We start from the raw sequence: 262,086 nt of genomic DNA, 5'->3' as shown, positions 1-262,086 counted from the left end.
AACGGGAGATGCAGACAGAAAATGCAATGAGCCAGCCCCCGCAAAACCCCAAACCCCCTTTAAGAAGCAAACGCGCAAATTAGGCGATCTGCTTCAGCTGTTGCCCAGGGGGCGGGGCCAGCCGGTTGCCACGGCGACCATGCTGGACACGACACACAGCATAATTTATGTATTTTTGCTTATTTCTTAATTCAATACATTCTTAATAATTTTCTACTACTATCAGGCTCTTAATAATCCTCAGTTCCTTTAAACTTTCATATCAAAGATGGAGCAAAATATTGTTACCCCGCGGGCCGCAATTGGCTCCTGGCTCGCAAGTCTGAGATTCCCGATGTAAATGTTCTCATACAATCAGGATGGAACTTTTTAATTTTTTGGGGGGTTTCACATGTTGAATTGACAATAAATTATATTTGATTAATCACATATGTTCCGGGCACTCCGGTTTCCTCCCACATTTCAAAAACATGCATGTCAGGTTAATTGGTCGGTCCAAATTGTCCCTAGGTGTGAATGAGCGAGCGAATTGTCTGTCCCTGTGTTCCCTGCGACTGCCTGACAACCGGTTCAGGGTGTCCACTGCCCACTGCCCGAAGATAGTTGGGATGGGCTCCAGCACCCCCGCGACCCTACTGAGGATAAGCGGTGCAGATAATGGATGGATGGATCTAATGATATAAATAAAAAATATGCAGAGAGTATTCAACATGGCCCAAAATATCATCTGCTGCTCTCTGCCTGGTCTAAAAGACATTGCCAGCAGGCGATACTGTAGCAGATCCATTAATATTATAAAAGACAATTCCCACCTCAGCCACCACCTATTTGACCCTCAAAACAAGGACAAACAGACTCAGAGACAGCTTCTTCCTTAAGGCCATCACCACCCTAAACAAAAACACAAAACTGTGAAAACTTGCGTCTTATTTCAAGTTTTTTCACTTTTTTTGTTGTTGCTAAATCAACTGAAAGAATATATATACTTTTACACCGAACAGTGAAAATATACAGTATACCTTGTGAATTATATTGGGTTTTCAAAATCGCTGCTGCTAAATGTCATTGCACTTATTTTCATTGCACTATTGTTAAAATGCACTATTAATTTTCATTACATTGTTATAACTTAAGCCAGATTTCTAAGAACAAGGAAGTAATTTTCTATTGCCTATTTATCCTGATAGTCTTTTTTCTTTTTCAATCTTTTTTACACGTTTTAGCCTGGAGTGTCATCTCTAATCTTGTTGCATACAATGTTGATGTTAATAACAATAAAGACTATACTATTCTATTCTATACTTCACCAATGCGGATAGTCGTGTTCTAATAATGAAACTATTTACTGTGTTTTTGAATAAAACATGAGAACCACAGTGCTGTCTTAGTGTCAGCCCTTTACGAAACAAGAATGTCTCTGTACTAATGTGAGAAGAGCCTCTTGTCCCTTAGTGGGGGTGGACACCAGCCAACAGGTCCACCATTCCTTCACTGGCCAGACTGGTTGAGACATATGCTGGACTTTGGCTGTCTACACCAACAGTAATGAGCTGCATTGTTCCAAAAGTGGGAGAAAAGATGGTTTGGGGTACCCTTTAGAAAAGTGAAAGGACAATGTGGGAATTGACGTCGTAATCTTGACGCTTTTGTTTGTGCTGCTACAAATTAAAAAGACACCCAAAAAAAAATCTTAGTTATGTTCACCTGCCGGAGTCATTACGTCGTAAAGGTCATTTTCAGGATTTTCAACATGCTCTCTGTAATTACTATGTTACGTAACAGCTTTCCACGTTTAATTGTTGAACTGGATGTCAACACAGGGGATTTCCTGAAGATAATATGGTTAATGGGCCCCCACTAGTCTGAACGTGGTTATTAGAAATATATTGTTACCCATTGTCATCTGAAAACATTTTGTTTATCTTCAGGAGGATAAAAAGACACTATTACTCTCCTCAAAAGGAATTTGAGATGTTTTCAACATTGAAACCGTTGTCTTTTATTAAAATTAAAATGATGTCCTTAACTTTTACCATTGTTTAGTAACCAGCAGTGGAACATTGCTAATTCCGTAGAAATACTGGTTTCAAAAACAAACTTCTGAGAAAAACTGATTTTTGTGAAAGTATGCATTTCAAGCAGAACTTTCACTTGGCTGTTTTTTTTTTTTTTTTGCATTTGTGATGCGTCCAATATCTGAACAATGCTTTCCATAAACACAAGTGCACTATTCTTGCAAATTAACATTTTACTGCGAGAACACCAACTTATGCATTAACTTTGCACAACTTTTCAGCGCCCTATGTTTCCGGTGACGTGATCATACCATTTTGGTCACTCCGGAGTCACCCATACACTCTAAATTGCTGGATAAAGGAAGAAAAGCAACACTAAGAATTGGGGACTTCACGATGTGGGGACAGATATCTGATCCACGCGATTCCGGAAATAATTCACACAGGCTTGATACTTCCTGGCTGTTGCCTTTCGAATATTTAAAAAAAAAAAAAAAGATCTAACACATATTTACGTTTTGGCACTCAGGGTCTGAAAACATACTGAGTTAAATAACGTCTTAATAAACCATATTTTAGATAGTGATTAGATAAACACATTTTAAGATAACTGTATATTTTTTCACATGACACAGATGCTATGAGTTAAGGAGCAAAATCCACCTGGTTTTGTCAATCTTGCATAAAAATAAGTGGATCTTGCTTTTTAACTCATATTTTAAAGCACAAAATGTTCATGCAACATAGTACTGTAAGGAAATCTTTTGTTATTGAAAAACTTATAACAGTAGGATTTAAAAAAGACCTGGGCACTCTTGTCCTTGAGGGCCGCATGTCCTGCATGATTTTGGAGGTCCCCTTCTTCAACTCGGATGATTAGGAGGTTTTTAACATGCTGGTTTGAGGTTGGAATCACCTGTATTGGAGCAGAGAAACCGCCAAATACTTGGGCTTGTAGCCCTTGAGGACCGGAGTGCTTTGGTCTCATTTAACCAATACCATTCTTTGATGACTAGGAAGGACTTTTCTTTACCCAATACATTTCTAGCTTTGGTCATGAAAAAAAATACAATTGTAGAGGACAAATTCAAACGTGGGGCAGCACGGCGGTGCAGTGGTTAGCGCTTGTGCGGCACAGTTCATGTCATGGGAACCGCCTGCGTGGGTTCAAATCCAGCTCCAGACTTCCTGTGCGGAGTTTGTATGTTCTCCCCGTGCTTGCGTGGGTTTCCTCCGGGCACTCCGGTTTCCTCCCACGTTCCAAAAACATGCATTTCAGATGAATTGGCCGGTCCAAATTGTCCCTAGGTGTGAATGAGCGAATGAGTTGTCTGTCCCTGTGTGCCCTGCGATTGGCTGGCAACCAGTTCAGGGTGTCCCCTGCCCTCTGCCCGGAAATGGCTGGGATGGGCTCCAGCCCCCCCGTGACCCTAATGAGGATAAGCGGTGCGGCTAATGAGATGAGAGATGAGAAATTCAAACGTAGTTATTATTATGAGTTTTTTCCCCTCAATATGTCAATTTGGACATTTTTAATTACGAAAATAGGCACCTTTTTAATTCTTGTGACTTTGAACTTCACTCATTAGTGTTTAATAATGTTATCGGATTCGGCTTAAGAGAAGGAACATTTTGGTCAACTGCAATTGTAAATTGCATTTACTATCACTAATTAAGTGATTTCCCACTGATAGGCTAAGAAAAGGTGAAAGATTTGCAGGGTCTGAAGAGAAACAAGAGTGACTAAAAGGTTTCCCATACCGGAAATCGAATCTGGGCCGCCTTGATGAAAACCAGGAATCCTAACCACTAGACCATAGGAGACATTGCATACCGAGGTGCCAAACTTGTTTGAATGTTTTGGTGTTTGGGCACCTGGTTTGGCCATGGTCCAAAAATGTTTGTGTGTGTTTTTGCGATTTTTTTTCTCCCTTTTTTATTTTCTTTGTTATTGTATGTGTTTGTCTCTTGAGGAATATGAACAAGGTGGATAGATAGATAGATAGATAGATAGATAGATAGATAGATAGATAGATAGATAGATAGATAGATAGATAGATAGATAGATAGATAGATAGATAGATAGATAGATAGATAGATAGATAGATAGATAGATAGATAGATAGATAGATAGATAGATAGATAGATAGATAGATAGATAGATAGATAGATAGATAGATAGATAGATAGATAGATAGATAGATAGATAGATAGATAGATAGATAGATAGATAGATAGATAGATAGATAGATAGATAGATAGATAGATAGATAGATAGATAGATAGATAGATAGATAGATAGATAGATAGATAGATAGATAGATAGATAGATAGATAGATAGATAGATAGATAGATAGATAGATAGATAGATAGATAGATAGATAGATAGATAGATAGATAGATAGATAGATAGATAGATAGATAGATAGATAGATAGATAGATAGATAGATAGATAGATAGATAGATAGATAGATAGATAGATAGATAGATAGATAGATAGATAGATAGATAGATAGATAGATAGATAGATAGATAGATAGATAGATAGATAGATAGATAGATAGATAGATAGATAGATAGATAGATAGATAGATAGATAGATAGATAGATAGATAGATAGATAGATAGATAGATGGATGGATAGATAGATAGGCTAAGAAAAGCTGTACTGAATTGTGGTTTAACTCAGGACGTCTTTAGGTTCAGAGCTTGGGGGTGCTCAGCACCCAGATTCTCTGGTTGCTTTATTTTATTATTATTTTTAATTGAATTTAAAGTGATTCAGGATCATTCAACACTGTTCAGGAGTGTCACTTCCCAATACACACATACAGAACAAATAGCATGGAACTAAATAAACAATGATGCATTCTTTTCAACACTTTCGTGTTTGGTAGTAAAATAGTTGTTCATCAAAACCACTGTATATCATACTCTAACCGTAATACACATGAGCCTCCACAGACCCTGCCGCTATACTGCAAGTCACACTAGCTGAGCGAAAGGAGTGTGTTTGTAGGGGGGAACTGTGCTAGGAATCAAATAGACTGAACCAATTCATGGTTTTCCAACTCTGGGTTGTTCACTTTTTTGATTTGTTTTACTTTTTTAAAAATTTAGCTAGTGTTTTTCATCATATTTAAACCTATCCTGTCCTTAATTCAGGAAATGAAAATTTTAAAAATGCTATAATTCTTGGGGGTGCTTGTGTTAAATTTGGGGTTGCTTGAGCATCCCCCTTACTGACCCATGGTTTAACTAATTAACTGCTATAGACATCACTGTTCTATTATACTGCTACTGGGCTGCCTCGAATGAGTTAAGTTACCAGCTACGTAAAAACAATGTAGCAGTTTTCTGGTAAGCAACCCATCTGTAATAAGATATATTCGCAGGGGCTACATAGGGTTAATTTGAATTTCTAGAATAACAAAAGCTATGGGAAAATAAAGAAAGCAGAGCTCCCTGTTCGCAAGCAAAGAAACAAGGGGCCCTTCATTATTAAATATTTTTCAAATTGACAAGGGTAACTTATTTTTTGTGTTTGCATGAAACAATTTTCCCTTTTTGGCAGCTTTACACAAAACAGGTATGCGGGAGTTCCGGGGGTAAAGTCGTGAAACCTGTTTTTCTTTACACCTCTTGGCTTCTTGCTCTCCAAGACGAAGTTGCATTCCCTTTAAGGTGTGAATGTGACATGGACGGATAGAAGAACCCTATCAAAGGGAAAGGTAAGCCTTCCACGCTTATGTGGAAATTTACACATTGAAAAATGGATGTTAATGTTTTTTTGAGGTGTATTTTTGGGAGAGGGCGATAGGGGAATGGTACAGAAAACAGGTGTAAAGTTGCCTAAATTCAATCTTTGTAATTTGTACAAATACTAACAAGCACCTTATTTTCAAACTGCTAATGTATACAGCATATGTTGCTGCAAGGCTTACAGAATTCAAACAAGAAGTCAGTATAATTGTGGACTCAAATTATCCCTGTATTTCCCTCCAATTTACAGCAAAAGACAGTAAACAAACCGTAGTGACACCATTTTTGAGCCTTGAATTGTTTGGTGTGGTACTCGAATCGGGTCACATTCTCAGTAGGCGTCATATTAGAGTTCTGTGTCACCTTACTATGTTTTGTTGTTTCTGCTGTCATATGGCATACTGTTACGGGGTCCCAAATTGGATTTAACACTAAATAGGACTGCAAATCAAATTGAGCAGTGTGTGAGAAACATCGATTTCTTCAACCTAGCACCACCTAAAATAAAACAAAGAAAATCACAGTCACTTACAAAGATCTTGGAGCAACATTAAAATACATTGTTGTAAACATACCTTGAATGGATATAAAGGTACAATGCTTACTTAACCTTAAAAAAAAAAGCTAAATGTTAGACACACCTGCATTGTATTTTTTTTACTATTTGTGAACTTTGCACCTTTTGTAGATGATAGATTGGTGAATAAAAGGACAGTAAATACTGTAATTATTTCATTTATTGTTATATGTAGGTGTTGTTGTCTCGTTTTGGTCAGTATGCCAAGTGTGTAGGTTTGGTATTGGCATTGGTGGGGACATAGCGTATTTCTTAGGTGATCACATCATTTTGGTGGGGACAAAACAAGAATTGCTCGATAAAGGTGGGGAAAAAGCACAATTTTAAAGTGATCACATAATAAAGGTGGGGACAAAACAATGATGTCTCAATATTGGTGAGGACACGTCCGAGAGGTAAAATCTTAAACCCAATCCTGAGTTTGACCGGACCAAAATTTCGGCCGGGCTTCACTTTCGCTGATTTTGTTATCTTTTTAATTATTCACACATATTTGTTCTTTGTTGTCGCTCTACCTCTCTCTCTCAAATTGTCACTCAAGGTTCCAAAAAATACTGCTGCAGTGGTTAGAAGGCCAGTTTTAAAAAACCGGACATGCTTAAGATGTTCCCGTTAACTTTAAACTGTCTTGTTCAACCTATAATAATTTTACAAAAGATGTAGATGAATTTGTTATCATAAATCACCTCTCCCCCTCCCGAGCCGTCACAAATAAAATGTGAAATCTCGGGTTTGCTTGGGACTCGGTCCTGCAAATCAAGTTAATTGGTCAGGTGCGGCCTTGATTTTGATACGCGCGATTGATTTTTTTTTAGGTTCATGCTAAAAATATGCCCTTCCAAATACTATTTAAAAAAATCCATTTTTTTCTAATTAGTCACACAACGTGTAGTGTTCCTCCCAACAAATATGGAGATATGTTGCAAAATATTCTACGCACTAGGGGATTGAGATATTTAATTTCAAAGTTGACCAACATGGCTCATATCCTCTAGAGCTGTGACGTCATTGAGAGAGCACAACACTTTCCAAATGTCCAAAACCTTTAACACAACATGAAGGGGCAACTCCGAAACAGACAGAAAATTACGGGAACAGTGATTGCAGACAGGTCACTTCTGCTTGGAGAAATTGGAACTTTACCTGTTGTGGGTCTTGTAAATCTTTCGTGTGATTTCCGTGCTTTGACTTCCAAAAGCTGCGTTACAGCTTCTTTGCCTTCGCCTCACTTTAGGTTGACGAGTGTGTCTTTTTGTTTGTGTTTTTCACCGTGAAACTCGCAGTTGGTATAATATTGTCTGGCGAGCTTCTTGTTAGCGTTGGGGCTGCTGAAGGCTTCCTGTTTTGTTTTTTACCCATTAGCAGCAAAGTGTTGTTTGGCTGGCTAGCCCGCTAGCGTGCCGTGTCCACTATTTTATCCCCAGCCAGTTTCGCATTTGCATTCAAAATAAGGGGAGACCACATCGATAGATTTTTACTTTCAAAGAGGACCGGGGTGGAAGCCCAGATGAGTGGTTCATACCCCCATTCTGAAGCCCCCCTCCCCAGAACACCTTCTTTTTATTACATCTTCAAGGTTACAAAAAGCAGAGCAACCCTCAGGGGAGTAAAAAATTGAAGTATGGCAACATGATTGGTCAACAGTCACAATTATGTGAATAGCGCATAATAATCAAAACTATTACCGATAGTGCGCAGTATTATAGTCAAAACAATGAACAGTGAGCCAAACTAACAAGTAACTGTCCACAATAAAAGTAGACAAAATAATGAACAGCCTTGGCAACCTCATAACTTAGCAGCAGCACAGAATCAGAGAAACATATATTAAATGACTTACTTAACAGTCGGCCAGCCTTACGTCTTTCTGCCAAGGCAGCTGCTGCCTTTCATTGATTGTTCCGGGTAGCCCCCTGTTAGCTCTCTCGGTGTTATTTTTTCCAGTTAGCTTCTCACCATTAATTTACTATTACTGCATCCACCTGCGACAAAAGGCCGAGGTATTCGCCCCAAAAAACACAAAAATTTGGCTTACAACACTTGGAACCTCTTTGACTAATTAACACATAAACAAATCCGATGACACGCTTGCTAGGGTACCAGTGTTCTTCATATGACGTCACAGCTCAGGAAGTAAAACACGACACAGGCTTCCTTCAAAATGCATTATCTCGGACAATAATAGGAATATACAGATGATTATAGATTTATATATTTTATGCAAAGACATGTACTTTTTTCTCACATATCGCATGTTTTAGAATTTGGGAATACCTTTAATGACACGCTAGTGCTGAACAGTATTTCAAAAACTGTTCCTCTCTATGTTCTTAAAGAGCGCTTTCTCACCCCTTTACACTCCTCCTAGGTCTTTTTTATGTAATTATGTTCAAGTAGGGAAAAGGGTAAATAAACGCCAAAGATTAAAAATAAATAAATGAAATGTACACTATGAGGGTTCTGATTAGCTCATGAATAATGCACGAGGGGGAGGAGCCAGATTCCGGGTCTGGAGTTGGCACGAAGCGGTTTGTCTGATTTGGCGTTACTTTGGTGAGCGTGTGCAAAAGAAGAGGAGCGAGTGCATGGCTTCACACTGTCACTGGAGTAAACGGCAGGTAACGCTCCGCGTTGTTTTGTTGATTTGTGTGCTATCGGCTTTCCTTTTTTATGGCAATGTTTCAAAATTTGAAACCAACAATTTCAATTGACAGGGGTGTTAGTTCCAGTTATTCTATTTTGATACATACCTGTAAACCTCAGCCAATTGCTACCCTTATTAATGATTGCAATTCCCCTTATTAAGCGATAATAAACCTTACAAACACAACGCATATTTACGCACAGCAAAACAGACTGTAGATAAAAACAAAGATTATTTATGTAAATAAGTCTTGTTTAACAAGTTAACAATAGAAATACTATAAAATACTTCAGGATGAATAATACAAGAAGCCTACAAAAATACTACTACAGAGTTACTACATAATCCTTCAACATAAACACTGCAAATTACTACAGGAAAACTACAGCAATACTACGAAAATCCTACTTCATACGCACTATAAAAATTAATCCATCCATCCATTATTTGCCCCGCTATCTTCACGAGGGTCGCGGCGGTGCTGGGGCCCATCCCAGCTATGTTCCGGCAGTGGGCAGGGGACACCCTGAACTGGTTGCCAGCCAGTCGCAGGGCACACAGGGACAGACAATTCGCTCGTTCATTCACACCTAGGGACAATTTGGACCAGTCAATTAACCTGACATGCATGTTTTTGGAATGTGGGAGGAAACTGGAGTGCCCGGAGGAAACCCACGCAAGCACGGGGATAACATGCAAACTCCACACAGGAGGTTCGATCTCATGACCTCAGAAATGTGCCGCACACGCTAACCACTGCGCCGTGCTGCCCACCATAAAAAATCAACCACACTTATTCTATAATAATGCTACAGAAATACTACTGAAGTATTTCTAAAAAAAACTACTGAAAAATTACTCTAAAAAAACTACAAGTATACTGCTGCAGAAATACTGAAAGAATCCTACAAAAATATCACGCCGGAAATACTACAAAAATCCGATAACATAAATAATACAAAAATACTACTACAGTAATACTACTGCACAAATATTATAATAATACTACAAAATACTGCAGCAGAAATAATACAAGAATATTACAGAATATTAGAGAAATCATACTATATAAATACTACAACAAATAACTACAGAAATATTATAAACACATAACATGAATACTACAAAAATCCCATTATAAAATATTACTGCAGAAATACTGCTTCGGAAATACGAGAATACTACAAAAATACTACTACAAAAATACTGCAAAAATACTACAATAATTCTGCAGAAATTATACAAAAATCCCACTACAAAAATACTGCAAAAATACTACAACAGTAAGCCGACAAAAATACTACCGAAATACTACAAAAATCCTACCACTAAAATACTACTGCAGCAATACTACAAGAATACTACAAATATACTGCTGCAGAATTACTAGAAGAACACTAGAGAAATACTACAAAAATCCTTCTCTATAAATACTACAACAATAAAACTAAAGAAATACCACAAGAATACTACAAAAATAATTCTGCAGAACTACTACAAGCACATAACAAAATACTTCAAAAATAATACTACGGAAATATTACCAAAAAAACCCCCACAAAAATCCTGCGACAAAAACACTTGATCAAAAATACAACAAGAATACGCAAACGTCTAAATTTTTAATGATTCCAATTCTCCCTATTAAGAGATATCGACACGGCACCTTTTTACTCATATCAAGATGTATGCAGAATATGTAGAACAAAAACAAAGATCATTTTTGTAAACAAGTTGATCGACCAAGTAAATAACACAAACAGGGCAGCACGGCGGAACAGTGGTTAGCGCGTGTGCGGCACAGTTCTGAGGTCATGAGATTGAACCTTCCGGTGTGGAGTTTGCATGTTCTCCCCTTTGCATGTGTGGGTTTCCTCCGGGCACTCCGGTTTCCTCCCACATTCCAAAAACATGCATGTCAAGTTAATTGGCCGGTCCAAATTGTCCCCAGGTGTGAATGAGCGAGTGAGTTGTCTGTCTCTGTGTGCCCTGCGACAGGTTGGCAACCAGTTCAGGGTGTCCCCTGCCCACTGCCCGAAGATAGCTGGGATGGGCTCCAGCATCCCCGCGACCCTACTGAGGATAAGCGGTCCAGATAATGGATGGATGGATGGATAACACAAACAACTCTTCCAGCATATTTTATTATTCATTTATATTTATTTTATTATAAGTAGCAGGATTATTTTTAAAAAACTACAAAATATGGGGGAAATTAATATAAGAAATTAAACCCTTGTTGAAACATTTTTGTTTTCTTTCTCATACATTTCTTTTAATTAATGTGATAATAAACTCAATAAAACTCCTCCATTATACGTTTTGCACTATAGTGAACATGAACATATTTTGCCATTCCCTGTAAAATCTATGCTGTAAACAGTTACTGTGCACAGCTCTGACTTAGGATGTAGGCAAATACACCCATCATATTGCAAACACACAATTTGAATTGATTTAAACCATTTCAAATAATCAAAATTTGCAGAACACTTTCAAGGGAAGGGTAACTCCTAAAATTCTATCCACAATAATTAGTTGCACTACCCTATCCGATGGCATTCTGATTACTGGTAATGTTGTTTCTGGGATACAACCTATTTGTATCCTTCTCTGGGGATGGCCATTTTGTTGCCTGCTGTTACTTGAAATGTCATCACAATTACTCAGGGGTGATGTTCTTTTCAGTTGTGCAGGTGCCAAAACGGCGTCCTCACAGATGAAGAAACACAGGTAAATTACAATGTACAATGTATTAAAAATTGGATTTACCTACACGCAAAACATATTAGATTCTCGTGATACTTATTAATATTTGTCCTTTTCTTCATTGTCAAACCGGTTATTTTATTAAGGGTTTAGTACAATTATTTTGATTATTATGCTAACTACAATTTTAACAGTATTAGTAGTATTTGTTTTAGATGAGCACAAAAAATGAAGCATTTCATATAGACAGACAACACTCCATGTAGTTTTAGTATGTTACTCTGGCATCTCTGTGTTGTAACCTGCCACATGCAAAATTGTAAAAAAGCTTTCAATAATTTGTTAAAATTCTGTGGCACATGTTAACGTTGAATATCTCGGAAACCTTCAAGGTTATAAAAACACATCTGGGAAATTCAGAAAGTTTGTAATCTTAATTTTTCAATAGAATGTTTGAAGATGTTCATTGTGAGCACAACTGGTCACACAACACTCAATCTGATCATGTAATTTTTTCCAAATCCTTTCGAGCATTACAATGTCCATGATTGAAACAGCTTTTCTTATTCGTGCCTTCAGCTTATCCAAGTCTCTTGATATATGGGGCACATGGACCAATCCTTTCACTTAATCCCAGAAATAATAATGGCATGGTGTGAGATTGTGATCGTTTTGCCCAGACCTTCCAATTCATCTGTCTGGTAGCGTTGTGTTCAGAAACTGTCAAACCCTGAGGCTGTAGTGTGATGGACGTTCCTACTGGCTCTTCTGATCGATTTATAGGGGCTCCGTTGGAAAGCAGTTTGAATTTGTTTAATCACATCCTCTGAAGGTGATGGGCGTCCAGTTTTACCTGGGCATAAGCACCCATCCGTTATGAATTTACCAAACCTTCTCACTACGGACTTCCTCTTTTGTGCCTCCTTTTAGAGTTTTCTGCAAAATGCACCTTGTTCAATAGTCCATATATCAGTTTTGCAAATTATGATTGGAGTGAACATAACGGGTCTGGAAAAAAACAAACACAAAAATCAACAGCCTTACAAAAACTCAATGTAACTAGCCTAAAATTGGCACAACTTTTATCTTACTACCTTTAAGGGGACTTCAAATGTGCCCTAAGACTTTTGGAACACCCTGCATCTGTTTATGAAGAGATTTTTGGGGTGGCATTGCAAGTATGCTGGGTTATCTTTTCTTACCTTAGGTCATTTTAGGAATGCCTTCAACATCCATTCCTTATGCGAGGGTTCAAATGAAAGCAGCCCAAAAGAGGCGAGTCTATAGTTGTCCTTGGCATCTTAATCTTACTTGCTCTCGCATGCTAAAGGTATAAAGATTATCTGCACACCGGCTGTTAATGGCCTCATGCCTTGCAATGTGTTCACTGTGCATAATGCTTAAGAACCTACTAGATGGACCAGGAGTCGGGAACCTTTTTGACTCAAAGAGCTATAAAAGCAAACATTTTATTTTTTTTTAAAAAAAAGAGAGAGCCACACCATATTTTAAGACAAAATTGCCAAAACCCACTCCCCAGACAAAAGCTAATACAGCACATTTTATTCTACTGGGTGATGCTTGATGAATTAATAAAATCTATAAAATAATGATAATAATGCCAGAGCATTTGTCACATATCAATATAAATATACCACTTAATATTTGTCTCCCTCTTACTTAAGAGTGTTGAGGCTCATTTTGACTCTCATTTTCGTCCTAAATAATCGTTTCAAAACAAGGTGCAAGCAGAGTTATTTTGTAAAAAAAAAAGTCACAAAATACTGCAAGCGAGGATAACAACCATTTACTCAGTGCAGACGGCGCTGGGTAAATGAGAAAGAATGTGCGAGCCCTGTCTATAGCTCCCCCCATTCCTACTGGTCACCTAATCAAATTGCTCAGGTGCTTTGCTAAAGCTTCTGGGTGAAACGTTTTAGGTTAAAGTTTGTTCTATGGCTTTTAATCATAAAGTGTGTCAACAATGAACATAGATTGTTCAATGAGTTTCCATATCAAATATTATTTTGCGATTTACAGCCAAAACGGGGTCCTTTGTGGTGAGACCTTGACTGTAAACTGTAGTTAAAACTGTGTCCTATATATACTGGACCGAACCCTTGTGTTGCATCAGCAGTAACTCTCCCTGCATAGGGGCAATTTGTTCTGGCAAATAATAAAAGAAAATGTGAAATTTATTTTTTATCTCAGAGCCCTATGTACCCATGAAAAGAGCCATATACGGCCTGCAAGCCATAGGTTCTCGGACCTTGATATAGACTACTTAGTGTGGTCGCAATATTGATGTTGATGACGATAACTGCTGATGCTGCGTTATTCACTAGGGAGGGAAAAGCCTTTCGGGTCGACGCCATTTATCTCCCTCTGCAATTATTTACCTGCTCTGCTGTGTGCAAACAATGCTGCGCCCTCTCTACCTCTATGGGGATAACCCATGCATCTATTGGTTGCATTGTTTTTATTTAATAATTATAGCATTGCAATTCTGCTCGTTTTTTCAGACATTCAGTCAAATTTTTCAGATTTTTAGTCTAAAAAAAGAGATTTTTGGGGGGACCAATTATGAAGGCATTGTTCAAGCTAACATCATAAATGTCGAATCCTGTGATCTGAAACGAGAGGTGACAGAGCATAGTTTGGGCCCCTGGACTCTTTTGACCTCGACACGACCCCCCCCCCCCCCTCCCTCCCCGTTTACCACATCCTACACTCTTTAACATGATTTAATGGAAATTGATCAGATCTGGATTTATGCTGTAGTTCGTAATCCAAAGAGTTTTGTGGATTATCCAGATGGCCCTGATTTCTAAAGGTTTCTAATCTGATTAATGTTGCTACAACATGTTTGATTCTTTCAATAGTCTTTTTTGGATCGGCTTTTCTTCTGCACTGTTGACTGATTTGGTGTGCACTGATTAAGGGATTTTCAAATTATTGTGAATTGACTGATGTGTATAGCACAAAATACAATATGAGAAGTCTTGTAGGACAAATGTGATGATAAAATGCTTTTAAAATTCCAAATCATGTTTTTCCGTCAAACAAAATCAAAATGCCATATGGACTTTTCATCTTTTCAATATCGACTGATTGACTGATCTTTCTGGGGTGCGTGCTTTGAGTACCAGGCAACAATAGACATTGAGTATAGAAAGACCGGAATTGCCTAAATTATATACATACACCATTTAATAATTACATTTTGTTAAAAAAACGTTTTATTTAACGTCATTGATAACAACGTAGTAGATATTGTTTACAATGAGATTCGACATAGCAAGACTTAAAAAAGAAAAAAAGAGAAAAAGAATGCTTGGATAAATAGGAAAAAATTATCCAACTGACAAAGTGAGAAAGATAAGAAAATGGTAAAAAATTAAAAAGAAATAGCTGCGTGCCACCATCTTTTAGATAAATGTATATTTATCATTAAATGTTCCATTTATTGATTACATTGACTAACACAGAGTTTTTAGCTCTCTCAATTCTATATTTGAAAATATATATTATTTATTTAATTAATGAATTCTTAATTGAATTTTAAATACAATATTTAATTAATAAATAAAACATTTCCCTTGCCCTCATTTAGGTTTTAGATCAGGATATGGTTTAATAATAGTCTGTGGTTTTGCAATAATCTGCGGTCTGTGCAGCCCTTTGAGACTCTTTGTGATTAAGGGCTATACAAATAAACATGAGTTGACATTTAGGTCGTGAGATGTTTATTTAAATAGTATTGGTTTTTAATTCTGGCACTTTCTATCCCTCATAGTGTGATGTGAATTTAGTGTCACCAGTTCTCCTATCGCAATTATTTCTTTGCATGTACCGACAAAACGTTTCTATAAAAATGGTGGCAACGACAAATGCCCAGGAGAATGTCGATCGTCGGATGCGTTTGCTTTCGAAGCACCAGGACAAATCCGGATCAATTGTGCTTTCCATAAAACATCCGAAAGAATCAGTGCCTTTTTTCACAAAAACTAGCAATATCATATAGTCAAAAACATAACGCACATTAAGTGTAGCTTTCCTTTCCTTAACTTCGTCAAACCGGCCTTCATGTGCTAGCTCTTCAAACATCTGCTTTCTTGTCGCAGATGGGTCATCATAGCATTTGTCATGTTGTATTGTCGTAAAACAGAGTATGTGGTTAATGTCAGGGACAGTGATTTATAGCCTCGGGTTGCTGACCACCCTCATCCCCTAACATTTGTTCCACTTGCTTAGGAGGCGTCCTGTGGTGACATGAAAGCTAACCAGCGATCTCCTGCTGGGCTGCTCTCTGTTTTTCTTGTGACGACAATACTGCTTTAGACAAATTACTTTAAGCTCAGTCCAATGAGATTTGCATCAAAAAGGTTGTTAGGTGGGGTTTCTTATCATGTATTATTGTATTTTACAGTACAGTATTTTGGTTAACCTACTCTTCTCGTCGGCTGAAAAATAGTCTGTGTAATATAGTGTAATAATCTGTGAAGCCCTTTGAGACTCTTCGTGATTTAGGGCTATTCAAATAAAGATGACTTGACTTGACTTGGTTTTGTGTCCATAGCAGCTTGAAATATAATCACTTGACTATTGATAGGGGAAAATGATTTATGTTTTGTAAAATAGATTGCATAATCGATCACATTAGTAAAACTTTTATTCATCGTATTTATCCTTAGTACCTAGATGCCATCTTAAAATAATATTAAAAAATACAAACATTGTAAAATTTCTATTTCAGCCCTGCCAACCTGGATGCTATGTAAACATCATTTACTAAACTACAGATGTTTGGCCTGGTATCGGCCCAATACGTACAACTGGTAACGGCGCATGCTCATATCTTTCTTAAGTAGTACTTTTCCATTGTTCCACTTCAGCACGTTTCATTTTCAAGTACTGGACATGTGCATCTATAAGCAATTAAGTAATTAAGCACAGCTCAGGCTTAATTCACAATTTCCGATTGATTGTAAGAAATCCCTCAGATCCATTTTGATTTAGATTTTTTATGTAAAAAAAACAGACTGGTACCTGGAAGCGTACTCAATTCTTGAGAAGTCATCAAAAGATAAAACAACAAGTCCCTCCCTAAAAAAGATATAGCAAAGTAAATAAATAAATAATGATGATAATAATAATAATATTATGACAAATACGATGCATTTAAATACAAATAGGTGTTGGCCAGATACAATACCAAATATTTGTACTTAAAATATATGAATGATAATTATAATGTAGGGCTGGGCAATAAATCCATATAATAATCCATATTTTGAAAATGTGCTAAACTGTGAAATTGCAGCAAGTGAGTTGGATCCGCTTGAAGTTAGTTAAGATAATCAAAAGTTTTTGCACAATTGGCATACTGCTTGGTGTTTTTATTTACAAGATGTATGGAAAGCAGATACTAATACTTAATTGTGATTAAGCTATGAGAAATTATCTTTTTAAAAAGCGATAAATATTAAATTTGTGTTAAAAGTTATTCAACATCAATTATTGTTTTCTGAACATTTTGTGCAGTATGCTAGTTGCAATGACACTTTCTTTAAATACATTTTTTGGTTTGAACAATTTTATTGACACTATTAACAGCAAACAAACAATGTGAGGCTTGAACAATTTTTCTCGATAATTTTAGCAGCAATTAAGCATATTCACAATTTCGTTATATCTGACAATATGACATTTTAACAATTTTTTCAACATTTTTAACAGCAATTAATGGTTTGAACAAATTCATTGACACTATTAACAGAAAACAAACTTGTCAATCTCAACAGCAATCAAGCACATTCACAATATTATATTTCAATATGACATTTAACAACAAACACAATGTGAGGTTTGAACAACCCTTCTCTAAAATCTTAATAGCAATCAAGCGTATTCACAATTTCGTTGTATAACATCTTTGTTACAAATCCACCGACACCAACAGCAGCAAAACAAATACGACAATCTCAACAGCCATCAAGCATATTCACAATTTTGTTATATCTGACAATATGACATGTTCGGTTAGTTTATTCTTTCATATCGAGTTAAATCAGTATTGCCTAGGCCTAGAATGACAGCAGCCGCTTATTTTGTGTTTATGACAAATACTTAGAGCCTACGATGACATTTTGTTGACTCACATAGGATTGTTCAAATGACATTTTCCTAATGGATAAAAGTATGATGACGCTACTTGAATCAAAGTGATGATGGCGATCTGAAGGTTGAAGGTGAGTAGCTTGTGACTAGCTATTAGTCAGTTTAGTTTGATCAGGTAGAGATTGTTCCTTCAAGTGCCTCCGTCTTTTTTTCTTATCAATGACAACATTGCCTCGCTGTTGTTTTTTAATATCAGTCATTACAGTGGTATGTAAAGTATTTTTTTGTAGGTTGAATGGCAAATAACGAACTTTTTCTTCCAAAATCGTATTTTTTAAATATTGGCTTACTTGAGGAGAAAGTCACCCAAAAGGGGTTCTTAACATAATGTTAAATTGCCGCTACGTATTATTCCAATCCTAACTTTGCTTTCCGTGTATATGAATATGCTCTTGCTTGATATTAATTGTGCATTTAATATGGTTTTCCCCATAATTCCCCACCTTTTTAGGCATTCAGGTAAAAATACCAGATGAATCTGTACCGTTTTACACTTAAATAAAAGTCTAAACGCGGCAGTTTGTGTTTGAAGAGTATGAGTTTTGAAGAAGGTTGGGCGGATCGATCCATATAACAATATTATCGATACTGATCTGGTACTTGAATCAGATCGATACTATTGTCTTGGGATCAATACTATGTTCCCATAACAACTATCTCCATGATAATGTTGTTAGTGGGTTGTAAGGTTATGCATGAATTAGAGCTTTCATATCCAATCCAATTGCATTTACACTTTATTTGCACTACCGACTTTTCAATGGAAGGTATTTTGATTGTCCTTTTGACATTGTTATACAGTATTTGTAAGTTGTTGTAATAGTAGCATTCTATTTTTATACCGCTAAAGGTTTTTAAAAAGTAACATTATTTGCACTTTGACTTAATTTTCATAAAATTGTGAAATGGAAGGTATTATAGTTGTCATGTGGACTTTGTTATATTCATATTTCCATTACATTATTTATTTTAGATTGACTCTCTTGACTTTTGTTCTGAAACCGTTGAAAATAAATGTTTATGTATTTGTTATATTGTTTTCATTATAGTTATTCAATCGAAAACAAAAACTTTTTGGTACCTAAAATCGTTATGCTGTTTTTAATATCATTAGAGACTAATCTAGGGGAAGTATCAATTTATTTGGTGATCATGACATTTTCAAGCAGAATATATCTGTATTGGATCAGAATTTGTAATACCTGTATTTACTTGGATCAGATCGATTCCAAAAATGCCGGTATCGCCGACTTCTAGTTTCGAAGCAAATCCGCCTCTTTTTATCTAACATTACGGGTGAAGATGACATCACAACTGCTAAGGCTTCAACCTATGACCAAATGTGGCTGCGCTTTACAAAGCATTTGAACTGTGATTGGTCTTTAGCAGAGCCAGATAAGGCTTGTTTCCTTCAACACCAACTTTTAAAATGGCCAACCCCATAAATGAATAATGACTGGTGGATTTTGCTTTATAACCAGTATCAGGTGCGTTGCTGAAAAAAAAGTAATTAGACACCCATAAGTAACACGTCTCTCTGCAAGCAACTATCGTGTTATAAATTACGATCCCCTAAAACTGCTCAATATAGCCACATGATTAAAGAAATATAAAAAGATGTATGTACAAATCAGTGGAAGTGGTGATGCCTTCATTTTTCTTTGCTTCTGCAATCTTGAGAGCTTACAAACTAACACAGCTGAGATAAACCATATCTATGTTGTCTTGTCTTCAAATCACTCAAAGATTTCCTTCTACATTTCTGGATAATGTCATAGGCGTTTTCGTTTTTTCTCCAAGCATGGTGTATAGCAAAATTATTTTTACAAATAAAAAGCCTCCTTTACCATTAATCCTGTACTCACATTTGCCCCCTTGATTTTGTTGTTCCTGTATAAGCCACGTTACCTCCCCATGCACTGCATACCATTCGCTCTTGGTGCGCATGTAAATTGCCCTCCCCCTTATTTCAGTTTTTATTTTATAGAATTAAATACGGCTTAGATGTGACTATATATGGCAGAGAGAATATGAAATAAAACATCCTCGTACTCTTGTGGTTGAAAATGCACCATTGTAATTATATTCACCCATCTCATTAGTTATTTTAAGCATTTTGTTGCTAGCAGTTTATTTTTTTCTTGAGCTCTAGAGGAACCATCAAAGAACCATAGATATTATAAATCATGATCTGCTTTTAAAAAGTTGTAGTAATGCACCATGTGGTAACGACAGTTGAGGTATACTACACAACATTTTGTAGTTAGAAAATACTTTATAGTCGACTTCTGCTTTAAAAAAACAACGAAATATATTCTACGGGTGGTGGATAATATACAAATTTTCCTTAAAAATCTTCTCTGCGTCCTTTAGCGAGAGGCATGGCTGGGAAGCCATTCCGGGCCACCCAAATCTGGAGCAGCATCATCACCGACCTCCAAACGCATGTGGAAGTCAAGCGGCGGCGCCACAATCTTAAATCCTACCAGGACTGCTTCCTGGGCTCCGAAGCAGTGGATGCCGTGTTGGCGCACATCACCTTGAATCGCTTCTTCGGCGACGAAGCGGTACCTCGCCAGAAAGCTGTCCGGCTATGCCAAGCTCTGATGGACTCGAAAGTCTTCGAGCCGGTTGGAGTCAAAGTGTTCGGCAAGGAAAAGAAACGAGATACTTTTGAGGACAGCAGCTGTAGTTTGTACAGATTTCCAAACCCAGAGACGGGGTTGTCACCGCTGAACAACTCAAAATCAAGCTCCACTGTGACAATTGAGAGCGGCTATGATTCTCCGAGCAAAAGCAGGAACAGGAACACCTATAATCCCCTGTGTAATAGGTAGAGACACATTTTATTGATATGCATTATAATTTTGTTGAGCAATGTTGGGCGCGTTGCTGAAAAAATAGTAAGTGGTTACAGTTTTTAGTTACTGCGATTAATTAATCTGTCCTCCACGAATGAACCGGATCTTGGAAGCGAAATGTCCTATTTTAATTGTGAGATCTCTGGTGGAGGAGAGGTTATTTGGGCCGACCCCCGGCCCCCGCCATGGGCCCGGTTCTTTTGGTCATCGCCCAGCATAACATGGACTGAGCGGGAAGGGGGGCCGCGAAGGGCTCCACACAATTGCCTGTCAGCCTGTCTTTTGTAACAAAATGTAAGTTAAACAAACTGTATTAACAAAGACAAAGAAGAACAATGACAGGTGGACGATATTAAAAAAAAATCTGCTCGAAATTTGGATTGGATTGAGCTTGGGCTGGGGCTTAAGATCTTAACTCCAGGATAGAGGTGGTGAAAAAAACCTTTTCCTGCTTGCAAAAGGCTTGCTCACTCCGGACCTTTAGCCATTTTCAAGTTTACCTGTGGTGGATTACCGTCTCTCCAATTAAGAATCTGATTGGCGAAACCAACAGCTTTATGGAACACTGATATGACAGTACATGGCCTTCAGGATTTTTGGGTAAAGTTATCTGTGTAGACTTCTGCGCCTAGCAACAACTAATGGCTGAAATGTGATTAAGCATATATCTGGAAGCAGTGCAACCAGGGAGAAGCGATAAAAGGATGCTGACAGACAATTTGGAATTATTAATGGACAGAATATAAACATCACATGATGCATAATTTGTTTAGGCCAGCAGAGAAGGCCTTGCAGTGCCTGATGGTCCACCAATGACAACATATCCCTTTAGACACTACAAACACTTTTGTAAACTGGTTAAAGCATCAATAATACATAATTCAAAAAAGTCAAACCTTTGCAATCCTCATATTATTTAAAGTAGGTATTGTTTCATTGTATTTAAATAACCACCAAATTCTACAAATATTGTTACTAAATCACACTTGAGCACCAGCATTAGACTCTTAAAATTTGCCGAAATCTGCCTACTTGTTCTGATTGCGCTGATGTAATCCTCCAGAACTGAGATGCCGATCTACTACACACACTCCCCCGTGAGAAGAAGCAAAGCAGTGGAGGACTTGCTGATAAATCTCAACCTAAACTCAACCATCACACCCTCGATGATCAAATTGGGCCTGACACGGCAGCGTGAGCAGCTTTCAAAACCAGAAATGTGCAAAAACACGTGCATGCACCTTCTACGATTGTGAACATATGACTGCTCTTCCCTGCAGAGGTCGCTGAGGTGTGGCACCAGCAGGCCATATGCAGGCTCCTGCAGTTGATTGAGCTCCCGCTGCTTGAGAATTCACTAGAGGGGAAGGACATGTCCCAGAGTTCTTTGGAGGCTGTGGACAAGGACTGTGACCAGATGTTGACAGCTGGGTATTTGGACCGAGAAGTACTCAAAGCTTTCGGTGAAGCACAGTGAGTGGCCATTCATATGTCAACATTTGTGTGCTTTGGCAATCAGTCAAAAGGCAAGAAAAGGATCAGGTTAAAAATGTGTCGCAATACCAAATCTGACCTATGACAGAAGTGTCCTGAAGAGCGGTATTTTTAAACCAGTCTGCTCGGGCACATAAGTGCCGAAGGAAATTGCTCAATTTTATCTTCGCAAAAAAACATGCCATTGTGTAGTGTGCAGTAGTCCCTTGCTGTATCAAGGTTTATATATCCCGGTTTCGCTACTTATTGGATTTTCATCAGGCATTAGTTCTGCATTGTGATTGGCTAAACCCTTGCCCCGCCCCTTTTCTGCTTGTGTGTTTTGAGCGTCAATGACATTGCAATCTGAGTTGTGCACATAAGTAAAACAGCTTGACGGACCTACGTTGTCTACACGCAAATCTTTTCTAACTTCAAGTTTCACTAAAAGCAGTGTTCTCGTTTGCCCAAGTCCCTGCGTCCTGGAAGCATAATTTTTGCTGGGGACGCATAGTGTCAAATCAACGTGCATTCCCGGGACTCAACTTTTTTGACACAAAATTGTCATTATTATCCGATTACTTTTTAAAAAAAAAAGATTTACCGCACTCCAAACTTTTCGTCAGGCAGATCCGCCATTGTTGTTTTGGTTTGGTGGATCGAGTATTGTCTGCACGAAATTACGTCATTATTATGGTGGTTTTCGTCGAGGGAAGGTGAAAATCTCAATCTCAGTGATAAATTGAAACATAATGCAGAAAGTGATAACAACGGCAATAATTCCAGCACAAAAAAACGGCGGAGAATTTCTTGGGAAGATCGCGGAGGCTAGGAAAACACGTATGTTGAAGCGAAAGATTCGACGAGAGAAAATAAACAAAAGAATACTCCTAGCAAGAAAAGGACTTTTCTGCCAAAATTGACTAAATTATATTCCTGGTTACGCTATGAGGAGGATGATAACGGATTGGACCTTGAGAAGGCATTACAACTGTGGCGGGACAGCAAACCACGAAGAATATATGAATTGAAAAATCTGTTGTGATAACTGCTTTGTATTACCAATTAACTGTGATGATTAAAACTGCATGAATATATAGACTAATATTTCAGCAATATTATTTTGTATAATGTACAATATTTTGTGAACTGAAAAATCTGAAGTGATAACTGTTTTGTATTACCAATTAACTGATGACTAAAACTGAATGAAAATATAGATTAATATTTCAGCAATATTATTTTGTATATTGTACAATATTGTTGTGAACTGAAAAATCTTGAAGTGATAACTGATTTGTATTAACAATAAACTGTGATGATTAAAACTGAATGAATATATAGATTTATATTATATATTTGTCGCCGATTTACAATTTCAACCTCGATAACACTAAATTTTGGGGACCCATAGATCTCTGTTGGGACCCATAGATTTTTGAGCATGCGAGTCCCCGGGACCCATTACTTTTCACAGGTAAAATGAACACTGTAAAGGCCATCCATCATGTCAACAAAATGCCTGGGCCTGACAAAAGCACTGGCAGCCAGGGAAAAAAGGAAAATGCTTTTTATCGCAAACAAAATTGGACTTCTTGACCCGATAAACTTGCTCTGGAGTCATATGTGGCTCTTTGGCGCTCCAGTGGCTCTTAAATAAGGCAAAATTAAAGAAGTGTACATTATATGAAGGGTTGTTTTGGTCAAATATATGTCAGCATGATGTATGCTATTTTTATGGGGTTTTGAGCTAATACATTGGGTAATAATCAGTCAAAGAAACTAAAACTCTTTAACTTTTTCTATTCGAACAACCTCTTTTTATTTGTATTTTGATGTCTTTTTGGATTTCCCGAATACCATATCCTTTGTTTTGATTCTTTTAAAGATTTCTTTTTTTATCTAACCATTTTTTGACTTTGTTTTATGGTCAAGAAAGAGGAACATAATCCACAAACAATAGATTGCTTTTCAAATAAGTTTTTGATTAGCATGAGCCCTTTCTAATCTGGGGTATATTGTTTGAGCTGTCCTTAAAAAGTTGAAAGTGAAATACTTTATTAAGTATGTGTTAACAAGGCCAAACTGAGTTCAAAAGGCATTTTTAAAAATTTTCCAATCTGCTCTTATCTTACTTTTAGCAGAGCTGTTAAGGGCAGAACACATTAGGTTCCATAAGTGAGGTTTGGGGGAGTGCTAGAGTTACGTCAAGATCATCACTATGGTTTTTATTTGTTAGTTTAGCATGAAAATGGTCAAAGTAAGAAAAGGCCAGCATCTAGTAGAGTCCAAACGCCAACCCAAACTCAGAGAAATATTCGAAAAGTAGAGTTTATTCGAATATGTCTAAAGGATACATGTACTGGGATGCGCATCATGAATGAGCCGACTGAGGCTACGATTATGGCTGTAAGCAAGGAGATGGTGGCACGGAGTGCAAAGTTCCAAATTGTGTACAGCTCAAGTTGTGAAGCTGCATAATCTGGTCCACATGTCTGTTTGTTTCCTCTCCCCCAGGGCAGATGAATGGATATCTGGTGCCTTGGACTGTCTGGAGTTCCTCCCCGACGATCAAGTGTTGGATGTGAGCAGTGCTCTAGCAAACTGCAGCAATGACCCCGTCGAGTGCAAGAGACTCTTTTATGCAGTTCTCGCAAAGCATTACGCTCGAGCTGAACAGCCGCCGCTTTTTAGCAACTACGTGTTTGACACCCACTCAGGCATCTCAGAACTTCTTGGTGAGAAGATTTATTTTAGATACAGTATGACAGTACAGTGGTACGTCTTTATACGAGCATCTCTGTACACGAGAATTTCCATATACGAGTTTTACAGGGGAAAAAAACTCTTGCCCAGGATACGACTGAAATTCTAGGATACGTGCATTCCCAGAGGCTACCACTAGAAACCGCTCAAGACAGCTCACTGCTCATGACTACTCACTGCCCGCTACCCAGCATCAGCTCGTTCAGGCAAAGATAATGGTCCTGTAAAATTATTTGCCGTGTACATTTTTTGAAAGTTACATTATTCTTTAATTTTAAATATAGCAATAACAGTCCTGGATCTCATAGCTGTCAACCTCCGCCAATTGCTCACCTTATTATTTATTGCAAATCCTCTTTGTTAGAGGCAAGATCCAAAGCCCGACTCGAAATTCGTGTTGGGTCTGACCTAAATTGATAGTTACGTCCGGGTTCGGTACAGGCTTTTCTTTTGCTGACTTTTTGAAAATCATCCACCAGTCATGTTCTTGTTCCTTTTTATTTGTGTTGCGCGGGGAAAGATCCACGCAATGGATTCAGTCTGCCTCTCCTTCAGTCCCCCCTCTCGTGCAACACAGCCTGAGTCGCCGTGCGCTTGCCTTTGCAAGAGTGGGACTGAATCCAAGGCGCGACACAGTAAAACAATAATAAAACAAAAATAAACAAAGGACAATGACAGAAGGATCATTAAATAACCTTCCGTTATTGTTCTTTGTTTCTTTTTCTTTGTGTCTCACGGTGGAGGATCCACGTGATAATCAAAACAAAAAAAGCTGTGAGAGAAGCCTTGCAAATAAAATACAAAAATTTGAGTTCGCCTCGGCCCCGGTCCCTCAAATAGAGTTAGTGAGTCGGGCTGTTTTGGGCTCTAATACCCACAGGGTTGGGTCGGGCTTTAATTTTTATGTCCAAGTTTCCCTCTACTCCTTATTAAGCAATGATAAACATTTCAATTTGGCACCTATTTACTCACAGCAAATCAGACTATCTATTGCAACGATATTAGCCATCTATGATAACGTTGTCTACTGCTACCAGTACACGAGCAAATCCGGGGTATAGCCAAAATGGGTACAATGAGATCAGTCTTATTTTTTTAAATCCTGCAGAAAAAAATGTTATACTTCATTAAGCAATTTGAAATGATAATAAAAAACATGTAAAATACAGAAAAAAACATTTAAGTTGACAGGTATGCGATCTCAGTGACTCCTCCTTTGCAGTTTGATATGTATATGTACGTATTTAGCTTGTATAGTAATTTTTTCTGTTTTTTGCAACGTTATTACGCACGGGCGAAAAAGTGGGGAGACTGTTTAATGTATCAAGAATCCAGAAGAAAATGGACTATGCAAAAAGTGTTTCTGGCACAATGAGTAAAAATAGAGTGACAATGAAATAAGCTATAATGCCTTATTGTATGTCATCTCTACCAGTAGTGGTCTAGTGATTAGGTGTTGGGTTGACTTACTTATTTCCTTGTCCACATTTAATATTTAGGTTATAAACGTGTAGACAGAGATCAATGTGATGAAGATTTGTTTTGTTTTTTAACATTACCCATCAATAAATAAACGCTAATCAATACAAATATAAGTAAAAACATACACACAGGTATAAAATATATAATCTATGCATACATTTAATCATTAATTCAGCAGCAGTGTAAAGAAATATAAAATACATAAATATGATTAACCTCCCCGCGACCCTAATGAGGATAAGCGGTACGGCTGATGAGATGAGATGAGATGATTAACCTTTAACAGTACATTTCCCCAAATGCATCACTCCAAAACAAGGAAGTGGACACGCAAGCCATCAGCACATCGTCCACAAGTAGGCAGCGGAAGACAACCAGAATTGAACCAGTAAACAATACTAAGTTTATCGGACCAAATAACTAATGTAGCAGCATGAATACCCAGAGGAAGCAGCAGAAAATGGACTTAATTGACCCATTCCGCCTTATCCGCTGTTGTGCCTTAGAAACTCACCCGTGGCTTCTGACATCACCCCACCACTAATCTTCAGTGCAAGTGAACGCAAAACAATGTATTGCAATTTGGGCCTGTTACTAATCAGTTATTGCTACTGTAAAACCTCACGTAGTAATGCACATACATAAACACCGTTTGCATTTCCATTTTATAGGTGCACATTAAAATCTCTGGCCAATTTGGAGTTTTTAGTTGCCTTATAGTCTGAAACAAAAATGTTAATTTTTAACTTGAGTTTTGCATTGCAGTGACATTTTCTTAGTGAAAATCTACAAAACACGTGTTTGTATTTCATGTATTTGTGTGCAGTAAATGGCAAACTGGAGCAAGCTCTGGAGGCGCTGCAGCTAAGCCTGAAGCTGCAGGAACCCCGCAGCAGAGAAGAACTACGGCGGCTGCTCAGGTTCATGGCCATCGCCGCTAACACACAGGACATCAAACTCCACAAAGAGGTGTGGTTTTCAAAGGTTCTTTTCTCTTCTTTACGAAATTAGGTCAACCTCTATTGTATCTTAAAACAGTGGTCAACAACCAGGCGGCGTGGATCGTTTAGTTTAGTACCGCACGTTTAGTTTAGTACCGCACAAAAAGATAAAAAGTTGCCATATTTATGTTGTAATATATAAAAAATAATCAATCAAAAATTATCTGCCAGGGAGAAACATTATTCTCTTACTCCGTCAAACTTCTTACGAATGAATAAAACAGTAAAATTATGTTTAAGATTTTTACTTTGATTTGATTAGTTTTACAGTGTAATCTTACATGCTTACAAACTCCGCTTGTATTTCCCTCTATTAGAAAAAAATTAATCAAAATAAATATTAAAAAAAAAAACAATACCTAAAATAAGCAAAAATCTTTTGACAGTGGAAACAACTTGTTTTATTCACTAGGCTCTAACTTTGTTTTTGTTTTTTTAGTAAAAGAAAAAACATTATTGGAAATTGTTTGCTTAGTTTGATTTAATCTTAAATTCTTATAATTGACATTTTATGTCATTTTTCTCCCCAAAATATTTTAAAGCATTTTAAATGAGAAAAATGAACTGCCAGAAGAACTAAAAATTAAAATCAGTAAAATAATGTGCAAAATTTGTAATTAACACAATCTTACATTTTTACAATTAACATGTTTATGTTGTTTTCTAGAACAGTTATTTAAAAAAAAATACCTAAAATCAAAACTAAAATATCTGTCAATAAAAAAATCAAACAAATCACTATATTTTAACTTTGTTTTTTTGTAAAATACAAAAGAAATCAGTAACGTTACAGACGCTGCCCTGCTTGTATAAGTAACCTGTCTTGTACTAAAAAAGAAACATTTAATAAAATAATATGCTCTAAAAAGATAAATAAAGTTGTGTTTAACTCACTTTTGGGAGTTGAGCTTCAAGAGGTTCTCCTTCGTGGTAAAAAAATGGCCGAAAAAAAGCGATCCGACCACTTTCTCAACCGCATCAAGCTTTCTTATTCCACTTTCATTTCAAAAGAAACGGCTCACCTCTTCTTTACACTCTACACCAATAATATTGAATGGATGCACGAGATATTGAACAATAAGAATGTAAAAGTTCTTCGCGCTGGAGATACAGTAGGCGTAGAATGTGAGGTGCGCATCAATGATGTCAGTAGGGCGACGAATGTCGCGAGAGTTGGTGCGAGAGTGTAGGGGAGCGCAAGAGTTTACTTTTGGAGAGAGTAAGGTGTGTTTACAATAAACGGGTGCTGACGGTTTTCGCTCTCCAAAGAGACGTAAGTGTTTCTGAGTATTTTTTCATGAACAAGGAGCAATCCATTACGGTGGTATTATGAGCAGGTGAAGAATAGATGTTTCTACACAAACTGGGAAGAGGAAGCGGATTTCTTCTTTGGGGTGGACGCTAGATGACCTCTCACAGCGCCACCACACGCCTGTAGCGGCAGAAAGAAGCACTACAGTAATAACCTGTACTGTATGTGCAAACTTTTTTTTAATTGTTTTTTCGCAGCACAATTTTAGATTCTTGCAACTGACATTCAGCATGGCGGCGCAGTGATTAGCGTTTGCGCAGCACAGTTCTGTGGTCATGAGATTGAACCTTCCTGTGTGGAGTTTGCATGTTCTCCCCGTGCTTGCGTGGGTTTCCTCCATGGATTCCGGTTTCTTCCCACATTCCCACATGGATGGACAACTGACATTTTTTATCTCATTTGTCTAGAATAATTGTAAAAAGAATACTTTAAATGAGCAAAATGATCCGCAAGCGGAACATTTTTTTTACTTCGCTCTGATTTTGTTTTAGATTTTAAGAAAAATTGTAAATTAAAACAACAAAATCAGTAAAATCATGTGCCAACGTTTTATTTTGATTCCATCCATCCATTATCTGCACTGCTTATCCTCAGTAGGGTCGTGTGGGCTGCTGGAGCCCATCCCAGCCGATCTTGGGCAGTGGGCAGGGGACACCCTGAACTGGTTGCAAGCCAAGTCGCAGGCCACACAGAGACAGACAACCCTTCACTCGCTCAATCGCACCTAGGGACAATTAACCTGACATGCATGTTTTTGGAATGTGGGAGGAAACCAGAGTGCCCCTGAGGAACCCCACGCAAGCATGGGGAGAACATGCAAACTCCACACAGGAGGTTCAATCTCATGACCTCAGAACTGTGCCGCACACCCGCTAACCACTGCGCTGCCGTTCTGCCCTACTTTGATTCTATGTATTTCATTATTTTTTTGCAGATACATTTTAAAAGCTTTATTAAACAAAATAATAATTACTCCATGAGCAGAAAAATAGTATATAAAAAATAGTAATCTGCTGCCTTGTTGGGAACATTGCTTTTAATTACATTTTTTGGTTCAGAATATAATTCGGTGGTTACCGATTAGGCCAGCAGGTGGTGCTCACGATTTCCCATGCAAATAAATTCCCAAAATAGCCTCTTTTTGTCTCTTTGACGATTTATCATGAACGAAGCACTACTCTAAACATTTTGTATTTTAGCTTTAAATTATCGATTTTGCAGTTCATTGGAAATGATTTATCTGTCAGAAAGAAAAAATACAAGGCCACAAATAAATGATGCACGTGGTTTGGTTCTAACAAACATTTTATTTACATGGGAAGTAAAATTGAATCAAAAGAAAAAAAAACTTGTTAAGGTGTTAAGGAGGGGGGTCAAATTCTGCAGCAGGAATGATGAAAGTACTCATCAGTTGACCCGGTTTTAAGATAATCACCTCATTAAAATGATCAGGAATAATTTCATAGCGTGCCAGAATGATAATAATACCCAGCACCGAAAACAGTTTGTTGTGTTATCCTTTCTTGCGTACCCTTGTGTCAGACAAAGCATCACATGATGGGGGGCAGAGAAGAACACATGTTCCATGGAGAAAGCTGGAACCTTTTTCTCTTTTTTGGGAGACTGATCTCGCGGACTTCATGGCGGCTTGGCCAAAAAACGATCCACGGGCCATCCAGGCCTCGCCATTGGTGTGCGGAAGGCTTCTTCGCCGAGGGGCTGCTCTGGATCCCGCCCTTGTTAGTCCCCATGGTCCCAGGAGGACCAAAGACAATTAGGCCATTTGTCTGAGCTCCCTTTTGGGAAATGCATTTGTCGCAGGGTAGCACCCTACAGCCTTGTACTCATATAAATGAATGTTATTCTTATACAATAGCATGCCTTTTTGCACACTGGTTGAAAATATTGGAATACATACTAACCTAACACTCACTAAGAATCAAACTCACATAAAATGAAGTTGAAAAATATTGCTTTGTTCAATATGCCTTTCATTTTCAAATTAGATCGAGAACCGGATGGCGGTGAAGAGGTCGTTCTCCGGCGTCATCGTGCACAGCAAACGACTCTCCAAAGGCAAAGTGGACCTGCTGGTTCTGTTTATGATGGACAACCACTGTGATCTGTTCAAAGTCAGTGTTTTACATTAGCGTGCTTGATAACAATCACGCTCCCAGCAAGAAATAGACCGCTGGGGCCGGCTGCATGAGCTATAACTCGGAAACACATCAGGAACACATTAAAAATAATTGCTTGTCTTTATTGTCCTATCTTAAAAAAAAAAAAAAAAAAAAAGCATGAGCTTCCCTACAGGATGGCTCCAATAAGCGTGAATGTTATGTAATGTAAATACAGCGGAGGGAAAGATAATAATCTTGTTTGTGCTTCCCATTTGTTTTCCCCCTGCACCCGATATTCAGTGAGGTAAAAGTAGCATTGCTTCTTAAACACTAAAATGTTTGCGTTGAATATTACACTATGAAGTAAAAGTTATCGCCAAAAAAAGGAATATTCACTTACAATCTACGTCAAACAAGAAAATGAATTTCATAGAAACTAATGTTTACAAATTCTGAGTGAGTGAGTGAGTGAGGCAGGTGGAGTGAGGTAATGAGGTGAGTGAGTGAGTGGGTGAGAGACTTATAGGCAAAACGGCTGAACTGATTTTCCAGAAAATGTACACTGTTGTACTTCAGGCCTCTGTAAGTGTCTTGAGCTAGGTTCTGTGCAAATAAATATCAACAAAATGGATAAACATCTGTTTTTGTGTACAAGTGACTTTGGAGCTGCATGAAGCTCTTTGGCGCTCCCTAGTGCCTCCGTGGCACTTTTTCAACAAACCACGGCCCCATCTATCTCGTTCTTGTAGAATGCCATGATGCTTGTTTGTTAATAAAAAGATATAGTGTAGTAATTTGCTGGAAACTGTTATCCAAGATATGTATTAGCGTGTTTGGCCCTTTTGTGAAATATTTCGCATAATCCCCGTGCTTCATTCAGACTCGAAAAACAACATTATACATTTTTAATTTCATTCGCCTCAAACATGTACTTTCGTTGATAATTACGTCTCAAAGGATACCAATTGTTTTGAAACACCCTGTATTATGTAAATGTACGTTGATTATATTTCCATGCTGACAGCCACACCTGCCTCTCCTTGACTGCACCTCACTTATCCAAATGTTAATAATCTCAGTTTAAAGTCACTATTTTACCACCATCAGGTTCCTCTTTCACTACACAAGATGGTCAGCGATCGATTAAAGAATATCCTTAAAGGGGAGGATGCAGCCATAACAACAGGTATGCAAGGTTGGCGTTGCCTTACCATGTATTTGACCTCATTCAAACAACAATATTGCCGATCATTTTTTGTATCATTATTGTCATTAATGTGTTCCTTTTCCATTCTGTAAATTCAGGGTTGACATATTGCGCAAAACAGACTGCCAAGGCTCACTCGGAAAATGGAGAAACACACACCAAGGAGGAATTGTGGTCTTTACTGCGGAAGATCCACGAGAATCCCAACCTGCCTGGCAAGGAACGAAGGCGCCTGCTAGCACACTTTTCCAAAGGCCACCCGGACATTTTTGTGCAGTATTTCGGCAATAAGTTATCCAGCATGAACATGTTTCTACAATGACATTTATAATGTCTAGAGTGGTTGTTATTGTGTAAGAGATGTTATTGACTGTGAAAGTGCAATTGTGAGAAATAAGATGTGATTTTATGAGCATACCTTTATTTCTTAACTTGATTATACTGTATGTCGCATTTGTTAATTTTAAAGAAAAATATGTTGTACATGAAATGATCTGCATTTCTATAGCGCTTTTCAAGTCAATGACTTCCCAAAGCGCTTTACATTGTGCTTCACATTTCCCAATAGCGGCCGTGATCTGTGCAGCCATGTAAGGCGCTAACCTGCTTATTGGGGGTTCAGTGTCTTACCCAAGGACACTTCGACATGTAACACGGACAAGCCGGGATTCGAACTGGGAGCCCTTAATCCTAAAACGATCGCTCTACCTCCTGAGCTACTGCCGCCCCCCATAATTTCGGCTGTACCAAAATACGAGACACCGGTGCAAATTTTGTATCACACATTAAGAATAGAATATACCTTTATTATCATTGTTACAAAATGGGTGGAACATATTGTTACACATTCTTGTATTGATGGTGCTAGCTTAGTCCAAACATTTGAATTACCCGGTGGCTGCATCAAAAAGCCAAGTCAGAGGGGAAAAAAAGGGGACATCTCACCTAAAAACTCTTAAGAGTATAATTTGAAGTTCAGCCAAAATGTTTAGGGGACAAATATTTCTCAATAGTCAAACAAGTCACTTAACTCAAGTAAGCAAGTAAGGTTTACTTTTCAACTTTTTTTGTTTGTGAAAAGGAAAATGACTGTGAAATGTGAGTTTGGCTGTTTGATGCAGCAAGAGCAATATAAATGAGTGTAAAATGAGAGTTTACTTTCATTTAACTATGGCACTGGTATTGTTTTTTGAAATAAAGTTTATGGCTTTAATATTTGTGCAACTGTATAAATATTAACCAAAGAGTTTAATATTAAGACGCAGAAAGCTAGTAGTAGGTTATAGTCAATTTTAATGCATTATCAGCAAGGAGGAGTGTTAAAAAGAAAGAAAAAAACTGCAGTGATTGATTGGAGAAATGCCCTGACCAAAATCGCAAACATGCAACAAGATTTAAGCCCAGATTGAAACATTGAGAGCACCAAAACTTTCACTAGACCACCATTGGTACAGATGACATATGAAAAGGCCTTAGCGCTTATCCCATCATCACACTATTTTTATGGTGAAAGACACACTGATTTCCTTGGTGCATTTTGTTCTGTATTCTGACGAGATAAACAGTCTCACCACTTCACTAACAAATGTTATAGAATGGAGAAACAGAATACTACACAAGCTCTTTTACACATACGTATACATATTATTGCAACGGTAAAGGAGTGGAGAGAGTGTTTAACCTATTGGTGCAGGATAAAATGCACTATACGAATCAGTGTTTATGAAACTGAGTAGAAATAGTGTTAAAATGAGATCAAATGTAATGCCTTTTCATGTGTCAACTATAGTGGTTATGTGTTTTCACTTCTGTGACCTAAGTTCAATACCCATTGCATATAATGTTTATTTTTGTGAGCGACACTTATCAACTGATCTGATCAATCATTGTACGTTAAGTGTATAAAGAGCTCAACGTTTATACACAAACACAGTAACCCTTACTGTAGTTTCAATTTTTTGCGCCTTTTAGTTATGTGTGAAAAATCCATGACCATTTTTGAGAGGTGCGCCTTATAATACAGTGCACCGTATAGTGCGGAAAATACAGTAAATTTTAAATACATAACCAATTTATTGTGCAGTTCAACTAAGAAGCTGTCAAAAAACAGGGTATTTCTCTTCACCCAACTGATGAAGCTATTTAAGTCGAATTACAGTACTGAATTGAAGACATAAGACTTTCCGAAGTAAAAGGAAAAAAGAAGTAGGTTGTTCACTTTGCAGCCATTTCAGTCTATTTTATTTTCTAATGAAAAACAGGTGTGTTATTTACTTTTTATTGAGGGCTCTGAGGACCAGATGTCTAAATATGCACTATATCATCAGTATTTGGCCAAATTCAAGCATTTTTTCGGGGAAACTTTCAATGTCAATTTTCAAATTTCTCCTGGGCCATTAAAAGAAATCTGTTGATTTTAAGCCGTAGAGCTCTGGATTGATACATGCTAGACTTTTCCTTGTGTCGGCATCATTCTTGAGAAGACTTGTTTGATTTTTTTTCATTTAATGCATGGTAAATCGAATCTGACAACTGAGTTAAATGGCAACAATTTCAAGCATTTACAAGCACTTGACCCAATATTCAAGCAGATTTCAAACCTTAAAAAGACAAAATTAAAATTCAAGCATTTTCAAGGATTTCAAGCACCCACACGAACCCTGTATATAATAGTGTCAGCTAGGATGCACAGTGAATATTCAAAATTTGACCTCCGAAGCAAACCAAAAGACACAAACGTGATGGACTTGGAAGTACACTTTTATTGAAAGCGATCACCTCGTCCAGTTATCTAAAAATATTTGTCACCACCGGAACAACACAAGGCCAAACGTGGAGCGGTTTGCCACAAGCGATGATGGTTGGATTAAAATCTTTGTACAGGATCAGTCAGTCTTTCAACATAAAAGATCAAAGACACCCGGGCTTAGGATGGGTGTCTGTGGCTGCCTTACACAACTCGGGTTCCGTCAGCCCGGCACTTTGAAAATCAAACGTATTAACTCCTTTGGCCGCTTGTTACATTCAAGTAAGGTTGACAAGCTCTATCGAATCCTCTTCTGTTGGCGAGCACGGTAGATGTCATGGATGGGCGGCGCCACAGCTCCTTTGTCGTCTTCTTCATCAGAGTCCGCGTTGGGCCTCTTGAGTGACTTCACGGCGCTGTGGTTCTCCAATGTGCCGTTGCCTTCCCCTTCTGCGCCTGGCGGTCTGCCCGTGATGAGCTCAACGGCAGCATCCAAAGCTTTGAGGAGTAATGAAAACGATGATTGTGATTAATCAGTCGTGTTGTTTCATCAAATTGTTTTCCTCTGTGTTTGACCTGCACATTGTTGACATACTCAAAGTAAAATTTTGGTTTTGCTCCTTGCCTGGTTAGTTTAACCAACATCGTGGGTTGTTAAAATGTTTGTTTGTAAGGCTTTTCATGGCGAAATTCAAGCACTTTGAGAGGACTTTCTAAACCAAACGTCCCAATTTCTTCTGTACCATTAAAAGATTAAGTACGGTCTGAATGAATCTGAATTGTATTCATTGTCATGGAGAACAACGTAGTGAACATTTTATGCGACGTGATTTGAATATGCGAGTTTTAATCATGCATGTGCATTTATCAAGACATGATTGTTAGATCTTGAGAAATTGGTTAATATATTTGTTTTTGAGACCAATCTCTCCCCATAGAGGTGTTGGGTAAGAATAACAGTAATATGTAGCTCGCGCATGGAGTCATTTAAGTGTAGAACCGCCACTATTTGTGGCCACCCTGTGGTACACATAAGTAATTACAGACCACTTTTGAGATCTGTGAGAAACAGTCAGGTGATAAAGTGTTAGGTTTTTCTGATCATTTGTGGTCATCATGGCTCAGCAGGTTACACAGGCTTATAATTTAGATTTATAACTTTGCTGTACGTCAGGATTTCACTATTAAACCACTTTTTATTATTTAGTTTTTATCATTTTCTTCTGAAAACAAAAAAAAGAATACATCCTAAAATCTGCACAAATTATCTGCCAATGGAACAAAAAACGGTCTATAATGTCCTAACTTCTTTTTCTGTTTGTTTTGAGTGAAAGGAGAAAATAATTATTAAAATCAGCAAAAATAGGTCCACTTTTCCTTAATTTATCATTTTTGTTCAGAGCAATCTTTAAAAGCTTCATCAAACTAAATTATTTTTAAAATATATTTTCCTGTACTACTGTGTGAGCTGATAATTAGTTTTAAAAGAAAACAAATGGTAACATGCTGCCACCTACTTAAATGGATAGATGTTCGGTTCTCATCTGATCACCGGAAAGCATAAATACTGAAAAATGTCATGCTTTTTTTTTCCAAAGAAAAAAAATGGGCGATATCCTGTGGTACACTAGACAAAGTCTAACAGCAAACAGGTTGAAATAACATTGGATTAGATACTTCTGTGTTTTCTGGACTATAAGGCACCTAAAAGCCCAGAAAAAGTGTGCCTTATAAACCAGTGTACCTTATATACCGCAAAATACATGGATAACATTAGGAAATGAATATAGTACTCACGGCATACTACCGTATTTGCGCAATGATGGATCAATCAAAAAATATCACTGACCAAAAAGGCAAAACAATGTATGCAATGGGAATTGGACCTGGGTTTTCACGGTGATAGCGCCGACACTTCACCACTAGACCACTCTTGATACAAATAACATAAGAAAAGGCATTTGATTTTAGAGCATTATCACACTATTTTCCACTCCCGCTGACTGACATGGATATTATAGAATGGAGAAAACAAAGTCATCCTGAAAGTTTAATTAAACTCAAAGCCTGATTCATCATCCGATGAACCAAAGAGTTGTTTCCCTCGTTGTGTGTTTTTGGGTTTCTATCTCTCAGGACGTCTTTGTTTTCTCCATTCTCTAACATTCGTTTATGGCACCATGGGTAAAAATAGTGTGATAATGGGATGAAACCAAATGTCTTCGCGTAACGAAACCATGTTAACCTATGCTAAATCTATTCCACCTTGGTCATCCTGGAAGGGGGATTACCACTTGTGAGGCCCCTTTTTTCCCTCACGCTGAGGTTTTGAGTTTTTCCTTGCCCGCATGTTGGTTTAAGATCAGGCGATGGTGTCATTGTAATCCTGGGCAGTCCTTTGACACATTTTTGGCTATACAAATAAATGTAACTTGACTTTTAAGGCGCCCGATAGTAAAGTGTGCCTTATATATGACAAATATATGGCAAAATATTTTTGTTTTTTTGCTAGGGGGTTTGCGGCTTCTAATCTAGTACATACAGTAAATGAAACTAAAAAAGTGTTTTTTTTTCATGCAGACAGGCAGTCGGGATTACTTACTCTCTGGAAGTGTACATCTGCTGAAAGACTCAAGAAGCTCATCTACTTTGACAAAAGGACCCTGCAAGGCAATTCACATTTTAAACACACACACTAAAAGCAGCATATCGCAATGCGAAGCAGCATATCGCTCGATTTTCAGTGTGACTGACGGTGAAAGACGTGGGAGGCGGCAGAAGCTTCATTAAAAGGACAGCCACCGGGGGTACTGGGAACACTCCGCCGGGTACAGGGTGAAGGCCTGGAGCTGCGGACACAAACAACCGGTTGTTAACAAAAGACTACGGATCGGCCGATTTCAGGGCCAATACCAATTTCTATTATTAGTATTAAGGGGAGGCTGATAATCGATATTTGGAGTCGATTTTCACTTGCAGTAAAAGCCTGAAAATTGGCCAAGAAACAAAGAATATTTGTTATAAATTCAAATAAAACTTAAATAACTCTCTGAAACCTTTTGCAGTAAATACATTAGAAATCCAACACAACTAACACGACTAATCTTTCACCCAAACTAAAAAAAGGGCAGGAAATAAAATTAGGCTGAGCAGCAACTTGTGTAAAGGTACATAAAAACTTGTAAAAAATAGCTCCCTGATTGTTTTTTTTTTTTTTTTACAATAAATAGAAATGTCAATACAACCAACATATAACTTCAAAAGAAGTGCATAAAGCAATGGGAATTTTAATGGCTCTCACGAATTGAAAAGTGTGAGCATTGCTGTTTTAGGGCCAGATTGATAAACTTATGTTATGGTAATAACTAATCACTCAGTCTTCCCTATTAGCATGCTTTTTATTCTCACTTTCAATCTCAAAAGCACACGCTTGATTGGCGAATTATTGTTATGATAAGAGCTAATATATCAGTCTCCACCTGAACGTGCATCCTTTAAACACGTTAACTACACTTTTGACGCTATCATTAATCACACACACACACACACGCTTTTCTACCACGGCATGAACTTTTTTTTAAAACCTCAATATTATCAGCGGCTTGATTTCATCTACAGTGTGTGGAGTCGGGAAAACTTTTGCGGCAGTGTTTCCTCCCCGGTCGCTTATCTAAACGGAAGGCGCGGGGTGTGCAGCTAGGATTAAGGACGGGAGAAGTAGGAGCAAGGAAGAGGGACTAAATAATCGGCCCGTTGAATGAATACAAATGCAGATACTGGTATCCCTCAAATTCCCAAATATTAGTGCCGATAATCGGCTCGCTCAACAATCGGTCAACTTCTACAAAAACATCTCGACTTTCTCATGTCAAGAGTTAAGATGAGGCGGAAGACCTGCTAAGTGACGTGGCTGGAAAGGAATCATTTGACTGGTATCTGGTTTGGGGTACTCTGGTTTTCTGTCGATATCGTCCTTCAGCGTGGGAACAGAGGGCACCGACACAGTCTCGGGAAGCAGAGCTGCGAATTTGGCACGAGACACATCCTACAAACACAATTCATGAAAAGATCAGTTTTAATTTTTTGGTCCCCTTAGGGAAATTCACTTCCACCGACTGTACCGGTGGGAAAACAATGGGTATGTTACGTAAACAGAAATATGAAAACATTTGACGGTGGAAGAAGAAAAATTAAAATCTGCAGGAGGTAGAGCGCTTGTCTTGGGACTAAGAGTTCAAAGGTTCGATCCCAACTACTCCGAGTTAAATATCATGGGGCAGGACACCGAACCCCTAATGCCCCCGATAAGCGGGTAAGCGCCTTTCATGGCTGTCGCCGCTATCAGTTTGTGAGAGTGTGTGTGCTTGTGTGTAAATGTGTAAGTGTGAAGCACATTGCAAAGTGCTTTGTCAAAACGCCATATGAATGCTGACCATTTACTGTTCTTACAGCATTACCATTATTTTTCAAATACCGTAAATTACGGACTATAAGCCGCTACTTTTTCCCCAAACTTTGAAACCTGCGGCTTATCTAGTGATGCGGCCAACTTATGTAATTTTTCTAACGGCCGCCAGCGGCGCTTGAGTATGAAAGGTAAGATTTAGACTGCAACTTCTTAGCTTGTGCACAAATTAAATTAGCGTAGACATATCCTCATCATGCAAATTGCAAAAAGAAAGGCACATGGCGCACCTTTCAAGCTAAACGCAATCGAGCAGTCCAATTTAGAAGGAAACAGAGCTACCGCACGTAAACTTTACTTTGCGAGCGTGATGCTAGTGTGTTTTTGAATAAGGGAGCGTGGGACGACGTCTACATGACAAAGTCTCTCTCCCATACTGAAGGAAGACAACTTTGATGACGTCAGTTATAAGGAGGAAGATGAGGACAGTTTACCGTGCTTACTACAAGTACAGTATGTTTTTTTAACTGAGCTGTTTGCTGTGTTGCGAGCGTGTTGCTAGTAGCGTTTTGCTACCCTTCACAAGCACGGTTTGGGATGAAAGTTATAATATTATTATTAAAGCTTTGAAAACTCTCTCGGTGTACCGTCTTTCTTTGTAAATATGTGTAACCATGTATAATATGTATTTACAACTGTATATTTTTGTAATGTATTTATCAACTAAACTTATTCTGTTATGTTTTGCACGAGCAAATGAGAAAGAAGGGGCGGGGCAAACGCGGGCTGACAGGAAGTGGAGTAAAGGTGAGACGTGTTTGCGGACACGGCCGACATTAGTGGATATATATTTTTTCCCACCCTGCTAAAGGTACCTGCAAAAAACAAATACCTGGGGGAAAGGCTTTTCAATTAATGCATGGTAAAATGAGAAGAAAAAAGGTGCGGTTTGATCACTTTGAGTCTCCTTAGTTTGTAATCTTCTTGTAGCACTTGCTTTCGGTTGCACCATGCAAGATATCTAGTGGTCCAATATATTACAGTGTCCCTTCAAGCCTTTAATTATACTTTGTTTTCCATTTTCAAATCTGACTCTATCCAATGAAAACCAGTTTGCAAACTTGAAAAGACACAGTGTCATTTTTGACCATTAGATGTGGATGCATTGTGTACTGCAACCAAAAACATCTTTATATCATATAATACACCTTTATATGATAGTGGACATATATTTTCTCATTATTATTATTATTATTATTCGATAAATTGAGTTTTTTTAACCACTAAGAGGCTATAAATAATATGCATTGTCCCTTTAAAAAAAGGTAAGAAATAGCTAAGACGTTTCACATTTCCAGAGGCAAATTATTTTCCTTCTTTCTTTTTTACCATTACGATCAAAGCACACACCTTGTATCCAAGAGCTTTGAGTTCACAAGGAGAGCAGGGATAAAGGTCCATGAACTTATATCTATCCACGAGTAAGGCCGTCTCTTTGCCCTCGTACTCGTCCTTGAAGGCGGTGAAACGGCGCCGCTCCACCTTAAGAATACTGGCCAGGTCGCCAATGTTGCTTTCGAAGGCCAGGAAACGGGCCCAGACCTCCCTGAGCGAGATGAAATGAGAGTTGTCAAAGCGAGGCCAGTGACAACGACTGCTCTTAAAGTTGATGAACACTGCATGTACCCTGATCTCTCTGCTGAGAGGTTTCCTGAGGTGAGGACTCGTTCAAAGAGAACCCTGGTGTTATTATCCTCTGTGGGGACAAACGAAGATTAATCATGCGTGCAACCGAATTCCGAAATACAATGCCTTGCAAAAGTATTGCCCCCCATGCCATATTTCAGACTTCAAACTTATAAATCAAAAACTCTGAATATTTTCTAAGAATCAATTGGCCCACTTTGAGTTAATACTTTGTACAACCTCTTTTTGCAGCGATCACAACCACTAAGTCTATTTGTGTATGTCTCCATAGGTTTTGCACATCTTGAAACAAATATTTCCCCATTCTTCCTTCCAAAACAGTTTAAGTTCCTTAAGGTTTGATGGTTATCATTTGTGCACAGCATTTTTAATATCTTTCCACAAATGGCTCTTTTCATGAGTACATATGGCTCAGAGACAGTGTTCCCTCTAAGCTGCACGCGTGCGCAATTGTGCACTGCTCGCATATTCTCAGCACACAAGAAAATTTAGCCAGCGCACAAAAACGAGGGCTCAAAATTACTAATTAAGAAGCGACTTAATTCAAAGTTACAGTGCATGAAGGTAAAAATACACGGGTTCCCCGGACGTTGTGTCCTAAATGCGGTATTTTGAAGTCAGGTCGAAGTACAACGAAGTTGAGTAACTTTAGTAGAGAACCGGCTTATTCGGCTCGACTCACTAAAAGGAACCGGCTCTTTCGGGTCCTAAACGGCTCTTCAGGTTGTTTTTGCTTCTTTAATCCCAACATGACCAAATATTATGTACAATTATGCACAACATGACTTAAAGGAGAGGGGAGTAGAACAAAAAAAGAAAAAAATACCAAAATGAAAAGTAGTGAAAAGCTGAGGAAAAAAAATAAACAAAAGAGAAAAAAAGGAACAATTTAGAAAAAAAAGCCAGAAAAAAAGAAAAGAAAGAAATGTAGGAAAAAAAGGGAATAGAGAAAAAAAAAAAAAAGTAACAAAAACGTAGAAAAAAACACGGAAAAAAGAAGAAAACATTTGTGTTGCATTCAAATAATTTCCAATTATATCAAGTGAATCTTGTTGCCAACATTGTACTTCCACTAAAAATGTGATTAAGTACAGTTCTGTATCTTAAAACCGACTAAATAAGCCCCCAAAAATGTTAATATTATGCAACAAAATATACAAGGAAATAAAAAGAAATGGATATCTTGTGAAAGAATTGTGAGAACAAACGACATTCGTAGGCCGTACAACCTTTGCAATAGTACACGAGTCAATTCATTCAAAAGATAATTTTTTTTTGCATTGCCGGAAACTCTGCAAAATGTAACTTGATGTCAAGTTTTGGACATGTTTGATAATTAATTATCTTGCCACACTTGGGATTATGGTTGCTCACTGTTTCAAGCGTTGCTTACTGACTTTGTGTGAACGCTCAGACCCGTGGAAAATTAGAGGGAACATTGATCAGATGTTCATTATAATGCTTCAAGCGGAGCCTATTGTCACACATGTGAAGTCGAGGCAAGACTGATATACAAAAGGTTTGGTGCTGGATAATGCTGTCTGGGTGAATTTATACTGCGACTTAATGACACACAGGTGGACTCTGTCATTGTTAGTCATCTAGGTTGACATTAGACCATTCAGAAGTCATCAAGGAAATCCTGGAGTAATTTGGCTTAGCTGAGAACAGGGAGCCAACATTTTTTGCAACACCTTTTTTCAGTTTTTACATGCTAAATAAGATATAAAATGTTCAAATAATTTGGTTCCGCTTCACGATTAAATCTCACAAGATTGATTCTTAGAAAATATTTAACGTTCAAAGCCTGAAATGTGGCAATATACCAAAAAGTGCTTAGGGAGACAATACTTTCGATAGGCGCTGTATGAAATTCTAATAAAAAAATTATTTGCTCAAACAAATGCCGCCAATCAAGGCACCAAAATAGAGACAGTGCACCTACCGTTAAGGTGCGAGAGATAATCGATATATGCGAGTATGTACTCTGGAATGTCACCATATTTCTTCAAGCCAAGCTCAAAGATCTTAAAGGCCACCGATTTATCCTGTTGGATGAAAAGACAAAACATGAAGCTGCTTCTTGCATCACCTTCATTGCAGGAGTGCATCACCTTGCTGCAGTAGTATTCCATGAGGGCAGCGGTAACGTATACGTGGTGACGCGTGCGCAAGTCCTCGCGAGCCTTCTTGAAAATGATGCGGCCCGATTTGATTCCTTCCGCCCTCCTGGCGAACTTCATGTACTGTATGTACACCAACGTGGGGTCGATGTCCTCGATTGCCAGCAATTTGTTGTAGATGTTGTGCACCTTCTCGTGCTTCATGCGGCTCTGTAAAGTCAGCACAGCCAAAAATAAAAATGAAGGAGTCTCTCCAGGATGACTCAGGTTGTTTATGAAAAGCCGTAATAGCCCACTTCTTCGTAGTCCGCAAACGAGAAGTATAGTAGCATGTTCTTCTTCAGTAGTGTCCCAATGGCACGCTCATAGATGTTCGCAGCCTCGTCACTGAATAACTTTGAGTTATTCATGTCCTGTGAGGGACAAATAAGGGAGACAATAAAGCTGAAGCTTTCAGTTATTTGTAATGTAAAGTTTTACACCATGTTTGTCTAATTTCTTTTGTTGCAGTCTTCATTTTAGTACACTTTTTATTCATTTGAAAATTACTTTTTCATTTTGTTCAAAAAGATGCTGAGCATTGTTTGACCACCTTATGTCGCTGTATTGTGTAGTGCAACCAAAGACAAGTGCTACAATACAATACAAACTACAGAGACTCAACAGTGACCAAATCGTACAAATGCTTTATTTTTTTGCCTAACCTTGCACAAAGTCTTTGGTATTGGGGGGTACCTGTAGCAGCAAGATGGTGGACCTGCCTCTAGGTTAGCCTCATTTTATGTGAAATACAGGTAGGTTGACTCACAAGTATTTGAAAAAAAAATGCATTTTCATATGACTGCATTTTTACTTATTAATCAAATCAATGTTGTTTGTTTCTTGCTTTTTTTACAACTCGAAGCCGTTAATTAACACAATGTCCCTTTAACAGGACTATGCAGGTAGGAAAAAAAACAGTTTGCAGAAATTGTGGTGCATTTACTTTAGGTATATGAAGAGTTTTCTTTTCTTTACATTTTTAATGAGTGCGAGATGGTGACACCATGTTCATTAATTTTGTTAAATAAAGTGTCATACAAATGAACACCAACATTTTATGCATAATATTTTTGGCGAAAACAAAAATGAAATTTTCACTATATGCATTACAACTCATCCACAAACTAAGATTAGGGATGAGTGAAGAGGCCTAGCTCATCTCCGAAGAACGAGAGGACGCTTTACACTGACTAGAATGGTGACCAGTTGATGCAGGTGCTGAGTTGGATGAGGAGGCTTCTCCTGCTACTGGTTACCATGAAAACCAGTTTCATGTGGAGGAGCTAACACTCACCTAAGAACTGTGAACCGACTGCGCACATACCAACTTATTTAACTGTATTGTATTTGCCATGATGGCCAATACCGGGATCGGCTACCCTTTACAGCCATCTTACAATAAAGAAGTACAGATTTGTGAAGTATCTTTTAATAATGTAATGCAATTTCAGAGAAAACTGTTTTTTCTTAAGAATTTATTTAAAATTACCACGGGTGGGGGAAATTTCCCAGTGGTAAAAAGTATACTCACTTTTTCTAAGTTTCTAAACAAAGGGCATTGGATTAAAGACTTACCATTTTAATTTGTTTTTGATAATGTTACTTTACTGTCATTATTTCAGGATTACAGTTTTAGTCCAAACTATGATTTTACTTTTTCTTCTTCTTTAATGCAGCTCTGTAAAGTCCCCCAAAAAACCTTGTGATATTACATATACTGTACAAAATTTGGATAAACTGCAAATGCTCAAAGATGTCAAATTCCTATCTGGGAAATTCACTGTACACAATTAATGAGATGTTTTTTCTTAAGCAACTTTTTAATTGGCACTGTCACTTTCTTTTTGAACATTAATATAAATACTTTTTCGTAGATCCCATTAGAAAGCACCGAATAGTTTGGCATCACTGTGTATTAGAAACAATGCCTTGTACCCCTTTCTCTGCCAACAACTTGCTGGACTGCTCCAGGTACTGAGCGGACTCGTACCACACGTCAGGATGGTGCCCCAAAACCAGCAGACATTGCTCGTAGGCAAACATCACTGCAACAAGTTAAAAGCGGCATTAGAACAGAGTGGCATCCCTTTCTCGACAGGTGAGGGGCAACCGAATCACCTCTCTTTGTGATGAGTGTCTGATCTTCAGTGCGCAACGGGTTGCCTTTTTCCCATTGAATATACTTCTTCCACAATTCCACCTGCAGGGACTCTTGCGGTGTGTTTTGGGGCGGCACAGAGGGCGCATTCCTGTCCAGTCCTTTCATCACGGTCTCATATTCCTGATTTCAGCAGACAACCGCCGAGTCAGCGAAACATCCAAGGAACCGCGGTTAAGTAGTTTTCTCGCCGGTGGCTCCTTACCTTCGCGACTCTCCTAGCGTTCATGTAATCTCTGCTTCGATCCTCAATCATTCTTTTGGCCAAGTGAATATTAATTCCCTAACGCGTTAAAACAACCAGCAGTCAGCATAAACCGCGATAACTTATGATGCTGGACGAAGATTGATGACCTCACCTCCTCATACTTGCTATAATCTCTCCACAGTTGCTCAATGTTAATCATGGGATTGACACAGCCCCTCTGGTAGACCCTCCTCACTGCTGTGATGCGCTGGTTCTCTGCGTATGAGCCCACCGCCTCACTGGTGGTACACAATACAATCTTGGAATCAGCGCGAGTTAACCAGTGGTGGGCCGTGAGAGGCTGCAGTCTAAAAAATATCTGAATCATGTGATATTATATTTTGCCCATCAATACTTAATAAATATTTCAAAACTGTCCCTGAGCTTCCTTTCATAGCTTCCCCCCTTGTTACGCTGGTTTCAGATGTGTTCTTTCATATTTAATCATTTAAGCAATACATTTCAGCCATTAGTTGTTGCTTGGCTCAGAAATCCACCCGGAAACCTTCACGAAAAATCCTGAACATCAGTCGCTTCTTTAGCCAATCAGATTCTGAGAGCCTTTCATAGGTCCTTGAGAAACGTCACCGGTTTCGCAAAATATGTAATAAACGATGAAATGCACAAAAGTGATAGCGCCAACAGCCGTTTTACATGAAGAGACCTAACTGTACAATGAAATATTACTGTGATGATTTAATAGCAAAAGGTTAGACCACTCTAAAGCATCCAAGCCTTTAGAGAAAAGGTTTTGTCCACAGCTTTCAGACTAAATGTAAGATCCGAGGCAAAAAACAAAATCCGGCCCGAATTTCATTAGGGTCGGTCAAAACTTCTCTCGCTAACTCTTTTTCATCATCCACCCATTATTGTTCTTCTTTGTCTCTGTTTATACAGCCTTGTTAAAACTTAGATTTTGTTATAAGACAGGCTTCAGACATGCGGTCCAGCGCTGTTGGACCCAGAGAACCCAGTGTGGAGCGGGGTCGGCCATAATCTCTCTCTCCACCAGAGTTCTCGTAAATAAAATGGGTAATTTTACTTCGAAGAGACGGCTCATAAATCCACTTCGTTCGCAAACGACACATCACTAATTCAGACTGACGCTGAAGACCTAGGTGTAAAATCTACGACCCGCCAGTAAAATTACATTTAAAAAGAAAAAGTAAAATAAAAAGGGGGAATAGTGTAGCACTTACACTCCTTTCAGGAAGTTTATGTAGTCCACCCAAATCTGCAGAAAAGAACCACATTATATGAGAACAGTAACTCGAGCGCATTTAAATACAAAGTCATTTTTTGTACCTGGTATGACATAATTTCCATTCCGATTTTATCAAGGGCAAAGTCATAAGCTTGGGCCATCTTCTCTCTGAGTGGCGCAAAATGTGCCATGAATTTATGGAATATTCATCAGCAAGATTTACAGGAGCCACGGGAGCTTACTTATAACTGGGCAGTTTTCCTTTGGTTTCTCGCACGTATGCCAGGTAACATTTCCACAGGTCGATGTGCAGCACTTTCATCAGACATCTCTGAAACAACTATTGCAAAAAGGTTGCCCATTAGTAAACCAAACAATTTAAGGTGGCATTAATGCAGTTCAGATTTAAAAAAACACTGGAGAGAAAAAAAAATGGGAATGAATATAAAAATGTAAATAAACCGGGGAAAGTTGAGGTCACTGGTCAAAAAAAGCTCCTTGATGAGATCCACCTGGAGTTCATTAAGGCTTGATGTTGTGGGCGCCTCATAGTTGACACCCTTCCGTAACATAGTGAGGACACAGTGGACAGTACACCCTGGACTTGCAGACTGGGGTGCCGAAAGGGGGACAAAAGAGTGTGTTCCAACTACAGGGAAGATCACACTTCTCAGCCTCCCTAGTAAGGTCTTTTCTGGAGTACTAGAGAGGAGGGTCTGTCAGGAAGTTGAATTTTGGATTTAAGAGGAGCAGTGTGGTTTTCGTCTAGGCCGTGGAACAGTGGCCCAGCTCTCCACACTCTGCAGGGTCCTCGAGGGTACATGGGAGTTTGCCCACCTGGTCTACATGTGTTATGTGGACTTAAAGAAGGCATTCGACTATGTTCCCCGGGGAGCCTTGTGAGGGGTGGGTCCGCCAAAGTTTGGTCCGCATTGCCGGCAGTAAGTCAGACTCATTTCGTGTCCAGTGGGAGTTGGACTCCACCAAGGCTGCCCTTTGTCACAGATTATGTCCACAACTTTTTTTGGACATAATTGTTAGGCACAACCTTGGCAGGAAAGGGGTCAGGTTTGGAAGACTCAGCATTGCATCTCTGCTTTTTGCAGATGATGTGGTGCTGTTGGCTTCCTCAAGCCGTGATCTTCAGGTCACATTGGAATGGTTGTCAGTAGTGTAAAGCGGCCGGGATGACATTAAACACCTCCATGTCTGAGACCATGGTTCTTAGAAGGAAAAGGGTGGCATGCTCTTTCCAGGTCGGGGCTGAAATTCTGCCCCAAGTGGAGTTCAATTATCTCGAGGTCTTGTTAAAGATTGGGGGTAGGTTGAACAGGATATCGATAGACGGATCGGTGCAGCGTCTGTCGTCATGCAGTCTGTCGTAGTGAAGGAGCTGAGCCGAAAGGCAAAGCTTTCGATTTACGGGTTGATCTACGTTCCTACCCTCACCTATAGTCATGAACTGTGGGTTATGACCGAAAAAACTAGATTACAGATACAAGCTGCTGAGCTCTACTTTGGAGATAAGCTGAGAAGCTTGGTCATACAGGAGGTACTAAGTGTACAGCCGCTGCTCCTCTGCATTGAGAGGAGCCAGCTGAGGTGGCTTGGGCATCTCATAAGGATGTCTCATGGACGCGTTCCTCGACAGGTGTTCCGGGCATGGCCCACCGACAGGAAGACCCGGGGAAGACCCAGCACACACCGGAGAGACTACGTCTCTAGGGTGGCCTGGGAAGGCCTTGGGATTCTTACTGATGAGCTGAATGAAGTGGCTGTGGATAGAGAGGTCTGGGATTCCCTAGTAATGCTTCCTGCCGTAACCGAACCCCGGATGAAGCGAAGGTTTTTAAAGTCAATAAAATAAATTTTGAATGTGACTCTGGCCTCAGCAAAACAAGTATAGTACATAGAGAAAATAAAGCTTAAAAGATAGCTTGTTGTTCACTTATTTTATTTCTATGTTGTTTTATATTTTCAGAGTGCACAACAAAAGCATATGAAAGACACCAAGTGTATTTACTCTGAGGGAAAAGAACTAAATTAAATGCTACTGTAGATTTTTGTGAAAGGACACATACTCACTTTTTCTACCTTGTCATAGTTTTTCGCTTTAACCTGCAAATAAGACAAATGAAAATAGATGCATTTATTTCAAGAGCAATTTGGTAAAATTGTGGCTTTCCAAAATCATGCTTTCATGCAAGCAGACACACACACACACAACCAAGATTAACAAAGTGAAATTCACACAAGAATGACAACTACTGTACTCCTTGAGAGATTCATTTATTATTCTTATACGAGATTGATTGCAACAAGTGGACGTGGGACTTTTAAATTCATAGTCAAATCAAGCTATTTTTAGATTGCAGTGATATTAGCATATAAGTTAGAGAAAAAACATTTATGCAACAAAACTTTAAGCATCTGAAAAAAAACACTAACAAAATAAAGGGTAGTTCTTGGTTCTTCTGATGAGTCAATTTATTAATAAATTAATGTTAATTCTGAATAAAAGGCATAAAAAACCCCTTTACTTACAGCTTGTTAAATAGTAAAAAAAATACATAAATAGACAACACTCTTGATCTCTGAAAAATATATATGCCTTATTTTTCTATGCTATTTCTCATTTTGGAAAAACAAATATTTTAAACAATTGTCAAATGGAGCAAAGCCCTTTAAAATCCAGCATGATATTCTTAACTGAATATTTACCTTAAGCACGTTTTATTAAAGATCAGTACATTTCTAATATAATGTAATCATTTTGATCAAAGTAAAATAACAAAACTTGAACTGTGATGTTAGAGGAAAAGTGGAACGTGAATCATCTGTGACCATATAAACTTGTTGTGGGGCATAGCATCTATGTGGGTGTTTTATCAGTTAGTAGCAACATTTCAAATTGTTTTGGACAAATTAATATCCCCACCACCCGTACATAGGCTCCGCGTCAAGCTGAAGCAGAGGAATATTTCCAACCTTCACCATAACTTCGGGGGTGGGTGGTGTGAATTTAGGGGGTTGTTGGTGAAGTTCTAACACCAGCTTTACAGAGGCTCAACGGCAACTACACTTTTGAATTCAATGCTATTAAAAAAATGCTTTCCACCATGTTTCTGAAAAACCAAGATTCCAGCTTCAACAGTTTAGCAATGACAGCAATTTATACACATTCGTGTGAATGTTGGCTCACGACTGTCTTTTTTCCACCAAATGTTTCCTTTTGAACCTTAATAACAAAATAGGGCACATGTTTCTAAACCATGATAGATTTATTTCACAAGAAAAAAATTTTGAGGCGGGAGATCAACAGGAGGTGTATCAACACTTGGTGATTATTAGTGCACAACCACATATTGTGTTTTGTTAAAAGCAGTGGATAACTACTGTGGAAATTTATGTTTTGTTTTTTTTACTGCGATTGGACTTAAAAACCTAACACTGCATGAGATTAGCAAAGGCAGCAAGGTGCCATTCTGAACTTCAATTTTTACCAGTAGTTTGAATTTTCAGTTTTTTAAAAACAACATTTTCCCTTTGTCAAAAGAATGTGGATTTAAAGAGTCTTAAAAATATAAACTAGATATTTTACAAGTCTTTTAACAGGGCAGATGGACAGGAGCTCTATCAACACTTGGTGCTTATTTGTGCACAACCTTTTATAGTGTTCTTTTGTTACAGGCAGTGGATAACAAAACTACTGAGTGAATTTATGATTCTTTTTTTACTACCACAGGATTTAAAAACTTAACATTACAAGAGTTTAGCAAAGGCAGCAAGGTGCCATTTGAACTTCAGTTTTTACGCAATAACGTGAATTTTCAATGTTTTTAAAATAACATTTTCCCTTTGGTGTTGTCAAAAGAATGGATTTAAGGAGCATCTTATTAAAGATATAATAAACTGTAAATATTTTGCAAGTCTTAACAGGGCAGATGGACATGGGCTGTATCACCACCTAGTGTTTATCAGTACACAACCTTTATGGTGTTCTATGACTAGAGGTATTTGCATCAAACACACAGTTCAGGATATTGATCTACAATTTTAATCTTTCAAAGATGACCTACTTCCTGTAAAAAGGTTATGTTGCCATATTTTCCAAAATATGTTTTGAAAACTGCTCACCAAAAGAACTCACACGGACAGAAGTCACTAACCCATTTGGAAGCTGAACGCAATGGGGTTACCATAGTTAAGACTGACAAGCTATTGTGTTATTACTATGCTATTAAAAGATTCTAACAACTAGCAGTAAGGTTAACATACAATCAACAACATCATGCACCTTGAAAATCACAATTCCCTATTACAGGTGAGTTTTTAGAAACAGTCCGCGGGCTACTCAGGCGATTTAGGGGGCTAACCGATACCCTTGGGCACCACATTGGTGACCCCTTCACTGAGGCGTGCTGCATGCTGCTTGTTACATATTGCTCACAAAGTCAGCTGAAATTTGTTAGGACTGGGGTATTTAAATGTTTAAAATGGTAGCCAATGATGTCACACTAATTATAAGCTTCTTTTCCTGAGAAAAGGAGTCAGAAAATGCATACAACGAGCAACTGAAGTTTATTAGGGGATGGGTTCATTGCTTACTGCCATTTAACACTCGTTTTAATGGTATTATTTAAAACATTGCATTTTGACCTGGCTATGAAGATTTAAAAAAAATATGCAAGTAGGGAAAGCACACCCTTTAATGGCCACAGACACAACCCAGTACAAGACCAAGATCTAATTCCAGTCTTAGAGGTACATTAATGCAGTCTGTGGTGCAGCAGTCCAATAGCTCATTCAACTATACTAACAAGCATTGGTATGCAAGTCTAGCCTTTGGCAGTGCACATTGTCTAACACAGCCCACATCAATGTATTGTGCCAGAGGTCAACACTTGTAAGTGTTAAAGAAGCCCTTTTAATTAAATTGAGGAATGTTGTTTATGTGCACAAACTGGCAAAAGGCCTAAATTAATTCCAGACCGGGACACTTAAGTGGAAATTAAGATGATGGGTCTAAAGCACCTCACTTGCATTATTAGGCATGCAACCACAGCAGGGCAAAAGCTTGGCCCACTTTTTATATGCACTTCCGTGTTGTCTACCATATCTTTCCTGACCATGAAACATGGGAGGGTCCTAATAAACATTAATTTCTAAAATGCACCACATTTCACTAAAACTGAGGACAGGAGGTATTCAACCTGCTAGGTTATGGCAATTTACACTGTGTAGGGCCAACTGGCAAGTTGGCCCTATTTGACACATTTACAGCTGTAGTGCAAGTATGACAAAAACAAATTATATTAAGAACTCTGACCAAAACCCTAAAAATAAGAAACTTCTAGACGTTTAACTGAGGGAAACCATTTTAGTGAGAACTGCTATATGGATAAATATGCAAATAGGATGCATTACCAAAATAACAACAAAGTTACTAAAATCTCAGAAACCTTGATTTTCTACATTCATTATAGACTAGAACAACTAACAATTCCAAGGGAGAATCATGGTTTAAAAAAAAAAAAAAAAAAAGATGAAACATTAAATATAAATATGGAATATTAATTTTACGACTATGCAATCCAATCCATATAATTGGGACACTTTTCAAAATGGGTTAGCGTATTGAAGGCACATTGAAAAAGTTTTTTTATTTGACCTACCACATAAGGCAGGAAGGGTAGAGATCTTTTATCACAGTCTATTTGCAATTTTAAAAAAACGTATAAAAATTGCAAGCAAACATTTACTTAACTGTCCATAATTCCATATTTGAGTCAGACTCGAACAATGCACTTACCACTGAGAAAACATGACTACTCACCCATCTAAGAAAGCAACGCCCACTGCCAACGCCAATTAGAATCATTTTACCCCACTTAGTCAAATGGCTATAAATAAGGAATACACTTTCCTTCACATATTTTCGCTACCTGCTTCCTGTGGTCCACTGGATCTTGCTGCAACTGTGGTGAAAATTTTCTTAAGTAGTTCGGTTTTACGGCTTTGAATGTGTTATCTAAAACTCACTGTTCCAGGGCATATAATAGGAGGAGAAAATTAAAAGCAGACATAATGCTTGACAAAAAGAAATAAGCGTTACAAAAGATTTAAAAACTGTGATTAAAAAGTTCTGTGGTTGACTGCATTATTTTAAAAATGTGGCTAAACACAAAAGAGGAGACTGGTCTTTGCTTCATTCATTCCTTGGAAAAGGGGTGGGGAATGTGTCAAAAGCAGAGCATTTGTTCATCACATTCCAAAAGAAATGACACAGGAGGCAATAAATTGACACGACAAGTGAATAAAAGGCTAATGCACTCCAAATACCATTTAAATTGTTTTAATACTGTTGCAAACCAAACATGCAACAAATTCATTTTACCCCATTTTAAAAATATGTCGAGGAACATACTAATTAAATCCCGGGGAAGTAAATTATTGTTTTATTTTTAAATAGTAGTGCAATCATCATTTGCAGGAAGGTTTTTTAACCAACAAGTTTTGGTAAATGACACATCAAGTATCGTGACTTTAAACCCCATCGACAAAGGAGACAATTGAGTGAAAACCACTTTGTTGATCAAAAAAGGAAAATGGCATGCATACGAAAAATAAAATAAAATATTAACCTCAGCTTCGATGAATAGTTTCCAGAATCTGCCAGAACTCGGAAATTGAGCGACAAGTCGCTCATATGTCTTCCTTGCTTTATCAATGGGTTGGTTCTAAAATGGGGAAATGCATTTACATCCACACATTTGTGAGGAACAGACAGTATTTTAGATGTTCAAACACATAAATGGCACGGCACCCACCCTTTAAGCCCGTTATTAATTTTACCCTCTATACAATGATGCAACTCTTGAGTCACTAAACCTGTGCTTCTCGAATCAGAATGCTCCAAGCGTCAAGGTCATATGGGTTTTCTTCCAACTTCTTCTCTGCTTTCTTCACCTTCTCCGGGATGTACTCTGCTGCCTACAGTGGAGGAACCAAATGAATGAAAATTAATTATTGAGCTATAAAATGGAGAGTATACAACATGTATGCAATAATAACAGTGATTGTTGTTCTAATACATATTCTCAATGGGCACGTCTGTGCTTAAGAGACCATTTCTTTTTTTAAAGCCTCAGTGTGTAAGATTTAAACCCAAGACGGCACTGTGTTGTCTGGTGTGAGCGAGGGCCAGTGCCACAGAGCGCAGCCTGGCGGGTAAATGCCGGACAAACATGGCGGCGACCTAAGTGTGGAATTCCCCAGGATAAATACAAATTTCTCGACCTATGATTTCATATAAACACATAACATTGGTATGATAATTTATGTACTTTGCCTTGTATTCCAATGAATTTCTCTTTATTTATACTAAAATAATATTGATGTATCACTAAGAGGCACTCAACATAACACAATGTCACTTAAAGAACCTTTCGAATATTTTGCAAATACACCTTTCTATTAAAAGCTGACCTCTTTCTTATATTGGCGCATTGCAGTGCTCTTAACAGTGCATTTAACAATACGAGTTTCCGTGTAAGCATTTAGAATAAAGAGGGAACAACGCGGCAACGAACGAGACAAAAGGCATATTAAGCGGGCTTGATACAAAAGCATCTATAATAAAACACAAGGTTTGAGGTTTATTGACAAAATGGGGAAAACCAGGACAATGGGAAAAACGTTTTGTCAAAAATAACCCGTCCGATTGGTATTAGCAGTAGCATTTTAGCGCGGGCCTATGCGACACAAGCTAACTTTACCTGGTCTGCTGCTGCATCTGTAGACATGGCTGGAATAATAATAATAAGGGATTAAAGTACCACAAAATGAGTAACAATTAATTGAATTTAAAAGAGTTCTGGAACATGCATTATCTCCGAACTGAGCTATCACTTTAGCCTGATGTATTTTCGGCTCAGCAACAACCCGATTTTATTTTTCAAAATGGCGAAAGAAATTGACTTCCGCCTTGTTTGGCACAAAATAAAACACATCTTCCTGTCCAGTACTTTCAAAAATAAAACGAAGGTTTTCTCGAAATTAAAAAGAACCTAGACAAATATAAAGCATAGATGTCCTTGTTCCACAAAAATTACAGACTCCACAAGTTGCCCGCCGTGTATTTTGCGAGCGTTTCTCAATACTTTTGAACCAAAACACACGTTGTCATTGAAAAGTCTCGTGGTACAGCTTGGGTTAAAAAAAAATGTTTTTTTTTGTAATCCTGGTGTTCTGCCTAAACGCTCTACCCTCTCGAGATGTCCTACCTTTGGTGACTTGACCACAGCATTTTTGTTTTTGTTTTCACGATAATCAAGTAAAACCAGCAACTTTAAAATTCCGAATTATTGATAATATAGCTTTTATTGATAATATTATAGGGAAGACTAAATACAAACAAATATCTTAAAAATACATTGTGTAATATTTGATCACTAAATTACACTGTTGCTGCGGAATGCTCTGCCCCTGAGATTGGATCTCCAATCTCAGTGGAACTGAAAATCTAGGCTTAAAAATTACTTCTATCTTATGAACAGGGTTGGGTAGGGTTACTTTAACTGGATTACTTTCAATTACTTTTGGATTACTCCAATACCAAATATGCTAATAAAAGACAAAATAAACTAAATATGAATAAAATTATGACTCACAACACGTGGTAAGCTTTCTCTCCTGGCTTTGATCTATTTGATCTCCGGCAAAATTAACATAAAATGCGACAGAAACAAAATGAAAATAAATCCAAACAGCTTGCCAACATCATTTTTGCCGTTCCATGTGTTCCGTTACTCCCCAAGCCTGCACAAAATATAGTAATTTTATTCATATTTACTTTCTTTTGTCTTTTATTAGCATATTTGGTATTGGAGTAATCCAAAAGTAATTGAAAGTAATCCAGTTAAAGTAACTTTACCCAACCCTGCTTATGAATCACCAATATTTCCTGTTGACAAACTGGTCACCCTGGAAGGGGGATTATCTCATGTGCAGTCCCTTCTCAATGTATCTTCATTTTCCTCATGTTGAGGTTTTTGAGTTTTTCTTTGCCCTCATGTAGGTTTTAGATCGGGGATGGTGTAATATTAGTCTGCAGTTTGCAATAATCTGGGGTCTGTGCAGCCCTTTGAGACTCCTTGTGATTAAAGGCTATACAAATAAACGTGGTTCGACTTGAATATCATCCAACGCCAACGAAAACCAGTGCCAAATGAACACAGAAGATGCTAGACAAACATGGTAGTGACTACTAGGTATGGATTCCACTATGTAAATTAAATGCAAGTTTCTCGACCAATGAAAATGTTTACACATTGACATGATAGTTAATGCATTGTCGCCTATTATTCAAATCAAGGGCGTAACCAGACCGTTTTTGGGGACGCTCAAGCAACCCCAATTTTAACCCAGCCAACCACAAAATTGTAGCTTTTGTAAAACTCTTTTTTCCATAAAAAGGGACATGATATGACAACAATCACAAGATAAAAAACTTTTTTAAAAAAGGAAAACAAAACAAAAATGTGAACAACGCAGTGTTGAAAATACTCCACTGCCTTGAAATGGTTCGGTCCATGTGGTTTTACATGTAAAAAAGCACCATGTTAAACCTCTCAATTTAATTTAAGGCTAAATATTTTTTTATTCTAACCAGCCAGATAAGCTCCGAACCTAAAATCGCCCCTGATTAAAATGAATGTTATTTGTTTTTGTTTTTACTGAATGAAGCAACAGTTTCTTTCTTTTATCAAGGGCATATTAATCTGGGCTAGTGGTGCAATGTATAATGCATCTGACTACGGATTAGAAGATTCTAGGTTCGACTCCTGACTAGCTCTTGATAAGCTTTGTGTCCTGTGGTGAGGGGCCCTCTACCCCTGCGAGGTGTGAGAATTCTCCCACCGTGGTCCGCTGTGTGTCGTAAGAGACTACTAAAGTGGAGGGAGCAAGAGGACTCTCTATCTCTACTCCCTAGGAAACAGCAAGGCAAAGAAAGGTCTCGCATACTCTAGTTATAGGGTCACTAAATGTGAGAGGATGTGAAAGTAAAGTGACTAAGTGGAAGAAAGAGGAGAGTGGAAGGATGATGACTAAAAGGAAGGTTGATGTGTTAGCCTTGAGTGAAACAAAGATGAAAGGAAAGGGTGAATTACAGCTTGGAGGTATGTATGGTGGAAAGTCTGGAGTTTCGGGTGGACATGATAGAGGAGTGGCTGTCCTTGTGAGTGAGAAAGCAAAGGAAAAACTTGGAGTGGAAAAAGATATCTTCCAGATTTATGTGGGCGAGGTTAAAGTGGGGTGCAGAAGTATGGATGTTTATAAGTGCATATGGTCCTGGTTCACAAAGACGTGCTGAAGAGAGAGAGGAGTTCTGGAAGGATTTGTTCGAATGGGTGGCAAGTGCCAAGGAAGGGTGAAAAGTGGTAATACTAGGTGACCTGGATGCTAGAGTGGGTGATGGAACGTTTGAAAATGTGATTGGTAGATATAGTGTACCAGGAAGAAATGAGAGTGGGAAGAAATTTATTGAGTTATGTGTGGAAAATAAGTTGGTGATTGCAAATACATTGTTTAAAAAGAGGGACGTGAATTAGTATACTGTACCTTTGTCAGAGTGGATGATTGTAAGATGATGGACAGAGCACTGATGGATTATGTAGTGGTTAGGAAAGGGATGTTAAGTAGATTGTTGGATGTGCATGTTTACAGAGGTGAAATGAGTGGTATGTCTGATCATTTCTATGTGGAAGGAAAACTGAGAATAGATGGATCGTGAAGGGCGAGTTATAAGAAGAGTAAGAGGGAATAGGTGAAAATGTCAGAGTTGAATAAGGCAGAAAAGGAGAGAGTTTAAAGAGAGGATAGGGGAAGAGTATGAATGGATTAGTAGGAAAGTAGTGGTGATACACATGAAATGAAATGATCTGCATTGATATGGCGCTTTTCAAGTCAAGACTTCCCAAAGCGCTTTACATTGTGCTTCACATTTCCCAATAGCGGCCGTGCAGCCATGTAAGGCGCTAACCTGCATATTGGGGGTATTAGGGGTTCAGTGTCTTACCCAAGGACACTGCGACATGTAACACGGAGGAGCCGGGATTCGAACTGCGATCTCTTAATCCCAAGACGAGCGCTCTACCTCCTGAACCACTGTATGAAATGTATCAAGTGAAGAAAAGGTTGGTAAAAGCAGTAGTGGAAGCAGCGAAAAGGAAAGCAAATGATGAATGGTGTCGAAAGATAGGAGTGAACTTTGAGGGAAGGAGAAAAGTGTTCTGGAAAAAAGTGAAAAGAGAAAGAAAGAGCGAGCCTGGAAAGGAAAAGAAAGGGAAATTTAAGGATGGTAGATTGCTGGTTACTGGTAGTGCAGTCAGGACGAGATGGGCAGAGTATTTTGAGGAGTTGCTAAATGTGGAGGATGGGAGAGAAGTAAGAGTCGAGGCGATCGGTGGTATGTGGAGAATGCCTGTGTTGGCTGATTTAAATGTGAAGCCTGTGGAAAGATGGGGGGTGCAGGAGGCAGTGAAAGAAATAAAAGGGGGGAAGGCGCCTGGGTTGGATGGTTGTAATGCTGAATGCTTGAAGAAAGGTGGCACAGCTATGATTGACAGGTTAGTACGCTTGTTGAATGTATGCTTTTTAAGTGGTGTGGTTCCTTTGATTGGTGTAGTGCATGTGTGGTAACATTGGTGATAAGTATGAATGTAGCAATTCGAGAGGTATCAGTTTGTTGTTCGTATGGAAGTGTTGATTAAGAGAGTGAGAGGAAGAACGGAAGTGGTGATGGAGGAGCAGTGTGGTTTCAGGAAAGGAAGAGGATGTGTGGATCAGGTTTTTGCAGTATGACAGGTGTGTAAGAAATATTTTGCAAAAGGTAAGGATGTTTATTTGGCTTTCATGGACTTGGAAAAGGCATATGACAGAGTTGATAGAGAGGCGTTGTGGCAGGTTATGGTAATGTATGGAGTGGGTGGAAAGTTGTTAGAAGCATTGAAGAGTATTTGTGTGAACAGCAGAGCATGTGTAAGAGTAGGGAGTGAGACAAGTGAGTGGTTCCCTTTGTTGACTGATGTGAGGCAGGGGTGTGTGATGTAACCACGGCTGTTTAATGTGTACATGGATGGCGTGGTAAGAGAGGTGAATGCAAGAGTATTCGGAAGAGGTGTAGAGATGATCGATAACAGTGGAATGGTGTAGCAGGTAAGTCAGTTGTTGTTTGCAGATTACACAGCGCTTGTGGCTGATTCTGAGGAAACATTGAGAAGGTTGGTAACGGAGTTTGGAAGAGTGTGTGATAGGCGTAAGTTATGTGTAAATGTTGGGAAGAGTAAGGTGATGAAGTGTTCACGTAATGGAGTGGGCATGGCGTTAGAAATAAGGTTGCATGGACTGGAAAAAGTTGAAAGCTTTAGGTACTTGGGTTGTGATGTGGCTGCAGTTGGTGGACTGGAGTGGGAGGTATTGCACAGAGTGAATGAAGGAAGCAAGGTTTTGGGTGATCAGAGGAGAGTGATGAGCAACAAGAGTATGAGTGTGGATGTTAAGAGAGGACTGTATGAGAGTGTGATTGTGCCGACTGTGTTGTATGGTGCAGAGACTTGGAGCCTGAATGCAGATTTGAGAAGGAAATTAAATGTTTTTGAGATCAAGTGTTTGAGGAGTATGTTAGGAGTGACAAAATTGGATAGATTGAGAAATGAAATTGTGAGAGACAGAACTGGAGTAGTAGCAGTAGCTGTACAAGAGGCCCAACTCCAGCTGCAGAAAACATGCCCCAAACCATGATACTTCCCCCTCCTTTACCTTTCGCTGACCTTTTTACACACTTTGGGTTTAGTCTTTCTCCACTGTATCACCAAACAAAATGCCCCCGATCAGACCCAAATTAATAAAAATGTATTTAATCACTGAAGTGAGCTCTGGACCAGTTCAGTAAAGCAAAGCTCAGCAAAGCTCAGTCTAGCCTTTTTATTTTGTATTTTTATTTATTCTATTGCTAGTGAAACGTTTGGTCTCTGACATGTGGGCTGTTAGTCCAAATAAAAAACAAAGTTATTTTGCAAAACAGATCCTTACTATATCCTGCACTTAACTGCGAGCAATTCCAGTTGCAGTCTGGAATAGATTACCCATTGACATTCTCCACAGTGACCTGTCCTGTTTTGCAGTGTCTACCGTGGACGACCATTCTTCTTGGGCGTCTCGAATAACTTTTTAGTTTTGTAATGATTCAATATTCGTTGAAATCACAGATTTGGTATGATTAACTTTTCATGCTTTGGCTGAGAGGGTCATCCCTTTCGTTTTCATCTGGACAACCTACTGCCGGAACCTTTCAGTCACTTTAAAACGGCCCCCCATCTTGCAAAATCAGTGGAACTGCCAGTTAGAATGCCAGTTCAATAAGGGTTGACAGATAATCAAGGATATTAGCACCTGATCCATTTTGTGAAAAAGTGTTTTTGCAGTATATAGACAACAAAAAGTCCTGAAACTGTTGAGCAGAGAAGATTGTTTTTTTTCCAGAATCATTTAATTGTTAGTAAATATTTCTCTATTTTTGACCTCCAGTGTTGCAAAAGAAAGAGAGAAACAAGAAAGAGATGAAATGAAAAAGAGAGAAAGAAGAAACAAAGAGAGAGAGAGAAAGAGAGAAAAAATAAATAGAAAAGGAAAGACAGAGAGAAAAGAAAGAGAGTGAGAATAAGAAAAAAAGACAGAAGAGAGATAGTAAAAGAAAGAAAATAATAAAGACAAAATAGAGGCACAGAGGTAGAGAAAGGGAGACACAGAGAGAGATAGAAAGAGAAAATGAGAAGAGTCAGAAAGAGATAAAGAGAGAGTGAGTGAGACAGTGTGTGTGTGAGTGAGAGAAAGTGAGAAAGACAGAGAGAGAGAGAGAGAGAGAGAGAGAGAGAGAGAGAAAGAGAGAGAAAGTGTGTGTGAGAGAGAGAGAGAGAGAAAGAGCGAGAGAGAGAGAGAAAGAGAGAGCGATAAAAAAAAGCTCTATTTGCTTCGTGCGTATTGCCTGGCTTTGTCAATATCAGGTAAACATATTTCAAACAGCAGCATATTTTTTTCTTGTGGTCGTCTGGTTGATGTCTCCCAGGTCGTATTATAAATCTTGGCGGGCTTCATATGACCCACGAGCCGCAGATTTGATACATGTGCTCCAGACGGACTCAGAGCAAGCTCTCGTGTTTCAACTAAAATCCTCGTTCATTTTATGTGTGTTGGTCAACACAAATTACCGTTTTAATATTGTATCCCTTGCATAGAAACATAACCTATCAGTACAACGACACTCGTGCTGTGCTACGACATACAACACTTCCAAAAACAGGTTCGTATTTGAAAGGAAGTGACAAAGAGTTTTAGAATTGCCACAAAGAGTCCTGGGGTTTTCCACAGCTCAAATTTCATTACCACTGCACTACGCTTTTGGATGTGTTGTTCCCCTCTCTGACCAATAGGGTAGGACATTTGACAACTACGAAAGGCGCGCGTGTGTGTGCCTGGTTAACTAACCAAAAACTAGACATAACGAAAAGATCCCAGGGTATTCGACCATACCATCTATTTGTTTGACCCAAAGCTCCGAAATTGCCTGGTGAACATGATATTCGTACACATTGAACTGAATTTTAATGTACACTCATTTTAAAGTAAGGAGTGCGATGCTTCAGGACGCAATTTTGTATTGTGCGCTCTGTGGTTGATTGCTTGAGCCTGGCCAATACCGTCAGCTCACAAACATCCACTCTGGGTTGAAGACAGAGGAAGAGACATGTTGGACGTTAGCAGGGCTGCGGAGCAGTGCGTCTAGACGGGGGTACTGCCACCCTTTCCTAGATGGGCTACCTCCCCCAAAGTAAAGGGAGACACAGCAGAATAGCGTAGCTCTCATCGGAGTGCGGATTGATATTTCTGGATGTTCTTAAGTAGGACTCGCTTGACGTTTGCAATGTGGGAGATGGTGGCGTTACCGAGGGGTAGCTCTCCCTTCCTGTCGTCTAGGACAAGATGGCAGCAGTGCAGGCGAACTGTGCATGATATGGATTTATAAATCCGTAACATGTCCAGAGAAGCCCTGGATTATATTTTATGTGACTCTACGTGAAGGTAAGCAGACGGTGGTACCCGGTGAGCAATCTAATTGCATTTAAAAACCTGTCTTCTAGCTACGTAACACTGCCATAACTTAACAACAAACTTGGCAACCTCTTCTGGTTAGCTGTAATCACTCGATCTTGCCTTTGCAGGCACAAAACAATCACTGTAGACAATCCAATAGGTATTTCGTCCGTAGCAAACATCCGTTAACGTTTACGTGACAGTGACGTTGGTTGTAATGATTAAGTACGTCCGACTCTTGGTGTTTCATTTCTGTATTGTCATGAAAAGCCTTTAAAGATGTGTATCGTGATGACAATGACGATTTCTAACACGTAGATGAAACGAACCGACTGATCTAGTGATCTGTCAGACAATTTTCTTTAATGGTGTCAATCCAATAGTTGTTAGCATCTTAAGACGTCAACAGGGAACTTGGCACAAACACGGAAGACCTTTGAGCTCAGCGAAACACGTATAGTGCGTTCAAACATTCTTTTTTTCGCACTATATTAGATCTACTCGAATTTGTAATTAACTCACTGTTGACACTACTGTTTTCCAAATTTCCCAACGATTGGTTAGATTTAGATTCTTTCTTGGTCGCCTGTTGTTTTGCCTCACTGGACACATTAGATACGACTAAAATAGGTCTCAGTTCAGGCAACGGTAAGTTGATACATTTTGAATTTAGTTTTTAATAATGTTTTTTTAGCACTAAAAAGCGAACGTTATCTAATATTTTGTCACGTAGAAGCACTAGTCGTGTCCAGATCTGACCCTCTGTATCTGTATGTAGTTCCACACGAGCTTTTTTAAGGGCAGGGGTCGCCAAGGTCGAGGTAGCCCCATAAGGACAGCTGAGTAACCAGCGGACCAGCTCTGAAAAAACCACTAATACTGGGTCATTGTGATTTTCTAGTAAAACAATTTTTTTGACTGAGTCCATGGCTGGGTTCACACCGCAGATAAATCTGATTTTGTTTGTACCGGTGCGACCCGTATCCTATCTAAGTCCATCTAAATGATGCATATCCGCTTTTTCCACACCAGACCCAGGCCACTTTCCTATGTGGTCCTAAATCTGATACATGTCCGATCTTTTGGAATGCGGCTGGTGTTGAATGGTCAGGCACATTAATGCGACCTGCACGTCATCCATGTGCCCCAGACATCCCGATTCCGCCATCAACCAGGGGGGAGGAAGTGGACAAATAAACAACAATGGCCAACGAAAACCCAGACTATCTTTAAATTCCACATTCATGGAAGATGATCAGTTAACTATTTTGTATCTCACATAACAGCCAGTTTGCATCGCGGATTCACAACATGTCACTCAAGTTCATTTTAAAGCTATCAGTATCCTATAGTGGTAGTTAACAATATTTACATTCATATCTCACCACAGTATTCTAAGGGAGGAAAGGCTCCAATGTTCAATGATAATATATTTTTGTCAAATTGCTGGAGCATATTTAGAAAAGATTTGTCTCACAATTATATATACAAATATTTTATTACATGTGACTGGCTGTAAGGTCTTTAGTAACATTTTTTTTGCCTTTGTGTGTTACAGTATATCTTGCAGAAGTGCTGTGCTCATTCTTTTTTGCCCATTGTATTCTACAGTTTCATGCTTTACTCTGATGGCAATTGTTAATGCAACTATAACAAATAACTAAGCTTTTTATTTGGGAACAGTACAGTCTGGTAAGAACATATGGTTGTAAAGTCTATGTACCATTAGCTGTACCGATTCACTCAAGCCGCAGTTCAGTATGCACCTTGTATTTTGATGTCATTTCTAGATAGGTTTGGTGCATTAGTTAAAGAAAATGTGAAAGTTGCCAAAATATATTTTTCTTCTGGTTTGTTTTTATTGATTTTCATCAGACAGTGGGGCAAGTAACTGTTCAACATAGTGTAGTTTGGAACTTTTTGCACCTGAGATAAGGTGGGATCAATTGGAGATCCCTCTAAAGATATACTCGAACAGGGACTTGATGATTCTGGTCAATTCAATAACCTGTGTTGATGCAGAGACACCTCCAAAACATGCAGCACTGGATTTGCCCACCCTTTCATTAGCGTGTCTGACTGCCTTTTGGACATAAAGATCAGTGCTCACACACTATCTAATCTGTTATCCACAGCAAGACTTTCATATGTTGACTGTAGGACATGTATTTAATGACACAACATTTTGCGTCTCCAACATATCCTCGTCTTATGTTTGTGCATATAGAACTGGTTTCCCGGTAACTTCGTCAGCATTAAAGGTGGAAAATATAACAGTGAGCACCATGACAAGCTTGGAATTTTTGTGGAAAGCTGTGCAGATGGGTGGAACATTTCCCCAGAAGTAAACATTCAACATTTTTTATAGCACAGGACAGACGCTGTGCTTATTTGAAGATCAGACGGATGATTTGATGTGGGATATCATGTACAATATTTTTGTGAGGGAATAGGAAAGAATGTTGACCAAGAAATGGCCCTTTTCACTATTCTTTTTGAGGTCAGTCACACATCATGAACTTGTAATATTACTGAGTTATATTGAGTTTTGCCAAATATGCATTTCTACAAGGTTTAATTTTCCACTGCGTGCCAATTTATTTTTGACTTGGTTATCTGAATCTGTTGATGAGAATAAGAGTAGGCTGTAGCAGTCAGCTTGTTTGATTAACAACCCTGAAATTGCGAACTCTGCTTATTCAGGTCAGCACGATGAGAGCATTTAGTATAACTAGTTGAAAAAGGATTGAAATAAAATTGTTGACAAAGCCCAAGCTATATCTTTGAAACTAATGACACATTCACAGTACATAATGAAATATTTACAGTAGTTAATGTAAAATGATGATGAACGTAATTTCCATGCTGTGTTGCATCAAAAGAGCACTGAGTCGAATTTAATGCAGTTTAACAGTTAAACATTCAATCAACTTGTTTTGTGTCATACCCAGTGCATTAAGTTATGTTCTATTCAATTGTTATCAATGAAGAATAATTTGTATTAGGGCAGGAATGCAACACTGATGGAGAGAAATCTATGTCCATGTGCACCGGTTCTGTAAATGTGTGGTATGTTATATAAAAAACAATTGGAAACAATGATTTTAGATACTGAAAGTGCCTCTTAAAAATGCACAGGATCTATTTGTGTCTTGTTATTATCCAACCAAACATCTAGTGCCCACCTAGTGTGGGATTTTTACAAGTTTTTTAACGGCTCATAATTAGAGGCATGACGTGTCACGCAGCACTGCTGATTTAAAGTGTCACACTGCCTCTTAGTTCCAACTGTCCCTTTTACACAGATGTCATTTTATTCTTTACCCCTTAATGGCCTAGTGGCAGAACATTCTGCCTGCCCTGTCTGTTTATGAGACCTAATCCAACTCTAAGGATTTTTAATGTTAGTCATGAGGTCACAATTGAAATTCCATTTGTGCTCACATTTCTTGGAAAATAGTGGGGCTTTTGAGCCAAGATCTTATTCACGAGGCATTGGTAATTTTGTTTGGCCAGCATCCTGCTGATATTGTGAGCATCCACTGTTGGAAGTCAAGGCGAGTATAGATATTATAAGTATTAGAGGTTCAGTTTTAGCTCTGACTTTGGCCTGCACATTGCTCAGCTTTATTTGGTAAATAAACAAGTTTTTTTGCTTCTGGTGATTGCAGGAATAGAGCTCATGCAAGTTTACTAGATATTACGTGTTTACCTCTTAAATTAGATACGATAGCCATCCCACATGACTGGTTAACCCTTTAATGTCCCGACGGACCGCCAGTCGTGTCTTCTCGATGTCAGCAGTCACTGAAATACGTCATGGCACATATCTCTGATGTGATGGGTGGGTGGAGCCCTTAACCACTAGGGTTTTAGGGGCACGATTCCATGTGGTGTGTTTAGGGCAAGTACAGCCTGCTGTTGCCCATTCCTCTCCAATTCAACAAATATTTCCACCCAGTCTCAAACTGAGGACCTCATACTCATTATAGAAACATCATTATCAATCTGAAACACGATACCCGAAAAATATAAAACCGGCATAGCTCACCCATAATTTTCCTGGGAATCAGATCATGATAAGATTCCCGGCAAATATGGTGTGCTTTCATTCAGGAAAGTCCATTGAATCCAATGGTGTAAAATATTTACTCCAAAACACTCAATAATGCAGACGAATTTAAAAAAAAAAAAAAGAATCTGCCTGAAAGCATACCTGCATTGTTTTACGATCATTGTCTTTTTGGCTTCATTACTCGCCTTTAAAAATAAACAGACTTGTCAGATTATTTTCAATACTTCCAGTAACCTCTGACCTATTAAGTGACACCGCTCTTGGCATATTGCAAGCTTTTTTACGGTCCCTAGCCCGTGACAACCTATAAGGGCCTGTTTTGAAAAACAAAAATGTCGCGACCAATTTGGCTTTAAAAATCTTGAGCCAATCGTGACCTATTCAAAGGTGGTATGGCTCATTAGTAAGCCAATTAATTCCCAAGTAGCCTAGATGGTAAGGCGCCCGCTTTGAGACTGGGAGGTTCGGGTTCGCGCCCCGGCCGAGTCATTCCTAAGACTTAAAAAGTGGTCGGCGGCGCCCTCTGTTGGCTGCGGCTGCATCGGCTCGCTACAACGGGTCAGGTGCAATCGACATTTCGTTCTGTGTACATTGTTACACAGAATGACAATACAAGGAAATTATTATTATTATTATTATTATTATGTAAATATGTACAAATTTACAGTGTGTAATCAATTCAGAGCCAAATCTAGACATACGCAAAGCCACTCGTGATTTGTTTTTATGCATCATTATTAAGGGCAAGTGTGCAAAATCATGAATTCACTTCTAGATAGAGAACTCAAACATTTACAATTCTTTGTCTAAAAATTGGCCAAAGTTAAATACACAAATGCAAAGTTTTAAGGGTTGTGAACTGGTTGTCTCCAAATGGCCACTTGGATGTGTAAAATACATGATTAGCTTTTTAGATTGTGATTACATTTGACAAGGTACTAGATATACTGTATCTTCAAGCTATTGTCTCACCTCTTTTCCAGCTAAGATGCCCACGGTACACTCTTTTGCAGGCATTTGATTGCAAAAAAGGTCAGATGAGAATAAAAACCCATTTATCCGTGTTACAACTCAGATTACTCAATGTTAGTTGCTCTTGAAGTTATTATTTCAGTGTGGGACAAAACGTCAGAGTATTACATTTTGAAAGAGACCAAAACCTTCCATTTAACGCAAACGGTTCAAGAACGGCATTCAATTTACTTTGGTTACGACTTGGACCGGGATTTTAGGCGACTTTTGCAGGAACACTAAGGGGTTAAAATATTTAATGAAAAATTATGTTGACTTAACAAGCCATAATTTTGCCTGTTTTTATAATAAAGATTTTCACATTTTGATCTGTGGGTTTGACTGAACTGCTCAAGTGTTATCTGCAGTGATCGCAACAGTGCACACAACAGGTTTTGTCTTGAGTTGAATAGTGACGATAAACCACATGGTTATCATCAGTTTTTGCCTTTTAGCTTACTTGCGGCATGTAGTTTGTGATCCGTAAATATCCTTAATTACATTTAATACGGTTGAAACAAACCTAAAGAAATGGACTAGCCATTTGGGAAACATTAGGATTGCCCATGACCTCGCCACGGTATGGCTCTGATTGATGTTTATGACAATTGTTTTTTGAAAAATATATTCAGCTTAAGTGTTCAAATAGTTAATTTCTACAACTCGGCTCTTTCTGATTATATAAATACAGCATAAGGGTAGTTTTTGACTTAGTATCAGTAGGTTGTCACAGAAAAGTCTGGCTAGTCTTTCTTGAACCCTTGATAGGAATATTAACTGGGCAACAGTCAAAAGGTTGTCAATGAATAATTATCTAGCAGTTCAAGGTTGGTGGCTTGTCCAATTTTGAATGCTGTAATGCAACCCCACAATTGGAGCTTCATGCCTGACCAAGGGCGTATCTGGCAAGTGCTCATAATAATAGAAACAGCTGCTACCCCCCCACCACCACCACTTACCGCCCTATGCTTCACAGTTTGTGTGTTTGACCTCTCATTTTTCAAAGTGTATGTTGTTTTTCCCGGTATGAAGATAAGAGTGTCTGCCCATCTCTTTTTGCGACGTTTTAAATGTCTGCAATTTACAATAGAAGACTTTGGCAGGGTTTAATTGTGCTGGGTGCGTGTATATGGATAAGCACTACGTCTAATGTCCATTTACTGCTACTGTTTGTTTTGTTTTTGAAACTTAAGATGCTAAGTTATCTTATCTTGTTATAGTGTTTGTAGTCATTGGAGTGTCACAAATAGGAAAACAAATTGCAGGCTGTGTGATGGCCTTAATTTTCATTTTACATCGTTTTGCTAATTTCTGAATTCATCGCAAATTAAAAATCCAGTATTTAAACCAAGTTTTAATACAATTTTCCTTTTTTTTCTCCAACCATCCCAAAATTTGCCCCATTTTGACAGTGAAGTATTTTAGATTTTGGAATTTTCCCTCTCTTATAACACAAAATGTGTTTTGTTATTTGCTCAACTTTTTTTATTAGCTTTATTTTCATGGTCACATTACTAAATAGCAACATTAGTGGCAAAATTGCTATTGTTTTCCTTATTCAGTGAATGCAATAATAAATAAGACAACATATGAATTGGAAATGGATTGCAGTTCATCAGATGTACCATATTTTCTGGACCATAAGGCGCAGAAATTTTCTTTTGCAAAATCTTTTTCGGAAACAAGGTGCATCACAAACATCAGACATTCAAAAAAAAGAAGCTACCAGCTTTCTTGTGTGGAGTTTGCATGTTCTCCCCGTGCTTGTGTGGGTTTCCTCCGGGCCCTCGGGTTTCCTCTCACATTGCAAGTACATGCATGGCAGGTTAATTGGCCAATCCAAATTGTCCCTAGGTGTGAATGAGCGAGTGAGTTGTTTGTCTCTGTGTGCCCTGCGACTAGCTGGCAACCAGTTCAGTGTGTCTCCTGCCCTCTGCCCGAAGATAGCTAGGGATGGGCTCCAGCACCCTCGCAATCCTACTGAGAATAAGTGGTGGAGATCATGGATGGATGATTAATTAGAAAAATATTTACCCCACGTAGAAGCATTGATTTGTAATTATGCATTTGCAATTTTATTTAGCATCCTTTTCAGGGGTCACCAGATAATAAGGCGCACTTTTTGAATTTCTGCAAAATTTATATGTAGTCTACAAAATATAATATTATAAATAATATTTTCCCTTTGAGTCAGTAAGTATGCACACAGCCACATGTTGATGGTGTCCAACTCCCTTAATGCTACGTGATTTTATTTTTGTCTGGTTGTGTTCCTTCAATGCTTTCCCTGCCTATTGGTTGCCTGGAGACATGCAGTAGGATGCATTGCAGCCACAAGGAGAGGTCAGGCAAACCTTAGACATGTTAGTCATCCTTGGTGTGGAGGTGTTGGTAGATTTTCACTTCATTGGATGATACGAGTCAAATGCGCCCTAACACAACTTTTCCCCTCCAAAGTGATAAATGTATTTTGACATTTTCATAACAGCTCTATAGAAAGATTTGCCCTTAATTAGTTTGGGCAGCTAAGTGGTTTGCTCTCAGCCCCACAGTGCCGAGGTCAAGGGTTCAATTCCAGCTACGGTGTTTAATTGTCCCTATAGTGTGAATGAGTGAGTGACTTGTCTGTCTCTGTGTACCCTGCAACTGGCTGGCAACCAGTTCAGGGTGTACCCTCCCCATTGCCCGAAGATAGCTGGAAAGGGCTCCAGCACCCCAGCGACCCTAGTGAGGATAAGCAGTGCAGAAAATGGATGGATGGATGGATAATTTGTTGCAAAGCACAAGATTTGTTGTGGTAACACGGCATGAAAAAAAGTCGAATTTTGGCCAAATATATATTTACCAATTATTTTACTCCATCATGGAATTTCTTAAAAAACCTAAAGTAGCTAAATCAATTCATTCATACAATTTAAAGGTGGTGTACAAAGCTTCAAAACATTCTGCTTGCTGACACCATCTTTTGTCTGAAATGATCATTGCAGCCTCTCAAGCTGTTTCTAGATGGTGTGCACATATGCGTCTTTTAGATGTGCTCAAATAAACTTTTCTTCTTCATATTTTTGGGGGTTTGGGTTTGCATTTGGATTGTATGTGAAACAGTCGTTTTCTTATTATCACCATTTTCATCCTAGAATAAAAAAAAAACAAACAAAAAAAAACTATCACGCGCATCAAATCACCCCAACTTCCTTTCCTCCAGCCTAATGCGCTCCATGAACACCAATTTATAAAGTAAGACAAAAGCAGATAGGCACGGCAAAAAAAATATTTATATGTATAACATAAACTTAATAGAGAAATATTCAATTTGAATCTTTTTGAGAACATCCCAAACTACGCGCACAACTTTTAACTGATGTGAACAGACATCTTAATGTAGTTGACTGACTGAAACCCACCAAAAGTTACGTGCAAGTTTTTTAAGCTTCAGTTCAACAGCTGTTATGAGCTGTTTTTCAATTACAATTTAAATCAAATGTTGTCCAATTTCATTGGAAAAAAATCCGACATTTCAAACCCTTCATAATAAATAGTAATGTCTCAATATTACTTAAAACATCTGTTGAGTAAAACATTTTGCACCCTTTTCACATTAGACTGCAAATTAAGGTAAAAAAGTAGTTGTTCATTCAAAGACCACTCAAAGTGCAGTTTTGCTTACTTCCTCTCAGAGTTGAAGGAAGGGAAACAATGATTCCTTAGCCTTTACCTTGATTGTTGACTCAACTCTTTCAATGTCTCAAAGCTAAGCAAAAACAATAAACTCAAGTGTTGTGCTAGATTAAATGAACCTTTTTTATTATTGACCCCCACTATTTTTTTCTATTTCCTTTACAGGTATGGCCTCACAAGTCTTGGTTTACCCACCACACATTTATCAAACCCAGACAAGTGCCTTTAGCAGTGTGAAGAAACTCAAAGTTGAGCCCAACAGCTGTGAGTACCATGAGAGAGCACATCCGCGGACTTATCTGAACAGGCAAAACCTTGGTATCGTGCACCCGACGAAAGCCTGTTCGTTCTTGACAGCTGACGCGAAAGTGTTTGGAGGACAAGTGTACCCTGTAAAGACGGTAATTGTGCGAGGCGTCCAGAGACAACAGCCTGGGAAAAAAGGTGGAGGATTAGGTCCAGTTGCGCTCCAGTGGCAACAGAACACAGGGGGCGTCCACAAGCAGAACCAGGATCATCATCAGCCGACTAAGACAGTCACATCAAGTGGGGGCAGCAGTGGAGCAACCGGGGCAGGAGGAGGGGGAAGTGGAGAAGGCTGCAGCGAAAGAGGTGAGGGTGGTGGAAAGGAGAAGGAGGGGGAGGAGAAGGAGGAGGTCGAGTGCAAATCAGACTGTGGAGGTTTGAACTCTGCTGACAGCTCTCAGCGATATGGACTGAAACGTAAAAGTGAAGATCTGTATAATCGCGGTAGCACCATGCAGATTGTGGAGGAACTGTCAATGTTGCCTGCCATGTTGCAAACAACGAATGTAGGGAACACAGCGGCAGCGGTGACTGCACCTGTCGCCGTGGGGGCAGGTGGGGGAACTTCTAAGCAGGTCCCAGGACCTGTGGGCATTAATGCAACAGGGGGAGCGGGAGGATGTGATGGGGACTACCAGGTTGTACAGCATGAAGTTCTTTGTTCCCTGAAGAATAGTTACGAAGTGTTGGACTTTTTGGGCCGTGGCACATTCGGACAGGTGGTAAAGTGCTGGAAAAGAGGCACGGGCGAGGTAGTTGCTATCAAGATCCTGAAGAACCATCCTTCATATGCCAGACAAGGTCAGATCGAAGTAGGCATCCTTGCTCGCCTGAGCGGGGAGAATGCAGATGAACACAACCTGGTGCGAGCGTTTGAATGCTTCCAACACCGTAGCCACACCTGCCTTGTGTTTGAAATGCTCGAGCAGAACCTGTATGATTTTCTGAAACAAAACAAGTTCAGCCCGCTGCCCCTGAAAGTGATCCGACCTATACTACAGCAGGTGGCCACAGCTCTAAAAAAGTTGATGAGTATGGGCCTGATTCATGCAGATCTCAAACCTGAAAACATAATGCTGGTGGATCCAGTAAGGCAGCCCTACAGGGTGAAAGTGATTGACTTTGGATCAGCCAGTCATGTGTCCAAAGCAGTATGCTCCACTTACCTCCAGTCTCGATATTATAGGTGAGTACAAATCAGTAAATATATTTTCTCGTCATTATGACTTTGTTTGATTGCACTTTACTGCATGTCAGTTTCAGTTCAGGGCATGGTATAATAGTGGCCTGTGCAGTGCGTCGAGGCACTAAGTTATTAAGGGCTATACAAATAAATATGACTGTGTGACTTGAAATATAACTGAGGCACATCTGCAAAATGATTTAGTAGCATTCGGTGGTCAAAATAATGGGTTAAAAATGTCCATCCTCTGGCAAACAAGGAAATGTCTCCCATGCTACACTACATCCTGCCAACTAAGGAGTCACATACCACTAAGGGCTGAAAAAACTGACGCCACAGTGTTTATTATAAAAAGATTCTTCAGGCACCAGAGCCCGGCAAAAACGGTTTTAGGAATAAATATGTTTAATAATTGCCATTTTTATTGTTATACCTTCATTTCAAACAGGATTTTTTTAATCTTATGATGGTGACTGATTTTATCCCAGATTTATGCATCAGTATTCAACTCCAAACCTCATTTTGTTTCAGTAATTTGATTGCACACATCAGGACTTTTCTAAATTACATTTGTCTGAGGTCGTTTTCTAGTTGCATCCGAAAAGCCAAACATTCATAGATCTGTAATTGTGAGCCTATTTAGTTGTGGACATCTTAGGTTTTTATGTTAAAGGTGTTTTTAACATCTTGTTGGCTTGAGCTGAGGCTATAACTGCAGGTAACATCAATTTGGCAAATGTGTCTGTCATTTGTTTTTCTTCCAAAGGCTTTGCAGAACTGTAAATGATCAACACCAATCAAGCAGTCCTCTTAATAAATAACACATGAGAGGTTTAAGTTTCCATTTAATGTTTTTAGTGACAAAACCAAAAGCTTGTATGTAAACAAGTACCAAAAGTGAATAATGAAACAAACTAATTGCTTTTAAAATAGGAATAAGCCCTATAACAGCCCTTTGACAAAATTAAAATAAGTAATTTCACGTTGCCTGCATAGTCATTCCCAAATAAATTTAGGTCATATGCAGTTTTGTCAGTGCTGCGCAATCGTGACAATTTATTTCTGGTGAAAGCTTGCCTCTTTATGCTTTCCACACCTTTTGGGAAAATAGCATGTATCAGAAAATATATTTTCAGGAAGTAATATAAATAATGCTATGTGATAAAACTGTTTGTACTTTTGCAAAGCTGGATGTATGAAGGGCAGCTGGTTGTCATCGATGTTGTTTCATTGCCCCGGTGATCATTTTTGACATTCTGTTAGTCTATTTTCATATGCTGATGTATAGAAACATTCGTTAATGAAAATGATAGGTATTTTAAAGTTTAAATGCAACCTCTACTTAGATTTTAAGACAAAGAAACCCATCTGATAACTTGGAAATTGTAAGTGGGCACAAAATGCTGCTCACAACAAAAAACAAGTATTGGTGAATTTAAACAACTGCATTCATGTAAATAGATGTCAGATTCCATATCAAAAACTGCGACTGTTTTGTGAAAACTATGCAGTGCACGGTCTAGGTGAGCGGCATGTTTAAGCATGAGTCAAGAGAGCTGCTTAAAATAACTCACAGGATGCTCGCTTCTAAAATTATTAAGTGGCTTGAAGGAAATTAAAGATCTTCACAATTCCCGAGGGCCCGGAGGAAACCCACACAAGTCAGTTCACTTAATTCACTGAAGAATCAACGCTGTTGTACCGTAAAATTCGGCCGATAAGGCGCACCTGATTACAAGTATCAACTAGTACATTTTTAAAGGAAAAAACTTTATGTACATAAATAAGCCGCACCTGATTATAAGCCCCATGTACCCACACTAAAACATGAAATATTTACAAAGAAAGACGGTAGAGAAAAAAATATTTTTAATAATATTCGGTACGTTAACCCTTTAACTTTCCAACGGCCTGCCGGTGGGACGCCGGGCTTTTGATAAACAAATACGTGTCCCTACAATGTCACCAGTCACTGAAATATGTCATGTCATATATCATTTTGTCAATTAAATCCCTAACCCCCGAAAAACAGAACTATCTAGGGGTAAAATGCCATTCAAAATTTCATATATCATATGTCATATATCATTGGAAACCTTGAATCTTGCGATTCAATATATGAGGACCCTTTCGAAATACTCAGAGAAACATCACGATTAGTGTGAAACAAGATACACGAAAACTACGCTAGTGTAACTCATTAGTACGTCCCATGGGTCGTCTTCAACTTGTTTGAATGTCTGCAAAAATGGCTTCATAAAATCAAGGACAGTCCATAGAATCCAACCATATATTTTTACTTCAAAACACACGATAATGCCGACAGATAATTAGGATTCCGCCTTTAACATTTCAACAAAAGTCTTGGCTTATAGTCCGAATTTTTCCGTACATTGTTGCTGTCAGTATTCGCTTTACTGTAATACTTATGCCTTGGGCCAGTCGACAATTTCTAAGAAACCCTCCTTTTGCATATTTGTCATACATTTGCATCCACTAGAACTAAAGTCAACTATTAGAATGTACTTAATTTTGTTGTTAATTTTGAAGCTTCAGTTTTAATTATATGTAAACAGGAATTAACATGTTTTTAATATTGACTTTCCGTTACGTTATAGTTTATATTTTTGAGGGTACGCCAAAATACTTTTGGCTGGGCTCCTGTTTTTGGTTCATAGGGAAAAGGTAAACAATAATAATACGAATAAAAAACAAATTAACATACTTTATTTGGGTCCTACTGCCAGAAATAAAAAAAACGTCTCGTACTTCAATGACCCAGTATTAAAACAGTTTCACAAAAAATTTCCTGCCTATATTGCCTAAGGTTTGCACTAACAATCATGAGGGGAAATGGAAACTGGAAGGCTAACTTAACTTTCCACACTGTTATTACTTTTATCTTTTTTAACAAATGAGTGGGGTTAGGACAATGAGCCTAAATAATAGTTGGGATGTTTCACTTTGGAAGTCATGATTTAAGGTCCTGTGTTTTAGTTGGCAACCACAAGACCAAGGATTTGCCAAGGACAGAAAAACATGTCCCTGAACTTGTTTGTACTCTGTACTGTACTGTCCAAGATTGTGCAAAGCTCTTTTGTTACATCTTGGCAATTTAATCCTTAAAGAACATAGTAAACATCGAGCAAGTTCAACTGGGATTTACCTTGCAATCACCCATTTTGATTGAATTTTTAAGACCTGCGCTGTGAAACGACTAAAAATGTGTGGTGGACTGCCTGTACAGAAAGAAACGATTCAGTTACATGACGTTCTGGAGATTCAAATCAATTATTAATTGTTCATTGTTTGTTTTAAAAGTTAAATGCTTTTATTTTTAACACGCGTCTGTGTAAAACCAATCGTGCATCTGGAATTGAAAAAGTAGTGACGAACACGATTGTGGCAGTTATAGAGCAGGTACGGTTCACGGTTCACTCTCAGCTTAATGCAGCTTACTTTTTTCAAATTTTCACCCAGTTTCTTCTTTACAAAAGTCCTGTCTGTTTAACTTTCTTGGACGCGGCGTCTACATGCGTGAACATAAATGCACATCAAACAAGAAGCTCAGGTCTTAGGAGGTTATAGGTGATTTAAAATGGATACTTTTCCACAATTCTATCAGCGGGGGTGAGACATAGCAAGGTATGCATTAAATATGTTGTCATACCATTGATTTTCTATTCACACTGTTATTAATGCTTGCACGTCAGTGTCAAGTGGGACAAAGTCTATATGAACTGGGAAAAAAGTCTTTCTGTAACTTTGGCTACATGTCAACACATTAAGAGGTTTACATTAGTCGCACATTGCCAAAGCCTTGTACCCTTAATCCAAGGCCTGGGTTTATCAAGTGCAACTGCTTCCTGTGTTCTACTTATTCATGCTGAATGATTAAAAACTAATCATTACAGAGTTAGTGAAAAATGTGCAGAAATGAATCCCACTTCATTTAGGACATCACCATTTTACAAGGTTGTTTTTTGAGTTAGCCTCTACTACCCGTGCCTATGTACACCTATGGTTTATGTCAATATACTCCAAGACTTGTGTAAACAGAAAACAACAATACACTTCCCTCATGCGCCGCCGCCCTTATTTGTGGATCAAATTCCGCATTACACTGTTCTTTCCTAAAAGGATCTGGGCGGAAGGATGATGGAGCTATTTCTAGAGTGTGAGATAACAGCCTCACTTCAAGTTCTGTAAAGAGATACTGAAATAGTTGTGCTATATCATGACTGACACTCGACTATGACGACATTTGGCTTGTTGGTCATATAATTTCACAGCAAATCTCCATTACAAGTATAACACACATATAATTAACTGTATTAGACAAACTAAAATTTTGTTTTGAATCATACTAAATAATATTTATTTTTGGGAGAACCTGCTGAGACAAAAAATACTTTGCCTGAACCTTGTGCTCTAAACAAAAGTGTGACATAAGTTTGTTCAAATTAATGACTGGGAAGTAACTTCAGTATGACTCTTGTCCTTATATTATTTTGTACAAACTAAAACAATTATATATCCAAGGAGGGATGTAATAAGTAGAAACAAATTAGCTAGTTTTGACTATACTAATTTAATTTAACTTTATATAGAAACATTTTCCCCAAATCTGTGTTTATGGCACTGTTGGAGGAGCATAAAAAATGCATTTAATTTTGAATGGCATTTTACCCCTAGATAGTTCTGTTTTTTTGGGGGGTAGGGATTTAATTGGCGTAAAAATAAATATTGATTTAATGATTTTTTTTATAGCATACTAAATCTTTTTGGCACATTGCACTAAATATATTCACCTTTCTAATTGTACAGTACTAATGGTGCTCATCAGAATTAAGTAGGTCTTCTGATTTTATGGCGCATTTTCAGAATAGAAAATGCTTCTGGTTTCACCAGAAGTCAATGACCCTTGTGTCTCAGGATGGTATACTTTCCTGGCAACATTCTCTTAGTCATTTTTGACTGTCAGTATTTCTATACAGATCATCCCACCTATTGCAACCCAAACTCTAGCTTTATCCTCCAGTAAATCCTCACTTAATTCTGATGGAATGAGAAATTGTTGGCCTGACTCCCTTTGGTATTTGTTACTATGTTTCTGACTGACCTAGTTTTGAGTTCACCACATGATCGTTTTTTTTTTTACCTAGTTTTGTTTTTCGTTCTTAATTCTGTTACATTGCTGCCGTTGTATTGAGCGTTAAGCAGCCAACAGCCTGTGTAACATATTTTGATTCTTGAGCCTTATTGCCAATTCATTTAATGACTGGCCTCTGTGTAAATGAAAAACACTAATGCTGCTTTTCTGTCGGATGAGATTTACCAATGTCCAAGCTCTCATCCAAGCCTGGCCAACTTCCTAACCTACTGGCTGAGCTTGCTCAGGCATGGCCACTCCGGCTAAATTTAGGAAGTGATCTATTTTCCACTCGGAGCTATTTGACATGATTGTGTAGAGTCAGTTTTTCTTAAGTAGGATCAGATTTGAATACAGTGTTGTGAACGTAATGTTCTTTTTTTCTCCTTCAGGGCTCCAGAAATTATTTTGGGTTTGCCGTTTTGTGAAGCCATAGACATGTGGTCCTTAGGCTGTGTGATAGCTGAGCTTTTCCTGGGATGGCCACTTTATCCCGGGGCATTGGAGTATGATCAGGTAAGCAACCATTTCTGCATGGCTTTCTTATTTTTTGGTACAAGCACTTCTAGTACAGATAAAATCTACTCTTTGTTTTTTTTTTTCTTCTCAATCTGGTCTGCCTGCTCTGTCACACATTTTTCCCAGCTGTGGTCATGCTTCCATACTCTTTGAACTGATGTTTCAGACAATCACCGGTGTTGGAAATGATATGAAATGAAATGAAATGATCTGCATTTATATAGCGCTTTTCAAGTCAAGACTTCCCAAAGCGCTTTATATTGTGCTTCACATTTCCCAATAGCGGCCGTGCAGCCATGTAAGGCGCTAACCTGCTTATTGGGGGTATTAGGGGTTCAGTGCCTTACCCAAGGACACTTAACACGGAGGAGCCGGGATTCGAACTGCGATCTCTTGATCCCAAGACAAGCGCTCTACTTCCTGAGCCACTGGCGTTCGTTATAATACCATTATAAATAACGCCGTTGCGTAACAGCGTCCTTTTTTTCAGTAACAGGGTAATCGGTGTTACGTTACTGACGGTCAAAAGCAGTGCGTTACTTTAGCTGCAGAACGTCAACGGCGGCGTGCCCTCGCAAACCTTACGCCGTTATTAGCGGCGCGTTTCCCGCTCTCCCATTAAATTTTTTACGTCACGTATTTTTGGATCGTGCCACCCTTCTAAATAGCCACATAGTTAGATAGCAATTTTGAGTATAGTATTTACTAATGTTAAGAAAAGTCGAATGACCGCACCCGACTCGTGTCGTTTGCAAACAAAACAGCTCTTAGAAGTGAACGAAAGGAACCACTTCCCAACAATCAGCAGCTGGTTCCTTCTTTTTCTTTTTCTCTTATAACTGGTCAATATGAATTTTTGAGGCATCTGTGTTGTTCACTTTTAATTGGTTGAGCATAAAAAAGTTTAAAATTGTTTTTTATTTTATGTTTAAATAGATTCATAAATGTTTTAATTTTTTTCCCTGTGTTTTGCAGTGTTAATGTAGTTATACAATTTTTTTTTTCAAGTCTACCTTTTTACCTTTTGTTATTGTATTTTTTCTTTGGTTCCTTTTTTCCATTTAATTTATTAAACACACTTTATATTGTCTACTGCTGATTGTAACATTATTATACTGTTTACTGTTTATATCTGTGTTGGATAAATCTGTTGCTGCTGAGATGCAAAAACTATTCCATATATTATAACGCAACTAACTGTCCATCTCTATTCAACTGACTAAACTACTGCTAAAAAAATGCCAAATTCTTTGACAGACATCGTCTTTTTAAAGTTACGGAAATAGTTACATTCCCTGGTAACTAGTTACTTTTACTATAAAGGAATTCCGTTACTAACTCAGTTACTTTTTGTAACTATAAGTAGTGAGTAACTATAATTCATTACTTTTCTAAAGTAACGTGCTCAAAAACATCCAATCATTCAGGCCTGTCATTCTCCTCACCGTCCCTTGAACAATTCAGCCCACTTCTAGTAATGTTTCGTCTCCACACTTCAGTGACCAAAAACTTCACGGTCGACCACTGTTAAGTCCTGGAGAATTGCTTATTTGTTAATCCCCCCTCATACTGTTTTTTTTTATATGCAAAAGAAAAAAAATGTGAAAAATAAATATTAAATTAAAAAATGTAATTTCAGTCTGTGATACGAGTCTTTTTACTACACCTATTCACCTTATTTTTTGAATGAACCATATTCCAGCATCTAATCTATCTTAATTTATGAGTCTTGATTTATATGTGTGTGTGTGTTTGCAAGTAGGTTGGGGGAGGGGGGATTGGAGATGCTTTTGTGTGTGTGATATATATAGGCTCTGAAATGACTGAAACTATTTTCATGAAAATGTACACATTTGTCGTAAGGCCTCAGCACCAAGTGTCTTAACCTAGGTTTTGTGTCTAGGGACCCCCAGCTAATACCAACAAAATCAATCAACATGTGCTTTCATGTGGTCTGCTATTGTGTCTCTACTACCATCTTGGGACCAAATTGTGTACTGCAGCTCCCGCCCACCAACCACTCCAAGCAGCTAAATCCAATCTTCTATTGGCCCAGCAACACCTGGCCATTTTGCTTGCATATATTTTTTCAAAGTTGATAATCTTGCATTTTGTATTTTAGTGTTGTAAGGACTTTCGACCAAATTAAGCAACTTAATAGTTGTGTGACCCAATAAGGTAAAGCTGAAAATAGTTCGAACACTGTCGCCCATTTCAAAACTTCTATATTGGGCAGGATTACTGTTGTCATTTCAAGCTTTCTGTTTTTTTTCTTCTTTCCTTAGTTTTGATTTTGATATTGCAGTTGAGGCTTTTTTGAAAATCTGACACTCGGCAACGTTTCATGTTTTCTTTTTCACGCGTAAGACTTTTTATCTGATTTTTTTTAGGTTATGGAAATATATGTTGGATTATTTTATTATATTCTGTAAAAGTATAGATTTTTTCATTTGGTCGGATAAACATTCTTAGATTTAGCAGTCAGCTTGTGTCTGTGAGACTAAGCAGAAATGAGTTTTCCTCCTCCCAGTAGACCCCTGATGGTGTCTTCCGGGTACTAGACTGATCAAGGCTTACTCTGAGCCGCTTTCCCCCTATCCTCTCAAAGCCATCTTGCAAAGCTTCTTCTGTGTCCCACACTCTATCCCACATGATGCTACCTTCAACACTGCACTAAAGCCCATGAAACATTTTTATGACCATATTAATAAAATAATTCGATCTTGTTCTGTGCAAGGAGAAATCAGTCAATATCTATAAAACCAATTTTACTTTAGTCAATGTCTGAAGTCTCAAAATGAAAATCTCATTTTGTATATTAACATGTAATAAAGCTGTTCTAGTTATACTGAAGGAGAGCATCCTCACGTTCACAAGGAGACGACCCCTTCTTCTCAAGCCTTGTTCTGCAAGTGAACATAAAGTTGCCAAAAATAGATGATTGAATGATTCGGAAGGGTGAGAAGAAACCTGAAATACAGGACAGTTTATGAGCCCCACTGCATCATGGAAATACTCTTCATAATAGTAGACGGAGGTGGAATCTCGATGTAAACATGCTTACCGAATATCACAGCACGTGGGATGTCAGATGTAACACTCTGCTGCCTAACAATATATCATGACTAAAATACCGTACAAGCTTGAAACCTCATAGCTATTTTGAGAAGGATTTAGTTACTTTGTTAAATGCTTTACATACATGTACAGTACTCAACATAAGTCTACCATAACATATTATAAAACGTTGAGTACCCTTTTCAATCATTATCAATAGCATAATACGCTACAAATACCTCACTGTACAAAATAAATACTGCAAAATGAGTATAGATATAGAAATCCAAATTTAATTGGGCGTGTAATCAGTCACAGAAAGAGGAAAGTCCATCCATCTATCCATTTCCTGCGCCTCTTATCCTCACTCGGGTCGCATGGGTGCTGGAGCCCATCCCAGGCATCTCTGGACAGAGGCCAGCGGACACCCTGAACTGGTTTCCAGCCAGTCGCAGAAGTTGTAACTCTTTACTTTTTAAAAGGCATCCATTAGTTTTTTGGTAAGCAAAATCTCTTTTCAGTCCTGTGGTGTGAATCTTATGCTATGTAAGCACACTTAAGCTAATACATCTATGGCTGCGATTACCTTCTTGAAACTAAAACTCTACAAGCCTGCCTTCTTCCATCTGCCAGTTAGGTAGAACAAGTACTTCAATGCGTTCTCATTGGAATTCAAAGATAAAAAACATCACAATTCATACCCAAAGTTAAAAAAATATAAAACAATAACCTATCTGCCTCCTTTGAATCGTGACCACTCTCTAAATGGAGACTTCTTAAATCAGCCTGAAGTATGAGAACAGAACAAATGGAAAGGCTGCTGATTGTTACATTATTATTTACTGTGTACCGTAAATTCCGGACTATAGAGCGCACCTGATTATAAGCCGCACCCACCACATTTTAAGAGGAAAACTGATTCTGTACTTACACAAGCCGCACCTGTATATAAGCCGCATCAAAAAATGTAACACAAACACAAAATTAACCCAAACCCGACTTTATGTCCCGCGATTATAACTGAATGTCCTTCATTAAAGTACACAGTCCAAAAATCGCAGCCGGCATAATGAACGGAAAATTATACCGGTACTTAAGGTTTGATGCAGAGGAAAAAAGTGTACATTTCCAAAGGTAAGGGTGGAAAAAATATATATCCACTATTGTCCGCCGCGTCCACAAACAGGTCTCACCTTTACCCCACTTCCCGTCATCCCGCGTCTGTTCCGCCCTTTCTTTTTCACTCGCCCGTGCAAAACATATCAGAATAAGTGTCCAAAATAAATACAAATAAATACATTACAAAAATATACAGTTGCAAATACATATTATACATGGTTACACATATTTACAAAGAAAGACGGTACACCAAGAGAGTTTTCAAAGCTTTAATAATAATAATATAACTAATCATCCCAAACAGTGTCTGTGACAGGACAGTTAATGGTAGCAACACGCTAGCAACACGCTCGCAACACAGTAATCGGGTCTGTTAAAAAAACATACCGTACTTGTAAAAATCACGGTAAACCGTCCTCATCTTCCTCCTTAGAACTGAAGCCATCAAAGTCGTCTTCCTCAGTGTCGGAAAGAAACTTTGTCATATAGACGTTGTCCCACGCTCCCGCAGCCTCATTCGCGCTGTCACCGTCGCTGGAACTCTCATCCACTCCTGATTCTGTGCCCTCCTCTCCGTCACCCAGCAGACCGGCTTTATGGAACCCGTTGGTGGTGGTGGATTTTTTGATGTGCCTTTCTTTTTGCATTTTGCATGATAAGGGTATGTTTACGCTAATTTAATTTATGCACAAGCCAAGAAGTTGCAGTCTTCCTCGGCGCATATATTCCACCGGTCTAAATCATACCTTTTGTACTCAAGCGCCGCTGGCGGCCGTTAGAAAAATTACATAAATTGCCCGCATCACTGAATAAGCCGCAGGGTTGAAAGTTTAGGAAAAAAGTAGCGGCTTATAGTCCGGAATTTACGGTACATTAGTTTTGGAATTTGGAGCTTTTTGCAAAAATAACAATCAATTGAACCAGTTGTCATTTCTATATTCCCCTGTGCTAATATTCATTGAATGCACAACTTAAAAATAAAAAGGTCAAAGTTCAGGCAGCTGCTTGTTGGTGTTAGATGTCACCAATTTGCCGTAGAGGGGATCTGGCAGGAGCTACCCCTTACGTTTTGTTTTTTACCCGTCGTTCTTCCCGTGGTCTTGTTCCATCTTACACAGCAAAGTGTATTTATAACTACGACTTCTCTGATTACACTCTCCCTGCGTAGCTTCCTCACTTTGTATTCTGTTATGGTTAAGTTTGTTTTTACTTTCTTGAGCGAAGCCTGTGAAATACTTATGTTGTAAATGTAAGGTATTTGTGTCCAATGCTCTCAAATTTAATAATACAAGCTTTCTGCTTAGAATTCAAAACATAATTTTAAGAGTTTTTAAATATTTAAGTTGTTTTCTATGTAATTTAAGAGACAAAGTCCCTTGTTTCATCAGATGTATAATATTCCCTTGCTTTATTGCATTTTACTTATCGCAGTTTTGCCACATTGCGTATTTTCATTGTGCATTTGTTCTGCCGCAGACAACACATGCTATTTGAAAGCTTTTAGGAGGGCTATGAGTTTGTGTTGGGTGGTCTTGACTGTGTGTGAGCACAACTGTGATAGGCTGGTGTATACTGTCGGTCAAACAGCCGGAGTCGCACACAAGTTAATGTGTCCACCCACCCAAAACAAACTGAAAAGCACGGCTACAGATAGTGTTTTAGTGTCTCGTTACATGAAAGATAAATTCATCAATTAAATTGGACTCTGAAGAAAGTCAGAAGAGCGCAAAGAAATGCTGATCACTGGGCGCGTGCTCCGTGGAATTTTCTAGTGTCCGGGAAGAGACCGAAAGTGATGATCAATTACCTATGAATTGAATGACCTGGAGCTAAAACCCATTCGAAACCGCTACATTTGTTATGTTTGTATTTTAAGCATCACAGGGACCTGGCTCAATCTGAAGATCCCTGATGCTTTCTTACACTCAAAGTAAAAGCTCTCAAATTTCCATGTACAATTGTAAAATGACAATAACGACTATTCATTCATTTATCTGCAATTCTGTGTTATTTGTATATTTGTAGATCTATAGTTGTTACTTTGTTACAGTCTTTTATATATATATATATATATATATATATATATATATATATATATATATACACAGACACACACACATATATACACATATACATTTAATTGTATATAATTATATGTTACTAATATCTAATTAGTAAAGAAATGATTGTACTTCTCGGGTTTTGACTATTGCAGGCCTTTTCTGGAACACAACCCCTGCGAAAAACAAGGGATTACTTGAATTGTTTTGAATCTAAATGGTCTCTTATGTGTATGTTTTGATAAAAGGATGGGAAATATAATGATTGCTCTTTTAAATTCTTTAAATTTTGATCTGTACTTCATGGATCTTTTGACGTATAAATCGTGAACACCAATAATTTGATTGAAATAAAAAAAATCTGAAAATGTTGCATAATCACAATGCTGACAAGATATACATTTTGAGAATTTATGACCGAGAGACCAGATAGCTTCACGTATATTGTAAATGAATTAAGACTTCTGTTTTTCCATTGACAACGTTGACTCTTTGCTTGTTAGTTTTCGAGAACTGGCAAACCTTCAAGCTCGGGCTCAAATGCTTTGAGCTAAGATAAACACATAAATTGATGTTAGCACAACGATTCGCAGTCCTTACAGTGAACTTTTAGATCTGAATGTTTTAGCTAAATTTCTACAGCTCACCATCTGTGATGTTGCGAGAGGAAAACCTATGCTTTATATGCACTGTGCACTATATGCACTTTCATTCCTTGCTAAATTTAAAGTCAAGTCATGTTTATTTGTATAGCCCTTAATCACAAAGAGTCTCAAAAGGCTGCTCAGATCCAAGAATATTGCAAACTACAGACTATTATGAGACTATCCCCTCATCTAAAACATACATGAGGGCAAATAATACACATATCAACATAAAATATAGGTTATTCATATGCAATAGAACAGACGTGTTTTAAGCTCTGATGTAAACATTTCCACTGAGGTTGCAGATTGAATCTCAGGGGGAAGAGCATTCCACAGCACCGGGGCCCAATGGAGAACGCTCTTGAGCCTGCTGATCTCTTCTTGGCTCTTGAGATCACTAGTAGACCAGCGTTTTTCGAACGAAGGCTCCGGACCGGAACATAGGGGGAAATTAAATCCGAACGATATGAGGGAGCAAGTCCATGCATGATTTTGTATAATACCAACAGAACCTTAAAATCACATCTTAAGCTAACAGGGAGCCAATGCAGGTTAGCTAAAATCGGGGTAGTGTGATCAAACTTTCTTGTCTTAGTTAAAAGCCTCGCTGCAGCTTTTTAACTTTCCCCACAGAAACCACTCATTTTTTAAACAATTTGCTCCCCGCTGATGTTTTTACACTTCTAAAATATAATCTTTAAGAGCTGATCATTTAGCAATGTTTGATTTACATTTTTGCCGTACGCAAATAGTTTGACATAACAGGATTTTAGCATATTAAGGGTTCTGCCGGCACTACAGTGATTGACATGGTGTGACACGTTTCTCTCACCGTGTGGCTCCATTCGTCTTTGCTGTGCTGAATTTGTAGTGCTTGTTGTCCTTAACACTTCAGTGTGATTGACGTCAGTGAGGCTTCTCACTGGCCTCCTCACATAAACCTGTGTATTTGTGTGTCTGTGTGTTTTGTGTGTCACGCGCCACCAAAGAGCCATCATTACAGAGCAAGGCATCTTGCATTTAGCGCACGAGGGACCTTGTTATCACAGTTAACATGTAAAGACCCGGACACCCGTCAGATTTTGGCACAAGAATATTTGGTTTTAACTATTTCACATGATCTGCAGTCGCCAAGGAGTGAGATGCCATTCCCAGATGGACACAATCCGCACCCACTGACTCTAGTTGCCAGGGATTTAGCCGAATAATGTTGTCGACCTTTTAAATAATCTTAAGCACAGCTTCTTGTGTGTAAATATTAAAATGATATTGTCTGTCTTCATTTTTTAGCACTGTATAACTACTGGTCTACGAACAAAAGCATTGTATATTCATGTCTTGTTTCCTCTCTCCAATCCTCCACATATAGATTCGCTACATTTCTCAAACACAAGGGTTGCCTGGAGAACATCTACTGAATACAGGGACAAAAACAACGCGTTTCTTTTGCAGAGAGTCTGACTCACCTTATGCAGTCTGGAGAATAAAGGTAAACAGTAAAACGGAAAGCTTTTTTCATAGTTTGATCTCCACTGACATCCTCCTACTAAACATTTTTTCATCCACAGTCTACAGATGAGCATGAGGCCGAGACTGGGATGAAATCAAAGGAAGCAAGGAAGTACATCTTCAGCTGTTTGGATGACATAGTGCATGTATGTTTAACTCTTCTGATTTCTGTTCAAAGTTTGACATCAGATAAAGACTAAAATTGTTATTTAAATAAAATTTTAACCTGTTTATTTTCTTGATTAAATAAACGGATAAGGTAAAAACATTTCAATTTCAATCCAGGTGTTTTAAAATGGAGCAGTCAGTCAATATATAATTGTGGAAAACATACAATTTATTAATTGATATGTAAATCTAAAGATTTGGACAGTTTATTATTCAAAAGGTACTGTATATAACCAATTTATCCAAATAGCTGACGATTGATTGTATGATACAATTTGTCGTTTACGCCCCTTCATTAATTATTTTTTGTTTTTTTCTAATCTATGGAAGTGAATACAAAGGCAGAATACAGATTTTAGCCATGAAAGTGGGCACATAATCTAAATTTCTCCAAAATGTAACATAAATAGGAAATAATTTTCCAAGTTTAAAAATAAGTTATATTCGTATTAATTCATATTGTGTTCCTGATTTGTGATAATTTCTCATCTGATCTTATTTTTTTTGTCATTCTTAGAAGACAGGAAACTTTCAAGCAGTTTCTATTTCATGTTTCTTTTAAGTATGGATCGACATTTTCAAACAATTTCACAAAACGATAAAAACTATGTGTACATGTATTCAAAAAAGGCAGAGATGATTTGAATGTCGTGTTCCAGGTGAATCTGGTGATGAATCTGGAAGGCAGCGACCTACTTGCAGAGAAGGCCGACCGCCGGGAGTTTGTGAGTCTGCTGAGGAAAATGTTGCTTATTGATGCAGAGGAGAGGATCAACCCTTCCGAAGCTCTCAGTCACTCCTTTGTGACAATGCAACACATGCTCGACTTCCCTCATAGCAACCAGTCAGTTCAATCAAAATCACTTCTGCAGACACCAGATGAGGTTGAGATTTGATTGGACTTTTTCACTTCTTGAACACAGCGTCAAGTCATGTTTCCACATCATGGATATTTGCTCAACCCGTCCAAATACATATGAGGCAGCCAACAGAAGCAAGGTACCATTCGTCAGACCCGGGGCCCCTTCTGCTGCAGCCACCCATCCCTTAAACAAAATGACTGTTGTCCACCCTCATGTAAGCCAATATATATATATATATATATATAGATTTTTTGATTTTTCACCATCTCCCTAAAAAGATGACATTGTTTAATTTAAAGCATGTGTTGAGTTGCTGAATATATGTTTGAAGTATTACTGTTGATTTCAAAATAGGCAAAACTTCAGTCTGGACAAATAGGATTTTAATTTATATGAAACAATAAAACTCACGCAACAAATTCATGAACGTTTTATCAGTTAAAAAGTGCACTCTGTGTATCTTTAGATACACCCAAAATATTTTCCTGCTGTGTTACTAATTACTAGTAGTTAAGTTAGTTTGTTTTACTTTTAAGAACAGTCCCTTATTTTTTTGACCACTTGCAAAAAATCTTGCAAATTTTTTATTCCAATCTTAGAAGACGTCTCCGTTTTAAAAATGGAGCTAAAAGTAATGGGAGCTCTCATGTTCACTAGTCTTAAAATGCGAAACTCTGATTCAAACAAATAGCTTGTTCTTACAGTAGTCACGTTTACAATTAGTGTTAGGTCAGGGGCCAGCAACCCAAAACGTTGAAAGAGCCTTATTGAACAAAAAGAACATTTTCGGTCTGGAGACGCAAAAACATTGAAGGCCTTATATGACTTATATGACTGTTATATGAATGCAACACATTCTGTATACATCTATCATAGATATATCAGCATATTATTTTTATGACTCAATTGGATGTAGCGCATGCTGTGGAGAATAATACACCATGTCACTTACTAAAAGCAGCTACTTTGTTACCATGAACAGTGCCTATTATTGTATTCTTACCCATTTAATGTGCCGTCTGCTTTGAGATTGGGTTGTAGCGAGAGGTTGTGTTATATTGTGATGCTTTCCCTTTAAAGGAGCAGAGCTTCCGCTACACTTGGTTCTAACACAGGAAACACGCTAGAGAAGAAAACAAGCAGAGGAAAAATGTGGCAAAGTAGTTGAAATGTTAATATTCCACACATTTTACAGCATTATAAAACATTAAAAGTCTTGTGTCATGTTTGTCCTACAGAAACCCTATTAAAAGACAAATATATATCCTCCCCAATTTTTTTCTGTATAGTAACATTTTTGGAAAAGCGCCAGGGAGCCAATCTGCAGCGCTTAAGAGCCAAATGTGGCTTCTGATGCGCAGGTTGACGACCCAGGGGTTAGGTAATAGGTGGTGCTGTGACATAATTGTCCTGGTTTTATAATAATCATGCAACCATCCAAAAATATTTGGCGTTGTTTTACCCCTGCATTGGAAATGAAGGTAATACGTTAAAAATATTCTGCTCTGCATCTTGTTTGAACGTGTTTAACATTTCTTTGGCCTTATTGCCACAAATTGAAGACTTGCCAATCTGACGGTGTTGTATCTCTGCTGTCATGGCAACAAAATCACGTCATGTTGCCGAGGTCATGGCAACGCTAACGTATCTGTTGTTGCTGAGCAGAAATAAAGGGCTGACCCCTATTTTTTGTCAGTGTCCTTTTTCTAATGCAAATGTACAAATCAGGGGTTCTATAAATGCTATCCAGAAAACAATAAAGCATAATATGAAAGGCAACATTATGAATTCCCTTCATAATCATCTTTATTTTTTTCACATTTTAATGTCTCAATTTCATGTCAAATATATGTAAATAACAGTGTGCTACCTGGGGTACTCATATTACTGTTACATGCCCTACTTTATTCATAACAATGCACATTAATTGTTTTGCATATTTTCCTCGACAGAGTTAGGTAGTAACTACTTAGAATCCATACCAAGTGGAGCAGTTTTCAAATTTCCCAACAGTTTAATGCACACATGTGTTTTTGTGCAGTGAAAATCTAATACCTAACACTTTCCTTTCATGAGATGCTAGCAAAACACGTGTCATTTAACTTGGTGAATTAATTTATCATTCGACAGCTCTCCCGAGATGTAACTATTTTTATAAAGCCAAATAAGTAAATTTGTCAAAAGATATCCGATTTAACACAATGCAAGGTTGGCATTTGCATTTTAAATCCAATTTTTTGTTGGCACTTAAATCTTAAAAGACCTATTCAGTGTGATACAAACTGCATGTTTAATGCAAATCGTTAACGTTAAACTCAATTTATCAATACCTAACCGAGTAATAATATATCTTTGTAAGCAGATCATTGGTATATAAAAAGAAGAAAATAAGGTTAATAGATTAGTTGTACCCAAAGACATAAATACATGATTTAATTTGGTTCAATCATCCTTCCACTCCTTTTTAAAATGTGTATATTTATTTTATTTTCAGGCATTGGCACCCTCTGCCCCCTCAGTTTTGCACCCTGGACTACCACTACAAGCAGGAAGTGGACAGTTTGGAGGCAACGATTCATTTCAGCAAGCGCTCATTTTATGCCCACCCACCATTCAAGGTATGACGTATATGCGTGTTCACAGTACATCTGGTACCGGTAATGCAATTTATACCATACTAGGTACATGTAATTTGATTCCTCTCGGTTAAAATGCTTGTACATTCAGTTCCTATCAGAATTAATCTCAAAACCGTTTGCCATTGAAATGGGTCCAAGACTACATTTTCCAAACATAGAAATAACCCGTAAACCAATTATGCATTTTATACAGGAATACCCAACACTGTGAAACCAGCTGGCTACTCTGTTCGAATGGAGGCCTCTGTGCCTCTGGTCACTCAAGCGCCCTCCATCCAAATCAGACCAGGTGTCATTACACAGGTACTCTAGCCACATTTGTATCAATGTGGAGGTTTTATGAAAGAGATAAATTGTGTTTGATGATGATCACTGATGACATTAACGTCTCTGCGTTGTTTGCACTTACATAGGCATGGTCGAATCGAGCCCAGCAGATTTTGGTGCCCACTTGGCAGCAGGTTCCTCCACCATCAACCACTTTGGCATCTGAGACGGTGGCGGGTCCAGCAAGAGTTGGTGACTGGGGGTAAGCTAAATCTGGGTCATGTTTTATAATCATGCACCTAAATGCATATATTTGTAAACAATTTTGTTACCCACTGTCAGATAATTTGTAGCGTAAGGGGTGTTGTTATCTTAAGTCATTTTGCTATTATGTGAGATTTGGTTGCACTGCAACAAAGACACAGAAAGCTTTCTCCCTTGAATATTAATGATTGGTGAGTCATATGCGTGTCCTTTGGGACTGAGACCATTTTGTCAGTAATGGTGCTAAAGGCTTTTGGCTCAATGCGCAATGTTCTGTTTTCTTAACACAGGAAAGTGCGTCCCCATGGTAACCATTACAGCTCAATGATTGCCCACCCTCAGCCGTTCTTAACCAACCAAATGACCATGCCGGCCCACCAACCAATCAACATTGGTGTTGCACATGTGGTGTGGCCGCAGCCCGCTGCCAACAAAAGAGCGAAGCCTTGTACTAACAGGTATGTCGTGTGACTTTCACTATTCCACGAAATTATAACGAGTAGATACAAAGAATCCCAATTGAGGATTTCTGCAAAATATTTATTTAAGGTAACCAGACTTCTGATTCTGTTGATGGAAGGAGTAAATTACACGTGCCATGTAAAAATTTCATAGGGGTGAGCGTTGCTAACTCGGTGTAAAAAATTCTAGTTTGAGGTGTCACAATATAAAAAGTGTTATTTCAATTTCTTTTAAAAAAAAATACCCTTAAAAACAGTTTCTAGTAAAATAAGTAAAATAAATTTGGAATAAGCAACATTGTCTTATACAGCAGCTACTATTCAATGTTGCTTAATATACCTCATTTTAATAAGATCTCATTTTTCTGGTCATGATAAAAAGATATATATATATTCTTGAAATGAGAAAATAATCAATTGTTATATTAGATATTTTTTTAATCATTTTTCAAATATTTTTTGTCATGCTACCAGAAAATTAGATTTAAAAAAATGTTAAAAAAAGAAGGTAAAAAAAAAAACCTAAAACGAGCAATATTTTCTCCCAATGGTACAAGAATTTTGTTGTTGTTGTGTATTGTAAAAAAAATGCGACACACACAAACAATACATTTAGTTATGTATTTATGCCTGTTTCAATTTGTAACAACACTCCAGTAAACATGTCTTGTAAAAGTAGTGTTTGCTCGGAGTACAATCGCGTGCCTCTAAGTGACCAGTTATTCACCCATCATTTTTTTTAGGACCTTTAGTTGTAATGTCATTTGGTTGCCATTATCTGTCCAATCATTTCTAATTATGAAGCGCCTTAAAAATCAGCCAAAATATTCAAAATTGATCTGGTTTGATTTTATTATGAATATTATTTTTATTATGTAATGGCGATATGTATTTCCCACAGGGGCAGCAGCTTCCCCCAAATCACAAATATCCAAAACTTACCATGCCAATCCCCAAAGATGGCTGATACTGCAAAGAATGTGGAAAAGGCAGAAGGGGAAGAAGCGAGATGCCCTGAAAAGGGCCATGCTGTCAGACAGGAGCAGGAAGCGGAGCAAGCGCAAGAGGAAGATGACGACAACTGCTGTAAAGTTGAGCCGGGCTGTGGGGACCTTTCGATTACGCAGGAGCAAAGGCAAGCCATGGTGATCTCTGAACTCACTAGTCCATGTGTCAGTGTCATCAGCATCAGTAGTGATGAAGAGGAGAGCGCACAAAGGCACTCAATGGGCGAGTGAGTAAAGTTACAGTCCAAAGTCCCTTTACCAAAAAAGGGCTATGGCTCAGTTGTGTTCCTTTTTGTGTCTGTGTCAGATGTAAAGGAAGTGCAGATTGCGAGGCATGTCAGAGCACAGTCAGCATGGAGAGAGTGTGTTCCCTCAGCAGCCCTGAAAGCACACTCAGCACCAGCTCTTCGGCCTCTGTGCAGTCCAGTACGTCACCCTGCAAACATCCCAATAGGTAGGCTAAATGCAGTCTATCGATAGGGGTGCAAATCTATGGGGACTTCACAATTTGATTAATGATTCAGGAAGTATTGATAATGAAACAATTATCGATGCATATTTTTCTCCAATATTCTTTATACCTCACTTGAATGAATAATTTATAGTTTTTTTAAGAACTATGTGGTTGTAACAAAGAAATCAAGAATTCATTCCCACTACCAACTCATGAAAACATGCAAAATGGGGAGTCACAAAATACCACCACCTGAAAATTGAAAAGTGTTTTTCTGCTTTATACTTTTCCTGAAACTGTTTCAGAGTTTGGAAATTTCACCATTATTTGTTGTGTGTATCCTAGAATGGAACTCAAGCGTTCAAAAATGTTATTTTTTTTATTTGGAGTGAAAACCTACACTTTCTCATCATCAGTGATAAAAAGTGCAGTGAGAGTAATAATAAATGACGGTGAAGAGGGTCACACCGAGAGCTGGTGGGTGCTATCATATTTTTCTTAAACAAGGTGTCCATGACTTTGGTTTTAAGTAAAAAAAAAAAAGAGTGGTCTCACAATTGGGTTTGCACACTTTCTAATGAAGCTGACAGGTAAGTGGTCAATAAATGTTACTGGCAAGGCTGCCAATGCAATCCGGCCGGCCGTAACTACCAACTCCTCCATGAGGTATCTTATTTTAGCATGAAAGAGCTAGCATATAATGTCACTTTTTTGTAGTTTTCTTCCGCTGGCAAAGTTGTAAAAGCCAAACTGCTTAAAAAATATGCTTTTGAATAAATAGCTGTTCCCCTGCTGTTGCCTGCTTTTGAAGTCCCAGATAGAAATTGGGAATGCACGCCTAAGTTCAGCTTCGCTTAAAAAAGTTCCTTTTACATTATTTGGCATATTTCAATAAACAAATTCTCTATCACCACTCATGTTTTTTTTCTTTCTTACTGCCTGCAGTATGTCGGATGACGAACAAGAGAGTGGGTGTGACACAGTGGACATTTCACCTGCCTCCAACGGCAATAACAGTCCCTTCCCTGAGCGGCGTTACATCACAGACGGCAATCAAAACTGCAAGCCTCGCGCTACATGCATCACCCTGGAAACCGAGTCCAGCAAACCAGCCGTGCGTACTGCCGCGGTGCCTCCAATGAGGGTGCAGAACAACAACACGGGCGTCCGTGAAACTCCTAGTAATGCAGGTAACGCTGACCATATGTAGCTCACTAAAACATGAATCAAGACTGATTTTGATGTTCCTTGTAGAACTGACTCATGCAGATCTTTTTGTTGACGTAGTTTAGTGTGTAATCTACCCAGGATTACTTACTAGTCTGCACTGGAAGGCAGCAAGTGCTAGGTCATGATAGCTCAAAAGTCTAGTCACCGTCACTGTCTGCTCTACAGGTCACATGGCATTGGATTACGCCATCTTAGTCGGCTACAGTGGTTCTCCCAGGTGATTATGGGTGACCTGGATGACTTGTCTGAGTCAATCTCTGGGATGAATTGATATTTTTTTCCTGCAAATAGTCTAATTCCAAACTGACTCTCCTGTTTATCTGCGTGGGTGTGAGCTTCATAAAGCTACACATGGTGCGTGGGGTTTTCTTCAAATGAAATTTTCAAAACATACTGGCACTCATCAATAAAGGAGTTTGATTATGAAATTAATTCATGTGTTATGAAAGTTTTCCACACGCCATGAGTAGGATTTATAACAGCTGTGGCCAGCGGGACTTAATGTGTTTTTTACAGAATGTTTATTTAACTAGCCCCCCCCCAACACACACACACACACACACACACACACTATTTTTATATTCTCTAGATGGGGCTAGGAAAGGTTGCTATGTAAATCCTTCACAGAAATCATTCGGTCATATCCCCTTTCATTCTAAAGTCATGTCTCACTTCCAAGCAGCAACTGTAGCCCCACATAAAAGGACACAGCTTGCTATTCCAGGGCTACCAACTTCATTTATAGCTGATGATCTGCTCTGACTATAAGCTCCATGAAAGAGCTTAGTTACCGGTTCCTCTTTGATCCCTCAACCATGCCTATTTATAATCGGAGAGATCACATTCAGAGGCCTGATGCCTCCCATGTTGAAAATCCTGAGCTGATCAAACTTCTAAAATAGCAGATAAGTGATAAACCTTCCTGGCTCAATTGTTGTTTAATGTCATCTACTTTTAGCATTGCCATTCTTTTGCTTCTCTGTCTTGGCAAAGAATTATACTCTTGCAAGAAATTGATATCCTCTTCCCTTTGTTTCTCTCTCCCTTCTTGCTCAGTTTTGGAATCTTCATACCAGTCCAAAGGGAGAGGCCCTTCTGGGCGACAACATCACCACTCCACCTCTCTCCTCAATCGTTCCCAAAAGATTACCCCTTCATTCCAGCCCCAGCAGCCAGCCTTAGGCTTTGGGCAGGTGAGAACTTGTAGGCATCATGCACTAAGTTACATAGAACTCTGTGCACTCACACCTTCATGATCTTGTGCCAGTAAAGCGTGTTGTTTCACTGCAGTTGAGATTTACCAGATTGAAAACAAGTTAAGTTACATAAGGTTATCTCAAGATCACACAAGTAAGATATTAATCATTGAATTTCATTCAGGTGCGTGTACCTTTAGCTTTGCAAAACAAATACTTGAAAGGTTGCTACTGGATTCCTAAGGCAATATGATGTAATTTTAAATCAATCGGAAGTTTTGTAAAATCGTTTTCTTTGCTGATCCATTCTGCCAATATCTTTGTAAGCAGATCATTGGTATATAAAAAGAAGAAAATAATACTTGAAATAAAAAAGAAATTGGTTGAAATACACTGGTATGACTGACCAATTTATCTTCCACTATTATTGTTCATCAATCAACTAAAAAATGAATGTGAATAACAAGTGGAAAGGCCTGTCGCCATCTATGACTTCAACTTTTTGCCACAAGAATTAACCAGAATCAACCATTCTTCATTAACAATGAACTACAATCAAAAAACAAGTGTTATGGACAGCTACCATCCCATTCATGATATATTGTTGCAGTAATTATCAAAACTTGAAATAAAAACACGGATCTCACTTGTGCGAGGCGCCGCGCAAACACACACTGACTCACGAAGTAGAGGAGGTGCGGCGCTAACGTAAAGCCTCTAAATAACACACCGCGCAACTGAAAATGTCTAAATTTCAGGTAAAAATGCGCATTTTCAAAATATAATCTACTATTTTGCCGTGCGCTCGCATGCCACTGGTTAAACCCTCTGGTGCAACTGCTGGCACGCGTGTCATAGGTTGCCGACCCTATTTCTAAAACATTCCTGGTAATTTGCATAATCCCATAATTCCTGAGCTGTCTTATATTTCATGATATCATATATCATTGCTATCACGTAAAATAACTGATGTCCAAAATATGTACTGGTTTGTTCCCTAAAATTCTCCCTCAATTTAAAAATTAGTAATTCCTAAATTGTGTTATTTTCTTATCCAAATTTATTTATTGATTCTGTGGTTATGTCAGATTGGTCCACTACTTTGGGATCTAGTCATTTTCTACGGGTGTCCATATGTCTCGGGAGCATAAATGTAGTCAGGATTACAATGCTCACTGAAGACCAGGGAACATTGATCTTCACTCACTAGGCAATATACACCACAATTCATTGTGAGTATGAATATAAAGCGCTGAACAATTTGACGTATTACCCTTGATAATTTTTTTATGTTGACTACGCTTTGTGTATTGTTACCCAATGCAACATCTATTACAGCCTGGTTATCCTGCAAAAGGGCTTATCTCTTGTGTGGCCCCGTCTCAAGGTTTCTTACTTTTCTCATGTTCATGGTTTTGAGTTTTTCTCCTGCCTGCATGCAGGTTTCAGCTCAGGGGATGTTGTAATTGTGGCCTGTGCAGTCTTTTGAGACATTTTGTAAGGGCTATACAAATAAATGTGACTTGTCTAGAGACAGCTCAAGTATTTATCTACAGAAACAGTTAATTTATTTTATTTTGAAATTTATAAATGATAGAATTTTTTTTATTTGAAAATCACAACAAATAGTCGGAGATTCTATGTGGAGTTTAGATAATATGCATCAAGCATTCTGTAGTGAGCTAGCTGTCCAAATAGCTATACCTAATGAAGGCCCTACAATTGAGGCATCTTTTTAATGTGAATTATACCCATTATGGTGGTGGTGGTGGTAGGAACACATTTGACTATGACTTGTAAATTAGGTGGACCAGTGTGATTTGGCCATATTCCCTACTGCATTTTAGTATTGTGTATTATTGAATACAGTCCCATCTAGTGGCAAACAAAGGCACAACGTGTTTTATTGAAATCTGATCTTTGTCTTTCACAGGTCCAACATTTCACTTCATGCTGCCAGGAATGGAACAGCAACTTTGCTCATCGCAGGCCGCAGGCTTTCATACCTCCCACCATACACGGGCCGGCGTTCACTCTACCCCATGGCAGTCCCAACCATTCTGCAGGGCATGCCCACCTTGGGGGGCACCCGCACTCCCAGCCCACCTTGTTGTCCTACCCCCCTTCTGGTCCCCTGGTCACGGCGGCACCCGTTGCCCACCTCCTGGCCTCCCCTGGCGGCCCGCGGCCCGTCCTTCAGCCCGCCTACGGCATATCCCACCCGGCGGGCATCGTGCATCAGGTCACAGTCGGCATCAACCCGCGGATTTTGCCCTCGCCCACCTTGCACCCCCAAAGCCAATTCAAGCCCCTCTTCCACCCGCATTCCTACATCGCCTCGCCGGCCTATGCCAGCTTCCCTCTCAGCCCCACCAAAATAAACCAGTATCCTTACATCTGAGCACGGGTGCCCAAGTGCTCTTCTCACTACCCGAGGGCTAAGTGTACGGGGTAAATTCTGTCTTAAACCACAAGCAACATGGTTTTTCATTTCCAAAAACCATGGCACAACCACAAAGAAAGCAGACTATTTTTTGAATCATGTCAACTTGGGTGTAATTGAACTTAGAGCTTTAAAAAAAACAACAACAAAAAAACAACGATGTCGAGATCATTTGGGCAAAAACAAATCTGAAGGATACAATGTATGGATGATGGGATGAATGAGTAATTCAAGTCACACTTAATGTGTTTTGCACATTTGATATACCTTTGCATTGGATCTTCTACGAATACTCCTCAAAACAGGTAAATAATTGGGGTGGTGTCGAATAGTTGGACGTTGCACCCTGACCCCAGCTATTTTTCTATATTGCCTTCTTACGTGAGCAAGTGACGCATCCACATTTGTAAAAGCCATCCCAGTCTCTAGTACCTAGATCGCCAGGTGTCGTCTAAAGATGTGTCGTACCGCGTCGCGAGTATTTGTACTTTTTCAGTGTCCGTCTGTGTTGGCAAATTTTAGATAGGGTCGTCCCTCCACGCTGCATGTGGTCTTGCATGAGCAAAAGTGTAAAGCGAACCAAGTGTAGACGTTGCTCTTAGCGTGTGTGTCTCAAGACTCGCTGCATTGTATAACTGTCCCCAACCATAGTGCCTTACATATTGTTCTCGTTGCTACTTATATATGACTATATACAAGACTATTAATGTACTGGTCTGCAGCACTTGAAATTCCAATCGCTCGATGCATCCTATGTGTGACTATACACATGCACATAGCCTGCACGGATGTGACGCGTCGACGATAGCGGTGTGTTTTTCAGTGTGTCGTCGGTTCCCTTTTTTTCTGATCATGCAAGAAAAAAACGGCATGCTTTGCTGTCGCGAACAGTTTTTGTTTGTCCGAATAAACTAGTGTACAAAGCGCAAGTATTGCTTCATATTTGATAATCACTTTCTATTTAGTGAAATTTATTACTTACAGTATTTGTACTGTTTGCGGAAACTGCAATACAATCCTTTCCCTTGCCCTTCCCTAGCCGTATATGTATTTCCTTTGGACTTGTTTCTCGGATGTTTCGAGGTGCGCAGGCATGGCTTTTATTAAGGTAAGGAAAAGGATGCAAATTAATTCACATAGTATGGATTTTCCCAAGCCTGAACAAACCACGTGATATTCAGTATACACACACATATATGGACATACAGTATATTGTAGAGTTAGATTATTTAGTACCTATGCTTGATGAGGTGTCAGTTAATTGTGTGCAATTCTCTCATTTATGCATGTGTGACAAAGTTAACTTTTCCCTTTACATTTGTTAATGGCTAAAGGCTTCTCAGTGTCGACTGCTTCTTATAAACATTCCGTCAGGGAGGATACACATATAAATATATACGGTGGGAGATGGGGTCACCAGTCTATATGCGTATATCTATATATGTAGGTAATCTGTGTGTGTGTGTGTGTTGTTTTCGTTTTTTAGTTCATTGTGTATCATTTTGTCTTTAATTTTAAATGAAGTTGCTTGGCAGCACCAAAGACTGTAATTCATTTCCTGAGCAAGGTAAACTACTCTGCGTAAAACCTCACTTAGGACCTAGTTTTAGGAATCGGAGATGATTTTAAAACAAAAGAAAAAAAAGAAAAAAAAAACATATTTAAACACGGCCGAGGTTTTGTCTTGCTTATTGGGCAATTAACAAGTCGTATCATTTCTTTCTTGAATGTATCATAGATGAGCTGCTAAGTGATGATTGCCACTTCCATTGCTGTGAAATTAGCTAATTTCTCTGAGTTGTATTACCTAGCGTTGCGACTTTGTGTGCGTGTGTGTGTGTAGGTTCCTAAATATCTAAAATAGAAGTGGTTTTCATTTGTTTTTTGATTTTTACTGGGGGTGTTCTAATTTGGTGTGTCCTAATTTGGATTGACTTTGTAACTACTGTATTGCTGATAATGAACACTAGTTGCATTTGTTGTTTCTCGGGTGTGTGTTTTTGCATCAGTATTTTATCCTCAAACTAGCTCATCGCGGCATATAGATGATGTATTGATGTATATCTTCATTTTTGTATGTTTTCATGTTGTCGTTTCGTACGTGTTTAAAAACCATTGATCAGAATGTCCGTTTAACTTGTGCTCAAAACAATATTCAGCAAGTGAAAGGATGTGTTAAAAGAATATGTTAAAATTATTTACGCCCACCACAAAGGAAGACTGATAACAATATGTGCCCAAAAAGTGAGTTTCAACCTCAAAACGTTTAAAATGATTTGTCTAGTATTTATTGTTAGAATGATTTATCTGTTTAATGTTAAAAGGATATCAGCTTTGCCTTGAGTTCCGATAGCTGCCAACCTTGACCCCACTTGTCTCAACGTTTTTAATTGGAATTCGGCTGTTGTTTAGTCCTTACAAAAACTGAAGCAGTGTGAGCAGCACTGTCTATGTGCCTTGAGTTTCTCAACATTGGAGATGTATATTGGAGGAGGAAGGCTGAGAGTCTGTTAGTACTCTATATGGACAAGTAGTGGGACACTTGAAGGTGAACTTGATGGCGTCAAACAAAACAAATTGTTAGATTCATAGCTCGCATAACTCGATGTTCGTCATGAAGTAAAGATTTTTGTCTTGTGCAGAAGGATAAAAAAATATTTTTAAAATGTACGTCAAAGGGGCTTGTCTAATGTCCATTGTATAGCCAATTTATCATTTGGATCAGTAGCAGAAAAAATGGACATCATAGACCATTGTTTTTCATATTGTTACGACGACAAAAACTAAACCTTGCTTGTTCACTGATGTTAAGCACTGTTGATCCATTGTTTGGCAAGTTAACATTTAACCCAAGAGAAATATTTGGGCTAATTTCAATATAAAATGATGCATCTGGCTAGCACACTTTGTGATGCTAATAATTTAACCTGCTTATAGTTTTTGGTGTCTACTAAAAAGTGGTCTACCTGGGGCCATTGTTTCATATCCCAAAATACAATTTTCCTTTAATGTGCAATAACTAATTTTAAAATTAGTTACTAATTTCTACTCTCAGATCGTAAAATGGCCACAAAGTGAGTCCGTCGTCTGTACCAGTCTCTTGATTTGAAATTATTCCTAAAATCTTTGAAGAATCATTACTTGAGGGACTTATTTCACGATTTAGGACAGGCTGACTTTATAGCATCTGTCCCTCAAGCGCTCCTGTCTCCCCAGCACCATTAAATTAGTCGGTACACCATCTGCTAAGATGCATGATGGGTTCTATCCATGTGCGTATTTTAAATAAAATCATTTACGTTTTAAGTACAGTGGGACCTCTGTTATCGCGGTTAATGGGGACCAATTATTATTATTATTATTTTTTTAATTATTATTTTTTAGACCGGTTAATGGGGAACAAAACCACCCGCAAAAAGTAAAAATCTGCAAAGTAGCGACGCCCCTTCAAAAAAAAAAAAATCTAATCTCATCTCATTATCTGCACCGCTTATCCTTATTAGGGTCGCGGGAGGGGCTGGAGCCCATCCCAGCCATCTCCGGGCAGTGGGCAGGGGGACAGCCTGAACTGGTTGCCAGCCAATCGCAGCTGCAAATCACATTAGTTCTCGCAGCTAGCTGCGTTCTTCATCGACGCACGAGCCGAGTGATCCACCGCTATGAGTCGTACAGCTGGGCGATTTTACGTTCGGAGACAAATTCACGACAGGGTTTTTTACTTGTGCCGCACCGCGGGTGCCGTTCAGTCGCTCCCGCGAGCGAGCCCCTGACCCGCGGCGCGGGTACTTTCGGGCGCGATACGCATGACACCGACACCGACCTTCGCGCGCGGACGGCCGCCAGTTGTCGCGCTGCGCTACTGGGGTCGTCGGACGAGCCCGTGACCGGGGGGGGAGCCCGATCACGCCCGCCGCCTTTTCTCGCGTCCGCCGAACTCGCTCCGTCGCGCGGCCCGGGAGTGACCCCCGCTGCGCCCCCCCATCCCATCCAGCCGGCCGCCTTATCCCGCGTCCGCTGACGTTCCGCCGCAAAAACCCGCAAAAAGTGAAAATCTGCGAAGTAGCAACGCCCCTTCAAAAAAAGAAAAAAAAAGTAACCATTACAGACCGCGAAGCTCTGAAGCCGCGAAAGTTGAACCGCAAAGTAGCGAGGTCCCACTGTATACTCTTTAACAAAATACAGTTTTGTCCTGATTAAAATTCACATTTTTATGACAAATTTTTAAGGAGGAGCTTGATTTCTCTTCTGGTTGGTCGATTGATAGGATAAAATTGTCTTTATTTTCATTGATTACAACGTAGTTTACATTGTTTACGATAAGATTAGACTTCGCAATCATATTTACATGGTAGTGGTGGTAGACCAGCCTTAATTGTACGTATATCAGGAATGAGTGCAGTGACATTAGCGGCAACATTTATTTGTGAACATAACATTTGTTTATTAGATAATAAAATCTGGATTATTTCTACAGAAAAGCAGCATAATTGTTCATAAGTAAAGGAGAAAACCAACCTGACCTGTGAATGTGGTATTTCATCCGAAAAGACTTTTGATTTTAAGCTCCTTCACACAGCATTAATGCAATTTAATTGTTGGCTTTTATAAAATACGTAGTTTGGTGGGGACTAGATTTGCGGTATGTTGAAATTTTCAGACAGTCAAAGAAAATAGCTCTGGCGTCTGTGTTCTCCCTCCCTTTTCCCCCCCAGTATATTCCAAATATTTGACATTTATGTATTTCTGATTACATTTTTCAAATGAACTTGTTAGACGCTAATTGTATCTGTTTCATGAGCATGTCAGGGAAAACAAAATTACCGCTAAAGAGTTGGTATTTTGAAATGGCCAGAGTCTTCAGAATGGGGATTCAGCTGATTGTCTCTTCGTCTCAAAACAAAGTACTCTGTAAAGTGCACCGGCACCTAATAGAGGAAAGGTGGAAATTAAGTTAAAGGAGCACCAAGTTACTCGTTTAAAGTGTTTTGAACCTCTTGGAGAAATTGGAGAGCTCTGGTTGACTCCAAAGTACAGTGCTCTACAGTAATCAGTCCTCCACATCTGATTGACCCATGCCATAATAAATAGGAGTGTCCCAAGACTATTGTCCATATAGACGAGCGTTCATAGTGACTTATTGACAGGGACATAAATTTAAGTTGAGACTGTCCTAAATATCAGTGGACGGTGTATAGTGATAGAGTGTAACAGTATTATAAATAATAATAATCATCATCATGGTAATATCACGTCTTTGGATCGTCACAGGCTTGAAACAGCTGATGCAATACTTAAAAGTTTTTGCCGTCATTGCACCACACAAGTGTTCTTAGATGACATGTACTTTACATGAACCTGCATGTGCGTGGCTTTGTTTTCGTCCAGCACATTTGGCAACACTGGCTTTGAAGATTTAGCGACTTCTCTCCGTGCATGTTGATTAGGCTCCTCTTGACGAATCATGGAGACAATTATTGTGGTGTAGAGGCACGCACGCTTGCAAGTGTGCTACGTTTCCACACTGATATGGTTGTATGGTTTTTTTTCCCCTTCTATTATTAGCGATTATAATAGTGAGTCGTTTTGGATGAGAAAGCTGTTGACAACAGGACATGAACTTGCCAGGGGTTTACTGCTTGGAAATGATGCCAATAATAACGCGCATGTGAATATGTCATCTTGTGTTGTGGTTCCTCCCAAAGTATTCACCAGCAATTCGACGCAAGAGGAGGCGAAACCTTTAGTTTGGATTTTTACCCATCACCTTGCTTTACCGAAATCTTTTGTTTTCCTTCTGAGGATTTGTGTAACATTTAACAGATAAAACAGTTTGTGAATTGTAGTCATGATTTCATGAGAAAAAAGACAAAAAAGTTCCTCTGCAGCAGTTTTTTTTTCATTTAGAGCTGTTAATTCAGGGTCGGTATTAGTCTCAATGTGTTACTGTTTGATTTTTTTCCTTCTCGCTCTATTTGGTTTTTGCTTGTGTTCATATCTGCTGAATTAATTCATGCTGCAAGATATAGAATTTTTCTGTCTAGATGGCTCATCAAATACACTTATTAGGTCTGAGCTATTACTGTTTTAAAACCTATAGATTATTTTGTGGCTTTGGTGTTATTTTTTTTATTTTATTTCCTTGCTTTATTTTATTTGTATGTGCTACACTAGTTTGCCATGTAGCAATTGCACTGTGCAATATTTACGGTATGAGGACTGGGAAACGTAACTATGGATGTGATGTCTCTTTACAGTTTGCGTTAGTGTTTCCTCTAGTTCTCAGTGATTTAGGTGTGACCAAGCCTTCTCTACTTAGTCACATTAAGCGGGTTTTCCAGGTGACTCTTTTGGTGAGTGTCAAAGTAAGACTTATAAATGGTGTACTATTGTTAAGATTCACTTTGAATAAAAAAAGAAAAGAAAAAAAAACAATCGTCTGTTTCATTCATTTAGGTTCAAGTTTAACGTTTGTAACCATATTTGATATACAGAAGTTGTTCTAACACCGAATAATGATTACCACTGAAATGGGTTAGGGAGTTTACTTTAAAAATGTATTCCGATACAGTTACTAGTTTACTGCAGAAAAATGTAATCAGTAACGTTATCCAAATACCATAATATTGTAGTGATGTACCCGAGTTACTTTCGTAGGAGTCGGATTTGGGCACAACACCGGCTCGGGAGCTTTTATACCCGTGGTCCACACAAGAAAATGACGCGGAAATGACGCGACGAGGAAGCGGAACAGTCGCCGGCGTCTGTTTTGCGGGCATACCACCGATGAACAGCGGGTTGGCCAATTTTGAGCATTTTCCATCACGGGCAAAAAAAAACCGCATAATTTTAGCCGTGATTCAGCCGCAAACGGCTGTGTGACTGGCCCCTTAGCGAGACTAGTTGATTGTTCCAAATCTGCTATTTCAAGAATATTCAATCTTTACATAACTAGAGCATCATTCAAGTAGCCCAAGTTGAATGGTCGGCCACGGAAGACACATGTAAGAGGGGACAGGTCACTGTGAAGTAGAGGTAAGATTGAGCCTAAAAGATCTATCCTGACCCCAGTCGCGGGTACATAAATCCAAACCTGCCCAAACCCAACAGATTAACTTGATTTGGTAAACAGGCCCAAAATTAACCCGAAGTATTAATTTGCCGCTTAAGGAAACACAAAGCCGTGCTTACTTCTGCGCCATACTGTGTGTTTCGGCTGAACTACGCAGCCTTTGGTTCACTTGGGGCTGGATCAAGTCTGCACTGCAAGTGCAGAGCCTAAATGAACGGTTTAGCGACGAAGTGCGCATCTCGGCGACATGCATCGAACGAAAGTCAAACTGAACAAAATGGCACTGAAAAGAAAATCAAATTGAAAATCAAATTCTGAGGTTTACAAGCTGCACCTAGTGAAATATTTGGCCCCAAAAAACAAAGTTTGTAAAGCTTGTAAGGTATTGGCAAGAAGCAGAAATGACATCTGACGTATGGGAGGTGGAGGGAGGAAGCCACGCGTCTTTTACCCCAACACTGAGGAGGCAAATTTCTTTGGCTTTGGTGATATTGAATTCAACTGATAGAATTGCGGGCGCCGGCCCAAGATCTTAGCTCTACTGTGGAGGATCTCATCTCGTCCTATTAGCTGCACCGCTTATACTCAGTAGGGTCGCGGGGGTGCTGGCCCATCCCAGCAATCATCGGGCAGTGGGCACGGGACACCCTGAACTGGTTGCCAGCCAATGGCAGGGCACACAGGGACAGACAACTCGCTCGCCCATTCACACCTAGGGAGAATTTGGACCGGCCAATCCACCTGAAATGTCTGTCTTTGGAATGTGGGAGGAAACCCACGCAAGCACGGGGAGAACATACAAACTCCGCACAGGAAGTCCGGTAGCTGGATTTGAACCCACACAGGAGGTTCCCAAGACCTTAGAACTGTGCCGCACACGCGCTAACCACTGCACCGCCATGCTGCCTGTGGAGAATGTCAATCGGTGATCATCTCCACTCTGCTGCTGGAATTGCTTGCCAGTTCAATGCTGAACATGGTAAGGATCTGTCTTGCTGTTTTAAGAGCATTTGTACTAAAGGCCCACACTGCGTTGACCAAACCTTTCATTAGCAGAAAAATAAAAATCAAAAGGCTGGACTAAGTATTGCTGAGGAGAAAGTTGTGTGGACTGAGCAGAACTGGTCCAGAGTTCACTTCAGTGATGAAAGCAGTGATGATTTTTTTTTTGGGTCTGATTGGAAGCATTATGTTCAGCGACACATTGGTGGAAGTGTCATGGTTTGGGGCATGTTTTCTGCAGCAGGAGTTGGGCCTCTTGCAGGGCTACATGGCCAAGTAGATGGAAATGTGTATCAGAACCGTAATCAATAGCACATGGTTCCTTACTTGCGTTGATTGCCCAATCAGCCTGCAGCCTTCATCAGTGTCTGAAACTCATGACAAAAAGTTACTGGACACCAGGGCAGACAACTCTGAAAAGTTGCCTGCCCAGCCATAAAGTTGCCTGCCCCATTTTTCACAACTTGAAACACAAGTAATCGCAAAAAAAAAAAAAAAAAAAGTTCATAATCAGAATATATAACAGAACAACACTTTAAAATTTAGTTTATTATAAATCTATTGATAACATTCATTGCATGTATATGACATCGCTGTTTTCCATATTCCATCAGTATGTACCTGTATTTACTCATCTTCATTCATACAATGTCTGCGTTGCGTCGTCTGCTCCAAGCCATGTGAACTCCTCTTTCCACAATGCTTTTAATGTGTGTTTACATTTTGTAGCGTCATAAATTTTGTTAGCTTCTTTTGAATCTTTCTTCTGGGGCTGAAGTTCTGGCTTGATTCCTAACCACTTATCCATTTTTCTTGTGTTCTCTGTGCTTCTACTTTGGAAAATGATATGCAAATGCAGGACCTTATAACGCTCGGGAAAGTCCGGAAGCACGGAGTTATTCGATGCAGTCTTCTGATTGGCTGCCGAGTATACCAATTGCCTAACGAACCGAAATTCCGTAATATCCGAACCGAACGAAGATTTCGAAATCAGAATAAAGCAAACGTTTAATTTGGAAAAAAAATATTTCGTTTTTGTTTTTGTTTTTTTGTTTTGTCCCTTTTTCTTGAAAAAGTTGTCGGCCACCCGGGAGACATTTTGTAACTTGTACGCCCAACGTAAAAGATGCACGCCCCGGGCGTCCGGGCTGACGTTATTTCAGACACTACTTTCATGCAGGACAATGCTCCATGACGCATAGAAAAACAGGTAAAGAATATCAAAGGTGAAAATATTGAAATAATGGCATGCCCAGAGTCCTGATCTCAACCCAACAGAGAACCTCTGGAAAATCCTTGGTGACAAAGTTATGGTCAAGAAACCCACTTTCGGAGTTGGAGTGGCCCCTTTGAATAGCAGCGAGTCTTTATGATACATTTTTAATGGGAAGAAATTCAGGTATGAGTTGATAAGTTAACAGAGAACAAGATACCATTTTAATTCAAAGTAAAATTATATGAAGATTCTGAAATAGATGAAATCATATTTACCTATACAGCATCAGTGATTTCAAATCAAAATAGCAATCACAGTTCCTGACTGATTGTTAGGCTTTACACGATACTCTTTTAACTCTTATGAAGTAACTTCACCGCACACATTTTAAGTAGGCTACTTAAGACATCTTTCTAAGCAAAGCACTACTCTCTGCAACTTTGTTGATGACAATGTCATTGTCTATAGACATGAGAATTTCCTTTTCAGTGTACATAAACATGAAGACAGTAAGCTTTTTAGCCTACTTTTCACACATTTTAAATCAGACAAGATCCGCTCACATGCAACCTGAGTACAGGAAAGAGTCAACAGGGAACCTGTATGCCAGCCCATCTGTGAAAAAGGACCAGCTTTTTCTTCTTTTATTTCTTTTCTTCCCCAAGTTTTTTTTTCTTTTTTTCCCCTAGCATTTTCCCTCTTTTTATTATTTTCCCTGCTTTTTCTTTACTGTTCTATTTTTTTCTTGTATACTTCTTTAAGCCTTTTACTTCTCTTTTCTTCTTGGATTATTGTATCTTCTTTTCTCCCTTTTTCTTTTATTTTATGTATTCATATAGGGTGTTTCTTTGTTGTCAGGCTCTTTTTAGTGAGCTGGGCCGAAAAAGCAATTTCTGGAAAAAGAGACGGAATTCCCATCACTGTGACCTTATTTGAGTAAGAGGAGCCAGAGTGACTATTCGTGGGGAAGGGGAGATTTCTTAAAGGGTCGGTTCATGTCAAATAAATGAATAAAAATAAACAAAAACCAAGTTAAATGACGAGGAGACACACGATGTTAAAACAGGAATGATCTTAATGATATAACAATTGGTGTGATAAAGTGCTTACAAGTGGAAAACAAATAAAGGAGGCACTAAGAACTGTGAGTGAAGAGAGTTGATTTGATTGATTAGAAATTGATTGACTAATGTTAAACATAATAGACACGAAAGAGCAATAGGTATACCTAAATTAATGTTTGCAAATGAGTTTCAAAAAGATAAAAAAAATGAAATGAAGAAGCAACCAGAGGAGCAAGATTTAAAGGAACACAAATATTTTTAATGCAATGGGCCTAAAAAAAGTGCTTTTAGATGTGCTCCACGCTTACCCATTCACACACACACTCACATACCAATAGCAGCATCAGCCATAGCATTAGCATTCCTGGACTATGAAAAGCTTTTCACACGAATGGTTAAATGTAAGGGTGAATTTGTGACGTTAGCACTGTCACAATAATGTTTTAATAACCAAAAGCTTGCTGGTATTCAACAAATGTCCGACAAATGGAAAAGGTAAAGTAAAGGTTTTCTGCCATTAAAGACTAGCTGCTACTTCCCTAATGGCTTATAAAACCAGGATGGCGGTTGACATGCTTTTGGTCGAAAGGGGAGGGGTTTGTATGATGTTCAGAGATAAATGCTGCACAATAATCCCAAATTCCACTGGCTCAAACGGGTGCCTGACAAGAGCAACTGAGTGTCTTAGAACCCTGAACCGCAAAATGGAGGACCACACTGTGAGGGCTACATCCGCGTGGGACAACCGGTTTTAGTGCAATCTATTTTGATCTTTATTTCTGCTTTTTCAGCAATAACCATCTTGTGTGGATGTGGATGTAGCCCTTGTCTACGTGTTGTTATTGTGAAACTAATACATTCTGCTATCTCTACCACAAAGGAACAGGTGGGGGAAAATGTCAATGATGATGATGATGATGATGTTGGTGATGATGATGATGAGCTTTCATGAAACATGCTTGGCTTTTCCAGTACAGGATAAAATGTTTTTTACTGGTTGTATGTCTATTTGCTTTCATAAAGATCATTGTACAATTGTACAATGAAACATCAAAAGAAGAGTTCACAAAATGGTGTGAAAATTTGTTGAAATACATTACATGTAGGGCAGAAATTGTAGGAATATTTTGAATTTATAATGCATTAACTACAAATATTGAGCATTACACAGACCCTTACAGTTGAGTGGTATTTCACTTGCCTCAGAGAGTTTTATCACCCTTTGGGGATGTGACCTCTTCAGAACTACAGTATCAACCATTTGCCTGTGGAGTAAATTTTCATTCTTCTGTTTTATATTCCCCTGTATACAAATAGGGTCTCCCTTTGTTCTTCCCCTCAACAATTCTGAGAATAAAAAGGGAAGTTGGTGAAATTTTGGGCGGATGACAATCAGGCCTTGGACTGACAGATCATCTCCTCATGAGTTATATTAATGTCTCTTTTCTCTTCTTATATTATTTTATTCAGGGATATAAGGCAATAGACCTAACATACAGTTACATAGAAAAAGACACAATCAAAAAACCTGTATATTTTGGTGAAATATGGATGACTTTGCAGGACTAACATTCTACTTAAAAGCATTTTTATGTTGCACACTTGTGGACAATATTGAAGTCCGGTGTGCGTTAGTTTGAACTCTTCTTTTCCTAGTTCGCAAAGGCTTTGTTTACATTCGCCATGTCCATTCACTTCTCTCTTTCTCTCTGCCTTAATACCACACACACACACACACACGCCTCGGAGCGCCTGTTACATTAATCATTTATCTTAAACAAAATTCTTAGTTCATTTTGTCTTTTATTAGAGTACAGATGCTGCCCTACTTACGAACGAAATACGTTCCGGACGATCGTTCTTAAGTTGAATTTCTTAAGTTGCTTCAGTTCTACAGTATATTTTGTATGGAATGTATGTTTAAGGTTTATATAAGTATGTTTAAGGCTTGTATAAGTCACCTGTGTTGTTTTGTAAAATATATATTTAATTAAATAATATGCTCTATAAAGATAAATAAAGATAAGTTTAACTTACTTTGGGAAAATGAACTTCAACAGTTAGGCAACTTCCTCCTCCGTGGTAGAAATGTGGCTAAAAAAAAGGCGATCCAACAATTTTCTCAACCGCATCAAGCTTTCTTATTCCACTTTTATTCAAAAGGAACCGGCTCTCCTCTTGTTTACACTTCACACCAACCGTATTGAATGGATGTACGAGATATTAAACAATGAAAATGTCAAAGTTCTTAAGGCGCTGGAAATACAGTATGGTATGTTCACACACGAACGAGGAAGAGGAAGCCGTATTCCTTCTTTGGTGTGCATGCTGGGTGACCTCTCACAGCACCACACGCAGGTAGCGGCGGAAAGAAGCACTACAGTACTGCCCTGTACTTGGGAAAAGGTGCACAATACAAAGTCTAAATTAAGCATTGCCTGGATATTTTTCGACAACCCGAAAAAAATGTTCGTATCTACTGTTTTCCTAACTCGAGTGTTCATAAATGCGGGAGCGTATCTAAGTCATCAAAAGTTAGATTACTTTAATATTATAGTATTCGGATTACGTTACTTATCAAGTTTTTCAACAGGAAATTACTAACCGCATCAGAGGACATTTTTAAAGTAATTGAAGGAGAACTAAAATACAGAGAAAAAGAGAAGTGCTTTTACCTGCAACACGGTGCATGAATTGGCTGTCTGTACAATCTGGGCAACATACCTGATCTCTCTCTGTCTCTCTAGTGTCAGTGAATGAAAATTATGATAGACTCAACTAATCTATCCGCGCGCTATCCTCCAAAGTAATCCTTATTTTGACTAAATGTACTAGTAATTTGTTTGCGTCTTTTTTGCTTTAACTGTAACGGAATACAATAACATTTTTTTGTATTATGTAACCCGGTTACATATATTCCGTTACTCCTACACCTTGCTGACGAATGACTGCAACAATATACAAGGAATGGAATGTTTAATCATAGAAAGAAAGTATAGCAATGTTAGTGAACGCATTTCGGTCACTGATAAACTGCTCCAGTCGCACTGATAACATCCCAGCTCCAAAACCAATTATCCCCAACTTCTCAAAGATTCATTTTAATCCATGACATTGCCTGCCGTAAATAGGAGATTTTTTTTATCTAGAGAAAAAACGGCTTTGATGCCATTACAGAGTTTTTTGATCATTCGGACGTGTGTAAAAATGACGGGGAGAATTATACTGACTTTATTACCTGAAACCGGGTGAGGGTGTAGTTATATTTGACCTGTCTACAGCCGTGCCATTCTGAGATTGCCCGATGTCGGGAAACTAAGATGGGTCAGTCTGGTTACTACTCAAATTGAATAGTTATTATTGTTATAGTTAACTAGGTCTGATCTCTTCTGGCAGCACGGCAGCGCAGTAATTAGCGCGTGAGCGGCACAGTTCTGAGGTCATGAGATCGAACCTTCCTGTGTGTAGTTTGCATGTTCTCCCCGTGCTTGTATGTCAGGTTAGTTGGCCGGTCCGAATTGTCCCTTGGTGTGAATGAGCAAGTGAGTTGTCTTTCTCTGTGTGCCCTGGGACTGGCTGGCAAACAGTTCAGGGTGTCCCCTGCCCACTGCCCGAAGATAGCTGGGGATGGGTTTCATATTTTATTTTTATTTTTTTTAATGCAGCATCCATTGCAACCTGGTCATCCTGAAAGGTGGATTACCGTACGTGCCTTCTCAAGATTGCTTTGTTTTGTTCATGCTGAGGTAGTTGAGTTTATCCTTACCCTCATGTATGTTTTAGATCAGGGGATGGCATAATAATATTCGGTAATAGTCTATGATCTGTGCAGCCCTTTGAGACTTCTTGTGATTAAGGGCTATTCACTTAAACTTGACTCCCTTTGGATTTTGTTTTGATTTGTTAGTGTAGCATGGAAATTGTGAAAGTAAAAAAAGGCCTTCTTTAGGTAGGGTCCAAATGCAACCCAAACACAGAGATAGATGAAAAGAGAAGAGTTTATTCGAGCGCTTCTAAGATCACGAATGAGCTGACTGAGGCTGCGATGATGACATCTTCTGTTTTTGCTTGTCCCATTATAAGCGACACTAAATTTACTGCAAGTGGGGAAACAAAATTAAGAACTATGTTTAAAAGATGTTTTGTGTCGTATATTTGGTAATTAAAATAAACTTGTTTACACAATTATCTTAGTTTTTATTCTACATAGTTTGTCTTGCTGTAAGTACATGGTTGCCGCATTGTCTTTTTAAGGTTTATTAACAATCAATGGAGGAAGCTTCAATCATAAATATATATTTTTTTCCAGAACTAAATAAACGTCTTCTTTTTTTACAGAATAAAGCGTTTTTGTACCAATAGAAGGCACTAAATATGACACACTGTCCCTTTAATACCTTGTTAAAATGTACTGCAATCTCAAAACGTGGCCACGCTGAACAGCGCTGTGCTGTCCTCTTGTGGACGAACAAGGTACAACGGCCAATTTCTATAACATGATTTTTCCTCGTGCCGATTTGGATTTTCCGAAGGGATCCAATACAAAAAATATTTATTTGAATTATTTATGAGGTCACAGAAACAACGGATGTGTCGTGCACGATGCTATCCTTTTGGGCGGCGTGCACGCGCCCTGCACCACACACCGAGGACGAGGATGAGGATGAGGATGAAGAGGATGACGATGATGATGGGTGGACCGAGCGGAGGTGGACCGGCGGGGCTCATTTCCTCTTCTGGCTTCATTGCAGCCCCAAGAACCCCCAAGCCCTACTCCCTCCATCTAAGAGACCGGATCGCGAGCTCGCAAAATCCCGATCCAAATGTATGATTTACGCGTCAAACTTCAGCAACTCGTCCGCCGGATATGGCTGCCGGTCTGAGGAAACGTGCGCCGGGGGCAGCCCGGGGAGAGGACCTCGCTCCGGCTGGAGGAGGATGCAGAGGAGGAGGAGGAGAAAGAAGAGAAGGAAGACAAGAGGGGAGGCGCGCAGGAACCAGGAGCAGGTGGCGGAGTGAAGCGCTTGGAATGCCCGCAAAGCGCACACTGTCTGCAGGCATGTTTTTACTCCTGCTCCGGTGTTGTTTAGCCGCAGAGGGTAAGACGCACGCGTATCACACGCACGCACGCACATCCACACGCACACGGCAAAGCATGCAGATCATCAGCGTGCGTCCACTTATTGTGCTTTAGTGATGGGAAATCCGGCTCTTATCAGAGAACAGGCTTTTTCGGCTCTGTTTAGTAAAATGAGTCGACTCTTTCGGCTTTCAAACAGATCTCAGATTGTCTTAGTTGCTTGAATACATGCTGCATTACCAATTGTCTAGTAACATTATTCTATAAATAGCTTAAAAGGGGAAAAGGGGCCTAAAATAAATAAAATAAGAAAATAAAAAAAGAAACAAAAGAGAAAGTGAGAAGAAAACAATAAATAAGAAATCTAAGGCTAGGAAAAAAAGACAAAAAAGAGGAAAAGCCAAGCTAGGATGACAGAAATAAAAGAAGAAAAAATGAAAAGAGAAGTAAAGGAAAGAGGAGGGAAAAATGAATAAAAGGAAAGACAAAACAGGAAAAAAGCTTAATAAAAAATAAATAAATAGAAAAAAAACAGGGAAAAAGCGAGAAAAAAAGAAGAAAAAAAGACAGAGTTGGGTTGTCCCTTTAATTGGTATATTGCAAATAATAATGTAAAATGAACTGGTTAAAAATAGATTTATTCTCTTGAATTATAATATTTTTTTCACCCTACAGTGAATCTTTAACTAATTTCAACTTCGAACATTTCAATGCTAAGCAACTATGAAGTCAAGCAACTCAGAATGCCTGAAAAAACCTACAACAATATATCAATCAGAATCATGTACTTTCAGTGCAACAATACATAAACTATAAAATACAAGAATAAACTTTACATTTTAAAAAAAGCAATGTGATACACATGGACCCTAAAAATCAAAGGAAAGATAAATTAAACTATTGACTGATCCACACTTAAGTTACAACCCAAACAACAACCGTAACATTTTTTATACTCAACAAATTCAAAGTTAACAAAACAGAATCCATGGAAAAATGCAATAGCGAATCACAAATGGGAAAAAAGCATCCTAAAGGAATCAGATGTTTATTGGTGGGGATGCTGCCCCAGTCGTTTACTTCCAAGAGCCGGCTTATATAGCCGTTTTGTTTGCGAACGATACACCACTGTTGTGCTTCACAATCACAGGTTTGCAGCAGGCACCTGAATACAACACGATTCATGCCTATTGCTTCTTCGCCCTGCCCTTTTATTATAGACACAGAGAATCTTGCATGTTTGTTGTTTACTGTAGAGCTGCACATTGTCACCCCGAAAAGCTCAAAGCGGTCACTATTAAGTGTGTCTTTTTCTGAGAAACAATCACTGTGTGATGCAGTGCAGCAGTCAATGGTAGTTTGGGATTGAATTTGTATCGTGCAAAAACAATTATATCGAGAGCTTCGTCCAATGATTTGTAGTCGAATTCATTTGAGGTCTTCACACATTTTGATTACAAAATGTAAGCAACTATGAAGAAATCCAACTATTTTTTTTTTTCAGACAGACTGCTTGTCCTCATTGGGGTCCCGAGTGGGCTGTTGCCAATCTCAGTTGACATGTGAGAGAAGGGGTGCCCTGGATTGTTGTTTAATTTATTTCCCACCCACCCGTATATCTCTAATTAAATCTCAAATCATCGTTTCAGATCGCAGTTTGGACCACAGTTTACTTACACATCAATATAAATCACAATAAATGTATGAAATGAATATGTGTACCCACTTCAAGTCAAGTCAAGTCACATTAATTAGTATAGCCGTTATTCACAAAATGTCTCAAAGGAATGCACAGACCACAATTACACCATCCCCTGATCTGAAACCAACATGAGGGCAATCCTCAACATGAAATAAATAAGAAACCTTGAGAAACCTTAATCTAAAATATCCATCCATCCATCCATTATGTTTACCGCTTATCCTCAGTAGGGTCGCGGGGGTGCTTGAGCCCATCCCAGCTAACTTCAGGCATTGGGCAGGAGACACCCTGAACCGGTTTCCAGCCAGGCTCAGGGCACACAGGGATAAACAATTCTCTCGCTCATTCACACCTACGGGACAATTTGGACCGGCCAATTTACCAGTCATACATGTTTTGGGAGGCACAGGCACAGGGAGAACATGCAAACTCCGCACGAGGAATCTGCGTCAGCTGGACTTGAACCCTGAACCTCTGCACCGTGGGGGTGCGCACTACCCACCCAGCCGTCGTGCCGCCCCAATATCCATCTAACGTCTGATTTTATTTCAAACATCAAGGCTGTCGTGCGAAACTAAGTGACTTTGTTTTGAGTACATTAATAGTTGTGATGTGTGATGAGGTTGGTGTCTGGTGAGGCAGTCAGATCTACAAATAAATTAACCTACATATCACTCATTATTTAAATGACAGGGCAAGAAAGCAATAAATGAACTGTAGCTTAGTATACAACATTTTGTTGCCCTACCAAAACTTAAAAATTAAGTCTATGAGCGGGTCCCTTTGAATAAAATCATCCCTAGATACGTTATCATCCATTATGGAAAAAAGTCCATGCAATGAGAAACAATGCTATGGCAAAAACAAGGTTAGCTTGCCAATATAATCAATAATGTTATTGCTTGGTGCTGAAAAATCAGAATCCTTGGTCTCACTGTCACCCTTTGCCATGTGGCAAGAGAATTGCGCGCCTCACGCTGTATATGATGACCAGAGGTAATATTTTAAGCCACAGCCGAACACGAAATTCGGGTAGGGTCTGGCCTGAAATGTCAATCATTACATTCGGGTTCGGGGTGGGCTTTTTTCTTTTGCTGACCGTTCTTTTTTTATCTACCCATCTGTTTTCTTTATTTCTTTTTCACCGTAGAGGTTCTGCGCAATGGATTCCGTCCACTTCTTGCTCTGTGCAGCCTGCACTGGCTCTGCGGTTGTCCGTCAGACCCACAGAAGCAGGGGCACGGCGGGTGATCTTAGTCGGTCAAAATTAACGCTCCTTCTCACAAAAATATGAAAATTCGGGTTTACTTTGCGTGATCTCCCAATTTAAGGTAATTTTTAGGGTTCGGGCTGGGTTAGGTTTTAATACCCGCAGGCCAGGGTGGAGGCGGGCTGGATTTTTTTTAGGCCTGACCTACCTCAAATGCACAATAATACGTTACATACTAATTTTATCAATAATATTCATAATGTCAATTGAAAATACAGTGGTTTGAAAAAATAAAATAAAAACAATTGTTAAGTTAAACAATAATAGCTTCAACAAAGAATGAATAAAACTGTTTCATATATTTTTAATTGTATATTTTCATGATGACAGATGAGGCACATCCTCCCCTGCCTCCCCTGACTGCATGTCACTGGTTGATGATAAACTGGTAGTTGCCATTTAGTTTCAATTTGCATGTTCGCTTTTTCTGTATGTGGTATCACAGATTCGTATCAGCAAAATATTTAGATTTTTTTGTGTTTTTTCGAGAGAGCTATACTGTATATTTTAAGACAAATTACAACAAAACCGCCAAACCCGCTTTCCAGACAAAACCAAATTTTCAGTGCAATTTATTTCACGGTGTGACTATGAAATAAAAATAATGACAGAGCCTGTGCCCCAGAGCAACACATATACTACTTCAAACTCGTCTCCCTCCAGGGCGCTGTGTGCATAGCTTCGCTCATCAAATTGCTCTGTGTGTTGAGCTGGCGTTTCTGGGTGTTTACTTTTCCATCTGTGGGTTTTCATCATTAACTGTCTCAAAGTGAACCTAAAATATTTACCTAGCTTCCATATAAAGGATCGCTTGGGGCCGGTCACACAGACATTTGCGGCTGAATCACGGCCAGAAATTTCTGCCTGTGAGGCGGACGCTATTGGACGCTTTGAGATCGCCATACAGACGAGATACAGCAGTGCTTAACACGCGGTCGGAAATTCGCGTGCGGGTGGCAGCGCGAAAAAGTTTTGCGCTGCTCAATTCTTCAGAGCGCGGGTACACAGCCTTTCACGAGCGTATCGAGGCAGAAATTTCTGGCCGTGAAGCAGATGCCGTTGGGCGCTGTTGGACGTTTTGAGACCGCCATATAGACGAGATACAGCAGTGCTTTACTCGCGGTCGGAAATTCACACGCGGTTGGCCGCGCGAAAAAGTTTTGAGCTGCTCAAAAGTTTGAGCACGTGTTAAACCGCGTGCCGCACACGTGGTCAACACGAGGTAATGACGCGGAAATGACGCGGAACGACGTGCTCTGGCCATGGCCAGGGCGTGGTTACACATGGGTAGGACGGGAAATTTCAGCGGGTAATCGTGGGTGGAGCATGGTAATAGCATGTTCTGCGCCTGTATCGCGGTGTTATTACGTGAAATTAGCGTGTTACCTTGTGCCTTTCTCCGCGTATATACAGCGCGATTTGCCGAGCACACGTCAGTTGTGCTCGAGACGTCAAGGGGGTGAACATGGATCCCCGTCAGCGTAGTGACCTCGTCTTAATCCATTTTTATTTCTTGACATTTCTTTTCAAGATAATAAAATAAAAATGATGCCATAGCTTGAAATCTTGATCTTCACGGGACTGTGTCTTGAGCGGTTATGATTTCTACAGCCCGGTGTTATGCCGAGAAATGCATCCCTGCCGAGATTTGCATCCCCTCGCTACTACAAACACTTTTACCTCGTTTTATCTCACTTTTAGGGAATGTAATGGCGAACATATAACCAAAACCACTTCGTCTTGCATTTGTTGGGAATGTAATACAACTTAAACCGTCTTTGTTTTTGTTGTGAACGTAATCGAACGGTAAATCCTCCCCCCCTCGCGTGAACGCGCATTCTGCTGCGCTTCCAACAAAAGCGATCGTATTCTATATAAAACGCTTATTAAAACAATAAAGCGAGCTAATTATAACAATTGGGAGATCCTAGTCTATATAACGCGTTTATTTAAACAATAAAGTGCGATCGTATTCTACAAAATGCGTTTGTTAACGCGGATGAAAAAGTCACCAACGTCAATGCACGCTTCCAACAAAAGCGATCGCAGCAGAATGCGCGTTCACGCGAGGGGTGGGGTGTGGGGGGTGTTGCGTAGGAGTCGGATTTGGGCACAACACCGGCTCGGGAGCTTTTATACCCGTGGTCCACACGAGAAAATGACACAGAAATGACGCGATGAGGAAGCGGAACAGTCGCCGGCGTCTGTTTTGCGGGCATACCACCGATGAACAGCGGGTTGGCCAATTTTGCGCATTTTCCATCGCGGGCAACCACGGGCAAAAAAAAAAACGCAAAATTTTAGCCGTGATTCAGCCGCAAACGGCTGTGTGACTGGCCCCTTAGCGACGTACAACCAAAACGGGGTCTGTTAGTGTGACACCTTGACTGTAAACTGAGTTCAAAACTGTGCCCTTTACATACTGGACCTAACCATCTGCTTTATAGTGTTGGCTGTGTGCGCACTGGACTCCATTCTTCGCTAATCAGTATTACAACGCTATGGATGAAAGTAGCGTGATTATGATTTTATTTCCGAGCCATATGTACTTTAGAAAAGAGCCATATCTGGCCTGCGAGCAATAAGTCCCCGACCCCTGAATTAGACAAAAACAAACAATAGTGGTTCATATTTTGCTTAAATTTATGATTCTTATGTGTTTGTTTTTGGTAGTTGGCAAACCAACATAAAGGCACATTAGCGCCACCAACTGACAATGTCAGGACACCGCGAGGAGTGTGAATTGTGAATTGATCTTGTTTTGTGATAAAAAACACATTTCCTTGTTAATTTATTTTTGAGTCATTATAAGGTTCTTAAAATGCTACAAAATCTCCCTTTTATTCTTCTTCTCAGACTTTTATCTCTTACATTTCCCTGAACATTAACTATAATGCTTGTCTGTATAACCTGAATAGAGTGTTTCTGCGAATGCCAAGCAATGCAATCGCATGCATTTTAGAGCATCTGGGTCAGCAACACACATCTTGTTGCCAAGAGTCGGTTTATCTCCGGGGTCAAGGTTGACAGTAAAAAAAACGCAAAACAAGCCAGTGCTCTAAATTACACTGCATTTTATTTTTCATTCGATTATGACTTTGACATGACGCGGCGCGTTTGACCCAAACAAGCAAAGCAAAGCCAGTACTGCAGGGGCACATGTTTTATCACAAAGAGGATGTGCTAACTCTTCAGAAGGAGGCCGAGAGTGGAAGATCGCTGCAAGTAGAAAAACCAAGAAAATGCAATAAATAATAGATAAATCGAATAGTCGCTTAAAAATATGCATTCATTTATTATTAGATTTATGTTTTGAGTTAGACATTCTCCAAATAATCAGAATTTCAGCAACTTAAGCAACACAGCCCAGAAGATCATCGGCTGCTTTCTGCCGAGTCTGAAGGACAACAAAGCCATCAACATCATAAAATACTTTTCTCGACCCCGGCCACCACCTTTTTGACCTGTTGCCCTGTTGTAGGCGCTAAAAGTACCTCAAAATAGGACAAACAAACTTAGAGATGGTTTCTTTCCCAGTGCCATCACCACCCTAAACCCGGAGCTTTGATTTTCAGCCTAAGTAAACACAAAGCTTAACTTCGGCCATGCATACTTTCAGGGCCAAACTGTGCCAAACTGTACGTTTCAGCTGGACTATACAGCTTGAAGCAGAGTCCCTCAAATCAAGTGTGCACTGCAAGTGCAGCGCCAAAATGAACGGTTTGGCGCTAAGGAGCACATTTTTGGTGACGTCCAGGAAACGAAATGAAACTAAACGAAATTGCACTGAAAAGAAAATCATATTCTGCAGATTAAAGCTGCAAATAGAGAAATATTTGGCCCAAAAGCAAAAAGATGGTTTGTAAGGCTTGTGAGCTATTGGCATGAAGCAGGAAGGACGTCTGACGTGATGGAGGTGGAAGGAGGTAGCAGCGCGTCATTTATCCCAACACAGAGAATGACAGTTTCTTTGGATTTAGTGATTTGGAGTTAAACTGATAGTTTGCGAAGCATTTTCTGTATCTAAATAATTAGATAGATAGATAGATAGATAGATAGATAGATAGATAGATAGATAGATAGATAGATAGATAGATAGATAGATAGATAGATAGATAGATACATAGATAGATAGATACTTTATTCATCCCCGTAGGGAAATTCACACTTCCAGCAATCTCCCTTGTTGTTTATTAACAGATTAACATGATGCCCTCAGGGTGCTTGTAGTTTAGCGGAGTGGATGACGTCACACGCTAGTCCAAAAGTTTGACATCCCTGCGGCAGATGGAAATCTTTGTGCCCAGGGATACACCACCTCGTGTTAGCGAGTCCACTTGAGTAAAAGTAAGTGCATGCTGTGCAGATCCTCCACAAATGGGGAAAAAAACAAAAATCAAACAAACAAAAAACACAGCGAGAGATAAGCGCTGCCGGTGTTATGCCGAGAAATGCATCCCTGCCGAGATTTGCATCCCCTAGCTACTATCACCACTTTTACCTCGTTGTATCTCACTTTTATATCACTTTTCAGGAATGTGATAGCAAACATAGAACCAAAACCACTTCGTCTTGCATTTGTTGGGAATGTAATACAATTTAAATCATTCCTTCTTTGTATTTGTTGTGAATGTAATCGAACGGTAATGCACGCCGTCACTTTTGAGCAGGTAACATGTTTATTTTGGCTTTTTCTTCTCAAATCGCTCGTGTTAAAACTGTTATGCATTCTACCATAAAGCTTATTTCAGCATAATAAGCTTTATGGTAGACCATAACAGTTCTCAAAAGTGAGTTCCATGTCCAATCTCGTTGCATACAATGTTTCACAAAGTTAATATCAATGATAATGAAGACAATTCAGTTAAATTCAGTTAGAGAGATATAAAAGAACAGTAATCGCTGCATTAACTTTACAACAGCTTGAATTCAATTTGAATGCAAATTTTCATAGATTTCTATTGCCCTTCACGACACAGGACCCATCCATGTTGAATAGAAATAAAATATTACTTTGATATTTGAACCAAACTTCACCGGTGACAAGTTTGTTAATTCATTTTTTTAGATGAAAAAGAATGTAGAAGATTGATTGACAAACAGCTATTATTACCGTTAAACTAGGTATTTTATCAATTTGTTTATTTGTAAATTGTTTTTAAGGTTTTTGGGAAAGTTGCCATTTGGGTTTTAGTAGTGTTATATCCAGGGATGGGCAGTCAGGAGAGGCAGGTGAGGCAAAGCCTTACCTTTCATCATAGAAATATAGAATTAGAACGGTTAGATCAATTCAGTTTTTATTTCTTTGGTTCTTTCTCACTTCATTTAGATTTTTTAATCTATTTATTTTTTAAATCACATAATATTTACATTATATCAATAATTTTTATAATGCAATTGGTACATATATATTATTTTGCTGAATGTGCAGATGCAGAGTGAGGCACGCAATTATTTTGCTTAACAGCAGAGGGCGATAGACCTATTATTCTGATTTGGCGCACACCTCAGCCCCAAACAAACTAGCATAGAGAAGCGTTTGATCGTTTTACCCTCAAATATAAATGATGTCTATGCGCTGCTCCTTTTGAATAGAATAATCAATAGATGGGCAATGATCCATTTAGAAATCGAGAAAAAAAAATACTGGATGGCTTGACTTGCTTCTAGCTTGCTAATATTATCACTTATCATATTGTTTGGGGTCTAAGTGTCCACCAAATCAGAATTCTTGGTTTCACTCTACCGATAGGCAGGTAGCAAGAGAATTGCGCACCTTACAGTACTATACTTTCACACTTTATACCATTATACTCTCATACACACAATGCTATTCGCTTTTACACATACTACTATACTCTCATTCGACTTGACTATGCTTTTACATACATGCTAGTATTTTCCCACACACATTCTACTATACTACCCCCCCACACACTAATATACCCTCCCACACAGTCTCCTGTTATTTATCACACACCATTATAATTTCTATTACTATAGGGTTTTTACAAGTCTAGTGTAATTATCACTCTCAGAGTTGTTCTACTTCGGGAACTTTTGGTAACCAAGGCGATGCACACCACTCTGTGTGCATTTGTTGTACAGTTTGACTTCAAATTGGAGTTGCTCCCAGTATAGTAGTCAGTGGGAAAGAGTGTAGTAGTGTGTATGAAAGCTTTGCAATACGTGTGTGAAAGTATAGTAGTGTGTGTTTGAGTTCGACATCAAAGTTGAGTTGCTCCTAGTATAGAAGTAAGCGTGAGAGAGTATAGGAGTGTGTGTTTGAGACAATTGTAAAATGAATGGGAGAATATAGTAGAGTGTATGTGAGTATTGAAATATGTGTGAGAGAGTATAGTAGTGTATGTGAGAGTCCGTAGTAGTGTGTATGTGCGGGAATATAGTGTGTGTATGAGAGCATAGAAATATGTGAGAGAAAGTACAGTATTGTGTGTATGAGAGTATAGTCATATGTGTGAGAGCGTATTGTAGTGTGTGAATGAGAGTATAGTGGTATTTGTGGGAGAGTAAAGTAGTGTGTGTATGAGAGTATAGTAGTATGAATGAGAGAGTATAGTAGTATGTATGAGGTAGTATAGTAGTGTGAATGAGAGTGTAGTAGTATGTATGATAGAGTATAGTAGTTTTTGTGCATGGGAATGATTGTGTCTCCACGAGAGTATAGTTGTGCATGTCTGAGTATGATCTTATATGAGAGCAAGTAGGATATATTTCTCAAACAGCCTCTCATAGTTTTTATTTATGTAAAATGTGATTCTTACACATCCAATATTTGAACATTGGTTGCATTGCCTTTCCCAGCATGTCAAGATTTTGACTGACAGGTTATCAATCAGAGTTGAAACCACCTCTCGCCTAAATGGCATGCTCATGGTAGGCTCCTTTTCGCCACAGTTCCATTTTTCCCTTGAGCTTTTCTGACTTTGTCACTAATGAATGTCAATAAAGGTTGATGTTGACTGGATGCTGATGACAACATTGGTAATCTTTAAAGCACGGAGGTAAAATTTTAAAATTAAGTACAGAAGGAAGGAATGTTTTGCATTGATTGACATCAACCCACAGTGGACACGCAAACAACATTAGTCGTTATTTGAAGCCTAAATCAAATAATATTTGCAGTGCAAACCATTGTTTGGTTGGCGACACCTGTCCTATTCTGTACTCACCACAATAGCGAGTTCTGCATCGTGGGAGTTTGCGGTGTTTGCTAATAATCACAAAATCTCTTTGTGCATTGTAGAATAATTACACGCTCCTTCCACACTGAGAGTGCGGGTGGAATCGCTGTTGAAAGTCCCGAACTTCTTTTTTTTCTGTTCTCCTTTCACTGTTTTCCCTTCGCTTAGCAAAATGGTGCAATCCAAAAACGAAGTCAAAGGAAAACCAGTGAAAGTGTCAACTGATTAAATGTAGTACTCTGAACTACAACACTGCTAGTTATTTTTTTTAAGTTGGATCATTATCATTTTTTTTTGTGTGTGTTTTTCGACAGCACTGTGTATACGTGCATTTACTCTCAGTGGTTAAAACTTGAGATTGTAGGAGAAAGAGGAAAAGAACACACTCTGGGTCGGAAACTCAGGTTTTTGATAGCCCCTTCCATCGGAGGTACGTGCTTCCAGAATCGGCTCAAGGAAGAACACGAACCTCGTTTTTCAGGAAGCTCATTTTTTGTAAAACACAAGAAAGAAACTACACATCTGATTGGTGTATATGAAACAGGAAATGAGTCTTGTTGGTTTAGACAGGAATCACATATTTAAATGCAGTGTATAATGTTGGTCTCTAATTGGCGCGTGAGTATGATAAATGAGTACTAAGGATAGTGGAACTTTATAAACACAAAGCGTCTCTGTTAGAAGAATGGAATTTGGAAGGCAAAGCCATCTTGATGGGAGTCAGCTAGCTGGCCTCACAGTGGCTGTCAAGTTGTAGCTTTTTAATAAGAGGCACATCCCTTCTCCTGACCTAGGAGGTGTTTGCGAAATCATAAAACCACACATTTGTTGAGCACTATTGAAATATAAATGTATAAACATATAAGAAGAGTATAAAAGTATATATTGGATTGAATATAGTGTAAAATGCACATTTAGACCATGATTTCCCTTACAATGTAGTACACAGAACTACAACATGTCATGATGACTGATTAATATAACCTGCGCCCGCTCGTTGGCGCCAGCCGCTGCGGGCTACCTGATTGGTTCCCAGTCGTTTTTAAGTCCTTTCACTGGCCTGTTGTCAGTCCGTCAGCGAAACTCTGTTTCTACAAGGCAAGCAATTTGACTCTGACTCCCGTCGGTCCCGCTTTTTTCACCCGTTTTTCCACCCGCCCGTTCCTGATCTCTCCGTTTGTCTATGACCTGTTTTTTGACCCCGAACACGTTTGCTCTCCCGTCCCGGCTTACGACCCGTTTTTGATCCCGACCACGTTTTTGCTCCCCTGTCCCGGTATCGACCTGTTTTGCCTGTCCTCGACACCGCCATCTCTAGTTTTGGAAGATCCACTTCCGTATTCGGAACACGATCCGATTGTGTGAGCGGCTTGCTTCCTGCGTCCAGCAAGCACCAGATCGCGGGCCTAGCCCTTCCTCTTTCCATCAATAAACTTGTAATTAACGTTACGAATTTGGGTTCTGATTCCGTTCTGGTCGTGACACAACACTGCTAGTTATTTTTCAAGTTGGATTATTGTTATTATTATTATTATTATTATTATTATTATTATTATTATTATTATTATTATTATTTGCGTGGGTTTTCTACCGCATTGCGCATAGGCGCATTTACATTACTCTCAGTTCTGTACAAAAGCAGACAGGTAAAGGAAACACATGAATTTCCCCCCAAAAATTAAACAAAAAAAAAAGCATACAGGATGTCCCAAAAGTCTTAGGCACGTTTTGACATTGAATATTTCAGAAACTATTAAGGATACGAAAACACATCTGGTAAATTCAGATAGATGGAATCCAGTTCAAAGATGTTCAATGTAAGCACCATTGGTCGCGCAACACACATCAAGTCAAATTCTTGCCAAATGCATCCCAGGATTGCATTTGCCCCGTTTGTGCTTCAGTCACATCAAGTAGGGTAACATTATTAACTGTCCCTTGAACGATACAATTATCCTTAGAATTGGATTTTATATGCTACTAACCAAGGGTCGCCATTATGCCATTAGCTGTCGTCCCAATTTGCTCATGATATGTTCACAAAGAAGTGGCAAAATGACTGCCTTCAGAAATTTATGAAATAGGTGGATGTTTCTGCTTAACTCATCTTCCAAAAAGTAAGACTACAATTTAATGTTCTTTTTAGACTAAAAGGATCAACTACTACCGTCTCTTCGTAAATAACCTCATGACTTGAGTTCAATTTTAAACACATTTAACTTTACTGTGTCCATATTACTGCCCGTGCTACAAAATGTCCCAAAACAGATGATTGTATAATTTTACATATCTGCCAATCATGGCAGCCCATGTATCCACCTTTTCCACATTCCGGGCTTATAACAGCACTAAAATTTGTTATATTTGTCAGACATTATATCTTGTAGAGACAGGTGTAGCTTGATTGCCTTGCATAAGTAATAAGGACTCGTTGGTATCAAAATGCTTTTTTTCTTAGTGCTACTAATGTAAACATAGTGCAGAGGATATTAGAGGTTTGAATTCATTGATTATCACAATGTTTTAAAACAGTCAAAATTGATGTTATTGAGTTAGATTAATTGGAACTGTTTTTGTCACACTGCACCAATTTACTGGCCGTCGACGTCCGGAGCCCCGAGTGGCAATTGTAGACACAGGCACTGATGTGTCAACCCCTTCATCACAGTTGATACAGAATACATGACTTTGAATATGCAAAACCGTATAGTGCAGTGTTCTAATATAGAAACCTGTCACTGAATATATATATATATATATATATATATATATATATATATATATATATATATATATATATATATATATATATATATATATAAAAACACACAGTCTTGATTTCTTTATTCATAACCTTTTGATCATTTCAGTCATTCCTCCATTTATTTAGTCAAAATTAGTTGACGTCATGATTTATTCATTTGTTTGGTTGAAATTATTCAGTTTATTTCATTTTGTAGCCAGAAAATGGGCTTGTCATATCAATTCCTGGTAAACCAGTTTAAACTAAAACTCTTTGTTTCGGGAAATTTCCACATCAGATCACTCTCTTATCTTGTTTCCTCTAGGTTTGGGTCCGTTAAGCTATTGTCCTATTGTTCGTTATTGCCTGAAATGATAATAAAACATCGAAGAAACTGCTTATCTGAGCTTTAATTTTAGCGTCTTACAACCTGGATATAAAACGAACATGCGGAAGAAAAAAAATGTAATTTGCAAGCGGCTAAGTCTCAGAATAAAATTAATAATCTTTTACTCCTTTTATATTGGTTATTATGCCCTTCGTGGTCTGTCTGCACACAATTTTCTTTATGCTCTTACTTTTTGTTTTGTGTTGCTTTAGTTACGTTATTCCTGTTTTATGAGCTTTATTGTTGCGCGCCTTTACCTTTCATTCCACTGATATCATGATCATGTCCAAGTTTTCCTCACACCCATTTCTTAATCTTGCACCTGTCACTCTAGATGATGTCAGCACTGCTACCAACTCTAAATCAAAACACCCACTTAGAAGAATGAAGACACTGTATAATTACAAGATACTAATTTCAATTTGGCAAAAATAAATAAAAAGGCACGTTCTAATATATGGATAATTTTGAGGTGGATTAATTACCACTACTGGATTAACTTGATCAAAATATGGGTGCTGTGATTTAAAAGAATCGAAATGATATGTAATCCCTTATTTTCCGTGGGGGTTGCATTCCAAAAGTCCTGCCATAGTCAAAACCCGTGACGTAGAAACATTTATTTACGTATTAGATATCAGTTCCATTTAATTTAAACAATTGTAATAAAATAACAATTCTAAAAACACATAGAACAGAATTGCCGTTGAATGAATGGTCTGTATTGTCATCACTAGTACAAAAAATTGAAGGGCTTCTAATTTCAGTGTGGCCATGAAGAGAGCAGCCGACTAGTTTCACGCTAGCATTGTGGATACTTGTACTGGGCTAGTTCCCCGTGATTATAAAAATATAACCATCACGAATATATTGTTTTCCCACAAGTTATATTTCCAGATAATCCGTTTTATGATCAATGGACCTGGCTTTAGTGAGATACAGGCTCGGCAGGGATGGTTTGTGAACGTCTTTATGTACCGCATTGGGCCGGACCTGCGGCACAGCTATTGCTTTCTATTCCAACGCTGCCTCAGTCTCTTCCCAGACCCGAAAACAATCCACGAAGAACCCAGTGGTGGTCAGTATTTCTTTGCGTTCTTTTGACTTTCTTCAGAGTCTGATTTAATAGATTATTTTCCTTTTGAATGTAACGAGCCGGTAAACTAGTAGCTGTCACTGTGCTTCACAAGTTGTTTTGGGTTGACCCATTGGCTATTGCGCCCGCCTAGCTGTTTGACTGACAGCATATACCAGCTTATAACAGTCGTGCAAAAAGTCACGTTCATCCCACACACACACACACACACACACACACACACACACACACACACACACACACACACACACACACACACACACACACACACACACACACACACACACACACACACTCGGTGACATGCCCCTGTGATAGCATCTGCTGTGTGTTTGCTGCAGCAACGAAAAGTATTGAAACTAACTCTCACAATTATGTCTATATGTAGTGACACATTAAAATATTCTAACATTACTCAACATATTACACATTGTTTCAAGAGGTATCTGTTTAATAAATGCATCGAGAAACATTTATACTTGCGGAGTTTTAGATCACCTGTGTCAAATAGCAGTAAACTTCTCAATTCACGACCTTCAACGCCTCGGCTGTATTTGTCTAAAAGAACAAATATGTGATTTCCAAAAAACAGAGGACCAAGGACCAGTTCGTGCCTGCGTGAGCCCTTTTAAAGCCGCCACCTATGCGAAAACATCTTCCTAGAAGTCTCTTTACGGCAACAACAAGCGTGACTCACCCTCGATAGCACTTGGCCGACCCCGCTCCCCTCGTTTCACCTTCTTGGAGGTGATTTAGCGCCGAGCGGTTGATTAACTCGAGACTAAGCGGACAACAAAAGTGTAGGGGCCCGATCGATGGTAACCGCCGAAGATGCCGCTCGCGCCTCGTCACTAGGTCAATATGTAACCGTTTTTTGAACAGACAGACTTTGAAAAAAACATGTTTGGATCCTGTTCTGGCCGAGCAGTGGAACCTCAAATGGAAATAGAAAATCCAATTATATAATTTAACATTTATTGGTGATTTATTCACTAAAGGGGATCTTGTGATATCCTAACTTTGTTTGAAAGGGCCAGCTCATTTACATTGAACCTTTGTATCCTCACATGCATAGAAAATACAAACATAGCTTCTAATTAGTGCACACGACCATCTGTTCGGTATTATCCCCACAATAGTTCAATGCGATCGAGGGAATATTTGTTCTTGTGTGTTATTTTGTCCATGTTTCTCTCCGGCATTGCAACAGCAGGTGAAGATTTTGCCCACTTGTAAAATGATTCTGACATCAAGCTTCACTGAAATTTATAGGGTACAATAAAGATGACGAAAAATTAATTCCATTTTCAATGTTGGCCTATTGGGGTATTTTGGTCACAATTTTATCCCGCCACATAGTGATACCAAACTTTTGACACCAAACTTATCAGTACAGACACCATACATAGCTACTGTTGAATCTTACCCACAACCCATATAATTATATAGTCAAGTTAAGTCAAGTCATGTTTAGTTGTATAGCCTTTAATTACAAGGAGTCTCAAAGGGCTGCACAGACCACAGATTATTGCTCTACGGACTACAGACTATTAATTAAACCATCCCTTGATCTATAACCTACATGAGGGCAAGGAAAAACTCAAAAACCTCAACATGAGGAAAATGAAGAAACCTTGAGAAGGGACCGCACATGAGCCAATCCCCCTTTCACGATGACCAGGCTGCAATGGAAGTTGCAATAACAAATAATACAAGGAAATTGTCAACAGGAAATATAAGTCATTCATAAACTAGAGAATAGAAGTGTGTTTTAAGCCTACATTTAAAAAGTTCCACTGAGGGTCTCAGGGGGCAGAGCATTCCACAACATTGGGGCCCGAATGGAGTACACTCTTGAACCTTTGTGCTTTTGTAGCCCAGATACAAAATGGATATGGAGTGTCTCAGATAAGTGTTTGTTTTGCAAGGTCTCAAGATTGTACATGTCAAGAAACTACTGTAATCTTTTTTTTCCAGTAACTCGCCCAATGCTGCCCATTACTCATATTATAGTGCCACTCTGACTTATTTACATTAAATTTAGCCTTGCCACACCATTTATTTCAGACGTGACAATGAATAGAACTTTGTTGGCATGTTGCCTGACCTGTTTTTGGGATTCTCACGAGTCCCGGCCACAAAGAAACAAAGAATTGTCACGTTGTCATATCAAAATAGAAAATGAAATTCTTTTGTGCGCTTTGGTCATATTGTTTTTCAAACATTCCTGGCTGACGGTACCGCCTGATATCGGGTCACAATGTGGCACAACAACATGGTTTGTCTGGCACTTTGGGAAGAAAAGGGATCTGTTTTCATTTGGGTTCGTGCGGGTGCTTGAAACCTTGAAAATACTTGAATTTGAATGCTGTCAAGGTTTCAAAGGCTAAAAAGTGCTGGAATTTGGGGTGAAGTAGTCATAAATGCTTGAAATGGTTGCCAATGTAACCTACTGAGATAATTAGTTTAAACTATGATTTCTATTGCTAACAATTTGCTGCATGCTACACCTATACAGGGCATTATGCAATGATGAATTGTGTATTAGTGCAAAGATTACGTTTCAATCATGGACATTTCTTATGGGCCATGGAAAAATTAAGGTAGCGTTTCCCAGTGGTAAAGTGTAATGAAAATAACTTCCTGCAACTAAAAATGTGAGTTACATATTTAGTCATTTTTACCCAACAACTATATGAAGAGAGATTTGTTTCAAAAATATCTACCAAGGCATTATTCAGATCTACAAATACATTCGCTATTTTCTATTCATCCATCCATAATCCGCACTGCTTATGCTCAGTAGGGTCGTGGGGGAGTTGGAGCCCATCTCACCTCTCTTCGGGCAGTGGGCAAGGGACATCCTAAACTCGTTGCCAGCCAGTTGCAGGGCACACAGGAAAAGACAACCATTCACTCGCTCATTCACACCTAGGGACAATTTAGACCAGCCAATTAACCTGACACGCATGTTTTTGTAATGTGGGAGGAAACTGGAGTGCCTGGGGGAAACCCACGCAACCACAGGGAAAACATGCAAACCCCGCAAAGGAAGGCTGGTAGCTAGATGACCAGGGAACTGTGCCACGGACGCGCTAAGCACTTAGTCACCGTGCTGGCCGCTATTTTCTAAAGATCTAAAAATAAAATGGCTTGATAATTGCACACACGTGATTAAAAATCGCAAATGTAAATTGCAGATATATTCGTGAAACTAAAAAACAGGTGTAAAGATTGCAGACATATCGGAGGACTTGAAAAACACCTGTTTTTTTTTTTGTGGATACATTTTTGAATATCAAAATGCATGATTAACATTAGATTTCTGGTAGTGGAGAAATTGGAAAATTGTGTTTTAAAGTCCTTAAAAAGTTCTTGAATTTGGTCATGAAAATAGTGTACGAACCCTGCAGATTATATATAAAATGAAATAAATGTATGAAAAATAACCAACGTAAAAAACAAAATAAATAAATAGTATCAATAGTTCAACCTAAGCAACAAAAGAGCAGGGTGCTTTATTTATTGATTGTTGTATATCCATATTTAGGTATTCATCATTTGCACATTTTTTGGATTGATTACCACTTATTTTGATATTTTTCGCTTTTACTTTCATGTCTTTATTTATTACATTACATTATGTTTGTTGTTTTAGTGACATTATGCAGTATTTTTTCAATTTGCGCAATTAAATTCTTACATAATGCGAATAATTTTGATTCATTGCTGATCCTGCATAATTTCAAGTCGATGATTCAAGTCAGCGTTCCTATGAGAGAAATAATCATCCTGAATTGCAGCTAGGCCGTATAATACCCCCTAAAGAAATTAATGCTCTATCTTTGAGTAAAAAGCAAAAAGGAAATATTCATGATCTTGCAAAATTAATTTCCACAAATTTACACAGGCTTGACTCATCCTGCTCTCAAAATTTCATGGGATCTTATGACATGAACCGACACAGGACCCCAAGAAGCTACCGGAAGACCCCCACGGGGTGTCCTCATTCAGTCCTCTCAATAAAAAGTGAAGGGAACTGAAAGTAGTTGTAATAGCAATTTCTTTTCTGTCTTTTTTTTCAAATGTAAAAAATTCCATTATTCTCGCAATCGTGCCCAGGAGATGAGAGGAAGAACCCATTTGCGACATCAGTGGCAGTGAAGCATCACAAACTCCGAGCACATTAAAGAGAGAGTTGGACACTTGTTGAAGTGTTTTTAATGAGTAATCTTGCTTTCGGAAAAGTCCAGCGGCCTGCATCTTTAAACGCTTTTTGGAGCATTTCACATTTGGAGATAACATTAATACATTAAGTGAACTGTATTTTTGCTTAAAGGTTGGAAGTATTGAATGTAGATGTCAAATTTTGCCCCCCATGATGGCACTTTCTTGTAAAATATCTTCATTTATATTTGACTAAATAAGACTGACTAAATAAATTGATGACATGCGGGGACTTAAGTCACCCCCAGTACTCTAGGTGGCAGTTATAGTAAATGCACAAGTTAGAAGTTGTCACAGGTCATTTACAGATATCTCAGTCCTAGACAATAATCTCTTAGGGATCAGTGTTCAACCAACAAATTGTTTAAGAACCAAAACACTTTCCCATATTCAATATTTATTTATATACTTTATATACCTACCCATTCCAAAACACCCCAATTTATTGTTCTCAGAGTTTTTTTCTTTTCCTTTTGTTAAGTTTAAACTTTAGTAGACACTCAAAATCAGGTGAGAAGGATGGATCAATGGATTTTGAACTTGCAAGGAGAACTGGGAGAGGGGCTATCAGATATGAGAATTACATCCCTTGCCTAGGCCCTCCTCTGAGTCCCCTCTTTTTTATTACATTTTCAAGGTTCCAAAATCAGATTAGCCCTAGAGGGTGTAGAAATCAAATACGGTAAGAGCAGCATGATTGGCTGATAGTGGAAATTGCATAATAGTCAACAAACAGCAGTGAGTCAAAATAAGGGACTAGGATGCTATTAAATCTCATTTGCATTGGTCCAATATTAAAAACAAAATACGCTTATCATCATTCCTTTATCAATAACTTCATTGGGACGCGTGTTGTTAGCCTGAAAAGTTGCTCGAATAAGGAGGCATTACTTTATTTATTTAAATGCGTGAAATACATGTCACCCTTAAGTTGCTTTTCTGTTAATCCAAGCAAAATAACTTCATCTTCTGCCCACTAGCAGTCTCTTTTCTATATCAGGTAAACACGTGCATTTAAAAAAATTGGAGTCACATTTGCATTTCAAAATATGTGAGAACTGAACCTCAGTTCTATGTCTGCGTGATGTTATTTTGCGAGTTGCCATTACCAACAGCATAGAGTTAAGAAGTATCTTTATGTAAGGTAAAAAAGAAGAGTACCTTAAGTTAATTCAACCTAAACTCCTTAACTGCACTTACTGTTTGCATTTTTATCATTAACATTGACAACTGGAATCAGGTCCTGTCTCCTTCGTGGCATATAGCCCATACGTAATATGAATTTTCGAAAGCATAATTACTATTTTTCACATTCCTTAAAAAAAACTTATATGAAAAGTATAAAACATTGCATTCTTTATTCTGATTGGCTGAACAATTCCTCCGTTCATTCTCTCCCTGTGTGTCAATATTGTGCTTTAAAATGTGTACATAAGTAAAAAATCTTTTACGTACTACAATTTGAGGTTTTTTGAAAACCTGTATATGGACAAGACATTCCGCAAAGTATTTAATGTTTTATGTGGGTTTTGACTTTCACAGGTTCTTTTCGGAACCTAATCCCATGATGAACAAGGTTCCAATGTATAGTATTTTGTTAAATTTTTTTATTAAATGATAATAATTAAAGAAACCCATGGACGGACAGATGGACGGACGGACAGATGAACAGATGGACGGACGGACAAACGGACAGACAGACAGACGAACGGACGGACGGACACACATATAGACAGCTAGATAGAAATCTGTCTAGCTGTTTACTTAGCAAGCCAGCTAGCTAGCCATTGTTTTAACAGCTCTGACTATAGTGCAGTAGAGCTGTATGCTATTGTGATAGACAGGCAGACAGACCGACAGACCGACAGACCGGCGGATAGACTTTTAGTAACGTACCGAAAACTATAGAAATCAGTATTGATTTTTCTGGATGGTTATAGATTCCGGTTAAATTTGTAGCGCTACTATTTAAATAAGGGCTCATACTGTATGCCAAAGTCGGCCAAACCGTATGAAACACTGGATTCCATCAAACAAATGGCAAGCTACTACAGAGCTCTTTGGCCAGGAAGATCATAGGATTATTGAGTTGTTTGCTCCCCAGGTACAATCGAACTGAAAATACTGCATTTTGACCCGCCCTTAGCTCTCCAGAAGTGCGACTTTGTAGCGTGCTGCATTCTTTTGATTTGTGATTCCTTCCTTTGCTTTGGTGCCCTGTAGTGGCTGCATCTGTGTTCAGATGGCACGGCGGCTCCCAGAGGACCAGTTGGCTTAATCCCAATGTGCTTCTGTGCCTCTTTTTTGCACGTTTACAAACAAATCAATTCCGCACACCGCAGTGTGGCAAACGGCATCGTTTACTTGCCCTCATCCATCAGGGACGCGCGGTTACGTCAGGTTATTGTGTGGGTGTGATGTTTGCCTGACATCCCCACTCCCATGAATTTGTGCAGAGAGGAGACATTATAGTTTCCTCCCTGGGAATGTTGGATTTATAGGTATCCATTTACCACTGGAGTTTTAGTCTGGAATATGTTCTCATTGTGTGTCTGGGTTTTTAAAAATAATATGACCTTGACATAGAAAAAGCTTGTGCCAGTTCTAGTATTGAACTATGTACTTTTTAATAACGCAACACAAATGCAGCTTCACACAGTTCTGCTCTTTCCTACATTTTTATTATAAACATCCCTCATGTAGTGTCAGGTTAGTTAGCAAATCAGCTCACTGATAAAAAAAAGAAGTCTATGAAACATTTTTGTTAGTTTAATGGCATCTTAGATAAACCTCTGACACTTCAGTTTATCAAACCTCCACGACTGAGACTACCTAGTTATCATTCTGGAAACATTTTAGCATATGGGTGGGTTCTTGTGAGGACACCACTTCCTACTGTCTGGCTTTCTTGGGGCACTGAAAAAAACTGCAGCAATTGTGACTCCTACCCTGCTTTGTGACTTTTTTTGTTTGAGCGCTGATATTCAGGGTAATGATTTTTGCAAAATCTAATCACATAATTTAGAAGACATTTTTGCCTGTCTTATCATACATATAGCTAACTTTCTTCTGTTATTTATTTAAGTTCCCATTTTTTTTTCATTTGTAGTTCGTGAAAGCTGTGTTAGGCTTGTGGGGAGATGTTCCACATAATACATGCTAAGAGTTTATATTTAGAATTGCTGAATAATCATATGTAGTATGACGATATTATACAACAGGAAGGCAACTAAATTATTTTGTGTGGCAAGTGCTTACAAAAATGTAACGTGTGTGTACTATTTGACCATTAGATGTTGGTGTTTTGTGTCCTGCTAAAAAGCACAGGGAAGAATACAACTAGAGAAAGTCAAAGTGAGCAAAAATCAAAAATGTTCTTCTTAGTGTATGCCCAGCCTTTTGTGAGGTTTTAGGTGTTTGGGTACCAGTAGCAGCAAGATGGCGGAAAATGATGTCATCTCCCTCTAGATAAGCCTCATGTTATGTAAAATGAATGCAAATTACTTGACCTACAATTATTCAAAATAATGCACGTTCAAATTATCATTCATGTATTTTTGAGAATTTTTTAATCAATATTGTTTTTCTAATGAAGTATTTTCTTTACCACTACGAGGCGCTAACCAATAAAAGCACAAAATTACCTCCTAGCTACACCTTGTTGTTTTTTGCCTTGGAGTTCACAAATACCTCATCACGGACTTTGTTGTAAGATATAATTTTATTATTTTATGATTTAGTTTGACAATCAGAAAAATAATATCAATATTAAGCAAAATGTATCTATTTAAAAGACAAATACTGTTTTTACTAAAAGTTTGATAATAATAAAATTAAAATAGATTATTTTACCTATTTCATGCATCGTTTTCTTCTGGTTCACCCTTTCAAGTCAAGTCATGTTAAGTTGTATAGCCCTAAGTCACAAAGAGTCTCAAAGGGCTGCACAGACCACAGACTAATGCAAAGTACAGACTATTATTACTATTAAGTCAAGTCATGTTTATTCTTACAGCCCTTAATAACAAGGAATATAGTAAATATGTTTTACATTACCAAAAAACAAGTTGAAATGCAGTGAAAAAGGAAAAATTAGTTTTTTTCTTTTTATAGCCTAGCAACAAATAAATATATAACATAATGATATAACCTAATAAGAAACATATACAACTTTTGTAAATAAGAAAAGCAAAATTAAAAAAGGAACAGTATCAGCCATGAAATACATTTATTTAAATTAAAGGCATATTTTACATTTAATACAATATTATCCCAGCATTTGTATGCCATTTTCCGCAGCTAAATATTTGGTGCAGGGAGGTTACTGTCTGGTGAGGCACAGTCAGATTTAAAATTAAATAAACCTATATCTTATTGATCAATTGATTGGCAAAAAAAGTAGCAACATATAAACTGTAGCACAGAAAAACAACTTTTTATTCTCCTATGTTCACTTGTATAGTAAGTCTATGCACTGGTCCTTTTGAATAAAAGCACAAATAGATAGGTAATCCTCCATTATGGAAAAAAAGTCTATGGAACGAGAAACAAATGAAATCCAAAAATTGTTGAGTTAAATGAAAAAAACCTTTAATACTGAATAACTGAATTCATATTCAATATATTTCAATTTTTTTATATCCATAATGACGGGCTCTGACTTACCTTCCTCCCCTGACTTCATATCACTGGGTAAAAGCAGACTGACCTTTATGCTGGTTTATTTAAGTTTTGGAGCAGGTAGTGTAACGTTACTTCTGCAAAAACAACAAAACTTAGTTGAGGCCACATAGTGTAGCGCCTCATAGGTTCAGCAGAATGATAAAACCCAAGGTGTCATCTATTGATTTTGCAATTGATGGCTTTTAAAGTCCTCCTGTGTATAGTAGACAACATTATTGGCGATAATGTGTGAAGTCTCACTTCTGGTTTCTATTCGTTAGTATACAACTGGGTTTTATAAACCAAAAGTAGTTAACCCGAGTAAAATTTAAACAACACTTCACTTTAAACTCACAACCTTTGACTGTGGAGCAGGCTTACAAAGCACATACTCTGCCTTCGAGCTCGCCTCTGGTGCTGATGCGAAACAAAACCTCAGCTTTCTGTTTGAAATTTCCATGTAATTATCATAAATATGCAGACCGCAGGGACTCTTTGTTCTCTAAATGAGTAGCTAGTTTCATAATGATATTGATAATTTGATTGACTAGTGCACAGTAAGCGCAGCAAAAAAAGAAACCATTTTGTAGTCATAATCTCAACGCCTTTTTCAAATATTGGTACAGTGATGCTGTTGAGGATGTGGATACGTGAGGTTAAAGTTGCGAGAAATCTAATGTCTACTTGTCAGTCATAAAACGTTGTTGTGAAATTTGCATGGCGATTGAACCCATTTGGAAACATGACTAGCTGCAGTAACATGCGGACGGTTTACCTTAAACTCGCTGAAGCTTCCCTTGTCGAGCAGATCCATCATTTTGTCAGTGAGAAAATTTAGTTTTGTGCCATCTTGTAATGGTTCTGATGTAAAACACAAGTAGAAATGTTGAGACCAACAAAATCATTTCCTTCCATACATTCATTCTCTTCGTTTTTTTTATGATAAAAATATGAATGCACCTATGTTTATTAATCTGAGGTAGAATTTGAATTGTATTTATTGTCATTGATACATTGTTTACAACGGGATTAGATAGATAGATAGATAGATAGATAGATAGATAGATAGATAGATAGATAGATAGATAGATAGATAGATAGATAGATAGATAGATAGATAGATAGATAGATAAATACTTTACTCATCCCCGTAAGGAAATTCACACTTCCAGCAGTATCCCTTTGTTGAAAATAAAATAATAATAAAGTAAAAGAAATACAATACATAAATACCCAATGTAATGTGTTTATATAGAGTGTTTGAATAGTGCTAGATAAAATGCACACTGTAATAAAAATAGGGTAATATGCAAATGTGGGGGTGGGGTTAAATGTGGGCTTTCACTGCCACGGGTGGAGTTAAAGAGCCTCATGGCATAAGGAAGAAATGATCTCCTCAGTCTGTCCGTGGAACAAGACTGTGACAGCAGTCTGTCGCTGAAGGTGCTTTTACGTTTGGAGAGCTTTTTCAATGCCCGTCTCTCAGCTACAGTGGTCAGGCTGTCCAGCTCTGTGCCCACAACAGAGCCCGCCTTCCTCACCAGTTTATTAAAACGAGAGGCATCCTTCTTCTTAGCGCCGCCTCCCCAACACGCTGCCGCATAGAAGAGGGTGCTTGCCACAACAGTCTCATAGAACATTTGCAGGAGCTTTTTGCAGATGTTGAAGGACGCCAGCCTTCTTGGGAAAGTACAGTCGGCTTTGACCTTTCCTGTGCATAGCGCTTCTGTGTTGGCAGTCCAGTCCAGTTTATTGTCCAGCTGCACACCCAGGTACTTATAGGTCTGGACAAATTCTACACATTCCCCTGTGATAATTACAGGAACCAGGTGAGTTCTAGTTCTCCTGAAGTCCACCACCATCTACCTGGTCTTGGTGGTGTTCAGGTGCAGGTGGTTAGGAATCGCTCCATTGGACAAAGTCCTGAATCAACTTCCTGTGCTCCTCCTCTTGCCCACTTCTGATACATCCTACGATAGCAGTGTCATCAGCAAACTTCTGCACATGGCTGAAAGTCCGACGTATACAGGGTGAATAGGAACGGAGAGAGCACGGTCCCCTGCGGCGATCCCGTGCTGCTGACCACAGTGTCCGATGTAAAACCCCCCTGTTTCACATTCTGGGGTCTGCCTGTCAGGTAGTCCGTAATCCATGCTACAAGGTGTGAGCTTACTCCCATCTCTGTCAGTTTAACACTAAGTAGCAGAGGCTGTATGGTGTTAAAGGCACTGGAGAAATCCAAAAATGTAATCTTCACAGCACCCTTGCCCCTGTCCAGGCGAAAGAGGGATCGGTGTAGCATGTAGACTATAGCATCCTCCACTCCCACCTTCTCCTGGTATGCAAATTGCAGAGGGTCGATGGTGTGGCGGACCTGTGGCCTCAGGTAGTGCAGCAGCAACCGCTTTATGGTTTTCATCACATGTGAATTAGCATTAGGCATGGCGCTCCAGAATAATTGTGGGGCAATTAGGACTTGGAGGTAGGGGTGCTCAAACAGAGAGATGGTATTTCATAACAAAAGGGACGTACAACGTGACAAAAAACAACGGTTCACAAAACAATGAAATGTCCAAACAAAATCAAACCTGGCAAAGTCTCAACCAGAAACAAAGACAAAAACCGAAAATGGTAAATGTAAGAACAAAGTAACAAACTAACACTCGGGCACTAAACCATTAACAAACTGTCCTAACAAGAAACCAGAAACAAAATAAACTGGACCTGGTGTGGCAGTGGAATGACAATAGGGTGAGGAGAATTAGGGACAAGTATGTGGATATTGGACACACACTTGTGCCCCCTGATTGAAGGAAGCGCACCAGACCCTATGCATAAACACATATTAAAAACTTAAAAGAGAAAAATAAGATAAAGAATAGATAAAAACGCAATCACACTCAAGGTAGTGCTTGGAAACTAAGTTGTGAGTGCATCAATACCGACTGGGGTAGTGTGAGGAGGGTAACGAGGACAGCAGAGAAAATAATCGGGACTACACTTCCCTCCATTCAGGACATTGGCCAGAAGCACTGCCTATCCCATGCAAAAAACATTACCGGGGACCCCTCTCACCCCCATCATGGACTGTTCACTCTGCTAGCCTCTGGGAAGAGGTACTGCAGTGTGCGGTGCAGGACCACCAGGCTCCGCAATAGTCTAGTCCCCCTGGCCATTAGACTGTTAAATGGTCAATCTAACATATAGTTAACTTAAATCTAAACGGCTGCTAATCTGACTTTTGCACTACTGGCAGTTTTTTTTATAGCTTGCCACTCCTTGCACATTGCTCTCTGCACTATTGTAATTACAGCGTTATTGTTATAGTGTTAATGTTACTGTGTACCTGACTTGTTAACCTGACTGCCCATTTTGCACATCTGGTTAGCTACTATTCTTGCACTATCGGCACTATGGTAAAATACTACACGTAGCCAAAATACAATACAACATTATTTATATCTGTACATTCAAGGAAACTGTGGGGGTCAGATGCATCAACATTTCGTTCTGTATACACGTGTACTAGAATGACAATAAAGTAGATCTGAATCTGAATCTGAATCTGAATCTGAATACAATGGTGCAATGACATTTAACAAGAACATATTTCCCATAAGATTTGAGAGATAATACGCATGATAATACACATTTTTCTAGACATAGACATGTTCAACATTTTTTCACAGCCCGGTGCACTTGTTTAGGGTGGGAATGGCCCTGAGTAAGTGATAAGTGAGTGATAAGCAAGGAGAACAGGAACTTACCCAATCTTCCTATGAGAAATTCCAACATGTTCAAAAGCCCTTCCCTGAACCTTTTTTTTTTATTAAATCTTCAATGTTACACAAAGCAGGTCCGCTCAAAATGGTGTGGTATCAAAGAACAGCAACATTTTGGCCAATAGTATCAGTAGACGGTGCATAATAGTCAACTAATGCACAACAGTACGTGATAATAGTCAAAATAAAGAACTGCCATCCTATGCAATCTCATTTGCAGGTCTCCAATATTAATTACAGAACAATCTTATGAGGGAGAATCTGTCTTTGAGCCGATTAGTTCTTGTTTTAAAGGACTTGTATCATCTGCCAGAAGACACCAGGTGAAAGAGGTGGTGGCCGGGGAGTCCTTTATAACGCTGTGGCAGTGCTCAGCCTTCTGAAGTCGAGAATTAGACTCCTTAGACTTTTTATGTTGTTCAGTATCAATCGAAATGTTTTTGCTTTGGTTCCGGTTCCGGGTTATCGAGTGGCGGGAGTTTTTGTGTTGCTCACTTCGTCGCGACTACGAGATCGATTCAGATTCCTACTATAGCAGAATTCTGGACTGAGATTTTTTATCTTGAACAGTTGAAAAGTTTCAGGTAAGTATCTCGGACGATTGGCGTAAGGTGAGTGCCGCGCACAATTGTTTTACAGTCGCACTGCTACCGATCGCTGGCGAAGGGCAACCCCTCCCACGGCTGCTAAAACGCTGTTCGGCTTCCGACTGCTCACAAGTGAGTATGGGTTGTTGTAAAGGTTGCTCCCGCTTCCGTAGGCAAGTAGCCCTTCTAGAGGGATGTGTCCGTGAGCTAGAGCAGTTTAAAAGAAAAATGTTAGGTGCCGCGGACACCATTGCTAGCGTGGGTTGTAGCGAACCTGCTAGTCCGGTTAGCACAAGCCCTAAACGGCATGTTAATCGCGGTGAGCCAATTCAGACACATAATAAGTACAGCCCGCTAGCTAGTCCGACTCCACCCCGGTCTACTGGCTCCCGCACCCTAGTTATAGGTGACTCCATCACCCGTAGCATAAAGCTTGGCACCCCAGCCATGTTTATGTGTATTTCTGGGGCCAGAGCACCCGACATTGAGGCTAATTTGAGGGAGCTGACATGCAAATCTAGACACCAGGAGAGGGCTAGCTACACTGATACAGTCATTCACGTTGGCTCTAATTATACTAAAATGAGGCAATCTGAGATTACAAAGAAAAATATTGCTAGGACCTGTAATCTCGCCAGCAAGATGAGTCGGCATCGAGTAATTGTCTCTGGCTCCTTGCTCGGGAACGGGTTCAGCTTAGTCCACAGTGCTGAAGCTTGGCCTTCTGAATATTAGATCACGAGCCTTCAAAGCTTTACCTGTCAATGACCTTATTAATGAACACAATCTTAACCTGATTGGCCTTTGTGAGACCTGGTTAAAACCAAATGAGTTTCTAGTGTTAAATGAGGCTTCTCCCCCTAACTTGGTGAGTCCACACTTGGCATGACCATGCAAAAAAGGTGGAGGTGTTGCTCTTATATCGGAAGGTAAGTTGAAATTTACTCCTGGTACCACTACTGTTTTTAAAACGTTTGAAGCACTTGTCATGAGGTCCTTAATGTCGGCACCAATTTATGTAGTTGTTGTATATCGCCCACCTGGACCATACTCAAATTTTTTGGATGAATTTTCGGAACTGTTAACAGACTTAGTAACTTATGCAGACAATGTTGTAATTATTGGTGATTTTAATGTTCACATAAACTCCCCATCAAATTCACTTGCAAATGCTTTTAAGTCACTTATTGATACATTTGGTTTCAATAAAATAGTTGATGTGCCCACTCATAAAGATGGGAACACTCTAGATCTTGTTCTGACCCGTGGCATAGTAGCCTCAAATTTTACAGTGTTACCGTATCCTAATGCCATCTCTAATCACTATCTTGTTAAGTGTGAGGTGCTGTTTTATGTTTACTGTGATAAGGAAAATTTAGGCTTTAGAAGTCGCAATATCCGCCCTACAACGGCATTAGCTTTAAAAGAACTATTACCTACGGTTGCAGTCTTCCCTTCGTACACCGGGTCTGTTGACTCACTAACAAACAACTTTAATACTGCTTTGGTTAATGTTCTTGATTCTGTGGCGCCCCTAAATGATTAAATTTCGACCTAAGAAGCATACACCTTGGTTTACTGAAGAAACCAGGTCACTCAAGCAAGATCACAGAAAAATTGAAGGAAAATGGCGCACTACAAAGCTGGAGGTCTTCCGACTGGCCTGGTGTGAGAGCTTGCCGAAATATAAAGTAGCTCTTGCCTCAGCTAAAGCATCGTTTTTCTCTAAGATTATTGTTAAACATAAGAATAATCCGAAATTTTTGTTTGACACAATAGCGAAACTTACCAGACAACAACTTAACCCAAATAATTCTACTTATTCTGCTAATGACATTATGGAATTTTTTAATAAAAAGATTCAACTAATCAGGAATGACATTTTAAAAGAACGCTCTGTAACCTTCTCCTATCGCAAAGATGTGGAGGTGTTAGGTAGGGACCGTGTCGGCGGTTGTTCAGAAACATTCTCCAGTTTCAATGATTTGTCCCTTGATAGTCTAACACAGATGGTCAGTCGGGCCAAACAATCTACACGCCTGCTTGATCCGTTTCCAGCTTCACTGGTGAAGAATCTGTTTGGGATCTTAGGACCATCAGTTTTAAATATTATTAATATATCGCTATCCTCGGGTATTGTTCCGGTAGCCTTCAGGTCTGCCGTCATCAAACCCATGCTTGAGCAACCTAACCTTGACCCAGAAAGCCTAGGTAATTATAGGCCAGTGTCAGATCTGCCATTTTTTGCAAAATTACTTGAAAAGGTTGCTGAACAGCAGTTAAATGACTTCATGTCAGAAAATAACCTCTTTGAAACTGTCCAGTCAGCATTTAGGGCAAATCACTCTACTGAGACAGCCCTGGCTAAAGTATCCAATGATCTCCTTTTAGCAATAGATTCCAGTGCCTCATCAATGTTACTGCTGCTGGATCTCAGTGCTGCTTTTGATACTGTCGACCACAACATATTACTGGTTCGTCTGGAATGCATTGGTATCTCAGGAACTGTACTCTCATGGTTTAGGTCCTACCTGTCAGACAGGATGCAATGTGTTAACTATGGCAATCTGACCTCTAAACAATCTAATGTCCCCTGTGGTGTTCCACTGGGCTCTGTACTTGGCCCCCTTCTTTTTAGTATTTATATGATCCCGCTTAGTGACATTATCCGCAATTATAATATTAGTTTCCATTGCTATGCAGATGACACTCAACTGTATGTGCCACTGGAGACAAGTGGACAGTTAAGTTGTAGAAATCTGGAGGCTTGCCTTACTGAGATTCTAAGATGGATGTCACTTAATTTCTTGCGCCTTTACCCAGAAAAAACTGAAATGTTGATTATTGGTCCAGCTCACTGTCGTGAGTTGTTTTCAAACACTACCCTGAACCTAGACAAATGTAATATCACCCATAGTTACTCGGTCAAAAATCTAGGTGTTATATTTGATCCTAATCTGTCGTATCAGTCACACGTGAAAAATATTACTAGAATAGCTTTCTGCCACCTCCGTAATATTGCGAAGATTTGTTCGATGCTGTACCAATCGGATGCAGAGGTTTTAATTAATGCGTTTATTACTTCTCGGCTTGATTACTGTAATGTATTGCTTTCTGGTCTCCCGATGTCTAGCATCAAAGGTTTGCATCTGGTTCAGAATGCAGCAGCTAGACTTTTGACTAAGACCAAAAAGTTTGAGCATATTACTCCTGTATTGGCCAACTTGCACTGGCTCCCAGTCCACTTAAGATGTGACTTTAATGAAATTAAATGAAATGATCTGCTTTTATATAGCGCTTTTCAAGTCAAGACCTCCCAAAGCGCTTTACAGTGTGCTTCACATTACCCAATAGCGGCCCTGCAGCCATGTAAAGCGCTAACCTGCTTATCGGGGGTATTAGGGGTTCAGTGTCTTACCCAAGGACAATTCGACATGTAACACGGAGGAGCCGGGATTCGAACTGCGATCTCTTGATCCCAAGACGAGCGCTCTACCTCCTGAACCACTGCCGCCCCCGAGGCTTTAAGGTTCTCTTATTAACATAAATGTTTGCATGGAATTGCACCCACTTATCTCTCTGATTTGATTTCCCCCTATCTTCCTGCACGGAGTCTGCGCTCGGAAAATGACGGTCTACTTGTGACTCCGAGAGCCAAGAAGTCTGCAGGCTTGAGAGCGCTCTCCATCCAGGCCCCGGTGCTATGGAATGCCCTGCCTCCGGAGATAAGATCTGCAACCTCATTGGAAGTTTTTAAATCAAGGCTTAAGACACACTTATATTCCAAAGCTTATGATTGATGCCCACCTCATATTCTGAATTGTCCTGGCTTTTTCCAACTGCCTGCCTGGTGGTGATACGAAGGAGAAGGACGAATTGAGATGAGTCAGCGGACCAGCGTTTGACCTGAAGCATGTGAACGCCTGCATGGACCAGCTGGCAGAGACGTGAAGCTGCGTCGTAGCCGACATAGACTTTCTGGACTAGTTTACAGGCTGGGGGCGTCGCTGCTGTCATGCATTTTCCTGACAAATTTTCAACATGTTACCTAGTGTTTACTATGTTTGTGTACTGTAGCGCTAAATGTAATTCACCCTGGTCATCCTGAGAGGGGGATACCACTTGTGAGGTCCCCTTCTCAAGGTTTCTCTTTTTCCTCACGCTGAGGTTTTGAGTTGTTCCTTGCCCGCATGTTGGTTTAAGATCAGGTAATTGTGTCATTGTAATCCTGTGCATTCCTTTGAGACATTTTTGTGATTAAGGGCTATATTAATAAATTTGACTTGACTTGACAGTATGACTTTATTTTTCAAACACAACATTGTCATGTCTCAGATAGGAAGAAAGATACAGTGCTGTTCAAAATAAAAGCAGTGCAATGTGACTAACCAGAATATCCCGGTTTTCTGTATATTTTTTATTGTTTCATGCCAGACAAGTTACTAGTAGGTACAGTAGATTCTCAGAAAACAAACAACACCCAGCATTTATAGTAGAAAAACTCTGAAGCTGTACAATTGGGCAAATAGTTCAAAAGGGTGTGTTCAAAATAATAGTAGAGTGGCAACCAATCTCTGAGTTCATCAATTTTAGGGATGAAAAAAATCCCGAAATAGGTGTGAATCAGGTATGAATCGGGTGGCGCCTATTTAAGGATGATGAAGCCAGCACAGGTTGAACATGGATTCGAGAAAAATGGGTCGTGCAAGACACTGCTCCGAAGAATGGTATTCTTTGGATGAAAAGTTGATTGGAGACGGTGGAACCTATGAAAGGGCACAAACAATTGTTGTCTGTTCAGATAGAATGAACTCCAATGCCTTAAAATTGGTAGAAAAACCAGAGACACGTGGAAGAAAACGGAAGACAACTATTTAAATGGACCAGGGAATAAACAGAATGGCGAAGGCTCAGCCAACGATCAGGTTCAGGACGATCAAACACAGTCTGCAGTTACCTGTAAGAGCTGTGACAATTACAAGACATCTATGTAAAGCAAATTTATTTTCAAGAATCCTACGCAAAGTCCTTCTGTTAAAATAGGCATTTGCAAAAGAGTTTATAATCCCAAAAGAACAAAAATGGAGTAAAATTTTGTGGACTGATGAAGTAAAATTGTCCTTTTTGGGTCCAGGGGCCATAGACTGTGTGTGAGATGACCCCCAAACTCAAATTCAAACCTCAGTACACATTGAAGAAAGTGAAGCATGGTGGTGTAAGTATCATGGTTTGGGCTTATTTCTCCTACTCTGGTGTGGCGCCCATTTATCGCATACTAGGGATCATGGATCAGTTTGTGTACGACAAGATACTTGAAGAGGGTATGTTGCCTTATGCTGAAAAGCTGAGCAAAGTCTTGGTTCCAAACCGATAAAATTAATGTTATGGAGTGGCAAGTACAATCCCCAGATCTCAATCCAATCGAAAACTTGTGAGCTGATTTAAAAAATGCTGTTTGTGAAGCAGAACCAAGAAATTCAAATGAATCGAAGAATGTTGTTAAACACATCATCGAGTGAAATAACAACTGAAATTTGCCACAAGTTGTTTGACTCTATGCCACACAGATGTGAAGCAGTTATAAAAAAACTTTTTTTGGGAAAATATAAAATAGTTTTGAGTTTGTACAGTAAACAGCAGACACTGCTATTTCTATTAACGCACCCTTTTGAACTATTTGCCCAATTGCACACGCTACGGAGCGTGCCTATTATGAATGCTGGGTCTTGTTTGTTTTCTGATAATGTACTACACCTACCGTTACTTGTTTGGCCTGCAACAATAAAAATATACTAAAACCTGAGATATTCTGGTTAGTCACAACGCACTGCTATCATTTGGAACAGCACTAAAGGTGAACGGTAGAAAATACAAAAACTGGAGTGCCATTAGATGGTGCTGCGATCTTGTTAAGTATAGCATAAATAAAATACAAGTTTATGACAGCGACTGATGGAATTTGAGATTTTTGGAAACATTATCAGTGAAGATGATTTTTAGGCTATGTATTGTGTTTGTGGATATACAAATGAGAAACATGCCATGATTCCAGCTCGCTAATGGCTTCATATAATTATTAGTAATTTTTTTGTCTCATTCACACCGTTTGACTGTAATCATTTAAAACGCTCATTTCCGGTAACCATACCATTATATATAATATAGCATACTCACTAGTGTTTGCAATGATTTGGCCAGTATTTTACTTTTAGTGTGTCTTTAACTCAAAATTGTTGATTTTAAACCCAAACACATTAAGTCCTCATATCTTAAGGGATTTTTTTTTTAACCTGGAATTTATATACAAGGTGGGAAAGACCTGATTCCAAAGCATAGCCGGCCATAAAATGCACATAATTTGTATTTACATCAATGGCAGTACATATTTTGATTTCACTTGACAAATATACAGTAAATGGTTATAGCAGTGAATAGAACTGCCAAACATTGATAATCATGTTTCAGAATAAAGATAATTTGTGTTTTCCGATTAGCTTTTTTAAAAAATTTGGATGTATCGTTTATTTGTTTATTTTGCAGTTTATTTTGCAGTTTATTTGTTGTTGCACTGAAAAGTAATTATTTTTAAGACATTTTGTTGTGTCATGCAGGCATTCCAGTTTAAAAATGTTCGGCATAAAAATGCTTGAATGAGGCAAAAGTTCAAGGCAGAGTGAAAAAAATCTATGTTATAATAATCTAGTAGAATAATAGATTTAAAAAATTACGTACTAGTTCATTTTGTGCAGAATACTACGTTATTATTAGTTCCATACTGAACTTCTTTTCTTCTTTTTTCAATCTTTCCATTCCTAGCTTTTAACCCTTTTTTTTCTTACTTTTTCATTTTCCATTTTTTCTTGCTTGTATTCTTCTTTTTCTCTCTTTTCCCTTTTTTCTTTCATTCTTTTTTCCCCCTAGCTTTTTACTTCATTCTTTCTTGCTGTATTATTCTTTTGTTTCATTTGTTTCCCAGCTTTTATTTTTTTTCCTGCTTTAATATTTTCTTCTTTTTTTCCTCTCTTTTTTGATTTTTTGATTTTATTTTTTTCTTCTTTTGTTTGTCCGCCTTACCACTACATCTAGGTTTCTTTGGATGGGAGTGGTCAAGCCCATGGAGTAATTGAGTGTAGAACCGCCACTGCTCACATGTAATCTACTAGATGAGACAATTTTACTTATTTTAGGCAAACATTTTCCTATTTAATAGAACATTTAAAATAGTGCATATCAAACAGCCTTCTGCACACTTTTAACACACATTTCTTAGGCTAATACTCCAAGGCTACAATTCAATTTATTGCAATTTACATCACAGTTCCTTTTGAAGTCCTTGTAAATGTCCTGCAGGAAAATAGGGTTTGATTGCGCCTTGCGGCTTGCAAGGACCTCAGACCTCAGAACATTTACCCTTTGGTCGGTGTTCCTATGCTCCAGATTTTGGTCGGATTTACCTGAAAGCCTAGCAGGCTTTTCTCACCTTATTATTCCTCATTGTCTGCCTTCCTTAAGCCATCTCTGGCCTTGGCCAACCTCTCCTGCTCCCCTTAAGGGAACTGCTTCATCTGAATCTTTAGCAGGTCTTAGAAGTGTTTGAACAGTGATTGTTACACAGCAAAAAAAATACTTTCTTTACCCCATTGGCAAAACATTTCGCTCATTTAATTGTTTGAACATTTTCTTGTAAAAAAAAGCACAAAGTACAAAATAAAAGGTTGTGTTTTTTTGAAATGTTGAGAATGATTTCGTATTCTTATAAAAATGCATAAAAGGAACAAAATGACTTATTATATTACACAATTTGCCTATTTTAATTGTGGTATTTCATTTTTTTCACCATACAACAAGTAAAACATAAAACAAAAAATGTTTGCAAACTAAGCATTTTTTGTGTAGTGTTGGAAGTTAACAAAATGTGAACACAAATAATCATGTTCAAGTATAGTCATATATTTCTACTGGCTCTTTATTTTCCTTATTTCACTTGGCTTATGAATGACTTACATTTTATGTGGACAATGTCTGTGTTTCGTTTGTTGATGCCTTTGCCCTAATGTAGGATTTAGATCAGGGGATGGTGTAATAATCGTCTAAAGTCTGTAACAATCTATAGTTTGTACAGCCCTTTGAAAATTAAGGGCCATACAAATGAACATGACTTGACTTCTCTTTGTAAAATGTAAATGTAGATCAGGTAATTGTGTCATTGTCACAGGTGACGACGCTTGCTATCTTGAAATCAGGCGCTAATTCCCAACACATTTTCACGTTTTAAGACGTTGATGGAAAATACAGTGTGAGCACTCACAGCCACCTTTTCAGCACATTTTAATTTTGTATCAATTGGTGAAGTGACATTCCAAAGAATTCGCCGGTTTTAAAAATATTTATCCTACTTGCAAATATCTCATCTCATCTCATTAGCTGCACCGCTTATCCTCAGTAGGGTCGCAGGGGTGCTGGAGCCCATCCCAGCAATCATCGGGCAGTGGGCAAGGGACACCCTGAACTGGTTGCCAGCCATTCGCAGGGCACACAGGGACAGACAACTCGCTCGCTCATTCACACCTAGGGACAATTTGAACCGGCCAATCCACCTGAAATGCATGTCTTTGGAATGTGGGAGAAAACCGGAGTGCCCGGAGGAAACCCACGCAAGCACGGGGAGAACATGCAAACTCCGCACAGGAAATCTGGTAGCTGGATTTGAACCCACACAGGAGGTTTAGAACTGTGTCGCACACGCGCTAACCACTGCGCTGCCGTGCTGCCCAATGTAAAATGTTACATTCCTTATTTTAATAACTAATAAGTATATGTTTAGCCAAATGATATAAATATCCTAAACATCAGCGTTTGTTATTAAAAATATTTTCTTTTGTTCAAAAAAACATTTTGAAAATTTAAAAAAAATAATACTTAAAATGAACAAAATAATCTGCCATTGAAACAGAAGGTTATTTTATACGTTCATTTTGGAGTCAGATTAACACATATTCTTTACTCTCTGCAAAAGCAACAAATCTTGCAATTACATTATATTTCATATGACAACTTCGGATTAGTACATAATTAAATCTGTTTATTTTTAGAAAGTGCAACATTGTATTGGTTGCACTGCAATCAGGTGGCCTTGGTGTTAGCAGCAAAAGGGGGCACCACAATTTCTGTAGAATTAAAGTACTAAATATTCATCAATATTTTCACATAATATTAAATGCTTTGTGTTTCATTTATTTAGGTTCTGTGGGTATAATTTGGGCCAGCATTGCGGCACAATGGTTAGCGAGGCACAGTTCTGAGGTCATGAGATCGAACCTTCCTGTGTGAAGTTTGCATGTCCTCCTCGTGCTTGCGTGGGTTTCCTCCGGGCACTCCTCCCACATTCCAAAAACATGCATGTCAGGTGAATTGGCCGGTCCAAATTGTCCCTAAGTGTGAATGAGCAAGTGAGTTGTCTGTCTCCGTGTGCCCTGCCACTGGCTGGCAACCAGTTCAGGGTGTCCCTTGCCCACTGCTTGAAGATAGGTCGCATGGGCTCCAGCACCCCTGCGACCCTACTGAGAATAAGCGGTGCAGATAATGGATGGATGGGTATAATTTTGCCACATCAGCGCAATTACCTTATGTTACTTATAATTGTAACTGAATCTAATTAATACATAAAATAAATGTAACTCCTCCTTTATGTAAAGTAATTTGGAAAATGGTAATTATTCATTTCACAAATATTACAATTGCATTGAAAAAAGTCTCGTCACAAATCTGTTAAAAAAAATGCCTCCACTCACAAGCCACGATTATAAGAGATCCAAGATGTCATTCGAGCAAAAGTTGTGCCCTATATATAATAGTAAATCCAAGTCCCAGTTGATTATAATTTGAATGTGTTTTTAGTGATCAATCCGTTTTCAGTTTTATCGTATTGGGAAGATTTGCCCGAAACACAAGCAATTATAAATACGGCCACGGCTCGGGAACAAATTCATTTCGTATGTAGAGCTAGAGTAATCCCTTGTTTTTCAAAGGGGTTGTGTTCCAAAAAAAGTACTTTGATAGTCAAAACCCTGCTTTGTAGAAACATTCATTTATTTATTAGATATCAGTAACATATAATATACATGACTGTAACAAAATAACAACTATAAATTTACAAATAAAAACACAAAAAAAACAGAATTGCAGTTGAAGGAGTGGTCTTTATTGTTATCATACAAAAGTACAACGAAATTGGAAGGCTTCTCCTTTCAGTGTTAGAAAGCAATATAAAGAGCAGCCAGCTAGCTGCCCGCTAGCATCTGGGATCATCATGTCTATCGTGATTAAAATACAAACATCATAAACTTCCCACGAGTTGTAGCTCCAGGTCATCCATTTGGTTAATAGGTAATGGATCTGGTGTTGGTAAGATACAGGCTCGGCAAGTGTGGCTTGTTACATATCCGCAGAAGTAGGCCAGACCTGAGGCCAGGATATTGTTTACATAAAAATCCAAGGAGCACCTGGCGGCATTCAGCAATTTTTCATGCTCTTCTGGTGTTCCTTAGAGTTCAGATTTATTTGATGAATTTGTATTCAGCATAATGAGCTGCTAAAATATAAGGTCTCGCTGTGGTCCGCAATTTGTTTTTGGTGGCCCCTTTGACTTTAGCACCCAGCCAGCTGTTTGATTGACAGCCTAAACCAGCCTACGGCAACCTGCTCCGGGATTTGCTGTGTGTTGTCTGCTGCAGAAAACAATGCATGATGAAATTTTTAATCGAAACTGCAATACAGCAAGGGATTATTGTAATACTAATGAACAAAATAGAAAATTTTCAGGATCATTTATTGCTCTATTCTATTCATTGACATCGATATGGAAATACAGGCTTCTTGTTGCAGGTATGTCATCCACAGGCATTGTGGGAAATGTAGTTTTGGGTGTAAGCACCCTTTTAACCCTTTTATTCCTAGATGCTCAGACATCTTAATTTCTTGCGGGCCGCATAAGATGATGTGGTGGGCCACAATTGGCCTGTGGGCAATGAGTTTGACATATGTGTCTTAGACAAAACATGATTGGAGATGCAACAATGGTCACGCACCAAACTAAACTTGTAAGCCCAGGCTTTACTACGCTTGCTAAAGAGGCTTTCAGTTGAAGGTAGAATCTCTGATTCCCGCTGAAGTGTCTCCTTAGACCCAATTAAGAAGTCAGACGAACAGATATGTGACCACTCTCACATTGTCATAGCGGAACATTCTCAATTGGACGGATTGTCTTTGCGCTCATTCTGTCGCAGCCAATGACCAAACCATGAGATCACCTGCACAAATAAGTCCACTCAAGCCTTGCCCTGCTGCACAAATAACACTTGTGACATTGTGAAAGTGTCTGTCGCACATGTTTTGTTTCTGTGAAGACACAGGAGTCTTAAATTAGCAAAGCACTTCATGTACATTATGTATGTTGATTCGGTATTGGACAAATCCATCCATCCATTCTCTGCACCGCTTATCCTCAGTAGGGTTGCAGTGGTGCTAGATCCCATCCCAGCTATCTTCGGGCAGTAGGCAGTGGACTTGCTTGCCAGCCTGTCACAGGGCACACAGAGACGGACAATTCACTCGCTCATCTAGGGACAATTTGGACCATATCATTTACCTGACATTCAATTTTTGGAATATGGGAGAAAGTGCCCAGGGGAAACGCACGCAGGCACGTGGAAAACATGCAAACTCCAAACAAGGAGGTTACGGTAGCTGGAATTGAATTGTGGTCCTCCAAACCGCCGTGCCGCGGAAACCTTGATAAGCTAAATTTATGTGTCAGCCTGACAAAGTATTTCAAGTTACCCAAAATGTCGGACTTCTGAGTGCACCTAAAGATAAGCCACTTGCGTAGATTTAAGAAAGAAACTCACCTTTTGTTTATATATACACTTGGCTTGAACAAAAAACTAATTAATTCAAGTCCCCCACTACCATAAAAAATCAAATGCAGAGAAATGTCTTGTACAGAAATATAACACATTGTGCCGCGATGAAGACACCGATTTCAGCCTGTTTACAGCCGTCAATCTTAATCGATGAACGCAGTAGTCGATATCAATTAAATTGGCATTGACATATACGCAGGAGTACGACAAAAACATTCTGAAAAAGCCCTCTTTGAACTGTACTGACTAAATTTCAGAAGGCCGTACAATCACGACATTCTGTGCACATACTGAGCCATGCGTCAGATCTTAAGCTCTCTTATCCCTTGCACAAATGACAAAGTGAAAGAGGGTAGACCAAAAGGTAATGGCTTGTAGTCCAGAATTTATATGATTGCAATCTAAATTTGATACATTTCAACTAGGGCTGCAACTAACTGTGATTTTACTGAACAATGAAGTGTTCAATTATATTTCTAATTATCGATGAATCAAAAGTTATATAAGTTTTGGAAAGACAGAAAAATAGTGCACAAAAAATAAAATATGATGTAACATAAAACAATAAAAAAAATCCAAGTGTCAAAAAGGTAAACAAAAACCAAAATACATTCAATGTACGTATATACACCTGAAAATGAGTAATATACTTATTTTATAAAGTGTGGAGGATGATGCGAGTACTTTGTCAGTTCAAGAAAACCTCATGCATCAAAATACGGCAGGGATCTGCAACGTGGTGCCCAGGGTACCTGTGATGCCTGCGGACCTGTTCGGAAAATTGCTCACCGGTGCTAGGTCATTGTGATTTTTAGGTAAAAAGATGTATTATTTCAGTGATTGACTAAGTCTATTTAATCCTACTTCCAATACTTCACCTGATAAATACTTAGTAACAACATAGTAATAACATGGTAAATTGTGATTTTAGAAATGCTTATCAAACTGTGTGCCTTTTGTGCTAATGAGTGACAAAAACTAGCTGTCAGCTTGGAAAAGGTTGGAGACCACTGAAATATGGTCCTATGCTGGACAAAAGTACTCCTAGTAGTTTCTTGTTGGATCATAACGATGTCGCACAATATAATGTGGACTCGACTCATTCGCCCTCTGCTGGACTAAAGTGGTACTTCACACATTCTCTCTTAAAATCACAACAAAAATCAATGCACTCTTATTTGCATTGATTTAACATGCTGAGTGGCACCTGTATTGTACAACACAACAAATTGATGATTAATTTTGTTGCCATTGCTTTTGATAATCGGTTTGATACTATTGATTTATTGAAGCAGCCCTAATTTCAACTCTATTCAATTTGTTGTATCATCTTTTGCAATTTATTTCGTACGCTGCGCTGTATCGCCTCTGCTACCTTGGGAGATGTCGTTGTCCCTCTAAAATTGCATTCCCACTTAATGGAAGCGACCCCATCAAAAGTATTAAGTCTGCCAACTTAAGTAGAGCAAATGCATATTTCAGGAGGCGACTGTCGAGCTCACCTTGTACGTAATCTCATTAGCAGGCGACCTGCCTTGACCCCCAGCTGCCATTTCGCATCCCACGTGTCAGCTGCCGGCCGCGATCCCGAGATCCATCAGAGCCGCAGCATGCAGTTATCTTCTCCCGCTGTCTACTTTTGCATCGTGCAGGCGGCAGACGGCCCTGAGTTTTAATGCAGTGGCGTCCTCCTCTCTGCACGCACACGCCAAACACGGAGTGGCACTGTGACAGGATCTTATTTGAAGTGGCACAATGATGTACTTCTGCTTGATTTTTGCTAATACGAGGAATTAGTTTTCTACTCACAGCCCCCAAAACGAGCTAAAATGGACAGTCATGTAAAGCCAGTGCACTTTTGTTTTTAGTACATTCGTAATCGCACATAATCCCTCAGAGTAATTCCATTCACACTCTGCTGTGTTGTACATATTTAGTTTGGAGCAGATTGATCCGGATAACGGAATCATTTATAATATTTCCCTATATGTTGCCTTACAGAATTCAAAGGTGATTAAAGTTTTGAATGTGTTTTTAATCCCAAATATCTACAGAATGAATGTTGAAGTCATTTTAGCTCAGAGGGCCACGTGAAAAAATTCTCACGGGGGCCAGGCTAGTAAGTCAATGGATTGAAAAAGTTGCCTTAGCTGGAGGGCTGAGGGTCTTTTCACAGGTTCAAAATTCAATTCAGGGATGTAAAAATTTTATTATAAAACGACTAATGAGGTTTTTTTCTACCCAATACTCCTTCCCTTAACTAAGATTTAATTTCTTCTAGTGTTTATCAACTGTGCATTTGTAAAAATGTTTTTTGTAAAACAACTTTTGAATTATTCCCCACAACAGTTTATTTAACTCATTTAGATTGGAACGAGACAAATACAGCACACAAACACCAATTTAAATAAGTTGTTTAAATGATTTAAAATTATTTATGCTCTTTATTTCCAAATTTAAGAAAACTCTTTATCTGAATATGGAAACTTTGCTGTTGGATTTGATATCATTATAGAAAAAAGCTAAAGCTTCAAAAAACTTCTCCAAACTACCATGTGCAATTTAAAACGAACTTAATGTATTTTTCGTATTACCCTAAGCAGGGACTCAGTAAAAAAACATCAAGATGGGTTTCTGACATTATTTGTCAACTCCCCTCGCCTGCAATCACCCTTTCATTCCCAGCTGCCACTCGTTCCCTAATTAGTCCTAATCTTATTTAAGCACATCATTCTCATTCGCTCCTTGTCAGTGCCTCAGCAATCATTCGCACCTGCAAGGCAACCATTTTTGACTCTGGCTCCAGTGCTGTTCCTGACCTGTCCTGTATCCTGTCCTATCCTCTGTGCCTGGCTTCCCGATCGTCTCCAATTACCTGACTTGTTCCGATCTCCGATCAACGCTCCGTCTCCTGTCCCGGCTGCCCGACTTGTTCCGATTTACGACCATGCTCCGTTGGGGAGGGCTTCTTTTTCCTTCTGCCCAACGAGCACTGGATTGCTGTTGTTTTTTTCCGCTCGCCCTGATCCCTCAATAAAGGATTATGCGAAACGTTCCGCATTTGGGTCCACTGTTTGTACCGGTCGAGACAGGTTTGGACAATGTTCTCTGGTTGATTTATCATAATCAGCCAATACAGCTAAAGTGGGTGCTTCGGAGACATCCAGTGATCATATTTAAAACTGCAGGTCGTTGTTAGCCCTCTTTCGTGCTTCATTTAGCATTGTCTCGCGTACCACATCAAACGACGGGGTGGGACACATTTGGCCTGTGGGCCATGCTTGACTCTTGTGATCCACACATGGTTATGCGAAGTTTCTAACTGCTCAGCGTCGGCAACATGACTATTTCAAGGGGCGTTCTTACAGCATATAAACTACAAACTAAAATACATTTTTATCATCGTTGACCAATCCTACTCTAACATTCTGAACAATAAAATTTCCAATTTCAATATTTGCCTCTCATGGAAATTCATTTTCTAATTTTATGAATTTGAGCTAACGCCATACAAGACCAAATTCACAGTACTTGCTAATACAAATGTGCGGTGAAATTCGTGTCTGGGGAAAAATAGTCAAATTTACAAATAAATAGACCTACACCTACTTCTCATTTGATCGACAGAAGACAAAGGCAACTGTGTGGCTTATACTAGTGAGATGAATAATAAAATGGGTGGACATGATGACATTTGATAACGCACTGAGAAAAAAACTCATATTTTTGAGCCACTGATTAGTGTGGCTGTTGGGCAGCATTTGATCAAATCCCCAAATATGACTACTTAGCTGACATCGAAAACTTTCCTGGAATGGCTTGCCTTGGACACAATGTGCACCATTTAGAGAAACTGCATCTTCTATAATGTGAGCGTTGGGGCCAAGAAATCAATAGGTTCCGGCATTTATTTATCTTTCCTTCACTTTTTTCGCCTCTCTAACCATTTGAGCCAGCATATATATATATATATATATATATATATATATATATATAATATTTCATTTAAGATTTTAGCAAGAATGTGTCCCCACCTATCCCAGTTTAGGCTTCCTGTTGTCTATATTAACAACCAGTGAAAAATAAAATAAGCAGCAGGTTTGATTACTTATGTCTAAATCATTTTTTTTAATTTCAATGTTTCACAACATTTATGCTGACCTACTTCAGAGCAGTATTTCTCATATAGTGGGTCAGGGCCCAAAAGTGTGCAACAGCCCTTTTTTCAGTGAGTTGTGGGCCTTTGCCTTGGCAAAATATTTCTGAGAAGAAAAAAAAATTACACTCAAATACACTCCCTAATAGTAGATGGCGTAATGCCCTGCTCAAAGTCTTCTTCCTATTGAGTCAATCAGTGCCATCCGAGTGTGATTGTGGAGGTCCGCATCACATTTTATTGGGATTTTGTGCATTTTATCTACTTATATGCCCATAATAATGGTTTCCAAGAAAGTTAGTGATCAGCAAAATTGAACAACAGTGACAACGATTTTTGGGGAAAATCCAATTTTTTTGTGAGATTGTTCACATTTCCAAATAAATGCGATCACCTGTGACTTTTAAGCGTCTACTGGTTGAACGCCATTATATCCCACTTGCGTGGAGGAGGACGTGTGCAGCACACACAATGCATTGTTTGCAGAAGTACTAATGGATGCTAACTCTGTAGCGTATCTAGCAATTTGAAAGTTGATGTTCCACCAGAGTCTGAACAGAGTTGTCCCCCAAAATATTAATTCAATCCAAAACCTCACTTTCCCTCTATTGAATGCTTTTCGTGTTTTATCTGCAATGGTTTGTTGATTTCTACGCTACAAGAAATAGCATAGACACTAAACAGCCGCGAGAGAATTGAAGATTAATAAATCGAAGGTTCGCAAGTGGAGGAAGGTGAAAAACGAACTCTGAGAAGTTTGTGTTCGTGTTTTCTACTTTGTAATCATCCATCCATCCATTATCTCCACCGCTTATCCTCAGTAGGGTCGCTGCGGTGCTGGAGCCCATCCCAGCTGTCTTCAGGCAGTGGGAAGGGGAAATTCCTGAACTGGTTGGCAGCCAATCGCAGGGCACACAGAGACTGACAATTCACACCTAGGGACAATCCTCGACAAGTTTGGAGTTGTAGCCCTGGTAACACCAGTGGAGTCCATCATGGTCACAGGCAGATATTTGCTGAAAAACTCAAGGAGATCAATGAAAAGTGTGACTCAAGAGTCTGTGTGTGATGCTATAAAAGCTGCAGACGAGATAGGATACCCTGTGATGATTCGATTGGCGTATGCCTTGGGAGGTCTGGGTTCCGTCTCTGTGGCAACAAGGACGAACTGGAATTCGCCAACAAGGCTAACACGGTGCACCAAATGGTCGTGTAGATACGGTATCTTTATTTTCGATTTAATTGTATTATTATCTCTGTTTAGGTACACGTTTGAATGATATTTTGGGTACATACTTCTTGGCCATTTTAAAGCAGTTTAGAGGGTTGTTTTATGCATGATGTAGGCTGATATGGGAGTAAATACAGTACTTGAAGTCGTTTTGGTATTGCTGGTCATTTTGTTTGTTGAAAAAAAGGTGACTATATTATTCTGGTTGTGCTTTAAACTGCACAAACTTTTCATTTGATTATTTGAGAAGTGGAAATGTGAGACAGAGCTTGTCATTAGGGTCTGATGGTTGTTTCTAAAGTCAGCCCAGTTGAGAACCAAAGCTTTAGAATACACAAGTTCCTTCAAGGGACAGTGTGTATTATATGACCTCTAAAGTTTGATTTATTGTGTAGTTTTAGCAAAAACAAGTGCTTAAAAAGCACACGGAATATAAACTGCAAATAGACTCAAAGTGACAATTTTTCTTAATTTTTTTTGCCCTATCTTTACCAAGGTCTTTGGTTTTTGGGTGCCCGTGGCAGCATAATGACGGACTATCATTTGAGCTCCCTTGTGATGATGCTAATAATGCGTAAAATAAATGCACCTATGAGTTTTTAAAAAAATGCACATTTATATAATAGTTTGTGCATTTTTCCTTATTATTCAAATCCATAATGTTTTTTTTAATGAATAAAGGCACTACTTCTGTAGTGTGTCCTGGGCAAGTACGGCCTGGCAGTACACATTCCTCTCCAGGCTGTGTTTTGGGGGGTAGGGTTTTGGTCTACAACATAAAACTGACTGGTTTCTGATTTCCATGGTTATGGCCTCCTAATTTGACTCAGATACAGCACCTTCGTCATCGTATCGCCATTGTTTTTCAATGTAAAGTGTCACCATGCTCTTCAGAAATGAGCGGGAAATCGGCAATGACGGGTAGCAGCGTTTGTGTGACAATATTGATACTAGATCCTAAATCACTGGTATTTTGTTCTTGAATTTAGAGTATATTATTGTACAAAACACTTTGCATCATTTGTGGCTTTAATATTTCTGTTGCAAAATAGACCTTGTGGTGATGACATCACGTTATTTGTTTTTGTGACATATTTCAACCACAGGTACATGTATTTCATTCCTGCATTTTATTTAAGGTAATGTATGGTATATACATTTATCATATCCAATCTTTCGTACCATAGCAAAGGAAAATGAATAATGACAACAAGTAAAATTAAACTAAAATGCTCATTAAAACAATAGTGCATAGTGCTTGCCGGTAATATAGGGTACCTTATCATCATGAAGGCAAAATTACTCTCACTGCATGGACCGGGAAGAGCTAAATAATAAACACAGTCTCTTTCTGGCGTGCTTATCTTGAAATGACAGATCCTTGATCTAGACCCCATCAAACATGTATCGGCTGACCTGCAAGAGATATTATAAGGCAGGGATCCGGCTTACCAACTCATCCCAGCGTGAGTGTGGACGACGTAACACGGCCCCGATAACCTTGCAGCCTGGAGCGCCGTGACAGCGTGTCAGGAAAGAACTCCTGACTACAGCAAGGCAGAGCACACAACACATCCACAAGCTCATTTAAGGTGGAAATGTGAGGCCAGTTTAGACAGTCAGTGCTGCTTGTGCCTAGATGGGATGGATTGCTGTCCAAAAGCATTTAGTTTGCAAATACTCCTGATTACTCCCACATCACGGAACATGTTGTGATTGGTTGATTGTTTTTGGCATCCAGTCCAGTCTTCAATTGACTCTTTGAGTCCTTAAACGACAAGATTAAATGGTTGTTTGAAACCCCATGTTAAAAGTTTTCCATTCAGTTCAAAATACTAATCTTAGGGCCCGGTCACACAGCCTTTTGCGTCTGTATTGCGGGTAAAATTTTGCGATTTTTTTTTTGCCCGTGGTTGCCCGCGGTAGAAAATGCGCAAAATTGGCCAACCCGCTGTTCATCCGTGGTATGCCCGCAAAACAGACGCCGGCGACTGTTCCGCTTCCTCATCGCGTCAGTTCCACGTCCTTTCCGCGTGTGGACCACGGGTATAAAAGCTGCCGAGCCGGGCTGTAGAAATCATAACCGCTCAAGACAGTCCCGTGAAGATAAAGATTTCAAGCTATGGCACCGAAGAAGAAGCCAATATGTTATTATTGTAATAGTTTTTCATTTTTATTTTATTATCTCGTTATGAAATGAAAAGAAATGTCGAGAAATAAAAATGGATTAAGACGAGGTCACTACGGTGACGGGGATCCATGTTCACCCCTTGACGTCTCGAGCACAACTGACGTGTGCTCGGCAAATCGCGCTGTATATACGCGGAGAAAGGGGTTTGACCGTCACACGGGTTACACACGCTAATTCACGTGATAACACCGCGATACAGGCGCAGAACAAACGTGCTATGACCGTGCTCCACCCGCTAAAATTTCTCATCCTACCCGCGTGTAACCACGCCCTGTCCGCGGCCGTAGCACGTCGTTCCGCGTCTGTACCGCGTCATTACCCCGTGTGTACCACGTGTGCCGCCTGCGGTTACCCGTGGTCTAAAGTTTTGAGCGGCGCAAAACTTTTTCGCGCGGCCAACCACGTGTGAATTTCTTGCCGCGTGTAAAGCACGGCTGTATCTCGTCTGTATCGCGATCTCAAAGCGTCCAACAGCGTCTGCTTCACGGGCAGAAATTTCTGGCCGTGATTCAGCCTCGATACGCCCGTGAAAGGCTGTGTGACCGGGCCCTTACATTGACACATCTCTTAAAAACCACAATTAAAACACAACTTACAAATCCCAACATTAGTACTTAGAAATGTTTATCTTGTTTAAAACTTTACTTTGCAACCCTCATTCTATTCCACCATTCCATTTCAGAACGCTAACTGTAGTTGAAATCCCGACTTTGAAACACTTACACAAGCTTAAAACCTAACTTTTAAAGTACTATCAAACGTTTACTAATAAAATATGCGAATTTAATAGCATTAAACCAAAAATTGAAACCCAAACTTTAATTCCACAACATTACTTAGAATATAATAAAATAGAATGGACTGTCTTCATTGTAATTTTACAATATAAAACTTAAAATGGAAACACTACTTTGCAACCCCTATTTTTAACATAAGCAGAGCCCTTCATCCATGTACATAAATCTATTGAAACCATATAGTTTAAAACCATTCTTAGAAATCTCAACTCGGTCTTAAAATCATAACTTAAGTGTAAAAATCTTCTTTGAAATACTGTTTTAAAACGAAAAAAAGTACTTTATAACCCCACTTCTCCACTTTCATTTTCATTCACAACCTAACTTAAAACCTCAATACTTTGTGAAAACCCTAATTTGAAACATAGACACCAGTTTAAATACTTATACTTTGAAAACCATTTATTTTCTGCACCGCTTATCCTTACTGGGGTCGTGGGGACTTTGACATCCTAAAACGCTAATTAAATCTATTGTTTAACTTTAAATAGAATACAATCCAGTAGAATGTATTAAAATAGAATGCCTTGTTTTCAAACTTAAACCCTGATTTGAAACGCCAACACTTGTTTAAAGCACGTTTTTTTCAACACAAACACTAGTGCAGTGGCTGGCATGTTCGCCTAACACACAAAAGGTCGCTAGTTTGAGACGGAGTGGAAACATTTCTTGGCCTGGAGAGGGATTGGCACGATCAGGGTGTACTTGCCTGAGACACACTACAGGAAGTGGTGCCCCTAAGACCCTAGTGGTTAAAGGAAGTACAAAACAGAAGCTGTGATGATTTTACACGTGCACTTTCAAAATGGCTGACAATCCTTTACACACCAAAGGGCGACGACAAAAACAAAAGATAAGTCAGTGAAAAATTCCCCAAATCCCTGCTTCACTGCACCCCCTTGTCCAGACACAATCCTGCAAGTGGTCTGATAAGACTCAATACACATTTTAAGGCCTTCTACCCAATAATAAATCAGAACACCACTAAGGATAATGTAGAAATTGTATAGCAACAAGTTGAATGGATACTTTGAGGCCTCACGTGAATAAAACAAGAATAAGTAAATTACCGTAGCTGACTTAACAATTATTGATTGTCTCTGCCACAAACGCTTTTTTTGTCCATGGGCTCTTTTGATTGTCCTTAAAATATTTTATTATATGTACAGGGAAGTAATGCGTGTAAAGACAAAAGTATCATTTTGGGAAAATTAAGTGAGGCGTTTTTACTTCCTTTATAAAACTTATACAGATCACATCACACCTTTTAGCGTGTAATAAAGGAATATGAATCATCTTTGTGGACAAAATAATAATAGTGCCACAATTGTAAATGCTAAACTTCATGTCACCAATTTCAAAGTCACAACTTTAAAAGATTCACTAGCGATGTCAGCTTTCTCGTTTATAAATATGGGTTGCATTTTGAGTTTGAAAATAAGCCATTTTTAATGTGTGGATGTAATTTATCTAAACATTGGGGCATTATAATTCTATGGGGGAATGTCACTGAAAAGTTTATACTTCAAAACCTTTATTTTTGTCACCTCATTGGCCTCACACTTCTGCCTGACCCTGATATCAACAACATTTCCTCAATTCCAAACAAAACTAAAACTTGTCTTGAAACATAAGACAACTCATTTATGCCGCAGTCAAAAAGGTACAGTGTGTATTATTTAGCACTTCCAAGTGGTAAAAAAAGAATCCTAATAGCTTAATTAAAACTGAGCAGAAAAAACATGAACTATCATATAAACGTGCATTTTCAAAAATGTTCTCGTAATTTATAATCATCTCACATAACATAGGCCTCACCCAGAGGGAGCTGACATAATTGTCTTGCTGCTATGGGTATCCCAAAAAACAAAAAAATATTTTTTGCAGGCTGGAATAGTTGGACAAGGCAGGGCAAGTAAATAAGTAGCAACATTGCAGTTTGGTCACTTTGTGGCTCCATAATTTGTATCTTTCTTGATTTCCACTGTGCTACATTATACATGTAATGTCTACATATTACACAGTGTCCCTTTATTTGTTTCCTGGAACGCTCTCCATAGAGCTCATGCGCGTCACTGAGTTAAATAGAAACAGATTGTCTCACCTCAGCACTGACCGTCACTGTGCACACCCATAATGCAGGGCTTTTCAAACATAGGCACGAATAAGACAAAAAGAACAGCTTAGTTGCATTAGCATCCTGTGTTTGTGTATTTGTGCGCCGTCCATGAAAAGAGTCCTAACCTGAGGAAGGCCTGTGGCACCTCATCAGAAACAGACGATCCTAGTTGTGAAATGTGTTTCTTTGCTCCCAGGGTTCTGTGTGCGTCTCTTTGGAAATGCACTCTCTTGTTTACTATTTCCGCACTCAAAAGCACAAAAACAGCTGAGAGCAAAAAGGAAAAGCGGCATATAATGGAGCACACGGCGACATGTTGGAGTGCCGGTTACTCAAACATAGTGCTATCTGCTCTGGGGATGATATAAAGCATTTCTGTCGACTTCTGAGAGAAAAGTTTGGAATCAAGAAAACATTTTTCAAACAAATTGTTTGAATGTTTGTTCTTATGCCGTGTCCTACGAGATCAAGTAAAATATTCATACACGCTCTTGCGATGATGCAATGCACTATTGCTCGCCAGAATAATTGCTGCATTTATTGCTTAAACTTTCTGAGCGTAGTTGTGAGCGTGTCGGTAGTTATTTCACAAAAATGAGGCTGCCCTTCACTTATTTCTACATGAAATAAACAATATAAAGCAGGGGTCGACAACCCAAAATGTTCAAAGAGCAATATAGAACCAAACAAAGAAAAAATAACATAAGTCACAAAAAAGCTTTCAATAAGCCTTATAAGAGCGCAACACACACATGCACAAATATACTGTATATATCTACAAGGATATTCATACAAAAACATTAAGAATGTTTTTGTCATGTTTGTCCACCTACAGAAAGCATATCATTTTCCATTATCTAACATTTTTGAAAATTATTGATTGCTTTTTTTTATGGTGCTACCGAAAGCACAAGAAAGAATACAAACTATGGAGAATCAAACGTGACCAAACTGCACCATTTTTACCTTTATTTTTCCCAGCTTTTCAAAAATGTATGGTTTTAGTGGTACCCGTGGCAGAAATATGGTGGATAATCATTTCAGTTCCCTCTAGGTGAGGCTCATGTGATATAAAATGAATACCAATCTCTTGACCTACAACTATTTTAACAAATGCAGGTTTATACGATAGTTCTAGTATTTTTACTTATTGATCAAGAATATGTAGTTTTTTTAATGATTGAAGTTATTTTGTTTCCTGCCAGGAGGCGCAAAAGAATAAACATATCCCTTTTAAGTTAGAAGGCTTCAAAATAACACAAGCTCATTAGAATCGAGGAGTGGGAATTTCTGGGTACCTTCCGATTCAGTTACAATTAAGATTAAAAGAATTAGAATTATTATCAGAATTATTTCAATATGTTTTCCACTCACTAAGATTCTAACACTTTTAGTTTTTACTGACAGTGCATTTATAACAAAACAAAAAGTGCATTCAATACATTTCCACAACTGCTTTGGCAAACCTCCAAGTAAGAAGGAAGCAACCACTAATTGTAGCTTAAATGGCTGCTATAGTATATGAAGCTTAGAAAGTGTTTTGTTGCATTGTAGTTCTTAATGAAAAGATACCCTGATTTTGAGAATGTCACATTGTAGATTATTGCATGTATCATGAAATAAGGCTGAATCATGTTTAAACTTCTGCAAAGACACTTAGGCACTATTTAATTAATTTTCAAATAAGTAGAAAACCTTCAGCTTTCATTTACCATGACATGGTTAAAAGAGAAGTCCATGCACAACATCCCAGCGAATGCGATAGTCATTGCCCTAAACAGCACGTCCATTACCCTTACTTTAAGTAAAATAAGGTCAGCCAGCATCGCCTACCTGAGCCCACACACTTTGTGACTAAACTGGTATGATTGAAGTTGATTAATGGTAACCGGCAAGGCAGCAAATGCATTCCGTCTGGCGACAAAACTGGGATATGATACGCTTTTGTCTACCTGTGTTCAGTCATCAACAGTGCAGAAAGCAGCTTCAACACAATTGCGTTTGAATTGGAAGCTGTTTTTTTAAATGCTGTATTGAACAGAACCCATATACACTTCCATAGAAATATTCTGTAGTAACATTGCATTAACATTGTAAACAAACTGTACACACAATCAGAATTACAACAAATTTAAATAAACTAGATAAGGGGGCAGATAAGTTACATCTATATATCTAAATGATTAGTTTTAATGGTCTACTGGTTTGGGGAAACCTTCATAGGCAAAACCTAAAGTTTGACTTCACATTTAAAGGCGGAGAAACAAATTACTTTACCTGTGAATTTGTATTTCTGTTATCCTTTTCTTTTCAATTTTGTTGCAACAAACACCATAAAATGAACAAATCACCTGAAAAGAAAAAAAGGGATGACATGTTGAAGCGAAGGGCGTATAACTTCATCATTGTAACAGTCATTTGTCAGTTCATATAGAAATTACAAAATAGTTTGAATCACTATACATATTTTATAGTTTTTCTTCCCCCCGATCCTTCCATTCCTTATAAAAACTTATTACGTTGCTCCTCCAGGTGCTGTTTGTCAGGCCATTTTTTTCACGCGACTAGCATTTTGGGTGATTTCAATGATCATTTTGGTGAGATTTTCATTCACTCTTGAATTTAGGTCCTTGTTTCAAAAATGTCAAGCTTCTCTAATCGGTTAGAAACTGGTAGGAAAACAGATGGTGGTCTCTTACGTCTCAAGTTGATAGCAAAATTCCTACTATGTCTTTATTTACATTTATGTTTAACTTTTTTTTTCGTTGGGAAATCACCCGTTAAACCACTGACTTGATATTTTTGTTTGGTTCTGTATTTCTTGAGTGTGGCTGAATTTGACTCCTATAACACAGAAAAACAACAGCGACCAGATGATGAAAGTGCTGTATCTGAGTCATATCAGTAGGATTCTCTTACTACTAGTAACTGTGGAAATCAATACTATCTGTTTCATGTGAGGGGGATGCAACTATAAAATTACAGATTTCACTCCAGAAACGTTTTATAAGAAGGTTACAGTTTCCTTATGTGTAAAAAAAGATATATAGTTTACATTGACATCTTTATTAAATATGCCCACATTCTGAATTTTGGAGGGGTTAATCCTGTGAATGATATTAAAGGAATTTCTCGCACTTCGTTTGTTAGTAAGTAGCACATGGGTAATGTGAGGTTTTAACATTTATTGTACTGAAATCTGACTCCGAAGACACTTCCCGTGTCTTGTGTAATCCCTTACAGTTGGAGCATGTCCAGAAGCCGGAGAAGTTATTGAGCCGAGTATAGTTCACATGTTAATTTATTTAGCCGAATCAAAGAGTTGAACACATCGGATCTCTCTTCCTTGACAATTACAATCGTGTGTAGGAGACGACGGGGGCTTCCAGGGTTGCCCACTTCTATGACACATGTCGACCAAACGTTCACAGCCCACGACCAAGCCGCTGGCTGATTGGTCCGTGGTCGTCGATGCAAACTTCCCAACCATGATTGAATAATGGGAGGAAGGGTCATAGGACGTGCCAGGCACATACTCCCCCACTCCAGGCGAGGTGATAAGTCATTGTTATCTGCACAGAATGGAAGGAAAGGCACATTCCAAGGCAAAGTGCGGTTCACGACAAACCTTCTCTCATAGCTTGCCCTCAAACACTGAAGTCAGATTTTAGAACAAGACTTTACGTAAGATGAAATAGTGTAAAAAATAGTATATAACTTCTGTAACAACCAAACGTTTTCCAGTCAATACATATGTATTCCAGAAAGACATAACATATGGAAAAATCAAAATTTCCTTCTAACACAATGATCTGATAAGTCCTTTGCAATAATGATTGTTCAATAAGTCGATTTTCCCAACCATAGTGGTATCCACAGATGTTTCACAGTGATATGAAACCTTTCTGAGTGATGAAAAAGCAAAGAATACAGAAATCAGAAAGGGAGCAAATGCTTTTTCACGGCACTGTATGGTACAAAAAAACCCCAATATTAATATGCTAGATTTATAAAAGGATATGTTTTGCATTTTTATAGCAGGTAGATCATTCTGACCTGAACATTTTATAAGTAGCTCACAAGAGTAAAAAGTGTGGGCACCTCTGCTCAACACATTTGTTGGGATCATTCAACATTTGGAAGTTTTAATAAAATTTATATACCAGGAGAGATTTCTCCAATGACCTTGGCATCATCACCAGGGAACACAGAAACATTGTATTTGTCAATGAACTCCATATTGGGGTAAAGAAGTCCATTGTTCTAAAATCCCTTCATACCGCTCAGCGCATGCACACGTACAACACTGATAGCAATTTATGCCTTTCAAAGCAGAGAGTACTTACAATTATAAAATTTTATTTAGTTTTATTTGACTCTTTCACTGCTTCAAAATGTTGTTTCCTGACAAAGGTTTTAAGCCTGGCGTGTTTTGCTGTGGTAGCATTCTTGCATGTTGTTTGTTGACTATGGTAATCACACAGTGAATGTATGCATGCTAACCTTTGTTTATATCATTAGAAAAGTTCTGTTTGCAATAATTCTGAGTTTTAGTGTAACTGTTTTTACTTATTTATAAAGAGTACACAATTGCTGCTGTCAGGTCAGCCTACGGTAGAACGTCTTTTCGGAATGTGGATGGTCCAGGTGCTGAGAGATATGAGGAAGGGAGAAATGGATTGGAGAGTAATTTGTCAATGGAATGAATTGTTCTGTGTTCGTGCTGGGAGATTTCAATGCCAGAGTTAGTGATGTGAGGATGGAATGGGTGATTGGAAGATTTGGTGTTCCAGGAGTGAGTAAGAGTGGCAAGAGACTGATTGAAATTTGTCTGGAGCTGGGGTTAATGGTAGGAAATAGTATGTTTAGGAAAAAGCAAGTCAATAAGTACACATGAATTAGAGTGGCACGAATGGTTAAGAGACTAATAATGAATGGATTTTGATCAGTAGGAGGATGAGTGAGAGATTGTTGGATCAGACCGTACTGAGTGGCAAAGCTCGTGGAATGTCTGACCACTATCTCGTGGAGGCAAAATTGTGTGTGTAAGTGTGATAAGTGGCAGGGTTATGGAAGAAAGTGCATGTGAGAGAAGAAGTGAAGATGATCAAGTTGAAGAAGTGAGAGAAGCAGGATGAGTATGCCGAAAGAGTAAGGGAGTGTTTTAAAATAGTGACGAAGAGATCTATAGAGGGAGTGGAGGAAGAGTTGTAACGTCTGAAGACATGCTTGAAGCGCAGCACAGTTGAGGTATGTGGAATGCACAAGGTTGGTGTAGGTGTATGAAAGGGTAGTGTATGGTGGAATGCGAATGTGAGACCAGCAATTATGGAAAAGAGAAAACCATTTGAGGAATGGTTGCAGACTACTGATCAGGAAGTATATGAGAAGTATTGAATGAAAATGAAAATTGTGTAAATGGAGCAGTAAGAGATGGGAAAAAAAGCACTGAATGACAGATATGTTTAATGCTTGGAGTGGTACCAGAGAACTGGTGTGTGCATGTGTGGTTCACCGAAAGGTGACAGACTGGTGTTTAGTAATTTTAGAGGTACAATATTCACCTGTTGATTGTGGTGGGAAAACTTAATGGCAATATTTTGATTGGAAGAATAAGGGATAAGAGAGCAGAATTATTTAGGGAGGAAAAGGGTCGGTTTAGTAGAGGAAGGGGATTTACAGATCACATTTTTACAGTGGGGTAGTTGTGTGAAACATTTATAGCCAAAAGGGAAAGTTGTCTTGGGCATTTATGGATTTCTAGAATGCATATGACAGGATAGATTGGGAGGCATTGTGGCAAGTATTCAGGATATATGGGGTGGGTGGCATGTTGCTGCATGCTGTGCAAAGCTTGTATGAGGATAGTAGAGCTTGAGTGGGAGTAGGGAGTGAAGTGAGCGAGTGGCTTCTGGTAAGAGTGGGTTTGAGGCAAGGGTGTGGCGGTTCAATTTGTATATGGATGGAGTGATGCATGTGGTGCATGTAAGAGTATCTGTGAGGGTGAGTTGCATGTAAGTCAGCTGTTGTTTGCAGATAACTCTGAAGCAGGACTGAGTGCCTTGGTAATAGAGTTTGATAGAGCTTATACGAGAAAGAAGCTTAATGTGAATGCAGACAAGAGTAAGGTAATGAGGTGTTTGAGAGTTGGTGAGGTTGGTGGGTTTGTTGAATGGTGTAAAGTTGCAGGAGGTAAATGGTTTGAAGAATTTTGGTTTGTATGAGGCAGCATGTGGTGGTTTGGAGGAGGATGTAAAGAAAAGGGTGGGTGAAGAGTGCAAGGCAATGCTAAATTGATTGTTCAAATGTAGAGTACTGCTAAAGGATGCAAAGTAAGGATTGGATGAAGATGTGGTGATTTTATTAGTGATATATGGCTTACAGGCGTGGGGTTTGAGAGTAAATAAGCATAACACCATCCATCCATCCATCCATCCATCTATTATCTGCACCGCTTATCCTCAGTAGGTTCGCCGGGGTGCTGGAGCCCATCGCAGCCATCTTCGGGCAGTGGGTAGGCGACTCCTTGAATTAGTTGCCAGCTGGTTGCAGGGCACATGTGGACATACAACTAACTTACTCATTCACACCTAGGGACAATTTGAACCAACCAATTAATCTGACATGCATGTTTTTGGAATTTTGGAGGAAACCCGAGTGCCCGGAAGACACCCTCGCAAGCACGGGGAGAAAATGCAAACTCCACACAGGGAGGTTTGATCTCATGACCTCGAAACTGTTCAAATGATCACCTTGCCCCTTATCGGCCCATTGGTGAAAAAGCATCCCATATCTTAGGCTCTGTCAGAGCAGGTGGCTAAACGGCAGTATCCAACACCTCAGCGAGAATTGGCTCCCGAACGCGGGTTAGCAGAAGATGAGATCTGCAAGAACGTCAATTTCTGTGGGTTTAAAGACACGCCCATTTTATTAAATATCATATAAAATCCAATAACACGTTTGCAAACTCTTGAAGAGTAATTGACTCAATTGATAATCTCTCACTACCGTTTTAGTCAGAAAAAAAGTACAATGAACCTTATGTGGATTTTCAGTTCAAGAAGGTCAAAGCAACACTGCACCTGACAGCTAAATAGTTGTCCTTTTAAATCATATAATGTGCTGTGACAAAGAGTGAGCTGGATGCACTTTAACGTGCTGAAGGGGTTGGATGATTTTCACAGAGAAGCCACTAATGGATCCGTCAGTGATTGGATGTGAATAAAAATGCAGAATGGGACCAGCACTGGAATAGTTATGACACTGAATTGGCCAATTGTCTCCTGCAGAGTTTGGAGCATTAATGTAATTTAGATGACATTTTTTTCAGAGGCGAAAAGATGATCCACTATGGTCAAGTTTTATTGTGACTGGGCTGGCAATTGTGGCCAAAAATATCTGTCTTTGAGGGATACGCAAGTCTAGAACTGCTAATATGAAGTAAACATTTTTGACTGGTAAACTCGTTTGGTCATATTTATGTATTATTTATTATTTATTTGAACATATCAAATTAACAAAGGATGGACTTTAAAAACGGTATATTTTCCCATAATATATATTACCCTAAAGTAATTTTTTTGCATTTGTCTGAAATGGCTTTCTCACACTGAAAGGAGAAGCCCTCCCATTTTGTTTTACTACTGTAGAATGAGCATTAATGACAATAAATACCATTCATTGAACTGCAATTCTGTGTTCTGTGTTTTAATTGTAGGTCGATAGTTCTTATTTTCTTACAGTAGTACGTATTATATGTTAATTATATAGGGCTGATAAATAAATGTTTTCGCTTCATTGGTTTTGACTCATTAACCCAGTTAACCTTGGTTAACCTTATACCTGTATTGCCTTATATATTCCAGGTGCAGAAAAGAAAACCTACCATGCCTCCGGCTTCGACGCCGCACCCCCTGCCGCTTCCGCTCATCCTTTGGTTGAACGACGGGTGCCTTTGACGGTGCCCCGTTCAGAATCTGAGGGGCAAGGCCCGACCGGTCTTCCTGCCTTTTCGTCTGTCTTAACCGTCATGGCGGAAACTGTCAAACACCCGGACAGCCTTGGTCACAGTCGTACTTACCCGACACTTTCTACTGCTATCAACATCACCCAATGGCCTTCAAGCCGAGATTCAGAGGCGCCGTCTTCATTGTCCCCAGGAAGTTCATGTAAGAGCAACCACACTATCTAGAGTGGTAACCCTTCGGTCAATGTGCTGCCCTTTAACCACAGAATTGTAATTTTCATTGGCATATATTTAGGGCTGCAACTAACAATTATTTCCATGAAGTATGGAATTAGTGGATTGTTTTATTTGATGAATTGATGACTTGTCATTTTTATAGAACACATTTTTAATTTCCTCCCCTCTATTCAACTATTGAAATTTGGTACGCATATAAAAATAATGCACAAAACGACAGAGTATTGTATAATTTAAAACAATAGAAATCCAAGTGTTTGTAAAATAGCTTAACATTAAACAAAAATACATACAAATATATGTTATACATCTGCAAACATGTAAATTACTTTTTTTTATGACGAGCAAAATAAAGAGGGGCAAAATCAGAGGATAATGCAATTAATTAATTAATGAGATCAAGAGGCCCATGGGCATTTTAAACATTTTTATCCTTTTGCACATGTTTTCCTTTTTAATCTGTTGTACTTGCATTGAAAGGAGAAGCCATCCAATTTAATTATACTTTTATAAAGACGATAAAGGCCATTAATTTATTCATGCATCAAAATATGGTTTCAAGGTACCCTCTGCCGGACCAAAAGTCTACTAGACCAAGTGTAAGTCACAAAACATATATTATTACATGAACATGTATCGGTGCTGTGAACCAATGCCAAAAGTCTACTAAATGTCATTTAATGATGACAAGTGGAGAAATTTCGCCCTAAGTGCCCGATATCATATTATCCTGACATAATGGATAAAATATTCGGATGAGTGCACACATTTCTTAACTAATATCTCACGTCCACCAGGACTTGACTTTTGTGTCAGATTAATTCCACAGACACAGTAATGAAGTCATAAATGTGAAGCGAGAGAAAGTCGAATGTCTTTTTCACAAAAAAAGTACACCGAGTAAAGTTGTTTCGAAGGATGATTAAAATGGAAGGCCAATCCTGCCATATGTAGAAATAAATGGCGTAAATATACCTACACTTTTTTGCCATCCCAAAAAAATTCCTGCGGTACTTTTTTCACGACCAGCCCTTTGTGACTCCTTGTTTAAGGCCAATACAAATAAACATGACTTGACTTACTCTCGGAGTAGCCACCCTTCTTAGAGCCCTTGGAGTGTGTGCTTGAGAGCGCTCCCCCTGTGGTTCCCTCCTACTGCTGGGGGACAATGATAGTGAGACATGGAAGGGAGTGATTGGGAAAAACGGCCCCACCCTAACCCATCGTTATTGGACTTCTGTGCCCGCCATGGCTTGTCCATAACGAACACCATGTTCAGACATAAGTGTGTCCTAGTGCCAAGTGCACATAAGGACACAGAAAAGGTGTTCTTATGTGCACTTGGCACTAGTACACCCTGGGAAGCAGTTCGGTGATCGACTTTGTAGTCATTTCATGTGACCTGCGGCCACATGTTCTGGACACTTGGGTGAAGAGAGCGGAGAGGCTGTCAACTGATCACCACCTGCTGTTGAGTTGGCTCCAATGGTGGGGGGAAATCCCGGTCCGACCCGGCAGGCCTGAGCGTGTTGTAAGGGTCTGTTGGAAACGGCTAACAGAATCTCCTCTCAGAAAGAGTTTCAATTCACACTTCCGGTAGAACTTTACCCATATTTCGAAGGATGCAGGGGACATTGCGTCCGAGTGGACCATGTTACGCGCTTCCAACGTCGAGGCGGCCAATTGGAGCTGTGGCCTCAAGGTAGTAGGTGCCTGCCTTGGCGGTAACCCTTAGACCCGTTGGTGGTCACCGGCAGTATGGGATGCTGTCAAGCTAAGGAAGGACTATTATCGGGCCCTCCTGGCCTGTGGGCCTCCGAAAGCAGCTGGCAGGTATTGGCTGGCCAAGCGGAATACGGGTAAGGCCGTGGAAGGGGACTTTTGGACGGCTTCAAGGAAATGATGGTCCATTATCCAGCGTCTTAGAGGGGAAAGTGGTGTGCTATCAACACTGTGTATAGTGGAGATGAGGCGCTGCTGACCTCGACCCGGGATGTTGTGAATCGGTGGGCAGAATACTTCGAGGACCATCTTGATCCCACCGACACGTCTTCCTCTGAGGACTCCTCCCTCGGGAGTTGTTCTGGGCATGTCCCACCGGCAGTAGGACCCGGGTACAACCCAGGACCCGCTGGAGAGACTACGTCTCTAGGGTGAGCTGGATGAAGTGGCTGGGGTTAGGGAGGACTGGGCTTCCGTGCTAAGGCTGCTGCTCCCGACCCTACATAAACTGAAGATAATGGCTGAATGTATTTGTATTGTCTATTTATGTATTACATGATTAATTTCTGTTAATTTATTTATATGGCACATACACTGGAGATCGAAATTAGAGAACAATATACAAACAATTGAATAATTTGAAAAAAAATGCCATCTTCCCTGCTCAATATAAGGACACTTTGTTGAGTTATACCATGCTACTTCAACACTTTTTTACAAAATGGATAAAGCACTACATAAAAAACAGTTTTTTTACCAAAAATGCACTAATCAAAACTAGAGAACACTTTCAGGTGCCTTTCACTAAATGGTGCAAATCTAGCACATATTACTAATTTCCTTGATTATCTGGCAAACCCTGTTTAGCTGGCATTCCTACTGCCAGTTTCAGTTACATTGCAAGATAGTGGGCAGTCTAAAGTGTCTGAAAACCTCTGGCAGAAGGTTGTCCAGATCAGACATAGCAAGAAAAGTTGATCGTCCCCACTTTGGAGAAAGACTGAACCCAAAGTGTGTAAAAAAGTCAGTCTAAGGCAGAGGAGGAAGTGTTATGGTTTGGGGCATGCTTTCTACAGCAGGAGATGGGCCTGTTTTCCAACTACATTGCCAAGTGAATGCAAATGCGTATCAGGATGTTCTTCAACATCACATGGTACCACTGAATCTGTAGTCTTCATGTCCCACAACAAAATGGGTAAAAAATATATTTGAAGGTAAAAACATTGTATAAATCACATGGGCAGCCCAGAGTCCTAATTTCAACCCAATAGAGAACCTCTGGAAAATCCTTGGTGAAAAACTTATGGTCAAGAAACCAACTTCAATCACCAAGGAGGTCTAAAGAGGAATGGACCAAAATCACATGAGAGCAGTGTGAGGGACTACTATCCTGTGGCCGCAGATGTTCTGAAGTCATTCGTAGCAAATGCCTGTACACTTCTTACGAATTGCAGACTGTTGTAACCTTCAGAATTGTTATTCCATGCCAAAGTCATTGTCGTTCTCTATTTTGGATCAGTGCGTTTTATGAAAAATATTTTTTGCGTAAAATGCCTTCAGTCATTTTTTGTTTTGGTACCGATAGCATTTAATTTAACTGTGGAACAGTGAAGATGGTAATATTTGAAAATTATTTATCATTCTTATAAGTCGTTCTTTAACTTTGATCTTGAGTGTATATTTAGGTATTTATTCAATCCTATATGTCAACATATGGCATCGTACCTTCTTATGCAATTGTTTTTCGGGTAAAGAAAAACACACAGGTACAATGTAGTAAAGAAATCAAAAGCTCACTAAAATGAACCTCAACCTAGTGTGCTTGTCTCCCAAATAGCTTGAAAAACATTAATAGCGGTGGCACCACAGATGATGGGCAACATACGGAAGCACTGAGGTATTAAGAGCTATTTTTAGCTTTGGCACAAAAGTAATGGCAGCACATAGAAAGTGGAGCACCACCAAAGATAAACCATTTTTAAAGAAATACCTTTAATCAGAAAATACGTAACCCGGCCTTAAATAGAATTTAGCGGCAGATGGCCCAATTAGGTGAACATTAAAATTGGAATTAGTGTATAATTAGTGTATTTGCTACACAGTGTTTCATTTTCAGAAACGTGTACATGTTTTAATAATTTATTTTTCCTTCATTCTGTTAAAACGTGATACTTAAATTTGAGCAACGTGGCAAATGGCAGACAATTTTACTTGTTTCAAGTATTTTTTCCCATTAATTCAGTGAAAAAAGCAATCAGTTTTCTTCATTTAGTTTGAAAAAAATCATTACATGGGCGATATCAGATAATTCTGCTGATTTATTTCTCGTTTTTTTTTGCTTTTGCTTATTCTGGTTAGCTTACTATATAGCTAACATGAAATCCTTAATTAAAAAAAACCTTAAAGCTAATTTGCTATGTGCTTTTTTATAGATTTTATACTGATTGTTTCTGATGTTTAATGTTTTTCATTATTTTATATTGGGAAATTTCGCTTGTTACGCCAGCAATTCAAGGTTTGAGCACGATCCTGGAACGAATTAAGCTTGTAGGCAGAGGTATAAGTCTATTTGTTAAAATCTCAGTTCTTTTTGCTGTAGTAAGTCTGTAGTTTTCAATATAACAGCCTTTCATACTTTTATCACCAAATTTGACGTCAACCTTATCCCCAACGTTTGTCTTCTCACAGTGTCGGGGAAAGACCCTCTAACTCAAGTGTCTGCTCCCAAAGAAACCCAACTGGCTCCCTCTAAACCCCCTGGAATGACTGAGAAGGCATCTCAGGTATCAACCCCAACGGTCCAACAGGACACCACAACAGCCTCCTTGAAGCTCCACACAACAAGCATGGCTGCTAGTGCCACGACAAGGACACCCCCCTCTTCGACGACTTCGCCAAGACTAACCACCACGCAGTCAAACCCCGTAACCTCGACCACGTCGGCGACTGTAACCTGGAAAACCATCACCACCACAACTGTCAGGACTCCATCTACCAGAAGAATATTCATCCCCCCGATTTTCAGGACGGGCCTTGCGAGGGGAGGCACCACCGTCTTTGTGTCACCGTTCACCACCACCACTGAAGCTCCACCTCCGCTGTGCAATATCACTGAAAGAATGTGGGTGAAAACAGGTAAACATGGCCCTGCTCCATTAGGATGTCAGCGTTCGTGTCTCTGTTTATTGTTTTCATGTGAATATTCCTGTGTTGTAGTTGTGTCCATCTATGTGAGGAGGAACAGGCTGGACAGCATCCAAAGGCAGAATTTACGCCGGGGTCTTAGTCAAGGCCTCCGGAAAGCTCTGAACGATAGCTCAGTACAAGCACAGGTTTGATTGCTTACTATTTGAAATATGCTTTCTTTATGCTATGGATTGAGATTATTTATAATCCATCACGTATACATTTGGGTACACTGTAATCAAATAATAATCAGTAATGCTACTTTCAAATACATCAGAATATTAGCTTTGAGGGTGGTTGCAGAATTTTTTTTTAAAGAAGGTAAACGACTTGTTTTTAACCATTACCTCTTTTTCCTGGCATATTCCCTCTGGGCACGGTCACGACCAGGTCACTCAAGTAGAGCCTTTAACTGAGAAATTAGCTATTTCAATGGCATATTCACTTGACAGCAGGAATTAAAAAGAATTGTGCCACTTAATTCATATTCCATCAACATATTAATATTCAGAAAGCAGTGTTTATTTAGCAAAAAAAAAACAAAACAAAAATATTGCTAATATTAAATTATTTATTTGAATTTTTAGATATTCTAACTTGTGTTTCTAGTCAAATAAAAGCTTTATGCCTACAATAAGCATGTTTCTCTCAGCTAGCAGATAGTAGATTGTTTTGCTCATTTTAAGTATAAAAATATTTCTTTAAAACAATGATTTTAAGTACGATGAGCTGGACAAAAATTTTAAAGGTTTTTTTTGTTCACAAAACAAGAAAAAAATACACTAGATTTAAATACCTAGAAGGAAACAACATTTGTCATGTCTTATCTGTTTTGCTGATTCATCCACTTGGCAGAAAACATTTATTTCGAAAATAATTTTTATTTTAAGATACTCAATCCTGTTTCTCCAATGACTAGCCCCGTGACTTTGGGAAGGGGCGTCCTCCCTAGGACTGGGAGATTGTTAGGTCGAGCCTCGGCTGAGTCATACTCCAGACTCATAACATTGGTTCCCATTGTCTCCATGCTTGGCGCTCGGCATTGAAAAAAGGAGGATTTGGTCACATTCTTACTCCCAACATTAGGTGTTGCGAAACGTTGGTTGGGTATAACTATCATCAAATTATTTACTGTGCAGAGTCGTACAACTGTATGGGAGCTGACTACTGGTGAGATGGGATAAGGCCAGGAGAAAGAATTTAGTTTCCCCAATTAAATAGGTTCACCAATTATCAAAATAAGCTAAATGCTCTTATATTCTTATAGATTCTAAGAATCATTTTCCACCAAAATTAAGAAAGGTACATTCAGATTAATGATAATTAATCCATCTGTTTGATGAGAAAAATGCTAATTTTGAGAAGAAAATTCCTTTTAGGCATCTAAACAACTTCAGCTATTCTTAATTCAGAAGAATTACACATAATTACAGTCCAATCACATTTGTTTGGATAGCCCTTAATCACAGTGCCTTAAAGGGCGGCAAAGGCTAAAATTGTGGTATTTACAACATCCTTTGAACTCAAACCTACAGGGAAAGAGAGAAAAAAAACAGCATGGAGAAAATTGTAAAACATTGACAAGTCAAAAATAACATGAGCACATTTTACACAATCACTGAATTATATTACGGTTTGCAAGGTTTAGAGCAATGTTTCACAAGAAGTCACAACAATGAGCAGGACCAACAATGAAATGAAATGAAATGATCTGCATTTATATAGCGCTTTTCAAGTCAATGACTTCCCAAAGCGCTTTACAATGTGCTCCACATTTCCCAATAGCGGCCTTGCAGCCATGAAAGGCGCTAACCTGCTTATTGGGGGTATTAGGGGTTCAGTGTCTTACCCAAGGACACTTCGACATGTAACACAGACGGGCCGGGATTCGAACTGGGATCCCTTGATCCCAAGACGAGCACTCTACCTCCTGAGCTACTGCCGCCACCAACAATCGACAACTGAGTTTTTTCGGGCTGAAGGTGAAAAAAAAAATGATATTACATCTGTTTTTTCAAATCTCAGCGAGGCAAGCTTCCAATAGCCGATACAGTAAGGTGTCATCTGTACAGCAATAAAAACCGTTATTATGCTTATGGATATCACCAAGAAGAAGCATATAAATACTTAAAAAGAGAGGACCATTTTCTGAGCCCTGTGGAATGCCATATTGCCATAACTAACACAATGTGAGTTGAATTTTAAATTTAAGGTGGATAAGTGCCCAATAACCATTTGTACTTATTACAATGATGTTCTTCTGTAAAGACCCCTCACTATTTCTTAACAATGTTTGATGTTTCCCTTGACACACATTTCGAATTTGACTCACTCAAAATAAAGTGGACACTTTGACAGAGGATCCTCATGTAGGCTATGTGACGACTAATATAGAAATGAGGTTGAGTGATTGCATCCCACAAGGCGGAGGGTGATGAGGTGTGGGGTATAAATGAGGTATGCAGTAATCATCAAGCTGTCATATTTTGACACATAAAATTGTGAAATTAAAAAAAAGGTAGTGTCGTGCCTTGTGTTTGTTAAGCGTGCATTGTGAAAGTGACTGAACTCTTTTTTTCACGTCACTCAATTCAATAATAAAACCAGATGGTATGGCCTCCTCTGCAAGCTAGCATATACATATTATGAATTAAAACCACTGTAATGGTTTTTATCCTACCTGTCCTACCTGAAGGTCAGCCAGTGTGTGCTGAACATCTCCTTGAACGTCGCCTTGCCTCACTTGCACCCACAGCGCAGGATCTTCAGGTTTCTTTTAGAGGCTCTGCTCTCTCACTGGTTGAAATGAGAGCTGCTTGCAATGCCTTGTGGATTTATTTTTAACTTAAAAACAGTCAGAATTTAGGTAAATATTGATGTTACATAATAAAAGTTTTGGTTGGAAAGTGATTGATTTCTATGAATCATTTCAAGTATATTTTAAACATTCCATAAAACGAGCAAAAGTATCTGAAAAAAAGAAGATGATGTATATTTTTCCGATTTTAAGAAATGTCATACCCAAAAATACTGTCAATAAGCATACACTTGATAAGAAAGTTTTTCTTATTATAAAAGCATAGCTTTTCTAATTTTACGAGAAATACGAGTCAAAATGAAACCTAATGTAAGTTACATTTTTTGGCCTTTTTTAGGTTCAACTTATATTTAATTTTTTGTAATATGTATGTAGTAAAATAATTTGAAAGAAAATCTTATTTTCAGTGTTTTCAGTTGTTGTTTTTACAAGAGATTAATGGGTACACTTTTGAACATATAACCATTTATAATTGCAATATTTCTTTTTCAACAAAGTTTACTGACCTCCATAAATGGAGCCCCATTTTTTTATAATGAATCAAAATGACAGCTTTCCGTCAGAACAAAAATCCATAGGTCAAAATTTGATTAAGAATGAAATGTAATAAGGACTAATGAAAACAAATCTGCATTATTGGTCAGAACACACATGTGGGAATTTCTTTTGTTACAAAACCACCAATCTACCATCAAACAAATCAGTACTTTTTGGGAGTCTCAATAAATAATAAAAACATTTTAATGACAGCGATTTACTTGATGATAATACTTGTTTTCTAATATTTTGGACAAATTATAAGTCAATGCTGTACCAAAATTATTAATAAATTGGGTTCGCTACAATGTTAATGCAAGATTTGTTTTCAAATCAAGGAAAAAAAATCTGATTTGTTGATTTACTGACAAAATAGATTAACAAAATAGTAATGCCTACCTTTTTTCTAGCCCTAATCAACTTTTACTATAAGACTTAGCCATAATAAAAAAATGATCAAATTGGTTGGATCCCTTATCCACTAGTTTCGTACCATTTCCTGTGGTTTGTCTCGGGTAGTGCAGCCCAATGGTGCCCGGCACTCTCCACGGCAACATCACTTATAGGATTTCAGAAGAAAGCCATTAGAATTGTAAGGTGCATTAGTTTATATGCCGTTGTCATATGGGAAAATTGTCTTTGAAAGTCCTCAAAAAGTGCCTGAATTTGGCCATGAAAAAGGTGTACTAACCCTAAATGTAAATGAAATGTCATTTCTTTGAAATGCCAGTTTTGTTTTCTTGTTTTGATTCTGAATATATTTACGGAACAGGGGTAGGCACTTAAGAGCTTCGACTTCAACCCACTCCCTTGGGGCACATGTTAAAGTACTGTATTATCGTTATGTATAGCTGTTTGTGCTGTTTAGTTTATTGTTTCCTTCTTTTAATTATTGATTGATGCTGTTTTGTGTGTGCTGTGCCTACATAAAAAGCCACAACAAACAAAAGATACAGATGTTGTAATGTTTTCAGGTGGAGACGGTATTTGGTTCACCAAATATGACGGTGGCATATCACGTAACTGGACGAGAAATGGTGTATGTGCCCTCCATGGTGCTTTCTGGCTTGGACGCGTACGGTCGGGATAAGCTGATTGCGGACCTGCGACAGTACCTCCCCATGGTCACAGCGCTCCCTATGACCGTTGCAACATGGAAAAGCAGCCCGGCTCCTGCCTTCCAGCTCAAAACAGGTTTGGGAGAAATATAGAAAATAAGACCAGCTTAAGAACTTCTGCTTAAGTAGGTACTTATCAAAATAGTGTGGCGCTCGTGCATTGAAATCTAGAGCAGTGTTTTTCAACCACCGTGCTAGGGTACACTTGTGTGTCGTGAGACCTCTTATATTGTGCCACAGAAAATGTCATCTTTGCAAAAAAGCTATCTGTCGGCCATCACTGCTAGCCGGCAAACTCGAGGGCGTTGTGGTTTAGGGTCGAAACTCCCAGTGACAGTTGGATAATATCTCCTCCTCACTATTTGAGCGACTGCAAAGTTAGCACTGATGTTAGTGTATGCAATAGTTTTCTTCAAGTAGTCATGTCATGACCGGAACCAGCAGTGGACCCAAATGCGTTTCACACAATGCTTTATTAAGGGATCTGGGAAGTCAGGGCGAGAGGAAAAAGACAGTGATCTGCCACTCGCTGAGCAGGAGGAGCAGGAAGCCCTTGCGACCGGTGACAGGTGGCAAGTAGGGGTAGCCGGGACAGGAGAACGAAGCATGGTCGTGGATCGGAAGCAGGTCGGGTAGCCGGGAAAGGAGAATGGAGCATGGTCGGGGATCTGAAGCAAGTCGGGTAGCCAGTACAGGAGAACGAAGCGTGGTCGTGGTAGCCGGAGAGGATCAGGAAGCCAGAGACAGGGGATCAATACAGGAAACAGGGGACAGAATCAGGCAAGATACAGGAACAGGTCGGGATCAAAACGGAGGACAGAGTCAAAAATGCTTGCCTAATCAGGGAATGAGTGGCAGCTTGGGCTTAAAGAGTGAGCGCAGGTGAGGGTCATTACCAGGCAAGCGACAGAATCGTGACAGGTCAGCCGAAAAGCTGTAGCATTCCTCGATATCAGTAGGTTGTAGAGATTACTTTTTTTCTTTTTATATACATACCTGCTCATGGATAAAGATTAACGTAAATTACAAGCCACTTTGTTCCCTACATTTTAAATACTGTGGCTTTGAATATCTTTTTTTAAATTTTATTTTATCTATTTATTTTAAAACCTCAATATCTTTGCGTGTAGATAGCTGAGCAATACTTAAGAAAACGGCAAGCACACACATACGCTAACACCTGGTTGATGTCTCGAAACAGAGAGAAATTAGTTCATGTTTTTGCCAACATTATTTATATAATACATAAGAGGAGCAAAACAGAAGGTTTGACATAAGTACTTTGTTCAATATTCACAAGGTACTCACAGTATTTGACTTTGCCCATCACAAATCAAGTCCTCAATTTATACATCTGAATTGAACAGCAGGGGAAGTTACCCATCAAAAAACGCGACGCTTTTTTCTTGGTATCGTCGGTGTCAATGTCAGGTCACTGTAGTTTCCTTTAACCCTCGAGGAATAATGACAAGCTAATGTATTTTGGTCCATTACCGCACTTACCACCAATGACAAGAAAACCCAGAAAGACACGTCTCGTTTTCTTTTTGCGTAGAAATAATTATGTGCTAAATTTTGTAATCACCATCTTCAATGGTCACATGATCTGAAAAGATGTGAGTTGGGCAAATGAGTGAGGGGACCGCACAGCTGAAATCGCCACCAACTTATATAGTCAATTTAGGCAATATGGTAATTTAAGCTCAAGAAACATGAAACTGGTGCCATTAATTAATTTTAAAACATGTTTGACGGTGAAGGTGGCACAGCGGGTGAGTGGTTAGAGCGTCCGCAGCACAGTTCTTAAGTCATTGGATCAAATCCAGCTACTAGCCTTCCTGAGCGGAGTTTGTATGTTCTCCCAATGCTTGCGTGGGTTTCCTCCCACATTCCAAAAACATGCATGTCAGGTTAATTGGCTGATTGAAATTGTCCCTAGGTGTGAATGAGCGAGTGAGTTGTCTGTCAACGTGTGCCCAGCGGCTGTCTGGCAAACAGTTCAGGGTGTCCCCTGCCCACTGCCCGGATTTGGCTGGGATGGGCTCCAGGCGGTGCAGATAATCGATGGATGGATGGGATTGACAGACAGTGTGCACGGAGATATTTTACTAACAATTAAACGTATGCCTTGGCTCAAATAAGGTTCAAAACACTGATCTAGACAGTTATGAGAACTTTTTTTTATTGCTACGGTACAATTAGTAATTTCACCATGGAGTATTTTTCATAATGGCAAAAATGTAATAAAGACTTACCTTAGGATATTAGTTAGTTCCCTTTCTGACCATAATTTTATTCTAAACATCTAATTACAAAAACCAAAACAAATTTAGTTGAATCCAGACAAATTTTTTTTGTTAATAAAATAAAATCCTGATAAAGTACTTTTACTGTGAGAAACCAATTCATACCAAGAGTGGCCAGATCTTACATTAGTTGATTGCCTAAAGGTAAGGTTTTTGCTTGGATATCAAAGACAAATTATCACATTTTTGTAATACATTTTGATATAAAGTACACCTCACCCTGCACGGAGAAATTGATGGAATAGAAACGGACGTAAAGACCACTCCCACCTTTTGTATACATGCTGACAGAAAATTGACAGACTAACAGACCATGCCCCACCAACTTAACCATCATTTTATTTCTTAGGTTATGCAATACTATACAGTTTTTCTCTTTTGTGAATGAGAATCCACCTGAATTCCATTGTTCAACTAGAATTACTGTACATATCCATGAATCCAGAGTCAAGAGTCAAATTGAGACCCAGGTTAAAATCACAAAATTACAAAGTTCACACCTTCTCTTTCCTCTTTAGTTCTGCAATTTGTGGGCTCTGCCGATGATCCACGCTCCTGTCAGTTTTCCCAAATGATGGAAGAGAGGCTGGAGAAGGTCTTTTCTGAAGCACAGGCCAAAGTGTGTAGTGTCAACAGCAAACTGGCTGTGCAGGTGAGGGAACTATAATTAAAAAAAAAAAATTGACGTAAGTTTGAAAAAAAAAAAAAAAAAACATACGCTCACGTGCTTTTGGATAAGTTCCCTTAATGTAATTTTCTGTTTCCCTCCATCTTAATTTGCCTGCGCCCAGATGCTGAGTGTTTCGCAGTCTGCTGGGTCTTCTGCTGTGTCCTTGGTTTATTGTGTGAAAAATGGGACTGTCTTCCTTAACGGCACCACCGCCTCAAACCTCCTTTGTCAGCTGTCCTCTGAGTTGGTGGGCTACTTCCTTTTCTACCCCCCGCTGATTGTCGCGGAACGTAAGTCACAATTTGGCACATGAAGTACATGTAATGCAATTTCATGGCGCTTTTTCATTCCTCAAGATTGATTCCTGTTGTAAACGCTTAACCCATGTGTAACAAAGCATGCCATTGAATCACTTTTGGGAGCCGTCCCTTTATCTCGATGTGCCCACTACTTTAACCTCAATGTGACCTTGCATCTTAAAAGTTGGCTTGCAAAGGTTATGTTTTGCATAGGGAAAGAAAAGCAAAGATGATAGAATCTGCATAAGCCTAAACAGCATTCCAGTCAAGACCCAGTTTGCTTAGAACTGGATGCAAAATTCTGCAGTTTAATAAGAGCACATTTTTTTAAGAGCAAAAGGGTATGTTTTATTTAGTTCTATAATAAAACTGACCTCATCTACAAAATTCATGTATCTGCAGTCAAAGCTAGGACTTGTCTGTGATTCACACACAAATGCCTTTGCCCGGAGGGGGGACATTGAAAGAAGCACACAAACTGTATTGTTTTGCATTTATATATTACAGTAGCTATTGAAATCTACCACAAATGGTTCTGTGTGGCAATGGGAACGCACATATTTCTCACTCCACTGAGCTATTTGGAATAATGTGCCAAATAAGAGGGACATTAGATTCTGTTGTGTGGACAAATTGTTTCCTCATGCAAAATAATTGCAAGCTTATCGACAACCTCAGCAATGTTTTGAATGGGAGGCTTTAATCTCTGTACTTTGTGGTGGTCTCAAATGCATTCTGAATCAGGACCTTTATTGCAAGGAATGATGGTTATGTAGTATTTTCAATACACTTGGGTTTAAATTAAGTGATTTGTATTAAATGCATTTTTTAATTTCAATTTTCATGATGGCAGATGCCATTGACATATGCCATTTTGTTAACATCAACCGTGACAATATATTTGGAGTGTGTTAATGAGCATTGAATCAACATTAGTGAACAACGTTGCCTACAAACAGTTTTGATGCCAAGAAGACTGCAAAGTCCACAAAAAGAATACAAATGAATCCATCTTTCTATCTATCTATCTATCTATCTATCTATCTATCTATCTATCTATCTATCTATCTATCTATCTATCTATCTATCTATCTATCTATCTATCTATCTATCTATCTATCTATCTATCTATCTATCTATCTATCTATCTATCTATCTATCTATCTATCTATCTATCTATCTATCTATCTATCTATCTATCTATCTATCTATCTATCTATCTATCTATCTATCTATCTATCTATCGAAATGAAATGTTTTTTTATTGAAGGTATTGTTGGATACATTAATCAAAACATGACACACAAAAAAAAAACCTAATGCTGAGAGTGAGCATGGCCAAATATGGTCACCTTACGCCCCCTCCCCTAAGAAAATTTGACAAATCTATTTCTGCCAACCTTTGCTTAAAGGTTTGCACCGTATTTGCACTAATAACCCGGTCAGGCAAAAAATTCCAAATTTTTGGTATCCTGAAAGAAATAAAGTTTCCATGCAAGTTGCTGGTAGGTCTAGGCACCTGTAACTTATATCTGTGACCACGTAAACCATCAACACGACAGAACTCAAAAAATTGATCCAAAGTCACATCGATCATTCCATGCAGTACTTTGAACACAAAAATTAAATCAAATCGAACTCTGCGGAGCTCCAAAAAGTCCAAGTTCAGTCTTTGTAGTCTTTCCGGATATGACAAGTTGTGCATCCCAGGTATCCGCTTCGTATACCGACGTTGAACTCCTTCCAGTAGGTTGATGTCCTTGAGTAAGTAAGGGTTCCACACAACGCTATTATATTCTAACCCGGGTCTAACATAAATGCAAAACATTCGAACTAAGAATGCTGGGTTCTTGTTGTAAAATTGTCTGTAAATGTTTGATGCTTTGTTATTGGCTTTGTTGGTAATTTTGGCGATATGCGTGACAAACTTTAGGTTTGAAGTAAGAGTGACACCCAGATCCTTATGTTCAGTAACAACATGCAAATCATGATCATTAATGTTATACAGCGGAACAGAACCATGAAAAAACGACTGTGCTAAGCATTTATGAGATGACAGTTGCAGTTGCCACTGTTCGGACCAAAGAAAAATTGATTTAATGTCGTTTTGGAGAGAATCAATTGTTCCTGCAACCTGGGTTTTTGGTAAGAAAGCCGACAGTTTAGCATCATCGGCAAAAATTGAGATGTCACTACTTTGAATGGCCTCAGGTAGGTCGTTCACAAAAAAACAGAAATAATAATGGTCCTAGTACTGAGCCCTGCGGTACCCCACTACAAACTTCCGACCACGCTGAAAGAACATCATCAATTTTTACGCATTGTTTACGATTTGACAAATATGCAGTTATCCAGTCAAGCAGTTTTCCACTAATACCATAGCATTTCAGTTTTTGTAAAAGCTTGTCATAAGACACTTTATCAAAAGCCTTGCAAAAGTCTAAGTAAGCAACATGACCAGCCATATTGTGAACAAAAAACATACTGGTAATATTATTCAAATGAGCTAGCAAGTTAGTCATGGTAGAATGTCCGGACCTAAACCCATGTTGCTTAAACGTAAAGATTGTGCTCCTGTATAAATTTCGATATGGCATCTGAGATAATTTTCTCAAACACTTTACAGACACAGCTAGTCAAGCTAACTGGTCTATAGTTGGCTGCACTTGTTGTGCTCCCCCCTTTAAAAATGGGTATGACAATAGCACTGAGCCAGTCCTCAGGCAGCTGTGAATCCTCAAAAGATCTAGAAAACAGGTAAAATAATGGTTCACATAAAAAGTCAGCTGGCTTTTTAAGCAAGAAATTTGGAATTTTGTCAGGGCCGGCTGAAAATTTGCTGGGAAGTTTTATCAAGTATTTATGAATTAACTCCTTTGAAAGTTCCACAGAATTCAGGACAGCTGAAGTTCTGCTGGAAAAGTCGGTTGAAACACCATTGTCACGACCAAAAACACTGATCATTTAATATACGGACATTATCAGCATTATCTGTAGCAACGGTACCGTCAGATGCCTTCAGGTTGGGAATAGATGCCCTAGAAATTAGTTTACGGTTGATGTATGAAAAGAATTTACGAGTATTATTAGCCTCTAAAACTTTATTTTCCTCAGCCACCCTTTCCCGCCTGATGGCCCTCCGCAGTTTCCTTGAAGCAACTTGATAACTTTCCAAGTATGCCAACTGATCACGTTTAAAAGCTTGTGAATAAACTGCTTTCGCCTATGTAATTCAGCTATATCCCGGTTGACGTGAGGTGTAACAGCAACTGAGGGTACGTATACAGATATCAAAGTGTAAACAACAGATTTAAATATTGCCCACATTTCTTCAATATTCCCATAATTATCAAATAAGAGATACCAGTTGACACTGGACAGAAAGTATCTCATGCCATGTAGATCACAGTCTTTAAAATTTATGTAATTCTGAGCAGTGGTGTCTTTTTTAAGAGCCAGGTTAAGTTGGAAAGTAACAGAATCGTGATCACTGGTAGAGAAACTCGACCCAACGTCAATGTTTTTAATCAGATATCTGTCAGTGGAAAACACAAGGTCTAATACGTTGGACCCCATGGTTGGTTTATCGACATGCTGAAAGAAACCTGCATTTGAAACCAAGTTTTTGAACTTTGAAGTTAGATTAGTATCAGAATTTTGAAGAAAAATGTGGTGAAGGTCAGGAAAGTTAAAATCACCCATAAGTAGAATTTGCAATTTAGTATCAAAAATAGAATTCAGATGTTCGAACATAGCGACGTTGGCCTGAAAAGAGCTCAGACCAGAGCGATATACAAGCACTATTCTCAGCTTCACCCCAGAAATAAGAATATCACAACTCAATAACTCAATTCTATCAAATTGATAATTAGAGACAGACAACACAGATATACCATGAGAAATAATGAGCAAAACTCCTCCATGTTGAGCATTTTTTCGGTCAGTTCTAATGGTATGATATTTCGCTATAGTTGGCCCTGTGTCACCAGCGGAGTACCAAGTTTCTGTAATTGCCAAAATACCAGGGGTGTAGAAATTGATGTACGAGACCAAGTCATCTGCCTTAGAAGTAAAACATTGGGCATTAAAGAGATGAATCAAGGGGCTCTTCAATAAAGGCGAAGGCGACCTTAAGCATTTCCCGGCTTGACAATAATTTTCCCGTCCCGTATAATAATGTTTACTTCACCTTCGTCCCGACGGCGCTTAAGTTCGTCCTGTAGTTCCCTGTCGCATTCCCTTTCTTTTGGCGTCATATCTGGACGAACAAATCCAGAAGACAACGTCGGGAAGGTTCTTTTCACCCGATTGAATCCACGGAGAAACGCCAGCCTTGACCTTGTATTCCGGAATCAGATCTTCACAATCCTGGGTTTACCATCATTCCTCGGCCTTCCATCACAAAAAACTTCCAGAATGTCCTGTTTCTCTACTCCCTGAACTGTTTCGGCGACTTCCTGAAAGAGCTGCGTATCTTGAACAGCTTCACTTTCTCGATGTGTCTTTGCTCCAACCACCACGAGATTATGCTTCCTAGCTTCCTTTGCTAGCATTTCCTCTATTAGGCTAGTCGACATTTTGGCAACTTCAGGCATCATCTGCGTCATAATCTCTCGGACCAGAGTTGATACCATGGCCTTCACGGTTTCACGGACAGTGGAGACCAAATCAGCAGAGTTCAGGGCACCGCACGGCCCAGACGACCCGGATAAAGGTACTGGGGTGCTATCCACGTAGGTGAACACCGTTCCAGAGCTACTCAGAGAGGCGTGAGAATCCTTATCATCAGCGGATAAGCCGGGGACGCAGGACTTGCAGATGTAAGTAGCTTGTTTATCTTGAATCGCGAGGCTTAGGTCCTGAACTGACAACCCAGAGCACTCGTAATGAATGTAGTGCTTGCAGTGGCTACATTGAATCATCGCGCCATGGTCCACGGCACCGCAAAAACATGGCTTAGAGACTGCCTTTCGAGGCGCCATATCGAATAAATCAAAAACTCAGTTCAATTATTGAGCAAAACAAAACAAAAACTTCGACTCGATCTGTCTGTCTTTCTGTCTGTCTGTCCATCTATCTATCTATCTATCTATCTATCTATCTATCTATCTATCTATCTATCTATCTATCTATCTATCTATCTATCTATCTATCTATCTATCTATCTATCTATCTATCTATCTATCTATCTATCTATCTATCTATCTATCTATCTATCTATCTATCTATCTATCTATCTATCTATCTATCTATCTATCTATCTATCTATCTATCTAGACATCTATCTAGACATCTATCTAGACATCTATCTAGACATCTATCTAGACATCTATCTATTTAGACATCTATCTATTTAGACATCTATCTATTTAGACATCTATCTGTCTGTCTGTCTGTCTGTCTGTCTGTCTGTCTGTCTGTCTGTCTGTCTGTCTGTCTGTCTGTGTTCGATCGATCTGTCTGTCTCTGTGTTTGATCGGTCTGTCTGTCTCTCTATCTATCCATCTATCTATCCACTCTTTGTCACACATTTCCCATCTGTGCACATGTTTCTGAATTCCCTGAGCAAAACAGATCTTTGGAGTGACGTTTCAATCAAACGCTCTCATCCCTTATAACCCCTCCTTTCTTCTTCAATCAGTTCAGTTTACATTTTTCTGTGGCTGAAACATGTGGTACAGTTGATAGCTAATAACTGTTCAATACTGAAGTATACTTGGTCGGCCATTTTAGAAAATCTCCATAACTCCATGTGAAAATGAATGTTTTATCTGCATAATAAAACCCCATACCAAGAATCAGAAGGCCATGAGCTGTAGCACCACAACATGTTTATTTGTGTACACCACAGATAAAGGGAGAACACTGCAAATCTTTTGTTTTCCCACTGTGTCCTTTGGAGATGTTGCTGCTGTTTGCAGGAGGTTCAACTTCCTCCTCACCTCTAAGTCAATTTGTACTGAAAATAATTATCAGCAGGGGATTCTCACGCCACCTTTATGACTTGGCTCGAACAACTCTGAAACACCGCGCCACCATAACAGCGGCTGTTTGCAACACCGAGGGCACTACTGCTTTTGACGTGCCACTTGCGGGCTAGGCGCTGCTCTCAGCTGCTTCTCTCTTGCCCCGCTTTCTCTCGAGTGGAACACGTTGCAAGCGCAATGTCTATTTTAAGTCAAAACAATGGATTCAGTGCCAAGTAATTTCATCGCCAACACACACAGACATACGCACGCAGACACAGACACACACACCGCCACAAGTATTTGAGTGATTGTTTGCTTAAGCGTCTCCCCTCAAATTTTGATGGTGTTCCTTTTTAGGAACATAGTCAGGGATTTGTTTTTGTATAATGTATTTTGATAAACCTGGAACAATTGTCTATAACAGTAGTCATCAACATTTTTTTTGTGATGTATAGTATGTGATTTTTTCCGGTACAGTACCTGCAATCAGGATTTTTGGAAAGGGGTTGGAAAAGCAATCTAAAACTACAATGTCTGTGTTCCACTAGAGCAGATGCTCCAACGTGGCACAAGGGTGCCCCATAAGGACATCTAAGGTTGTCCGTGGACCTGTTTTGAGAATGACTCACAAGTGCTGAGTCTGTGATTTTCTACTAAAATTATTTTTTAGTAACTGACTGTGTCCATTTGACCTTACTTCCAATAATTAACCTGACCGGGTGGAAACATGTGTTGGCCTTGAGGGAGATGGGCGCCACCAAGTCGTACTTGGAAAAGAGACATGACAGGCATTTACGCCCCTACAACCCTAGTGGTTAAAGGATCCAACAAACCAATAGCTATTGGCTTGAAAAATGGTGTTGATGAAATATAGTGATGATATTCAATGTTGTTCTGGCCTGAGGAAGTGCAATGTCTTTCTGGAAAAAATGCTGAGTAAACAAAACCAAAAGTGCTAAGTCAACTTTTTTGGCATTTTTTTTTTAGACATAGGGTAACCGACCTGCCTTCCTATAAAAGTTGCAGTCATATACATACCCTTTGCTCCTTTTCTTGAGACAAATGTGGCGATGGACTTGAATGTGGCGATTCAACATGGTGGCGCGCATGGATGCTGCGGCTAGTTGCTCTCCAACTAATCTTCTATTTATTGCCGTTCTCTTGTATTTTTTGTTTTTCACTTTTGGACACATGTGTGGCCAAAAATACTTACAGTAGGGACGAACTTATTCGGTTGGGTGGGCGTCTAAATTTCGACTTTTCGGGCACTTTTTATACCGCCTATGATATACCAGGCGAACATCAAAGAGATCCGGCATCCTTGTGGACAGCTATTCCTCCTAATAAACGACGACAACGGCGCCGTAAAGACAGAAAACAGAAGCGTGGTTGCCGTGCAGGTAGATGTGTGAAGCGTGCGAAGTCTAAGGAGCAAGAAGGACGCGAGGATGTAACTAATTCCACCATTCATTCCTCGCCGGACAACCGCCGCTTTACACTCAGCGCTCATGAACGGCCCCAACGGCGGCATCTTTTGACGATCTCTACAAAGACTTCAAAGACTTCAGCTAAGTCAAATGATAGATAGATAGATAGATAGATAGATAGATACTTTATTCATCCCCGAAGGGAAATTCACTTTTCCAGCAGCATCCCTAAGCTGAGAACAATCGAAAATAACTGAGAACAATCGAAAATAACACGGGATTCAGCAAAGCTAAAATTTGGTCTTTTAAATATTAGATCGCTTGCTCCTAAAGCTTTACTTGTTGATAACAATTGCCACATGATTCAAAACGTGGTCCATCCTCTGCAAAATCGGCCTACCTTTCGAAGGTGATTGCGTCTCAAAAGAACAATCCCAAAGCCCTTTTTGACACTGTAGCATCGCTTACAAGGCAACAGACTATCGCAGATAGTTCGACGCACTCTGCACATGACTTAATGGTCTTCTTTACTAAGAAGATTCAATGCATACAGGAAGAAATTGCTAAAGAAATTATTAATACCACACAAATTGTCCGGTTTTAGTGAACTGTCACTTGATGATCTCAAACAGGTGGTGAATGCGGCCAAACCGACAACTTGCCAGTTCGACCCGCTCCCAGGTTCACTTATTAAAAGTCTTTTTGGCGTCCTTGGACCTTCAGTTCTAAATATTATAAACATATCACTCTCCTCAGGTATAGTTCCAGCAGCTTTTAAGTCCGCCGTTATTAAACCCACACTGAAACGACCCAACCTTGATCCAGAAATCTTAAGTAATTATAGACCTGTGTCAAACCTACCTTTCCTCTCTAAAGTACTTGAAAAAGTAGTGGCACAGCAGCTGAATGATTTCATATCCGAGAATAACCTTTTTGAATCCATGCAATCAGGATTCAGGGCTAACCACTCTCCTGAGACAGCTCTGATCAAGGTAACAAATGATCTCCTACTGGCAATGGATTCTGGCGCTTCATCACTTTTGCTGCTGCTGGATCTTCGTGCTGCTTTTGACACAGTGCACCACAATTTCCAAACTAGAACGGTTGGAAAAATGGATTGGTCTCTCAGGAACCGTCCTCTCGTGGTTCAGATCCTACCTCTCAGATAGGACGCACTGTGTTAAATATGGTGAAATGACATCTGAGCCCTTTAATGTTACCTGCGGTGTTCCACAGGGTTCAGTGCTTGGCCCCCTTCTTTTCAGCATTTACATGCTTCCATTAGGTGATATTATTCGCAAGTACAATATCAGCTTCCACTGCTACGCAGACGACACTCAACTATATCTTCCGTTGGAGGAATCTCCCACACTAAACTGTGGAAATTTGGAGGCCTGCCTCATTGAGATAAAAGAGTGGATGTCACTCAATTTCTTGCATCTTAACTCTGAAAAGACCGAAATGTTAGTCATTGGTCCATCTAAATGCCGTGATTTATTCTCAAAAACTGCTGTGAACATTGACAAATGTCACATCACACAGAGTGACTCAGTTAAAAATTTAGGTGTCATATTTGACCCAGATCTATCCTTTGAAATGCATGTAAAGAAAATTACTAGAACCGCTTTCTTCCATCTTCGTAACATTGCTAAAATCCGTTCAATATTGTCTCAGTCGGATGCGGAAATTATAGTTCATGCATTTGTTACCTCCCGTCTCGATTACTGTAATGCACTACTCTCTGGTCTCCCGAAGTCTAGAATCAAGTCTCTTCAGCTGGTACAAAATGCCGCAGCGAGGCTTTTAACTAGGACAAAAAAGTACGATCACATAACACTGATTTTGGCTAACCTGCATTGGCTCCCAGTTAGCCTTAGATGTGATTTCAAGGTTCTCTTAGTATTATACAAAATCATACATGGACTTGCTCCCTCTTATCTTTCAGATCTGATCTGCCCCTATGTCCCGGTCCGAAGCCTACGATCTGAGAGTGCCGGTCTTCTGGTGATCCCAAGAGCAAAGAAGTGTTCTGCTGGTTCGAGAGGGTTCTCCATCCGGGCACCGGTGCTGTGGAATGTTCTTCCCCCTGAGATCAGATCTGCAACCTCAGTGGAAATGTTTAAATCTAAACTTAAAACTCACTTCTACTCCATAGCATATGAATAACCTACTCTTCTCGTCGGCTGAAAAATAGTCTGTGTACTATAGTGTAATAATCTGTGAAGCCCTTTGAGACTCTTCGTGATTTAGGGCTATACAAATAAAAATGACTTGACTTGACTTAACAAACACATTGACACACAAACAAAACACATGTATACATATACATACATGTATCCCCAATAAAAACATTACCACCATCCTTGCTTTGCTCGTGGTTGATAATGATTAAAAAAATAATTGGTCCTTTTTGACTCAAATTTGAAATATTGATTTTAAAACCCGCAATGGTGTGCCTTTTCATATTTCCAAAAATACACATGCCCTCATTTCAAACCCACTGATTTAGAAGAGCTGTACACACAGTTCATGCTGGATATATGAGTAATGTTTTTCGAAAGGAATAATAAAAGGACTGTGAGGGAAATACCTTTCAGTGTAACGTAAATCAGGTTTTAGACCTTGTTATCAGGTTGTGTCTTTGCAAGTCACACGTGTTCCGCCACTGTTAATTACTTGATGCCTTTTCTATTACAAATAACACGATAACATGTTTTCTTATGTGATATAAGGGTGAGCGTTATGGAAACATGTAGTGGAATTAATATCAGCAAGGCTTAGATATAAAGCTCCTTGAAGCCAAATCCCACCAATGGACAGCAATTTCTGCAACACCCCTAAGCTGGTATTTGGAGGCTTACAAGATCAGCCTCCCATTAAAATGAATTGATTCAAAGCCAATTATTAATGGCCAAGGTAAAAACTGCCGACATCGCTTTGGCAATTCTAAAACTAAAACATTTGCTGACTTTGCCTTGACCTCCCAATAACCTTTTACATGTGTTGCCATATTCGATGCTAAGGCAATTGGTGGAATACCCAAGTGTTGGTGTATAGTTAGATGGACATTGGGGTCCATTTCACAAAGCTAATGGGTACCTTAAATGTAATAAACCTGATATGCAGGAGTTGTCGTTTCAGAAAGCAGAGGGAACCTCAGATCTCGGACAATTAAAATGTCTAAAACTAACTTGCTTGGTAGTGATTTACCTCCTTTCACCATCAAACATTGTTTGATTCCCTCATTCGCTGAGTCATCTGATGAGATTTGGCATGGCGTAATATAGTTCTGTTGCGTTCTTTAATCTTTCTTTCTTGTTGTATCTAGGCTCTGTATGAGTTCACTTTTCTTTTTTGGAGGCTCAGGAATAAAAATACAACACTTATCCCTGCTTGCCCTTTGCCTAAGTTACTCTTCAAATCTGGGCTCCAATTTTGAGGCAGAGGAAACTATCCTTAATTTACCTAACTCAAATCTGCATTTCTTAAACCCCACAACTGATTGTTTTCTATCTCAGGCTGACTCTATTTAGACGTTCTTAAAATGGTCCCCTGATTTAATGCTGTTCTCGATCTGTATAATTCTTTGTGCTGTAAAATAGAGAATAAAAGAGAGTTGCAAACCAGTATTTGAAGGCAACTGGGACAAGAAGCCAATATAGACGAAGACCTTAGTTTGTCCCCAAGAATTTCTGTAATCCGGCCATGATGAGCCTGGATGAAGCAGAGCATAGACCGTGAGAATTGGATGAACAGCTTGCATAAAGCTTGATTTATGCACAGATGGTCAAAACATCCTTTTCTCCTTGGTTTGGTGACAGTTTGTTGTTCTGTTTGTAATTTTGGAAACCAATACCGACAGGGCTCAACTAAAACAGCACCAAATTGAATGCACATCACAAGCAAATCACGTTCACCCTCTTGGGTCGTGTTTAAAGGGTATGATTCAGAACACCCCTCTTTTCAATGCACCAAGTCTTTAATCCAGGATATGGTTTGCCTGCTTTGGCGTTATCGTTGCCCCAATTTACTCAATTGATTACATCTCGCTGCTACCCAACGTTTTTAATCCAGAACCTTCACTGTTTTACTCCACAATTCTGTTGTTCTGCTGCTGTCATCCCTAAGAGTAAATCGCTATTTTCTCACAGGCTGGCAATGCAGTGTTTCTGCAAACACTGCACCAGCCCACAGCACAGGATCTTAATCAAGCAGGCAATAGATGTAAAAACAACAAAACAACAACGAAAAAAGAAAACACAGCCTCAGCCAGCGATACGACTGCTCTTGCTGCTCCGTTTGCCTGACTTGCCGCCAACTCAGATTTGTATCACGCTAAATCAGATATTTTACACTTGGTAACCAGATTATTGATTCAATCTCCAACTCTCATAGGAACGAGTGCTTATGTGAGAAGAATGTGATGAGTTTTATACTAAAAGTCACCGTAGTTTCCCCGCGCCCCTCGTGACATGAATTTTTTGGATGACACAATGTATGTCAGTGTAAATCAATTGGATGTGAACTTAAAGTGTGATAACTCAGCCATTTATTAATATTTTTGACTTCCAATCCCTCAAAATGTTCAGTGGAATCAGACATATCCATAAACATATACTGTAGTTTTTCATTCATTTATTCCTCCCCTGGCCCCTTAAAACAGTACATATTCCAAAAGTGACTATAAAGAAAACGAACTGAACTGTATATTCCCATAAATCAAATTTCTTGGTGAATATTTCGTATAGCCTACCTATGTCATGATTACTGATGCGAGGCACCTGTGCCCGCTCCTTTGACGCCAACTGCCTCGGACGCTGATTGGCTCCATGTCACTTTTTAAACCCCCGTCTTTCTGTCACCGGTTGTCAGTCCGTCTGTGAACCTCAGCTTACGCTAGGCAAGCTTTTCGACCCTTACTCTCTCCTGTTGTGATTCCCGTCTGTTTCCCCGCTCCGACCCCTTTTCTGATCTCGACCACGATTTTTGCTTCCCCGTCCCGGCTACTGATCTGTTTTTTCCGCTCGCTACACCGCCATCGCTCGCCACGGAAATACCACTTCCGCGTCTGAGCAACCTGCTCCCCGCGACCGGCGATCGTGTGTACTATCCTTTCCCTTCTTCCCAATAGAACTAAGAGAAACGCACGCAAGTGTGTCCTGTCTCCATTCTGGTCCTGACAAACTAGGGCTTCGCATTGGTCAAAAAGTGCTGACAAATTTGTTTTCAGTACTTTGGCTGTGCCAAGAGGCACACACGTAATCCAAGTTCACGGCACTTGATTTTGCAATAACTAAGTAGAAAACAAATGTTTGCAGAGGTTTCTGCAAAGCAATGCAAAGGAATTGTTGCGTACATGATGCGCAATGGTGTGGAATACCAGCGTCATTGGGGGCTGCAGTCACTGGTTTGCAGGCAAAATTATGATCAATATTGTTACTATATTTGGGCTTTGGCACCACTCAACAAAATGTTTTACTTTGCATACAATTGACTCAATGACATTAAAGAGAAACCAAAATCACAGGAAATGCATTGAAATACACCAGGTTTGTAATAAGTCATGGATTTTGAAATACAATGGATGCCTGTATGTACAAAAAATGTACGTAGCACGCTTTGTGTGTAGTATGTGGTTAACTCCCAAATACAATAACTGTCAAGAACCAGAACCGGATCAGGACCGAACCGCGTGACATTCTCACACAAGCCTTTTATTTTACGGGAAATGGGGAGTCATGCACGTTGGGGAACTGGTCTGGCATGGAAAAACAGGAAGCCAGAGATCGACGAGATAGATTCCAATTGCCCAAGTTGATATCGGACAGATGGGGTCAATACCGGAGAGGACGGGACAGACAGGATAGATAACGAATCAGGATATCGAAAATAAACAGGAGAAACTAGATGGGAACGAAAACTAGAGAAAATTATGAACAAGACAAGAATAGACGGAAACAAAACTGGAAACCGAAATCAAACAGGACAAAATAAACGGGAACAATACCGGGCCGGAAATACCAACAGGAACAGGACCGAGTCAAAACCCACATCTTGCGGGGCAGAAGTTCGTTGATGGGCCGACAAGGGAAGCGTGACAGCACTGAGCTTAAAATAGACCGATAGCCAATCTGTTAACGAGCAGCAGCTGGCGTCACACGGGCGGGGCCAATTGGGCGCCATGGCAACCGTGACAATAACATTGAAATCACAGCGCAATGCAATTTTAAACATCTACATGTTCTCACACTCCATGGAAAATTTGAGCTCCAAGTGTTTACTTTTCAATGCTTTCCCTTTGATTGAAAATATAAAAAGCATGAAAATGTACATAATATGCACTTACATGCCACGAGGGTTAAACGGTCTCCTTCTTTGTTTTCAGCGCTGGAATATCATAACCTGAACACCTCGATTGCCACAAGGGACTTTTGGGTTATCACAGGTAAGAGTGAAAAGTCATTCATAATATCATTAAAGAAATCAGCCTAAAATGTCTCAATTTTGATGGATTTATGTTTTCTTTCTCATGTGATGGCAGGCCATGTTCTTATTATTGTTTTTGGTTCTTAGCCTACACTTTCTGCGATCTGAAGTCTGTTTTAATTGACTAAATTTATTGACTTCCAACATATGAGTTTGAAATGTTTTCTTATGACCCTGAATAAGTTGCAACAACCACAACATGCTCAAGTAAGCAGCACTTTGTGGTTGTGGTTTCTGCAAAATCAAAATCGTGTCAATTATCAATTCTTGCATTGCGTGCACGTGTTTTATTTAACTTCGCTACTTGACAGATTTCTAACGACCCGTTTGGGCACTCTAATGGGTTGTCCTTTCCACAGTAATTCAGGACGTGGATAACGCCAGCCTGGCTGAGCTGTACCAAAGCTTTGCCAGTCTGATGGAGCAGCGGCTTGCTGACTTGTTTGTGTTGGCGAGCCAGCAGGGCACACGCTTCAGACGAGCTACCGCTGTAGGCAGCTACACTGTCCAGGTACGATACACATCACCGTCCACTAGGATTAGCGGCCCTCAGTCGTGCTAGAAGAAAGACTCATATATAATGAATGCTACTGAGTGCCTCACATGAATTTATAGCACGCAGTTAAAATGTCTATCTCACCGCATGAAGGTTAAGATGGGGATGTTTTGGCAAATCTCAGTTTTTCAATCTACTGACTTGAGGGGGAATTGCTACTTTTTCATATAGTCCAAAAAAAACAACAACATTTGGTTCAATGAGACCCAGAAGTTGGTCACTGAGCTGATTCTGAATGGATGTCTTATAACGGTGCTTTGTGTTCATTGGTCCATTGTGCTGTCTTCAAGACCATTTTTTTTTTTTTTGAGCAAAGCAGTACTAAACTTAAAAACAAGATCAGTCTCAAACAAATCAACAATCGTTATTATTTATTGTCCGTTAGGTTTCTCAACTAAAGTGTGAAGACACAGGCAAATTTGATATTTTTCAATATTGATGTGATTGTTTGGTGCTGCCAGATGGTGAGTCTCAGAAGGGTTCCCGGATCGAGAAATCCGGCCGAGATGACCTACTACGTGCAGCACAATGGCATTCCTCTAACCGGCGCATCAGCTGCCAAGGTCCTCAACACGGTGGATTCTCAGACCATGGCGCTCACCCTGGGCTACTTTGTTCAACTGCAAGCAGAACGTGAGCAACGGCATCCTTTAAGCGTTTGACAAGCGGACATCGACAACTTCTAGAGCTTTTTGTTGTATGATCTCTCTGAAAGGCAAAGTCATTGTTTGCTCAAACTGCAAAGGTGCTTAGCGAACAGTACAAAAAGGAGGCAGTCGAGGCAGTTAAGAGGCGTTAGCATTCTCTCGCACTCTAGATTGTGGCCCACAATAGACCCAACATAAGGTCGAGTTGAAGCTAGAGGATTTCAAGCGTGGGTGTTTAGTGTCTGCATGTTTTAGTAGGAGAGACATATTATGCATTCAACAAGTGCATAATGAGTTATGTCCATTTGTGCATTATACTATATTGTGTAGTTTTCACTGTGACAATGAACACTAATTCTGTCTCAATGATGCTAAAGCAGAACAATGACTGTTTTCATATTTTAGCGGGAACTCTGGGCTATATGTGCACAATAGAACTTGACATATATACTCATACCCTTGAAACAAAAAAGGCAGAACTCAAAATTAACCCGCATTTGGTCAAAAATGAAACAATCACCCAGATGGATCAATTTTAAACACAATTTTTGAGAATGTTTTGTACGCAATATTTTGTTGTGTACAGCATGACTGGATTTTTGGCTTTGTTCCCAAAGAAACATCCACCCATCCATTATCTGCACCGCATATCCTCAGTAGGGTAATGGGGGTACTGGAGCCCATCCCAGCTATTTTCGGGCAGTGGGTAGTTGACACCCTGAACTGGTTGCCAGCCAGTCGCAGGGCACACAGGGACAGACAACTCACTCGCTCAGTCACACCTAGTGACAATTTGGATTGGCCAATTAACCTGATATGCATGTTTTGGGAATGTGGGAGGAAACCGGAGTGCTCGGAGGAAACCCACGCAAGCACAGGGAGAACATGCCAACTCCGCACAGGAAGGCTGGTAGCTGAATTTGATCCCATGACCTCATAACTGTGCCGCGGACTCGCTAACCACTCACCCACCGTGCTGCCCAAAAGAAAGAAACATTTACGCAATTTCGGGTTGCTGGTTTTACATAAGCACATGATATTTGAGGAGTTCCATATTCATTGAACAATCATAATTATGGTATTTTAAGCAGGATTGCACTTTTAAACGGGATTAAAAAAAAAAGAAAAAATCAGCCAACCTTATCAGGGTCCTAAATGAACCAATAATTTCTGCTGATTACAGGCAAGTGCCCGGCTACAACTTGGCCGCCAGAATGTTGCTGTGCCCATCTGATATGTAACTGATTAAGTCTTTTTTTTCCAGTTTTCCATTCGTATTCCAAAATAGTTCCAAAGATCACACAAACAAGGTCATTTATTATTTAACAGAAAGACAAGCCAAAAGCTATGGCCACATAATTAAAAACAAACCATGATTGGTGCATTAAAACTAAAATGGCAATGTTAATGTTTTGCATTCCTCAGCTGTGGTAAAGAACCCTCCAAATAACCTTTGGATCATCGCTGCAGTGCTGGCACCCATCGCTGTTGTGACACTCGTCATTCTCGTCATCACAGTTGTTCTCTGCAGAAGAAATAAAAAGGACTACAAAGCGGACGCCATCGGCAACCTAAACCCACGAGCTAAGGTGAATGCACCCACCTGAATGTTGAATAAGATCCATTGTTTCCCATTCCAATTCCAGCCCCCTTCTACCAAACGAAACAGTGAGCTGTGTAGCAATTCACTTGAGCTTTGCTTTTACCTTTATAATGCATTCTTGGTTTCTTTGTATTTATACTACCTTCAAGTCTCATTGGAAGATCATTTTACCCATTAGGATTATTGTTTCATTTTACTAAATATTGAACTTTCTAGTAAATCATACTTTATTTCATACTTTTATGACGTGGAATAAGAAAACTTTCAAATTAAGCAGAATTAACTTGGAACCATATTAGACGGTGTTGCTCTTTTCAACTATTATTTTGCATATTTTATTGGAAAAGCAAGTGTTAACAAATACTAAAATTAGAAACAGTGTCTGTAAAAAACAATGTCATATATGCAAGAAGATCATTTTGCTCATTTTTTTACATGATTTATCTTATTTTACAACAAACCTTTTTAATTTCAAACATAAAGTATGATTTACTAAAAAAATAAGTTAAACATATTCTAAAATAAGACAAAACCCCACAAACTTGTTCATTGTTTTTAACAGAAAACCCCTATACATAAACAGAGTAAAATGAAAAAAATAGCTGATCCTGTTTCAATTTTTTTTTTTTTGTCAAAACATATTATCTTGTAAGACATAAGAACAAAATACCAAAATTTAGCAAAAATATTTGTGTCTGTCATATCAGACAATGTGGCTCATGTTAACTATTATGTTCATAGTCCATTTTTAATACTTAAAGCAATTTAGAAGTAAATTGACATAAAAAGAAAATAGATAGATAGATAGATAGATACTTTGTTCATCCCCGAAGGGAAATTCACATTTCCAGCAGCATCCCTGAGCTGAGAACAATCGAGAACAATCGAAAAATAACACGGGAGCTGCTGGAGTGGCTGCCATTCGTGACGGCGCCGGAAGAAAAGATTCAATTTGAATCATGTACAAACAAACAAACAAACAATTGAATCATGTACAAACAAACAAACAAACAAAATATTCATGTTTCAATAAGTAGAGTGTTAATAAAATGGGGGGAAAATAATTTCTGATACTGATATAACCAGGTAAAACTAATTTCAAGTTACCTGTCCAAATGAATGTTGTGCCATCTCACCTTTCCCACTCTCTCTCCTCTCACCTTTCCCATTCTCTCTGCTGCAGTTGACTTGCTGCTGCTCGCTCCTGAAACTAATACTTACCTCTTTGTGTATTGTGCAGTCCCTTCTACTAGAGAAGACTCTCCTTCAATGGGCGAATTGGTCTTACATGCACATATGCGGTTAGCTGTCCCAAAATATAATCAGTTCATAAATAGATTGAATTACAGTACCACTTCTTTGACCTGTTTTCCTCTGGTAAGAGCTACGGGCCCCTTATACTGTAACTAGGAAAAACAGGCTCAGAGACAACATCTGCCCCAGAGCCATCACCGCCCCAAAGAAACGCAGAAAAATGTAATAACGTATCCTGCGACGATTTTGTTTTACGTTATTGCACTTATTTTCTTTGCACTTTTGTTAAAATGCCCTATTCCTCTATATTACATTATTATTATTTTACCCAAGGCGTTTTTTTAGCACTAAAATCTAATTATTTTTTTGTCTATCTATCCTGGTAGTATTTTCTTTTTTTTTTCTCCAAAGTCTTTAGTCCATGTTTTACCCTGGAGTGCCATGTCTAATCTCGTTGCATTCAATGTTTCACAACGTTGATATCAATGATAATTCTATTCTATTTTATTTTATTTCCATTTGGAATCATCATAAGGGGAGCTATTGCACATTCAAAGGTTTAAGATAGAGAGACTGTTGATGATACATAAGCGCTTACTGTACACCTAAAACTAAAGATTCTTTAAATGAACATAAACAAAAAAAAAAATTACAGCACGGCTTTTTAGTGTTTTACCTGTAGTATATTGTATGCGCAAACTGGATGAGCTTATGCTGGCTGTAACCAGTCACGAGCGATGAGCGATATCGACCTGTCTCTAGTGTTGAGCTATGGGACTATTTGTAAAGTGGATTTTCCTACAGATAGCGGGCAATATTTTTGTTAAAAAACTTGTATACCGTATTTGATGTGTTTAGGAGTATTCGTATACAGGATAATACTGTATTCATTTAAACAGCTCAATGATAACGAGAAAGTGATTGATGTGCTAAGAAGATAGATGGATCGTTCAAAAATATAATTTATCTAAGAATTTACAGTTTATACATTGTTACAATACCTTTAATTCACCATTATTCAGATTAAAAGGAGATATCTTTGACTATCTTCTATGCCCCACTGAAATCCAAATCTCACTTTCAGATGGCGCACCGGAGGGATGTCAACTACTATCATCAGGTACAACAATTTTCATCTTTTAATTTTTTCCGAATAAATCAGAAGGAACTCTACTCTACTGAATATTCTTGCTATCTTAATAAAAAAAAGAAACACAGCAGCCCGCTGACACTCCATAGCTTTTTTACGATGGGATTCTCTTGGATGAAAGACAATTGGCCTCGAGCAGTCTCCAGATGTTACTTGACAGATCCAGCCAGCTTTCAGAGAGAGTGTTTATGAAGCACAAGTGTGTGAACTTACAAGATTGCAAAGAGGCAGCGTGTCAATATATCTCTCTCAAACCCCTTTCAGCACCTCCTGTGCACTGTTTTTTTGTTGCTTTTTTGCTGAGCTTGGGTTCTCTTCACCCGATTGGATCAGTGTACTGTAGATGAATGAAAACAAAAAGTGTCCACCTCAGCATATTTCGTTGCTTTATTGATCCTCATAAAGATCTTACGCTGTCGTGTGTAATCCGTGGTTATTACAGGACGCAATTGATCCTTCTGCGTTATTTGCGTGTAAAAGAAAATAGTCAAGTCAAGTCAAGTCATTTTTATTTGTATAGCCCTAAATCACGAAGAGTCTCAAAGGGCTTCACAGATTGTTACACTATATTACACAAACTATTTTCAACCGACAAGAGGAGTAGGTTATTCGTATGCAATGGAGTAGAAGTGAGTTTTAAAATAGGCGTCAGTATTTTTCCTAGAGTAAAACGGTGATTGGTTTAGTCCAGTCACATACAGTGAGGTTTGTGTCTGGGAAGGCACAGTGAGATTTGCAAATAAACAAACCTAAATCTTATTCAAATGAATTTCAAATAAAGGCATCAATTGAATGCCAAACATGTGCAGAAAAAGTCAATGGAATGCAAAAAGAAAATCCTGGATGGCTGAACATGCTGTTAGCTCGCTAATTACATTGATCGGTGATGAGGTGTGCGCCAAATCAGAATACATGGTCTCATGACTGCCCTCTACCATGAAGCAAGAGATTGCGTGCCTCAATCTGCATCAGCAGACCCTCAGCACATTAATAGGTTACATACTAAATGTAATCATAATGTAATGTAAAAATTTTAAAAATTAAAATACCAAGACGGGAAGTTAAGTCAAGATGCCATGCCTAATCTTGTTGCATACAATGTTTTACAACATTGATATCAATGACAATAAAGACAATTCTTATATAAATAGTAAATCTAATTAAATAAAACAAATCTTGAATACTGAATAAATATGACCATTCAATATATTTTGATTTAATTTTTTTCATGATGACAGGTGAGGCTTGTACCTCTTCTGCCTCGCCTGACTGCACGTCACTGGTGTAATCTGACAGAAGTTGTGTTAAGTAAATGCATTGCTGCACTTCTAACTTATTGCAAGTAAACTGAACATTGGACATGACTAAACAATTCATTCGGTGAGTTCTTATAGATGCAATCTGGGTGCACTAATACAAAGAGAGAGCATGTTCAGTGAAGTGTCACATTGATTTTGCAATGCTGGACGGATGCATTTGAAGCACTATAAATTTCACTTTGAGTTTGTGGGTTTGTGTGTCGGGTTTGTGTGTGTGTGGGATTGATGCCTTTCTCTATACAGTAAATCATAGCTCCTCGTTTCCCTTAGTGTATTTTAAAGTATAAATCCATCATTATGTTTTCATGAAAACTTGCCAATCTTGTTTTATTACCACCCACTGTGAGTGTTTACTGGACACAAAGTTGGAAAAAGATGAAAAGACTTTCAGTTAAATCAATTTATCTTCTCCAGTTGAAGGCACCGCGGAGGGGCAAACACAGTTTTTTTTCCTCCACTCTCATTTTCCCACAAATATAAGTAATTTATTAGCAGATCTGTGGGGATGTCTGAGTTCATAGCATTTAAAAAAATAACATTAGCATATTAGCCACTTTTGGAATATTTTGAATACTTTAAAGTGGCGCTGTGTAATATTCTACCTCTAAATGTTATTTAATGTTATTGTGGAGTACAACACAAAACGAGTGTGCTAAAAAGCACACGGAAGAAAACAAAGAACAGAAACTCAAAGTTACAGTTACTTTACTTGACCAGATTTGGACGATCTCTCCAGCATGCAAGAACCCTTACCCTAACTCTAACCTCTAACCTTTAACCCTAAGAACTAAAGCCTAACCCCGTGCCCTAACTCTAATCCCTAAACCCAACCATTAGCCCTAACACCAACCCTAACCTCTAACCAAAACCCATATCTTACCCTAATCGCCTGACTTAATGCCATACCTTTAGGTACCTGTAGCAGTAAGATGGTGGACAATCACGTCAGCCTCTAAGTGAGGCTCTTTTCATTAAAAACACATTCGCATTTCTCGACCTATGTTAATTTAATACAATTACATGTTCTTATGATAATTAATGCATTTGTTCTTATCTTTAAGTCCTTTGTTTTTATTGAAATATTGTTTTTACTACCAGGAGGCGGTAAACAATACAAAACGTCCCTTTAAATCCTTTTCTTGTTTCACTTGAACATCCTGAACATTACAAACATGATACATGTACATCTATTTGACCAAACAATATGTGTGAAAGTTCACTACTCAAACTTTCTTTGTTGTTATTTTACTAAGATCACTCAAGTTGATCATTTATAGTCCATTTACCGATGGTGGATTTTCAGGCCAACCGAAATATCCCTTAAAAGACTTGTTGGCAGACGAGATTTTCGAAATTTAAAAACAAAATTAAAAACACTTGTTAATAAAATAGAATTAAATTCCAAAAGCATTCACACTGTCATGTTTTAAAAACAAATCTATGTTTTGGTAAATGTGTACTTTATTGACTTTATGGAATATTTATTGCCCAATTTTGGGGCTTATAAATATGAATCACATATTTTTTGACTGTTTCTAAATATAGCTAAACCATTTTTGGGAGTTGTTTTGCACAGCATAACCTATTTTCCATTGTAAAAATGTAAAACATGACAATGGTAAAGCATTTTTATTCACATGACAGCCACGATTTGCCATTTTAAATGATATGGCAAAACATAAGTAAATGACGATGACGATTATTGTGCAGTACATGTGAAATGTTGTAGAAGGAAGTTTCTCAAATTTGAAATTTAAGGTTTGTATCTGGGACAAGTTTGAACAAGCAGTGCAATCAAACCTGAACATAACATTAGCATTTAACACTCAGGCTAAGACTACATGAGAAGATACAATTGATGGTAGTCATCTGGTGAGGCACAGTCAGATTCACAAATGAATTAACCTACATCTTGTTTATCATTTTATTGGCAGAGCAAGAAAGTAACATATAAACTGAGAAGAAAATATGTTTTAGTGTCTTACCTTAACTTAAATGAAGTCAATGCACTGCTCCTTTTGGGAAACAAAAAACAATAAAAACAATAGGCATCAAAAGATAATATCAGAACCTGAACAGACGGTGGATCCAGACGCGTAACATTTTCACACAAGCTTTATTTTACGGTAACGGGGCAGTCATGCCTGGGAACACAAACGCCAGCGATTCGGCGATCGCTGGGCAGAGGAAGTGAGACAGGGGCAGACAAGGTTGAAACTGGACAGGGCAGACAGGATTGATACCAGATACAGGATACAAAAGCAGATACCGATGAGGGCAATGGGCCATCGTGACGGATAGACAATCCTCCATTATGAAAAAAGTCGATGCAATGGAAAAAAAAAAACACCGGATGGTTTGACTTGATGTTAGCTTTCTAATACTATTACTAGTTATCGTTTGGGGCTAAAGTGTGCAGCAAATCAGAGTCCTTGGATTCACTATTGCACTGTGTCATGAGGTAAGACAATTGCGTGCCTCACTATGCATCTGCATACGCTCAACACAGTAATGTGTTATATACTATTAAACTAACATACTAACTAATTGAGGAAGTAACGAGAATAACTGGTGTGGTGAGAGAGCTTGCTGAAAGTGCTGATGAAAATGTTCCGACATGGTTTGGACATACAGGATGGAAATAATTGATGAAGGCTGTTTGACTAAAAACGTATGTAATGCAGAAGTTGTGGGAAATAAAATGAGAGGAAGTCCCAAATATGCTTGGATGGATGGGGTGAAACGTGATTTGGGTGTGAGGTCGGGTAATTTAATGGATGTAAGAGTGTGTACAAGGAATAGATGTGAATGACAAGGGATGGTTAAGAATGACTGATGAACGCATATGATGCAGAGGGGGTAAACCAGTGTAGGCTGTCGGGTCTATCTGCTGATAATAGGTTGCACGACACAGCAACGCACCCTTTGTTGTGCTATAGGATTAATGTTTGGTATCAGGTTAGGTAAAGCGAAGGGGAACAAATGTTTGACAAATGTGAGTGCGTTCTTGAGTACAGCCCCCTCCTACTAGGGGTATATGGCTTCAGTATATAGATATAGAAAGATAGTATTACTGGCATTATTATTCATTATATGACTTGAAAGTTATGCATTTTTGAAAGAAAAAAGTAAGGTTAATATCAGGATCCAGGGTGCCACCTTTCACGTCAAATCACCACACTTGCTGCTGATTACGGAAATCACATAAATTGACAAAGCTGACTATGGTATTTGTTAGATTGTTGCACTTCGAGCTGTCCCTGCCTGCCCAAAGTTTCACTCCTTGCCGTCTGTGCCGTGTCCCCAAAATACTGCCTTTATTTCTCCAGCCGTGAGTTGACGCAGTCTGTGTTTTCTGATTTGAATGTAGTTACCCTTTCTTTCACTTTTAATGCAGCTATAGTGTAAGCGTTTGGGTTCAAACGCCAAGCCTAACAGTTAAATGATGAAGAACTTTAACACGCCCTGGTCATCCTGGAAGGGGGATTATCACTTTTGAGGCCCCTTCTCGAGGTTTGTTTTTCCTCACGTTGAGGTTTTGAGTTTTTCCTTGCCCGCATGTTGGTTTAAGATCAGGCGATGGTGTAATTGTCATCCTGTGCAGTGCTTTGAGACATTTTTGTGGGCAAGTACAAACAAATGTGACTTGACAGGTGAGCCACAGTCTCACCTGCCTCCCCTGACTGTATGTCACTGTGTGAAATGTAGTTATTCTGTCATATATTTTTCTTTATTCCCCAACAGCCAGTTCAAGGTTTTGACTACGCAAAGCAGCATTTGGGGCGGCAGGGAGGAGACGAGGAACCTGTTGGTCAAGACACTTTGATGCTTTCCCTGAAAATCCGAGATGCGCCGCATTCGCTGGAGAAAACCTTGAAACATGACAGCACAGTCAACAGCAACAAACACAAAAGGTATTCTTACCTCCATAAACTTGACCTGTGTCAATATGGAAACCTGCATAGCGCACAGACCATTAAAAAAAAATCAAAGATCGTCGTTTTATACTCGATCGATGTGTGGCCAGGTCAAATTGACCATTTCGCTTATTTAATAATTAGAAGCGCTGATCTGTAAAAGAATTGTCATGTTAAATCAGGGCTGACAGGTTCATGCCACCACAAAAAAGCTGGATCTCTGAGAGCCTGGATTAAATTTCAGAGTGGTATAATAAGATTAAATCGGAATGCACGTCACAGAATCGTCAATTTCAGGGAGAAAATGGTCATGCATTTGACGTCAAGATGACTCACTCTTTTATTCACACGTCAAGACACACTTTAGCTTTGTCTTCATATTTTAATCACAATTATCAATTCATTTTCCATTCTTATCGGAACACAAAAAAGTTAAAACTATTAGAGACATTTTGAACTCTCGATGCCTTATCCTGTACTACATGTTTGCTTTATTGAACATTAAAGTGACTTAAATGTTAAGTTACGTGATCCAAATGCTTGCACTACTTAGTTTAGCCTCTTATCATATACATTTTTATGATATATCATGCAAGAAGACAATAGCAGTGTGGACAACATTAAGCTAGCATTAGCGTTGTCAAAAAAAAATTATGATAGGCAATACCGGTATATATCATCATATACAACAGGGGTCGAGAACCAATGGCTCTTTTCATGAGTACAAATGACTTTCAGATGAATTTACACCCATACAAATCTCATCCGAAGCGTTCCCATTCTGATAAGCACGGAGACGCATCAATTGCGCGCATAGCTGGCGAAGAGCTAATAGGGTAAATGGTTTGGTCCAGTATATAAAGTGCATACTCCACAAGACAGTTTAGAGTCAAGGCGTTACATCAACAGACCCGTTTAAGTTGCAAGTCGCTAAGGAATCCTTTATATTGAAGCTCATTAAATAATTTAGCTTGACTATTGAGACACCTAATGATAAAAACCCACAGAAAAACTGTAAACGGTCAGAAACGCCAGCCAAGCACACAGAAATTTGAATGGGTGAGCTGTAGGCATGGGGAGAGCTATGCACACTGCGCACTTCTGTCTGCTCAGCGCTGTCTGCACCGAGGATAAATACCTCGGTATCCTTGTTTGCAGTATTTTGTGACAATTTTACAAAATAACTACTCACACCTTTTTTTGATTCACAAAAAAAAAACAAAGGTCAAAACTAGCTTCAAAGATCTCAAGTAATTGCGGGAGTAAGACAAGTTCAAAGTGGTATATTTGTTAATATGGGACACAGGCTCTGGGGGTTTTGCTAAAATTTGCCCTAAAATATTTGGTATGGCTCAAAATATTTAGCTACAATGGCTTTTTGGTCAAAAAGGTTCCCAGCCCCTTATATACGGGGCCACTAAGGCCTGTGATAGGCTGGTGTTTGTTGTTAGTAAAAGACCAGGGTGCTGCACCAGTCAATGGCATGACTACAGCTATTATTAATATTTTTAGTGGCTTGTTACATTGAAAAGAAATTCATCAATTAGATTAAAATAGCACAAAGAAATGCTGATCACCAGAGGATGCTCCATAGATTGTTATTGGGTCGGGGAAGAGACAAGGGCGCCGTTGGGAGGGAAAGCAATAGCTACGTAAAAACCCTCTCGAGCCACACCTGTATCGTGCCTGTTTCTCACCAATGCTAGATCCATTCACCATGAAATAAATGAACTGGTGCTACAACTTGTGGGAAGCCGCTACATTCATGACTGTTGTCTTTTTTATCCTCACCGAGAGCTGGCTAAACCTTAGGCTCACTGATACTAGGGTGCAGTAGCCGGACGCTCTCTACATTACTTCTTTACACTGAAAGGAGAAGCCCTCCAATTCTGTTGTACTATTCTTTTATGACAATAAGCATCCTTCGTTCGGATGCAGTGCTCTGTTTGTATTTGTAGATCTATAGTCGCTTTTTTGTTGGAGTCGTATTTAATATATGCTACTGATATCTAAAAAATGAATAAAAGTTTCTATTGTGTGGGTTTTGACTATCGCGGGACATTTTTGGAACAAAAGATAATGGATTACTGTACTCAAACCAATCATTTCAAATACTTGTTTAATGCAGTCACTCCCCTATGCCAAATGGAGTCACTGTTATCTGAAGAAAGCTTCCTCCTCCCTGAAGGAAAGATTTTGGGTCCCGCAATTCTCTTTTATCCCATTGGTTCCGATTCCACGTATCGTTACACCAACCCTCCCACCCCCCACCTCTTTGGCCCCACGAAGCCAAAGTAAATGTACTCTCTACGCCTTTATTAGTTATCACACAATGCACGTCTTTGTTGAGGTCTCATCGGTGCAGGGCGGGCAGCCTCTGTTCCAGCGTCTCTCTCTCTCTCTCTTTTTGCTCTTATCATTCTTACCAGACAAATAAGGGATGGACTGCGGCGCTTTGAAGTCACTGTCGGCAAAGCTCTAATTCCAGCCTCGGTGCAGCGTTTAAAGGCCTTTTAAACACGATGCGGACGGAGCCACGGTTTTTCTAATTACTAGCAAAATGATGTCCTATTCATCGTTTTAATGGTAGTGGACATGCCCATACATGCGCTTTGAAAATCATTCATTGATCAAGTCATTGTTTGATTTAAAGCAAAAGTAAGGAGTCACAAAACCACAGCCCTGCCAACGGATTTAACGGCTCGGGAGACAATGCTGAGAGAAGCATAAGAAAAAAAAGCCGTTTCTTCTCAAACAATAACCTGTAATTTTTAACATGCCCACTGGATGTCGCCAAACCCACGTGCCACTCTATCAACTGTAGCTGTATGTGATAACTAATATTTGTCAAACAGAACATTTGTACAAAGGCCCATCCTGATGTTATTTGATTTCATATACTCGTCTTTATTTAAGGCAATGCGATTGCACATACCTGGTTTTCTTAACTTTTAAGTAGGAGTTTGCTCCCCCACTTGAAACAGTATAGATTTCCATAGTTACCGCAAGCAGGAGAAGCCTCTTGATCTGACTCAGATACAGCACCTTTATCATCTGGTCTATTGAAAAAAAATCAATTTTTCATTGCGCTCATCGCCAACAATCAATTAGCTGGCTAGATTTTTCTCCATACGCTTTTTTAAAAAAAAAATTAATAATGTTATTAATCAATATATTACATGTCATGCAATAAAACACCTTGCATTGAGTTTTCAATGCAACTTGTCAGACGTGGAGTTGTTACATTGATATAACTGTTAAAGTTTTTTTTTTGTAAATTGATATATTTACTTGTGTATTTTGTTGTGATTTTGGTTTCAAAACCAATAGGTTGAAATGGTCCTTTTTTATAATCAAACAAACGCTGAACATTCAGCCAATGACCAATCACGGTTCACCTGCTTTCTGATACGGAGTCCTGAGTGCCTGAGCGTTTGTGGTGTCATCTTCACTCCCCAGAATGATCAAAATTGCCACCACTAGGGATTGTTATAAAAAAAAGGTGTATATTGCTTCTGAAATTCTTATCTAAAGCGTGAAATGGAAAGGGGCCTAATAAGTTTATTCTGCTTTATTCCGTTTTTAATTGGACATCTGCAAAAGAGATTGCAAATTATGCCAGGGTTGTTCATGCACGTTTCATATATGGATGTAATTGTGACCTGTACAGCCCTATTAGACTTGTGATTAAGGGCTATATAAATAAATGTGACTTGTCCGTTATTTTGAATATTATTGCTCACTGTTGTCAATTATTTTGACTATTATGCACTCTTTATATCATTGTCATTGTTGGCCAATAATGTTGGCGTTCTTTGATTTCCTCATCCATGTATCCTGGGCAATTTCATAAAAAGAAAGTGCTCAGGGAAGGACCTTTAAAACATATTGGAATCCTTGTATCTTTTGAGGGTCTGGGTACAGTCCTTCTGTTCTCCTTGGAAGTTCAAAATCCATTGATATTTTCTCTCCTTATTTTTATGGTAAAATAACAATGTTGTTAGGGAAATCATTACGCTTTAATTTGTACTTTTATATTAATTTCACTCCTATACAATTTCACTGTAAAATTGGCTAACTAAATGTTGCACAAGTCTTTTTTTTGTGTGTGGAAAAAATTACCCTCATAATTCAATTTTTATCCAAAGGTGAGACTGTTAAAGAGAAGTGTGACATAACCTGGCGGCGAGCCCGGCTTTTCCTAGAGCTCACTGCCTTTCCTGTTGCTATGGTTACTTGCAGCAAGCTGTTAAGCGAGGATGGTTCCGTCATCGGTGGCGAATCAGAGCGGCAAAATTCCGTCCGGGCCTTGACGGCACCGAAAGTCACAGCGCAGCAGAAAGCCACAAAGGAAGAAGCGCGCAAGCGAGAGGGTGAGCTGCGTACGAGCATAAATACAAAACCATTCATGCTTTTTACGACAAGGTCGTGCGGTCATGTATCTATCGCAACCTCCATAGTCTTCAAATCAGAAGAGTCGGCTCTGACTATTTCTTACAGCGCAGCATTAAGCTGCACAAATAGACGCAGCATTTTTACATAAAATGTCACATTAATAATACATTTTTTACGGCATGTCAATAGGAGATGCTTTGAACCAGCCCATTGACATTCCATAGTATAAACACAAGCACCAATTAGTTCTAAACGGGCCCCTTTCTTCATGTGACATGAGATCTACTAAGCTTTATTTTTGTTTGCTGCTTTACGGTGAGATCTATCCAATGTAAAATAGGTGCCTTGCCAATAAGGATGGGAAATACTGCTTAGGATAGCAGACAGACTGAAAAAACAGTCTGCGTCTGCACCGTTTTGCCTCATTTACTTAAGAGAAGGAGGGTCTGGAATTCAACTTTCAAGCCACGGACTGTTTTGATGTTCCCTGCGATTCACAAAATACAGACTAGTTACCCGTCAATGCTTTGTGAATTAATTTTTTTCTCTTTTCTTTAGATCCATACGACACGTCCTCTGGCTCGCTCCAGCTCATTTCCATAAAGCCCATGACGGCTCAGCTTAACTACTCACAACGTGTTTCTTCCGACCGTGAATCAGCTATCTTAAACGGAGAGGTGAGATTTTTTTTTTTCGCGTCTTTAAATGTGTTGATAGAAAACATATTGCAAACATGCTGTTTTTGTTTGATGTTCTAGTTATTGTTTGTATTCTGCCATCTGTCTCTCATCATGGTATTTAACTCATTCACGGCCAGCACTAAAGAAAGGGAGTTTTCACGTCTATAGCCGCCAATTGTAATAAATGGAAAAAAGGGAATATAAAAATACTTAACATGAACTTATTTTATGTGGGACAAAATCTGCATTTGAAGTGCACGATCAACATTTTTGATGATGCATCTCCAATCTTTGAAAAGTTTGACCTACTGATTAATACTTTTGTCAATCCCTTTTTTTCACTCAACAGCATAAACCTATGACTATAATCGATTCTGACCAACTAGTTGTTAAGCCATTAATTGAAGCCACCTGCCCTTCTAGATTGGTAGATCACTGGCCAAAAAGGTCACACGTGTTTCCGAGCAACTATGTGCTGCAGTGCCAGACATTGAAACAAATGTTCTAGACTTCTGGATGGGCTAGTACTAATACCAGTAATTCTTAAGGGAGCAAGACCGTGGTCAATACTCTGTTGTAGATATTTAAGAAACAGGAACGAGAAATTAGATGAATAAATTCTTGATGATGTTCGATGTTCTACATTTTATATAGCGCTTTTCAAGTCAATTAAAACCTCCCAAAGCGCTTTACAATGTGCTTTACACTTTCCCTTTTACACACACTAACTAACCAATAGCAGTGTCAGCTTTGTAAGGCAACTACGTGCTCATTGGGGGTATTAGGGATTTACATATATATATATATATATATATATCATCTCATCTCATTAGCTGCACCACTTATCCTCAGTAGGGTCGCTGGGGGTGCTGGAGCCCATTCCAGCAATCATCGGGCAGTGGGAAGGGGACACCCTGAACTGGTTGCCAGCCAATCGCAGGGCACACAGGGACAGACAACTCGCTCGCTCATTCACACCAAGGGACAATTTGGACCGGCCGATCCACCTGAAATGCATGTCTTTGGAATGTGGGAGGAAACTGGAGTGCCCAGAGGAAACCCACGCAAGCACGGGGAGAACATACAAACTCCGCACAGTAAGTCCGGTAACTGGATTTAATCCCACACAGGAGGTTCCCAAGACCTTAGAACTGTGCCGCACATGCGCTAACCACTGCGCCGCCGTGCTGCCCATATATATATATATATTTATATATAATAATAATAATTTCCTTGTATTGTCATTCTGTGTAACAATGTACACAGAACGAAATGTCGATTGCACCTGACCCGTTGTAGCGAGCCGATGCAGCCGCAGCCAACAGAGGGCGCCGCCGACCACTTTTTAAGTCTTAGGAATGACTCGGCCGGGGCGCGAACCACCGACCTCCCAGTCTCAAAGCGGGCGCCTTACCATCTAGGCTACTGAGCTGGTATATATATATATATATATATATATATATATATATATATATATATATATATATATATATATATATATATATATATATATATATATATATATATATATATATATATATATATATATATATATATATATATATATATATATATATATATATATATATATATATATATATATATATATATATATATATATATATATATGTGAAACAGTACAAATAAATTGTTTTACTCAGGTAAAAATGAAAAACAAACAAACAACTCATCTAAAAGTGGAAAAAATATGCCAGTCATGAACTTTAACATAATACATGTTTTCTTAAGTTAGAGTTTTCAAGAAATTAAAATGTAAGTTTAAGAAAAAAATAATCGGATTGACTTCCTCCTTAATAACTTCAACGACACTAAACGTTAAGAAACAAATGTTTCATTTTTGCTTCCCTCACCCATTTTCAAAGGTGAATCTAGCCCTCAAACAGCGGTTGGACATGGAACAATACAGAAACAAGTTGAGAATCAAGGCCAAGAAGAAAGGTTATTTCGACATCCCTCCCATGGATGGCGGCAGCTACAGCAGAGAGGCCCCAAAACAGAGGCATGGCCTTGAGCAGGAGGGGTTTGATGACCAGCGAAACTCCACCTATGTCAAGTCTCACGTGAGGTAATGTGTGTGTTTAAAATCTGGAGTGGTTAGCACATTCACCTAGCATGCGAAAGGTCCCCAGTTCGAGACCGGGTGGAAACATATGTTGGCCAGGAGAGGGATGGGCTCCACCAGGCTGTACTTGCTCAAGACAAACCACATGAAATAGCGACCCTGCCTCCAACTAACAATGAACCAATCATTAAGCAGAACCTTATGAAGTGTACTGTACATACCAGTGATGTGTGGTTAGGTTTGTGTCTGCTACGTCCAAGAAATATTTCCAAATAAATAAAGCTACATCTTACTTTTCATACGATAAATACAAACTCTAGTATAGAAAAAAGTTTAATTGTCTTACCTTAACTTATAAATGAACTGTATGTGCTGATCCTTTTGAACGAAAGAATCAATAGATAAGTAGTCCGCCAACAAAAAGAAAACAATTACTAGTACTTAATGGGGGGATTAATTTTATGTTTTCTAGTTATATTGATATAGGACAAAGGCTCTGGCACTATTATTATTTCATAGATTTGATCAATTCATCAAACATCACCCAGTGAAATAAAATGTGCTGAATAATTAGCTTTTGTCGGGAGAGCAGGTTTGGCGACTTTTGCTTAAAATATATGGCTCTCTCTTTAAAAAAAGAAAAATGTTTTCTTTTATGGCTCTTTGGGTCAAAAAGATTACCGACCCCTGCTCGACACACTAATAGCATTAATGGTAATTATAATATATTGTAAAATGTTTGCAATTTTGACAAATAAAATCCAACAATAACAAAGCTAAATGAGAAATACATTTAACACTGAATAAATATAACCATTTAATACATGCTTCTTTTTCAGAGATATTAGGCGAAGCATAACCTCACCTGCCTCCCCTGACTGCACTTTACTATGTAGCATAAACTCCCAAAACCTCCACCAAAAATGTACAATTTATTTAACTTGTGTGTTAAATTTATTTTGGAATCACTTTAATGCAAGCAACTGCGAGATGATGAACTGCTGCGCTAAAATTCTGACGAAGACATGGTTAATCTTATCTATCCCGGCTGACGCTCAAATAAACTGTGCGGGTCAGATGTATCGACATTTCGTTCTGTATACACGTGTACACGAATGACAATAAAGTAAATCTGAATTTGAATCTGAATTGTTATGCAAAATGCATATAACTGCAATTAAATCACACTTTACCCCAACTTGTTTATGTTTTCTGGCATCATAAAGCTCCTGTCACGCTCAAGGGACACTAAAACAAATAAATGTCTCTTAATTGATTTGCTCAATGCAATGTTCCTCCAAATACATGGAAGCTGTCGCTAAATTTTGAACCAAAATCTGTGTCATCTTTTAGCGATCTAATCACAGGAATTTTTTGTTTTTTTTGTTTTGTATTTTTGCAACTATATTTTTCAGGCACAATCAGGTGGGACAGGCGTCATATCGCAGCAGGCAGAGTCTAAACAGTCCGAGTCCTGGAGGAACCGAGATGGATTTGCTTGTGATGAAGGAAAGACCCAGAAAAGGGATCCGGAACAGCGGCTATGATGTAAATTCCGTACACAGCATCATGTCATGCCATTAAATACGCATTAAAACACCAAGTAAGCATAAAATACATATAATAATAATAATAATAATAATTACTTTATATAGAACAGATGTACTGTTGGTGTTTAACAACAAAATATTAAAAAAAAGCTTTGTCGGTAAAATGTTTGTTAGGAAATGGCAGATGAATATCCAGAGACAGTGTTTAAGACAAGCTAAAACTGTATCAATCCTTGAGCTTGAGAACTATGCATTTCTGTTACGAAACAGACCAGGAAGCAGGAAGTCGGAACTCATATGCGTAAACGATCTGTCACTTTAATTAGGAAAGAAAAGTTGTCCAACACACAAACGGACCAAAAACAAAACAAAACAGGTTCAAAGGCATTCAAAATTACAAACTAGGCATTACTCAGATCAAACGGGCATGAACATGGTTTCAACGAGGGTTAAACAATGATCTGGCAGCGGGCAGTTCCAAAAGGAGTGCTTAAGTACTCCAAGAGCAATCAGTCCAATGCGTCTCAGCCGGTGTCAAGGGGCGGGGGTTCAGCTGGGCGCCATGACAACCGTGCAGGACATGACAATTTCTTAGTGATAAATATATTAGGTTGGTCATAAAATCATCCATCCATCCATTATCTGGACCACTTATCCTCAGTAGGGTCGCGAGCGTGCTGTAGCCCACCTGAGCTATTATCAGGCAGTGGACACTCTGAACTGGTTGCACACAGATACAGACAACTCATTCACTCATTCACACCTACAGACAATTTGGACCAGCCAATTAACCTGACATGCATGTTTTTGGGATGTGGGAGGAAACCGGTGTGCCCGTAGAAAACTCACGCAAGAACGGAGAGAACATGCAAACTCTGCACAGGAAGGCTCGTAGCTGGTTTTGAAACCATGACCTCAGAATTGTGCCGTAGATGTGATAACCACTCAGTTGCCGTGCCGCCCCATACCATATATTTTAAGAAAGAAAATCTGAAAAATTGCCAAACCCCTTCTCCAAACAAAAGCTAATTTTTCAGCGCATTTTATTTCTCTGTATTTGTTAGACAATTTGATAACATTTATAAAATAATAATAATGCCAGACAGAGCCTGTATCCCAATCAACATACTCCTTTAAATTTGTCTCCCCTCCCACAGTTACTTAAGATCATTGATGCTCATTTTGACGCTATTTTTTTTCTTTTTGTAAATAATGGTTTCAAAACAAAGTGCAAGCAGAGTTATTGTGTAAATATGTTCCTTCAGTGCAGTGGGCGCGTATGAGAGAGAAAGGGGGGGCGTGCTGTGTTGCATAGCTCCACCCACCCCTACAGCACACACAATGAAATTACAGACGCTGCCCTACTTACGAACGAGATAGGTCCCGGAGTTTAAGTTGCCTCAGTGATATATTATGAATGGAATTTATGTTTAAGGTTTATAAAATTATGTTTAAGGCTTGTATAAGTAACCTGTTTTGTTTTGAAACTGAAAAATAAATGTATAATAAAATAATATGCTCTATAACGTTACAAAGCAGGCTGAATGATAAAGCATAGTCCGGAAGAAAAAAACTACACATTAGACGTTCTGTGGTCTATGAACCCCTTTGGGACCCCTTGTGATTAAGGCCATCACAAATAAACATGACTTGTCTATATAGATAAATAAAGTTGAATTTAACTTACTTTTGGAAGAGTTAGGCGACTTGTTCCCCCACGGTAAAAAGTGAACGAAAAAAAAAACGATACAACCATTTTCTCAAGGTTTCTAATTCCACTTTCATTTAAAAAGAAACAGCTCGCCTCTTCTTTAAGCTTTACACCAACCATAGCGAATGGATGCACGAGATATTAAACAATTAAAAATGTCCAAGTTCTTAGTGAGCTAGAGATACAGTGCAGTGTGTATACACACAAACCAGGAAGTAGAAGCCGTATTTCTTCTTCGGGTGGATGCTGGTTGACCTCTCACAGCGCAATGCGGCGGAAAGAAGCACTACAGCACTGTCCTCTACTCGGATAAAGGTGCACACAATACAAAATCTAACTTACAGTAATGTCCAGATATTTTTCGACACCCCCAAAAAAATGTTCTTATGTGCCGTTGTTTGTAACTCAAATGTTCGTAAGTAGGTAAGAGTCTGTATTCTGTTTTATAGGCTAGCGTTTGTGGGTATCTTGTTCTGTGGGTTTTTCTCATAAAGTGTCTCAACATACATTATTTAATGAGCTTTTATGCATGCACCATACATGATTTGAGTTTACCAGAACTGGAAAACTACGGAGGAATTTGATCAAGTAATATTTTATTACCGAGCCATTTGTACTCATTAAAAGAGCCATATAAGGCTCGCGAGCTATAGGTTCCCGACCCCTAAAATATTCTAAGTTGTTTCTAATACCGTGTCTTATACTACAGAACTCAGGCACGCCGTGCTCAATTGTGTCACTTGTGTGCACCAACACGGTGCTGCTTGGGTCTATTCATTTATTAACCCAAATGAACATTTATAAGGTCGTGATAAATAATGGATATCCGTCTGACTGCTTCATGCTGCCGTCTTTTATTGTTCCATTATGCTTTGCGGCTCCCTGGTGTAATGGAGCAGACTCTCCCCTGTTGTGTTTTCACTATGAGCTGTTCTTTTGTAAATTATAAGAGGTGATATCACTGACTTAAAGGCCATTGCCTGGCTTCGTCCAACCACTCCCTTTTTATTTTGTTCAGCTTTCGTAGGGTTCCTGCAGGTAATAAGTAATGTGCTTTTTAATTCTGTCTCTAATGCATATTAAAACAGATTTACTGCCCATGTCATACAAACAGTAAATCAGGGGTACTCATACGTTTTCAGTATGCAAGCTACTTACAAATTGCCAAGTCAAAATGATCAACCCACCTAAAAAAAAAAAGATATTCAAGAGCAGATTAGCATTAAAAAAAATGTCCCTATTAGCCAAATTGATTTCTCACAATATTTGTCAATCCAAGCCTAAATAAATCAAACATGTTTCATCAAAATAAAAAAGTATGTACTGTAATACAATTGTAATACCGGTTTGTTATAAGTGTTAACCCAATGACTCAATTTAAGTCTTTTTTTGTTGTTGACAATGTTTGTATCCAATGCTATTCTTGCAAGAAATATGTAACACTGTACAACTGTAGTGCAGATCGATTAATCGTAGAAGATTAAATACCCTGTACTTAAACTATTCAAATACAGTGTTTAAATTTGTGGTTTATTATCGAAATTCCAACATATACTTAAAATTTGAATTAATTAACATTATTTTCTTTTTATTTGTGAGGCATCTTTATAAACCCCATTGTCATACATTTTACAATACACAAATATATATATTACATTTAATTTAAACTCTTAATCATTAAATACTTTTTTTCCTTCTGATTTAATACCATTTTAAAAACATTTATAATTGCAATATTACACTTTTCATCAACAAAATTTTAACTACACCAGTTTATTACTGCAGCATAAGCAACATTGACGTTCATGTTCACATGCTGTATTCCATCGGTATATGGCAGCATATCCCAACATATATAATGCATTGATTACACTTTCCTAAGATTTATTAGTACTGCCTCTGCAATCCACCAGGAGATGACAATCTACCTAATGAAAACCCTTGCTGTCAATACATAAATACACATTTATTGTTAATACATTTTGTAAAGTATTTTATGAAATGAAATGAAATGATGATCTGCATTTATATAGCGCTTTTCAAGTCAAGACTTCCCAAAGCGCTTTACATTGTGCTTCACATTTCCCAGTAGTGGCCGTGCAGCCATGCAAGGTGCTAACCTGCATATTGGGAGTTTCAGGGGTTCAGTGTCTTACCCAAGGACACTTCGACATGTAACACGGAGGAGCCGGGATTCATATAGTCGGTAAAGTAATCCCTCGGTTAGCGCGGTTAATGGGGTCCAAAACCACACGCGAAAAGTGAAAATCTGCGAAGTAGCTACGCCCCTTCCAAAATGCTTAGAAAAAAAAAAAAAAAAAATATATATATATATATATATATATATATATATATATATATATATATATATATATATATATATATATATATATATATATATATATATATATTGATATATATCGATATATATTATTTTATTTATTTTATTTTTTTTTTTTAGACCCGCGAACGTAAAACCACGAAGTAGCGAGGTCCCACTGTATACATAAGGCACACCGGACTACTGACTACTGAAGACCAGTGTGCATGAAATTAAGACTACAGTAAGAGCTACCGTGTGTATAATTCTTGAACTCTTGCATATTAATGCAATGATTGGTTAGTCAATAAGTATCGCTGCCCAAAATCCCAAAATACTTGAACCGAAACCTGAATTACCTAGTGCATTTTGTTTTGCATCCTTTATAGGTTAAACAGTCTCTCCACTTCTTAACTTGTGCGTCTATAACGTTGTGGTGTATGCATACAGAAAAAAGGTTGTATAGTATTTTGTTGACTCTTTTTTTCCCCATTCTCTAACATTTGTAGGTAAGGAAGTGGACAGCCTGTTTACCCTATCAGAATGCAATATGCAAATCAGTGTTTCTGGCACTGTGAATAAAAATAGTGTGACAATGGTAATGCTTTTTCAAGTGTCACCTGTACTACAATGGTGTAGTGTTTGGTGTCATTGCACAAATATGGAGGTTTCCTGTAAAAACCTCGTTTGACAACACATAACTGTAATTAATGTTTGCATTTCCAATTGTATTCAACGTAACCTGCAGTATATGGAGCACACTTTCATATTTCTGTCAGAACTTGGGTTTTTAGATGTGCATCATGGTCCGGAAAATATGGTTATTTCATGCTTTTCAGAGTTATTTAGAGAACAAGAAGAATTGTCATTTATAACAGCGTAGTGAACATTTATTGACAAAAAGATTAGACAAGGCACTCCAGAATAAACATGTAATAAAATAAGATGAAAAAGCATGTTAGGTTGAATAGCCTAATAGTTACAAGGGACTGGCCTTAATTGTAAGTACATCAGAACAATAATGCAAAGAAAAATAGTGCAACGGTCTAAAGTGAGGGTCAGAAAGTAAATTATGCATATTCATTTTTCTATACATTTGCATTAACAATTAATCACAAGTTATTAATTTCTTTGACGTATTCATTGTCCAACCGGTCATCCACGTTACATTAAGAAATAAGAAGTTTTTAATGTTTGTTAATCGACATGAAAATGTAATCCTATGGTTACCAACTGCGAAAAATCATAATCCATTAAAAAAACAATATTGATCTAAAAATATTGCAAACATATGCAAAGTATCACATAAAAGTGCATTTTTAAAAATAACTTGTAGATTGAGAAATGTGTTAATTTTACATTGCATGAGCCTTTCCTTGCCTTCTTGCTGCTACATGTACCAGAAAACCAAAATACCAAAAGAAAAGCTGTTCAATAAAATGAGTAGATAATCTCTGTTTTGGGGTCACTTAATCTTCATATTCTGTAGTCTTCCTTGTGCTTTTTAGCACTAGTTTTTGGTTGCACTACATAATGCAGCGACATCTAGTGGGCAAGTTTTACACACTATCGCTTCAATTCTATCTTTACTGCAAATTAAAACCAATTTACTGCCAATGTCATGCACACGATACAATGATAATAACATGTGTATTGGGTATGCATTCGATTTAGTATATTATGGCTATGAGTGACAATTTTAATTATATGATTGTTAATATACAATTCATCACACACTAGTTATGTTACTAACTTCATTATATAATGCAACACATTTTTAATTTTCTTTAGGGTAAAACACACATTTTATAATGCTCAATTCATAAAAGTAAAACCATACAATAACTAAAATGGCTGTGTGCCATTAGACCAGGGGTGTCAAACTCATTTCACATCGCAGGCCACATATGGCCTCGGTAGATGTCAAGTGGGCCGGATCATTGAAATTATACCACACATGCCAGCACGGCAGCGCAGTGGTTAGCGCGTGTGCGACACAGTTCTGAGGTCATGAGATTGAACCTTCCTGTGTGGAGTTTGCATGTCCTCCCCGCGCTTGTGTGGGTTTCCTCCGGGCACCTCCCACATTCCAAAAACATGCATGTTAAGTTAATTGGCCGGTCCAAATTGTTCCTAGGTGTGAATGAACGAGTGAGTTGTCTGTCTGTGTGCCCTACGACTGCCTGGCAATCACTTCAGGGAATCCCCTGCCGACTGCCCGAAGTTAGCTGGGATGGGCTCTAGCCCCCCCGCGAACCTATTGAGGATAAGCGGTGCAGATAATGGATGGATGGATAGATACCATACATGCTGTAAATAACGAAAATATCATGTCTTTCATTTGTTTTGGTGTGAAGTAGCACAAAACAGGAGGAAAATGATGAAATTTAATGAACATTCGTTTTACAAAACATTTCATTTGATTTCATGGACAAATGTGCAATTTGCTTTTATCATTCTAATATACAGTATGTATCGCAACTGATCTTAATGATTCAACAAAGAAACAAAACTTTGAAAAATATGCACTTGAATATTAAATGACATCTATAAAAAAGGGAATTTTTAAACCATTTACACATGCTCCTATATTTAATCCCTGCCTACACCTTATAGAAGTATTCTCTAATCTAATCTCCTGTAAATGTGTAAACTTCATACATGAAACGTACATACAATACATAATCAGGGTTAGGTAGGGTTACTTTAACTTGATTACTTTCAATTACTTTTGAGTTACTCCAATACCAAATATGCTAATAAAAGACAAAAGAAACTAAATATGAATAAAATTACTAAATTTTGTGCAGGCTTGGGGAGTAACGGAATACATGGAATGGCAAAAATAATGTTGGCAAGCTGTTTGGATTTATTTTCATTTTGTTTTTTGTCGCATTTTATGTTAGTTTTGCCGGACATCAAAGAGATCAAAGCCAGGAGAGAAATTTTACCACGTGTTGTGAGTCATAATTTTATTCACATTTAGTTTCTTTTGTCTTTTATTAGCATATTTGGTATTGGAGTAATCCAAAAGTAATTGAAGGTAGTCAAGTTAAAGTATCCCTACCTTACCCTGTACATAATACAATACATCTTGAAAATGTATAGTTGCATGAACATTATAATTCCACCATACTTTTTTGTAGTGAAGCTGGTGACTAACATTAAATTGCCCGTTTTTTAAGTCACCACAGTAAGGATTAATATTCACAGAGCTGTATTCTTCATTCTGAGGCAGCATTTTAAAGGCATTAGTCTAGTCTAGTTTTTCTTCCTGATATTTGACATATTTTGGCCTTTACAAGTGCATCATCCTGACCAGCTGACACTTTCAGGATGTCATTTAAGTGTTTGTTTGTGAGCTTTGAACACATTTTTTGTTTTATTGCTATTCATTACTGAAAAGATTTGTTCAAAAAGGTAGGTTGCTCCAAAAATGCACAAAATCTTAGCAGCCAGTGCTGTTAATTTGGGGTACCCTGGTAGTAGATACTGATAAAATTTGTCCAGCCCTACGGAGGCAAATTTGCCCTTCAAATCTGGATCACACTGCATTGATCGAAAGTGCACCACTTTGCTTCCCAGTGGAATATCCGTGAATTGCATCCTATTGAAAATATGAATTCCCATGTCCATTGAGCATTCTACACTTTTAAATTATCCTGCGGGCCTGATCGAACCTCCTCGAGGGCCAGTTCCGGCCCGCAGCCCGTATGTTTGACACCCCTGGATTAGAGTGTTACCCGTGTTGGTTGATGCCAAACCATTTTTGGGTGACATTTCTCTTTTTGGCTGAGGCATTGGCTCATGAAATTGGAAAACCCAAAACAGAGTCCAGATGGAGACTAAAATCTTGGAACGAGGTTACAAAGAGCTCAAATATGTAATCGTACATGTACATAGTTTGAAAAAGATTAACTTATAGAATCAGAGAATTCAAGTAGTAAACAAAGGAAAACTGTGGAAGTTGAAAAACAGCTGTTCAGTCATCCTCTTGCTGGCATTTTTCACAACTACGGTAATCTACCTGACTGCCTGGGAAATGTGGTGGTCATATCTAAACTCCTCCCCCTTTTTCTTGGTAGGACAGACACACAGATATACCGTATGTGAATATATACCTAGATCGAAAACAAAACATTATCATTAACAATGAAAGCATCAAGTCCAATTTATTTTGAGATATTTTTTTCCGTCACCATTAGTGTTTTTTGTTGGACATAAGCATCAGATTAAATTGAGTTAAATTCTGAGCAATTGGATTTTACAGTTTTCAATAAAAGTTAGAATCACTTTTAATGACCTGCGGAAATCCCAATTCAAAAGAGATATGCTGTAGAGCAGTGGTCGGTAACTAGCGGGCCATGGACCAGTATCAGGTACTGGGCCTATTATTGCTTGTAGCGCAGGGGTCGGGAACCTTTTTGACTCAAAGAGCCATAAAAGCAAAAAATATTAATTTTATTTTGGGAAAGAGCCACACCATATATTATGAGACAAATTTACTAAATTGCTAAACCCGCGCCCCAGACAAAAGCTTAGTCTTCAGCACATTTATTTTTGATGATTTGATAAAAATTATGAAAAGAGAATAATGCCAGAGCCCCTGTCCCAAAATCAACAAACATACCACTTTAAACTTGTCTCTTTCTTGCAATGACTCAAGATCGGTTAAACTCCTTTTGACCCTTTTTTATCATACATATTGGTTTCAAAACCAGATGCAAGCATTTATTTTGTAAAAACGTCACAACATTCTGAGAATAGGGAGCCTCATGTGCTTACCTTTGGCGAGAGATGGGAAGGAGTGCTTGTACTTTTTGCCTAGCTCCACCCATCCCTCCCACTCACCCAATCAAATGACTAAGTTCTCTTCCGGTGTTTTGGCGTATTTACAGTTCTGTGGATTCATCATAAGGTATCTGAACACTGAACACAGATTACATAGTGAACTTTTATATAAAGGATTCTTTAGCGTTGTACAGCTAAAACGAGTTTTTTTTCCCCATTTTTTTGTGTGATACCTTGACTGTAAATTGTAGTGAAAAACGTGCCATTTATAGACTGCGAAGTAATCGTTTGTCAGTAAGTTTCGGTTTAGATTTACGTGTAACTTAATAGGATAGACGAAACAACTTTTGGACAAGATGGAGAAATTTTGCATGCAATCAAATCTGTCTCTGAGCCACAGATACTCGTAGAAAGAGCCATATATGGCTCGCGAGCCATAGGTTCCCGACCCCTGTTGTAGCGTATTGTTTTGTGTGCGGTGGTAAAGTATAGTATTAGGGCAATGGGTAATCAGTCAAAAAATACTGCCGATCATATTTGCTCAACATTGGATGCATCAGTAATCCAGCCTGGATCCCGGCAATGAGAGCACTGTTGATTACAAAGGAAATAGCATTACATTTTATCTTACCAAGACAGTACTGTATTTTTACTCACGGCACAACGTTGTCTTGTCTTTTTTATTTAATACCCAAACTTACAACGGTTTGCCGACCACCGCTGTAGAGCAGTTTCTCAACTGGTGGGTTGGGGCCCAAAAGTTGGTCGCAGACGTGTTTTCATTGGGTCGCGGGCCTTTGCCTAGTCAAAATAATGCTAAGAAAAAGAAATAACAGAGGTTCAATTACATGCCTCAAGAGTAGTAGGTGATAATGCCCTGCTCAGACTATCGTCATGTTTGAGGGGGACCACATCTCATTTTATTCTGATTTTGTTGCTTTTATTTCCTTTTTCTGATCGTAATGATGGGTCCAAGAAAGTTTGTGTTAAGGGTAAAGAAAAGTGGAAAAGAATGACAACAGGGATCGATTATGAGGCAAGGTCCACACTGCAGAGTTTAGTGCTCAATTCCAATGTACTGGTGAAATACGAAGTTTTGTGAGATCGTACATATTTCTAACTAAATGTGACTTGAATGTGATCTCCCGTGTGAACGCCACAAGTGACCCTGCATGCGCAGATGAGGACCAGAGATGTCACATGCAATGCACTTATGTTCGGGAAAGTAATCATGGATCTAAACGGTGGCTCATTGCCTCCCCCAAATATTAATTAAATTCAAAACCTCACTTTCCCTCCATTGAATGCTCACCGTGTGTCATTCAGATTCAGATTCAGATTCAGATTCAGATCTACTTTATTGTCATTCTAGTACACATGTATACAGAACGAAATGTCGATACATCTGACCCGCACAGTTTCCTTGAATGTACAGATATAAATAAAATGTTGTATTGAGTTGTAGTATTGAGTGCTAATAATATACTAAATAATTATGGCTATGTATAGTATTTTACAGTAGCGCAAATAGTGCAAGAGGAGTAGCCAACCAGATGTGCAAAATGGGCAGTCAGGTAAACAAGTCAGGTAATCAGAACAATAACACTGTAACAATAACGCTGTAAGTACAATAGTGCAGAGAAACAGATGTGCAAGGAGTGGCTAGCTACCATCAGAGGATAGTATCATTTCAGTGATAAATTAGAGCAACTTATTGTGAATACAGCATAGATGAAACATTGGTTGTTCAGTTGGTTACAAAATAAACAAGTGTTCATAACACTCTGTGTTTTTTGCAGCCATGGTTGTTGATGTGATTTTAGTGACGTCTGCCGTTTATCAATGATGTGCAGGTCGCTTGCGTTTTGACCGTTCACACTGAAGTAACATTCTAAAAGATCAGATATGTATCGGATTTAGGATCACATAAGAAGGTGGCCTGAGTCTGGTGTGAAAAAAAATCGGATATGTTTCTTTCAGAAAAACTTTAACAGGTCAGATACAGGTCGCGTCGGTGCAAAAAAATCTGATTTCCCTGCAGTGTGAACCTACCCTAAGAAGGAAATTATTGCAAAATGCAAAAATGTCTATGGGTGTCTGCCATTGAAGCTCCGCTGGAAGGTACAGTAAATGTCTAAAAATGTTATATTTTTTAGCTTTTTATCAGTTTATAAATCTTTATAAACTACATAATTAAATAATAATCGATTTTTAGGTACACATACTAATTATTATTCTAAATTTATTTTAGTAAGTGACTAGATAAAAGCAGTTGTACGCTTTTATGTTATGAAGGCCTATATATGAGTGTATATGGTACATGAAGTCGTTAAGGCTTTGCTGGTCATTTAGTTTTATAAATAAAAAAAGGTGAATATGTTCTACAGTCTCTGGTTTAAACTGCAAAATCCTTTTGCTGGATAAATGTGAGAAGTGATTTTCTGGTTTGCATCCTATCATTAGGATGGAATGGTGGGTCTTAAAATCAGACCAGTTAAAAACCAGTGCTGTAGAGTGTTTTTATACAGGCCATCCATATTGTTTTTGTACTTAGCACGAAATACTAGCTTTGACAAATAAGAGTGTGATTAAAAAAACAAAAGCTCAACAAACCACTCAAAGATGCTGACCTTGAAATTGTTTTTCTTTCATCGCCCACATTTTTTTTTCAAACTACGCAGCGAGTCACCCGCAACCCCTCCCATCCCCAAACCTCCCCAATTTCTTCGCCTTGCTGATTATAATGTGCCCAGTGTAGCTGCAAGCCCAGTCACTGCGGATGTTTCCCTCTTTTCATGTTCCAGGGAGGACTGATTTATGAGGTGTACTACAGAACACATCCAATGGCAAGCATTTATTTGTACTGGAAGTAGGGCAGCTTCTGCTTTTATTTGTCACTGAATAGACAGTTGAGGGGGGGAAAACGGTGGCATAGAAAAGGCTTAAAATTTGCAATGGCTGATGATCGGGTTTGATCTGTGGGTTGCTCCTATAGGCTTCAACATATTACTGTCAACACTTAGTCAACATCCATCCACCTACTCTATTAACTGGATTGATTATTCAATGCAGTTTTGCACTCAATTTAATGCAAGAGCCATGTGAAATGTGGCTGAAATGTGGTGCAAAAGGATGGGCTTTACTGGGATTTTTGGTATAGGTCCGATCCAACTAAATAGTGGTATTAATCAATAGCGATCCATTTTTGTTACTTTTATCTCGACAATCTCAAGCTCATTGAAGAATTGAAACCTTTTCCTCTTGAGTTAGTTTATAATTTTTGATAAAAAAGCTTAGACATTTTCTATTTTTTCTTTAAAACAACTACAATGCCAATTTTAACAGTTTAAAATATATTTATAAATAGTTCTACTGAAAGTGTTTCAGAACAAAAGAGTAAATGTCAAGAACCGGAACCGGATCAGGACCCAAATGCGTGACGTTTTTCACACAAGTTTTTATTTTACGGCAAATGGGGAGTCATGCACGTTACCCAGCGGTCTGGCGTGTAAAGACAGGAAGCCAGAGACCATCGAGATCAATACCAATTGCCCGAGCAGATATCGCACAGATGGGGTCGAAACCGGCTGGGACAGACAGGATTGATATTGAAACAGAATATTGAAATTAAACAGGACAAAAATAGACGGGAACGAAACTGGAAACCGATATTAAACATATATATATACATATATTAAACAGGACAAAATATACGGGAACCATACCGGACAGGAAATACCAACAGGAAACAGGACCGAGTCAGAACCCACATCTTGCGGGGTAGAAGTTGACGGACTGACAAAGGAAGAGTGAGAGCACTGAGCTTAAAAAGACAGAAAGCCAATCTGTCAACGAGCCGCAGCTGGCGCCACACGGGCGGGGCCAATTGGGCGCCATAGCACCCGTGACAGTTAAACCAAAAAAGTAGGAATGTAACAAAAATACAAATATAACAAGTAAACATCACAAATATTATACATTCCATTAAAAAATATTGAGAAAATTGAGTCAAGTGCAATCCTGTAATATTCTGATGTAAAAACCTTCAACAGTATAAAAATGAAAATACTTCAGTGACAGCAAGTCTTTCAGAACAAAAGTCGAAAGACTCAAACCAAAAAAGAAGCAAATGTAATGAAAATACAGATTCTGGATAACAACACCAGCAAGACAACTAAATACAGTATTTTCTGGACTATAAGACACACCTAAAAATGCCAAATTTGCCAGATTTTCCAAATCTGCCTTCAAAGAGCCAGAAATACGGTAAATACATTTGGCAATGCATAATTATAACAAACTCCTCTACATGCAGTAACCATATATGAATTAATAGATTAATTTTAGTTGTGAAACCAAACTATCTAATATTTATGCTCTATGAAATAGGTTTTTTTTACTTTCTGTGTTAATCCATTGCGACTTATAGTTCAATGTGCCTTGTTGATAAAAAACCCGTACAAAGCCTTACCATAAGGAACTGGCCTGGAGAGGATGGACACCGCTAGGCTGTACTTGCCCAAGACACACCACAAAAAGTCTCGCACCGACGACCCTGGTGATTGAGGGATTTGTGAACTGTTAATGCATGTATCATCTTATTACACACTTACAACCGTACTATATATGTGTATAGTTATAATGGGAAGAGAGTCCCTATCTTAAGACAATGGTATCGATCAGAAGTACTCAGTATCAATAATATCAGTATTTGGATCAATTCCCCTACGCTTAGCATTTGATGAATTTTCTCAGACACATTGCTGGGATCTTTTCGCCTGATTCACACGTACCACTTTGACCGTGTGATTTAATAAGTGGATGGCGGACATTCATTGATTTTCACGTGTCGCCACTCTGCATGTTTACCCCAGACCGAGCCGGAGTTGATTGAAGAGACAAACGTGGACCATTTAACGGATCCGAGGGAAACAATGTACGGCCGCGTTCTGAAAGGCCAGTCTCAGACCTCCACTCTAAGCTCACAGCCTTCCATTGATGAAGTGCGGCAGCAGATGCACCTGCTCCTGGAGGAAGCATTCAGCTTGGCCTCGGGAGGACACTCCACATCCGGGAGGCCGTCTCGCCACCGACAAGACCCTGCTGATAAATACAGCTCCGCTTCAGATTCTTTCCCCTATGCAGATGTGGTGACCAGCGCTCCGGGCACCATGGGCTGCACTCGCGGAGGGCTACAGTGGAGCCCGTCTTATGGAGCAGATGAGTACCAGTGCAGTTTACCCAAACCAGTAAGAAAAATTTGATACTATGGTGTTTCTAAAGCTAGGTGTGTGAACTATATCATGAGGGCCATTGTGGACCACCGGCGGGTTACTGAAATAAATGAGTTTGTTAGGGTCTTGTATGCCTCCTACCACAAGAGGGCCCCAACTGGGGTTTGAAATAGACACAGGTGTGTCCAATCACCACACACATGTGCCCAATTATTCTTTCTATATGTTCCAAAAGGAGTTGTAAGAAGCATATGCTTATATTCCCTACCCCTTCATCTTCCCTACCAAATACACCAATGATATAACAACAATTGTAATAATATTAATTGTAACAGTTATGATATAAGAATGGCAACAATAACACAAAGTTAACTAGACGCACTATTCCCAATCTCCTGCACCACTCATACCCCACCTTCCTTATCTCTGTATTCTGCCAGGAATGTTTCTTTGTATCTAAACCTGAACAAGTGAATAGTTGGACACCGTTTGATCTCGTCCTGCAAACTGTTCCAAAGCTTGACTCCACACACAGACACACACATACTTTTCCTGGTGGTTCTCACCTTTGGAATTACTAATTCACTACAGCCCCTTAAGTTATAATTTCCCTCTTTCCGAATGAATAATTTATGGATGTTTTCTGGCACTATGTTTTTGTTAACCTTAAATAGCAGTTGTGCAGTAAACATTTTACTAAATCATCTAATTTTAATAATTTGGACTGCAGGAGTAAAATATTAGGACGATCTCGATATCCTACCCTGTGTATGGTTCTAAATGCACATTTTTGCAGGATAAAAAGGGGCTGGAGTGAACTTTTGTAATTATTGCCCCAGACTTCTGCACAATATGTTAAGTATGGAAGAACTAGAGAACAATATAATAATTTCAATGCATTATAGTTTAAAAGGAATTTGGCTTTATTAATTATTGAAATGCTTTTAAATACTTTACACATGATCGGGTCACTTTTGCTTCCACCAACAGGCCAGGTTTGTTTGTGTTTGTGTTTTTGTGTTTCTTTGTTTTTGTTTGTGTTAGTTTTTGCTAGTTTCTGTTTTTTGTATTATTTTGCTCCTTGGATTTTCCATTTCCCTTTACGGCCTTTGTTTACCATTTGGAGTTTGGTTTGTTATTGACACTTTGTTGTTTTGCAAACCCATGTCTGTTTGTCACTATGTACCTCATTTCGTCATTAAATACAATCAATTTTGTGAGCAACCCTGCCTTATCTCCCTACCTTACCCATATGTCGCCATCACCCCCCAAAACTAAACATAGTTACTTTTGCTGAATTCTGTACTTGATTTGGAATATAATTTAATTGTCTTTTTTTTCATTGATATAAACATTGTGAGACATTCTTTACAACGCGATTGGACATGGCACTCCAGGGTAAACATGTAATAAAGACAATAAAGAGGGGAAAAAAGATAAAATAAGATCAGGATAAAAGGCAGAAAAATACCAAAAAACAAAAACATAGTGCTTGGAAAGTGGCCCAAGTTATAATAATAGTGCGATATTAAGGCAAAAAGGACAGAGCAATTAAAAGAAGTGCAATAACAATTAGCAAAAAGTTACGTTTTGTGCATTTAAAAAGTAATTCCATTGAACCCCGGGTTACTGACACCTAAACTAAATTACTGTATATACTCTCATTGAAGCCGACCCCCGGAAACTGCCTAAAAATATGATGAATGAAATAGAAGAAAATTTATAAGTATATAAGTAATATAAGTATATTAATCTTTATTATTTACACATTTAAAGAATTGCCGTTATTTAGATACACATTTTAATATTTTGGGGACTTGTTCATTTTATCATTTGGTTATAATAGAACAGTTTTGTGATGTAGGATTATATACGAGAATATATGTAATATAAAGCAATATTATAGAATACTAAAAACGTCTTTCAACATCCTTTCAGTCAGTTGATAAAAATACTGCAAACAATAATAATACTGCAAATGGGAAGGATGCAGGTGTTATTTACCTTTAGCTATGTGAAGTGGTTACAGTTGTAGCTTGGGAATTGAGTAGTTATTATTCATTCACAGTTTTATAGATGCAAATCTTCTGCATCGCTGACATTTACATACATATGTCCTAAAAGACCCTACGTGTGATGTTTTATCATTTGTCATGTTTCATTCCTTCTTCCCTTGTTATAAACTGCAACTGGCATTAGTTTTTATGGTATTGTCATATGAAGCGTCAGTGTCCTCTGCAGGTTGCGCCCAAAAAGACAGGTGCATGCTACACCTAAACAGAGCGCTATGAAATCTGAATTAGCGCAAAGATTTTGTATCAATTATGGACATTAAGTATGGACCATGCAAAACATTAAGGTAGCGTTTTCCAGTGATGAATTGTAATGGGAAGGACTTCCAGCAGCTAAAAATGTAAGGTACATATTATAGCCATTTTCACACATCCAACACGTATATGGGGATAGATTTGTCGCAAAAATATTTACAAATGTAGTGTTCAGATCCACAAATGCTTCTGTGATTTATTCAAGACCTTAAAAAATCATATGTCTTGATAAATACAAATAGAAGATTAAAAATCGCCTATGTAAAGTGAAGAATTACTTTGGCTTTGCAAAATACATGATTCACACTGGATTTCTCCTTTAAATGGTAATGGAGAAATTGGAAAAGTGGCTTTGAGAGTATTTTAAAAAGTGCTTGAATTTAGCCATGAAAAATGTGTACAAACCCTGTAGATTGCCAATATTGTCGCAGTACACTAGCAAATGTTATCCTCGATCGAGCATTTATTTTTCATGGGTACTGTTTACAAAAATGACTTTGTTTCTATTCTAGATATTCTGTATTGCTGTGAGTAGTTAGGTGCCATGTTGTAATTGTAAGGTTTATTGTCACTTAACTCATTCAGTGCCATAACGTATGAATATGTTTTTAAAATCGTGATCCCCAAGTATCAAAATGTAAAAATATATATTTTTGTTTTATCTTACAAAACTGTTAAAAGGGGTTTGGCGAAGCTCATCAGTAAATATCAAACCTCTTGGAATTATTTCAGTATGAAAAATCACCATTAGATGGCAGTAGTGGCCTTGATCAGATCTTTGTCCACTCATTGAGGGAGCGCAAACTTCCCTGTCTTGCTTCCGGTATACAGCGGTTGAAGTGTGTATGTGGCCCCATATGGCATGTAGGTGGTGAACTTGTATATATGAGGGAAGCAAATATTTGGATTAGTGTGCAAGGGATTTTTTAAAATTCCTATAATAGCTGATAAAACCCCTTCTTCATTGTTTAGGGCATAGAGGGATGGCGTTTCATGCATGTCCATAGGAATACAATCGCCATGATGACTGAAATCATATGATCACATGAATAGAAACATTGGGCTAAAAAGTTCTTGCAAAGTTCATGCTTTGTTCATGCATAACGTCCGTGTTCTTGCATAAAATGTTATTTTGTAAGCAAAATGCCTTTTTGTTAATGGAAGGTATAACAAAAGCAAAAATGTGAAAGGTCTGCTTAAAATGTAGCCCTTCACGAGAAGCCCTTTTCCTCAGACGTTTTCTTGGAGTATTTCCAAGAAGCTTAGCAATGTTTAACTTTATTTTACCTTGCAATGGTAAAACTTAGAACATACTTTTTCTTTCTAATAAAAGCTTTCTTTTGCTATGTCCTATGGTTGTATGGAAACAGAATTACTTTATCTGTAGGCCTTCAAAAATGAGTCAAAATGGCGAAAAAATGTCAGGCACCAGCTCTTTCCATTTGAGAGAAACGTCTGGCATCTAATGAAATAATAAGGGGAATTGCAACCAAAAAGGTTAGCAATTGGCTGAGGTTGAAAAGGAAAGCAAGTAGATCAAACTTATGGACCCCCTTTGCTCAAGAATGATCCTCATTTTTGTGTTCCCGTTCTCATTTTAGGCCTTCCACTTCACCCAACCGCCTGATCTGGCAGTTAGTTCTCCTCCTCCTTTACCACCTCGCACGGGACCACCTTCGGCTACCTCCCTCAGACGGTAACGCTCATTAGGTTTCACTCATGCTGTGTGCTCCATAGATCCCAATTTGCTTCTATTTTCGGAGGACTTGATATTTTCTCGCTAATGTACTGTGACCAGTGTGATTTCAGGCCCTGTATACATTTTAACATTGCGCTAGTGCAGTGAGGTATGGTAAGAATGGTAATGAGCTAATTGCTAGTCCACGTGGAGTGTGCCTGCCCTCTAGTGACAATTTCTTGGTAACACTACGTTTTTGTCTGCAGTTCCATTTCTGACCTGGGACCCAAGGGAAGAAGCTCTCAGTCTCAGACATCTGTCACTGAAATGCAGACTTCACATGATGATAACCCGTACGGGCCATGCTCCCGGGCAGCACTTCCATCCATCACAATCCAGCAGCCTGTGTCCAACTACTCAGGTGAGTGGACATTAAACTAGGGCTGCAACTAATGATTAATAAGCAAAGAACCAGTCGATTATTTTTTCTCTCATCATCTATCAAACGTACTTTTAAAAAACACATTTGTAATTTCCACTTTTTTTATTTAAATCTTTTATTTTGTTTTGGATGGATAGAAAAATGAAGTACGAAACAACTAAATATTTTATAATATAAAACAAAATTAAAAAAACAAGTGCTTTTCGAATAGCTTAACAATAAACAAAAATACATAATAATGTATGCAATACACCTGCAAATATGTAAGATACTTTTTAAAAAGGGCAAAAAAAATTGAAAGGCAGCATCGGAGGACAATGCTTTGTCAAATTAAGAGGACCCCATGCATTTTGGATATATTTATCCAAAGCGTTTTTTTTTTTTTTTTAATTCTAATGCCCCTTCAATGATCAAGGATGCACTCAGTTGATGATAAAGTCTCATCGGCAATTTGATAACAAAATACGGTTGTCGAACTTACACCGTTAGCTTGCACACAGAGACTGACTTCAAAGAACACTACTTTAAAGCAACTTCATGTGGGGGAGCAAACCCCTACCCCAAAAAATGGTTTGGAGAGGGACGGCACCACCAGGCTGTTTCTTCCCCAAGACTTAGCATCAGTATAGGTGCCTCGACAACCTTAATGGGTAAGGAACCAGTGAATCGTGATCCTTTTGCACATGTTAAATTTAAAATGTGTTTTACTTGAACTGAAAAGAGAAGCCCTTTTGTTATGCTTTTATAAATACAATTAAAAAAATAATCTATTCATTAATGCATCAAAATACCGTTTCGAGGGGACCTTCTGCCGGACCAAAGTGCTACTACAAGTTCGTCACCAGACCAAGAGTAATTCGCACAAAAAGATGTCGAGTTGACCCTGGCTGGATCAAAGTGGTACTACAAGCATGTCCCCTTAATGTAACGAAACATTCAATGCACTCTTATTTGCATTGAATTAACGTACTGAATGGCTCAGAAATTGGGCGACACAACGATCCATATTCAAATTCTTTGCCAACGCTTTTCGTATTCAAGCCTGATGGATTTTAATGATTTGTTGTTGCAGCCCTACATTGAACCAAGATGACATTTTAAAAGAAAGTAGTGATGTGGTATCCCAACTTTTTGTTGTTTTCCCCATGTCCTGCACTGTCTTCAGGAAACCCAATAACAGCAGTGTATTCCATCCCAGCCAGCAGGCCGGGCTTCTCGGACTATTTTGTCACAGCCTCGCCAACTTCCTACCACAGTCCTTCTTGGATGTCTTACCCCCCAGAACCGGAAGATGTGTCTCATCAGTGGGCAGATTCAGTATGTCAATGTTATTTGTTGAATCTTTCTGTTTAAAGGGACTTTGTGCATTATTTTGCCCCTGTTAATTAAAATAAAAACCCTCTATTCATAAAAAACAATATTGTTTTGAATAATAAAAAAAAAATACATGAACTGTTATATAAAGGTGCATTTTTTAAAATACTGGAAGGTCAAAACAATTGTATGTACATAACAGACATTACTGACATAATTCTCCGCCATCTTGCTGGAGTAAAAGCCAAAAACCTGGTGAAAGGCTGGGCAAAAAATTGAGAAAAGAAAGGTTGTGTGGTTTTGAAACTTCTAGACTATTGTTTTTATTCTTCCTTCTCCTTTGTAGCAAACACGTTTCGTTGCACTACACAACAGAGTGACATGTAGTGTCACATATTACAGTGTCCCTTCAATTATAAGAAAAATAAGAACATTATAGTGTATCTCATTTAAAAAACAGAATAACATAATGTTTAATGACATAAATTGATTGATTGATTGATTATTGCTCCAGCGAAGGTCGGGGGGTCCCGTCCCTGTGCGTTGAGCCGACCAGATGAACCAGGTTTTTAATGACATAAAGCAGATACAAATATTCAACTGAGGTTCAAAGTATTGCATCAAGGCTCTGCATTACCCTTAAGGTTGAATGGACTGAAAGTGAAATCTCTGGTTGGTTTAATTACATCCATTATGTTTAAGTGAACTTGTTAAAGTGTAGGGATGCATAATGGCAATACACAGCTTGAAGCAGATTCTAACTGCCAAACTTTTCTTGTTGTGAAGTGGGAGTCACTGCCACTAAAGATTGCTAACGTGTTGGCAAAGTTACCTTTTTCAAACCTGCAATGTAAAACTCATCACTAAGTACTTGATTGATAAATAATTTAACTTACTCGTGTGCCATAAAGATTGAGAGTTGATTGGAGATTCTGGGGGTCCACTCACAAGGGCCCAATATCGGGCATTTTTCCCTCTCTTATGAAGATTGTGGTAATATTGACCTCAAACCTAACACAACCTAGGATCAATTTGTGCACATAACAGCTAAAATGTAATTTGTGTCACTATTTGTTTCTTGGGTATAAGTGACCTAATATTATTTTAGTTACTTTCCCAGCAATGAACAAACAAACAAACACAAACATGAATAAATAATAATGTTCCAATTTCTGTAACATTCTGCATTGAATTCCTACAGTTATTATTTTTCTTATTCTTTGAACCATTTCTAAAAATATTAATTTAAATAACATAATGGTTATTAACATTATTTGCATATTATTAATTATTCGAATGTACTTGGCAGCGAGAGAAATAATACCTAAATTGTGCAAAAGGTTACTACACTAATATTTTTATTCTATTTTTTACAAATAATATTTTCACCAAAACAAGCAAATTTGTTCTTAAATTCAGCAAGATTATCATCTTTTGTGATTATTTTATGTAACAATTTTTTTCTTTTGACTAGAAAAAAAGTTTACAAAGTCAAAAAAAACTACTTGACATCAGCACAACTGTGTCTAAGTATTACTAGTATATACAATAGTTGTATACTATGAGAGAATATAGTATTCACACAGTAATATAAGTTTACAGTAATACCTCTGTAATTGACCATAATCCGCTTGGGATCGGTCTTCAAACATTAAACTGTTCGCGTACAGCAACCCATATGAAGTGATGGTGTTTATCTTTATATGTTCCTATGGATCCTAAAAACAACATATACATAAATGTGTAAAAAAATACAACCATAAATACCCCAAATATAAACAAAATGTGTGTAAACGGTAAATATTCCACGAAAATTAAACATGATTAGTTACGAATGAAATATAAAACAATTTAATTTATTTTCTGCACCTTGGAGCACAGGTTCAATGGAAAACAACTGTAGACCATTCACAATAATTTCCTTTTTCAACTCAAACGTTGTTTTTAATGTTTCAACTTTTCCTTACCCACGTCACCAACTTTCTTGTGGCTTAACACTTTTTATCCAAAAAATGTAATAAAACACACTAAATCTAAATAAAATGTTGACGGACTGGCAATCTCTCTCTAAATAATGCTACGCGACAGCGTAAGAGTGGACAAGATGCCGACTCATCTCACTCGACCACACATCAACCATGTTTTGTATATCCGGGTGTGTTCAAGTTCCGATTTTCCGTTTGAATAGCACAATAAAAATTACTCTAATAGTTTGGTTGAACAACGATTTGTTCGAATAAGGAGTCTTTTGTTGAGTACCGGAACAACACTGTATTGAGAGTGCATTACTATGAAATCAAGTACAAAATATATTCAAACAAGAAAAACAATACTTAAAAGGAGCATAATATTCTTTTACTGAGGCGAAAATGTATTAATTAACAAGAGGAATGAGGTATTGCATCTAAAACCATCATCTCGTATTACTCTGCAAATATGACAGCTGTTTGGATTAAGTACAGCTGCACGGTTTTAAAATATTCCTGTAAATTCCTGACTACAAGCTGATCCTTTTGTTGTACATTTTAAAAACTGCAATTTACAATACTAAGTCACATATTCTTTTTTATTTTTTCATTTTTTGTTTAATCTTAATGGTCGCAAAGGTATTCGGCAGCAATTTTGGACAACACTTGTTATTAATTAAGGCGGGTTACACAGTAATTATTGGGCACTCATGGCCTAATATGACATCACAGCTCTTGGCTCGATAGGAACAATATATCTGATATTTTGTCAGTTGGTCTCCTAATAAAATATTCAATCAGATGAAACTACTTGTTAGAAATATTCCAAGAATAACTGTACATGTAATAATTTGTTTTCATGTAGTAGTAGCAAAACTTGGTTTCCTCACTATCCTCTCTGTCATGTGAACAAAGGATAGGAAAGCTTGAGATCAGTTGCATGGCTCAGTATGTGTGCAGGCTGTTGTGATTAAACGGGCGTCTTAATTTTAGTCAGTACAGTACATTGAGTTTAGTTTTCAGGATGTTTTAGTATATGTTAATGACAAATTTAATTATTATTGACTGCTGCGCTAGTTGCAGACAAAGTCCACAAAATAGTGTCTTCAATGCGGCACAATGTGTTACTTTTCTGTACTAGACATGACCCTTATTCTTTTAAAATGTAAGAACTGGACAGGAATGAGTTCATTTTTATGTATATTAGGCCTGCAGTTTATAACTCAGTGCAGCTTGTACAAAAAGAAAATTGAGTTTCTTTCTTAAATTAGCGCATGTGGCTTTTAATCAGTTGCGCTCTGTAGTCTAGAATTTACAGTGTGTGTGTTTTGTTTTTAGTGTCACCACTGCTGAATTTCCATCATTTCTGTTTCATTTTGTTTTTTCAAGCTTCCTTTGCCTGGTTACGTCGAGGCCTTCCCTCATCCTCGCTACCCACGGGGAAGCCCCTCCATCCTTCCCCTGCAGTACACTCAGACTTTGGACAAGCCAACTTCTCAGAAAAACACAAAGCAGATGGGGACGGATACCAGCGCGGACACGGACGGCATTCCGCTAAACAACCTCTCCACCTCTGCGCTTGTGCAGGCCATACGGCAAGAAGTGGCCAAGTTGGCCAAGAAGCAGAGTGACATGTTTGACTTCTAAGTGAAGAACTCACAAACGTAGCTCTCTTTTGGACTGATTTTTGATGTTTGTACTGTCATATGACAATATCTTGTTAAGTCATTTAAGATTTTATTTTACCGATTAACTGCTGGCGTCCAACAACAGAGCAGCTGTTGTTTTGTTTTGGAGAGGAATATCCCATTTCTTGCAATTGTTGTCTACTGTAAAATGACTGCACCAGGCATGAAAATCTCGCACCTTACGGCGAAATTTGCTGTCTTTAATTCAAAAAGGTGACCTACGTGAATTGTGTAGCTCGGAAGAGAAATATTTTATCGGGAGAGGGTGGTATTGTGAGATTTCCCCAAATGACTCGTGCCTTTGATGGGGTGCATTTGAATTAAAATCAGTGTAGTTCACATGGGTGGGTGTACTGTATTTATTTATGTAAAACGCGCATTTTCTTTACCTAAAAAAACGCTCAAAGTTCAGGTGCGTGTTATACACAAGGTTTTACAGTCTGACTGTGAAATTATGTATCAGTCAAAAAAAATGACTGACCACGATCTCAAAACATGCAAAGGGAATCTAACCCGCACTGCGTGGGGGGGTTTTTAAGGGTTATTGATCTATCTTCGTTATTCATTATCCATTATCCGTTATCGGTCAGTTCATTATATGCTACAAAGCCTAGGAGCCGGGACACTTACTCTCAGCCAAAAGGCTAAGCTAAGGTCCTAGCCCTAAAGCCTTGTTGCGATCATTGCGAATGCACCGTTCCCGGAGGTACTGCAATACCGGCCCGATGCGTGGAGTGGACAGAGCAAGCTCTTATTCCATCTCCGGAATGCAAAAATCAAAAGGCCAAGCTAAGGACCTAGTATCTAAGGCCAAGCTAAGGACCTAGCATCAAAGGCCAAGCTAAGGTTCTAGCATTAAATAAACTCTTAATCGATACAGTCTAAAAAACACGTGAAAGCACCGAAACCTGACCACTGATCCACTAGTGATGCAAATTACATTCGAAAAGTCATTACAATTTATCTCATTATCATCATACTTTTAGTCACGGTGCCAGACTCGAATGTTAGATAATGGGGAAAACAGGTCGTTGTCCTGGAAGATAAAAATAAAGACAAAAAGCATGACAAGGGAAACAACTCTTCTTTTGTACCTGATGATGAATCAGACTTTGAGGGACAAGAAATAAATGCCTTCTGTATTTTATGTTGGTATTGTCTTTGTAGTTTATATTGTCAGTAAATTATTTTAATCATGGCCGCCCACACACTCCACAGGGGGAGGCTGCAGTAGCTGGACTTTAACCCTGAACCTCTGCACCGTGGGGCTATGTGCTAACCACCCAGCCACAAGTTTTAAACGGATTAAAAAATACGCGTAAACACAAATAAATATGGTATATTCTCCACACCCTTCTCACCTTTTTAACCCCTGACCAATTTTCATGCCTGCTGCACACATCATTGTAGATATGTCAATATTCAGAGCATACAGTCGGTGAGAGAGTAATATGCTTATTTAAAAGGAAGTGAACAGTCAAAACAATCTTTGTTTTTGAGCTAAAAGTGCCAAACACTTCCTGACAAGCCGTCTGGTGACCACAGTGTATAAAACAAGCGCTTGAGACCATATTTTCGGTGGCATCACAAACTCATTTGGCGGAATCATCGTTGGCTCCCTCAGCAGTATGTGAAATTTTGTCTTTTATCACCAGAACAATGACACAATTAAATCCTTTTTAAGGACTATGAAAATTAAATAGCTGCACGCATATAGCGATCCCCTTGTGTGAAGGAATAACTTGATTGGTTCAACAGAACTGTCTTCTGAGGATCATAAAATGAGACTGGGTGCATATGACGGCTCCTGCGTTTACAGAGGGGATTCCATGCAAACATGCAGGTGAGATTGCCTGTTTGTGATATAATATTGCTAACAACGTGGAGTTGTTTAAAAGGATTTGATTCAAATATATGTCACCCTTTATTTTTGACTTTCTCTCGCTCCAAAAAGGTTTGCATGCAACCTGGGCATTTAAATCCCTTCAGACACCCATGAATTAATAAACCACTGCAGAAATTACGGTCAGAGCTCGGTGATGTGCACGAAGAGATTTAGGGTGCTCTAGAGCTCTTTTTTCTTTCTTTGTCCATCCATCCATCCATCCATTTTCTGTACCGTTTATCCTCACCAGAGTCACGGTTTTTTTTATTTTTTGATCTGACATTATTAAACTGAGATTAATAAATGCGAATATGATATGATGGAACGTTCAAACATGTGAAAATATTGCCCTGATAAAACACACACACGCAAACTACACGCTCCACAGACACATAAATCCTATATTTGTAGCACATATCGATTCCCTTTTCCTGAATAAAAGATGACTGAGAAATAGTTTCCCTTAATACTTAAGTCGTTTAATGCCGAAGTTTTATGTAAGGTTCCTGATTGTTGCTAATTCTGCGATCACCGCGAGTGGCAATAGTTTAAAGCAGTGGTGTCAAACTGATTTTTACTCTGAGGTCAAACTGATTTTTACTCTGAGGCCACACGATAGAACAAACATTATCTCGGGGCCGGACTAGTAGATTAAAGAGAAAAAAAAAGAGGGGAAGAAATAAGAGAATGAGAGGGAGAGAAAAAGAGAGAGTGGAAAGGAAGGAAAGGAAAGAGAAAGGGAGAAAGATAGAGAACATGAGAAACAAAAGAGATAAAAAGAGCAATAGTGAAAGAGGGAAAGAAAGAGACAGAAAAAAAATTCAAAGATAAATTAAAGTTGAGAAGGAAAAAAGAGGAGCAAGAGAGAATGGTACAGAGAAGGGTAAAGCAAGAAAGAGAGAGAAAATGAAAAAAGGAAGCAAGAGCAAAAGAAGGCAAAAAGACACAGAGAGAGAAAGAGAAAAAGAGGAACAAATAAAGAAAAAATAGAGACAAGGAGAGTGAAAGAGAGAGGGATAGAGAGTGAGAGAAAAAGAGAGAGAGACAGAGAGAGAGAGAAAGTAAGAAATACAACTACAGCGTTTGTGAGAGGCACCTGTCTTTGACAACATCAAGTGAACATATTTCAACCTGCAGCTTGTTTTTCTCTTGTGCTTCCCTCAGCGTTGTCTCACGCGCCGTATTTAATCCCTTAGCAGGCTGGGTGTTTGACACCCCTATTTTAAAGGGACATTGTGTATTGGAGAAATTTGTATTCATTTTACATACATTTACATCACTTAGAATAAACTGACATGATGGTCCGCCATTTTGCTGCTATGGCTACCCCAAATGCAGAAAATGGTCCACTCCAGTCTCAGTCGTTTGAAATCTACCTTGTTCTCTGTAGCATTCATTTCTGGTTACACTGCACAACGCGGCGGCATCTTGTGGTCAAATATCACGCAGTGTCCCTTTAAAAAAGGCTGGTATCGGCAACAATATTGGTATTTTCCAATGTCTGCTTTATTCTTTTCGAAATATTTCGAAAGTCGCTCACATGGATTCAATATATATTCAGTTAGACACTGGCCTCAAAATGGTTGTTGCTGCGATGCTAGGATTAGCTATCTGGCTATGACTAGAATAACATTGGATTTTCGAGCTTTGTAATTTGATTGGTAGATGATTAATTTAAATTCAATACAGTGGGACCTCGCTACTTCGCGCTTCGGCGTTCGCGGGTTCAGAGCTTCGCAGGTCTAAACAATGATAATAATAAAATAAAATAATTAAAGCATTTTTGAAGGGGTGTTGCTACTTCGCAGATTTTCAGTTTTTGCGGGTGGTTTTGGTCCCCATTAACCAGGTCTAAAAAATAATAAAATTTAAAAAAAATAGTTTTTTTTTTTTTTTTTAAGGTGCGCCGCTACTTCACGGATTTTCACTTATCGTGGGTGGTTTTGGTCCCTGTTAACTGCGATAACCGAGGTCCCACCGTATGTGATAAAACGAATGTGTATTTTTCTATTTTTATCCACCAGTTAAGAGTTCATCGAAGTGAATGGAGTAGATTACCGATGTATGTTTAATGTATTAAAGGTGTGACTTAGTGCAGAAGTGGTGGGAAATGAGAGGGAGGCCTAAATGTGGTTGGCTGGATAGGGTGAAACGTGCGATTGATGGGAGGTCGGTGATTTAATGGAAGCCCAAGTGAGCAGTGGCTACCATGCTCGAGAGCATCCCGACAAGGCTAGGCTAACAAGGCTAGCCTAGTAAATTCGAGGAAAAGGGTACTGTTTGGCCACTGGACTATCTGTAGTTGGTTCTTCTTCCCTTTGCTTTGTAAGACTAAATTCTGGTTGCATTATATGATAGAGTGACACCTAATGGTCAAATATTACATAATTTGCCTTTAAGTATTAGAATAACCCTGTTCTCTGCTGTTGCCTGTAAGTGACAGTGTTTAATATTGAGTGCTTCCAGGGGTACAAAAAAAAACCGTTTATCCAGTAAAGGAAAAAAAAAAATCACCCCCAAAAAAATTGATTTGAATACTGGGCAAAAATGCATGAACCATTACTTTCTTTTTCACTGTGGAATCCCTTCTTGAAGCGGCGTCATGTTCTTCCGGCATCCTGCTGCCACTTTTTGCCGTGTATTACTGGCCCTCGCTCGTACCAGACAACACAGTGCCATCTAGTGATTAACTATTACACATTTGGGCTTCAAAATGTCATTTCAGATACTTTATTCATCTCAGCCAGGTGAAAAAAGCATCCCGGCTGCCGTTGTGAGTAATCGCATTTGTAGAACAAAATTTGTCCCAATGCTGATGTGATTTCCTCCCTGAAGGCCTCTTCTGTCTGGACCGTTTCAAGGCCAAGGCAATATTAAATATATCACAGCGCTTATCTGATTTCTTTTTCAAACTGCAGATTAGGTTTGCACACTGGAATGGGAGAAAAAAAACAATGAATGTGGGTGAGAAAAAAAGGTAGACCTACCTGTAAATCTCTCTCTCTCTCTCACTATATATATATATATATATATATATATATGGGGCAGCACGGCACGGTGCGGCACAGTTCTGAGGTCATGGGTTCAAATCCAGCTACCAACCTTCCTGTGTGGAGTTTGCATGTTCTCCCCGTGCTTGCGTGGGTTTCCTCCAGGCACTCCGGTTTCCTCCCACATTCCAAAAACATGCATGTCAGGTTAATTGGCCAGTCCAAATTGTCCCTAGATATGAATGAGCAAGTGAGTTGTCTATCTCTGTGTGCCCTGTGACTGGCTGGCAACCAGTTCAGGGTGCCTGCTCACTGCCCGGAGACAGCTGTGATGGGCTCCAGCACCCCGCGACCCTACTGAGGATAAGCAGTCCAGATAATGGATGGATGGATATATAAGTATATTGAACAGTAGTGAACTTTTTTCTTCAAGGTTAGTATTTGTATGTAATTTTTAATAATTGGAAAGTAGTTTTATCGTTCTGTGAGCGTGTGTGAGTGTGTGTGAATAGAAAAGTGTGAAGCACATTGTAAAACGCTTTGGGAGGTATTCAGTGTCTATAAAAGCGCTATAAAAATGCAGACCATTAACTATTTTTATGCCAAGCCTTTGCAAGGATTTTGGTTTTCGGGTACGCATAGCAGCAAGATGTCTGCTTCCTATAGGTGATCCGCAAGTCATTCAAACCAAATACAAATTTTACGACCTTTGCATATTTAAAATAATGGGCGTTTAAATTAATTTGTGTACTTTTGCTTGATATTTAAATAATTTTCGTTTTATTAATAGGAGGTGCATTCAATGGAAGTTGCAACACAACATTATTAATACCTATTATTTAACCAAGGTAAAATTCTCCATTTCTGTTGATATTTTGTCAACTATTTTGCTCAATCAATTGACTAAAAAAACCTACAGTGGCGCTAATGCTACACAAATCATGTATAGCCCAAAAGTTTAACTTTGGTTTCCTGAGTCGAGATCACTTTGTTTGTTTGACCTAAATAGTCCTGGAACTTCATTGGCCTACAGTGTAGGCCCTACACCAACATTGAAATACAGTAATGAAAAATTAAATATACTAATAGAAATGCAGTTCTTTATTTGTCCACTAGAATTCAGCATATCACCACATACACTGCAAAAGGATTAAGATAAGGTTAAAAGGTTTATTGGACCAATACAGCAAAATAATTTAAATAATTCTATTTTCGAATAAACTATTAATAGGAAAAAATATTTGTAAAGTCGAAATACGTGACCTGATCTAATGAAATGAGTCACAGCAAGGTAAATTTTGTTTTTTTTTGGTATCAATGGAAGGTATTAGAAAGGAGATTTTAAATGATACCATGGTCAAAGCTTTATGATGATATAACTATACAAGTATAACTGTATAACTATTTTGAGGATATGGCTATTTGAATTACGGCCCTTCATTCACCTGTTCTGGTCCCATTTTTTGTCATGTGTTTACGGTTGAATGGATAGTCTAAGTTTAAAGTTTAATTTCAACAAAGACATTTGTACATGGATGAAAAAAGAATCAGACCAGGCTGAAAGAGATATTTCGCACATATTCATTGAAATACATTTTCCCCCTATTGTGTATGTGTATCTGAAAAGAACAGGGTAAGTGTTTTCAAATGTCTTTTAAAATATGTTTTTTCAGTGTAGCTTTTGAAGAAAGATGGCGGACAATCATGTCAGCTCTCTCTAGGTGCGTCTCCTAATATGTAAAATAAATACACATTTTTTGAACGACCGGTATATTTAAAATGTACATTAAGATAGTTAATGTATTTTTGCTTATTATTCCAATCAATATTGTTACGGAACCACAAGAAGGTGCTAAATTATAGAGTGTGCTTTTAAGAACCAGGGCTTCTAAACTTTGGCATGGGGGCCACAATACTTCGTTAATGGAACTTAACATACAATAAAAAATATAATTGAACAACTCACAAGGTTTAAGTACAAGAAGTAATGCATTTATTTTAAATGAAATTGAATACTGTCAAAGTTTTGTAAGAGCTACAAAATATGTGTTACAAATCTTTCAACTTTTGATAAAAAAATTGGTTCTTTCCCTTTGTGCTCTAGTGGAGATGGAATGGATCTCATCTAATAGGATGCGAGGTTGACTCGAGCCAGTCCTGAAAAAAAAAATCAATAATTTCCAACTTTTTGAATAAGGGCTATAAAAATAAACATGACTTGACCTAAAGCTAAAGCATAGGTTTGAAACTCAATTTACCTGGGGGCTGCTGAAAACAGAGCCTCTGGTTGAGGCTGGGCTGCATTATTTTTTTTTACAAGAAAAGCTCAGATAAACATACACAGACACTAAATAAGATCAAAACATACATAAAAAATGAAAATTAAGAATCAAATCAATCAGGAATTAATATAATATAAATACGTGAGATTGACACGACTAAAGAAACCACATATACGTGCAGACGAGAAAAGAAAATGTTTCTAAAGAGTTCAATTTCCTCTATCAACAGTTCTTGAAAGGGACAGTGTGCAATATTCTGTGCCTCCTAGTGGTACGAAAGCATTTATTCAGTAAAAAAAATCTTTCATAAAGAAAATTCAGGTCGGGAAAAGTCTATTACATAGTGGAATCACTATCTAAGGGCTCCAACCATCTTTGTCAACTTGCTGCTACACTGTGCTCTGTGGCACACATATCCGTTCACATTACACAATACACACTAGGTCTTCAACATTGAACATTCTGAACACGAATGGAACAGTAAATATGAACTGTTCTGAACATGGATATTTCTTGCTGCTAGCATTTCCTTTGACATTGAGATACTGGAATTCATATCAATTTGTTCACAAAAACTTTAATACATACAAATTTAACATACAAACAAGGCCGTTTTGACCTATTATTCGTTTTCACCAAGCATACAATATGTTATGATTTGCGGTGGACCAAAGGAAGCAGGAACCTTGACAAGGTACTTAAAAAGGATGGTATTTATTAACGATTTAACAAAGAAAAAAACAAAACAATATATTGGTATGTAATTGGAGTTACATCTGTTTTCTTTGCAGTAAAGTTCAATTTAAATTCACCGACATGCAGTAGTTCTTATCTCTTTACTGGTCCAATGCAGGTAGAGCTCCGTAATTGGATGTGATCTTCCTCTGAGGGCCAATTATCTTTAATAAAAGCCACTTAAAGTACTTATCCCAGATACTTGAGCAGACATCAGTGCTGAGGTGGAGAACATTTGCTGGCTGCGGCAGGCAAGGACAGGTCAATGTCAAACAATCGATTTACAGATGTATAAAAAAAAAGTTATCTTAACCTTTTATCCTTTCGTGCGATGCTAATAATTCTCATTGATGTCCATCTGGATTGTAAAATAGGCAAATGCAAAGCTCTAAAAGGCTGAGGCTCAGTTAAATTCCGCATGTGGTTTCGCTAAGACATCAATTTTGGTTTGAAAAGTTTTATTTTAATACAGTCAATCAGAGTGACATGTTGTGAGGTCTGTGGAGAGGCACAGGCAGATTTAGAAATAACTAAACCTACTCATCCTACTCAACCTACTATTCATCATTTGATTGGCAGAGCTAGAAAGCAATATATAAACTGTAGCATAGAAACAAACGTTTTATTGTCTTACCCTGATTTATAAATGGAGTCCATGCACTGCTCTTTTTAAATGAAGACAGCAATATATAGATAATCCTTAATTATGAAAATAAATCCATGCATCGAGAAAATAAAAATACTGGTTGGCCTGACTTGCTAATACTATTACTAATTTTATTGTTTGGGGTTGAGGTGTGACCCAAATCAGAATCCTTGGTCTCAGTATTGCCCTCTGCAATAAGTGAGTGAAGGTAAGGTAAGTGAAAGGCATGCCTCACTCTGCATCTGAAGATGTTCATTGGTACGTCACATCCTAATTGCATTAATAATATTCAAAATACAATGTGAAAATTCAGTAATTTTGAAAAAAAAAAATAATATATGAAATTAAATGAGAAAAAAAATAACACTAAATATATACATCCATTAAATGTATTTCAAATGTTAGTTTTCCATGATGACAGGAACCTCCCTGACTCCATGCCACTGTTTAGTCAGAAGATGATTTAACAAAACACCGTTACTCGTCTTCTATAGATTTCGGACAAACTTTGGCATCCATTAATTGAGGGACATTGTGCATTAAGTGCCTACTAGTGGTGTTAAATTAAGCCTCACAGATATTTGATAGAAGACTTGAGCTGACCCACTAGCTTGCTGTGTTCTTCCTTGATTTGGAGTCTCCCTATCTAAAAGCACTCTTGCACACATTATCCCATTTGAACTAGTTACTACCAATGAGTCTCTCCTAGTCACATTCAAGAAGCCGTGTCCGAGCCCCTGCGTGGGTGGGCGGCCAAGACAGTGCTTTCTTCCGTGTCATAATAAAAAGGCTCCAGAGCTGTTTATTCAATCTTCCAGCATCCAGAAAATGGTTAAAAGAGAGTATGGAGTCGCCTGGTTCTTATTTCTAGAGATCATCTTAGATAAAATAAACGGGTTGAGGTTCAAGCAAACTTTCCAGTAGTAAAAAAGATAAATCATTTATATATCATTTATATATATCTCTCTCACACACACACAGACACACACAAACACACACGCACACGTTTGGGCACCCCTGATCATTTAAGATTTTCCTTTATCAATCATTGTTTGTTCGGATTAGCAATTTCAGTTAAATATACCACATAGCAGACCAACACAGGGATATCTGAGAAGTGAAATGAAGTTGATAGGATTTATAGAAAGTTTGCAATAATTGCTTAAACAAAAGTAGGCATGTGCATAAATTTGGGCACCCCAAGAGAAAAATTACATCAAAATTTATTAGATCTCTGTTTTGCAGCAAAAATAGCCTCTAAACTCTTCCTATAGCTTCCAACGAGAGTCCGGATTCTAGTTGAAGGTATTTTTGACCATTTTTCTTTACAAAACATCTCCACCTCAGTCAGGTTTGATGGTTTCCGACCATGGACAGCCCGCTTTAAATCACATCACAGATTTTAAATAAGATTTAGGCATGGGGACTGAGGACTGACGTAGCCATTCCAGAACATTGTACTTTTTCCTTTGCATTAATGCCTTAGTAAAATTTGAGCAGTGTTTGGAGTCGTCTTGTTGAAGTATCCAGCCCTGGCGCAACTTCAGCTTTGTCACTGATTCTAGAACATTGTTCGCAAGAATCTGTTGATACTGACTGGAATCCATACGACTTTCAATTTGAACAAGATTGTCAGTACCTGCACTGGCCACACAACCCCATAGCATGATGGAACCGCCACCAAGTTTCACTGTGGGCTGCAAGTCTTTGTCTTGGAATGCTGTGTTCCTCCGTCATGCATACTGCCTCGTGTTCTGTCCAAATAATCAATTTTAGTTTAATCAGTCCACAGGACTTTATTCCAAAATGAAGCTGGCTTGTCCAAATGCGCTTTTGCATACCTCAAGCAACTCTGTGGCATGTGAGCAGAAAAGGCTTCTTCCGCATTACTGTCCCATACAGTATCTCCTTATGCAACGTGCGCTGACGCTGAATAGTTGAACGATGCGCAGTGACACCATCTGCAGCAAGATCACGCTGTAGGTCTTTGGAGCTTGTCTGTGGGTTGAGTTTGACTGTTTTCACCATCCTTCGCAACTGATTATCAGAGATTTTTCTTGGCCTGCCACTCCAGGGCCTTAACTAGAACTGTGCCTGTGTTCTTTCATTTACGCACTATGTGCCTCATGTTGGAAACTGACAGCTGAAATCCCTGAGCTAGCTTTTTGTTTTTGTTGAACAATCTTGGTTTTCAGGTCATTTGATAGTTGTTCTGAGGCTCCCAGGTTGTCATTCTTCAGTGAAGATAGACAAAGGGAGAACAACTTGCAAAAGGCCCCGTTAAATACCCTTTCTCATGATTGGCTTCACCTGTGTATGTAGGTCAGGGGTCAATGAGCTTACCAAACAAATTTTGTGTTCCAATAATTAGTGCTAAAGTTATTCAAATCAATAAAACAACAAGGGTGCCCAAATTTATGCACCTGCCTACTTTTGTTCAAGACATTGCACACTTTCAGTAAATCCTAAGAACTTCATTTCACTTCTCAGTTATCACTGTGTTTGTCTGCTATATGATATATTTAACTAAAATTGCTGATCCGAACAACCAATGATTTATAAAGGAAAATTTTGAAAATGATGAGGGGTGCCCAAACGTTTGTATACGACTGTATATATATATATATATATATATATATATATATATATATATATATATATATATATATATATATATAGATAGATAGATAGATAGATAGATAGATAGATGGATAGATATTGTTGAATAATAAGCAAAAATACATGAATGGTCATATAAACATGCATTTTAAAAAAAATACAGTACTTGAAGATCGGTTGATTTTAGATAAAATGAGGCTGACAGAGGGAGCTTACATGATTATTCACCATCTTGCTACGCCCGCACACACACACACACACACACACACACAGATATAAAAAAAAAAACATTGTGAAAGGCCAGGGGGAAAAATTGTGAGGTTTAGTCACTTTGAGTCTCCGTAGTCTGTATTTTTTCTTGTGCTTTGGAGCACTCGTTTTCAGTTGAACTACACTATACAGCATCATCTAGTGGTTAAATGTTACACAGTTTTCCATTAAGGTAGTGGGGAAGACAGCTTTATCTTTGCTGTGCACTGAAGCAGAATCCATTAAGGCGGGCTTGGATGAGTTTGATGTGGAAACTGCTCAAGATGAGAAAGAGTCACCTTTAGCGAAGAGAAGCTTTGAGAAAGAAACAATCCATGAAACAAATAAGGCCATTAGCGCATCTGCCAAAGAGCGAAGGTCACAACTGTTTTATGCTGGCTTTTGACTGGATGGACTCAATCGTATTTTTTCATGAACAAAATAAACTCGGGAGTCGTCAGAAAAATATGGCCTGGACATTAAAAAAATAAAATAAATACGTATAGATAATAATAAAAATGAGTGTTTTTCAAACTTTTTTGAGCCAAGGCAGACATTTTGAATAGAAAAACTTCAAGGCACACCTTTTGTTGAAAAGTTCCACAGTTTGTCTTACAGCTAAAATTACAATGTGTGACAATAGAATTTTTTTTTACTATGTTTTATTTTATTAGTACAACCAGTACTGTAGCGTTTTCGCTTTGACACCAAGCTAAACCACCAAAAAAAGGAGTGACAGGATACATGTTATTTAAGCTTTAATTTCCTTCTCCAAATGGTGAAAACTGCAAAAGTCCAATACAATGCATTGAGACTATGTGCCGATAAGTTCACAAAAATTAAGTGCATAATTTTTACATCTGTCTGAGTTGTTTGTGCATCTTATAAAACACTTTAGAAACTTAAGGCATTGCCTCGTTGATTTATTAAAAAAGGGAGAAAATCGATTGAACTTGCAACAGTCCTATCAGCAATTGTCTGAGTGTTTGTTTTTGTTGAGCTGATGGAACCGGAAAAAAACTCTGAAGTATTATAATTTTGCCACGCTTTTCAACATAAAGGTTAAAAAAAACATAACATATGGATCTAGGACACTTTCTAAGGAACTTAGGTCTTTAGACATTTATTGCATATTAAACACAGTAACTTATTTATTAAAGAAAAACAGTTGCCGTAAGGGCAACGCAAGTACATACAGGTACAAATTAAAATCAGCAAAATTATTTTTAAGATTGGGAATGGAGCTTGATTCAAGCCCTGGACATCCGCACCCTGTCGTACTAATCACCCATTTTATTATATATATATATATATATATATATATATATATATATATATATATATATATATATATATATATATATATATATATATATATATATATATATATATTTTTTTTTTTTTTACAAATAAGTTATATACTGTCAAATTATAATTTTAAAAACGATCTTGCTGCCATATTGCAATATTGATTCAGGACACCATTTACTTTAGAATATTTTTGTGGCCATCATGTGGACGTTTTTGGGAAAAACTAAATGTGATGTAATAACCTGTCGAGACGTCTACATTTGTCGGTGATAGAAGGCATCTACAACGTCAAAATGGAAAACACCGACTCGTCAACCAGCTGAACTGGTTTCATCGGCTCAAAATTGACTTCTGGCTCTTCTTGTAGAAATTAAACAAACACCAAAAAAAAACAAAAAAAGATTGAAAATAAGGTTGACATGTTATTAATATGATTATGCTGATCTATATTTTACATATACGATTATTTTTCTTGAGGGACAATGAGATGTAATTTAAAATACTAAAAATGTCTTGTTATAAAATAAAATATGACAATAATAACGTGAAAGCCTTTTGGTTGCCAAGGGGACAGGACCATGATGAACCCCGGCTTTTTTTTGTCTCCCTCTTTTTTCCTTCTGCTATTTCAATTATTAATCAAAGCTGTTGATTTTCTACTTTTTGTAACCAGTGGAAAAAATAAAAATGTCTCTCAATCATTTGATCAACGTTCCTGAGCGTTTTATTGACATGATGGATTTTAGAGAAATTTGAAATAGAAAAAGATTTGCATGTACGTAATGTAGGTTTCTCAAGGTGTTTTACGAACGTGTGCAACTTTGACCGTATGGATATTAACACAGGCTGACACTGGCAGAAAAGGGGCAGGGAGTCTTTTTAGCCAAGCTGAATGCAGAACACAATACACTATGAAATCCGCGATACTGAGACGGATTACTGATAAATTGTAAAATAGGGCAATTTCCAGTGACACACTAGACAAGGTCTCACAGCACATAAGTGTGCCCCGGCGCGCAGGTTAAAAGGCACTGAAATAGATTATTCCGAAGATTGGACAATAATTGACGCCATGAACTTCTATATTATTATTTAACCGTTAAACTTTTTTTCAAAACAGAAGATTAGTTTACACCGTATTTTTTTGGGCTCCCTCCTGATCCCTTGTATCATTCTATTGATCGTTTCTCAGCCTACACAGCCTCATAAAATTCTCCTTTCGTCAAACACTGTCAGAGAAAAAAATCACTTCTCTCCAATGGCTTGGTTCCTGTAAGATCAGGTTTTATAGATTGGACATTTAGTGAGAGATTTCCTGGCGCTTTCACTCTTCCTCCACACTTTGCTGTCCTCTTTCAACTGCCATCTGCTGAACAAGCTGCTTTCCGATAAAGAATCTGCACAGAAAAAGACAAATTTCAGCACAGCGCATGTTGATGGCAGCAGCTGCTTTAATTCAAATCAACTCGTTTTATTTTTTTAAATGCCGGGAATCTCAGAGTTGGGTTACAAGGACAGTCAGCTGGTCATCATATAAACACTTTCACAATAAAAGAAAATCCACTGTGACATATCCTGGTGAACTATGCTACAAGTAAATCACTGAAGTGTGTTGAGATAAATGTCACTTTACTTATAGTCAGAGTTTGTAAGGGTGCCTGAAATCCCTGAAAATGCTTATGTCGTGTTTTCAAGGATTGAAAAGTGATTGAATTTCTATTGAAGTGCTTGTGAATGCCACTTTTCTCAACAAGCCTACTTAAAATAATGCAGATGAAACTGTTTGACAGCTTTGCTTTACCATTAAATTGCTTCTTCCCTCGTGATTAACAGCAGCTCGCATTTGTTTGTACGACATTGTCTTATGATGCGTTATTGCCCCCTACGGGTCGCGCTCAAGAGGTCAAGTGCATGCTACACACAACCAGGGCATTATTACATGTATATTAGCGCAGGGAGTAGTCATCAGTTATGGACATTTATTATGATTTAATTGCGATTTACTTAAGATCCAAAATCAAATGTCTTGATAAATGCACACGAAAGATTAAAACCGCAAATGTAAATCACAGATATTTTCCTGGCTCTGCAAAATACACGATTGACACTGGATTTCTACCTTTACTGGTACTGGAGAAATTGGAAATCTGACTCTAAAAACCATAAAAGGGGCTTGAATTTACCATTATCATCGTTAATACTTTGGTGAGTTTAGGGAACAACCTAGTATTATCTGACATTATCTACTATATGTTAAATGTTTCTGAATTTTTGGTCATCTCTGTGCCCCAGTGGGAGTGGACACATTCTACTTACTTTATTAGAGACCATCAGAAAATGGTATCCTTTAAAAAAAAAAAAAAAAAAACTACAACAAAAACAACATTTTTTGTCCCATTACCCATGAAACAGACTACTAGAGAGCTACTACTCATGGAAAACCGCTACATTTATGATTCTTGTATTTTAATCATCACAAAGACCACGCAGAAGTCGAGGTTATCCGATGCTAGCGTGTAGCTAGCCGGCCACTCTCTTAATCGTTTTCCTACACTGAAAGGAGTAGCCCGACGATTTTGTTGAACTTTTGTGTGATTAAAATAAAAACAATTTATCCAACTACAATTACTTTTTTATTTGTAGAACTATATTTACTCAAATAAGTGTTACGGAGTAAATGTAACACATTACTACCCACCTGTAGTTTCCCATCGAAATTGCAATACGGGTCTGAAAAAAACGCAATTAGGTTTTTTTCCTAAATTGTGCATCCCTCAACAGAGATACTGTAAGTATTTAAGAATGCATTTTTTTCCACTGTGAAAAATATTTACAGTAATCCCTTATTTATCACGTTTTATGGGGACCAGATCCCCTGCAAAAAGTGAAAACCAACAAAGTAATAACACCCTTTTCATAAAAGCCTCCAAGAGTCAAACTTACCTCGATAAAGGTCCATACTGACTGAGAGAATACAACTATAATAAGATATATTATATTATATATATATATATATATATATATATATATATATATATATATATATATATATATATATATATATATATATATATATATATATATATATATATATATATATATATATATATATATATATATATATATATATATATATATATATATATATATATATATATATATATATATATATATATATATATATATATATATATACCACAGCCATATCCCCCTATTGGTAGGTGGCTAGAGTCATTTCTGACTCTTTTTGGGAGATTGATTCAGAGAAGAGGATTCCCAGCCCCCTCGCTCAACCCAACTGAGGTGTTGGGAGTCATTAGGTGACCAAACCCCCCAATTCCAACCCCTAATGCTGAACGCCAAGCAGGGAGGCAACGGGTACCAATGTTTAAGTCTTAGGTATGACTCGGCCGAAGCTTGAACCACAACCTCCCAGTCTCGGGGCGGGCGCCCTACCCCCAATGCCACCGACCTGGTCAACCACTGACTTATAATAAGATAACAATTATAAATCTACAGATCAAAACACAAAACACAAAATTACAGATGAATGAATGGTCTTTATTGTCAAAATACAAACGTACAACAACATTGGAAGACTTCTATTTTCAATTTAAGAAAGAGATTTAGGGAGCCGCTTGCTAGCTAGAGGCTAGAGTTGGGTATTCTTGAATTGACCCAGGTCTCCATGATGAATAAAATACAGCACAACCGTCCCAAATGTAGCAGTTTCCCACGAGTTGTACCTCCAAGTCTTCCGTTTTGCAGTTAATAGATCCGGTGTTGGTTTGACACAGGCTTGGCAGGGGGAGCTTGTTAAGACTTGTTACGCAGCCTAGCCGTACCAGTATGCCTGCCCTACAGCAATACGAATGCCTTCTTTATCAACAACGTCTGAGTTGCTTCCCCAACCCGATAATAATCCTTGGAGCACCTGCTGGTGATCACCATTTCTTTGCACTCTTCTGACCTTCCTCAGAGTCGGATTTATTTTATGAATTCCTTTTCAATATAACGAGCCGCTAAAAAGTAACTGTCGCCATGCTTCGCCACATGTTTTGGCTTCTGCGCTGCTCTTTGACTGAGAGCATACATGAGCCTATCACAGTCACCCTCACATGTAGTCAGGCCCACACATCATACACTTATACAACCTGCCTCCATGATAGCATTTGCTGTCTGCTGTCTGCTGTAGAACTCAATGCACAATACATTGATATCAATGACAATATAGACAATTGAATTCAATTCAAAATCCGCAAAGCAGTGATTCAGCGATAACCGAATCACAAAGCAGTGTAAACTAAATTTTCAGTTCGGCTACCAGGACCCTTGGTAAAATTTTGCTGCGTTGGGGCTTGGAACAAATTTCATATGAGCCAGCAGGGGAATAAGAACTTTTCTAACCATGGGGCAAATTTTTGAATGAGCATGTTCCGGTATCGATGACATCCACACTTGAGTGATTCCACTCATCTCGTTTTGGATTTTCTTACTGCCGCCGCCAGGAATAATCGAGCGAAATGGGAGCAGGACGCAAATGAAAGCTAGCCAGGCTTATTGAAATTGTAAATCACTTCCTGGATGGAGGGTATGTTATGTCATTGCTAATGGGTCTCAGCCACTGCTGCGTAAATCACACTTCACACACCTAAGCAAGCTCGGATGAGTGTGGAGCATTATGGAAGACAAGGTGCAAGATATTTTATTGCTCTTCTTTTTTCTTTTGTTGTCTGTGGGCACGTATGCTCTTGATATAATACATTATGCTCCATGGATAACTGTGTCATCAACATCCAAATTTTACCTGCCCCTGAGTCCTCTGAGTTTTAAACTTTACTGAAACTACATGTGGGTAGTAATGTGTAACATTTACTCCGTAACACTTACTTGAGTCGGTTTTGAGACATTCTGTAATTCTAAAAGTATTTTTAAATCACTATACTTTTAACGTGAGTAGATTTGTGAGGAAGAAACTTTACTCTTACTCTGCTACATTAGGCTACATTGAAGCCGTTACTTAAATCCCCTCCACGTAAGTACGTGTCTGTCTGTGTCTGCTTAGGCACATTTATTTAGTCAGAAACCTTATATATATATATATATATATATATATATATATATATATATATATATATATATATATATATATATATATATATATATATATATATATATATATATATATATATATATATATATATATATTAGACCAGTGATCCAAACAACGACAGGTGGCACTAGTAAGCAGGGTTAGGAGCATTATTTTTTTTACTTTACTAGATGCGCATTGTATATAGCTCACAGGTGAACCCTAAGTGAATTAACAGTATATTATATATACGTATATCATTTTAATAATTTATATATTAATAATAGTTTATTATTTTTTTTTATGTATTTTCTTTTTTAATTTACATAGGGTTCACTCAGACAAACTGAGTACACACTTACAACAGGACTTTGAGACTCTACAAGTCTACAAATAAACATGACTTGACTTTGAATTAGATAATCTGATTGAATGGTTGTTGTTGTTTTTTTTTTAAAAATCAACTAATAAGATGTTGCCACAGTAACTCAAGTAACTTCTACTTGTACTCAAGTTTCTATTTGGATGACTACTTTTTACTTCTTTTTAGGTTTGAACAAATTTATTGACACTAATAACAGAAAACAATCATGACAATCTCAACAGCAATTAAGCACATTCACAATATTATATTCCAATATGACGTTTAGTTATTATTATTTTGAAGTAACAGTAGTAGTAATAGTAATTTTTGGCTACGCTACCCAACTCTGATTGAAAAAATGTTTTCCTTTGTCTTCTGATGACACAAAGGTGAGTCTTTTTATATGCTAATGTAATCAAGGGTGACTGCATGTTATATGACAACAATACAAAAGGGGAAATGGGCCCTTTACAAATGCCTCATATTGATTCTTTGGGAGAATAAAAGCCTTGGTTCCATTTTCTCTTACTTTGGAATTAAACAACATTTGCTTTGCCTGCACCATTTTACTTTTCTGGAGGGGGAGCCGGAGCTACACTGTGGGAGTCCCGGCAGCAACGGCCTGGGTTGTGGAACCCAGAAGGGAGAGGACCCACACAGAAGGGAGAGGACCCACACAGAGGACTGGAAGAATGCTGCTTGGGAGGGTGGGATGGCAGAGCTATGCCCTTGCACAATAGTATTGCCTTTTACACGCTGGTTAACTACTGTTAAAAGAAAATAACTCTGAAATTGTAAAATTGAAAATGTCAGGAAAAAATGTTAAAACGTCATATCGTCAAGTCATATTGTCATATATAAAAAAATTGTGAATATAATAATAATAATAATAATAATTTCCTTTGTATTGTCATTCTTTGTAAGAACGAAATGTCGATACACCTGACCCGTTGTAGCGAGCCGATGCAGCCGCAGCCAACAGAGGGCGCCGCCATTTTTTACCAATGTTATAAGTCTTAGGTATGACTCGGCCGAATATGCTTGATGGCTGTTGAGATTGTCGTGTTTGTTTTGCTGCTGTTGGTGTCGGTGGATTTGTTCAGACCGAGGACAATCGACTTTGGCCTGGATGGATCTATTGACACTAACAAAGATGTTGTATAATGAAATTGTGAATATGCTTGATTGCTAATAAGATTTTCGAGAAGGTTTGTTCAAACCTCACTTTGTGTTTGCTGTTAAAAACGTCATATTGGAATATAATATTGTGAATGTGCTTAATTGCTGTTGAGATTGTCATGATTGTTTTCTGTTTTTAGTGTCAATAAATTTGTTCAAACCAAAAAATTTTACTTTTCTGGAAATTACTTCGATCAACATTCATTTTTGGTCCAACGTACTATAGTTTAAGTTTATGTTTGTGTATCATTTTAGGTCTGTCGATCAAATCAACCTAATGTAGATCATTCTTTTAATATACTGTAATTATTTTTAAAGGCAAAAGAGGAAATCCCCAATTTCTTTTAGACTTTAATACTTGAAACTTATTTACTTGATACTAGTGGTGCTCACACTTTTTGATCTCAAAAATTACTTTCTAGGAGTAAACATATCAATCCAAATATAAATATTATCGATACTAAGCAAATATCGTAAAATTCAGACCATAAAGCGCACATAATTATAAGCCTCACCCAGGACATTATTAAAGAAAAAAAAATTTGTACATACATAAGCTGCACCTGACTTAAAGGAGCATGTGCCCACATTGAAACATGAAATATTTACAAAAAATGACGGCATACAGAAAGAGTTTTAATAATATACGGCAACCTAAACCCTTTAACGCTGATGGGCCGCCGGACTTTTGATAAACAAATACGGGTCTGTACCATGTCGCTAGTCACTGAAATTAGTCATGCCACATATCCTTGGAAAAACTTAACGTTTGGGATTCTAAATATGACCATTTCAAAATATACTCATCAGAAAAACATCACAAACTGTCTAAAACAAAATACTCGGCATAACTCACCATTACGTCCCCTGGTCGTCTTCAAAAATAGCTTCATCACATCAAGGACAATCCATAGAATCCAACAGTGTAAAATATTTATTCCAAAACACACGACAATGCCGACAGATCAATAGAAATCCGCCTTAAACATTTTTGTTTTGCTGGACGTTTCTTTTGTTATCCCCTTGGTTTCGCCACATTATTATTGTTTAGAAAGAAACTCTTAAAATTATTTCCAACATGGTAGTTAGCGGGGCAGCACGGCGGCGCAGTGGTTAGCGCGTGTGTGGCACAGTTCTAAGGTCTTGGGAACCTCCTGTGTGGGTTCAAATCCAGCTACCGGACTTACTGTGCGGAGTTTGTATGTTCTCCCCGTGCTTGCGTGGGTTTCCTCCAGGCACTCCGGTTTCCTCCCACGTTCCAAAGACATGCATTTCAGGTGGATTGGCCGGTCCAAATTGTCCCTAGGTGTGAGCGAGCGAGTTGTCTGTCCCTGTGTGCCCTGCGATTGGCTGGCAACCAGTTCAGGGTGTCCCCTGCCCACTGCCCGATGATTAATGGGATGGGCTCCAGCACCTCCGCGACCCTACTGAGGATAAGCGGTGCAGCTAATGAGATGAGAAGAGATGGTAGTTAGCCCTCCCCTTTTGATTGACACCTTTTTTATGATGAGGGTCTGTTCATGCTAGTTTTATTATTGCACAAAGCGCTTAGTTAAAATGTCTTCCTCGACAAATATATTCAATGTTCTCACGCTTACATTTACGGCTTGTGCGCCCCTAGTGGCCGTAAGAAAAAAATGCATAAACTAGCCACATCATTGCATAAGCTGCACCGCTGAAAGCTTGGGAAAAAGTCGTGCTGTATAGTCCCAATTTTAGGGTACTTGGATCGGATCAACACTATTGTCCAGTGATCGATACAAAATTTTCAAAGCAACAATTCCCTGTACAGATATTATGATGGACTAACAACTTAAGCCGATCTCCAAATACTACCTTGTAAACATGTTTGGATGTATTTATACTGACTTTCTGTTTATTATAGTGTTTCTCTTTTAAATCGTATCACGTATTTATCCTGGAGTTCCACAGCTAATCTCGTCTTACAAAATGTTCCACGTCGTTATCAATGACAGTAAAACAATTCTAATTCTATTCTATACTTTGCTTTTCAAATATTGTGCGATTATAGGAATTGTAATTGTCTTGTTAACATTGTTATACAGTAAGTATATTTTTGCCACATTGCTGCCTTTTTTTAGGTTGACGCTCTTGATTATTCCCCTTAAAGAAATGTAATAGTTTTTTTTTATATTGCTTAAATTTGCATTGCAGTTACTTATTGAAAAAAAAAACAATTTTTGTCCCTAAAGTCTTTATGCAGTGGTTATCATAGTGAAAGTAACTTAAGGGGGGCGGGTTAAATTACTCAATGATCATGGTATTTCTAAGTAAAACCTATCGGCATGGGCTTGGTATTAATTGATAATACCCCTTATTTACCTGGATCAGAAACCACAATTCCTTGTATCACCCAACCCTACTACTAATAAAATGACCCAGTGCAAATGGAAGGAGACCAAGGGGAAGGCCACGATTGACGTGGATGGATGGTGATGAGTGCACAGCCAGAAAGAGGTATAAATCTAGTGGAAGCTAGAGCTCTAGTTGGTGATAGGAATGAGTGGAGAGGTGTTCTGAAAGGATAGTGGGATGTTTAGACGCATTCTAAGGGATGGGCAGGGCACCCGTATGATGCAGCAGGGGTAAACCAGTGAAAGCTGTCGGGCTCTGCTGTTGAACAGAAGAGTGTGT

At 38.6% G+C, this 262,086-nt stretch overlaps 4 protein-coding genes and 1 pseudogene across 11 annotated transcripts; 3 read left to right on the top strand and 2 right to left on the bottom strand.

The window, feature by feature from the left end:
- The first annotated feature begins 5,480 nt into the window (after positions 1–5,480).
- depdc7a (DEP domain containing 7, paralog a) lies at positions 5,481–33,324 on the top strand. Of its 5 annotated transcripts, none has more exons than XM_088334644.1 (9): positions 5,481–5,748; positions 20,263–20,722; positions 21,814–21,944; positions 22,031–22,223; positions 24,741–24,961; positions 27,298–27,440; positions 30,791–30,916; positions 32,012–32,090; positions 32,210–33,324. In XM_088334644.1, the coding sequence occupies exons 2-9, from the start codon at positions 20,271–20,273 to the stop codon at positions 32,431–32,433; spliced, it is 1,569 nt and encodes a 522-aa protein (XP_088190770.1). In that variant the 5' UTR covers positions 5,481–5,748; positions 20,263–20,270; the 3' UTR covers positions 32,434–33,324. The 5 variants fall into 5 exon arrangements, with proteins under 5 accessions (XP_088190770.1, XP_088190771.1, XP_088190772.1 ...); XM_088334645.1 differs by lacking the exon at positions 5,481–5,748 and adding an exon at positions 8,912–8,974; XM_088334646.1 differs by lacking the exon at positions 5,481–5,748 and adding an exon at positions 17,920–17,960.
- A 1,529-nt stretch (positions 33,325–34,853) lies between these two features.
- Positions 34,854–54,724, bottom strand: cstf3 (cleavage stimulation factor, 3' pre-RNA, subunit 3). Its single transcript, XM_088334641.1, has 20 exons — positions 54,522–54,724; positions 53,635–53,736; positions 53,388–53,483; positions 48,829–48,861; positions 46,986–47,083; positions 46,845–46,911; positions 46,739–46,773; positions 45,652–45,778; positions 45,498–45,575; positions 45,253–45,415; positions 45,070–45,179; positions 43,389–43,505; positions 43,084–43,302; positions 42,915–43,017; positions 40,949–41,018; positions 40,673–40,868; positions 38,752–38,902; positions 37,612–37,706; positions 37,460–37,520; positions 34,854–35,355 (listed from the first exon to the last, which is right to left on the bottom strand). The coding sequence occupies exons 1-20, from the start codon at positions 54,546–54,548 to the stop codon at positions 35,156–35,158; spliced, it is 2,148 nt and encodes a 715-aa protein (XP_088190767.1). The 5' UTR covers positions 54,549–54,724; the 3' UTR covers positions 34,854–35,155.
- A 6,822-nt stretch (positions 54,725–61,546) lies between these two features.
- Positions 61,547–98,133, top strand: LOC148367640 (homeodomain-interacting protein kinase 3-like). 4 transcript variants are annotated; one of them, XM_088334640.1, is made up of 18 exons: positions 61,547–61,884; positions 70,826–70,924; positions 71,018–72,152; positions 77,694–77,817; positions 86,073–86,192; positions 86,272–86,358; positions 87,040–87,224; positions 87,304–87,457; positions 89,738–89,861; positions 90,076–90,185; positions 90,296–90,411; positions 90,704–90,871; positions 91,776–92,108; positions 92,189–92,335; positions 93,281–93,525; positions 93,731–93,782; positions 94,622–94,758; positions 96,695–98,133. In XM_088334640.1, exons 1-18 carry the CDS (start codon positions 61,812–61,814, stop codon positions 97,201–97,203), a joined length of 3,918 nt encoding a protein of 1,305 aa, XP_088190766.1. In that variant the 5' UTR covers positions 61,547–61,811; the 3' UTR covers positions 97,204–98,133. The 4 variants fall into 4 exon arrangements, with proteins under 4 accessions (XP_088190766.1, XP_088190762.1, XP_088190765.1 ...); XM_088334636.1 differs by having other exon boundaries at positions 70,826–72,152; XM_088334638.1 differs by lacking the exon at positions 61,547–61,884 and adding an exon at positions 62,144–62,544 and having other exon boundaries at positions 70,826–72,152.
- A 14,086-nt stretch (positions 98,134–112,219) lies between these two features.
- On the top strand, positions 112,220–240,420 carry kiaa1549lb (KIAA1549-like b). Its single transcript, XM_088334635.1, has 22 exons — positions 112,220–112,654; positions 170,578–170,880; positions 175,326–175,772; positions 175,854–175,969; positions 180,153–180,372; positions 183,121–183,254; positions 183,394–183,562; positions 197,353–197,412; positions 197,813–197,964; positions 198,471–198,642; positions 200,082–200,245; positions 202,598–202,633; positions 207,727–207,896; positions 212,142–212,272; positions 212,853–212,971; positions 214,858–215,060; positions 216,473–216,605; positions 230,304–230,678; positions 234,592–234,686; positions 234,935–235,089; positions 236,276–236,427; positions 239,781–240,420. Exons 1-22 carry the CDS (start codon positions 112,423–112,425, stop codon positions 240,036–240,038), a joined length of 3,996 nt encoding a protein of 1,331 aa, XP_088190761.1. The 5' UTR covers positions 112,220–112,422; the 3' UTR covers positions 240,039–240,420.
- Positions 240,421–240,763: 343 nt separating this feature from the next.
- On the bottom strand, positions 240,764–240,928 carry LOC148367638 (U2 spliceosomal RNA; annotated as a pseudogene).
- Positions 240,929–262,086: the final 21,158 nt, after the last annotated feature.

Source organism: Urocampus carinirostris, chromosome 4, assembly GCF_059441175.1.
Source record: "Urocampus carinirostris isolate Australia breed hairy pipefish chromosome 4, RoL_Ucar_1.0, whole genome shotgun sequence".
NCBI lineage: Eukaryota > Metazoa > Chordata > Actinopteri > Syngnathiformes > Syngnathidae > Urocampus > Urocampus carinirostris.
This window is presented reverse-complemented; position numbering and strand designations above follow the sequence as displayed.

Excerpts from the sequence above, each read along its gene's own strand:
- LOC148367640 (XM_088334636.1), top strand. The coding sequence starts at position 61,812 with ATGATATGGATTTATAAATCCGTAACATGTCCAGAGAAGCCCTGGATT. Across the intron at positions 90,186-90,295 it reads GACCAGGTGTCATTACACAG|GCATGGTCGAATCGAGCCCA; the intron begins GTACTCTAGCCA and ends GCACTTACATAG. Across the intron at positions 90,872-91,775 it reads GCGAAGCCTTGTACTAACAG|GGGCAGCAGCTTCCCCCAAA; the intron begins GTATGTCGTGTG and ends TATTTCCCACAG.
- depdc7a (XM_088334642.1), top strand. The coding sequence starts at position 18,581 with ATGCATGAATTAGAGCTTTCATATCCAATCCAATTGCATTTACACTTT. Across the intron at positions 21,945-22,030 it reads ATTGGGCCTGACACGGCAGC|AGGTCGCTGAGGTGTGGCAC; the intron begins GTGAGCAGCTTT and ends TCTTCCCTGCAG. Across the intron at positions 24,962-27,297 it reads AGGCATCTCAGAACTTCTTG|TAAATGGCAAACTGGAGCAA; the intron begins GTGAGAAGATTT and ends ATTTGTGTGCAG.
- kiaa1549lb (XM_088334635.1), top strand. The coding sequence starts at position 112,423 with ATGGCTGCCGGTCTGAGGAAACGTGCGCCGGGGGCAGCCCGGGGAGAG. Across the intron at positions 235,090-236,275 it reads GCCTGTGTCCAACTACTCAG|GAAACCCAATAACAGCAGTG; the intron begins GTGAGTGGACAT and ends CACTGTCTTCAG. Across the intron at positions 236,428-239,780 it reads CTCATCAGTGGGCAGATTCA|CTTCCTTTGCCTGGTTACGT; the intron begins GTATGTCAATGT and ends TGTTTTTTCAAG.
- cstf3 (XM_088334641.1), bottom strand. The coding sequence starts at position 54,548 with ATGTCTACAGATGCAGCAGCAGACCAG. Across the intron at positions 47,084-48,828 it reads ACTATGACAAGGTAGAAAAA|TTGTTTCAGAGATGTCTGAT; the intron begins GTGAGTATGTGT and ends TTTTTGCAATAG. Across the intron at positions 41,019-42,914 it reads TTATCTCTCGCACCTTAACG|AGGATAATAACACCAGGGTT; the intron begins GTAGGTGCACTG and ends TTGTCCCCACAG.